General features: G+C 44.4%; 4 protein-coding genes, 1 long non-coding RNA gene and 1 pseudogene across 17 annotated transcripts; 5 read left to right on the top strand and 1 right to left on the bottom strand.

Moving 5' to 3' along the window:
• The first annotated feature begins 3,445 nt into the window (after positions 1-3,445).
• SETD5 (SET domain containing 5) lies at positions 3,446-88,196 on the top strand. 10 transcript variants are annotated; one of them, XM_039231280.1, is made up of 25 exons: positions 41,877-41,908; positions 42,477-42,574; positions 42,732-42,956; positions 46,293-46,485; positions 46,766-46,871; positions 47,198-47,406; positions 47,745-47,803; positions 48,314-48,492; positions 49,416-49,454; positions 52,671-52,913; positions 53,440-53,588; positions 54,016-54,133; positions 54,858-54,967; positions 55,914-56,163; positions 56,542-56,625; positions 58,248-58,505; positions 59,173-59,493; positions 59,905-60,147; positions 65,342-65,471; positions 74,316-74,560; positions 79,652-80,122; positions 83,479-83,777; positions 84,664-84,797; positions 85,304-85,392; positions 85,774-88,196. In XM_039231280.1, the coding sequence occupies exons 4-25, from the start codon at positions 46,394-46,396 to the stop codon at positions 86,377-86,379; spliced, it is 4,434 nt and encodes a 1,477-aa protein (XP_039087211.1). In that variant the 5' UTR covers positions 41,877-41,908; positions 42,477-42,574; positions 42,732-42,956; positions 46,293-46,393; the 3' UTR covers positions 86,380-88,196. The 10 variants fall into 10 exon arrangements, with proteins under 10 accessions (XP_039087213.1, XP_039087214.1, XP_039087219.1 ...); XM_039231282.1 differs by lacking the exons at positions 42,477-42,574; positions 42,732-42,956; positions 46,293-46,485 and adding exons at positions 3,446-3,763; positions 38,252-38,311 and having other exon boundaries at positions 41,722-41,908; XM_039231285.1 differs by lacking the exon at positions 42,477-42,574 and having other exon boundaries at positions 41,826-41,908; positions 47,255-47,406.
• A 20,825-nt stretch (positions 88,197-109,021) lies between these two features.
• Positions 109,022-135,483, bottom strand: LHFPL4 (LHFPL tetraspan subfamily member 4). Its single transcript, XM_039231277.1, has 3 exons — positions 135,078-135,483; positions 111,808-112,044; positions 109,022-109,274 (listed from the first exon to the last, which is right to left on the bottom strand). Exons 1-3 carry the CDS (start codon positions 135,481-135,483, stop codon positions 109,174-109,176), a joined length of 744 nt encoding a protein of 247 aa, XP_039087208.1. The 3' UTR covers positions 109,022-109,173.
• LOC120231277 lies at positions 114,997-117,705 on the top strand. The gene is made up of 4 exons (XR_005528299.1): positions 114,997-115,411; positions 116,556-116,670; positions 116,809-116,893; positions 117,363-117,705. It is a non-coding gene; the product is annotated as an uncharacterized LOC120231277 (long non-coding RNA).
• A 42,977-nt stretch (positions 135,484-178,460) lies between the features above and the next one.
• On the top strand, positions 178,461-224,139 carry MTMR14 (myotubularin related protein 14). Of its 3 annotated transcripts, none has more exons than XM_039231440.1 (19): positions 178,461-178,692; positions 181,114-181,262; positions 186,249-186,357; positions 192,929-193,004; positions 193,296-193,356; positions 194,831-194,953; positions 196,255-196,328; positions 200,614-200,684; positions 202,033-202,107; positions 206,849-206,915; positions 208,145-208,230; positions 208,502-208,578; positions 208,835-208,871; positions 211,532-211,602; positions 212,361-212,419; positions 212,593-212,731; positions 213,448-213,624; positions 220,637-220,787; positions 223,545-223,634. In XM_039231440.1, the coding sequence occupies exons 1-18, from the start codon at positions 178,537-178,539 to the stop codon at positions 220,767-220,769; spliced, it is 1,740 nt and encodes a 579-aa protein (XP_039087371.1). In that variant the 5' UTR covers positions 178,461-178,536; the 3' UTR covers positions 220,770-220,787; positions 223,545-223,634. The 3 variants fall into 3 exon arrangements, with proteins under 3 accessions (XP_039087371.1, XP_039087370.1, XP_039087369.1); XM_039231438.1 differs by having other exon boundaries at positions 178,464-178,692; positions 220,632-220,787; positions 223,545-224,139; XM_039231439.1 differs by lacking the exon at positions 220,637-220,787 and having other exon boundaries at positions 178,463-178,692; positions 223,545-224,139.
• On the top strand, positions 190,365-191,048 carry LOC120231284 (annotated as a pseudogene).
• Positions 224,140-225,398: 1,259 nt separating the features above from the next.
• On the top strand, positions 225,399-243,670 carry CPNE9 (copine family member 9). Of its 2 annotated transcripts, XM_039231323.1 has the most exons (21): positions 225,399-225,516; positions 226,069-226,109; positions 226,224-226,270; positions 226,365-226,468; positions 226,974-227,010; positions 227,234-227,236; positions 227,514-227,590; positions 230,959-231,022; positions 231,138-231,241; positions 231,488-231,592; positions 233,186-233,227; positions 233,544-233,619; positions 233,726-233,779; positions 234,198-234,259; positions 235,034-235,080; positions 235,934-236,115; positions 236,374-236,501; positions 240,517-240,619; positions 241,214-241,271; positions 241,652-241,725; positions 243,269-243,670. In XM_039231323.1, exons 1-21 carry the CDS (start codon positions 225,449-225,451, stop codon positions 243,452-243,454), a joined length of 1,662 nt encoding a protein of 553 aa, XP_039087254.1. In that variant the 5' UTR covers positions 225,399-225,448; the 3' UTR covers positions 243,455-243,670. The 2 variants fall into 2 exon arrangements, with proteins under 2 accessions (XP_039087254.1, XP_039087255.1); XM_039231324.1 differs by lacking the exon at positions 227,234-227,236.
• Positions 243,671-243,793: the final 123 nt, after the last annotated feature.

Raw genomic sequence — 243,793 nt, 5'->3', positions numbered from 1 at the left:
TTAGGGCCTGGGCCTCCTCTGATGAAGTTTCTCCAAAAATGAAAACTTGTAGGACTGAAAGTTAGGGCTGGTTTCATTAGCATCAGATATAGTCCCTATTCCTATCTAAACTTGTCACCGTTATGATTTAATGAAATCCCAATTTCCTAAAATTATTATGCATTGTTTTTTGAAATCCAAACCAGTCAGCACCTGCTTTGCTTTCTCAACATATTATTGTCCAAGGCAGGTTTAAACTAATGGCTTGTTGAATTTAGCTCTCAGCTAAGTACAGCTAAAGTATAGATAAAGGCAAAACAAGCAGGGAAAATAAAAATAAATAGGCCAACTTTTGCTTCCTTACTGCTTAGCATGAAGAGAAAGTTATCAACATCCACATTAAGTATTCAGCAACCCACAACACAAGTTTGTGGCTATAGCTACAATGTACACATTGGCAATTTAAATTACATAAAGTTGAAAATTCGGTTCTTTAGTCACATTAGCCACATTTCCAGTGCAACAGTAATATAGGGTTAGTAGCTACTATACTGGTTGGCAAAAATGCAGAACATTTCCATCCCTGCAGAAGACTGTATTGGATGGTGCTGATCCAGAGCACTAGTAAGCGTACAAAACTATTGAGAGATCAATAACCTATCAAACCTTATAAAGACATCTCACCCATTCCATTTTTCTCAGGGTTGGCTAGATATAAAGGAATATGCTAGCAGCTTAGTGGTACAAGACTCCACAAGAACCTATGCCCTCAAGAAGCTGAGAATAGTTAAGAGAATTTAAACAAGCAATGACAACAACCTGAGAAAGGCTGGTTCAACCTGCTATGAGATCAGGAGAAAGCACTGCTAACCTTTCTTTAGAAGTGTTTGGCTTATAGGATGATAGATCACAGAAGTCAAGATCGTTGGGGAAAGGGTATTTGAAAAGTAAGGAGCACTGAGGGTACCACTCCAGAAAGAATCAGCCTACAAAGAGGTATGACAATGTCACTAAGATTTGGGTAAACAATCAATCCAGAATGACTCGAGGTTTATGTAGAAAACAGTAGCAAACGAAAAAGCCGTTGAGAAAAGGTGAGGTTAGCCCATTGAGGGACCTTGTATATCATGTTCATGTTGATGAAGTCATCCTGTAAGTAGTTAGGAGCCAGGAAAGGAGTTGCATCAGTCATTTTCGGCTCTATCTGTATGTTAGGACAATTGTCCCAACAACACATAAAATGGATCAGAACATGTTACGGGGACTGAGACACCAGTTTGGAGGCTATCAGCATTATGGCAATCAAGCCCAGTTAGTAACTAATGAGGAAACAAAGACATTAAAAGACCTCCAAATGAGGTAACAGGGAGATCTTGCTGAACCTCATACCCAATTCTCAGTAAGGCAGTAGTCAAGGTCATATGGACTGTGAAAAGGATCAAGGAGTAGAATCCTAGTTGAGGAAAAAGATAAAATGTAAAACAAGGTAAACATTCAAGAAAATCCATAAAGGAGGAATAAATGCTTTGCTGGGTAAGACCTCTGCTCAAACCTAGTAGCCTTAATTGGTGGTAGAACCAATCTGTCTGGTTTCACAGCTCACCAGGCTGCCAAAGACAGGACAGGGGAAAACCAATGCTATGTCTGGGGGCTGAAAGAGCCAGAATAACAAATACGAAATAAGCTCAAAATATGAGTAAGAACTGCTAAGATCCTTAACCCTAGGGATGCAAGGGAAGGGGCCTAAGATTTTAAGATTAATATTTAATCTGAAATGCTATATTTTGGTGGTGTAAGCAAGGCCCTCAAATGGGGTAAAAACCTCCGATAGTCATGGCTTTAATCTATCTCCTTTTATCTACAGGAAAAATACTTACAAAAAGGATCTTGAAGTTGTAATAACACGCAGTTTTGCTGCTTAAAATCAGCCCAAGGTGAACGCCTGGACTCCCATTTCCCTCCTCCACCCCTGTTATAATTACTTTGTGACACAAACTCAAGTCTGTGGGAAGAGATAAATCTTACACCTGCTCAATCCCCTGCAGGACAACGCCCAGGCACCAGGTTAAGCCTGGGCAAGAGTCCCGCCCACAATCGAGAAGCAGCGACTCGACATGGAGGCGATGACGAGATCGCGGGGGAGGGAGGGATTCTTCTAGGCCCAGGGCGGTCCTTAGGAGACAGGAGGCAGCAAAGAACTCCCATAAAGGTATTGCGGCACTCCCCTCCCCCTACCGAGAAGGGTGCGGCCTTCACTCCGCCTCCTCCACTGCAGATCCCTCAGGATTGCAGCTCGTGCCGATTTTTGGAGAACACGCACCTCCCTCGCATAAACCAGCAAGACTGATCCCCGCTCCTTCCCCCACCCCCCGCGAGTCCGAGAGCAGATCCGGCTTGTCTCGTCCTTAAGGCGGCGGGCGCCCGGGGCGGAGCCGCGGTCGCCGCCACCCATAAGCCTCAACCAGCAGCCCGCCTCCGCCTCCAGCGCGCGCTTCCTGCCACGTTGCGCAGGGGCGCGGGGCCAGACACTGCGGCGCTGGGCCTCGGGAAGGACCGTACCAACGACCGCCTCCCCGCCACCCCTGCTGAACCGCTCAATGGTTCCGCTCATTTGGGACCCGAGCCAATGGCAAGGGGCCGTTCCCCGGGCTTCAGCAACCAATCAGGTGCCGAAGCCGAGAAGGCGGCGGGTAAACCGACTCCTTCCAAGGAAGGGGCGGGTGGCCAGACGCCCGCGCGGGAGGCACTTTCACTGACATACCCCCGCCCCCCGCGGGAGGTCGACCGCGCCCGCTCCTCCAGCTCTCTCCCCACCCCAGCTACCTACCCATCCCACCCAGGGAGCAATGCGAGAGTCCCCCGGCGGCTGCGCACTCTCGAGGCTGTAACTGACAGGCGCTTTACTCCAACCAAAACACGCCATTTGTGTTTTCACACACGGCGGGAGCACAAGCGGCCAATCAGTGACAAGAGGTGAGCCGGAAGCGCTCCTCCCTCTGCAGGAGCAATGGCTCCATCCGGATTCGAGCCTTTTCCGCTCTTCTCCCTCCCCCTCCGGTTGCCGCAGGGCGGGCCGCACTCCTGCCTGCCTCTGACCACCTCTTTCCCTTCCAGTTTAGCGAACCTTATAGTCCCCCCTTCCCGCGGGGGAAGGCAACCCCCATCTCTCGGTCAGACCGCCTCAGCCACCCATCTCCCCCCAATCCACCGGACCCCCCCCCTCCACCAGAGTCCCGCTCCCCTACCTAGCCGAGGCTCTCTGAGGAGCCGGAGCCCCAGAGCACAGCCTCTTCTCTAGGCGGCCCCGGCGGCTTCCGCTGATTGGCGGCGAGCTAGCCAATGGGTGCGGGGCGGTGGGCGGAGAGGCCAATGGCGCGGCGGGAGGGGGCGTGTCCCGGGTGCCCCTGGCGCCGGCGCTGGGAATCCCCGTGCGGTCAGTGGCGTTTCCGCTCGGGCAGCGGGCTGAGTGAGCTGCCGCCGCCGCCGCCGCCGCCGCCGGGGGAGGGGCGGCCGCCGCCCGCCTGCGCTGAGAGACTCACGCAGCCCCAGTCCCGCCAGTCCGCCAACACTGTAGTGCCGGCCCCCCCCTCCTTCCCTGGCCCTTCCCCCTCCCCGCCTTTGGCTCGCTCCGCCTTTCTGCCCCCCACCCCCACTTCACGGGCACGGGCCATTCCCGTCCAGGAAACGCCGTGGCGCCGCGTTGGGCCTAACTCGAGTCCTGCTGCCTCCCGGGAGTGCTGTGCGCCGCAGCCCGGGCCCAGGCCCCGGCAGCGCCTGGGACAAGGTAAGGGTCCGACAGAAAAGAGAGACCTACCCTCACGACCGGGCCCTGGGGGAGGGAAGGGTCACCTCCTCCGTCTCCCCGCGCTCGCTCTCGGGACGTGGGCCTGGCCCTTCCCAGGCTCTTAGTAGGAGGATGCTGCCCCTTCTCATCCCCCTCGCCGCCCCACACACACCGTTGCACCCTTCTTTCTCAGAGAGAGGCCCCCTCCGTAATCGAGTCGACCCCACTACCCTTTTCATGCCTTTCCTGGGTCAGGACGCTTCCCCTCCCCCACGCCTCTTCACCCCTTTTCCTGGGAACTGCCTACTCCACGTTTACCTTTTACTTGAGGATAGGCCTCTCCCTGCCCTCTTCTAAAAATGCACAGGCATACTTTTTTTTTCTCTCTCTCCTAACCCCCGCCCCCACCCCCTTTCGCGCGGCCTTGTGACAACTCTGATCTCTGGGGGAGGGGGGGGCCTTAATCCCCCCCTCCGTGATGTTCCTGGACGCCTTCACTGTCGTTCTCGGGTCCCCATCTCAGATGATGGCTTCTTTTCCCACACTGAAGACGTTACCCTCGCGCCACCCCCACTTCACATTCTTGGGCTCTCAGTGGCGTATGCCCCAGTATCTGAGATAGCCTCATTGAATTTGTAGGGTTCAGGCTTGGAGTTGAGCCAGATTGTGTCGTTTTTCCTGCCTTGGGCGTGGAGAGCGATCATTTGAGAACGTCTTGAAAAGCAGAAAAATGTCCCCTTTATGAATTCCCTTTACCTCTGCGTGGAAGCCAGGGATGTGAGGTGAATGGGGGGTGAGGAAAAAGCCCTGGTTTTTTAAGTAGGTGAATCGCGTGAGAGGGAAAGTTGAACTGTTGGGAAAGCCCCTTCTATGCTAATTTATTCTATAAGGCGCCTTTGCCCGTCTCACTTGTTAGGAATAACTGGTCTTTCCCTTGGATACTGATGCTGCAGCCAGCTCTGCTGGTCTGGGTCAGGGGTGCGTGTATGACCTGCATTTTCTGCTTTCTCATGTTACTTGTGCAATGTGTTCACCAGTAACTCATTTCTTACCCAGAGCTCAGGGTTCCATTGGGCTTTGTCTGTACTTTAGTTCATTTCTCCAGTTTCCCCCGTGGTCATGGTGCTGAAAGAATCCCCAGGTTCTCTGCTAATTTCCTTTATAACTTGACTAGGCAAGTTGCTCTTAAATGACATATTTGTGATCAAGGTCATATTTACATTCTTTTGTTGGGCAGATATTGCACGGCTATACTTTTGATTGGGGAGGATCCACCTGAGTTGAGTGTTGCGAGATTTTCAGGAGAATGTTTGTGTGTCTCCAAATTGGGGGAAATTTCTTGATGGTTAATTTTATGTCATTGATGTTTTTAGGTCACTCTGAGGGAAAAGTTGTAAGTGGTAATTTTAGATGTGTGGAATCTGAGCTAGGACTAAAGCAAGAATATTCACGTAATCAGAGGTTTCTGGGCCTCTTGGAGGACACAGAAAAAATTTTTTATATTGGATCTCTTCCAGTTTTCTCTAGAGGATCATTAGTTTTCCTCTCTAGCCCCAAATTCTGTTCCCATACTCCGTTATGGGAGTAGAGTCTTTAAGGGTTACTCACTCTGTCATTATGTATAGAAAAATGAATTATGTCCTTTGATAGGACAAGACACAAGGCTCTGTCTCTAGCTGCAAATTTGAATCTGACTATAGTGTTTAGAAAATTGGCCTTTTAAAGGTGAAAAGTTAATCTTGATTCCTAGATTGCTGGCTTAATTTAAAAATACATAATTAGAATTTATTTGGTAAATTTTGATTTTTTTTTTTTAATAAAAAGGTCTTAGTTTAAAGGGGTGACCTTAGGACTGTTTGTTTCTAAAAGCATAATTGCAGCCCTCTGGGATGGAGCACTGGTCCAAAAAAAAAAGAGAGAGAGAGAAAAGAGTGTGTAAGGAGTGGGGGTGGGGTAAGGATAAGGTTGTTCCTTTGGGTTGGATCACAGGGGTGAGTATACCAGGCAGCAGCAGCTGCTGGTTCTGGAGCCCTGGTTGCTACGTGAGAAGCTTGAGTAGTGCTGGCTGCTGTCTCCAGGGAAGGACAGCAGTGCAGCGTCCATTAATGCTGTTGGCTGCAGGGAGCTGCACTTAGGCGATGGCTGCTTCAGGACTAAGAAGAAACCTTGTTTTCCTGGGAATTTTCGCTGCTGAGCTCGTTTGCATTTTATTGGTGGGGAGATGAGAGTTAGCAATTCTAACCTTCTACCCATTTATGGATATCAGCATCTGGAAACTGGATTATAGTTAAAGATCCTTCTTGTTTTTGTTTTTTCTGGGTTTTTTGTTTTTTGGTTTTGTTGTTGTTGCTGCAGATTTTTGGTTTTTATCTGGGGATTTGTGCTTGGATAGGCCTGAAAGTTCCATTAGAGTTTTAATTTTTGAATCCTTCTATTACCACAGTAATAAAAATTTAAGGGTCTTTCTGAGAACCAGAATGGGAAAAATCAGTTCTTTTTTCTGCAACTGACATGTTTCCTCCATCTCTTTAATTACTGAATTAATTTTGATTTTATTGTTTGTGTGTTTCCTTCCTGCCCTCAAGTTGTTAGGCCACATTGACCTTACTGAATACATGTTTTGCTATACATATTACTACATTTGGAATTGTAAACCCTAAGAAGAACTACTCTTTTTGGAATGATTTCTAAATATAAATTTCAGAAGTGTTTTCTTAATTTCTATATTAGTATAGACTTCTCCAGATTAGATTATTTCTTTGGTGTTTGACCTAAAATATTGATTCATTATATATATGTTGGATATAGTCTTCTAAGATCACAAGGATGTTTGTTTGGCCATGATCCATCTGAAATAAAGGACGTACCAGAAGGAATATTTAGAAATAATAAGTCTAGAGTACAGGATACTTGAGAAGATAACCTCTGAGCCCCTTAGGTGGTCTCCCCTTCCCCCACAGCTCCTGCACATTAGGAAGGTCTCTGATTAGGCAGAACAGTTTGTTTGAGTATGGAAGTACTCGAAGGAGAACCAACACTCAAATATGCCACCACTTACAGAGTATTTAACAGATGCCCATGTGTTTTCTTCCCCCCACACACCCAAGACTCTTGCATCCTATATTTTTTTCCCTTAGAATTTGATATTTTCAGTCTCATGTTCAGGTACTTAAATCCCACAGTCATCTATAATGTGTAATATGACTCTGGCATTTTGTCGTTCACAAATGTGGCTTGCATTGTCTCTCAATGATACAAACAGACTAATGAAATGGAACCTTAATGAATAATATTTTAGGTGGTTCTATTTTTATTAGTATTACATATAAAAGATGCCGTATCAAATAAAAAATGGTTTCACTCATACTGGCTGTTTAACATAGCTTAGGTATAAATATAAATATCTTTTAGTTTATTACATAGTATGAAAGTTACCTTGTAAAATAATTGCTTTTTCACTTGTATATCTTATTTGGAACGCACTGCAAACTTGATGTAATCATTTTCTGAAAAATCAGAGAAGCCCTTTTCATAGGGTTTATTTAACCAGTATGCTTGAAAATTTTTGTATCTTACACTGTGTTGTGTCTGAGAACTTAACATACTTTCTGAACTTATTCTGACCTTTCTGGGGGAGAGTTGCCATTTTGTTTTTTTATTTTGGATGGGAAAATAATATAGTGCAAAATGGAGATATGCAGACATCCACTTTTACCTTCTTTGTGTTGAAATAACTTAAGAAACCTGAGACTGTAGTTAACAAGTCATAATTATTGGATACATCTTGTTATTGAAAATTGGAATATGATCTAGAATAAAATTTTCTTCTAACTTCTGGTTCAGCTCTGGTGATTTGTCAGTTTAATTTGAAACTAAAAGGCCTAGTAGTAAATTTGATTTATAAATTTTGTTTCAGGTATGGGAAACTAAAAGTTCTTGATAGGGATATATTCTTTACGACAAAACTTACTCTAAGCTCTGTAAAATGTGTGAGATAATGTATATTTACTAATACAGCTGGTGGTTATTTGTAATTTGGTTAAAAGCATCTTTTCAGAGGCACTCCTTAGAAAGTAAGTATAACGCATCAGTGATAGACAAGGATTGTTGTCATTCCTTACTGCCAAAAATTCCAAAATAGGTAGTGAAATGGCATTTTTAACCTTTCACTTGCTGCACTGATTGATTTCTCTTCTAGTAAAGATTCAGAGAAATTGATGAAAGGTGGAATACCATTTCTTTCATTTATCAATACAAATTTTGCTAAATTGTTTAGAGTCTTATGAAAAGTGTCCTATTGTATATTCAATTCTGAATTGATACCCAGGAATGGTATGTGTTGGGGGGGGGCAGTGTTAGAAAGCATCACTTTAGAAAAAGTGCTTAACACTTTATAAAGGAAACCGTGAGAGATAATAAAACAATGACGCTAAATCTCAACCTACTGTATAGGAGCCTTCACTGAACAAGGAATTTGTAATACTATCCTGTCTCACTTTTTCCATCATATTGATTTTGTTTGTTGAATACCTCAGGGAAGGATGTAACGGTCACATTAAGTATCTTTAATATAAAGACAGGAAAAAGGAATTTACTGCTTGTTGGAATAATATCTTTGTATTTTAAAGCACTAAGATTATTGGCGAGTTTTGCCATATGTATATGAGTGTTGGTTTGGTTTGACTGCTTTCTCTTCTCAGCTTTTCTGTCTTCCTTGTAGTCTGAGAATTCTCGGAGTTTTGATGGCAAATTGAAGTAGTAAGAATCATTTTCTTGCCTCTGTTAGTTATCTACACCCAGAGCTGGGGATACACCTGGGTCTATGTTATGAATGATAAAATAAGCATTGAATATGGGGATTTGTAAGATGTGTTTCTATGTGGGGGTTCAAGTTTTTGATGTGCTACCTAATTGAGGGAAAATGCCGAATTCCTTCCTGCTCTGTTTGAAAAATAGATGGAAGCATGGGAGGAGCCTCAGACTTCTGCAGCAGGATTTGGTCTGAGTAGAAAAGGAAGATTTTTGTTTCAAATTGCCAGCTGCTTATGTCAGACTGACTCCCTTATTATGCTTTTAGTTGGCCTGTCAATATGGCCAAACAGCTAGATAAGTGCGGGGCAGGACAAAGGGCTCTTTGCACAGCGGGGAGGCAGTGTTGGTGGGGGAGGGGCAGGAGGTAGGAAAGGCAAGAGGAGGAGGTTCTTTTCCCTGGGAGATTATTCACGTTGGCATACAGTTAAAGAAATCATTTATAGTTCCCACTCGAGCACTGAATTTGTGCCAACCACATACTCCTAACCCCAAATTTAGTATATCCCTGAATATCAGGTAGCGACTCATCACCTCCTCCTAGGAAAAATAAAGCTTTATGTAGATTAAAAGAAAAGAAATCCTATGCCCTCCACCCTTCTTTTTTTATTTTTTAATTGATTTTTAAAATGTTTATTTTTGAGAGAGAGATAAAGACAGAATGAGCACGGGAGGGTCAGAGAAAGAGGGAGACACAGAATCCTAAGACAGGCTCCAGGCTCTGAGCTAGCTGTCACCACAGAGCCCAACGTGGGGCTCGAACACACAACCCGTGAGATCATGACCTGAGCTGAGGTCAGACGCTTAACCGACTGAGCTCTCCAGGTGCCCCTCCCTCCACACTTTTAAATACAAGTCACCTCCTGAGAAGACCAGTTCTAGAGAATCTGACAGGAGAATTCTCATTAAGAAATGGAAAAGAATATTTTATCTGTATAAAACTTTTATGTTTTAATATACATATTGTCCTTTAGATTGGGATTAGGCCAGAATAGGTAGAATAATTTATTGTGTTTTGTGCAGTAGTTGCATATTGTTAGCTCCAATTTCATTTCATTTAAGATTTTTTTTAAAGTAATCTCTACATCCAGCGTCTGACTCAGGGTGGGGCTCGAACTCACAACCTTGAAGTCAGGAGTCCTCTGTTCTACCTACTGAGCCAGTCAAGTCCCCCTGTTAGCTCCATTTTTATATCAGTAATATAGAATCCCTCCAGCATTCATGTGTTGGATTGCCATCATATAAAATGCTAACTGAAGAAAGGCTACTTAACTTGTCATCCCTACTTCCAGGAGAACCAGATACTCCCTGGAGATTACTCCCTCCTCATCCCCCATCCCCCCCCCTTCTAGGTTAGGCACAACCTAGTTTGATACATTTGTGCTTGGCTCACAGCACAATGTGGGGTGGTTGCATCCAGCTTATTAAAATTAATATGAATCTTGGAGTTGGAAGAGATCTGTCAGTTATCTGGCTCTTTAATCACAATGAAATATTTCAAAGTTTGGGACCCTTTTGAAGTTTTCATTAGAATATTAAACCAATCCGTGTCCTGAGAAGTATTTTTAGTTATTTTTAAAATAAATGTGAAACAGTACATCTGTGCTAGTTCTTTTTTTTTTAATGTATATATTAAAGAATTGCATTCACATACAAATTAGATAGTTACTTGGATTACAAAAGGATTTTTTTTTATAAAGAGTATTTGCTGAGGTTCTTTTAAATGCTTAATATATTTCAAGAGAATTTGATTTTTGGAAATAATTGGTTGGAACCCAGTTTTCCAAGAGTACACCTGTTAACTTGAATTGAGATACTACCTGTTTTGCAGTGTTAACTAAACTAGCCTTAAAATTTGCCTTCTATCCAAACTGCAGGAGATGGTAAAGGGAACTAGAAGCTAATTTTTGCTCATGGTTTTAGATCTTGTGGCTATTAGCAAAAAAGAAACATTTTAACTTCATAGAATAACTAGGAAAAAATGGCCTTTAATGCACATTCTAATATTGAGCAAACCTGACCAAATTTTGTGTCATTTTTTCTGTAAAAAAAAGAAAAAGCATTGTTACTCAATGTTACATTTTTATGTGTAATGGATTTTTGCAATAATGATAGAATGTTTTGATCTGAAAAGGGAAATTTGAGTGACTATCATTGCCTTTAGAAGGTGTATTGTTTATTAGTGAACTAGCAACAACGTTAATATGAAGTTTAGTACGCTGCATTTTATGTATTACTACAAAAATTTAGAGTAGGCATTTCTTCTCTTTATAATTCTCTCACATCGATTATTTCTGTAGATTTGTGTGACTAAAATAGAAGCCATCTAGTTCAAACCCTGGCCTCCATTCAGACCATTTTCCCCTCAGGTGCCATATTGCTAGCACTAGAGTAAACATTTTTGTTCACACACATACTACGTACACACACATATTATTCTTCCCAAATAGTTAGAAATCTCTTCATCTTGGCTTCTTCTGCTACTGTTAACCTGAAGCTTGCCAGAGACCTTAAAATGTTCAGGGTGGGGTGGGGAGCAAATTTTGATTCCAGAGGCTTTGGAAACTGCTTTGGTTACCCAGACAGCTAATCTGATTTTCAGTGAGACCTAGCCAGCAGTAGACAAGAATGGAGGTGAAACAGCAATGTACCTCATCTTGCCTAGGCAGCTGCTCCACCTTATTTCCTGCTATTATTATCCTACTGCGCCTCTCCCTAGCAAAAAAGAAACTAGGACAAAGGGGGAAAACTGGATGGGCTCTTAAGATTTTTTATTATGGTTAGGTTTGTTTGTATGTATTGTTTTTGTTTTTAAAGAATTTTTTCAAATTTATTTACTCTGACAGCGTGAGCAGGGGAGGGAGGGGCACAGAGGGGAGACAGAGAATCGCAAGCAGGCTCCGAGTAGTCAGCACCCAGGGCCCAATTCGAGGCTGGAGCTTACAAAACCATGAGATCATGATCTGAGCTGAAATCAAGAATCTGACGCCACCCCATGTGCTCCTGTTTATATATATTGAAATGCAAAGTTAATTTGTCCTTTTCCTAAAAGTCAGTAGTAAAAGAAATTTTCTAACTTCAGTATCTTCCATTTTGTTTCTTAATAAACCATTTCATTTCAGATCCTTTGTCTTACAAAAAAAAAATGTTTTTAAGAATATTTAATTTTCGTTGGCTGTTCACACAATCATTATTACCACCAGATGCCACCTCAAGTAATAACTTGAAGAAAGGGAGAAATCTCTTCTGGATAATATTTGAAGTTTTATTGGTAATTACTTATTTATGTAACAGATTTATAACAAAGGTTAAAAAGTTAAACTTTTTTGTATATGTTTGTCCCTCTACCTTAGTGGAGGTTAAATTGTTTGCAGTAACATTTTTCATTCTTTAAAGTTCTTTCTTAAGCTGCATAATTTATATTCTTCAAGCCTTCTTTTTCCCATACCATCACCCAAAACAAGAGACTTTTTATTGTCTTATGATGCTGAGGTTTTCTCCTCCCCACTCCTGAAATATGAAGAATCAAATAAAACCCGGTAATCTAATAAATGTATGTACTGTTGAGTATAGTAAGAGGATTGTTTCATAACTCTTAGAAATTATGATCTGGTTAGGATGTTCTAGTATCATTTTAGCACATTTTGTAATGTTGAGATGTTAATTTAATATGCGTGCACATGAATCTCATTGTTCAGTATTTCTACCCATTGTTTGTTATTTTCTATGAGGTTGTTGTGGTTGTGTTACCCCCTCCCCATCTCTGGACTCCCATGTTTTTTTATTCCCGTCCTGTTCCGGTCTTTGGCTTATGTTGGAACATTCTATTTCTTTCTGCCAACCTCCATGCATGCCACAACACATACAATTTGTACTCTCACATCTCTGAAGGAGGATGATCTCCAGTTAATAAGCAACTGTTCGGGCATTCTCGGTATCCAAGGAAGGTTTTATTTAAGTGGAAGGACCTGTTGGCAATTATATTGCCTCTGCATTTATGTTACCTTTTCCTTTGTTAATGTAGCTTGTTGAGAGTTGACTTGTTTTATAAGAGAAACCAGACAGAAAGGAAAGAGACATAGATGTGGTTACTTAAAAAAAATAAATGTTTATTATGATAGCATTCGGTTTAGAATCTAAAGGGCACTTTAAAGTTTTTATTTTAGTTCTAAAGACAAAAGAGTTTAACCTAGAATAGAACAAATAGGGTTTGTGAGGCAGTATGATTGATTGCATGCTGAATGTAGCATGAGATTGTTGTATGAATGCGTAAGTTTTTATTTTCTCAAATTCTGTGGTGCAAATTACTGTAACCACACAGATTGTCTTTATGCCTGAAAAATATTAGATGGAATGACTTCTTTAAAATAACAGGTCTGAAGGAAATGTGAAAGGAAGTTCAAATTTTTGAAGTCCCTTTTTATTCTTGTTCTTGCTAAACACGTTTAGTTTTATGTATGGCAATTAGAACTTCAGTGTTATAGCCTCGTAATAGAACAAAATAAGGGTAGGTTGACATGGTATAGGGAGTGTCTCATTTTAGGATGAGGCTAAAATTCTGTATTCTGTATTTTCATATTTAGGCTGCTTTTATTGAAAAAGTTTGCCCCATATTTTAAAACCTATGAAGTGGCATAAAATATTCACAGATTAAATGGATAGTCACTTTATTGGTATCTCATTATATAAGCAATACGAAATCCAGATATTTACTAAAAATCCCCGAAAGAAAATTGGGCTAGCAGCATATATGGAACTGTGAACTTCTGAAGGCAAACTACTTAGAACAAAACAAGTAGGCAATAATGCCAATTCTAAGGCTCTTACTTTGGAGCCTCAGCTGGTTGATGTGACCCAGATGTTTTTACCTCACACTTCCTAACTCCTAGGTCACTAAGATTTGAAGTGTTGCTGGGAATAAAGTATCCGTTCAAAAACTGAGTAGGAGTCTTACTAGGCCATGTGTGGAGGCCCATGGGAAGACATGTATTTTTAGCGAAGCAAGGCTCTTGAGTAAGTGTAATTTTCCCTTCATAGTTTATCTTGAACAGTTGGTAAGAAAAGGAATGGCTGGAAGTTCATAGAATACACTGAGCAACAAGAAGAGACAAAGACATATCCCCCTTTATAAAGTAACTGTGTGCTGAGCAAGAGACAGGGAAAACATTCTTTTTAATAGAATACATTAGTTTTTCTGAACTTCATAATATTAGGAATGTGTTTCTATGGAAAATCATTATTCAAAGGATTGAGTTGAATATCTTTAGTGAAAATAGTAAAAAAAAAAAAAAATTAAACTGTTGTAGAAGAAAGAGGAACAGTCCTGGTTTATGCCTACCACATAATTAGTAATAGCACCACTTTCACTCTCTAAAATGTCCCAGTTTAGGGGCTTCTGGGTGGTTGAATGTCTGACTCCGTTCAGGTCGTGATCACACTGTTCCTGAATTCCAGTGAGTTCACTGCTTAGCATGGAGCCTGCTTCATATCCTCTCTCCCTTTTGCTTCTGCACCCCCTCCCCCACTGTCTCTCTCTCTCTCTCAAAAATAAAGATTTAAAAAATAATAAAATAAAAACAAAAATGTCCCAGTTTGGACCATAAACTATATTCTTACCCTACTTACAGAGGATCATTGAAACTTTTCTTGACTACAGAGCAACCCCGTTTTCTTTTATACAGCTCTCTGATTCTCCTCTCTGCTGGGATTTGTCTGTTGGCTTGTCCGAACCCCTATTTCCACATGGGTAGTTCTTGGAATGTCTTTTTCTATTTCTTTTCCTCTTAGTTGTTGGTGAGGGAAGCAATATATACAGATATGGTTGGATTTTGTTAGGAAAATTACAAATACAGTAAATTAGGGAATAGTAAATCTCCCTTTGGATTTAAACCATTCCATTTGACTGAGGTAAGGTCGAGTCTTTCTAGTTTACAGATTCTGTCTTTCTTTTTTACATGCAGTATACTTGTGAAATTTACCATTGTGTAGAGTTCCTACTCTTTGGATGTTGGAGGTTGCATCTCCATGGTGTCATTTAACATTCTATTAGATGACCTCTCTTGCCCATATTTCATGTAAATTAGTTATTAAGTGGATTGCAAATATATAATACTATGGTATACATCCATTAAGAATTACACATACCTACCTATGTGATGTGAAGCAGCTGTTGGTATTCATTCACCTAGATCAGCCATTCTTTATGTGTGAGTGGTATATTTTTATTTTACTTATTTTTAAGTGTGTGTTTATTTTTGAGAGAGAGCAAGCAGGGGAGGGGCAGAGAGAGGAGGACAGAGGATCCAAAGCCAGTTCCACCCTGACAGCAGTGAGCCCGATGTGGGGCTTGAACTCATGAACCATGAAATCATGACCTGACCCAAAGTTGGACGCTCAACTGACTGAGCTATCAAGGTGCCCCTAGGTCAGCCCTTCTTAAACTTTACACTCTTAAAAACTGAATGCCCCAAAGAGATTTCAAGGATTATATCAAGATTTACCAGATTAGAAACTGAAACAAAATTTTTATTTTTATTTTTTAATATTTATTTATATATTTTTAATTCAAGGGGCCTGGGGCCGTTGAGGAAAAAATCCCAACCAGGCTGCAAGCTGTCAGCACGGAGCCCAGTGTGGGGCTCAAACCCAAGAACCGTGAGATCACAACAGAGCTGAAATCTAGAGTTGGATGTTTAACCAACTCAGCCACCCAGGCAACCCAAAACAAAAATTTTTAATTATTTATCAACTGATTTTAAAATAATGGTAACAAATCCTGTTAACATAAATGACATGGTTTTTTTGAAGAATAACTATATTTCCAAAGTTTTTTTAAAAAGTGGCGTGGTTTTACATTTTTGCAATTCTCTCAGTGTCTGACTTAATAGAAGACAGCTGCTTTCTCACAGCTGTTTCTGCATTTAATTTGTTGTGATAAGTTGTTTTGGTTGAAGACTGGAGAAAATCTGGCCTCACACTGATATGTAGTTGAAAAGAGAAAGACCTCACATACCCCTAAAAGAATCTTGGGAACTTCAGGAGTTCTCAGACCACACATTAAGAACAATGTGCCTAGATCCATTATTTCCTTTATGATTGCAAAATGGTGATATTTTATCATTAATTTATTTTCTGTAGTATTCCCTCTCATTTATTTGGTTAGTACCTAAGGTATAGTTTGAATACAAAAGTCAAGATCTGTGTTTTTTTTCTTTCTTACCAGTTTTCAAAATATAATCAGTTGGTAACCTAGCAGCCTCTATAGGTGATCAGTGAAATGTTATTGTTGCATATTATGATTTTAAATATGTTTGATGTGTTTCAGTCCCTTGCAGTTATTATTTTTGACATTCAAATTGTCCCACATTTGATTTTTGGCTTCTATGCCCTTTTTACTCATTCTCACCTGTTTCCTAGCTTTTTTTTTTTTTTTTTTTTTTTTTGGATTCCTTGCTTTCTAGTATGACAAGATGTTCCAGGATCATTTTGTACATTTCCTGCCCCAAACTTGGAATTACTAATTTCTACAACACACTGTTATCTTTTAGTGGGAAATGATACTTAGAGACCACATTCTAGGTGCTAGGAGTATTCATTGCTCTCGGGTTGGTCCTTGTTTTCTAGGACCTTTTCAATGGACAGAACTAAAAACTGGTTTCTTTTTTTTCTTTTTTTAATTTCTTTTAAAAATATCACTAGTCGGTATTTGATAACTTTTTTGAAATTCACTACTATGTAGTTTTTGTGTAAACCTAATCTTTTCCTCATTCTCCAAATCCCAGTTTTCACTAACACTAGTACAATTACATTTTGCTTTGTCCCACATTGCACATATAGCAGTTTTAGAATGTCAGAACAATATGACCACTGGGTTTGTTTGTGCTCTTAGGTTATATCCTCTAAGGATATACAGTCAAATTAAAATGTTTTAAAGTCTCTTGGGGCGCCTGGGTGGCTCAGTCGGTTGAGCGTCTGACTTCAGCTCAGGTCATGATCTCATAGTTCGTGGGTTCGAGCCCTGCAACGGGCTCGGTGCTAACAGCTAGCTCAGAACCTGGAGCCTGTTTCAGATTCTGTATCTCCCTCTCGCCCTGACCCTCCCCTGCTCACGCTGTCTCTTTCTCTCCTCTCTCTCTCAGAAATAAATAAAACATTAAAAAAAATTTTTTTTTTTAATGTTTTAAAGTCTCTTGAATTAATTCTCTATGTGGTTATGCCACGAACTTGATACACAGTGAAGTTAATTTGTTTCAACTCAATTCAGATTTTTCAGGGATTACTTTTTGTTTTGTAATATATAAAACAGCAGTACTAAGTGAAATGTAAAAATCTGCATGTAGTCAGGGAAATCTGTCTTATTATGGTCTTTTCTATCCTGTTCTCTCTGTCTCTGTATGTAAGACTTGACAGAGTTATCATGAATATTTAAAGTGATTTTGCATAGTATTTCTTTAGTAACACAAAAAGTATTTAAGTTAATTTACTAAAATTATCTGCTTCTAGGAGCACCTGGGTGGCTCAGTCAGGTGAACGTCCATCATTGGCTCAGGTCGTGTTACCGCGTTTATGAGTTTGAGCCCTGCATCGGGCTGGGTGCTGTCAGTGTGGAGCACTCTTCTTATCCTCTGTCCCCCCTCTCTCTCTCCACCTCCCCTGCTCGTGCTCTTTCTCTCAGAAATAAATAAAATCTTTTAAACTATCTCCTTCTAGATTTTTCAGTAACTAATAGTTATTTTTAATTCATGGAAGAAAATCATGGACTTTTCTGTTCTTCTAGGAGCCAGAATTTCTTGCCTTAATAGATACAATTCAAGATAAGAAAGTTCCTTTCTCTAAGAAAAATGATTTCTCATGAAATGCTAGATTATTATCCATTGGTCTCCAATGATTTCAGGTACTTAAACCTGCTTAGCACTTGGGAGACTGGTGCTTCTTGTTGCAGAAAGTTCATCAATTAACATTCCTTGAATGTCTAATTCTTAGACCTGAAAATAAATTATCTTAGAAAATTATCTTAGAAAGGATGTCATCTCCTCGTTATTTTCTCTTTAAGTTTATTTACTTATTTTAAGAGAGAAAGAGCATGCATGTGTGTTCATGAGCAGAGGAGGGTGCAGAGAGAGAGAATCCCAAGCAGGACTCAGTCTCACAAATGCTGAGATCACGACCTGAGCCAAAATCGAGTTGGATGCTTACCAACTGAGCCATCCAGGCACCCCTGTCCTCTACTCTTTGAGGTTGGTATTTAAAATTCAAATTAGCTGATTTTACAAGTCTTAAATATTAAATCTTTTTAAATCTTAAACCTGTTAGGGGCGTTTGGGTGGCTTAGTTAAGCATCCGACCTTGCCTCAGATCATGATCATGATCTCAAGGTTGGTGGGTTCACTCCCTGGGGCTCCCCGCTGACAGCAAGGAGCCTGGAGCCTGCTTTGGATTCTGTGTCTGCCTCTTTCTCTGCCTTTCTCCCACTCGTGCTCTGTCTCTCTCTCTCTCTCTCTCTCTCTCTCTCTCAAAAATAAACATTTAAAACTTGGTGGGGGGGGGACCTGGGTGGCTCAGTCGGTTAAGTGTCTGACTTCATCTCAGGTCATGGTCTCGCAGTCCAAGAGTTCTAGCCCTGCATTGGGCTCTGTGCGGACAGCTCAGAGGCTGGAGCCTGCTTTGGATTCTGTGTCTTCCTCTCTGTCTGCCCTTCCCCCACTCATGCTCTGTCTCTCCTTCAAAAATAAATAAACATTTAAAAAAATTTATTTAATAAAAAACATTCTTAATTTAAAAAATCTTAAACCTGTTAAATATGAAATGTTTTATCCTTTTAAACTATAAGTACCTAAAAGAAGTTACATTATCATATTTCAGCAATAAATGTCATATTCTAATATATACTTGTAGGCTGAGAATACTAAATCAGGGTATGTCATGGTGAAGATCAATAATGATTAAAAGTGTGAAGGTTCTGAAATTGGGTAGACCGTGTTCATTCAGATTCTAGTTATCTGTTTCTTTGCTTATAGCCTTGGACAAGATTCTTGGTGGGTTTAATTCTTTGGCTAAATAGGAGTAGTAGTTTACTCATAAAGTTGTAGGATTACATGAGCTAATGCATGTAAAGTGAGTGAGGACACCATGGTTTGTATAAAATACACATCCAATCGGGCGTTGTTATTATGAACATTTGATCAGTTGTATAAACTTTATCTGCATCTTACTTGGGGTAAGTAATGCTTTCATGTTGTAAACAGAGCACCCAATTTTCACGATCCTATTCCATGTGAGTAAGAATCATCTCTTTAACAAAGAATAATTGGTGTGTAGCTGAAATTTGTTTGAGGCTTCTAACTTTACAAATATACTGTGTTTATAATATGAATATCACATTAAGAAATTTAATAGAGAGAGGAGCTTTAAGGAAACAGATCTTCTTTTCAGGACCAAGGTCCTTTTCAGACATTAGTAGAAATTGTTTTATTTGAAGTGGCTTTAGGGTACCATGTTTGCTGGCCAGAGTTGTATGAATTTTTTACCTGTAGAATTTCAAGATACATTTACCTTTTCAGATAGAGCTGTGTACCACCAGACTTCATAAATTCTGGTGTTTAGGGTTGTGGGGTTTTTTTTTCTTCCAATCTTTAATGAGGTATAATTGACAGAATTATAGTGCGTTGTATACAACATGATGATTTGATATACATTGTGAAAGGACTCTAACAAATGTAAGGACAACTTTTTTTTGGAAGTGGTGGTGAGAAACTTTAAGTTCTAATCTCTTAACGAATTTCAGCTCTGCAATATAGTGTTATCAGCTTTAGTCACTGTGTTTATAAATCAGATCCTTAGACCTTTTTAATCTTTATAACTAAAGGTTTGTACCCTTCTACCAACCTTGCCATTTCTTCTACATCCCAGCCCCTGACAGCCACCATTCTACTCTGATTCAGTGAGTTCAATTTATGTTTTTTGTTTTTGTTGTAGTAACTCCACATATAAGTGAGATGCTATGTAATATTTATCTTTTTCTGGCTTATTTCACATAGCATAATGGCATACACTTTTATCGTGTCACAAACAGGATTTCCTTCTTTTTTATGGCTGAATAATATTCCACTGTATGTAAATAGAGAGCACACTTTTTCACCCATTCATCCTTTGGCAGACACTTAGGTTTCCATACATAGGCTGTTGTGAATAATGCTGCTACAAACATGGGAGTACAGATAACTTTTCAAAGTGATTTTGTTTTCTTTGGCTATATATCCAACAGTGGGACTGCTGGATCATATGGTAGTTCTATTTTTAATTTCTTGAGGAACCTCCATACTGTTTTCCATAGTGACTGTACCAGTTTACATTCCCACTGACAATGTACAAGGGTTCCTTTTTTTTCCCCTACATTCTCACTAGCATTTGTTCTCTCTTATTGTTTGATAATAGCCATCCTAACAGGTATGAAGTGATCTCTCATCGTGGTTTTGATTTGCATTTCCCTGATGATAAGTGATGTTGAACACCTATTCAGGGACCTTTTGGCTGTTTTTAGGTTTTGTTTGGGATAATGTCTATTTGGATTCTTGCCCATTTTTCAGCTGAGTTTGGTTGATTGGTTGTGGGTGGGTGTGTGTGTGCGCGCTATTGAGTTGTATACACACATACATATCTCACATGTTTATTTTTGAGAAAGAGAGAGTGCACGCACATGCAGCCGGGGAAAGGGCAGAGAGAGGGAGACAGGATCCAAAGTGGGCTCTGTGCTGACAGCAGAGAGCCCGATGCAGAGCTCAAACTCACAAACTGCGAGATCATGACCAGAGTTGAAGTCAGACACTTAACTGACTGAGCCATCCAGGTGCCCCTCTTATATATTTTTCACATCAATCCCTTATCACATATGTGATTTGCAGATATTTTCTCCCATTACATAGGTTGCCTTCTCATTTTGTTGATGGCTACCTTTGCTGTGCAGAAGCTTTTAGTGTGGTATAATCCTGCGTGTTTTTTGTTTTTTTTTTTTTAATTTTGTTGCTTTTGGTTTCTGTGTCAAATCCCAAAATCACTGACAAGATCAGTGACAAGGAGTTTTCTTTTAGGAGTTATACAGTTTCAGTTGTTTAGTTGTATAGTTTCAGGTGTTTAATCCATTTTGAGTTGATTTCTGTGTATGGTATAGGGATGGGGGTCTAGTTTTATTCTCTTTTTTCTTTTTTTTACTGTTTATTTTGAGAGAGAGGGAGCAGGGGAGAGGCAGAGAGAGAATCCCTCTGTCAGTGCAGAGCCCTACGTGGGGCTTGATCTCACAAACCATGAGATCATGACGTGAGCAGAAACCAAGAGTCAGATGAACCGACTGAGCCACCCAGGTGCCCCTAGTTTCATTCTTTTGCATATGGATTTTCAGTTTTCCCAGCACCATGTATTGAAGAGACTGTCCTTTCCCCATTGTATATTCTATGATATGAATCAATTCTATTGATATGATTATCAATTCTATGATGCCTTTGTTGAAAATTTATTTCTAGTCTGTTCCATTGATCAATGTGTCTGCTTTTATGCCAATACCATACTTTTTCATAACCACAGCTTTGTAATATAGTTTGAAGTCAGGAATTGTGATGCTTCCAGCTTTGTTGTTCTTTCTCAAGATTGCCAAACTACTCAAAATTTTGTGTGGCTCCATAAAAGGAATTTGGGGATTTTTTTTCTACTTCTGTGAAAAATGCTATTGGAACATTGAAAGGGATTACATTGAATCTATAGGTCACTCTGGATAGTACGGACATTTTAAAAGTATTAATTCTTCCAACCCATAAATATGGACTATCTTTCCATTCATTTGTGTTTTTAGTTTCATTTGTCAATGTGTTACAGTTTTCATTATATACGTCTTTCACTTCTCTGGTTAAATTTATTGCTAAATACTTTATTCTTTTTGATGCTGTTGTACTTGGTATTATTTGCCTAATTTCTCTCTCCTGTAGTTGTTAGTATGTAAAATAACTATTTTTTGTATTGGTTTTGTGTCCGGCAACTTTACCTCATTTGTTTACCCAAAAGCATTTTGGTGGAATAATTAGGGTTTTCTAGATAGGAATACTGTGTCATCTGCAAACAGACAAATTTACTTATTTTCTGATTGGGATGCTCTTTATTTCTTTTTCTTGTCTAGTTGGTCTGGTTAGGACTTCCAGTGTTATTTTGAATAAAAGTGACAAGAATGGGCATCTTTGTCTTGTTCCTGATCTTAAAAGAAAAGCTTGCAGTTTTTCACCATTGAATATGGTGTTAGCTGAGATTTGTCATATATGGCTTTATGTTGAGGTGTATTTCTAATACACCTGTACCTAATTTGTTGAGAGTTCTTTTTTATCATGAAAGGATACTGAATTTTGTCAAGTGCACCTACAGAAATGATATTATTTTTGTTCTTTTCATTGTGTATTATTTGATTTGGGTAGTTGAATCATCCTTCTATCTCAGAAATCTTGATCATGGTATATAATCCTTTTAATGTATTGTTGAATTCAGTTTGTGAATATTCTGTTGAAGATTTTTGCATCTGTGTTCATCAGGGCTGAGGCTCATGGGTGGCTTGGTTGGTTGAGCATCTGACTCTTGATTTTGGCTTGAGTCCTGATCCCAGGATCGTGGGATTGAGCCCTGCATCAGGCTCCATGATGAGTGTGGTGCTGGCTTATGATTCTCACTCTCCCTCTTCCACTCTCCCTGTCTTACACGCCTGCTCTCTCCCTCTCACCTTCTCTTTCTCTCTCTAAAAATAAAATGTTCATCAGGGCCATTGGCTTGTGGTGTTCTTGTCTGATTTTGGTATCAGGGTAATGGTAGCCTTGAAAACGAGTTTGAAAGTGTTCCTTTCTCTTGAATTTTTTGAAAGTTTTTTTTTTTCTTTTCTTAAATCAGTATTAGACTGAGATTGAGGAATGCCAAAATGAATTCAGATGGACTGATAATATTTTAAGACACAAGGATGGAGATTCTAGAAGGGACAAAATGGTGGGCTAAAGTTAGTTTTCTTCCTTTCCCTCAGAACAAAACAGGAACTAAAATGCACGTTTTCATTTTTTTTTAAGTTTATTTATTTTTGAGAGAGAGTGTGCAAACAAGGGAGGAGTGGGGGGCGGGGAGGGGGGAGACAGAACCCGAAGTAAGCTTCAGACTCTGAGCTGTCAGCACAGAGCCCAACATGGGGCTCGAACTCACAAACTGTGAGATCATGACCTGAGCCTAAGTCGGATGCTTAACCGACTGAGACACCCAGGTGCCCCACACATTTTCTTTTTTGAAGAACCTACCTTTAAGAGATACATGCTGCAATATGGATGAAATGACATGTTACTAGTGTTTGTTTTAGAGTGGAGGAGATACCGTAATAGATGAAACAAGATTGACTTAAGAGTTGGTAATTGTTGAAATGATAACTAAATGATGTTATTTGTAAAACATTTTTATGCTTGTTTGAAATTTTTCACAATAAAACCTTTTAAAGTTTTAAACTATATCTAGGCTTGTGGGCCTTGGTAAAGCCAACTTAGTAAACACTCAGATGTTTCAGGTCTCCTAAGTAGTATTTATTACTAGCTCTCTGAGCCCAGTTCCTTTTGTGACACATGATATTTTCAGTCAACAGAAAAATGGAATAGCTGCATAGATATATAATGACTTTGTATTAAAGGAGATTTTAGTGTTTTAAAGAAATCTACAGATTCTGGAAATCATTCCTGACCGGATGATTGAGGAAACAATTGGGTAAATTAACAGTATATTCTGTATACAATAGATTTTATTTTATGAGGTATTTGAATTTCTGAAAAGATACCTGTGTGTATCAGATTGATGTCAAGCAGTAAAGCCTTCTCTAAAAAAATTAATAAAGGGTATTTTGACTAAGGGTGCTGTTGACTCCATTGACTGTTAGCAAATCTTAGTGTTAGTGGACTTGGCAAGTTTCAAATAAGATTCAAACTGTGGCTTCTTCTCTGCTACTTTATGCTATTGCCTTAGAAGCCAGAAAATGGCTCTTGTTTACTTCTTTAATAGTTTAACCCTACATTCCAAAAATGGGTGCTTGCAGTGTGCCAGGTATCTTGCTAGGTTCTGTTATGAATTCTGTTTCACTCAATTCTCAGAATAGTGCAGTGGAGTGGTTTACAAATGAACAGATTGAATCAGAGTGATCACATAACTAGTAATAGGTTGAATCAAGTTCCTATGATTCTAGAAGAATCTTTTCATTATACTGTATTAGCTATCTTATTTAAGGAGCCTTCTATCTCTACCAGTATAATCTGCCCTTTCCTCTCCTCTGGATTTGGGTATTGCTACTTTTCTGTAGTTTTGACCTTTTTTTTTTCTTTAGGATCTTCTGCCAGAATTGGATGAGGCTCCTGCATCTGGACAGAGAAAGGAAATGGATGGATTTTAATTGGGCACTATTCCCTGCTACAGTGATTGTAAATTCTGGCTTCCTTAGTATTAAAAAAAAAAAAAAAAAGTTAATAGGTCTATTTCAATCACTCATACCTTACCATTCATTCTGTTACAGGCTTTATCCCAAACTGCATTTCAGGAAAAGGTGTAGAGCAGAGGCTTAAGAATCCCTAGCATTTTGACCTTAAGTTTTATCTCTGTTCTGAGGAAATGGTTCATAGTCTTAATCAAGTTTTCACAGAAATCAGTGATCTTTCTTTAAAAAAAAAAAAAAAAAAAGATTAAGAACTACAAATACCCTAGCATTTGTTTCTGAAGAGTAAAAAATAAAGAGAGTTGCTTGATTACTTGGTTCTTCTTTAGCCTGAAAAGGTTGCTCCCTCCTTTGATCTACCAGGCCAGACAGCAAACTACCACAAAGCTCACCTATGAATGTACTTTTTTCTTAAAAGAAATAATCTGTGAATTCATAATTTAGCTACTAGAGATTGAAGTCTATTTAGTTGTATTTGTATCAACTTGGCATAGGTTCACACTCAGTTGTGCTTGGTAAACTCAATAATTTTTTTCCAAAAGAAAAGACTTATTTAAAAGGAAATAAAAAATGGAAGGCATTAATAATAGGTCTAGAAGTCACAAGGCTTTTATTTTTTTTTATTTTTTAAAAAAATTTTAATATATTTTTTTAATTTATTTCTGAGAGAGAGAGACAGTGTGAGCAGGGGAGGGCCAGAGAGAGAGGGAGACACAGAATCTGAAGCAGGCTCCAGGCTCTGAGCTAGCAGTCAGCACAGAGCCCGATGCGGGACTCGAACCTACGACCTGTAAGATCGTGACCTGAGCCGAAGTCAGAACGCTTAACCAACTGAGCACACCCAGGCACCCCTAGAAGTCACAAGACTTTTAAAGGAATTTATGTTTCAGTAGAGTAAAGAATGGTGACAGGCAGCACCCACATGTGTCTTTAATTTTTTTTTTGGCTTGTAAATTAGTGTTTTTATATTAAAATAAGGAAGTAGCCAAATAAGCCTTCATTATAGTTTCCCTCAAAGAAGAAATTGGCAAATACCAACTCCTTTGAAGAATCGGTAGGGATTCATAGGGGTGTTCAAATAATAGCTAAGAAGTATTAAGTTTGAAATCAGCTAGAAAAACGATAACAAGCTGGTTTATATCGGGGATTGATTTTTGAATATTGATACTGGAACAAATGGAGACCCTATTAGACTTCCTTCCTGCTTTTCATATACAGATGGGGGAAGAGTTGAAACATAATCTTCAATCTTCATGGATTCTTTTTTTAAAGTTTATTTATTTTGAGAGAGAGAGAGTGCAAACGAGAGAGGGAAGGAATCCCAAGCAGACTCTTCACTGTCAGTGCAGAGCCCAACACAAGACTCTAACTCATAAAATTGTAAGATCGTGACCTGAGCCAAAATCAAAAATCAGATGCTTAACTGACTGAGCCACCCATGTGCCTAATAGATCAAAGTGAGGACATCTTCTTATGCAGGGATCCTTGTTTCCCTTTTTTGTCACCCTTAGTAAATACCATCTTATATATTTACCATCTTATACTAATACCATTTGTTTAGTCCTGTCATGCCAAAATAGACAGTGGTCTCTAAGGACATAAAAAGAAAGAGTATTGTGCAGAAGTATTACCAGTTCTCTGTAATTTTTGTTACCAACATTGGTACTTTGTGGGGCAGGTTCCCCAATTATAAAGAATCTAATGCAATACCAAATTCATACCTTTTTTTTTTTTTAACTGTACTTTCCTAAGAAACAGATAAAAATTTCTGTACTAGAATTCCAAGATCAAGGTGTTTGGCAGCGATGGTTTCTCCTGAGCCCTCTCTACATAGCTTGCCGGTGGCTGCCCTCCTGCTGCCTTTTCATAGGCATGTACCTCCCAGGTGGCTCTTCATATGTCCAGATTTCTTCTTCTTGTAAGCTTTGGTCATATTGGATTAGGACCCACACTAATGGCATCATTTAAAAACATTTTTTAGGAGTGTCTGGGTGATTCAGTAGGTTAAGCATCCAACTTCAGTTCAGATCATGAGCTCATGGTTCATGGGTTTGAGCCCCACATCAGGCTCTATGCTGGCAGCTCAGAGCCTGGAACCTGTTTCGGATTCTGTGTCTCCCTCTCTCTCTCTGCTCCTCCCCCGTTCACACACACACACACTCTCTCTCTCTCTCTCTCTCTCTCTCTCAAAAATAAACATGAAAAAAAATTTTAAGGTTTTTTAAATTAAGATATACATGACATATAACATTAGTTTCAGCTATATAACATAACGATTTAATATTTGCATACACTGCAAAACGATCACCACAGTAAATCTAGTTAACCTCTACCAACTCATGTGGTTAGCAAAAAATTTTTCTTGTGCTGAGAACTTAAAAGACCTACTCTTTTAACAGCCTTCAGATATACAACGTAATATTTTAATTATAGTCACCATGCTGTACATTACATACCCATGACCTACTTATATTATAAACTGGGTGGGGTTTTTTTTTATTTTAAAGTTTATTTATTTTGATAGAGAGTGTGAGATGGAGAGTGTGCACACACATGAGCTAGGGAGGGGCAGAGAGAGAGGGAGAGAGAAAATCTCTAGCAGATTCCTTGCTCAGTCTCAGGAACCGTGAGTTCATCACCTGAGCTGAAACTAAGAGTTGGATGCTCAACCAACTTAGCCACCCAGGCGCCCCTAAACTGGAACTTTTTCTCTTTTAACTCCCTTCACCTATTCTCCCATCCACCCTAAATCTTTACACTTTTTTTTAAATGTTTTTATTATTTCTGAGAGAGAGAGCGTAAGCAGGGTAGGGTCAGAGAGAGAGGGAGACACAGAATCTGAAGCAGGCTCCAGGCTCTGAGCTGTCAGCACAGAGCCTGACACGGGGCTCGAACCCATGAACCGTGAGATCATGACCTGAGCCGAAGTTGGATGCTTAACCGACTAAGCCACCCAGGCGCCTCTTTATACTTTTGAAATATCATTTTGCCCAAAAAGATTGAGAACCACTCACGTAAAGTTATCAGTGGTTGTCTCCAAGAGATTTGTCAAATCTGGGGATTAAGGTTTTTTTTTTTTTTTAAGTCTTAGTCTTTACATCGGTCACTTCGTACTGGAAAAGGAAATGCAGTATTCAAAAACAGTAATGTTCAGCATTTAGAAATATTTTACATGAGGAAAAGATAAATTTATAAATAGATGTTTTAACTAAAAGGGAAAATAGCTTGTGAACCTAAGATACTTTGTATTTTACTGTACTTATTCATTCATTGCTAGAATTTGGGCTTTGCTGAGGGTCAAATTATGATATGACAGGAAAACCAAGAGAGGTGATTAAAGGAGACAATAAAATGACTGGTAAAACTTAGCATGGTATATAGTGTTTATATTTTGTGTAAGAATTTGGAGCTGCTTACTGTGCCAATTGGATTCATTAACTAAAAAGTACTATTTTGTCAGTGTCCTGGGGCTAATTTATTGTAAGAATTAATTAACAAATGAGAATTTTGGCCTAAATACAGCTGAGATGTTTATTGAAATTGGATCAAAGATGAGCATTTGTGTCAAGGTTTTAAAATCATTTTTCATATTAAGATGTCTACAGAAAATGTTTTTGCAATCCACAAGTTAAATATTTCTGTTCTGCATAATAGGCACTTTTAACTTCCTGTGTCTCATAACACACCACTGGCTATTTGGTCCAGAGATATTCCTCCTCTTGGGCTTCTAGGGCAACAGTGTACTCATCATTTCAAAGATTTCATATTACTCAGTGACCTACTGTATGAGTAAATGCAGGCTTGTTTTTGGCTTAGGCAAAACAATGTATATCTCTGTATCTTTGACTTGATTGTTGTCTTCTATCATGGTCACTTTTTATTTATTTATTTTAAAAAATTTTGTTAATGTTTGTTTATTTTTGAGGGAGGGAGGGAGAGAGAGAGAGAGAGAGAAAGCAGGGGAGGGGCAGAGAGGGAGACAGAATCAGAAGCAGGCTCCAGGCTCCAAGCCCTCAGCACAGAGCCCGACCAATAGTGAGATTATGACCCAGGCTGTAGTTGAACGCTTAACAATTTAAGCCACCCAGGGGCCCTGTCAGCATTTTAAATTACAAATTACTTTAAGTTTAATTTTATTGCTATTGATATATAGCTTATGATGAGTAGCTTGGTAATAAAATGTGTAGTGGTATATATTTGCATTGACAGTGATTTGAACTTATTTTCCACTATAGGGACCTTTAGATATAATTTGTGGTTTAAATAAGAATCATCGATACACATCCCAAATGCTTTTGTTCTGTGAAACCATTATTATTGAATTCTTTTTTGACTGGAAAGTGCTCCTCAGTTGAGTATCTTAAGTTTGTCATCACTAAGACTCTCCTTGCTCGAAGTGCTCTAAGAAACTTATCTTTAATACACAGGTTTATGGAATATCACACTTTACCTACTTTTGGGGTGTTCTGTGTTTTATTCATTTTTGTTTATTGGCATATAGCATATATAAAATGCTGTGTTAACAGCTGTGGATCATGTGTATACTTGTAGTTAGCTTTGCTATAAGGAGAAATTTGCATTCCTAAGAACACAAGAAATTGTATCAACAAACTCCTGTCAAAAAAAAATAATCACTGATAGTGTTTTTTCTTTAGAAAAAATGATTAAGACATTTTTATAGCCATAAGTACATAATTGCAAAACCTAAACATTACTCAGCAAATCTGTCAACTGATGAATTACATTAACCTCTTTATCCATCTTAACTTTTGCCAAAAAATGTTCGCTTTTCTCAATCACACTACCTACCATTATAGGCAGACCCCTTTCACCCATTTTTACAACAAACGAGGGCCAGCTCCACTCAGCAGATGTGATATGTACAACTCTTTCCGGGACTTGCTGTAAAATAATTCTGTGGAAGGGATTACAGATAAAGTAAGGTTAGCCATTAATTGATTGCTTAAAGCTGGGTAAGGTTTATGAATTCATTACAGGGTTTTCTTTAGTTTTGTACTTGTTTGGAATTTTTCATAATACAGTGTTTTAATTTTTTTTTAATTTTTTAAATTTATTTCTGAGAGAGAGAGAGAGAGAGACAGCATGAGCAGGGAAGGGTCAGAGAGAGAGAGAGAGGGAGATACAGAATCTGAAATAGGCTCCAGGCTCTGAGCTGGCTGTCAGCACAGAGCCCAACGCGGGGCTCAAGCCAGGAACCGCGAGATCATGACCTGAGCCAAAGTCAGACGCTTAACCAACTAAGCCACCCAGGCAATGCCAGTCTGTTTTAAAGATGCAAAAAATAAGGGTGCCTAAGTGGCTCAGTCATTTAACATGGTTCGTGAGTTCGAACACAGAGCCTGCTTGGGTTTCTCTCTTTCCTTCTCTCTTTGCCCCTCCCCTGCTTGTGCTCTCACTTGCTCTCAAAAAATAAACATTTTTTTTAAAGCCATTTTTAAAAAAGATGCAAAAATTAACACCAGGATAAGTAAGTAGTATGAACATAATTTTGAAGAACAATAGATATTAACAAAAGAGGTCTTATTCCATTCAGGCAAAGGAGTTTGAACTAACCCAGTAGGTAATTGGGAGCCATAGTAGATTTCTAATAATGGAATGATAATGATCAAAGTTATGCTCTAGAATGGTTAAAGTAATGAAAGAACGTAGAGTAAATTGGAGGGTTGAGAGCCCACAGGTAGTGAGATCAGTTCCTATAATGCACCCTTAAAATTGTAAAGAGCTGAGTAATGTTGGTGAATGGATAGGTAAAATACAGTGTATTAAACATTTCAAAGGAGAAAGAATAGCTCTGCATTTAGGCTCTCAGTCAGGCGCTAGTGCCAGCTCCACAAAAAGGAGAGGTTGTTTCTGTGTTTTGGTTTGGTTTGGTTTGGTTTTTGTTTTTCATTTTTTCCCCCCTCATTTATCTAGGGCTTAAAGGACCAAATGGGTGTCTTGAATTTGCAGGCATGGTAAAAATTTAGTCAATATTTTGGCTTTTTTAGTAATTTAGTATCAATAAGCCTCTTAGAGTTTTAAATTTTTTTCTTTCCAAATGTCATTTAAAATGAAGCATATCCTATTTTATACTATTAGGCAGAACTGCCAGAACAGAGTTTTTTGGGTTTTGTGTGTGTGTGTGTGTATGTGTGTGTGTGTGTTTTAATTTATTTGTTTAAGTAATCTCTACACCCAACCTGGGGCTCAAATTCACGACCCTGAGATCAAGAGTCATATGCTCCTGACAGTAGAATACTCCATGGCAATGAGAAAGAGTGAAATCTGGCCATTTGAAACAACGTGGATGGAACTCAAGGGTGTTATGCTGAGCGAAATAAGTCAGGCAGAGGACAGATACTGTATGTTTTCACTTATAAGTGGAACAGGAGAAACTTAACAGAGGACCATGGGGGAGGAGAAGGGGAAAAAATAGTTGGGGAGAGGGAAGGAGACAAACCATGAGAGAAACTCTTGAATACTGAGAACAAACTGAAGGCTGATAGGGGTGGGGGAGAGCGGAAGGGAGGTGATGGGCATGGAGGAGGGCACTTGTTGGGATGAGCACTGAGTGTTATATGGAAACCAGTTTGACAATAAACTATAAAAGAAAAAAATTAAGAAAGAGTCACATGCTCCTGCAACAGAGCCAGGCAGGCACCCCTAGAACAGTTTTGATAACTCGTTTGAAACTGGAGAGTTCAAATCTTCCATATTACTTGAAATTGTTCCATCAGAACCCTGCAAATGGCATGCCAGCCAGGTTACAAGTGGCTAGCATAATTCATTTCATTACTGGAAGAAGAAAATTGAGATCTTGGTGCAACTTAAAAGTTATCTCATGGGACAACCATAAGAAAATGCTCTGGTTCTGAAATAATGCTTTATTTATATTTTATTTTGAAGATCTCAGCCGAAGTTTAGTGAAGAAGCAACTGAGAGCTCTTACTTACTATATAAGAATTTTACAGGACAATAGCACATCCATTCGGTCTTAATAGTGCATCAGAATTATTGAGAATTTGCAGTTAACTTTCAATTTAGGGTTTTCTTTTAGAATTAGAATGTAGAGCCTTCTCTAATGTAGAGTCTTCAGAAGAGAAAACTCACTCTATGAGCAGAGTTAGAATTGCATTTATTTAAAACCTTCTGAGAAAAAGTGACCAGCTTTCACACTCTGTAGGACTGTGTAAAATGATTTTGACTTCAATGGTGGTTTGACCTCTCTGATACATGCTTCATAACATGTTAGCAGTTCCACATCTAGGAATGTATCCTAAGAAAATGTTTGTGTATGTTAAAGAAAGGCATATGTACGTGACTGTTCACTTGTTTATATTATGGAAAATGAGCAACAATCTAAACCTGCACAGGATTGACTTGAATTAAGGTAGATCCATAGGACAGAATACTGTGCCAGCATTTAAGAGGAAGAAGTAAATTTGTACATATGCATATAGAAAGATGTCTAAAACACACTGCTAAATGAACAAAGCAGATTACAGAGCAGTAGAGTTATCATTTTTATTTTTGGAGTATCTTTGGGAAGTTAATTCCACTTCCCAAATGTGAGAATTTTACTTCTACTTTTTATTCTTTTGTAATGTTTGTAATAAATGTACAACCATTTATTATCTTAGTAATGTGTTAAGAATTAAGATACAGCTGTTAGTTGGGGAGGGGTCTCTAGTTTGCATATCAAATTGTTAAGCTTTAAATTCCTTTATTGCTATATACTTAGCCACCTGGTCTGCCTAATAATCACAAAACATGTATGGTCAGGTTCTGTTTGTGTGCTTGGGGTGCTTGCTGCCTGTTATCCTTCATTCTTTTTTTTTTTTTTTTTTTAACTTTTTTAATGTTTTATTTATTTCTAGGAGAGAGAGAGAGACAGCGTGAGCAGGGGAGGGTCAGAGAGAGAGGGAGTCACAGACTGAAACAGGCTCCAGGCTCTGAGCTGGCAGTCAGCACAGAGCCTGACGCGGGGCTCGAACCCACGAACCGCGAGATCATGACCTAAGCGAAAGTCGGACGCTTAACCGACTAAGCCACCCAGGCGCCCCTGTTATCCTTCATTCTTAATAGAATTTTCCATGAGACAGTCAGTGATAAGTCTTGTCTAAACAATTCAAGAGATTAATAAAAATCTGTAAGAGACGCCTCTGTGTCACTGGTAAACTGTGGAGTGGTTTGGGGTTGCTTTCTTTGAGGGGAGGGTGTTATTTTCTCTTCAGAATGACTCAGTACCATTAGTTGTAGAGGCACACTTCAGTATTTTCCCCCCTTCATGGTTGCGAAAATGCAATACTTGGCACATAGGCAAGCCTAAAAAGTTTGTAAGTTGCCTACCCTCTCCTACTTTGGGTAAGAGAAACATCTTAAAATAGCACTTAACATAGTTTTTGTATATAGTAGTTACTCATTTCATGTTTGTTGAATGAATGAAGAAAAACTGGCAAATCTAGATAATATAAATCCCAAGAGAGCCAGGAAATTTAATCTGGACTTGTGTGTGTACCAATAATAATTGATGCTTAAGTTTTAAATTTTGTTTTAATTCAGGTGTTGCTATCTAAAGTAAACAGTAATTACTTTAGGGGTGCCTAGGTGGCTCAGTCAGTTAAGCATCCAACTCTTGATTTCATGATCTCATGGTTTATGAGCCGGGTTCATGAGTCGGAGCCCTGAGTCATGGCCCCTGGCAATTCTCTCTCCCACTCTCACTCACACACTCTCAAATAAACTTTGAGGGGAAAAAAAAACATTAATTACCTTAATAAATAGAAGCTATACTTTACAATCTTAATTTTCTTCCTTTTTTTTAAAATTTATTATTTATTTCTGAGAGACAGCATGAGCAGGGGAGGGTCAGAGAGAGAGGGAGAAACAGAATCTGAAACAGGCTCCAGGCTCTGAGCTAGCTGTGAGCACAGAGCCTGACATGGGGCTCAAACCCACGAACTGAGATCATTACCTGAGCCAAAGTCAGACGCTTAACTGACTGAGTCACCCAGGCACCCCTTATTTTCTTTCTTTTGAGTGCCACAACTTTGTGTTTCTGGCTTCTTACAAGTTAATTTTTTAATTATTGTTTTGAGAGAGAGACCATGTGCAAGTGAGCAGGGGAGGGAGCAGGGAAGGAGAGAGAATCCCAAGCAGGCTCCACACTGTCTCACAAAAAACATGAGATCATGACCTGAGCCAACACGAAAAGTCGGACACTCAAACAACTGAACCACCCAGGCACCCCACCCCCCCCAGTTAATATTTTTGTAACTCTGTTTTTTCACCTGTAAAATGATAAATTCAATTCTAAACTTTAAATTCCTAAGTTTTTTATGAACTGTAGGAATTTTGCCCAAATACTGAAAGTATAACAGGTATTAATGCCTCGTAGTGTACAACCCACTTCATCTGGAGTAAAGAAATAGGGTTCCCGTTTCAGGGTTTGAAAATGAAAAGAGTTTGTATAAAAAAAAAGAAAAAGAAAAGAGTTTGTATAGATGAGGCAAACTTAGAGGAGTGAGATTTTCTTTTCTTACTTAGTGTGGTGCATGGCTCTAAAAGCCTGCTCTGAGGCTTCAAACACAGCAGGACAGAACCTTCAGAAAGTCTTGAAGAGAATCTCTCTTTAAAGAACTCTTGGAAGTTCTTTGAGGGTATCATTTTTATTTAATACTTCGAAACCCTAAAGTGTTCATGGTTCTTCCTAAGGACAGAAAGAGTCTGTGCATCTTTGGTTAGTTTTGCAGTAAATATCTGTTTATCATTGTTAAATGTGGTTTAAATAAAATACATCTTTTTTTTTCAATGTCAACCTAAAATAATTTAAGATCGTAGTATTTAGTTTCATTATTTATGGTGTGTACTCTTATCCTAAAACTACTTCCCCTTTCTCCAAGAACAACTAAGTATATCTTAGCCTCTATAATACCACCACTAATGAAATTTTTCATGGGGGAAGAAATTCTTCCTGTTGACTAAAATAGGTTTTTTTGAAAACTGGATTTTAATTACCTCCTGTTCAAGTAAACTTAGAGCTTTTGTAGACATCTGTTTATTATCCCAAGCCTAATAGTCCCTAAAGGGAGTATAAATTTAGGCAAAGGAACCAAGGGATAAACAAGTGTTGGAGGAGAAGAGGTGAAAGAAAAACTTTATCTTGACTCTAAATTACTTTAGAGTAATTCTTTAAAAAAATTTTTTTACAAGAGTTTCTTTAAAAAATGTTTTTGATGTTTGGTTTTTTGAGAGAGAGAGAGAGAGAGAGACACACACAGAGTGCAAGTGGGGGAGGGGCACAGAGAGGGAGACACAGAATCAGGCTCCAGGCTCTGAGCTGTCAGCAAAGAGCGGGATGCAGGGCTCACACTCACACTTGTGAACCTTGAGATCATGACCTGAGCCAAAGTCAGCTGCTTAACTGACTGAGCCACCCAGGTGCCCATAAATTTCTTTAGTCTTCATTGTTTACCCCCAGTTTCTTCTTTATCTTCCGCCTGAATTTCTTCTAGATTCTTTGCCTTCATTAACTTGATTCAGATCGTAATTTATAGTTTATACCATCCCAATTAAATGAACTTTTCGCCACATCTCTGAGCACTCTCTCTTTTTTTTAGAGCTCATCTCTTATTTTCCAATAATTCTTCTAATGTTGGGGCGCCTGGGTGGCTTAGTCGGTTAAGCGTCCGACTTTCGCTTGGGTCATGATCTCGCCATTCGTGGGTTCGAGCCCCGCGTCGGGCTCTGTGCTGACTGCCAGCTCAGAGCCTGGAGCCTGTTTCAGTCTGTGACTCCCTCTCTCTCTGACCCTCCCCTGCTCACGCTGTCTCTCTCTCTCTCCTAGAAATAAATAAAACATTAAAAAAAAATTTTTTTTTTTTTTAAAATAATTCTTCTAATGTTTACCACTTAACCTCTGCTACACTGTTTGTTTTTTTTTCCCCTTATTTACTGGCATATCCTCTTCTTAGGTTACTTACTGTAGCAAAATTAAAATACACACTCTTTGGAGAATAGTGAAAATAATTATTAGCCACATTCAGGTTAGCAGCTCCTCTTCACATATATTTAAAGGTCACAGAGTGCCACTCTTTATTTGCTACAAATGCTAGTGTATATGTACCTGTGAGTGAGCAGGACAGATACTATTCTTTTGTACAGATGAGAAAACAGACTTTGAGACACTTCATGAATTGCCAAAGCCAATGCCAGGATTCATAGATGAGTTGTGGGTTAGAACTCAGATTTCCTACCTCTTAATATAGTACTTTTTAATATTCTTTTCCCATCACTCCTTTTTATTGTTTTGTAAAGTGGTTCAAAAAGAAGAAACTAAAGTGTAGAAATATTTAAGATAAATTCAGCTTAAATATCTCAAACTCAAAGTTTTTGAGTAATCAGGTTCAGGATCTTAATTAAGGGCTGTTTTATTTTCACTAATTAATGGCTATTTTATTTTAACCCGTATTGAAAATTTTTCTGAAAAATTCTTTTTTCCTCCCGACTTAAGTATATTCACTTTTTGAACTACTATAGCTCTTTTATTGCTTTAGAGTTAGTCTAGACAGAATAGTAGATTAGGCTGAATATATTGATTTGAGGAGACATCTTAGATGCTTGTGTTTTACTGAATCCCAGTTTAAGAGATTGCTTTCAAAAGGAAGAAATTTGGTTGATTGTAGCTTATGGCTTAGTTGGAATTCTGAGAACTGAGAGTTATTGTATGCAGGGTCTTTTATGTAGTAAATGAGGAGCGGAAAGCCTAATAATTTTATAAAAGTACTCTATGTACAACTTAATACTAAAACTCTGAAAAGAAACCACACCTGGAGGTAAGGAATCTAGGGAGGATTTTTAAATTGAGTATATTTTTAATTTTGATTCCAAAATAGGAAGTTGTGGCCAATAGGATGAAAATAATCATTAACCCTCTTAAAAGATCTGAAGTAATATTATTGCCCTTGAGAAAAGTAAGCATTGCAAATTGTATCACCATTCAACCTACTGTTTACGCCAGCCTAAATAAGAAGAGATGTTCTCTTTTTCTGCAATACATGCCTATCTTTAATATATTGGGCCTCACATAATTTCAAAAACAACTACAAAATATACTTTTCTGGCTCTTAATTAGTGAGTGTGCATATTTGTCCTTTCTTTGAAATCTCATAATTGAGCCCTAGATTCCAGAGTGATTTTCATGCATATGGAAGCCACTACTACTTTTCACAACGTTTTCTAATGAGAGTAAGGAAAATTTCAACCGTTTTGTTAATACCTTGCTTTTAAACCTTGTTGTTAACATGCTTGGAGAATTCTATTCATAAAAGTAGAAATGCTTTCAGTGTTGTATTTAAAATTTATGGATGATTGAGATTAGAAAACCAAAACATTTAAAAGAAAAGGGACGTTTTGAGAAGATGGCTTGTTTGTATATATTTAGATGTATATTCATTTATATGTTTTGTCAGAGACCAAAATTGAGGAAGAGATGTGGCTTCTGGGGGTTTGTGAAGAGAATTGATCAGAGATTGCTCCTTGGCTGAGTTGCTGTCTGCATAGGCTGTTAACAATTGTTTCTCTGGCAGCAGATCTTGTTCATCAGGATTGCATCATTTCTGGGAGAATGGCCAAGGTCCACAGCCTCAGTACAAAGACTGTCTGAAGCATATGAGGCCTGTTCTCTTTCTAAAGCGGCACTCCTCTTCCTGCCAGTCCTCTTCACAGGATTACTGAAGCAGACTTGTTCTGAATCTCTTTCATTGGATTGGCTGTTTATTGGACCCTTGTCTCCCAGCTGCTTCCGGCTCACCTGGCTGATGCAATTTCTTTTTCTGAAATCTCTGTTGGAATTGTTCTTAAAACACTTCTTGTATGTCTGCTCTGAGAGTGACCAGATAGATCACACAGGTCTTGTGCTTTCAGCAAGTCACATAGAGAAGAGACTGTCAGAATGACACAGACAGAGACTGTTGACCGTTTCTGAACCCAGTTAAAAAGATGGGTAATTATAAAACACTTCTGGCATCTTCTAATTAACATTTTCTCCAGAAACTATATGTGTATGTAAATGGTGACTTCTTTAAAAAGTGCTTAGTACTGGGAGACTGGTTGGTTCTGCTTCTGAATCCAAAAACTTAATACTGTTCCTGTGAATTCTGGTGACTTGTTCTGGAAATTGTTAAATTGATATGAAATTGGAGTTCTGATACATTCATTTTCCCACTACTGTATATTCATAATATTTAGTTCCCTTTTTCCTCATGTCATTTCTTACGTCTTTCTTTGTTTTTGCTAAAGGAGTCCACTTCTTTCTTGGTTTATTTTTTCTTCCTTTTACTATTACCTTCATACCTTTTATTTTTATAATCTGAGCATGCTCTTTTAAAATTGTTTTTAACGAATAGTTTATTTTCCAATTTTTTGTAAATAAAATATTGACATGAAAGTACATTTCTATTGCTTGGTAACTGGAATCCCACAAACAGCTCTTTTCACGTACATAGATACATTAACATTTTAGGTATATATTAACACATATATAGATATATTAACGTTATTTTGGTTAATGTTAAATTTGACTTTTTGCTGCCTAAAATCACCTATTTTCCTTTACTTGTTGGAGAGTAGAAAGTTATGTAGAAAGTTATTTAAGGCTCTAGTTTACCCTATGTTTCCATTATGAAGTTTGCCACACATAGAATTGCCTCCTTTTGTCAGTCGTTTTTTATAGCAGGACAGGAGGATAGGAGGATGGAGGGGAGGGAGGTAATATCAACTTCTACTTTAATAGGTGATTGTGGAGAGTAAATCTGACATTTGTTTTTTTAAAATGCCTCTGGATTTTGGGAGGGGGTCAGGATAGAAGAGGTACCTCCTAGGAGAGATAAAAAGAATCTCTTGGGAAATGGGAGAGAATTCTCATTTGAAGAAAAGAGAATTACCAAATAACATCATATTTTCCTCTTCTTAAGTCTAATAAAAATAATTTTTTTCTATTATTTAGGTTCTGGCTTTACAGGGAAATAGGATATGTTGATTAAAGGACAAAAATATAGTACTAAATGAAATATAGGATGATTAACAAGCTAGTGTGTAGAAATGAAACACATAAAGTTACTGTTAAAATATTCTGTATAATTCTATTCTTTGTGTCTATTAATGTTACTACTTTCTGTACTAATCTGTGTCCCAACTTTTTCTAGGTCTTCAGAGTTACTGGCAGATAATTTTGGGGGACTTCATATTCGGAGGTCTATAAAAAGGTGACTGAGTCAGATAAATCCTTTAAATTTGTTTTAAGCTTTATATTGTAATGAATACTACAATTACATGTTGAGATCATTGTGATTATAATTCATTCAGGAAACATTCTCGAAACCCTTTCTGTGTGCCAGGTACCATTTAGAACATTGAAACTACAACAGAGGATAAAACACAAAAATCTTGTCCTCATAGAGTTTATAGTCTTGTAGGAAGAGACAGAGAAATTAACAAGTAAAAGATATCCTGAAATTATTCCACCTAGAGACAGATTTAACACTCTAAGACACCTCTCCAAACTTTGTTTAGAGAACAAACTGGTAAAGTACTAAGCTTCTTCATAAACTATACTAAGAGTCTTGGCTTATAAAGCTAGAGTAATTATAATAAAATATTGTATATAGATGATCTGTTAAAATGACTTTAGTTAATATGTTAATAGTCATATTTTGCAGAGTGTTATTTAGGGAGGGAACGACTCTCAGGGTCATATGAGCCATTTGGTTTTGTTAACGTGTTTTGAATTAGGAAGCCTAATATTGTGAAAGTATTATTTAGAACAAGGTGGCCATGCTGTAAATGGTTGCCTTCATCAGGAAGGATCATGTAAAATTAGACAGGAGGAAGATGGAGGAATTCATGAGAAAGAAATTCATAGTTAACTAGTTAATATTTCTTAAATTTATCAAGTATCCAAATTACCTGTGTTGAGATTTCAGTAAGGAATGTGTTAATCACTTATTCATTAAGTAAATATTATCTGTAATAATTTTCCCATTGTTTCCTTTTAGTATATCTTTTAAAAATGGCTCTCAAAGATAACACAGCTTAAGTTTTTAAGTTGTCTTTCTTCTAGAAGCCTCCATTTTTTAATGAGCAAAATAGTAATGGCTATGACAAAGACTTTTTAATGGTATTGAATAACTTTTTTCTATCCTTTACTGAAGTTGTAACATGTGATTGAGATTTCTGTATTCAGGGAGGTATGATCATTATCAGACTCACCTAATGATCAAGCCATGCAGCTTCTGGGCTTTTTGGGTTTTGTTTGTTTACATTTTTCTTTTTAGTTCAGGTTATAGAGTGATACTAAAATTAGAGGAAGGGTTGTAACCAACAGTCCCCAATATTTAACTATTTTTTGAGCTTATTAAGTATTCTCTAATCTATTATTTGTAGATTTTATTTCAATTTCCCAGAGGCTTGGAGGATGTACTGCCTAAATTTGTTTTGGTACTGTTAGGGAAATGAAACATTTATGCGTAAGACAGGCCTAAGGAGTTAGGTTAGTCACTTCTCTTTTATAAACTGAGAAGAAAAAGTAGGAAAATTTGCCTTTTTCATTTCAGTCCCCAAGTCCAACAATATGTCCCCTTCTTGTATAGGAACCAGTGTCTGGCCTTCCCTCAGATTTGGAGAGTCGTAGATCTTGATGAGATCCAGCTCTTTAAAAATGTAGGTTCCAGGGAGGACTGCTTAGCTCAGAGCTGTTTCTAATATTCTAAAACAACAACACAAAAGTTTAATATTGTCTTAATGATTCTTAAAGATCTTGGCCTTATTCACTATTCACAATTGGTTTTCTTATCCACATTAATTTACTTCATATATCGAAAAAGATTTCACGTATCTCACATGGTCTACCATTTAAATTTTGCATTATTCCCTGAATTTAGTTAGTATCTTGTACTTTTCATTGCATTAAATTTCTTTAATATAAATGTTTGATTTATCTTCTCATTTGTCTTTCCATGAATCAGTATATCAGTCATTATTAACCTGGGTCTTTAACATTCACACTTTCTTCCCTCCCACATAAAACGCTTTTTATTTCATTCTTTAATGGCTTAATACAAAACCACTAATGTGAAATCATAATGAGTACATTTTTCCCCCTTTGTACCATACCTTCAAATTTCTTAATGTACTTTTTTTTATGATTTTATTTTTTTAAGTAATCTCTACACCCAACTCAGCTTGGGGCTCAAACTTACAATCCAGAAATCAAGAGTCATGTGCTCTGCCAGCTGAGCTAGCCAGCAAGTAGCACCTCACTCTTAATGTACTCTTGACTTTTTACAGTTTAGTAGTTTGTGAGTCTTTGTGTTCCCAAATTCCACTGGTTATAGGTCAGCAACTCAAGGTATCCTCTCCTTTTCCATGGAAAATTTTCTTTATCATGAAACCATACTCTTTATGGTTTATGTTTTTATTTATTTCGTTTCCATTTTTTTTTTAAGTTTTATTTATTTTAGAGAGTGAGCAAGCAGGGAAAGGGCAGAGAGAGGGAAAGTGAGGATCCCAAAAGGCTCTGGTAGCACAGAGCCTGATGTGGGACTTGAACTCATGAACTGTGAGATCGTGACTTGAGCCAAAACCAAGAGTCAGATGCTTAATTGACTGAGCCACCCAGGTGCTGCTGTTTTCATTTATACCTGGTAGTGGACATTGCCTCACAAATATAGTTAAGGTAGTTGCATCTTCTCCCAAAATTATAGTTACAATAAAATGGTTTCAGAGAATGAAAAGAGGGGCACCTGGGTGGCTCAGTTAAGTGACCAGTTCTTGGTTTCTGCGCAGGTCTCATGGTTTGTGAGTTTGAGCCCTGCAGCGGGCTTCATGCTGACAGTGCAGAACCTGCTTGGGATTCTTTCCTCTTTCCCTGTCTCTCTGCCCTTCCCTGCTCACTGTCTGTCTGTCTCTCTCTCTCAAAATAAATAAAGTTTAAAAAAGAAAAGGAAGAGAGTGCTCTGTGACATAAGACGGCAACAAAAACAGCTGTATCTAATCAAATACAAACAGAGCTCTTTTATCATCACATTTAATCTGGAAGAAATAACATTGTTGGCTGCTGGTAAAACTGCATTTATTTGTGACCGGGCGGGGGACTTTAACTGAAGATATTTAATTTTTTTTAAGTAATCTCTTAAAAAAGATGGGGATTGAACTCATGACCCTGAGATCGAGTAGCATGCTATACAAGCTAAGCCAGCCAAGCACCCCTAAGTGAAGATCTTTAATTATTAAAGAATTTAGTTAAACTCTGATATTTCTGTTTACTTACATTAGAACATACTATATAGGCTGCCAGAAAATTCTGTTTCATGAGCAGTTGTAGAAAGGTGGAAACGTACTTACTAGTTAAGCAAGGCAGACCATTACTTTCCCTTTTGCTAAAAAGCAAAAAATTTTTAAAAAATGAAAAGCAAGCACAACTTTCGCTACCCCATTTTGTAGAACATTATTGTAGTACACAATAAAATAGGACAGTGTGTAGACCCTTTGCTGTACTTGTTTTATTTATATTCACCCCTTAAAAGGCTTATTTTAAAAATGGAAAAAATATTCTGTAGCATTTAGAGTAAGTTTAAAGAACTGTCAGGTTACTAGATACTTTCCTTTTCTGTGGCAGGATTCCTCATGTCCATAACATGTTGGTTAAAGCTGTGCAGCTCACCCCCACTCTCAGAGTGGCCAGTCTCCATTAATTGGACCCCGTGATTTTCACTCTCTGCTGTATTGGACGTCATGAGCATTGCAATCCCTCTGGGAGTCACCACACCAGATACATCCTACTCAGATATGGCTGCTGGATCAGAGTAAGTGCTACTTTCTAGGTAGTAGGTGCATTACCAGTTTGTGTGAAGATAACTTTCTAATGGGCATCTGATAATAAGTATGCAGTATTTTCTAAACCCAAGCCTAGCCCACTGTAAATGACATTAATTAGACCTTTCCCTTTTCGCCCATAGAAACTGGAGGAAAAAAAAGAGTTAGAAAGGGGAGGAAAAGAATGGGGTGGGGGTGGATTTCTTAGTAAATAATATCATTGAATTAACTTTGCAAAGTAGTGATTACATTTTCATTTGTTTTGATGGGTTGGGAAGATTGAAATAAAGTAGGTGTCACTACCTGCTTGTGTAGAGTTAATGATTATTCTAATGGAGATCAGGAGTTCTCTCCAACTGATTTTCCTTGAAGGCCTCTTCCTATGTACTTCTCACTGTTCTAGAGTAAAGGGGCTAAAACTTTATATGGGCAGGTTACTTAGAACTTCTGATATTTGGGATAGAAAACATGGAAAGCAGTGTCATCTGTTTTTTAATGTAATATTCATTGCCTAGAAAGAGGACCTTCAAAATCAGTGGTACCAAACTTTTTTTTCAGCTAAGAGCAGCTTTAGGAATTCAGAATTTGTCGAAAAGCCCAATCCCTAAAATAGACTCTCAATTCTTGAAGAATTTAAATACCAAATGGCAATGAAGGTAGGCCTTCATTATAAAACTTTATATATTATTCACAGTTTAAAAAATTTTAGCTTTTTGTATCCCTTCTCTTTTAAGTTGTCCAAGATTCCCCCTGCTCACAGATTCCCCCTCTTGTCCTTTTACCTCCCTTGTACCCAATCTTCCTTGCTTACAGAAAGGAAGTGGAAGCCCCCTACCTTTCAAGACGAAGTGGCACTACACCAGGATGTGAAAGTCCAGCGAAAGAGACCCAAGGGGCCTAGGGGGCAGCACACCCCCAGAAGCCAAGTCTATTCCAGGCAGTACCAGGGATTAGGGTCTGGGCTGGAAAAATCCTGGTGTTTTGAATATGTTCAGGTCCAGTTCAGACTCTTGATCCCACAGCCACTTCTTGAGTGAGGTGGGTGTTGCTCTAATTCCCCTGTTTCTCTTGCCATTTTCATAGTCCCTGGGGATTCTTCCCCCTAAAGCAAAGCAAAGCAACTGTACCAGAGCTCTGGGTTTAACTGCATCCCTGATTAATAGTGGTTTTCTTCCTTAAAACTGAGAACATAGTAAAAAGCATGTTTATTTCTTCACAAAGCCACCTAGGATTACTTACCTGTTTATTGTCTTCCTTAAAGAGGAAGTCTTAACATGAACCTACCCTAAGGAGCAATATTTTCTATTCTGGGGTAGTCTAGAACTGAAAAATGTTGGCCTTATTCACATATAAAAAGGAGGGTGGGGGGTGGGAAAGGTGGAATTGTGTTCCCTCCAGGGCTTTTTTTCCTGTTTTGGTTTTGTTTTCATTTTTTTTGCATGCCAAAGAAGATTCAGTTATGCCAGTAGCTGAGACTTCCAAGTTTACAAGTACTATTTCCCAAATTTCGTACTGAAAAATCTTCCTGCATTAGGAACTATAATTGTGTAGTGTTCATGGATGTTTATTAAGTCAGTTACTACCTCTTATGGATTGACTAACAAACCACACAGGTAGACAGTGTTAACAGTGGTGAGAAATTTCTACAGAGAGATTAAATCAAATTAATTTGATTAACCCCAAATTAAATTAATTTGGGATTCGTATAAAAAGATCTAAAGCAATTATTCTTAAAACTGGTGTTTTTCACAAAGTACAGAGATGACCACCCATAAATGCTGCTGGGTAGTCCAGAAGTAATTGTAGACTTCAGGCCTAAAAATTTGACTGCAATGTTTCTATTTCCTGAAAATATTCATTGTAATCTCTTGACAGATTTCTGATACTGTTGTCATAACTAATTGCACAGTTGTTTAGTATTTCTACAAAGCAAGAGAATGTCAACAATTTGCTTATGTACCATTCTGTTACATTTTAGATGATATTTGTTAATGTTTCACCATGCATGTTCCACTCTTCCTGCATATTCCACTCTTCTGGGCACTCTAAGATTAAACTTGGTATGAAGGGCAACATACTCCATTAAGTAAAAGACCTAGATTTTATCTCATGGGTTTTTAAATCTGATAGCAACAGTATACATTATGCATTTCTGATGGATTTGTAGGAGAACCTCTAGAGGTAACAATAGAAGCAAGGATTTTTCTGAATTTGCAGTTATGCCATAAATGGATTCAGACATTTTCGAAGAGGTAGCATTATAGAAGCAGGTTGCATGTTGTACTTAAAACACAATCGATGCCGAATCTGTTGTAAGCATGGCTTCTGTGTATGTGCCCGACTCTCATAGCAGTTCAAGAATAGAGGAAGAAAGACAGTAATTACATTTGGATAAAATGGTTCGCTAATAAGGAAACACAATCCTAACACTCCAGACTTTTAATCCATATTTTAAAATATAGAAAAAAGCTGATATATATATGTCAAGGACTATATATATATATATATATATATATGTCAAGGACTGTCCTAGGAAATCGTATAGTTATCTGTCAACATGTAACTAATTAATAACCACTATGGAAATTGCAGTTTTCTCATCAAAAGATAATGAGTTTAAATTTTAGTATTTCGCACGCATAGCAATATATTAAATGCTGTGCTTTACTAGGAAGTATTGTCCAGTGGGATGGCCTTTTAACCTCCACAATATACATTTTATTTTTATTCCCTAGACTTGCACATGAAGTGCATATGTTCATATTTACCCAGTTTGGAGATGGGTAAGATACAACCAACATAGCTCCATCTCCATGGCCATATTTTATTTCATGCTACATTCCTTTTTCCCGTCCAGAAAAACTCCATTTCTAATAAACAGCTGCCATATTTCACCCCATGTCTTCAGTGGTACAAAATATCTTATACAAAATACGTACAGCTCTTTGGAATACTTGTTTATCTAGTGAATTAACAATGTTGTGGAAAGTTATTACTTTCTCTTAACTGTCCATCATAGAAACTAAATTCTACCTTCATTTTATTAATGCTTGTGTGCCTTCAGTTTCATTTAGGAAACCCCACCTGTTTCCTAATACTCAGAGCTGATTGCCTCTCAGTGAGCCATGTCAGATCATCTTTTCTCAAGAATACTGACCTGCATTCTTGATGTACCTCCCACCCCAGTTCCCATCTTGCAGACACTCTTAAAGAATAAAATGCATGCACTTCACTAACAGAATACTTTCCTATGTCTAAAGTTCTTCTTCACCTAGAAATTACCTTTGCTGTTATTAATAAGATCCCTTCTCACAGTTTTGGAGCATATAACTGGGTGAGTTGGATATATCTCAGAATTTTCTTTTATCCCTCACTTCTCAGCTGACATTGCACCACATTGAACTGCACACTTTATTCCTGCCAAGTCCAGTATATTGTATACTTCCAAGCAGGATAAATGTATGTTCCTTAAAGCAAACTATGCCTTATTTGATTTCCTAAAAGACCCTTTCATCTCTAAGGCTAAGTTAATACATGTCCTTGGAGTTTCTGATTTGTTAATCTCTGTTCTAGTTAACATAAATGACAGATAATCTATTACTAAGTTCAGGAGAGTCATATGATTATATTCCTTAATTATCTTTCAAAATTCCTTAAAATCTAACCAGGTAACAATCAGAGTTAAAAGTTCTTTTTTTCCCAAAACTTGTATTTTGTCCTTTGTTACCTATGCCTTTTCATTATCAAGTAAAGGCTTATGTTAAATTTCTAAATTTGAACTCACTTATAATTCTTTTATATTAATAAGTTACACTTGAACAGTTTGCTTTCTACTCATGAGGGTATAAAAAGATTCTAAGCCAAGTTTCTCAATAAGCCTGGTTACTTAAATTTTTGAAAATAGAATGTTGTCCTGGTTTTCCAAACCAGTTAGACATAGTAGAAAGAGCACAGGATTTGGAGTTAGACATTGTTTCGAATTCTGGCTCTGTCAGTGTGTGACCTTGAAGTCACAATCTCACCACCTCAACTTCTGTAAAAATGGGGTGCTATTTACCATGTTTACTAGTTACAGAGTAAATAAATTAATGTATATCAAAGCACCTGGAAAATAATTGGTGATTCAGAATGGTAGCCACTACTACTCTTAACTGTTTATCAGTAGACAATAACTTCTGAGAACACAGTTTTGATTATTTTGAAGTTCTGTGGTATTACCATGCAGCTGTTAAGTAATTGTGTCCTTGATATGCTTGCATGTCATTGGTGGATGAGAAATTATTACTCTAATATTTGAAAGGTGTTTGGGGGTTCATCCAGATGAGAGGTATGATAAATATAAGATGCCGTTGTTTTTACCTGTACTTTCTTCAGGGTATCCTGTCTTGGTAGTGAATGGAAGAGGGCCTGGTCCCTGGGGCAGTGCAGAAGGCACTTTCATCATCTCACTCACTGCAAATGTCATGTGAGGTTTCATGGAAGTATTAAGAGATCCAATTAAGAAGAATAGTTCTGAGTCTAAACCAGCCCAGAGTGGCTTCTCTAGGGGAAACTCCCTGCTCAGCTGGTACGTTTGTGTTTGTCATTAGGGACACCTTGTATTCCAGGTGCCTGCCTTGAGACATCTGCCTGTACTGGCTTCATGTTACACACAAATCCACATTTAATAACACTCCTGTTATTTATAGGCTTAGTTATGTTAATCAGATTGTTTCACTGAGTTCCTTCTCTCATTCTAGTGGCTGGTGGTTGTGGAAAGAGGAGGGGTTAGAATGGGAAGTTAAAGTCTTAGTTTAAGGGAAGATTAGGTGTTATGCTATCATGCATTGCTTTTCGCCTTTGTGCAGCCCTGAATCTGTGGAGGCTAGTCCAGCAGTTAATGAGAAGAGCGTGTATTCCACTCATAATTATGGGACCACTCAGAGGCATGGGTGTCGAGGACTGCCTTATGCTGTGAGTATGCATTTGTTTCTCTCCAGAGCAGTGATCTTCCTGGAGTGTAATCCATTCTTATACATTGTGACTTTCTTGAAATGTTTATATGCAGCATGACGAAGTTGCCCCTTTTGCACTTCCCTGCCTCCAGCGGACGTCTAGCCCTGCATCATTGTTCTTGTTTTTATGTCCCAGTTGACCTTGGCATTTTGTTTTATCACTTTCCTGGTTGAAGCCAAAAAACAAAGGGTACTACTTTCTTCTTTCTTTCCATATGTACCATACTTTAGGGGAGAGAGGGGCCAGTGTTTGGACACTGTTGATTTAAAAAATCTTATTTTCAGGATCATAATTACGGAGCCCCTCCTCCTCCGACACCTCCTGCTTCTCCCCCTGTCCAGACGATCATCCCTCGTTCTGACCTGAATGGCCTGCCGTCGCCCGTAGAGGAACGCTGTGGAGACAGCCCGAACTCTGAAGGAGAGACTGTTCCTACCTGGTGTCCTTGTGGTCTTTCTCAGGATGGCTTCCTTCTCAACTGTGACAAGTGCAGGTAAGATCATGCTCCATCTCAATTCAAGCCTGGGTTGCTGGGTTTAGGATTTCTTACTAGTAGGGAAAAGCTCAAAGTATTCTTTCTTGTGTTTGTTAATGTAGATGATTCCTTAGTGCTCCTTGGCTCGAATTCTCTGCACTAGGTGAGAATTGCTGACAACAAGGAATGAGAGATTGATGTTAAAGCTATTGAATTTGATATGAAATTTAATGTCCTGGAAACATTTGGTAGGTGGGAGGAAGGGGGTAGTATACGCAGAGACACATCTCCCACGTGTGTGAGGATGTGCTGCATGCTCTTGGAAGGACTACTTTAAGTTTATTTTCCCTCTTTAGGGGAATGAGCAGGGGGAAGGTTATTAGACTTCATCGGCGGAAGCAGGACAACATATCAGGTGAGCTGAAAATGGGTTGGGCCCATATTTTGACAGATAAATATTTTGCAGTTTACATAATCATCTCAAGAACTCCTGTAAGTTCCCATGGTCCCTAACTCTTCATGAAGAGAAAGCTGCTCTCTTACAAGCACATTGTACTTCTCTTGTTGTGAATTAATGTATCCAAAAACATTTTAGCCCTGAAGTAATCAATATATGTCTTGTGAGCACACACACCAAATAATGAGATCCTTTTACTGTGTTACACATTGAGGCGATGGAGCTTGAGAACTCACCCCAAGGGAAAAAGTATATATGATGTAGAACAGGGTTTCTATGCTTGATCCAGTGATATAGAAAGAATCTTGATTTCATAAGGAAGGTGGGTATTTATGTTCTAAAGATGACACAGTTAATAGTAAGTTATGACTTCCTGGACATGGAGTAGAGGTAAAGGAAAAAGCTGCTTTTAATGCACTTTTGAGACTGTTTGCACAATGTGTAAACTATGAAATAACTTTTTTCCAGGTGGGGATAGCAGTGCAACGGAAAGCTGGGATGAGGAGCTTTCTCCTTCCACTGTGTTGTACACAGCAACACAGCACACACCTACAAGCATCACCTTAACTGTTAGAAGAACCAAACCCAAGAAGCGGAAGAAGAGTCCAGAAAAGGGTCGTGCAGCAGCAAAGACGAAGAAAATCAAGGTATGAAGGGTAAAAGTGTCTTAAGTAGAAATATATTGATATAGTTCAAATTCTGGACCAAGAAGGCACCAAAATTCTTTTAAGAAGTTTGATCCAGTTGTTTGAAGGGCCACTCTTGCTCTACTTGCAAAAATCGGCTAATCTATGTTGTGAATATGTAGACCAGCCTCTCTTCTGCCACTCCATACCATCACAGCTGGCACAAAGTTTCTTCTCCAAACCCCATCCCAGGTAGGAAATCCGAGCCCCACCTGGCCAAGCCCGTAGCCTCCAGTCTAGGCTTCTGCTGTCCTTCAGTATCTCCCCACCTCCTCAGTCCCAGAAATGCAGTCTGAAATTCTTGTCCTGGAACATGCCCACCTCATGTCATTGGGTTGATTGTTTTTTCCTTGTTTCAAAAAAGTTAGGAAACTTCTCTTCAATGGTTTAGGCTTCCTCAGTGTTGTGGTCACTTTCCTGTATTCTCACCTATAAAGTCTCCAGGAGAAACCTCTTTGTTTTGTGTTCTTTCTTCCCCATCATGGCAACTTTGTTGCTCCTAGATGACTTGCCCACCCCTTGTTAAGGGGATTGGTCTTTGTTTCCTTCTTAATTTCAAAACTGGTAAATCTGCAACCTCACGAAATGTTTTTATTTTTCTTTTAGTGACAGGAGCGCATATAGGATTAAAGTGATGCATGCTCTTCCCTGTTAATTACCTAGTTTCACAATGGAAAGTGTTAGAATTAGCCTCAAAGTTCACTGGCCTTGAGCTGCCCTTATTCTTGATAATAGTGTGGGGAATTCCACTGTATTTGTCACCTAGGGAAAAGGGGACAGACTAAAACACTAGTTCTTGCCTTAGTTTTAGTCTCAGATAGGTATAACTGTCATTCTTGGTACCAAGTTTTGTTTTGTTCTACTTGTTTTCCTCTTTGGGATAGGCATTTCGAGAGGGATCCCGGAAGTCCTTGCGGATGAAGGTAAGGGGTATTCTTCCCTGATGCTGTGTTTTACTTCACTGTGATCTTGCATTTTGGTCAGCTTCTTTCCTGACGTTGATGGTCTGGGAATCTTGGACCCTGCTTTTTGTTAGTTTGTAATTGTTGCCCTTCAGTTTTCATAGAGCCTTTCTCTGAAGTAGGTTTTCTTGGCCATTTTCTGAAATATTTTCCCTTTCTATAATGAGCCTTCATTTACTGGTTTTTCATTAGCTGCTTTTCTGGTGGGTGGGGGGTGGGGGAAGTGACATTTTACCAAACAAAATGAGGCTAATGTGTTCTGTCATTGTAATTGGCCTCAGCCTCCGAACTGCAATTTTTCTAGTGATATGGGGTCTCTTGTACACCCACCCTAGCACCATTTGGACTTTAAGCACTGGTTGGAAGGATAATTTTCATCAGTTAGAAAAGTAGTATTGTTGATAGGAATTATTCTTACTGGAATTAACTTTTGAACTGTTTTTTCTCTGGCATATCTATTTGATATAGAAGATGCAGGTTATGCTAGTGTGTTTCTTTTCTTCATTTATCAAATGAAAGAACTTATTAGGTGATACTGGATAGTGGTTGGAGATTTGAGAAATTATGTGCAGTGGTTTAAAAGGACTTTAGGTACGGGTGATAACAGTTTCTCCAAAGGAGATTTGATTCTACTATCTGGTATTTTTCTTTACCTATGTATGTAAGAAGATAGCATAGCTCCCAATTCATTACTTGTGGCTTCATAACATTTACTTAGAACTAAGATCTAATTTAACTTTATAAGCATTTCTATCCCTAAATGTGTAAGTGATTAAAAGCAGGGTCTTTCCTGTTGACAGTTATATGGCATAAACATTAAAATCTTTTAGTAAGGAAAATCTTTATTAGAATTAAATTACTTAAGTATCTGTTGAGTACCAATCAATATGACTGATGTTAACAAAGATCACAGGTGACACTTTATCTAAAATTTGAAGGCCTCACTTTGCACATTCCCATAAACAGACTGGTACATACCTGTAAAAGCAATGGGAAAGGACTTAGAGCCCATGAGCATCAAGGGTCCTGGGATGTTTTGGAACACAACTTACTCATTATGTTTTGTTTTGTTTTGTTTGCTAGATCTGTCTCCTGTAAGAGGTCACATTTGCTTAGAAGGGACCTTAAATGGACTTATGGGGCAGACATAGCCCCGTTCCCAACTATTAAGCCCTTTTTTCTCTTATCAGCTAACTGCTGTAACTTACCTCCAGATTTTCAAAACTTTTGAAAGCTATTGATTGGCTGTCCCTGAAAACTACATATAAACATGTAAATTACTTGTATTTTCAAGATGTTGACAGTTCCTTAGGCATTTAAAATTGAAGTAACAAAAAATAAAATAAAATAAAATAAAATTGAAGTAACAACAGCAAAAATACTAGTTTCTTTTGATTCTCATATCAGAATTCCAAGTTGGGTTATAAGTTTGTACTCAGAATTAATTATTAGTAAGAGCACCACCAGAGATGTGGATGAGAGACATAAGAATGAGAAGTAGTCATTGTTTGGATTTGTATCCCAAAATGAAGAGTTCACCTACTGGAGACTAGTCATAACCACTAGGTGCCGGTAACACATACACCCAGGTGTGGTAATCAGAAATGACTTCAGATATTACCAAATGTCTCCTAAAGGGAAAAAAAAAAATCATCTCTGCTTGAGAACCATGCTCTAAACCCATTGAATTGGGTTTCTAGTACCCAGAAGAAGGTAACAGCAGAGTAGTCAGAGTTCTGTTAGTGAACAACAACTAATAATGTAACAAAGGCTTCTAGTATAAATTAAGTGTAGTTAAATCATCAGTTTAGTGATCACGACTGAATGCTTAAACCTGGGAATACTGTTTGGGACCCCGTAATCCCCAGTCTGATAAACACCCTTACATCTCAAGTTTTGTAGTTTTCTTTTGCTTAGCTGCTCCTGATACTTCAAGCAGGTGATACTGTGTTCTCAGTGTGTTGGCCGTAGGTGTTTCTTAGATTCCTTTGTTTATTGTTCATTCTTTTGGACTGTGGTGAGAAGGGTAGAAAAATGAAAGTGTTAATTTTTTTTTCATTTCCGTGTTCCTTGGGGAAAGGATGATAGACAACAGGCAATCAAAAACAGTGACACAAAAGTGAAAGAAAGCAATTGTTAAAATAGGTATAAATGTTTTCTGTCATTCATGGAAAGTATTTATAGTTTTCTTATTCTTGTAATTGTAACGTTAGTTTGGACATGGATTTGCGAGTAGCTTTGGTATTATGGAATCTTTTCCTTCTAGTCATCACTGGTATGACATCATCACTATCAGTTATTTGTTTTGTTTTCTGAGGACACTTTAACACCATGGAGGAGAACATGTGTCAGACTTAAGCTGTGTCTCTGTGTCTCAAATGCAAAAACTGTTTAGGACAGTGTTGTTGACATAATAATTCTTTTTGAGAATTATCACCATAGTGAGCAGTGGTTTTCCTAGAGAAGTATAGCAAAGTACCTCTCAGCATTTTCTGTACTCCATCTACCCACTTCCCTGCCCCCACCTCACTTCTTCAGACTGCAGCTGTTGCAACTGTCAGAAATAGAGTGCTAGAAGGATGCACTCCAAAATGATAACTTTGTCTCTGGGAGGCGAGATTATGGGTTATTTATTTGGGTCACATGTATTTTTAGACTTAATATGTATTTAATTGTATAATGAAAATAATGAGTCACAAAAAAGAAAAAAAAACCATCCTCTTGGAGCGTAGTGAAATACTAGTTTAGGCTGGTACACTAACACAGATGTTCAATTAAGTATGGAAATTTAAACAGTGTGATCTTTTCAGGTATCTCTGTTGTTTTTATGAAGATTTCTTGTGAACTTGATTTCATTCTTCTGATAGAAACAAAATTTATTTCTATGATTTAAAAATGGTCATAAAATCACAGTGATGTGATGGAACTATGATCCATATTAATTCCTCACTTTATAAATGAGGAAACTTCTTGTCTAAGAAGTTGTTCAAGGCCTCACATCTCATTGGTAACAAAACTGTGATAGAAGCCAGATCCCCTGACTCCCAGGCCATTGATTGCTCTTTTATGCCACACCACCTGCCAAGTGAAAACTAATTTTCTCTGGAAATACAGCCTGTTTTTCCCCCATTTTTATGCATGGGTTCTCCTAACCTACCTGACCTTTGTTCTCTACAGAATTCTCCTTCTGAAGCACAGAATTTAGATGAGAATACAACTGAGGGATGGGAAAATCGGATAAGACTATGGACTGATCAGTATGAAGAAGCTTTCACTAATCAGTACAGTGCAGATGTACAGAACGCCCTTGAACAACATCTACATTCTAGCAAGGAATTTGTGGGCAAACCTGCTATTTTAGACACTATTAATAAGACTGAATTGGCCTGTAACAATACAGTTATTGGTTCCCAAATGCAGGTAAGGATCAAAAGGTAAAAGACTCTCTATAAGTAAGTAGTTGAGACTTTCTGAACCCAGAGAGAGGGCCTATGATGGGATTACCATTTCTTTGAAATGTATAAGCTAATAACAAATTAGCCAGCTGAGGAGCATCTTGAACTAAAAGCAAGTTGAGGTGACTAGAAACTGTCTGGATACATATTTTTAAAGTATTAATTAAAGATAGATAAATTAAGATCGGAAATTGTATACAACCTCAGTAGGGGATTTTAAGATTAATAATAGACATAGAGCCACTAAAATCTTAACTGTATATTTTTCTTTGATCTTTTCTTGCTTTTTGTGAGGGAGGCGGTGACTGGTTTATTGGGTGGAGCCTGTTTCCTAGAAGCTTTTATCATTCAAAATTTTCTGATTATTGAGCTAAATTGCATACAGATAAAACCTGAAAATATTGGTGCCTTTTCCTCATTTAGGAAATATTTCAGTTGTCTACCATGATGCTGATGCTGTTGTCTAATGTTAATACTCTGGTTTTACTCAGCTACAGTTGGGAAGAGTCACTCGTGTTCAAAAGCACCGGAAGATCCTGAGGGCTGCAAGAGATTTGGCTTTGGACACTCTTATAATAGAGTATCGAGGGAAAGTCATGTTACGACAACAATTTGAGGTCAATGGGCATTTCTTCAAAAAGTAAGAACATCATTCACTGAGCAGTAAGGGCTAAAGTGGGCCTGGCAGAGTGGTATGGCTGTAAAAAAAAAAAAAAAAAAAAGAAAAGAAGAAATATCCTGGTTGATAGAACGCTCTTGGGGAAAAGATTAGAACTCAGATAAGCTCAAGTCCGTCTGCTATTTAAAAAAAAAAAAAAAAAAGTGCAAATAAATCTACAAATTGTTTAATGTATAAAGTGGTAATGACACTTTTGCAAGCCAAGCATTTCTTGCTTTGTGCTTGTTCTGTAATCAAAAGCAGACGAGCATGTGATGTTTTTCAAGTTTAGGAATTGCAAAGGACTGCTGCTGCTTCTGTCAGCATATGCTTCGTATCTGAAGTAAAGTCATGGGGTGGCCTTTTTATTTGTGTTGAGAATTACAGGAATTTCACTTATATCCCTTAGACCATACCCCTTTGTGCTCTTCTACTCAAAATTCAATGGTGTAGAGATGTGTGTGGATGCACGTACTTTCGGTAATGATGCTCGGTTCATCAGAAGATCATGTACACCGAATGCAGAGGTAAGATTTCTATAGCAACTTCTCTTTGAATGGAACCACCAAACGACAAGTCTCCTGAAGATGCAGTCTGAAAACTTCACCCAGATTAATTTAAGGTCTGTAGATAATCATTATGATCTGTTATCATAAGAGACAAAAAACAAAAGTAATGATGCTTTCATTCTATCTAACAGGATGGGGGCAAGCAGGGGATTTTCTTAAAGGAGGCAGGAATGGGAAAAAGCAAGTTAACATTTGCTAAAGAGAAATTTCCTATTAAAGAAATTACTATATGATAGAAAATGTCATTAGGCTCAAACTAAGCTATGTGTTTGCACTTTTTTAGATTTTAGGTGATACTGTTGTAAAAGATGCTAGACATTTCTAGAATTTATTACTTGAAGCATAATCAGTTCAACTACATCAAATGCAGCAAGAAAAACCACAGAGCTTTTCTTACAGGTTAAGGAATTTTAATTCTCTGATGCAACTGACAACAGCTTTAAGTGGAGAGCAGAGATCTTACCCTCATTACTAACATCTCGGGTTTTCTGTATTTCAAAGAGTATTATAAATTTTCAAACAATTACTGTGTAATAGTTTCATATGAAATGATGGAGTAAAGTAACAGACTACCATAACTCTTAAGCGGAGAGATACTATTTTGGCAAAAGGTTTTTTTCTCTCTTATGGAGAGTTTCTGGTCTTTATGGTAAATTGTAAACCATAATCCATGTTCACACAGGTGCGACACATGATTGCAGATGGGATGATTCACTTATGTATCTATGCAGTGTCTGCCATCACCAAGGATGCTGAGGTCACGATAGCATTTGATTATGAGTACAGTAACTGGTAAGACCTCCAAAACCTTTCCTAAATGAATGATCTTGTCTTAACATATTACATGTTAAGCTCTTTTATTGGTCTGCTTTTTTTCCTTGTCATTTCCCCTTTTTTTAACCTAATCTTTCCATGAGAAATGCATTTTTTTTGTCTGAAAATTGTAGAGGGAAAGACAGAGTTAGGGTTGGGTTTTTTTGTTTTGTTTTTTTTTCCTAGAGATACAGATACGTAGTATGACAGTGTTTACTGGTCTCCTAACCAAAAGTGTTTTGTCTTTGTCTCTATAGCAAGAACAGTAAAAGGGTAGGTATGAGATACTCCTAGAAATTACAGTAGCATCTGTTGTTATGCACACAGCACTTGTGCCAGGATTCATATAGAGTGAAAATTTTAAATTTCACCCCGTCCATTCAAACTGTGTAGTCTATCTGAATGAGACAAAGCAGAAAAACTAAGATGGCAAGTCACGGATAAATATGTGATGGATTTTGTAAAATTGATGCTTTGTCTCTCTTGATCCTTTTAGACCGAAAAGGTTATGTGGTAAATTGATGTTCAACACAGATAAGAGAGGAAAAGTTATTAGGAATAAGTAGGGAATCATTAGGATAAAAGTGAGGATGTGGTGAAGGTAGGCACAAAAGAAGTATAGCCTCTTTAGACACTATTAATGATTCACCAATCACTAAGTAGCATGAAAACACTTGGGAGAATTGAACTTAGTGGAGACTTGCTTTCATTTCCACTGACCACATGTAGAGGAAGAGTTGGGGGTTATAGAGCAAATGAGTACCAAATATTGAGAAGTATTCATAGGATTCTAATCTGTTTAACTTATTCAAAAATAATACTAGAGGAAATTCCTGTAGTGTTATTCCAAGAGAATGAATGGAACAGTATGACTGGTTTTTCAAGGGTACTAAGACAAGCACTCTTGGTTGTTTCTTTGGAGCAGTAATTATAAAGTGGACTGTGCATGTCACAAGGGGAACCGGAATTGCCCTATACAGAAAAGGAATCCCAATGCTGCAGAACCACCACTCCCACCTCCTCCAAGCTTACCCACCATAGGAGCAGAGACAAGACGTAGAAAAGCACGACGGAAAGAGCTAGAGATGGAGCAGCAGAATGAGGCTCCAGAAGAGGATAACAATCAGCAACCAGAACAAGTTCCTGAGAAAGTAACTGTGTCCAGTGACCATGAGGTAATCTTCCCCTGGTCAGAGGATGTTGCTATGGTATTGATTCTATTCAAATAAAGAGGATCCCAGGTTGTTATATGTTGTTATAGGTAGGAAGTCCATAATAACACTTAATGCCCTTCCTATCAAGGTGCATGTGCATTCATTCATTGTCTTTCTCTCTCTCTTTTTTTAATAATGTCAAGAACATCCTTTCAGCTGCCTTCCATGTTTCAAGTCCAGAGAATGGTGCTTATCATTTGCATTTACCATGTAGTCTCCTATGAATAACACTATATAAAGTATTAGAAATGTTTCTAGAGGATTTTAAGCTACCAGAAAAAAAAGATTGCTTTTTCTTAGACCTCAAGAGTTCAGCTGAATATCACCTCTGTTTTAAAGGAAATAGACAATCCAGAAGAAAAAGCAGAAGAGGAGAAAGAAGAGGTTACAGATGACCAGGAGAACCCAGCTCATAGCAGAAGGGTGGGTACTTTCTAAAGTCCTTTTGTTCCTGCTACCCACAGCATGTGAACCCCTTGTCTTCTGAGTTTGTATCATCTTTTTCTTTGACAAAGGTACTATATCATCACTTGTACTTATAATTTGGGCTTTTTTTTTTTTTAATTTTTTTTTTTTAATGTTTTATTTATTTCTAGGAGAGAGAGAGACAGTGTGAGCAGGGGAGGGTCAGAGAGAGAGGGAGTCACAGACTGAAACAGGCTCCGGGCTCTGAGCTGGCAGTCAGCACAGAGCCCGACGCAGGGCTCGAACCCACGAACCGCGAGATCATGACCTAAGCGAAAGTCGGACGCTCAACCGACTAAGCCACCCAGGCGCCCCTGGGCTATTTTTTATAAAAGAGATTTCTTTATGATTTATTTTTATCTCACAGACACACATAGTAGTTGTCTAGTGATTATTATCTGATGATGGTCTTCAGAGGTTTCTTATTAACAGTGTGGTTTCCAAAGAACTGCCTGGTTGGAACAAAATATGTATGTTGGGGCTTCTTGTTATGTAATTGGGTGAGGTTTTTTTAAATTTTGTTTTTCGGGTGTGTGTGTGTGTGTGTGTGTGTGTGTGTGTGTGTGTTTATTTATTTTTGGGGGGTGTGGAGGGAGGGACAGAGAGTAGAGAATCGGAAGCAGGCTCTGTGCTATCAGTGCAGAGCCCAATGTGAGGCTTGATCTCAGGAACCAGGAGACCTGAGCTGAAATCAAGAGTCAGTTACTTAATGGACTGAGGCACCCAGGCGCCCCTGGAATTGTGTGAGTTTTGACATAAAAATAAAACTTTTGGTCACATGGATTCAAAAGTTCTACTCTGGTTCTGGAGCCAGCCATGTTTTGTTCTGGTCCTGGGAAGTTAAAGAAAATCTACCTTGTTGTTTGAATTCTGAAAATCATGAGAAAAATTGGTTTTGATGACATTTTTTTCTTTCTTTCATTCTTTCTTTTTTTAAGTTTACTTATTTATTTTGAGAGAGTGCATGAGCAGGAGAGGAACAGAGGGGGCGCGGGGAGGGGGGTGTGTGGGGAGGATCCCAAGCAGGCTCCACGCTGTCGGCACAGAGCCCAAGGTAGGGCTCGATCCCATGAACTATGATATGACCTGAGCCAAAATCAAGACCAAGCCACCCAGGCACCCCTGACAATTTTGTTTTCTATTATAAAGTGTAGCAGTAACTGGAGATTTTGAAAAGTTTAGATTTCACTTTTCCTACAACTCTTTCCAGCATTTAAAAACAATTTTTTTAGGGGTAACTGGGTGGCTTAGTCAGTTGAGTGTCCGACTCTTGATTTCAGCTAAGGTCATGATCCCAGGGTTGTGAGATCAAGCCCCACATCAGGCCTCACGCAGAACATGGAGCCTGCTTAGGCTGCTTTCTCTTTCCCTCTGCCTCTCTACCCTGCTTGCTCACTATCTCTCTAAAATTAATTTTTTTTTAATTTTATTTTTTGTTTTACTTATACTCTCTAAGATATATGTATCATTTTACTGGCAAATGTCTTTAAATGTCTATGAATTTCCATTAATAACATTTCTAGAAAAATATCCCTGCCTTTTATTGAAGCTTCTTCTATGTTAATGCTATTTCTTTCTAGACCCGGGAAGACAGGAAGGTCGAAGCCATCATGCATGCTTTTGAAAACTTAGAGAAAAGAAAGAAGCGGCGCGATCAGCCCTTAGAACAAAGCAACTCTGACATAGAGATTACTACCACCACCTCAGAGAACCCTGTGGGAGAAGAGGCAAAACCTGAATCCACTGAACCTGAAGTTAGCAACCCTGCTCCAAACATGGCCATCCCAAGCACCCCACAGAGTGTTGGAGTGAATACCCGGAGGTCTTCTCAAGCAGGGGTAAGAGAGGGAAAGACTCTAGGCCTTAGACATTCTTGCTTTTGCTAATGACCACTACCTATCTTTTGTAATAGTTAAAATCCACATTTTCAGCTTCACCTTGTATTATAATAAAAGTCATTTTCATCAGCTGATTTATGGGAATCAGGGAAACTATTTGAATGATTAGACACTTTCAGGCTAGAATGTAACTTCATACTGTTTCTACCAGATAAAACTGTTGGTGGTGAGTTCATAAAAATCATTTCATTTCTCTTTTGGTTCTTCTGTATAGCACAGGCACCTGACCTTTCATAGGATTCACAGGATAAACGCATCTTTTCGTTCCCTACCCTGGCCATGAATACTAAGCCTTAAGCCAAACCTCAGTACGCAGGAAAGAAACAAAGGAAGGAATTACCTTTCCCGCTAAGAACCCTAAATTAGGTAGCTACCTTCAGCCGACTTTTGACCTATTTTATAAATACTTACTATGAAGAAATAGGCATCTACCTACAGCCTCTTTGGCTGACTTATGTAAGTTTTTTTAAGGATTATGTTTGACATTTAGCATTTCTACTCACTTTTTTTACCACTAAATATTTAGAATGCTTCAAGTGAATAGAAGGTTGGATAGAATGTTTGCTGATAAGTTTCTGGTAAGCATTTCACTCTGCTGTTGTCACAGGATGTTGCTCCAGAAAAGCCAGTCCCCAAGCCACCTCCAGCAAAGCCTTCTAGGCCCCGACCGAAGAGTCGCATTTCTCGGTACCGGACCAGTTCAGCCCAAAGACTAAAGCGTCAGAAGCAGGCCATTGCACAACAGGCAGAGTTGTCACAAGCTGCCTTGGAAGAGGGCGGAAATAACAGTTCTGTGACTCCTACTGAAGCTGGAAATACAGACAGTTCAGGAGAAAATAGGCAATTAATAGGGTCTGACCCAACTGTAGTATCAGTTACTGGATCCCATGTCAACCGTGCTGCACCTAAATACCCCAAAACCAAAAAGGTAAGTCACAAGTCTTCAAAAGTCTAGTCTGGCAAGAGCTGTGTCTTTAGTAAAGTGAGAGGACTTATAATGTCCAGAAAACAAATGAATCATCCAAGTATTATTAGATTGAAAGTTTTAGATAAAAAGTTTTGTTTGAGGCAGCAAGATGAAACCATCCTACCTTTTCTTTTGTTCCCTTAACTTTTAGGCAGAGCTTAAATTGCTGATAGCTGGAATTATTCTTCCCTTAATGATCATGCAAAAGGTGAAGGAAGATACCTTGCATTCTGAATGGCCAGTTCATATTTTCTGCAGCTGCTCTATCTACCTCTGTCCTATTTCTAGCTGGAGTTTGTCTTTGTGACCTGCACTGCTGCTTCTGGCTTTTACATCTCCAGCACCTACTAATGATCTCTTTTTTTACCTTAGTATCTAGTTACAGAATGGTTGAATGACAAAGCCGAGAAGCAAGAATGCCCTGTTGAATGCCCTTTACGCATCACCACGGACCCAACTGTACTGGCAACAACCCTGAACATGTTACCCGGTCTTATCCATTCCCCATTAATTTGCACCACCCCCAAACACTACATTCGCTTTGGCTCACCCTTTATCCCTGAGAGACGTCGAAGGCCCCTTCTGCCTGATGGCACCTTCAGCTCCTGTAAAAAGGTATGTCTGTGTTTATGTGGGCTTTTTTTTTTTAAACCTAGAAAGCCTATAATTGTGGCATATCTAACCTACTTTCTAGACAGCCACTCTCTGCCCATGTGAGTTTTTAATGAGTTAGTTTTTCAGCCATGAATAGTGATGCATCAAGAGTCAGTAGGACTAAAACGGGATATATACTGCATTTTTGGTGCTCAATTTCTGAAGAGTCACTGTTGTGTTTTCCAAGAGCCCTTGAAGTTACTGAGTTGAGAGCACACAGCAGTTGATGACCGGGTAGGGAGGGATGTTCTGTGTGTGCTCTTGTGGTATTGGTTAACGTGTCCATTTGTGATTACTGTGTGAGATTGGGCCCCAGATCCTCTAGAGCACTATTGCACAAGTAAAAAATGATCAAATTGTGTGTTGAATTTATTTAATTACTGTTATTATTTGAGTGAGAGTAGAGGAAGTCCTGTTATAATTGGCATAATTCCTGTTCTTTGATCAAATAACAAACAAGTTGGACTGTTTATTCCCTAGTAAATATGGAACCTACTATAAATTTTCTTTATCTCTATCTCTCTCTCTCTCTTTCTTGCCCCCATTCCCCACTGTCTCTCTAGTTACATATTATTTTTGGATCTATGGCAGTAGTGTTTGATGGTTGTTTTTGGAATGCTCTTTCAGAATTCCCAGAAGCCCTGCATATTTTCCAAAGGTGTCTCTTGAGAATAGATCGCTCCCTCAGACCTTTAATGACGTTTTTGTGTTTCTAGAAGTTTAGGACACCCTTTCATTTGGTCTTCCTTTGAGGTAGAGTCTGTTCCCTGGAACACCCTTTTCTCTTATCCTCAGATCTGGATTCAGGCTGCCTTCCTCAGTGTCTGCCATTGCCCTCCTCCACTGGCATCACGTACATGAGGATGCTGCATGTAGATTATTTGATGTGATGAAGTCTCCAACTCCAGGCAGGTCTTCCCTGACTCCTCCAAACTTAAAGCTTTTCTCTTTCCCCTAAGAGCAGAAATTATTTCTTGGGGGTGGGGGGCATGAAAGATGAGATAAAGTGGTGTGGGATATGGAGGGGAGGAGGGCAACAGGGTTCTGTGCACAAAGGAAGGGCACTACCACTGAATGGGTAGTATACACTGAAGGAAGTCTTCCTAATTGCACATCTTACCTAAGAATTTGAGTCACCTAATGGTTTATTTAAATAAACTTAACAAGTAGAATAACCCGTAAGGAAAAATTTGACCATGAGATCTTTGCTAAAAGGGAGGCTTTGTAGATAACACAATCACATGAATAACTTCCAGGTGTCAAGAATAAAAACAGTGACATCTTTCTTAAGGAAAAGGAAAGACTAGAAATTTGCCTAAGTGATAAGGACGGTTGGGTCTCTGGGGATGCATTTTTATACCAAGTCACTTCCCTTGGATCTCAGAGATCATGGGGGGAGGGGGGGAATTGCTTACATTTAATGAGCATCATGATTAACCTCATTCTATAATAATTGGAGAATTGTGTTAATTCTAGTATGGCATGCAAAACTAATCTTCCTGTTAAATTTAGTTCAGTCCCTCATGAAGAGTAACAGCTCAAAATATTAACTACATTTTTAGAATGCAATTAAGCAATTAGAGAAGGTCTAACAGTTAGATATTGTCTTTAGTTTGGAGGAGCAAGTCAGGTGATGACTTAATATCTATGAGAGAGAAGGTTTTTCCTTTTTTTCTTTCTTTGGCTGGACATAATATACTAGACTCCTGAGGATGTTAATTGTTGAAGCATCTTATCAGAGCCAGACAGTAGTATCTCCTGTTTTGGTCCTTTGAGAAGGATAGACAGATAACCACTTAACCACAGATTAATAATGAAGTCTGAATTCTAAATAGTATAGACAGGCCTCTTGAAATGTTGCCTTAATCATTCTGATGCAGTCAGTCTTGCTTTTCCAATTAGCAGTGTCCTGTAAAAACCAAAAAAACATGTAGGAATATGATTTCAAATCAGATAAAAATCCATTTCTTAGAACTCTTTTTACCTCGTTATGGTTTAGGACTTGTATCTGTGGCTCATCTTTGTTTCTCCACTGGGCAGCAGATAAAAATTCCATTCCCCTCATGTCCATGTTATATTCTCCAGATGTGTCTGACTCTCCTTAGTCTTGTTTTCTGCAAGTTCTGCTCAGGCACTTTTATCTATACACACGTATCAGTCTTCAGGAAGAGTTCAGACTGTGTATGCTTAGTTATCTGCTAAAATTATCTTTCTTAAATTGGGTCTTTAAAGTTTTTGAAGTTTAGATCTGGATTGAGTTGAAGTCATAGCCTTAATATTTACTGTTAACTTGAAGATTATATTACAAAATAAAAATGTCGCTTTTTGAAGGGCAAAATTAATGAAATTGGATCTTTTATCTAGAAATTGAACTCAGCTTTATCCTAGGTGAGGATGGAAAAGAGTTATTTTTAGATTGGCTAGAAAAGGACACTTAGGTGCCCTTAGGTCCTTAGGACACATAGGTCCTAATGTAGGACCTATGAAGATCTGTATTATTCAACAAAATTGTGATAAATTTCTGAAATTCTCAGAGAAGAGTATAAGTTAAACAAATGAGAAAAACCATCCTCCGTGGGATTAGTTAGAACAGAGTGTATTGCTGACAGGCCTACTGTTCTTACCTGATTAAAGGACATAAAAGCCTCAAATTAAAAATCGTGTAAAGTTGCATGTGTATGTTTTGCATCCAGATTCTTAGAATGTTTGACAGAACATTTTTGATGTCCTTGGAATTTTTAAACTATATTGAATCGTAGTTCTTAAAAAGCACACTATGGCATATCTTTTATTGGGTGTTCACATATTTTAAAATGGAAGCATTGATTTTATGAATAGCTAATCAGCCTTCAGTAGTGTCCTTCCTTGTTCTTTATAAATCTTCTTTAAACTTAACCTTATAAATATGAGTGGGGTGTGGGAGATTTGGTCTTCCAGATTTCTTAGAAAACCGTCCTAACTGAAAATGAAAACTTTACTTTGCATTGGTATTTTATTGTATACCCTGGAGGGTTATTAATCTGTGTCTCCATACATAGCACTGAAATACAGTTGAACAAGTCTTCACTAAATATCTGTGCCTAGTAATGTGCTGCAAGCTTTCTTCACATGTATTCTCTCACTTAGCTTTCAAGACAACCTGTGAAGTTGGGATTATTGGCCTTGATTTATAGATTCAGAAACTGGCTTAGATGGGTTGCCCAGAGTTAGGCAGCTAGTAAGAGGCATGGCCAAATTTTAGTTCAGATCTTTGTGAACTCCAAAACCCAAATTACTTCCTTGCTCTTTCCCCATAGTAATGAGACTTTTTAAAACATTTCTTTCACCTATCTCTGAGCTTCTAAAACTTTTATAGAGAGTCTTAGGGAAGGTTGAAGTCTTCTTTTTACCTATTAACTAGCTAGAACTGAGGGGCTGAGGGTATCTAAAATTAATTTGTTATTATAGAACTTTGTTAGTTACAAATATTCACATTCTTTTTTTTTTTTTTTATCAGCTCTAATATTGTATAGACATACAGTAGGACCAGGAGAAATGGGTTTGGACATGTTTGCTGTATTTGACCTTATAGCTAACCATAGCAGCATCTGATTCCTTAGAATGCCCCTGTCCTGGTTTTATTTTCCATTTTTGTAGTCATCAGATCCAGAATGTAAATTATTTTATGGGTGCATCTACTTGACACTGGAAATAAAAGAAACTGTCTTCTCTTGGAGGAAAGCACAGTGACCCCAAGTGAGTCCTGTCATCTGCTCTGAAAAGAAAAACTTGTACTAAAGGTATCTGTAACAAAGGATTTTTCACACATTTTGTCCTCTGGGCCTGATTTTCCCCATCTATACAATGAGTGCTTTGGACAAGGTAACCTCTAAGGTCTCTTCTAAGTTGTAAGGCGCTATGGTTCTGACAGACAGTTCATCTTTACATCAGTATTCTGTGTATAAGAGAGTTCATTCTTGGTCTTGTTTTGGCTTTTCAGAGACCTGGTCATATAAAATGTTGATGCGATTCATTTGACTGTTCAGATCTCTTTTTTATATGCTTATTCGCTCTTAACTGCCTGTGTTTACAGTTTTAGTTTTGCTTTCATTTGGTAGACCACAAAGCCATTTATTTACACAGCGTAAAATTTTTCTTGGTAAAATATTCTTTGCCTTATTTCCTAAGTTTCTAAGAGGGTAAATCTATTTTCCCTCTTTGGTGAAGAGAATATTTACTTACCTGTAATACTTGTTCTCTAAAGGTGTAAAATTATAATCACCTTTGCTCTTCCTATTTGGGGGAGGGTCTAATTCAGAAATTGATGTTTATCAAAATTCGATCTGTCTTATGTCAGGGCAGGAGAGCCACAGAGTGGTGAGCAACCTACAACTGTGTATCTTAAGAGAACACAATTACAGGTAAGAAATTTTCTCTCTTCCCCAGGATGAATAATCTTATTATCCTAATCTTTGCAGGCTCACTTTTCTGACCTAAATTTATATCATCATTTTAGATTCCAGTATTCACTACAAAAAATGTGACTGATTAGAGATCTCTTTTTGACTTTTTCCCCTTTTTGATTTCTGCAGAAGTTCATTTGTTCTGGTGATTTGCATTATTCTTCCTTAAGTTAACCAAAGTACTTGATAGGGGAAAAAATAAACCTCACAGGTTATTCCGTCTAAGAGTAGACCTTTTGGGAGTAACTTGTATCTGTACCAAAGAGCTGTTTATTCTCATCCAAAGTCTTCCTGTGAATCTTTTCTGTTACCTCTTCAGATGTCCCCAGCACAGGGTAGACAACTCTTAAAGAGATCTTTTATCTTCTTTCTAGGCACTTATTTTATGTGGTTTTATCCTATATGATCAGAGTCTCTCTTAAATGAAAGCTAAGTTGGATAGTAATCATTTTTTATTGGTTTGGGGTTTTTGATGGGATCTCATTATATGTAATCCAGATTTTCTCAGTTTTGCCCTGTAGAAGGATTGATGGGGCAGTGTTCTAATATGCTGATACGCAGACAAAAAATACTTGACTCTGGAATTGAATGAGTGTGTTGGACTGCGTCTCTCCCCAGTTGATGTGGAATGATCTGGCTAATGTATTTAAAATAGCTTTACTAAATAGTTTTAAATGATTATTGATAACTCCCTGGTTCTTTTTTCATTATAGCGCTGGATAAAGCAAGCCTTGGAAGAAGGGATGACTCAAACATCATCTGTACCCCAAGAGACTAGAACTCAGCACCTATACCAAAGTAACGAGAATAGTAACTCTTCTAGTATCTGCAAAGACAATGCAGGTACGTGTCTCAAACCTTCCTGGATACATAAGCAGTAGTTAACTCCGGTCCACATAAAAAATTTCATTTTGAGTACTTGAAAAGTCTTATACAAAAAAAGCATTGTTGTCTAAATAGTTACTTTACATCTGTCTTTACAGAGGAGGAGAGAGAGCTCAAGTCAGGGAACAGTTTCCCACGCCGACAGAAGGAACTAGACAGTGTACAGATAACAGCAGAGATGGTTATAAAAAGGTTAGATACATTTAAAGTAGTAAGTTTAGGAAATCTATATCCATATTTGTAAGAGGAGAAATAATAAAGATGTGGGACACTGTTCAGGAAAGAATAAAAATTACAGATGATTGAGTTGAGTGGGGCTTGGTGGAAGGAGATGAATGAAGTAAATGAGAAATTGTTACAACATTATTGTTTTCAAAAGGGCTTGTGCAATTTGTGTAAAATTTTCAAGGAGACATGGCTTTGAATCCAGTATAAGTCCTTATGAGTTTTTAAATTAGAAGGTCTTAAAAAATCATCAGGTTTATGGGTTTTCACAGGAACTCTTGCAGGGTAATTCTAATTGAATTGCAAATGAAAGCACTGGTGCCTGAACTTGGAATACTAACTTATTTTGAGACAATCTTTACCAAAGTTTCTTCCACCAGTTTCAGCCCAATTGAAAAGTTTCTTTAAGTTTATCTCTAAGTCAAAATTTTTTGATTATTATGTAATTTAAAACATACCAAAATGAATTAGATGATAAAAGTCATGTCAGACTACAACTAATGTGATGTAATATTTCAGATTTTCATAGAAACTGTTTCTATTCATTGATTTGCTGAGTAAATATGAACTTAAATAGATTTGTACTAGTAGCATCTGCTTTATGTTAAAATTCTACATAATAGTATAGTTGGGGAAAAGTAGCCTACTGAAAAGATATTTTTTGAAATTATTAACTTAGTTAATTGTTCTGTCTAGATTGGGTTATACTTTACAAGTTTTCACATGTACAACCCCAGGATAATAAAATCCCAGTGTAAAACATCTGGAAGATAAATGATACTATGTTCTTAAAGTATTTTACTCTTCTTCTACATCAGAGATTAGGAAGATTTACTCAAACCAGATTAATACAAAGAAATGCTGAGGGGCACCTGGGTGTCTCAGTTGGTTAAGCATCCGACTTTGGCTCAAGTCATGATATTGTGGTTTGTGCGTTCAGGCCCTGTGCTGGGTCTGTCCTAACCGGTTACTCAGAACCTGGAGCCTGCTTCAGATCCTGTGTCTCCCTCTCTCTCTGCCCTTCCCCTGCTCACACTATATCTCTTTCTCTCTCAAAAATAAATAAATTAAAAAAAAAATTTTTTTAATGCTGATACTAGGTTTCCATCAATACTATCAATTTATTGGCAGCTTTTACAGTACAGTGAAAGTATAAATTAAATCTTCTATCTAGTGTACGTACGTATGCATATTTGTGTGTGTCTGTTTGTGTTGGAAAAGTGACATTGTATATTAGCCTGTGTCCTGACTAGCAAAGACTCATAGGCAGTGTCTTTGTTACTCCATGCCCTGGTTGGAATGGAATTAGAACTGTTAGTCACCAACCTTCATTGAATTTTTGCCCTCACCTTTAGCAGTGAGAAACATTCAAAGGACCCACCGTGCCCTTAAGGAGCAATATAACCAAAAGGAGAATTTTTAATTAAAACTAAATAATAGTCAAATGAACGATTTGGTATATTGCTGCAAGTTCATGTAAATCCTAAGGGATTGTTTTGTTTTGTTTTGTTTTGTTTTGAAGACCATGAAGATGTTAAGAAACAGAAATAGACTGGTATAGTAGAAAGAATTCAGTTGAATTTGAGAACCAGCTCTACCCTTTACCTCATGTTGGGCAAGTTACTAAGTATCTCTGAGCCTCCTCTATAAGATGGGAATAGTAATACCTGCTTTCCAAAGGTTATGTGAGATTAATAAATTAAATATTCTGTGCAGTGTTTGGTGTGGTATCATACCGATAATAGGAATTATTACTAACATTCTACACAAAATGCTGTTTCTTGTTGAGTATTTATTTATGGAGTATTTACAGAAGTTAGTCAGATATGAAGATACATCAAAGAATCTAAAGTTGTATAGAAATAAAAAATAAAACTACTCTTCAGGAAGGAGAGGGCATAAATGTTCATTGTTTGTAAATGATGTGAATATGTACCTTAGGAAACTCTAACCAGTGGAAAAACCTAGAATTGAATTCAGTAAAATCACTGGATAGAAGGTACCTACGCAAAAATTAATAGCATTTATGTACTGAGAAAATGAATGAAGAAACTTTTTCATTCTCAAACTTAACAAAACTAAGAACCTGCCTAGGAATAACCATATTGGAACATGTAGAGTAAACCATTACTGAGAAGTATATTTAATGTCTTGAGAAAGTGAAGATAAAGCCTATATTCCTTCATGGAAAGAATAAATAAAATTAATATTTCCTCTCTCCCATCCTCCAGCCTTCATATAGTTCCTGTAAAACTAGCTTGGTTTTAGAATTTGATGAAATGAAGTTTATCTAAAAGAAGAAAAAATTTGAAGAAGAGTAATGACAATGAAGTGTCTTCCCTAGAAGTACAAAACTAGTTTCTAATGTGAAGCTGGAAGCTAGTAATTAAATTAGTACAATGCTGGTGCCTGAACGATGGGTGTATGTGTCTGTATGTGTATGGAATAGCAAGTCTTAAGTAAATGAAATATTTGGTAAATTATTCAGGAATTTTTACTTACCTGGATTATTGAGAAGAATGAGATCTTTGCCAAACCAAATTCTAGGCACATTCAAGTATTTTTTGTAAAGATCAAACTTGTATAAAGTTTCTGGATCTGTATTATCACTGAGTTAATAGAGGACAAATTTATTGAGAGAAAGGATTTGCAATAAAAATGATAGGAGAAGGGCACCAGGGTGGCTCAGTCACCTGAGCATCTGACTTCGACTCAGGTCATGATCTTGTGGTTCATGAGTTTAGGCCCCACGTCGGCTGTGGTCCTCTTAGCGCAGAGCCCACTTCTGATCATGACATGGCAGAGAGTAGTATCCCTACTGGCAGTTTGGTAAAGTTTAGCATATGCACAAAAATACTTCCTGTGGGGCACCTGGCTGGGTCACTCGGTGGAGCATGCAACTCTTGATCTTGGGGTCACGAGTTCCAGCCCCATATTGGGGGCAGAGATGACTTAAGTAAACATAAAAAAAAAAAAAAAATAGGAGGGAGCCTCAGTGGCTCAGTCGGTTAAGCGACTCTTGATTTCAGCTCAGGTCATGATCTCACGGTTTCATAAGTTTGAGCCCCAGATCAGGCTCTGTGCTCACAGTACAAAACTGCTTGGGATTCTGTGTCTCCCTCTCTCTCTGCCCCTTCCCCATTCAACTCTCTTCTCTCAAAATAAACTTAAAAACAAAAAAAAACAAAAAACTAATACTCCTTGACCTACTAGTTGTTCTTCTAGGTATCTGTTCTACAGAAATAAACATAGACCCAAATTTTTATAAAAAGTACTAGTCATAGAACTATTAATAACTGCAAAAATATAGAGGATAAAAACAAGTTGGATTTTGAGCAATAAAGGAGTGGTAGAATTTGTTTATTTGCTATGTGCACATACTTTTGGTAGAAACGCTATACGGTATTATTAAATTTTTCACCCTTGAATCATTTTATCAAACTAAAAAAAAACAGCATCTTAATATTTTTGTGAATTAGATTTCAATGATCTGAATTTTCAATCTGTAAGAATATCAAAAGGGGAGACTGAGTGGCTAAGTCAGTGAGCATTCAACTCTTGATTTCAGCTCAGGTCATATTCTCAGGGTTTTGGGAACAAGCCCTGCATCGGACTCCATGCTAAGTGTGTAGCTTGCTTGTGATTCTTTGTCTCTGCCCCTTTACTCCCCCCCCTCCAAAAAAAAAGAAGAAGGGGTGCCTGGCTGACTCAGTTAAGCTTCTGACTTTGGCTCAGGTCATGAGCGCCATGTCAGGCTGTCTAATGACACGTTGGAGGCTGGAGCCTGCTTCTGATTCTGTCTCCCTCTCTCTCTCTGCCCCTCCCCCACTTGCATTCTCTCTTTCTCTCAAGAATAAGTAAACTTTTTTAAAAAATAAAAGTATATTAAGACCAACTGAAATTTCTACTAGGGATATAAAGATGGTTCAGTATTTGGAAAATTATTCATATAATTAATTTATTAGCAGGCCAAATGGAAGAGGGGGAGTAATAGCACAGTAAATATAAATTTAATGATAAATCAAATAAAATACCTATGAATTTTTTACATATATCTGAAAAATTGTTGCCAGTTATGCATCATGTAAGAACTATTTACATTAAACCTTAAAATACATTATCAAGTACACCAAAACCAATACAACACTATGTACTAAATTATACTTCAGTTAAAAAATAATACATTTTTTTTTTTAATTTTTTTTAATGTTTTATTTATTTCTAGGAGAGAGAGAGAGAGAGAGAGACAGCGTGAGCAGGGGAGGGTCAGAGAGAGAGGGAGTCACAGACTCTGAAACAGGCTCCAGGCTCTGAGCTGGCAGTCAGCACAGAGCCCGACGCGGGGCTCGAACCCACGAACCGCGAGATCATGACCCAAGCGAAAGTCGGACGCTCAACCGACTAAGCCACCCAGGCGCCCCAGAAAATAATACATTTTTAAGTGGGTTATCCAGTTATTCCACTTATCATTATTATTTAATAGTGTCTAGAATTATTAGCCAACATAATTACCAAAAACAAAAAAATCTATGAGGTAAAAAAGTGTGGGTAAAGAGGATGTGTGTGTTACCATTGTGTGCAAATAATATGCTTTATCTCCCTAGAAAAGCCAAGTGAGGTAACTGAAACACAGGCAGAGATCAGTAAGGTAGCTGGGTACAAAAGTATGTAAACATTTCTTATAGATTAAGAATAACATGTAGATGATAACATAAAAAGAGACGTGTAATGCACCCTTGTAGCAAAAAAATAGAGACACTGGAGAGTAACACTAATTAGAAATGTGACAGATCTATATGCAGAGGGATAAATGAAGGCAGGAGTAGCTAAAAGATGGTGTCATGGCACTGAGTGAGAATTCTTCTGTAGTTACTCATGAATTTAATAAAATAATACCAATCAGAATTCTGGCTTTTTGCTAGGGCAAGATTGGGGGAGGAGTAGTGTTACCATGGTGAATGATTTCAACAGTTCACTGACAGGAACAGGTATGCTAGAATAGCCAAAGTATTTTGGAGAGCTAGAGTAGAATAACTTAAATTGCCCAAGGAGTTTTACTGGAAGAGATGTCAGCATTGATGCCATTTAGACAGCAGGTATACAGAACTAAACTAAACTGAGGGGCACCTGTGTGGCTCAGTCAGTTAAGCATCTGACTTTGGCTCAGGTCATAATCTCACTGTTGTGGGGAGTTCAACCCCACATTGGGCTCTCTGCTATCAGCACAGAACCTGCTTCAACTCCTGTCTCCTTCTCTCTCTGCCCTTTCCCCACTCACCTGCACGCTCGCTCGCTTGCGCTCTCTCTCTCTCTCTCCCAAAAAAAAAAAAAATACTTTAAAGAAATATTTAAAAGAAAAGAACTTGGGCGCCTGGGTAGCTCAGTCAGTTAAGCATCTGACTTCAGCTCAGGTCATGATCTCAGGATGTTCATTCGAGCCCTGCATCCATGGCTGTGCTGACAGCTCAGAGCCTGGGCCTGCTTTGTATTCTGTGTCTCCCTCTCTCTCTCTGCCCCACCCAGCTCGCTCACTCACTCGCTCTCTCGCTCTCAAAAATAAATAAACTTTAAAATTTTTTTTAAAAAAGAACTAAACCCTGTTTATATAAAAATCTAATAAGATAAATGTCATTTCAAATCAGTGGAGAAATTAGAATTTTATAACTATTAAAGATTTTGGAAGAATGCTGTTTGACGTGTGAGAAGGAAAGATAATCACTTCCTTCTACTGAAGTATGTTTTATTTGAATTAAATTTAAAAATTAAGTATGGAGATGAAGGGAAAATAGGCCAGTATTTTTAGTCTTGAGGTAGTGGGTAGCAAGGATGTTCCTGATGTCAGAGGCAGAAAGTAAAGGAAATGATGTATACATTTGACTAAATAAAAACGTAGCACATTGTAGAGCCAAAAAAGACTGTTAATAAATTAAAAGGCAGATAGCAAACTGGAAAAATACGACATTTTTTTTTTTACAAAGGATCAACATTCTTAATTAAAAAGTCCTTAGAAATGAAGAACAAGGGGCATCTTCGGTGGCTTAGTCAGTTGAGCACTTGTTTTTGGCCCAAGTCATGCTCTCACAGTTTGTGAGTAAGCCCCGCATCAAGCTCACTGCTGTCAACTCTGAGCCCACTTGGGATCCTCTTCCCCCCTACCCCACTCATTCTCTCTCTCTCTCTCTCCTAAATAAGAAAATAATAAATTTTAAAAGTAAATAATTGAAGAACAAGGTCAACAACCCATAGAAAGCAGGATATAGGACATGAGTAGACAGTTCACACTAGTATAAATATAAAGCTCTTGAGCCTGTGGAAGGATGCTTTTGATTTAACAATCCTGCATCTAGCCATTCGCCCTAAAAAATTACAGGTGCAGAAATATCTAAGAGAAAGATTATTGGTCACTGAGGCATATTTATAATAAAAAAGTGCAAGTACTTAACGGTTAATTTTGATGATATGAATGCCATATAGCCATTAAAAACTGAATTGTAGGTTTCTGTTGTCATGGAAAGATTTTTATCGTATGTTTCTGAGTGAGCACTGCTATGTAGACAGGAATTAATAAGGCCATACCAAGAAAAAGGTCTAGATGAACATGCACCAGGGTATTAGTGCATTCTTTTATAAGTGTGATTTCAATTTGTGTGTGTGTTTAAATGTGTCGGTGTTTGTTTATATAATTTTGTGAATTATTTAAGATAAAAACTGTACATGATGGATAGGTTTAACCATGTAAAATTTGAAAGCTGTGTATGTATGGCAAAAAGAAAAATGAAACTTGACAAACATTATAAATATAGTGTTACTGGAAGGAAAAAACCAACCACTGGCAGATATCAGGTCTATTTTGTTGAATATGATACCATAATAACTCAATTTTATGTGAAGGGCCTGTAAGTTGATTTGGAAGGGAAGGGGTTCAGCTGTACTTTCTAGAGTGAGCTTCATTGCTTATATAATTCCCTTTAGTAGTAAATATTGGACCTAGCAGTATATGAGTCTTTCTATAGCAGTCTTTTAAAAGATTCACTGTTTGACTCTTGAAGTACATTAAAAAGTGTTCTGAACATGTCATGAATCACATGTTTGTTTGTTTTATACCTAGGCACTTTTCAAAGGAGAAAAATAAGAAAGAAAACTTACAGTTTCTGGAACACAAGAAAAATACGAATATACTTCCAATCTAGGAAAATAAAACATTTTCACATATCAGAAAGGAAAAAAAGCATCTCCAGTATTTTTTGCATTTATTTTTCCTTCTCCATTTCCACATCTGTTACCCTAGTTCAGTACCTCATAACTCTGTCAACCTCTCCATTAACTCCAAACAAACAGTTTCCCAGTGTCCAGTCTCATCCTCACCATTGCTGCCCGAGTAATTTTCCTGAAGCATAGCTCTGATCGTGACCTACTGTCCCAAAACTTGTCCTTGAAGGTCTGGGATAAATGCTACTCCTTCCACTAAGTCACGGGGATATAATACAACCTAATCATTAAGAATGTAAATGGAACTAAATTTCCTAGTCTTTATCTCTCTGCACATCAAATTCCTCATCTTTAAAATGGGAGTGGTGATAAAAGTGCTAGATTTAGGGTTATTCAAGTTAAACGTTAGAATTCACATAAAGCACATAGTATATATAGTACCTGGTGTATAATCGCTTCAAAGCATAATTATTTTCTACAAACACCTAGCAGTATGATCATCTCTGTCAAGATTCTTAAACTGATATTAAACATGTTTTAAGTATGTTTTCTCATCCTCACAAATTTGTAAATCCTTTTAAATAGAATATATGATGAGTTACCCTCACATACTTAATTCAGTGGTTTCCACATAGTAGGTTTTAAGTAAATAAATATTTTTTTATTGTAAATAAAAACAAAGATATTTTTCCTCTGAGAAAGTTGGATAGGTGCTTTCACCCTCGTGGTCATTAAAATATATAGTGTAGAAGATCCAAGAAATACAGGAAGTGTAGGGTATTCTAGTCAAAAAAAGTACCAGCCTCGTTTTCGAAAATGATTGGGAGAAGTTTTTGTAAAAATCATTTCCTACTTTGAAGCACTCTTAAGACTACAGGCTAGATATATATATATAGGTCAGGCCTAATCATGTGTAACTCTTTTCCTGCTAAAGCAGAACATTATAGAAAGATCTGCTGAAAATGGCAAAAATACATAAGAGAAGATAAAAGGAGCATGGAGTTAACATTCTAGAAGCTTGAGCTGGTGTCATGGCATTTAAGTAGAGGGTGATTTTAACAGTGACATCAATTTGAGATTTTTGGGGAAACAATGTAAGAAAATTAAAGTTTAAACTTTCCACTGGAAGAGATTAAATTTGCTCTAGGGATCAGTCATTAGATTCATCTCGTGGGGAGAGAATTTTGAGAATTACTTTAACTGTGGCAATTAAAAAGTTCTTTGGGCTTTTGGTTTGATTGCAGGAGATAACGGTGGGATGAGGCAGAAGAGTTAAGAGCCATTGTGGGCTAGAGATTAATGGCTTTACTACAGAGCCTCCCTTTAAGCTATGGTTACAATCTCTCATCCAAGTTTTGTATTTCACAGACTTGTTGAGCCCACTAAAGAAATGGAAGTCTCGCTATCTGATGGAGCAGAATGTCACCAAGTTACTGCGGCCTCTTTCTCCAGTCACACCACCCCCTCCCAATCCAGGCTCAAAGAGCCCCCAGCTGACCACACCTGGCCCATCTCACCCAGAAGAGGAGTGTCGAAATGGATACAGCCTCATGTTCTCACCAATCACGTCTCTTACTACTGCTAGTCGCTGCAATACTCCTCTGCAGTTTGAGGTGATTTGGGTTTGGTTGTTGGGAGTGCTGAATTTGAAAATTATCATTTGCCCCTCCTCATTTCAAGTATAATATTCCAAATGTATCTTGACAAATGTTCCTGCCAGTCTTGGCAAGAAAACAGAAAACCTCAGGGTCAGTGTGACCTGTTACCTGGTAGCCTCTCATCTTGGCAGTCCTCATACTTCTCTCAAAAGGAATAGTTGTACTGTGGATGACATTCATCTGTTTTTGCATGTAATCCATCAGTCTCTGTAATGCAGGTAGTAAGCATGCTACATCTCCATCTTTGTCTTTGCTCTCTTCTTTGGTTAAAATAGGTGTCTAGCTGCCTAATAACCACCAATGATATCAGCCTGAGAGCCCAGATTATACTGATTGATTGTCTTTCTTTTTAGGCCTTTAAATCAATGAGTTGTCTTTCCCTGTTTTGTATTCTTGTTGTGACCTCAGTGAACAGAGATGTGAAAAGCTTTGAGATATGGTTTGTGGCAAATGAGTTTTTTCCCTACTCCAGGTTACTTTCCCTTCTTGTTACACTGTGTTAGGAATGAAAAGTAGAAAGAGGCTAACAACATACATTTATCTGTAAGAGACCGATTTATTACATTCACCCTCCAGATTAAGTTAGAAATGTATTATCTTAGCTGTTTGAAAAAGTTAATTGTGAATCAGTTCATGTGCAAGTGTGGGTGACAGCAGGTTTACTGAACAGAAAGTATCCTTGTGTATTAAAAAACTTCATCTATTGAATTTTGCTTTCATTTGAAATTAACAGACACTGTCTCTTCCTTCTTAGAGAAAACTGTTCTGAACACTAAACACTCAGCTCTGCCCCTAGCTTGTAACTTCTCCACATGTGTTCTTTGGTGAAGGTGAATGCTCTAACCAATCCCTTCCTCCCTTTTCAGCCTTTATGAGAGCATGGAGATTAAAAATACTTGGACTTTTGAATAGCTAACTCAGAAAGAGGTAGCCAGCAACCTTGAAAGCAGGAAAGCAGGAGGAAACTATGTTCCATACCTGAACTAGACTGTATTACTTTGGGAGCAGACCTCTTTGGTAGGGGTGGGAGAGTGGGGAGGGAGGGTGAACCTTCCTGGTTACATTTGATTTCTAGAGAAGGTACTCTACCAAATTTCCTGTGGCATTCTTTTCTGCCGTACATTAAAGCAGGGGATTCAGGCCTTACTAACTTTACTTGGTCTAACTGCGATTGACTTTTCAATTAGCAAATTGAATTTGATAGTAAAATTTCATAGGATGTTCACCTTGGAGGGCAGCAAATTATAGGATAGAATTTCATACTTTATCAGTGCAGGTTTTATTATAATTAAAAGGTGAAAATTACAGAAATTAGAAGTACATTGCCTTCCAGGACAGTTAAATTTAACACTCAGAACATTTCCTAATCCCTTGTAGTATTTTGGATAACTGAAACAATATGGAAGTGTAAGGTGTTTTTATTTTATTTTTTTAAAAAATCGAAAATCAAAGATTGTTTTTACTCAGGGCGCCTGGGTGGCTCAGTCAGTTCAGCATCGGACTCTTGATTTCAGCCCAGGTCATGATCTCACAGTTGGTGAGATGAAGCCCCACATCAGGCTCTGTGCTGGCAGCACGGAATCTGCTTGGGATTCTCTCTCCCCCCTCTCTCCACCCCTCCCCCACTTGCACTCTCGCATGCTCTCTCTATATCAAAATAAAATAAATTTATTTTTAAAAAGTCCAGTGCCTCTTTTCACTGTTTTTAATCTTGTGATTTAACTAAGGAAATTTAGCCTTTCTTGTCAGGAAAACAAACTTAACCATCCTGACCATTCTTATTACCATTCTGTCATGCTCTTCCCTGTATTCTAGTATAGGAAGTCTTATTTCCATCCAAGACTGTGGCACAGAAATACCAAAAAGGTGTCACAGATAAAGAGCAGCTTGGTTGGGGAAGAATATTTTTGAAAGGAAAAATAAAAATAATTCCAGTGAGAAATGTCTCCAGTACTAAGGAAAGGAGTTTAGGAAACATGTATAAGAGGAGTACAAGATCATGAGGGAGGGAGAACCTTTAAGGAAAAGGAGTAAAAGCAACTTTGGCAGGATAAACTTAATTAGCCGCCCACCATTCCACCAGCCCCTCCCTTTTCTTCCTGGCATGGTATCCACCTCACACACACTGCCCAGCCCACCAAATAAAATTAACAGCTTCATTTTGCCTCCCATGGTATAGGTCTGTCCCCCAGGTCATAGTTGTTCAATCTGCAGCATTAGGAGCCTTTCCCTTCCCTTACCCCTGGCACTCTGAATCATTGCCACAACTACCACCATCATTCTCTTCACATTTTACCATTCACATCTCCCATCGGAGTTCACTGTCCAGTTTCTGTTTGATATGGGAGTGCTGCCTCAGGTGAAAGCTCTCAGGGGAACCCTGTTTAGGATGTAGGAACTTGAAATCTACAAGTTCTGTTTTTTTATTCCCCATCTGTTGCCAAAAGTACAAGGGATTTTTATATCATTGGTGGGGGTGTTCAGATCAAATTAGATTATGCCAAGAACCATCTATCCTATGAGCTAAATTGCATTCTATCTCCTGTAACTCATTCAAGAAGAGCTAGCCATCTCCCTAACCCTCTCAGCCCAGTATGCTAAGCAGTTTCCCTGGACAGTGGTGGACAAGCATGAACCACACAGAAGTATGAAGAAATGTGACTTTCATAAAGGGGTGTGGGATAAAGGAAAAAGTTCCCTGAGGCATAATAAGTGGTAGGGTGCCCATCAGTAATAAATACTATAGGTTGTACAACCCTAATCAAACGTAGAACAGAATTTCAAATGAAATTGTAGTGTACAGTTTCACCAGTCTAAATTTCTTCTGTTACCTACTTAAGATGTTTACTTCTAGCATGAAACATTATAACCAACTTAAATGCTTTCAAAGATTCCAGGGAGCATTTTCAACCAGTCATTCTGTTTATTGCAATGAATTCTACAGTTAAACATTTCCCCTGTGCATTCTTTTCCCTCCCTCTGCCCCCGGCAAAAAGTTGTGGCTAACTATCTATGCTTGCTTTTACTTTATTTTTTTCTTTGTTTTGTTTTGCTTCTTAACTTCGAGTAGATGAATAACAAGATGCTTTTCCCTCCTCTAGAACATATCCTCCCCTGAGAGTTCCCCTGCGAATAGGCCCGAGTCCCTGTCACCCGAGGTAGTTATCACACCATCTCAATCACACTTGGAGGCTGAGAGTGAGTGTGCATGAGTGTGTGGGAGGGCTGGGGGGGATCCGAGTGAATGGGGTGATAGGCTAAAGGGCGACCAGCCAGTCGCTATAAGTTGAGAATGAATCTTCCATGTGTGACTGATCACTCAGAATTTTCAATGTAGATGGAGGAAAATGAAGGGGTGTGTGTGTGTGTGTGGTGGGGTTTGCTCTTGTTTGGGGGAGGGGTGACTGGAGAGTTCTTTTAAAGAATAGAATCTAGAAGTCAAGTTTAAAGCAAGCTGAAGGTATGGTACGAGCCTTGGTAAAGAAAGTAACAAGTAAGGTGTGTTTGTTAAATAAGGAAAGTTGAAATCAAAAGTTGGTAGGAGCTATCTTTTGATATTAATTATCTTGGGCTCATAAAGGAGCAATTTATACTGGAAAAGTTAGACAGTGATTTATGTCTTATTCCAGGATTAATCTTAACAGCTCTGTTTAACTGGATGTTTTGGGCTTGGGTTGATAGAGTGAGCAGCTTCTTTTGAAAGAGAGTCCTGCCTCCCTGCTTTCTATATTTTCTTTATAGCTCCTTATTGGATATACTAGGAAACTAAGTCAGCCCATGGCTTCTGTGACACAGGCCTGCCTTCTTTAATAGTTGAAATGTGGTTGCCATACAAGCGGTATCTCAGGATATCCAGTTGAGTGCCTTTCTCAAACCCTACTGCCATGGAGATGTTAAATTCAGGTTTTAGTGCTGGAGTTTTGGGGAGTTTTTTGTTTTTTTGTTTTTTTAACTAAGATTTGGACAACTGTACGAATTATTAGCTCTGTGAATCTACACGGAGCCATTTTCCTCTTGAAGAGATAACTGTAGTCTCTCATAACCTTTCAGAATCTAACTTTTACCTCTGCCCCTTTCCAGTTAAATTTTTTTTTTTTTAATTTAGTGGTAGTTAATAAAATTCTGAATCAGGATATTAAAGATCAATGTGAAACTGAAAATGGTTGTATTCTAGTGTCCTAGAGGTTTTCTGGATGTTTTTTACACTGTCTTGTGAGGAAATCCTGGTGTGACATTTGAATGTCTGGTACCATTCTTTCTCTAGAGAGTTAGTAATAAGTTGACCTAGTGGTTTCCAGTGTTGGGAGGTAATGATAACCAAATAGTACATACGGTTTATTTTTGATAAAATTCAGTATTTTGGATGACCTGCAGTGGTGGGCATTAGTGATCTTGTGGTATGTGGACATACATTAGAGGATAAAGAATTGAGTGGCCAGAAAGTTTTATGAGAAACACACATACTTAATAGTGAAAGTGAGCAAAGAACTGGTTGGTTGATGTCTTTAACTAAGTCCATTCTCCTTTATTGAACCAGTAACTTAAATCCTTGACTTCCTGTCTACTTACTACTTTCTTTCCCTTTTTCCCTCCTCCCACCTTCCATCGTATTAAATACAAATGAATAACACCAAAAGCCAGTTATCTTAAGACCCCAGTCTCACCTCTATAGCATACATGGGGCTCAGGTAAAAATCCCTCGTGATACTCTTAGTACCTTAATGTAGTACAGGGTTACTCAACAGACTTGATGAAAGGCTAAACAGGCAAAATAGTCACATTTGGCCAATTATTTAATTCTGATTTTCCCAGGATTCTCCTCCAGAAAGACTTTAAAGCAATTTGTGAAAGGCCGGCATTCTGTAGTAATCGGGCCTGGGTGTACTGTTGCTTCATGGAACTTTTACACATGTTAATGGCTTTCTCCCTTGTACTTCCATCCCTCTTACCTTTTACCTGTGCCCCTCTCGCTTCCCTTCTTTTCTGTCCTTTGACTTTTTCCTTCCCCCTCCTTCTCCATGTCTCTGTTGATTTTTATTCTTTCAGCTTTGTCACCGAAAAGACCTGGACTTGACAAAAGTAGGCTACCTTGACTCCAACACTAACAGCTGTGCTGACAGACCTTCCCTGATCAACTCAGGTCCTTCTGACCTGGCTCCTCATCCCTCTATCGGACCCCCCTCTGAGACTGGCTTTCCAAGCAGAAGTGGAGATGGACATCAGACCCTTGTGAGGAACTCGGACCAGGCATTTCGGACAGAGTTTAATTTAATGTACGCCTATTCCCCATTGAACGCTATGCCTCGAGCAGATGGATTATATCGAGGATCTCCCCTAGTAGGGGATAGGAAGCCTTTACATTTGGACGGGGGATATTGCTCCCCTGCAGAAGGGTTTCCCAGCAGATATGAACATGGTTTTATGAAAGACGTCTCTCGTGGATCCATGTCACCTGGTGGTGAAAGGGCTTGTGAAGGAGTCCCATCTGCCCCCCAGAACCCACCGCAGAGGAAAAAGGTAAGTGGTCCACCTTATATATTATATAGGCCCTTTTGAAGAATATTAATTGAGTGATTCAGTAGATGTTAACTGAATTGACACTGTGTGTTCAACACTGTTCTCAGTGTGAGGAAAACAAGAGACATAAGATGTGATCTCTGCCGTGTTCAGTGAAAGACAGGATCATTGTGTGTGCGTGTGTGTTTTTAAGACAAGACTATTGTAAAATTTGATGATTGTTGCAAATATTCAGCAAATTTAAATGCCTGCCATGTATGTGCCGCTACACGTGCTATGCAGTCTAAGGATAAAGCAGTGAGGGGTGCCTAGGTGGTTCAGTCAGGAAGGTGTCCAACTTTGGCTCAGGTGGTGATCTCACGGTACATGGGTTCGAGCCCCTCATTGAGCTCTGTGCTGACAGTTTAGAGCCTGGAGCCAGCTTCAGATTCTGTTTCTCCCTCTCTGCCCCTCCCCTGCTTGTTCTCTCTCTTGCTCTCTCTCTCAAAAATAAACAAACATTAAGTTTTTTTTTTAAAAGAGCAGTGAAAAAAATAATGCTAATTACTTGTATTATTTAGCACTTCCCGTGTTCCCCATGTTCTAGGCACTGTTAAGCTCTTCTTATGCGTTAAATCCTCAAAATAATCCTATAAATTGGGTAATCTCCCATTTTGTAGATGAGGAAACTAAGATAAATTGAATGACTTGCCCATGGTCACATAGCTAGTGAATGGAAGAGCCAGGACACTGCCCAGGTCTGGCTATTCCAGATTGCTTGCTCTTATTGCCACTATGCTATGTTGCTTCCTAAGTTCTGGCCTAATGGAGCTTAAAGCACATAAGATGGAGGTTGGCAGATAATTAATATTAATAAGTAGTTCGTTACAGTGGCAGTGGATGCTCCAGAAGAGTTGTTCAGATGTGGTGAGGACATCGCTGCGACATGACCTAGTCAGAACAAACCAGAGACTCCTAGGCATTTTGAGAGGTGGAGTGAGAGGTGACAGGTCACAGGCTAATTTAGCTGATGTCAGTAAGTAGGAAGCAATCTACCAACAAATACAAGTGAAGATGTTACAGAAGAGAGCAGAACACGTAGCTGTGGGACACTCCATTGAGTGGGCAGCAGACGCACAATGTGGTTGCAATAATTACACTGCTGCTGTAGTATCTGGTAAAAGGTGGGGAGGGTCAGGAGTGGAGCATGAGAGAGATGGTGGAACGGGGCCAGGCCATAGATTGCTGGCTAACAGGTTGAGACTTGACTCGTAAGTAATGTCTGTTCAAGAGATTACAAAGCCCCAAATGTGCTTTTTATGTCAGTAGATTTCAACCAGGGCCTTTGGGAACGCATGGGAGTATCTTCGGTTGTCAAGGCAACTTCCATTTATTGTGTAGGGCTAGAGATGTTAAATGTTCTGTGTGTGACAGTCTCACACAGTTGCAGAATATCTTTAGTAGTCTTGTTCAAATGTAGCCCAATAGCTTTTTATATTTGCGTTTCCATGAAATACATTACCAGAATTTATTATTATTAATTCTTTTCCAAGATTGTAGAAAATGCATATACGAGATGGTACTACTTTGCATTTTTGTTATATTTTACATTTAAGCAGAAAAATGAAAGCCATGAGGGACTAGAAAGCAGAAACACTGGCAGGTAAAACACTGGCAGATAACTGGAAAAAGAGAGCAGTGAGTTTTGGAGACTCTTGCTTGAATAGTATTGACCATCGGGAGCAAAAAGTTAAAATATCTTTGGGTTTCTGGTTTCTTTTGTTATGTACAACAGTGATTGAAATCATGATTTGTTATTTGAGAAGTGTTGAGCACCTACTATCAGTCAGGTTCTGCGCCAGATGTTAAAGATGAAAAGCCAGACAAGGATGTGGAGAAACGGGCACCCCCTTACATTATTGGTGGGAATGTAAACTTGTGCAGCCACTTTGGCAAACAGTGTGGAGGTTCCTCAAAAAATTAACACTAGGACTCCCCTATGACCCAGCAACAGCACTGCTAGGAATTTACCCAAGGGATACAGGAGTGCTGATGCATAGGGGCACGTGTACCCCAATGTTCATAGCAGCACTCTCAACAACAGCCAAATCATGGAAAGAACCTAAGTGTCCGTCAACTGACGAATGGATCAAGAAGATGTGGTTCATCTATACAATGAAATACCACATGGCAATGAGAAAGAATGAAATCTGGCTATGTGTAGCAATGTGGATGGAACTCGAGGATGTTATGCTAAGTGAAATAAGTCAGGCAGAGAAAAACAAATGGCATATGTTTTCACTCGTGTGGAACAGAAGAAACTTAACAGAGGACCATGGGGGAGGGGCAGGGAAAAAATAGTTAAGGAGAGGGAGGGAGGCAAACCATAAGAGTCTCTTAAATACTGAGAACAAACTGAGGGTTGATGAAAGTTGGGGGAGAGAGGGAAATGGGTGATGGGCATAGAGGAGGTCACCTGCTGGGATGAGCACTGGGTGTTTGACAATAAACTATAATTAAAAATAAAAAAGATGAAAAAACAGAAAAGCTTGGTCTTTGCCCTCTTAGAACTTACAGTTTTAGTGGAGGAACCGTCAAGACACTGTAATAGGCTGGCACCTGGTGTAGGCAGTGTGCTCTAACAGCAAAAAGGAGAGGTATAATGGGTGGGGCAGGGAGGAAGGCTCTGGCAATCAAAACAATGAGGCAGAGTTGGGGAGAAGTTTTCAAGTCTGTGTTTCCTAGACTAGCTTGCTAAAATATAACCTGCAAATCATACTTTCTCTTTTAACACTAATTTCCCTACGTGTAAGAGAGAAACAGTAATAAATCCCTGTGTGTATCCTAAAACTTTGAATACATCTAAAAACCCTGAAACGTTGGCTTTGTTGTTCTTCTTCTTCTTTTTCTTTTCTCTCTCTTGTTTTTTAAACAACTGACTCTTGGGATCCTAGGGATTAGGGGAGAGCTATCAGATGACCTGGAAGGCTTTTTCAAACTTCACAAGCTCCCAACCCCCCTCTCCCTTTTTCTAAGTGTTACCATTGTTGTAAACAGCTGATAGCATACTTCTGCTACGGGGTAACTGTGATCTCACAATTCTCTGAAGGCAGAAAAAAGATCGAGGTCTGCTGGTGAACACTGTTCTTCAAAAATGTCATTTCCTAGTGTATTCTCTTCTCCTTGCCAGTTTCTGACTGATTTAAATATGTGTGTAGTTGTGCTCAGATATCTCACACCTGAAGAAAGGGTTGCAAGTGTTAGTGCCTGATTTGTTTGCATGGCTAGTGGTTTACAAAGATTCCACCTTCTTTCCCCATTGCTAGTGATCCACTAACGATGTCTAGCTAGAGTCCTGTTTCTTGTTTCCCTCCCAGGTATCCCTGTTGGAGTACCGCAAACGGAAACAAGAAGCCAAGGAGAATTCTGCTGGCGGGGGAGGTGACTCTGCACAGAGCAAAAATAAGTCCGCAGGAGCTGGGCAAGGCAGCAGTAACTCACTTTCTGACACTGGTGCCTATGGTGCGCAGGGATCCTCCTCCCGAACCCCCTCTTCCCCTCACAAAAAGTTCTCCCCATCTCATTCCTCTATGTCCCACATGGAGGCAGTAAGCCCATCAGATTCCAGAGGCACTTCATCTCACTGCAGACCTCAAGAGAATATCAGCAGTAGGTGGTAAGTTTATGTTTGATGATGAAATAATTAAATTCAAGAGGGATGTACACATCCAGAATTATTCCCACTTTTACCTAAAATATATGGGAACACTTAACTGAGAAAGGCAGCCAATAGTGCCATCTGTGTTCTTTCAGCTGATTTAATAGTATCAGCCACAGCCCTATCCCCACCCCCAACCCCATCCCCCTCAGCTTTACAGAAGAATTGCCACCGAACTTGCAGAACAACCCTTTTGGATGGCATATAGTTGTGGACACAGATGAGTTATTTTATTTGCTGGGCACTAACATTGCCTCTTCTATTTTTTCATTTCATACGAAAGGTAAGTCAGGAGTTCAGCTCAATTCCATTTAAATTAACAACACAAGTCTCAGTTGGCCCTAGCTCGCATATACAGAACAATCAGACCTATTCTGAAAGGATTTATCTGGTTTAGGGGAGGCCACAAATAGATAAATAACACTGTAAGTAAGTGAATAATAAACAGCACATGCTGAGTATAGAGAATGAGGCTGTTCTCAGGGATCTTGAACTGAAGCATGGAAGTCTGGGAAAGAAAAGACCTGACTCAAATGAGTAATGTTTATTAAACACTGTGGAGCGTATGTTAAACTACTACTATGTGCCAGTCATATGACTTCACAGAAGAAAAAATTTAGCAGTTCAAAATGGCAGTGTAAAAGAAGCAGACATCTTTAAATCTACTTTTTCCATAGTATAGGACAGAAAAAAATACCTTGTTTTAAATTGGTCCTGAAGAAAATAATACGTAAGAGGATGTTGTAAGACAATGCATCGTACAGCCTTTATGAGAGCATCATTTATTGCAGACTCTTGACTCTGAAGTCCTGTGGCACTAACTTGTACCCTCTTCCCTTCACAGGATGGTTCCCACCTCAGTGGAACGACTCCGAGAAGGAGGGAGCATCCCCAAGGTCCTCCGAAGCAGTGTGAGGGTGGCCCAAAAAGGAGAGCCTTCTCCCACATGGGAGAGTAATATCACAGAGAAAGACTCAGGTGAGCCTTCTGCTGCCAGCCGAGTTTAGGGACACATGAGCCAGGCTTTACACAGTTCTCACCAAATGCTGGCGTGAGGTGAGTCCATTTCTTATGCAGTTGGGCTCCACTGTATGGAAGGTGCCAGGTCAGTCTTGGTTCTATTCTTCTGGACTACGGTATTAAGATCTAGCATTGCACGTGCGCTCTTATTCTCTAGTCTCTCTCCATCTTTCTGTTTCTGCCTTTTTTTCCCCAAAGGATACCTTTCTATAGCTCTTCTCTCTCCAAAGAGCTTGAAATCCACTGTGATGAAGGATTAAGAGCAAGAAGGAGACAGGAGTCTGATCAGACATTTAAAACATAGCCCATAATTAACCACTCTTTTTGCCCTGTGGCATGATGCCCTCACCTGATTTGTCAGAAAGAAAGCAGTGTGGGTTGGTGATGACATTAGTGATTGGAATGAACAATGGCTATTTCTCGATTATTCTAGGAAGCCATGTTGATTTGGTATTGTCTTCCAGACCCTGCAGATGGAGAAGGCCCAGAGACACTGAGCTCAACCCTCTCTAAAGGAGCAGCCGTTTACAGCCCTTCCAGATACAGCTACCAGGTGAGACGAGAAATTGCTCATCTCTGGGCATAGGAGTATGTTCTGGGTTCCAAATATTTTGTGATCCTGGCCATCCTTTGCAGTTGAGATGCCGTCTTTGCATATAGTTTCCGCAGCCTTGGAAATAAGTCATCATCTGCTCACCTTCAGGTAATAAATCATGGCAGAAAAATAAATAAAGTGATCAGAGACAGCCATTTTACTGTCTTTGGTATCCTAAAAAGAACAAATGGTTAAGAAGATGAAGAAGATGAAGAAGGAGAAGTAGAAGAAGAAAAAGAAGAAGAAGAAAAAGTAGGGTATTTTAAATATTCATAAGCCTAAATGGCTTAAATGGGGACTTTTTCACCTCCTTATGCTTTTCCTCCCGACTCTTTCTAGCTCCTGCAGTGTGATAGTCCACGGACAGAATCACAAAGCCTCCTTCAGCAGAGTTCCTCCCCCTTTAGAGGACATCCCACCCAATCTCCAGGATACAGTTATCGAACTACTGCACTGAGACCTGGAAACCCCCCCTCTCACGGTTCTTCAGAATCCTCCCTCTCTTCTACATCCTATTCCAGCCCCGCCCACCCTGTATCCACAGACTCGTTGGCCCCATTTACGGGGACACCAGGGTATTATAGCAGCCAGCCACATTCTGGAAACAGCACTGGCAGCACTCTTCCAAGGAGGAGCTGCCCTTCTAGTGCTGCTAGCCCTACCCCACAGGGCCCCTCAGACTCGCCGACCTCAGACTCGGTCTCCCAGTCCAGCACAGGAACTCTGAGTTCCACCTCCTTCCCTCAGAACTCTAGGTCGTCATTGCCATCAGACTTACGGACTATCAGTCTGCCCAGTGGGCAGTCCGCTGCCTACCAGGCCTCCAGGGTATCTGCGGTTTCCAATTCACAGCACTACCCACACCGTGGGAGTGGGGGTGTGCACCAGTACCGACTCCAGCCTCTGCAAGGCTCAGGAGTCAAGACTCAGACAGGACTTTCCTAGGGCTTCTGGATTTGGGCAAACAGAACTGAATGAGCCCATAGCTGCTTCCTTCCAGCTGCCTCTGGAACCTAGGCCGAGCATATTGCTGGGGAAGAGGGTACAAGGTGCCAGAGGACTGGGTCTGGTCGACAAGAAACGAGACTTGTGGTCGCGACTGGCTCTGGCCTTGGAGAAAGATGTAAATCTTGTCTGAAGCAGAGACTATAAAGAAGTTTCTCCCTGCTGTTAAGGGTACATTGTTGACAAGCAAATGGTGTTCCGGTTAGTAACGGTTCTAAGTGCAATGAGTCGTGTTGAAGCCTCTGTCTCCCGTCCTTGCCTGTAGCCTGTAGTCACTTGTGCAGTGGGGACATCTTTTTACACACACACACACACGCGCGCACACACACACACACACAAAGTTTTGTTTTCAGAGGAAAAAAATGAAAAGAGCCAATCTCAAAGCCCCAAGCCATCTGAGTAACAGTAGGGTTTTATGCACTTAAGAAGAAAGGTAGGTATGTAAGTGTTCACCCTGTGACAACCATTCCAAATGCAAGTATCTGGCCAAGATGTGTCCACCAAGAATGCTCCATACCCTTGTCTTAAAGTCACCAAGGATATAGGCAGGGATGGCAGAGCTTGGAATGTGCTCTGGCTGAGGGGTGCCTGGCTCTCTGAAGAAGAGCTCCTAGTCACCTGGATTCAGGAGCAGATGATTGTCTGAACCCCCAGCTGTTCCCATACCACTCCCCTCCCCAAGCTGTCTCACAGCTCAGTAACCCAGAAAGTAGACAAAAGAGGAATAAGTGAGATGGGCCAATTGCATTGCTACTTATCAGCTGTTGGCAATAAATTTGATTAGTAAGGATCCCAAGTGTTTTGGGACTTCTTTGAATTTTATTTTTTCTACTCCCAGTTAATCAGGAGTTGACGATCCCATGAGTAGGACCGCCTCCATGATTAGGGAGCGCGCACTTGTGACTGCAGGGTAAGAGTGGAAAGATACGTTTGTGGAGTGGCACCGACAGGACTGTGATTGTGTGTGGGCAAGTCCCACATTTCTTTGGGGGATGCTTATTTGAGAGTGGCCCAGGTGAGAGTTACAAAGCCACCCACACACCTAACACTGTTCTGGATGAGAGACGCGAGCAGACTGGCTTCTCCCCATCAGTGCATTGTGCCTGCTGTACACCCCTGGAGGAGCCCTGGAGCCTGCCCAGGTGGGGTACACAATCTTTTTAAAATTCCATACGGTTGCCAGCTTATTTCTTTCACTTGTTTACTGTAATATCCGGCGTGTTTTTATTTATCTAATTTTGTATTCAGTTATAACCATGGTAGGGGTAGCAAATATATGACAGGTGTAATCCCTGGTGCTGCAGTGGACCTTACTTCTTTTCTTTTGGACAAGATAATACTGTGAGTCTCCCTCCTTCCTTCCAATTTGTTTTCTCCTCCTTTTTCCCCCCAGCCTCTTGCATCCCCTTCTTTTCTACCCTCTCTTACAACTATCATATGCACAGTCTTCTCTCTTTGTGTGTGACTGTTACAAAATTTCACTTTTTCAAAATTGAAATCAGGTGTTTGCTCAAATGAGGGGAGATTTTTTTTTTTTTTTTTAAATGCTGAGACCTCAGCAGAATACTTTTCTTTTTTGTTGTTTCCCCCACAAACCCATCAGTCTGGGAGAGCGTTGGGAGTGGAAATCATGTTGCCTGGGATGCTGGTTTCTTTGTATATTATATAAAACGTATGTAAATGTCTCTCCATTTGGGCTGGGGTTTGCATTCTCCCCTTGGCTGTTAACCAAGGGGAGAGGCCAGCGGGCAGGCGGCCCTCACCCTGCCTGGCACGTGCAGAGACCCCAGCCACTCTGTGTGGGCAGGGTGCTGTCAAGACCAGACCTCTGGGGGGGGGAGGGGCGGGGGTGGGGTGGGGGGGACTCTTGGAAGGGAAGAAGTATCACTTCTTTCTCAAGTGGAGTGTTTACACCTTGCTGTAACATTTGAACTTTCACAAGAGATGTAATAATTTTGATAATAAAATTCTTAACCATAACAATCATAAAGTTGAGAACTTCTTTGTGCAATTCTGTGACCTTGCCTTACCTGGTTTTCCTAATGCCACCCTTACCTGAAGAGGCATGATGGACCCATGTTCAGGAGAATGTGCTTTTGGTGCAGTTGTTTTCCACGTAATGGACCAGAAATGTGGATTGATCTTCCTTCACCCTTTTTTAAAAAATGTTTGTTTATTTTTTAGAGAGAGGAAACAGAGAATCCCAGAGAATACCATCAGCTCAGAGCCCTAGGCGGGGCTCAAACCCACCACCCTGAGCCAAAATCAAGAGTCAGATGCTTCACCAACTGAGACACCCAGGTGCCCCTCCTTTTAGCCTTTTATGATTAAAGTCAAGCTATTATCAAGGCCATTCAGCAACAGCGAAACTAAACATTGCAAACTGGTTTCAGCCTGATGAGTTTTTGACCTTGGCCTCATTCATTTAGTAACAGTTTATTGGCCCTCTTCTTTCCCATTCAAAAATAATGCCAGGCGTAGTTTTTAGTGGTGGGTTTATGCTGGTTGAATGGGGGATGGGGATAGGCAAATAAGGTCTCATGGAGCTGCTTTTCTAGAACAGGGTGAGAACTAAACCAGTCCAGAATTTCAAATAGTCATTACCACATTATTGTTTCATAGCAGATACATAACTAAGGATGTTAAGAATGTGCCATTCTAGACTGGTTGATCTGGAAAGGTCTCTGAAGAGTTTACATTTAAGCTGAGACCTCAGCTGATAAGGAGGCAGTCATGTGTCAATATGAATAAAGACCATTCCAGGGGAATTGGAACAGTAGATGCAAACCCTCTGAGGTGGAAGAGACTTGACACAGTGAATGACCAGGACAGGGATGGGCGTATCAAATATCCAGGAAGATAGGGGGCTGGATCATAAAGAGAAGGGTCAACAAAAATGTTTTCTGTAAAGGGCCAGATAGTAAATATTTAGGCTTTGCAAAGCATGTGGTCTCTGTGAAAACCATTCAACTACTCTGTGTTACAATATGAAAACAGCCATAGGCCATTCTTGGGTGTGCTCCATTAAAATTATTTTCACAGAAACAAGTAGCACGCCGGATTTGTCCTATAAGCTGTAATTTGCTGGCTCCTGATAAAGAGCCTTGTGGGTTTAAAGAATCTGGATTTTAAATACAGCGGGAAAGTCCTTGCGGGATTTTAAGTACAGAAGTGACATACTTTGTGGCTTGTTGGTTGGTTAGTTTTAAAAAAGATTGATTGTTTTGATCTTGGAAGAGATTAATAGAAGCCAAGAAACTAATTCGGAATCTATAGCAATTATTTAGATAGGAAGCAATACAAGCAATACTAATCTGGTAGTTAACAAGGATATGCTGAAGTAGTTGAAATCAGAATATGTTTTGCCAGTAAACAGCAGTGCTTGCTGGTGGTTTGGTATGGCAGTATTTTGCCCTAACAATTATTTGACAGATACTTAGTGAAGGCTCTGATAGACTGCATTTTGCAGATAAGCACTGGAAGAATTCAAAGATGGAGAAGATGCTATCCATTTCTTTAAGGAACTTAGAACATAACCATTTGGGGGCGCCTGGGTGGTTCAGTCAGTGAGGCATCCAACTCTTGGTTTCATCGCAGGTCACAGTCTCAGTTCTTGAGTTCGAGCTGTGCATTGGGCTCCGTCTGCACTGACAGTGCAGATTGGGATTCTTTCTCTCTCTCCTTCTCTCTGCTCTTCCCACTCTAAGGTAGGTAGGTAGGTAGATAAAAAGTAACCAGTTAGAGGGGCGCCTGGTGGACTCAGCCAGTTAAGCGTCTAACCCTTGATTTCAGCTCAGGTCATAATCTCATCATTTGTGAGTTCGATCCCCACATTGGGCTCAGTGCAGAGCCTGCTTGGGATTTTCTCTCCTCCCTGCTCTCTGGCCCTCCCCCACTTGTTCTCTGTGTCTCTCTCGAAATGAATAAACTCTAAAAAAAATTTTTAAGTAATAGGAATGAGGCAAAGAAAGGAAGAAGTCACCTCTTGTAGAATATTGTATTGGAAGTCATAGGTGATGCAATAGGACTAGAAAAAATAAAAAGCACACGGATTGGGAAGGAAGAAGTGAAACTGTCTTTGTTCACAGATGACATAATTGTAGAAAATCTGAAAGAATTGAGAAAATCTCATAGGTTTTTGCTTATACTGAGCATGTATAGCAAGGTTGCAGAATACAAGAGTAATTAATATACTTTGCTTTCCTGTATACCACTAGCAATTGGAATTTGAAAGCCAGAATGCAACATTTACATTATCACCAATAAAAGTGAAATAGGTATAAATCTTAATATGTACAAGACTTAAATGGGGAGAACGATAAAACTGATGACAGAAATCAAAGGAGAACGAAATAAACAGATATTACATGGTCCTGGATAGTAGGAGGAGTCCCTATCACAAAGTCAGTTCTTAACTGGTCTATAGATTCAGAATCCCAGCAAGTTATTTTGTAGATATCAAAGGACTCAGAATAGCCAACACAATATTGAACAGAAGAACAAAGAAGAGTAACACTACCTGACTTCAAGACTAAATAAAGCTACAATAATCAAGACTTTGGTACTGGAGGGGTGCCTGGGTGTCTCAATCAGTTAACCCTCTGACTCTTGATTCCAGCTGAGGTCATGACCTGTCAGTTCATGAGATTGAGCCCCAAGTCAGGTTCTGTGCTAACAGCACGGAGCCTGCTGGGACTCTGTCCCTCTCCCTTCCTCTCTCTCTGCCCCTCCCCTGCTCACATGTTCTCTCTCATGCTCTCAAACTTAAGAAGAGGGGGGGGAAAATGTGGTATTGGAATAAGAATAGGCAAATAGACAATGTAACAGACTAGAATACCCAGAAACAGATTACACTCAGATGGTCAACTGACCATTTGACAAATGAGCACAGGCAATACAGTGAAGAAAAGATAGACTTTTCAACAAAGGTGTCATAACAACTGGATATCCATATCCAAAGTAATCTAGACATCGTACTTACACCCTTAATGAAAATTAACTCAAAATGGATTATGACCTATATGTAAATATGAAAACTATTAAACAATCCAGAAAACTTTGGGTTTGGCAGCGGCATGGCAGATAAAAAACCCCAAAGCCCCCATCCATGAATGAAATAATTGTTAAGCTGGACTTCATTAAAGTTGACTTCTGCTCTGCAACAGGCATTGTCAACAGAATGGGAAGACAAACCAGACTGGAAGAAAATACTTGAAAAAGACACATCTGATAATATCAAAGACTTGACTGTTACCCAAAATACACAATGAACTCCTAAAATGAAACAAGGAAACAGCCTAAAGCAATCTGCAAATTCAGGGTTGTCTTTATCAAAATTCCAGTGGCATTTTTTACTGAAATGAATAGTTCTGAAATTTAAATGGAGACACAAAGAACCTGAATAGCCAAAGCAATCATGCAAAGAACAAAGCCGAGACAAATGCTTTCTGATTTCAAACTATACTACAAAGTTAGAGTAATCAAAATAGCATGGTACTGGCATCAAAACAGACATATAGATCAGTAGAAAAGAGAGCCCAGAAAGAAACCCACACATATAGGGTCAATTAATTTACAACAGAGGACCCAAAATATACAATGGGGAAAGACCATCTCTTCAATAAATTATACTGAGAAAACTGGACAGTCACGTGTAAAGGAATAAAACTGAACCACTATCTTACACCATACACAAAAAAACTAACTAAATGCATTAAAGACTTGAATGTAAGACCAGAAACCATAAAATTGGAAGGAAACAGGCAGTGAGCTCCTTGACATCCGTCTTGGCTGTGAGTTTTTGGATTTGACACCAAAGCAAAGGCAACAATAGGACAAACAGTGAGACTACCTCAGACTAAAAAGTTTCTGCGTAACAAGGGAAATTGTCAATGAAATGAAAAGGCAACCTATGGAATAGGAGGAAATGTTTGCAAATCATATATCTGATAAGGGATTAATATCCAAAATCTATAAAGGATTGACACAACTTACTAACTCAGGCAAATTTAAAGATGGACACAGGATCAGAATAGACATTTTTCCAAAGAAGAGTTAAGTGTGGCCAACAGGTATGTGAAAAGGTATTCAACATCACTAATCATTAGGTAAGTGCGAATAAAAACCACAATAAGATGTCCTCTCAGGGCACCTGAGTGGCTTAGTCCATGAAGCGTCGGACTCTTCAGGTCACGATCTCAGAATTTGTCAGTTCGAGCCCCACCTCAGGCTCTGTGCTGACAGCCTGGAGCCTGCTTGGGATTCTTTCTCCTCTGCCCCTCCCCTGTTCACACACTCTCTCTCTCAAAATAAATAAACTTTTTATAAAGATTTTAAAGATGTCATCTCACACCTGTTAGAATGGCTTTCTACGCCACCCCACCCCACCACCAGTCTGGAAGCCAGTTGAATTTCTGATGGAGTTTCCTTACAATGGGGTGGCTAGGTAGGGGGTGGCCTGACCCTCCCCATCCTGCCCTGGTCTCCAGGGATAGGAGCAGAAACAAAGTTTAAGGCTCATGCTGCTGCTATGTCCTGGATGCAGCAACATGGAAAGTCGTGTTAATCAAGGAACCAATCCCTCTAAACTCTGTGGTAAAATGGCTCTTCTTAAAAAGACAAGAAATAAACAGTGTTGGTGAGGATATGGAGAAAACGGAACCTCTGTACAGTTTCCGTGGGACTGTAAATTGGTGCAGCTAATGTGGGAAATGCTATGGAGATTTTTCAAAAAATTAAAAATTGAACTATATGATCCACCATTCCACTTCTGGGTATTTATTCAAAGGAAATGAAAATACTCAAAGAGATATGTGCACCAAGTATTCATAACATTATTTCCACACTTCGCCAAGTGTGGAAGCAACCTAAATGTCCTTTCATGGATGGGTGGATGGATGGATAGATGGAGACTGGGGTGGGGGGGGTGAGAGTGAATATTATTCAGCCATAAAGAGTGGAAACTTGAGGCACCTGGATGGCTCGGTTAAGCATCTGAATTGATTTTGGCTCAGGTCGTGATTTGGTTGTTTATGCAGTTGAGCCCCTGATATCAGGCTCTGCACTGACAGCATGGAGCCTGCTTGGGAATCTCTCTGCCTCTCCCCCACTCACATGCCTGCACATGCACACACACGTGCTTGCCCAAAACTTAAAATTATTTTTAAAAATTTTAAGTTGCCATTAAAAAAAATTGAAGTCTTTTTTTCTTTTTTGAAGTCTTGCTATTTGTGACATGGATGGACCTTGAAGGTGTGATGCTACATCAATTAAGTCAGAGAAAGACAAATAGCATATAATCTCACTTATATGTGGACTCTTAAAAAAAAGAAAAACTAAGTCATGAATACAGAGAACAGATTGGTGGTTGCAAGGGAATTATGAGAGGTTAAATAGGTGAAATCTCGTGATCAAAAGGTCAAATTATGCAGTTATAAAAAATATAAGTCCTATAGGTGCAATGTATAGCATTGTGACTGTAGTTAACACTGTGTATAATCATTTTACAGTTGCTGTTGAACAACATGAGATTGAGCTTCGCAGGTCTACTTTTACATGGAATAACATTGGAAAATTTTTTGGAGATTTGCAGGAATTTGAAAAAAATTATGGACAAACCCCATAGGTAGAACTACCGAAAAAAAAGATATTATTGTAAGAATACAGTATATAACATATAAAATTTGCTTTCATTAACTGCTCATGTTGTTGGTAAGGCTTATATGGTCAAAAGTAAGCTATTACTGGGGCGCCTGGGTGTCTCAGTCTGTTAAGCGTCCAGCTTCACCTCAGGTCATGATCTCACGGTTCGTGGGTTCAAGACCCGCATCGGGTTCTGTGCTGACAGCTCAGAGCCTGGAGCTTGTTTCCAATTCTGTGTCTCCTTCTCCCTTCTGCCCCTCCCCCACTTGTGCTCTGTCTCTCTCTGTCTCAAAACTAAATAAAACCAAAAAAAAATTATTTTTAAAAAAGGCTATTACTAGTTAAGTATTTGGGGAGTCAGAAGTTACACAGGGATTTATAGCTATGCAAGGGTCAACTATATATACATATATTATGTTCTACATCTGCCTATAATAAATGTTATATGTTAGTTATATCTCAACTTTAAAAATCAGCAATAAGACTTATTGGGAAGAATGTAACAGCGGACATCTGTGCCTTCGTATTTTAGGTCCAGCCAACACTGTTAGCCTTATTTCCTCTATTTAAACCTTTTATGTCCACCAATATAACTATAATTTCCTTAAGATCAGGATTTCACTATGTTTATTCTCCACAGGGCTAGCATACAAGATGTGCTTTAATTCTTTGAGAAATTGACAGAGGGACATGCAAAAAGGAGAGAGAGAAACCTTTTGGAAAAATTAATGTGGATTTAACTCATTTCCTAGAAGATCCAACAAATTTGAGGATTTTAGTAAGGGATTAATATCCAGAATATAAGGAGCTCATACAACTCAACAGTGAACAAGCAGTAACATATAAGTGAGATTATAGGGTATTTTCCTTTATCTTCTTTCACTTAGCACAATGCCCTCAAGTTTTATGTATAATGTAGCAAATGGCAGTACTTCATTTCTTTTAAGTACTAGGAAATTTTCTACCTAAATAACCTACAAAATAGAAATGGTAGTGAGATGAAGTAGTGTTTAGTTTACTAATAAAAAGATTTAGCAAATTATTCAGGCACATTGGATTTTAAAGGCTCTACTTGAAGTATGCACGCATTTTAAGGTCCATTGTTATTGATACCCACCAATAGGTATAAAACCTTCTAGAGCTCTTCAAATAATGCTTTATTTGTAGTTACCTGCAGAATGCTTCCCCGTCATATCCTTGGCAAAGAAAAGATAAAACTTGATTAGAAAATAGACCAAAGATCTGAACAGAACAGACACTTCATATACATATACAGATGGCAAATGAGTATGTTAAAAGATGCTCAACATCATTTGTCATTAGGGTATGGCATGTTAAAACAATGATGGGGGCGCCTGGGTGGCTTAGTCGGTTAAGCGTCCAACTTTCGCTTAGGTCATGATCTCGCGGTTCGTGGGTTCGAGCCCTGCGTCAGGCCCTGTGCTGACTGCCAGCTCGGAGCCTGGAGCCTGTTTCGGAGTCTATCTCCCTCTCTCTCTGACCCTTCCCTGCTCACGCTGTCTCTCTCTCTCTCCTAAAAATAAATAAAAATATTTTTTAAAAAATGATGAGATGTCTCTGGTTACCTATTAAAATGGCCAAAATCCAAAACGCCAACAACACCAAATACTGATGCGGATACAAAGTGACAAATACCCTCATTCATGCTTGTGGGAATGCAAAATGGTACAGCCACTTTTGGAAGATAGTTTGGCAGTTTCTCACAAACTAAACATAACCTTTTTAAAATGTTTATTTTGAGAGAGAGCACAAGTAGGGGAGGGGCAGAGAGAGGGGGAAACACTCCAAAGCAGGCTTCAGGCTCTGAGCTGTCAGCACAGAGCCCAATGGGGGCTCAAACTTACGAGCCGTGAAATGACCTGAGCCGAAGTCGGACACTTAACCAACTGAGCCAGCCAGGCGCCCCAAAATAAATGTACTCTTAAGCATACAATCAAGCAGTGACACTCCTTGGCATTTACCCAAAATAATTAAAAACTTATGTCTACACAAAAATCTACACATGGTTGTTTACAGTTTTATTGATAATTGCCAAAACAGAGGCAACCAAGATGTCCTTCAGTAGGTGAATATCCAGATAAACTGATGTATCCAGAAAATTGAATATTATTCAGCACTAATGACATGAACTGTTAAGGCCATGAAAAAAAAAATGGAAGAAGCTTTAATATGTATTACTAGTAGTGAAAGAAACTAGTCTGCATAAGCTACACAGTGTATGATTCCAATTATCTGACATCCTTGAATATGCAAAACTAAGAAGACAGTAAAAAGATCAGGGGATGTGAGGAGGGATGGATGAGTACCTGGTGAAATTATTTTGTATGATACTGCAGCGGCAGATATCTGCCATTATACATTTGTCCAAACCCACAGAATGTGTAACACTAAGAGTGAACCCTAATGTAACCTGTGGGCTTTGGGTGATAATATGTCATTATAGCTCCATCAATTGTAAAAAAAAAAAAAAAAAAACTACCGTTCTCATGAGGGATGTTGAGAATATGGGAGGAAATGCATGTATAAGTGGTGGGGAAAATGTGGCAGTCACTATACCTTCTCAAGTTTGCTGTGAACCTAAAACGGCTTTTAAAAAGGGGGGGCTTATTTAAAAAGTGACAATTATAGAAGACAGGCCAAAAAAGACACAACGTGTGTAAAATAGGAGTTCCCAAGGACAAATAAGGAAACAGAATACCAAAAGTTAGCATTTAAGAAAACTTTCCTGAAATTTTTTTTTAATATTTATTTTTGAGAGAGACAGAGAGTGAGCAGGCGAGGGGCAGAGAGAGATGGAGACATAGAATCCAAAGCAGGCTCCAGGCTCCGAGCTGTCAGCACAGAGCCTGATGTGGGGCTCAAACTCACAGACTGCGAGATCATGACCTGAGCCAAAGTCGAACGCCCAACCGACTGAGCCACCCAGGCACCCCTCCTGAAATATTTTTTTTTTTTTATTTCTAGGAGAGAGAGAGAGAGAGAGCGTGAGCAGGGGAGGGTCAGAGAGAGAGGGAGTCACAGACTGCAACAGGCTCCAGGCTCTGAGCTGGCAGTCAGCACAGAGCCCGGAGCGGGGCTCGAACCCACGAACCGCGAGATCATGACCCAAGCGAAAGTCGGACGCTTAACCAACTAAGCCACCCAGGCGCCCCCCTCCTGAAATATTTTTAACTACAGATTGGAAGAGGATACTGGATACTCAGAACCCAAAATGACCAGTGTCAAGACATTCTCGTAAAATTGTTGGAGTTTAAAGAAAAAAGTCTTGGGTATCCAGGCTTCGCAGAAAGTTACTGAAATGGAAAGAAAAATAATTTAGCTCTATCAGGTTTTTCCACAGCAACACTTTGTGACAAAAGAAGATGAAATATTTAAAATAGACTGTTGGGGGCACCTGAGTGACTCAGTTGGTTAAGCACCCAACTTCTGTTCAGGTCATGATCTCTCGATTCGTGAGTCCGACCCCTCATCAGGCTTTGTGCTGTCACCACAGAGCTTGTCAGCATAGAACCCTTTGGATCCTCTGTCTCCCTCTTTCTCTGTCCTTCCCCTGCTCGCTCACTCTCCCACTCTCTCTCTCTCAAAAATAAATATTTGGGGGCACCTGGGTAGCTCAGTCAGTTAGGCATCTGACTCTTGATTTCAGTTCAGGTCATGATTTCATGGTTCATGGGTTCAAGTCCCATGTCAGGCTCTGTGCTGGCCGTTCAGAGCCTGCTTGAGATTCTCTCTTCCTTTCTCTCTCTCAAAAATAAGTAAATTTTTTAAAGATTTTAAGAAATAATAAATGTTAAAAGAAATTTAAATACTCAGACTGTGATAGTTAAGCGTTTTTTTATTTTAGCTTAGGTCATGATCTCATGGTTCATGAGTTTAAGCCCTGTGTCGGGCTCTGTGTTGGCTGCATGGAGCCTACTTGGGATTCTACATACACTCTCTCTCTCTCTCTCTCTCTCTCTCTCTCTCTCTCTCTCTTTCTCCCTCTCTCTCTCTCTCTCTCAGTAAATAAATAAACTTAAAAAAAAAATAGTAGGAGTGCCTGGGTGGCTCGGTTTATCATCTGGCTCTTGATTTCAGCTCAAGTCACAATCTNTCAGTAAATAAATAAACTTAAAAAAAAAATAGTAGGAGTGCCTGGGTGGCTCGGTTTATCATCTGGCTCTTGATTTCAGCTCAAGTCACAATCTCACAGTTCTTGGGTTTGAGCCCCACATTGGGCTCTGCACCGACATTGCAGAGTCTGCTTGGAGTTCTCTTTCTCCATTCTCTCTGCCCCTGCCCTGCTCTTTTTCTCTCAAAATAAACATTTTTTAAAAGTTTTTTTAAAAAATAAACAGTCTGAGCCAAGAGTTTCATACCAACTAAACTGACTTTCAAGTACATGACAGCAGCAACCTGTCATCGGTGTGCAAGAACTTGGACAATTTTATTTTTGTTAGCTCTTAAGAATCTGTTAAGAATTGGGGCGCCTGGGTGGCTCAGTCGGTTAAGCATCCGACTTTGGCTCAGGTCATGATCTCACCGTTCGTGGGTTCGAACCCCGCGTCGGGCTCTGTGCTGACAGCTCAGAGCCTGGAGCCTGTCTTCAGATTTTCAGATTCTGTGTCTCCCTCTCTCACTGACCCTCCCTGCTTATGCTGTCTCTCTCTCTCTCTCTCTCTCTCTCTCAGGAATAAATAAAACATTAAAAAAAAAAAAAAAGGAATCTGTTAAAATCTGAGGCGCCTAGGTGGCTCAATCAGTTAAGCATCCAACTTCGGCCCCAGGTCATGATCTCGCAGATGGGTGTGAGCCCCGCATCTGGCTCTGTGCTGACAGCTCAAAGCCTGGAGCCTGCTTCAGATCCTGTCTCCTCTATCTGCCCCATCCCACTTGCACTCTGTCTCTCTCTCAAAAATAAATAAACATTTTTTTTTCATTATTTAGAGAATACTTTATTAGTTTCTGTAATCAAACCCATGTAGATAAGACCTTACACATTTAATACAACGCGTCACCCCTGTACAAGTGGAAAAAATTGTGTTTAACATTTCTAGACCAATATGGCTGTTAATTTCTGTACAATGCCAACCCAACACGGTACGACTGGGGTACTTTTTCCAAAGTTGACAGCACAGCTAAGGTTTCCAAAAATCCAAATTAATAAATAAACATTTTTAAAAATCTGTTAAAAGCTGAGCTTCACAGGCACCTGGGTAGCTCAGTCGGTTGAACGTCTCAGCTCAGGTCATGATCCCAGGGCTGTGGGATCGAGCTCCACGTCAGCTCCGTGCTGAGTGTGGATTCTGCTTGAGATTCATTCTCTCTCTCTCTCTCTCTTTCCCCCTCCTCCCCCTCCCCCTCCCCCTCTCTCTTTCCCCCTCTTCCCTCTCCCCCTCCCCCCTCCCCGCCTTCCACTTGTGTTCTCTCTCTGTAAAATGATTTTTTTTAATCAGGAAAACTTCAGAAAACCAAACTATCTTGAGAAACATCAACAGAAAATCTGGTAGTAAGTTAATTATATACAGTTAGCTATATGTAGAACTATGAGTAAATGAGGGATGTGAAAAGAGGGTGTACTATAAAATAATTTATGTGGGGCTCCTGACTGCCTCAAGTCGGTGGAGCATGTGACTCTTGATCTCAGGATTATAGTTTGAGCCCCATGTTTGGTGCAATATTACTTAAAATCTTTAAAAATAAATGACTTATGGGGCGCCTGCATGGCTCAGTCGGTTAAGCACCCGGCTTCAACTCAGGTCATGATCTCACGGTTCGTGGGTTTGAGCCCCACATCCGGCTCTGTGCTGACAGCTAGCTCAGAGCCTGGAGCCTGTTTCAGATTCTGTGTCTCCCTCTCTCTCTGACCCTCCCCTGCTCATGCTGTCTCTTCTTCTATCTCAAAAAAATAAAGAATACATTTTAAATAAATAAATGATTTATGTGACCTAGGCAAGATAGGTATAGTACAACTATGAAAAATAAGGTGAAAAGAATATATTTTTAGTGATCATATTGGTGGCAGTGTATCTGAAGGCTTTAATGTGGGACAAAGCAAATGAAACCCGTGTCGTTGACAGAATTCTCAATACAGAAGGGGAAAGGAGTTATAGATCGATGTTAAGCCAAAGCTTTTCATGCACCAGTATCAACTCATTAGGATTTTATCATGGATGGATGGACGGACAGATGAACACAGATATAGATAAACAGATCTGATAGATGGATCCTATATACATACAAGTTTTGTGTTTCCCTGTCTTCGCTCTGTCAACAGGAAAAGTTTGGAAATAGAGCATCTTAGGGAAATGGCTGATTTTGATATAAGGAAGGAAATGTACAAGATCAGTCTAGAACATCTTGCCATACCAGAGAGGAGGAATACCATCAAAGATAATTAGAGTTAGGTTTAAAAGATTCACCTTAAAGAGGCCTCTGCCGACCAGTGATGGGACATTTTTAACCATTAATGAGGCTAATAAATGTAATGGAACAAAATACACCAAATATGTTTAAATTCGTGAATTCATAATGGTACCAAAACATAATAATTGTTCATCTCTGGAAGATGTTAGGGAACAAACTCCATCTTTAAAAACTTAAATAAAGGGGAAGACCAGTATTTTCCTCGCCTTTCCTACATACGTTGTATGACTGGCCAAGTAGGTCGTAAACACAAGTGTTTCTAGAAGTGTTCTCACAAATACCTGAAGACAGAATGATATAATTGGAACATCGCTGTTTTGTAGCTTCTAATGACGCAAAAGCAATTGGACATTATGTATCTCATGATGAAAAAACAAAAACTATGAAGCATTTATTGAAATGTGCAAAACACACCCAAATCTGAATAAGCATCTAGATCCAAATACCAATTTGCTGTAAATATGGAGAACAGAGAAATTTGTTCAACTACACCCCAAGCATGAAGCTGGGAACACTGCATAACAAACTTCTTCAACAAATTACAAAGAGGGATAAAAGAAATTAAGTGGGAAAAGATGTAAAAATAAAGCCAAAGCTCAACTATTTTGTTTAAAGTTGCTCACTTGGGTGAAAAACATTATAAATAAAAGTTGGGAACGGATTACCATAAAAGTCAGGTAGTGGTTACTCTGAGGAGAGAAGGAAGGGGACAGTGATTATGAGCCAGTGAAAGGTTTCTGGGGTGACTAGCAAGAATCTGTCACTTTGGTAATAGTAGGGTGTTTTATAATATTTCATCTACCTGTACATTTAATGCTGCAACATATTTACCAAAAGAGAAACCAGAATCTTCCCTAGCCCTTCGAAACAGGCAAACGACCCTGCCGCTAAACGGCCTGTGATCATTTGAGCCCAGGGCCTATGTCTGAATTTCCAGAGCCTAGCAGTACCTGAGCAGAACAGACATTCAATACATGTTTTGTTGAATGAGTAAATGAATCTGAAGAAGCCTGCAGGCCACTCAGGTTGGATTTCTGTACCCGCTTTGGCACCTAAAGGAGCCTTCCAGCACCTCCGGATGTGTTCCGGTGCCAGCAGCTGGCGTCACCAGTCCTTTCGCTGTGCGTAAGTGGACTTGAAAGGGATTTCACACTGGAGCGCCATTTGAAGCTTTGAGTCTCGTGAGTTCTACCAACTTCATGCTTTTGTTACCCTGCGTCATTTCCCAAAACGAGAGTCCTCTGTGTCATCTGACTCTTGATGCTCTTGACCCTTACCAAGTTGTTCTTTCTGTGTTCTAGTCTTCTCTCCCAACCTTTCTGTTGTGCTCTCTGGACACCTCTTTGAAAGACAACTCTCTTATGAAATATGGAAATATGGTTCTCTCCTTAGAACACCAGCTCCTTTGCAGCCCTTTTCAGTGAAGGCTCCTTGGGCACCGATGGTTGAGTGTCTGACTTCAGCTCAGGTCATGATCTCAAGATTTGTGAGTTCGAGCCCCGCGTCGGGCTCTGTGCTGACAGCTCAGAGCCTGGAGCCTGCTTCGGATTCTGTGTCTCCCTCTCTCTCTGTCCCCACCCCTACTTGTGCGCTTGCTCTCTCTCTCTCCCTCCCTCCCTCCCCTCTCCCTCCATTCTCTCTCAAAAATAAAATGTATAAAATGTTTTTTAAATAAGTGGAGGCTCCTCTTTCTCACATCTTTTTCCATGAAGTTTCTCTCCAAATGTTCCCAAATACATCTTGTCCTTCAGGTAAAACTTCCCACTCCATTGATGCACAACAGTACTTGGTTATGGGGCTTGAAGTTTCTTCCATGCAGTCGTATTTCAGCCTTCCCACCACTCCCTTTGGTTCGTAGACAGCTTTGGCTCACCCGCATCCCAGTTTCCACCCCTATTCCCACCATTTGAGTAGACCTCCTACCCGGTGCCTCACATCTCAAAGTTGTCCTTAGGAATTAGAATATTCAAGTCAAACACTCAGCTTTCTAACCACAATTTCCTCTCCTTCCCGCTTTTTCACATAAACTTTGGTCCCTTATTTTTTCCATCTATCTGTCCCATCGTAGGCTCTCTTTCTGTAAGCAACCTGGATCTCATGGTGGGAGTCAAACACTCTTGTAGAACGCTCTGCTTACCTGGCACCTACCTGTCAATCTACAGTCTGCCTCCTCTGTGCCTCCCCTCCTGTCTGTTGGTGTCTCCATAAATTCATTGTCTCATTGTCATCCATCGGTCTTTTGGTCCTTTAAAGCCCCTGTAGAAACTGTTCCAAAAGTTCACCATTTCTTCAAACCCCCTGCTCGTTCCCTTCTCTCAGAAGACAGTCTTGCCTCCTGCTTCACTGAGAAAATGAATACCATCAGGCAGGAGCTCCCAAACCTTGCACTTCCCTCTGCCCCCAAAAAAGGCTTTCTCACCTCTTCTTAGTCATTCTCTCTTTACCTTTAAACTTTTACAGGCCATGGGGCACCTGGGTGGCTTAGTCGATTAAGTGACCAGCTCTTGATTTTGGCTCAGGTCATGATCTCATGGTTCATGAGTACAATCCCTACATCAGGCTCCATGCTGACAGTGCAGAGCCTGCTTGGGATTCTCTCTCTCTGCCCCTCCCCTGTTCTCTCTTCTCTCCCTTTCTCTCAAAATAAATAAATATACTTTAAAAAAAAAAAAAAAAAGCTCTTACTGGCCATGATCTAGGAACATTCAGAACTCTTTCCACATCCTCAAATGCGACAATGGTATCCTTGCTTCCAAATCCAGTGGACACATTTTTCAGTCCCTATTTCTGAACTTCTTTGCTCCAGTTGACCTTTCCCTTGAACTTGAAGTCCTTGGTTTACATAACACACTTTCATGGTTTTCCTCACAGCTCTGATTCTTCCTTTGTTCTAACCTTTTGGACATCCATTCCTCTGACCTTTCTGTGTTCGTGTTTTCCAGCATTCACTCCATAGCCCTGTGCCCTTCATGCAACACAGTCGCCCTGAGCAAATTCATCTGTGCTTTACATTTTAACCTGTATGCTCATGCTTCTGGCCCAGATCTGTCTCTTGAACACCCAAATCTATCTACGCCAACTGACTATGGGACAACTTCACTGTGGTGTCCCACATGCTCTTTTTTAAAAATTATTTTTATTTTTCTATGTATTTTTAAAGTACTCTTTATGCCCAAGATGGTCACAAACTTATAACCCTGAGATCAAGAGTCACACACTCCACCAGGTGAGCCAGCAAGGCACCCCCCACCCCCACATGCTTATCAAACTTAGCAAGTCTCTAACTAAACTGGTCATCTTGTTCTGGGGCTATACTGACAAATCTTTCTGGTTTCCCAAGCAAAAAATATATCTGTTCTCCTTGGTGCCACTCTCTTACCCCACAGTTAGTCAATCAGCTGCCAAGTGCCCATTCTACTTCCTAAATAGCAAATTTCTCACCTCTCATTAGACCCACTACCACCACCTTGTTCACCTTGTTTTAGGCCAGACTTTTTTTTTTTTTTTTTACTTTCAGAGAGAGGGCATGTGAGCAGGAAAGGGGCAGAGGCAAAGAGAGAGAGAGAGAGAGAGAGAGAGAGAGAGAATCCCAAGCAAGCTCCATGCTGTCAGCATGGAGCCCAACATGGCGCTCAGTCCCACAAACCATGAGATCATGACATGAGCCGAAACCAAGAATTAGACACTTAACCGACTGAGCCACCCAGGTGCCCAGGCCAGACTTCTGATTTCTCTTTCATTGAAATTGTCTTCCTCTAACTTGGCTCCCTAACAGGGCAACCAGAGTGATCTTCCTGAAATGCAAATCTAATCATGCCCCTCTCCTGCTAAAATCTTCCCATGGTTCCCCATTGTTCTGAACATCCAAATTCCTGCTCACAGCCTCAGAGCTTTTTCATCATCTGGCCTTCCCCTGTCTCCAGACTAATCTCTGACCCTCCCTGCCTGGCACTTTATAGTTCACCGTTGCCTAACTGCCTTTAGTTCTCTGCACATATCATTCTGTTTCTTACCCTGCTCTTTCATTAAGCCACCTTCTCTCATGAATTACTTTCCTGACCTTTGCCTGCCTAACTCGTATTCATCCTACTGTGAAACAGTCTCCTGCTCTACCCAGCCCACCAAATGCCATTTAAGGTGTCCCTACCCAGGGCACCCACAATATCCTGCACCTGGCACATATTACATTATTTTTACATGTTAATCTCCCCTCGCCAGACACTTAACATAGGGTCTCTGTTTTTGTTCTTTAAGTGCTTAGACTATACTAAGTGCTCAAAATGTATTGAAGGCTCAGTTCCCAAGGGCACAAATTTTAATTTATGGCAATGTAGCTACCATATGGGACATGTTACAATGTGCCAGATGCTGGGAAGCAACTCACATTCCCTCATTGGTTCCTTACAGTCCCCTGAGATCACTATCATCAATTCCATTTATGTAATGGGGACTTAGAGAGAGGTGAAGGGACCTGCCCAGGGCACATAGACAGAAAAAGGTGGAGCCACGTTTGCCCTTCTCAGAGTCCTAAGTCCAAAGTCGAGCCTATGCAGTCAATCAGCAGTGTGTAGAGACTTCTAACTGCCTGCTCCATCTATTCTCTCCTTTCTCCTTGGTGACAGAACCACAGTTTTATTTGGCGTGGCAATGTGCCCCATTAAAGGATTACATTTCAGCTAGGTGTGCAATATGACTCAGTCCTGTGGGATTTCTAGAAGTCTCCGTCAAATGAAATGTGGCCAAATGACTAGAGCCCCAGCAGCCATATTGAGCCATGAAGTGTACTTGAATCTGGAAGCCAGGATTGAAAGTGACAGCGCAGAAAGGTAAGGAGAGTGGGTTCCTGAAAACGCTGCAGGCCATGTTGATCATGGTCTGGCTGTCTCCAGACTTAATACGAAAGGAGAATAAACTCTAGTTAAGCCACAGTGCAGCTCTGTTAATATGCAGCCAAACTGGTACAAAGGGTAGAATCTCACCCCTCTTGATCCCCTAGGGGCCAATTCAGAGAAGGAGAAGACAGCATGGGTGATATAAAGTGTTTCTTTATTTGAACGTCATTCCACCTGCACTGAAGCTCAAATCCAGCAGCAGCAGAAGGGGTCAGGACCGAAATAAATGTTACCAAACTGGACGATGAACAGCGAGGACACACTCAGACAGAACTTACTAATGGGGTGTAGACAACACCGAGCTATCCTAACGACACACAGCACAGGCCCCTGAGGTCTGCTGGTCAGAGCTCTGGGAAGGACCCTCCCCCTCATTCCCTTCTCAGGAAACTCCAGGCCCACCCGAAGGCTAGCCCTCAGCCAGGCAGGGATCTGCGCAAGTTTCTTGTGCTGGGAAGGTCCCAGCTTCTCCAAAGAGGGTTCCCCTGTCTCACACTGGAAGCCAGAGAAGGCTGACTCCCCTGTGCCCAAGCAGGAATCTCAAGGCCAAGGAATTTCCCTACAGCCTTGTCTAAAAGCTCTCAGCTTGGCTAGTCCAGGCCTGAAAAGAATCAGTCCTACCTATGGTCCTCACTCCCTCAGGAAAACCATGTTTTCCTCCAGGGGTACTGGTCCCCAGATAGGAAACTCTTCACATCGTAGAGATCCAGGACTTGACCAACCAGCACTCTGAACCACCTCCATGTTGTGGCTGCTTCAGCCTCTCCTGAAAGTCCCCAGACCACAGCAAAGACAACCTGTTACCCCCTAGACCCCTCTGATCAAGTCACAGCTCGGGGAGGAGTGCCTCCATAGGCCAAAGGTCAGCTTCTTTCAAGAAGCAAGAATCCCAGAGGCCATGCTGAGGTGGGATCTCTGAATCCGCCTCCTCCCAAAGGGAAAAGCCAAATCGCCTGCCTTGGCTGAGGACAAACCACAACCCCCCCTCCCCCATCCGTGATGACTTCCTTGCCCCCCAGAAAGCCATCTGGGCCACAGGGTGATGGTGCTTCAGCCTCACATGGGGCCCCTGCCTGAAGTATGTTCCTCACTCTGCTCCCAACTGTGCTGAGCCCTCAGGGATAGGGCTGTGGGTCGGTGCCCACTCCAGCCTGTCTTCTCCACCCGCCCCCCCCCCCCCCCCCCCCGCCGTTCCTCCCGCACTGCCCAACCCTGCTTCCCTAACCCCACCTCCGCTCCTAGCCCCTTCCTCAGCAAGGTGGCAGCTGGCTGGTGCCTGGTGACGTGGAGGCGCTCAGACCTCCCTCAAGGGGATCAACCTCCCACGTCCCTCCCACTAACCCACTTAGCGGTGACCCGGCCCCAAAGAGGTGGGCGGGAGCCTCCGCCTCTGAGGGTGTTTCTAACATCCCTCCCCTAGAACAGGGCTCCAGTGCCCCCAGCCCCCCGCAGGCTTCGCTGGGGGAACAGGAGCCCTGGGCACAGGGCACACACAGCAGCCACTTCTCTTCCTCATTGTCCTGCCCCCATTACCCTCGTCTTCCTCATGCCATTCCCCTGCACCCCAGTCTGCCATCCACACCGCACCTCTCCATTTACCTCCTTCCCTGTCCGTATTCCTTCTCCATCTTCCCAGCCACCCAACACCTCCAGGCTCTCTGCTTCAGGGTCCCCTCTCTGCTACACGCTTCACCTCTCCTTTCTGCATTTCTCTGCCTCTCTCTACCCCTTCCCTCCCCTCTCTCATTCTTGCTCTCTCCTTCTCTCCCCTTCCCAACGACTGGCTCCCTCCCACGCACCCTGCAGCCTCCCAACAGTGGGCTTTGCTTTGGATCTTTAAGGAACTTCTCCCCCCTTCCCTCCCCGCCCCCCCCGCCCCGGCACCCCTGCCTCCCATGAGGCTCCCCAGACCCTCCCACTCAGCACAGGCCCCGGGCTTAGAGCCCCGCCCTGCAGGAAGAGCCCCGGGGGAGCAGGAAAGGGGAGCATGGGCCTGGAGCCAGAGCACCAGGGGAAAGGGGTTTGCCCGGGAGTGGGGGGGATCAGTGGAGAGGGTGGAAGGTCAGGACTTGGTAAGTTCCAGGTTTCCGGAATCCTACCAGGACCCAGTGTCTGACTCCGATTAGGGTCCAGATGGGGGTCTCAGGCAGAGGATTTCTAGGGTCTGTCTTGGAAACCTTCTCAGGTCCAAGTCCTACAGAAATGAACACAAGATTGGCAAATACATGGCACTCGCTGCTTTTCTCCCTCCTTTGGTTTGAGGCCCAGAGAGGAAGTGATGACACAAGCTTCTCCCCTGAACCTGCAGAGGCCTCGCGCTCCTGCTACACAGCGGACCAGTACTTCCCCAGTACCTGAAGACGGAAGTAGGCACGCTAGATGAAACCAACCCGCCACCTGAACTGGGGACAGAAAGGGGCCGTCCATGCCCCAGGCCAGATGGCTGTCCCGGCCGTGAGGGGAGTTTAGAAACACCTGGAATCTCCCTCATTTGCTCCCGGCCAAGGGGAGAAGGAGATGCCCCCACATTAGGAGGGGGAGGAGAGAAGACTCCTCATTTGCCCCCTGCCACACATACGTACACACACACACACACACACACACACACGTGCGTGCACACATTCACACTATCACACGCATGGGCGCGCGCACGCACACGCGCACACACACATACACACACTCTCATGCCTCAGCTCCAAGCACTGCCCACTGGGCTGCAGACCCTGGGCATATCGCAAGGCGAGAGGTGGGCAAGGGGAGGAAGTGGAGGTAGGGATAGGGTTACAAGGCCTGGGGATGGGGACAGGGGGTACCCTGTTCAGAGGTGACCTGCAAGTTCAAGTTATGCAGAAAAAGTATCAAAGAGGCAAGACAGTCTCTGCCCTTGGCAGATGCCTGGGCTGGGGGCATGAGAAGGGGCAGAGGGGTGATGTGCCCTCTAATCCCCCACTCTCGGGCCCCCCTCCCAAACCCCCAGCCCTGACAACAGGGCCAAGAAGTCTGTGCTGTACAAAACAGGCCGGGGTCAAGGGTCCAGTCACCGGTGAGACGCCCCAGCAGGGAGGAGGCCGGGCCAGCCCCAGCTGCCATGATCAGACGCCACCAAGACAGGAGTCCGAGCACCCCCTCCTCCTGCCTCCAGAGCCTGCCTGTCCGCAGTCTCTGGGCTGCCCAAGGCCCCGGTCAGCTGCTGACAGGGAGGCCCTGGGCTTTCTCCCTCACTGCAGCTCAGACTCCTTTGCGAGAGGTGAGAACAGGCTGGAGCGGGTGGCAGAGAGGCCCCGGGGAGGCTGGTGGCCCTGGAGCTCTGTGATGATGTGCTGGGACCATCATCGGAGGGCGAAAAAATAGGAAAGAGTCCGGTCCCCCCTCGGCCAGTGTCTTGAATAAGTTTCTGCAGTAGGCAGGGACCGGAGGAGGCAAGGACACAGGCAGGCGGCAGCCCTCTGGACTGAGGGGGCCTGGGGAGCTGGCACCACAGCGCCTCTTCCTCCGGAGACTCTGCAGGGCCCCCAGGCCAGGCTAGAGAGGAAAGGAGAAGCCCAAGGGCCCGGGGCTCCGGCTCCCTTAGGTCACTTGAGGGAAGAGCAGAATCAGGCCCTCCCCCACACTGCATCCCCGCCCCGACCTCTTCAAAGCCTGGAGCTACAGGCAGGTAGCAGGTGAGAAGTCAGTCCTGGATGGGGTCTTCCCCTGGAGCTTGAATGAAGGGATGAGAGGGCAGGCGACGGGAGAAGCTGAGGACAGGTCAATTCCTGGGCTGTGATCCTGGCCCTCAGGGTCCCTGTGAGTGAGCGACGGGACAGGGGAGGACTCCCCATCCGGAGACATCACCCCCTGGCCGCAACACGGAGCTTACTGTAGAGCTCACAAAATCTATGAGAGAGAGAGAGAGAGAGAGAGAATTGGAGAAAGTCAGAGACTGCCAGGACACTGGGGCTCCCCTTGGCCACTCCTGAGGGCAAATCTGGGCAGGGAAGCGACCTGCACAGGCTGTGAAATCCCAGCCAGGCCTGCGGCTAGCTGGATGGTCTTGAGTGGGCCATCTGACCCCCCTGAGCCTCAATTTCCTCATCTGTACATGGGTCATAATAGCCTACTTCACAGGGTGATTCTGAGGGGTGATAAAGACACAAATCATTCTGGCTAAGGACTTTCTCACAATGCTTAGTGCCTAGCAAATTCTGGAAATGATAGTAATTCATTTTATGTTTTACTTTTGTCCTAGAGGTCTGGCTCAGAACTGAGCTGTGAGGCTCACTCATCTTGAGCTCCCAATGAGGGGTGGAGACCCGTTGAGGCTGAGGGAAGGCTGGGGCTCCTTCACATCACCTTTAACACAGAGAATAGGGCACTTTGAGGAGGGAGGAGAGGACGGTGGGTGGACCCACCTCACACCCATCGTTAGCCCAAACCCCGTCTTCAGAAAGGCCAAGGCTCTTAGTCATGCACTTCTGGAAGCTGCCACCAGAGGGCAGGCCCTGACCTCACACCAAGAGCACAGAAACCACCAGGTCAGGGTCTCCAGGGACTGGAGCCTCACAGAAAGACAGGTTAGCACCCCCGCAGCCCAGGAGGGCCCTGAAAAGGAAGCAGGCAGCAGGAAAGAGTTTGGCCTTTGAACTTGGACCTGGGTTCAAATCCTGACTGCAGCGCTTCGGTGACCTTGGGCAAGTTACTGGACCTCCCCGCGGCCTCACTTTTCTCATTCATAGAACGGTGGCCATGATGTCTGCCTGATGGGGAGTCTTGAGGAGTGACAGCTTTTTCTGAGTATCCACCAAGTGCCCCTTAATAGACATAATCTTTCTTCTTCACAGGACAGCCTGTAAGGTGGTACTGTTCCCACCACCCTCATTTTATGAAGTGCAGGAATCTAAAGCTCAAGGACACGAAGTCATTTCTTTGCTCAACCCACTTCCCACACAGATGGCCTGCCTTCAGTCCAAGGGTTCCCACCGCCAAATTAACCTGCCTCCTGCCAGATGAGATAATAACCCTCACTGCCATTATTCCCATTTCATAGATGAGAGACTCCAAGAGAGGACTATAATTAATGAAAAGTGCTAAATATAGACGCAGCACATGCTAATAGTCCAAGGCAGGGTGTGACTATGAAAACCACTATTCCTGTTTCTCACGGCAGGGAACGCACACGCAGACAGAGGGGAGTCTATCCACCGATGCCATTCACGCCTCCCCTTGCTCCAGGGGCAGGGTGAACTCCCGGCTCAGAAGACCAGCCCTCCTTTGGAGGGTAATCTGGCACTGTCATTACAAATTGCAAGTCCACTTCTGGAAAAACACCCAGAAAACACTGTGTATAAGAAGGCACAGACAAAGGTGTCTAGCGTAGCATTGTCAGTGATGGTAAAATCCTGGAAACCTCCCTATCAGTCCCTAAAGAGAGGATGCTTAAGAAATTACAGTTCCTCCATCTGACGTAATGCTAAGCACTGGATATAAAGGGTTCTCCATAAAAGGATAAAGAAAGATCTCTAAGACATGCTCTAGGGTTGGGCACAAAAAGCAGTCTTAGAACAGATTTGTTTAGGATGATGCCTATCCTGTGTTATATGAGCACATAACACTACGGTATATTTTATAAAGGGACACATAACATGTATTATGTCCACATATGCATAAACATCTGATAACAGTGATTAGCCCTGAGCCTCTGTCCTCACATGTCACTTTTTTCTTTTTTGTATTTCAATGTTACTTGATATATACAAAAGTTGATATGTAATATAATAGGTATGCAAACACCCGTGTGGGCTCACCGCGCAAGAACTGTGACTCCACCAATAATTTGTACCTGCCTACACACCCCCATCTCATGCTCCTGGCCTCCCCTCCTCTATCCCAACCACGGATAACCATCATCCTACCTTCTGTATTTATTGTTTCTTTACTTTTTTATTTAAAAATACAGCACTACCATAAATATATTTATGATTAAACCATACGTTCTTTTGTGTCTCTTGGTTTTCTATTGAGCTCCATAAAAATATCACTCTGTCACCTTCTGGAACTTTTTTTTTTCTCCTTCTCTTTCTCGATATTACATTGCGTTTCCAGGATGTGTCCATTCTGTCACTTATAACTAAAGTGCACTCATTCATTGTGCACTATTCCATGATAGGAACACATCCCCATTTACTTAACCATTCTCCTGTCAACGGCCATTGTTTTTAGTAGTTCGCTATTAGAAAGTGCTGCCAAGACCATCCCAGCGCCTCTCTCATGGGTTTATGCTCCTGGCTGGGGCTGCTGGGTCACAGACGTGCAAATGCTGGGATGTGAGGAATGACGTCAAGCGACTTTCACTGCCTGCACGCTTTCCAGCTTGCGTTTCCTCTCGGGACGTCACAGCTCCGGGCCCCGCCCCCGCCGCATGCGCACTCGCCTTTGTTCTCCTGCTTGAGCTCCTCCTGCAGCAGGTCTGTTTGCCGGTTGCCCAGCACGAAGGCGAGGAAGGAGAGGATGAGGGCGTTGAGGATGCCGATGATGGCCAGGATGTACGCCCAGCGCACCGAACAGTCCCCCAGGGAGTACTTCCCGGTCTTGGCCCCGCACATGTCCCGGATGGTCTCGGCGTCCCAGCCGTCGGGGAAGATCATGCAGCCCAGCACGAGGCACAGAGCTGCGGGGGCGCGAGGTGGGGCGCACGGCCGAGGCCAGGGAGGAAGAGAGAAGGGGTTGAGTACTCCCCGGAGCCCCAGCACCACCACAGCGGTCCAGCCCCCGCAGCAGGCCCCGCCCCCGCCGCTGCCTGTCCCTCCCCGCCCCCACCCCGCCCCACCCCACCCCCACCCCGCCCCACCCCACCCCCACCCCGCCCCACCCCACCCCCACCCCACGCTCTGCCTATCAACCCTAGGGCCTGTTAGCAGCTTCCAATGGGTTCCAGAAACTTTAGGGTCTCAGATGGATGGCCTCCTGCCTCGGGGAGCAGAAACTTTCCAGGACCCATAATGCCCCCGTCAAATCAACTCCTCCAGGAAGGCTTCGTGGAAATAACAAGAAAACAGCAGCCCACGGGCACATGCTTCAGCTCCCTTTAGCATCCTAACCACGCTTACCCCCTCCCAACCTACTCGTTTTTTCTTTATTTTTGTCATTCATTCAACAAACATTCGTCGAGCCCCATTCCCTTCCCTTCAAGATGCTGGACATACGTTCTCATTCAGGCAGTTGAGCGCTGCTCTCAAAGAAAAGACTGGGCTAAGTTCTTTCACTTACTGGGTATACGACCTTGGGGTTGCCGCCTGTTTGTTCTGTATCCCGGAAATAGTAGTACTGCCTCACAGGGTGGTGGTGAGGATCACCGGAAGGAAGGTGTGCAATACGCTCCGCACAGTGCCCGGCATTTCCTCACTGAGGGCCCCGTGTGTGCCGGGCACCCGACTGGGCAGGGGACAGGAGTGTTGCTTGGCCTCCAGCCTCAGAGGGCTTGCAGGCAGGCGGGGGAAAGGTCCATTAGAGCAAACACTTAGAGGGCTGGGGCTCAAAGCCTGACTCCGCTCTTTTCTAGATGTGGGACCGCAGGCCAGGCCCTTCACCTTTGATCCTGTTTTTCTCATCTGTAAAATGGGGCTAATGACGGTATCCACGTCGTTGCAAAGACGACAGGAGGCAGCAAATGTAAATGCTTGACACAGTAAATCCCAGAAATATGTTAAATGTTATTATCATCATCAAAACTAGTCAAAACAAACAAAAAAGAACAGTCACATAAATAAGGAAATTACTGGGGAGCGGGCAGCTTAGTTTCAGATGGTGGGGGAGGGGAGATGGGCGGGGCCAAGAAGAGCTTTCTAAGGAAACAGGCCCCGGCTGGTTCCCCACAGTGGCATCCACTCCCAGGGTTTAGTGACCCACCTCTGCCAATCCAAACCCAGTCTGAGTAGGCGCTTCACAGAACCCAGCCTAGTGGGTGGGACCTAAGTCTGAGCCAATCAGGACATCGCATTCCTCTGGTAACTGATTGGCTCGGAGAGCCGCACATGCCCCACCACAGCCAATGAGAGCCCCCCGGGCTCAGTAGGCAACGGGCGGTTGTGACCTTCCCCTCCCGCCACGCGGTGTGAGCCACCAGCCTCGTGACTTGCGACTCTGCCTGCGGGTTGATGTTACCCTGTCGCTGTCTGACAGTGCCACCAGCAACGAGGTTACTGTGTCTGAGAGCCGAACGCTCCGCACCAGGCCCATGGGGTGCTTAACCTGGGTTTTAGCAGACAGTGATGACAAAGAGAGGGTGGTGGTCCGTGCTGCCCACTGGGCACGTGGCCCATCTGATCCCTCGGGTGGGGAGGACGCCCTCAGCCTTGTCGGGTCTCTCCCTCACATGTCATTCAAGGAAGTGCTCCCTAGGCTCCAGACTCCCGTCTGCCGGTGCGCCGGGGGCCCTGGTTCCAAGGTTTCGCCTCCTGTGGCTTTCCCTGCCCTCCTGCGACACGACAGCATCCCCCACGCCCCTAGGCTGTGCCCCGCGTCCTGATGCAGGGTTCCCCCACAGCACTGTGACCGCACACGCACACATTTGGGGCTTTGCCCCCTCTCCGGTGCCTGCCTCCTCCAAGATGCTTCGCAGCTAGAGTACTGCGAGCGAGTCGCTTCCCGGCTGGGAAGGGGGTTCCTGGCAAAGGGGACGGCGAATGCGAGACGCCCTGGAGTGAAAATGAGCCTGGGGAGCTAGAGAATTCCACAAGTTCGAGGATGCACTTTGGACACCCTAATGGCGAGAGGTAAGCTCGGGGAGAAATCGGTTTGGGGATGGAAATTTGGGAGCAGTGGGCAGGCTCATCTCTGGGACTGCGGTTCTGGATACAGAGAAGGCCCGGCACCGAGCGCTGGGCGGGAAGAGAGGAGGAGCCTACGGAGAAGATCGAACCGCCCATCTCCCCAAATAGCCCAGACATTTTGCAAGGCATCCCAGGCCCCAGTCGGGGACGAGAGGAGGTTCGAACGCCGGGGCGGCGGAAGGGGGAGAAGGAATTCCCGGGTATCCGAGGCTCTGGCCCGGGTGGCGCGCTCCCGCCTCCTCAGCGAAAGGCTGGGGTGAGGAAAGGGGCCTGAGGATGGGCCAAATCCGCCCAGCCCCGCCCCCCAGGCCGCGTTTCCTCGCCAGCCCAGAGCGTCCCGTTTCCATGGAGACGGCGCCCGCGCACCCGGAGCTGCCGGCAGCAGCGCGGGGCTCCGCAGGGCGGGCCTCTCCCCTCGGCAGCTCCGCGCTCGGCCCTCAAGGACCCCCCTTCCCGTGGCCCTGCGCCCGCACGCCGTCGCCCTCGCCGCTCACGTGCCTCTGAGTCGCGAGCCTCCCCGTTCCTTTCTCTTGCCCACCCTTCCCACCTCTCTTGTTCCGCATCTGTCTCTTCACAGCCCTCCTCTCTCTCGGGCTTGTCTCCGTGATGCCCAAGTGTCGGCCTCGACCCTCCCTCTCCCCTGGTCTGGCTGGATCTCTCCACATTTAACATTCTTTCGTCACACCGCCTCTTCTCTCTTCCTCTTCTCGCTTCTCTTCCTTCTCTGGATCGAGCCCCTGGCCCTTTCCTCTCTCCGCCTCTCCCTTCTACACTGCGCTCGAAAACCCCAGTTACGTGCCGGGCGCCGCGCAGGGTGCTGGGGCCACTGGGGGCGTGGTCCCCAGGAGGGTGCGGGAGAACGGGAACCAAGTCAATACACCAACAGGATACTTATGCGTGTCAAGGAGTGCTGGCGAGGAAGCCTCCGGGTAGAGACCCGGCCTAACAGGCCGCTGGGAGGGGGCGGGGCGGGGCCTCCCCACCTCTAACTCTCCGCCTCCTCTGCCGTGCAGCGTCGCAGGTGGCTAGGGGGCCCCCAAGGCTGCTCAGGGAAGGGGAGACACCCAGAAGCCAAGCAAATGGAGAAAAACCGATCAGAGGGTTCCCCTGGACCTGGGGGAAGAGAGGAAGAGACCACCAGGGACAGCCTAAGACAAGGAAGGAAGTGACAAAGGGGTTGAACCCTCAGGAGACGGATGACTACAGGTAAGGCAGCTTTCAGCATCCCCACGTGCTGAATGAGAAGACTGAGGCTGAAGTCTTTGGAGTCTGAGATGGAGTTTCCTTTGGAAATAATGAGCCGGCTGCTCTGAGTCACACACACACACGGGTGTGGGGTGCCCTGTGGGGTAGAGCCTCTCGATGGAAACATTTTTGACATTTGACCTGATAACTTTTCATGATGGGGGGGGGGCGGGGCTGTCCTGTTTCTTGTGGGACGTTGAGTATCATCCCTCGTCTCAACCCACCAGGTGCCAGTGAAACACTTCCACCCACCACCCTCCCCCAGTCATCAAAAAAACATCTCCAGACATTGCCCAATGTCCCCCGGGGGGGGGGGGAGGCAAACCTGTCCCTGGTTGGAACCAGTGGTATAGAGGAAGGGGCCCTCCGATGGGGCATCTCTACCCATTACCCTTCAGTCCACTGACTTCCCCTGCTCCAAGCAGCCAGAAAGTGTTATGACAAAACTAATAATATGAATATTCATAGTTCATAACTGTAATAATGTTAACAAATAGCACGGAGTGCTTACCTACACAGCTCCTGACATTACGATCTTGTTTGATGCTATTATAAATCTATAAGGTGGGGAAAACCATCATCCTCATTTTATAGATGAGAAAACAGGCTCCGAGGAACCAAGTATCATACCCCATGACACGGAGCTAGTCAGTGGGGGGAATCTGTATTTAAACCCAGACAGGTCTTTACTTAACATTTTTCTTTTAATAGCCTCACTTTTTAACTTAGAGGCATTTGCTTAAAAAGTAAGCTTTATATCACTATCATAGAAAAGGAAACCAGGATCCTTTGCCACAAATAGAAGGCAACTATAAATATAATGAAACCAAAACAATGTTCTTAGATTCTAGCTGGATACTTTCGCCTGCCAAATGCTCTAAGCTCTCTCCCTGTTTAAGAGACTTAATAGTGTGTAAGGAGTTAAGGAAATACTAGCACCAAACTGAGCCTTTCTCCTTGAGGCCCTGAGACCCTGCCCACCTTGTATGGCCTCAACAGGAAGCTGAACTCCATTCTCCACTGTGTCACTTTAGGCAAAGTCGGTTTGCCTCAGTTTCTTCATCTGTAAAATGGGGTCATGACATCCACCCTACTTATTTCATAGGGCTTTTGTGAGAATCAACTGGCAGGTGAGAAGAGGTATGCAAATTATTACTCATGAAGTGGGGACAGGTCACGGCAACTCTTGGCAAAGTGGAAAAAAATTTTGGACAAAAGAGGTAAGTCTTTTTCCAGATAGTCCAGAACAGTTAACAGCCACTGCCTGGGGAAGGTGATTAGCTTAATTTTTATACAGAATCATGGCAGAGACCAGTACTTTGCTACTGTATCTGTTCATCCCCATTCCTTACTATTAGAACCCCCAGTCTTGCTGAGAACTTGACCATCAAAAACAGAGTTTCCACCTTCCTTTGCAGCTACATGACTCGGCCACACGAGCAGGTAAAAATGCATGCTATGTGTCTTCATGAAAAATAACTTTATAAGGATGCTAGAATGTGCTCTTGGCCCCTTTTTCTTCATCCATTCCTTCATCCTGCTGCCTGGAATGAAGAGGTGATGGCTGGGGCTCCAGCAGCCATATTCAACAATGAGGACAAGGGCCTTACCCAAGAGTGGTGAAGCAGAGCTCCAAAAAGAACTCTTGACTTCAGGGGCAACCATACCAGCTCTGGACTGTCTAGGTCTTGGGCATTTGTTTTATATAAGAGACTAGAACCTTAGGCCGTTAGACCACAATTATTTTGGGTTTTCCTATCATATGCAGCCAAGTCTAGTCCTAACTGTTATAATAATGTGTTATTCCTTTTGAAGTTTGTATCATAATGTATATATTGGGAGAACATCTCTTTAACTGTGTGTCCTTGGGCAAGTCACTTCACCTCTCTGAACCTCTGTTCTGTCATCATAGGGATGGTGATATTGACTTCTCAAGGCCACAGCATATACTGGGTGGTCGCCATCATCACTACAATGGGCATATGCCTCATTGTGGTGTGTGAAGGTGGGACGTCTCCTCTGCTTGGAGAACAACATGGCGGTATCCATCAGAATCATAAATGCACTTATCCCTGACTCAGAAATGCACCCCATGGCTGAACTTATGCATGTACACAGAGGGTGTGTACGGGGCATATTCACTGCACCGCCATCTGTATAACAAAAAACTGCAATGTCTATTAAGAGGGAACCTATTAAATAAAGTCTGGCATATCCATGCCAGGGAATACTGTAAAGCCATTAAAATAAGTGGAGAAGAGATGTATATGCTGTCATGGAAGATCTTCTAAAATATATTAAGAAATCTTAAAAATCAAGGTTCACAACACAGTGTATGGTGTAATCCCATCTACAGTTTTTAAGAAGGATGTACCTTCTTACAAGGTAGAATAGGTAGAAGGAATGAGTGGCTGTGAGGACTGACAGAGCAAGCTTTCTGACACCTGACGTCTGCTGCAAAAAGCGGTCGAAATTTTTTTTTTTTTTAATTTTAAGTAGGCTCCATGCCCCCCATGGGGCTTGAACTCATGACCCTGAGATCAAGAGTCATATGCTCTACCCACTGAGCCAGCCAGGTGCCCCAGCAACTGTCATTTTAAAAAATCAAACACATAGTGTTTCGGGCACTGTTCTAACGGCCCTATGTTTATGAATGAAGAAACAGACCCAGGAAGGTTAAGCGGTGTGCCCAAGGTCACATGTAGAGATAGCAGAGCTAGGGCCATACTCTGAACCACCTCTCCCCTTGGATACAAGAGCAGGTAGACAATCCACACACAGGCGTGTTCCCTCTCGTTTCAAAGAAGCAGGGGGCAGTCCAGACATACAATGGGATGTTATTCAGCCTTAAAAAGGAAGGGAATTCTGACACGCGCTATGACACAGAGGAACCTTGAGGACATTATGCTCAGTGAAATGTACTAGTCACAGAAGGACGAATACTTTGGGCTCCGCTGACATGATGTCCCTAGAGGAGTCAAGTTAACAGAGACAGGAAGGAGGAAGGTGGTTGCCAGGGGCTGGGGGAGGGGTGTGGAGGGTTCGTGTTTAAAGGGGACAGAGATTCAATTTTGCAAGATGAAACAAAGTTCTGGAAGACAGAGATGGGTGTGGGGCACAACATGCTGAAAGTACTCAATGCCATGGAACTGGGCACTTAAAAATGGTTAAAATGGTACATTTTATGTTATGTCTACTTTACCATGAGAGAGGGTGAAAAGTAGAGGGAACACAGAAAATGACATGGTATATTTGCCTCATGGATGTGTATGTAAATGCACAGAAAAAGACTTAGGGAAAATGGGAATTTAATTTATAAGAGTGGTGGCCTCTGGGCAGGGAGGGGGTGGGGACTTTAGCCTTTAGGTAATGTTTCAGCTTTACATATACATATATGTAACATATAAATGAACATATTCACTTATTACTTGTGAAATTTTAAAACATCATTTGGGCACCTTAGTGGCTCAATCGTTTAAGCGTGCAACTCTTTTGATTTCGGCTCAGGTCATGATCTGGAGGTTCATGGGTTCGAGCCCCGCGTCAGGCTCTGCACTGACAATGTGGAGCCTGCTTGGGATTCTCTCTCCCTCCCTCCCTCCTCCTCTGCCCCTCCCTCTACCCCCATCTCTCTCAAAATAAATAAACTTTTTAAAAAATGAATAAATAAAAACATCATTTAAGATATTGATTTTTCAAAGAATATACATATAAGCTTGCATGTCTATATACAGGTACACACAAGGTATACAGAAGCAATTTAATGATGGATGCCTCGGATATGTGGCCTGGGAGGTGGAGAGGGGCACACTCTTCATTCTGTGCCCTCTTATACTGTTGAAAGTGTCTAACATCTGCATATATTACTTTATAACAAAAACTATATTACTACGGACAATCCTTTTCCATCTATGCCAGACTATGAAATCCTCTTAAGGTTTTAAAAAGATAATTAAGAAATTAAAAGAGAGTTAAAAGGAAGAATGATACTTGAGTTTGGGAATGAAACTTGGATGAGACCAAAAGTAGTGAAGAATTAATAAGAGAAAATATACTATACACTCGTGTTTATTTTCTTTAAAGCTTGTGCTGTAAATGTGCCTTTAAGTAGAGCTTTTTAATGATGCGTTTTATGCTCAGCTATTTTAATATCATTTCATTATAACACTGTTACACCATCCTCAAGGGACCTTTGCTGAGCTGGGCGCTCCCACGAGGGAGACTTCTGTTTTTGCTCAGCTGCCCGCCCCATGCCTGACCTGTCACAGCTGCTACCCTTTACTGGGGAGGGGTGGGGGGCAGACGCGAGGTCCCCAGGGCGTTCGGTCCCTAGGTGACTGACTCCACAGAGGCTTGCTATAGACTGAACCGTGTCCCCAGAAAATTCATATGTTGAAGCCCTAACCCCCAGGGTGAGGGTATTTGGAGGTGATTAGGGTTTGGTGAGGGCTCATGATGGGATTAGCGTCCCCATAAAAGGAGACCCGGGAGAGCTTGCTCCCCCCCTCCCCCACCTCGTCAGCTCACAGCCAGAGGGCGCCTCTGCAAGGCCGGAGGGCGCTGTCACCAGAGCACGACCTTGCCGGAGGAGGAAAACGCTGGGAGCAACAACTTGGTGCATCCGAGAGCCATTCAGCTGAGGAAAAGTGTGATTCTGTGCATATACAGGTCAAAAACAGGCAACACTAACCTCCAGGCTCAAAAGTCAGGATAGTGATTCCCTTTGGGGGTAGTGATTGAAGGGGGCGTGAGGTTCCTAGTCTGGATGCTATTTCCACAGGCACGTTCACTCCGTGCAAATTCTCCGAGCTGTAGAGGTAAGGATTTTTGTGCTTTTCCCCAAGTATACTTCAATAAAAGCCAACTTTTAAAAAGGCTACATAGATCATGCTTCATAAGTAAACAGCAGAAAGAAACTAAGCGCCCACCAACAGATCACAGGTTAGACAGAGCACATCCATGCAATGCACACCATGTAGTCCTGAAAGGAACAAAGGAAGCCCTTGGTGTGCTGATGTGGGACGGTGTGTGGGTGTGCTTAGTGAAAGGCAAGGTCCAGAGCAACATTTGTGGCACGATGCTAGCGTTCTCTAAGGAGTGGGGAAAGAGTGTGTGTGTGTGTGTGTGTGTGTGTGTGTGTGTGTGTGTGTGTGTGTTTTCTTCTATGTACATAAAATATTTCTGGAAAGGCTTGTAAGACAATGGTAACCTTGATTACTTTTTTTTTTTTTTTTAAGTTTATTTCTTTTGAGAGAGAGAAAACACGAATCTGGGACGGGGAGAGAGAGAACCCCAAGCAGGCTCTGCGCTGTCAGCACAGAGCTCGACGCGGGGCTCGATCTAATGAACGTTGACAACTCACGCTCCAACCTTGGTTACTTCCAGGGAGGGGAATTGAGTGTCTGGAAGACAGGAAAGGAGAGAGACATTGCAGTGATAACCTGCTGCACATTTGGCTTCAGAACCATATGAAAGAGTGACCTGAAGCCAGAAGGTGGGCAGGAGTTGTCTACAAGTAAGTGCCTATTGACAGAGATTCTCACTCACTTGCAACGAAATAATGAACTCAACAAAAATGGCAATGCGCAGGCCGAATGTAACTCTCAGAAATAATGCGTCAGTCACAAAAACATAAAAATGAAAATCTCTAAACCCCTTTTGACTGAGCTTGCCAATTTCTGGGAATTTATCCTAAGAAAACCCTCATGGATATGCTCGAAGATTTAGCTCCAAGGATGTCCATCACGTTGTTACTTATGAGAGAGAGAAGAGGAGGAGAGGGGGAAATAATAAAGGAAAGCAGCAACTTATTATCCAGCAATATGGGAATACAGCTCTTTCATATTATGGAATACCATTCAGCTATGGAACTTCAATATAAATTTGCTCAGGTAGCTATTGAAGAATATTTAATGATACAGAAAATACTTATGATATGTTAGGTTTCCAGAGGCTGTAAAAATTAGCACATTATAATTTCACTTTGGGAAAAAATACTTACATAGTTACTGCAAATAGTTATATAGAATTTACCACGCCAGACACTGTAGTACTTTACACACCTTAGATCATTTAGTCTGCATAGTAATCTGCATTATACTTTTCTTTTTACAGATGAGGACACTGAGACTCACAGAGGTTATCCAGGTTATCCAAAGTCACACAGCTGGTAAGTTGCAAAACCAGCCAGCAAGGCTGAACCCAGAGAGTCTGGCTCTAGAGCCTGCTCATAACCAGTACTCTATACCCCTATGACTGCTTCTGGGAGCGTGAGATCACAGATGTAAGTTTGCTCATCTATAGTCCCCAGTTTTTCTACAAAGAACAACAATAACTTTACAAAGCAGTAAAGGTCTTAGGAAAGGGGAGGAACACAGAGCAGCGATCCAGCATAGAACACACGGCCAGCTGCTTGTGTTGCCGGTGAGTCCCTCCTTTAGGTTTAGGAAAGGATGAGGCTACATTTAGGGCTGAGAGGAGCCCAGTGAAGAGTTTGCATCCGCATTGAGATCCCAGCATTCCAATGAATTGCTTCCCCAGCGCGCGGTGCACTAGGGACTGGTGGTGACAACCTCCGACAGACGGACCCCCCAAGGGAAGGAGGGGGTCTACAGGCCCCTGCTTCTAAGTCTGAGCACTGGCTCTGCTCCCCTCGGACAAGGGAGACTGTAACAGTCAGCTCTTACCTGCCCACTGGATTTGTAGATCTAAGCCCAATCTTCATGCCTCTATCAGCCCGGGATGCTGGGGGTTGGGACTCCTGTGACCGGGCTCACCACCCCCCATCCAATCAATACCCAGATGCTAGGAGGCACCTGACCCCACTCTTCCGGATACCTGTACATGCAATCCATTCTCAAGGTCGACTGGCTCGTCCTCCCAAACTATCCAGGATCTGACCACTTCTCTCCATCTCAACTGCACCTATCTGTCCAACCGGCCATGACCCCTCCTAACTAGATGATCACCGGGGCCTCCTAAGTTCTCAGCTCCCGCGCTTACCTCATCACCAGCTGCTCCCCACTCAGCATCCACAGTGAACTTTCAGAAATGGATGGTGCCACTCCCCTGCTCAGTGCCCTCCGCCAGCTCCCTGGGTGCACTCAGGAGCACCGAAGTAGGCTCCCCCACCTTCCCTGGAGCCATTAGACTTCTATGCCATCAACTCTGGCCTCACTGGCCTCCTTTCTGTCCCTTAAAACAAGTCAAGTTCAGCCCCACCTGGAGGCCTTTGTGCTGACCATGCCCTCTTCCTAGGACACTCTTTCTCTGAAATTCGGTCCTCGGCTCCTGGTTCCCGATCTTGAGGACACTACAGGGTAGCAGGGTGACTAGTAAGGAGACAAATAATTGTGGGGGGGGGGGGTGGGCAAAATAGGTGAAAGGAGTTCAGAGTACACTTATCTTGATGAGCACTGAGTAATGTGTGGAACTGCTGAATCACTATATTGTACACCTGAAACTAATATCATACTGTATGTTAACTACACTGGAATTAAAACAAAAATGTTCTTAAATGAGAAGACAAATAAGTGTATCTGGTGTCACAGATATTGTTACAGAGAGATGGGACCCTCATCACTTCGTGGGGTACTCATTCGGGAACGGTATGTACTTCACCACCCCCATCAGGCCCAGCCTACGTGGAGCCCATGGCCTCTTAATAACCTTTGCGTCTACCCATCTGTGCATCCCCCATTGCCCTGGCTCGGCTCCGCCACATCTTCTCTCGGGTTTGGTCCAAAGTCTCCTGTCCCTCTAGTTCGGACCAGGCCCTTCCAGGTGCTTCCATCCCTTCCCGGTCCCCCCTGACTCCTCCAGGCAGGCGTCCTTTCTCGAGGCCACCCTTCTCAGTGTCTCAGTTGCTCATCTCAGCAGCTGCTCTGGCTCTTCTCTCCGAGCCTCCAGTTCTGGCTTCTCTTCAACCTGCCTCTTAAAGGGTGGTGTTTCTAGGCTCTCCTCCTCTCCCTGCACATTCTCCCCGGGGTAATTTCACCCACCCTCAGACTCATCTGAGGACGCCTCACATCTCGGTCTCCAGCTGAGACCCCTCCCCTAGGCTCCAGGCCCAAATACCCAATTGCTTGTCAGACTTTTCCTCTTGCACACCCCGCAGGGTCTGCAGATTCACCATTTCCCCACACTGACGTGATCGTCATCCTGCGTGTCTGGGAATGCCAGTCCAGAGACCCAGCCGCCCAAGGAGGAGACCTGGCATCGCGTGTACCACCTGCTTTGGCCTCACCCCCAGCACAGCTGCTGAGGTCCTAGGGGGTCTCCCCTCTTCCTCCTCCTCTCTCCCTGCCTCCTCAGCACCTTTCGCCAGGACCATGGGCTCCTTGCCCCCACCAAGCCTCCATCTGGTCCATCTCGGCAGCAGCCTCTCGAGTCGTCTTTCTCCACCCACATCTGGCCCTGGTGACTCTCAGGCCTAAAGGTGAATGCGCATCACATAAGGGTAAGACCCAAACTGCAAGGCCCAACTTAGAAAACCCTCCAAAGGCAGCCCTACCTGCTTCTTGAGCCTTAGATTCTAATTCTTCCCACTTTTCTGTCTTCCTCCCTTGTTCGAGCACAGACAGTGGAATGCTGGAGCCAAAGTGTTTTGACCCAAGTCACACACCAGCTAATAACAATTGCTAACAGTTCTTGAGGGTCTCTTCTGTGCCCAGGTCCATACAGTATTCACAATCAACCCTTCAACAGTCCCTTGAGATAGTTACTATTATTACCCCTATCTTCTAGACGAGAAAACCTGGACTCAGAAATTGTGTAACCTTCCTAAAGACAAGTAATTCGTAAGGCCACACTTAGCATTCACATTCAGGTTGTCTGACCACTGAATATGCAGCCTCCAAAGGAGTGGGTGGTAGAAAAGGACTTTGGTCAGATGTCATCATTCATTCATTTACAGGCACCTGTTAAGCACCTACTATGTGTCAGGCACAGACTCTTGGTCCAGGGCTCTCATTATACCATTATATATATATATATATATATATGTGTGTCTTATAAAAATATATAATGCACCTTATAAATATACCTTATAAAATACACCTATATATACCTTATAAAAATACATAATACCTTATATAAATGTGTGTGTGTGTGTGTGTGTGTGTATACCTGGGTGACTCAGTGGGTTAAGCCTCCGACTCATGATTTGGGCTCAGGTTGTGATCTCTCAGGCTCTGTGTTGGCAGCGCAAAGCCTGCTTGGGATTCTCTCTCTCCCTATCTCTCTGCCCCTCCCCTGTTTACGTGTGTGCTCTCTCTCTCTCAAAATAAAAAAATAAACTTTAAATAAATTTTAAAAAAGAAATATATATAAGCAGTTTAAAGAAAAGATATATATAATTTTTTAAATTTTTTTAAAATTTATTTCTGAGAGAGAGAGACAGCATGAGCAGGGGAAGGTCAGAGAGAGAGGGAGGCACAGAATCTGAAGCAGGCGCCAGGTTCTGAGCTAGCTGTCAGCACAGAGCCCAACGTGGGGCTCGAACCCACGAACCGTGAGATCATGACCTGAGCCGAAGTTGGATGCCTAACCAACTGAGCCACTCAGGCGCCCCCAGAAAAGATATATATATAAAGTGTTTACTTCATTCATAATAAGAGAAAGGCAACTTACTACTATAAGAGAGTATTTTGGGTGGCTCATTTTGGCTCAGGTCATGATCTCATGGTTCATGAGACCAAGCCCTGCATTAGGCACTGCACTGAGCATGGACCCTGCTTGGGATTCTCTCTCCCTCTCTTTGCCCCTCCCCTGCTTGCAGCTTGCACTCTCTCTCTCTCTCAAAAATAAAATAAACAAACATTTAAAAAAATTTTAGAGGTTTTTTTTTTTTTTTTACTGATCAGGTTGGCAAAAAATAAAATATTTGATAACACACTCAGTTGGCAAGGATGTGGGGTAACAGGTACATTTATACATTGCTGCTGGGAGTGTAATTCTGTACAACTTCTACAGAGGGTTCTGTGGCTGGATCTGTCAAAATGAAATATACAGACCATTTAATCCAGCAATTCTGCTCTCAGTCTTTATTTTATCCTTATATGTATATATCAAATTATTTATATGCAACATTATCCACTGAAATATTGTTAGAGCAAAATATTATAAACAACTTAAATATTGATGAAATAAATAATGACGCATCTACACAAGAGTATATTATGCAGCTCTTAAGAAGAAGTAGCTCTTTAAGAGTGCCTGGGTGACTTAGTCACTTAAGCATCTGACTCTTGATTTTGGCTCAGGTCATGACCTCACAGTTTGTGACATAGAACCTAGCATCAGGCTCTGCACTGACAGGGTGGAGCCTGCTTGGGATTCTCTCTGTCACTCTCTCTGTCTCTGCCCCTCCAACCCCCGTCTCTCAAAATAAATAAATATACATTTAAAATAAAATAAAAGTAGCTCGGGGCGCCTGGGTGGCTTAGTCGGTTAAGCGTCCGACTCTCGCGGTTTGTGGGTTCGAGCCCCGCGTCGGGCTCTGTGCTGACTGCCAGCTCAGAGCCTGGAGCCTGTTTCAGTCTGTGACTCCCTCTCTCTCTGACCCTCCCCTGCTCACGCTCTCTCTCTCTCTCCTAGAAATAAGTAAAACATTAAAAAATAAAATAAAATAAAAGTAGCTCTTTATACACTAAAATGGAATCTTAACAGTAGAGTGTGATAAAAGCGATGGTATGTGGTATCTGAGATTAGGACATAAAAGGCAGTGTGATGGGGGTGCTTGGGTGGCTCAGTCGGTTAAGTGTCCCACTCTTGATTTCAGCTCAGGTCTTGACCTCCGGGTCGTGAGTTCAAGCCCTACATTGGGCTCTGCCCTGGATGGGAAGCCTACTTAAAAAAACTTAAAAATTTTTAAAGAGGCAATGTGATGGCCAAAACAATCTTTAAAAGGAACACGGATGGAGGACTCACACTCCCTGATTTGAAAACTCACCACAAAACAACAGTCATCAGGACAGTCTGCTACTGGCATAAGGACAGACATATAGATCAATGGAATAGAACGGAGTCCAGAAATTCACCCGTGTATCTGTGGTTAATTGATTTTTGACGAGGGTGCCAAGAGCATTCAGTTGAGAAGAAGTAGTCTTTTCAAAAAATGTTGCTGAGACAACAGGATTGCTAGATGTTAAAGAATGATGCTGGACCCTTCCTTACCTTACCCCGTATATAAAAACTAATTCAAATGGATCAGAGACCCCATATATAAAAACTAATTCAAATGGATCAGAGATCTAATTGGGAGAATTGAAATCATAAAACTCCTAGGTAAAAACACAGAGGTAAGTTTTTTGTGCCCTTGGATTTGCAAAGGCTTCTTAACTATGATACCAAAAGCACAAGAACCACAAGAAAAAAAGGTAAGGTGAGCTAGATTTTGTATAGATTAAAAACCTTTGTGTTTCAAAAGAAACTATCAAGAGAGACAAAAAAGACAGTCATGGAATGGAAGAAAATATTTGCAAATAATATACCTGATAAGGGACTGTATCTAAACTATACAAAGAACTCTTACAACCCAATAATAAAGAAGAAAAATAACCCAATTAAGAAATGGACACTGGATCTGAATAGATATGTCTCCAAAGAAGATATACAAATGGCTGGGAAGCACAGGAAATGACTCTCAACACCATGAATCATTAGGGAAACACAAATCAAAGCCATAATGAGATACCAGTTCACACTCAGTGGGATGGCTATAACTTAAACAGTCAGATAATAAGTATTGATGAGAATATGAAGAAATAAGAACCCTCATACACTGCTGGTGGGAATGCACAATAGTACTGCCACTCTGGAAAACAATCTGGCAGTTCCTCAAAATGTTAAATATAGAGTTGCCATTTGAGCCAGAAATTCCACTCCTAAGTATATACCCAAGAGAAATGAAAACATGCATCCATGCAAAAACTGGTACACAAATGTTCATAGCAGCATTCTTCATAATAGCCAAAAAGTCAAAACAACGCAAATGTCCATCAACTAATGAATGAATAAACAAAATCTGGCCTATCCATAGAATACAACATTATGGCCATAAAAAGGAATGAAGTACTGATACATGCTATAACAGGAATGAACCTTGGAGACATTATGCCAAGTGAAAGAAGCCAGTTGCAAAGACCACATATTGTATGATCTCATTGATGTGAAATGGAACAGGCTAACAGAGACAGGAAGTTAAATCAGTGGTTGTTCAGAGGCTGGGGAGGTTGGAGAGGGGCTCTAGGGGGTGATACCTAAAGGGTATAAGGCTTCTTCTTGAGGTAGTGAAAATATCCTGAAGTTGATTGTGGTAATGATTGTACAACTCTATCAATAGACTAAAAACCACTGAAGTATACATTTCCTATGGATGAACTGTATGGCGTATGAGTTCTATCACAATAAAACTGTTACCAAAAAAAAAAAAAAAAAAGGTTAAATGATATAGCTTCTTCCTTTCTCCCTCTTTCTTGGATCATTCATTCTGGGGGCTCCTTCCAACACATAGAGCATTTAGAAGTGGATCCTCCAGCCCCAGTCAACCTGAGACGACCACAGCCCGCCCTTACCCCCCCCCCCCCCCCCCCCCCCCCCCCCCCCCCCCCCCCCCCCCACTGAGGTCTTGGTTGTAACATCAGGAGATCAGGAGCAACCTCGAACCAGAACTGCCCAACTAAGCTGCTCCACATTCTTGGGACTCACAGAAACTGAGATAATGCTTGTTGCTTTAAGCTACTAAGTTTTGGAGTAATTTGTTATACAGCGATGGATAACTAATACACCATCTTTGTAAAAAAAACAAAAACAAAAACAAAACTGTTTGCATTTGCTTGTGTATTTCTGAGATGTCTTGGAAAGGATACTCAGGAAACTGGTGACAGGGGTTATCCCGAGAGCTCTCAGAGGATCACTGGAGAATGAAGGCAGGAAAGAAGACTGATGCCTGATTGTATACCTTTTTACCTTTGAATTTTGTATCATGTGCATGTATTAATTATTCCCCCAAAACTTTCAACGACATGCCAAAAGATAGTCTGTAAACACTCTACCATGGCTTAGCAGCCTCCACAATCTAGCTTCCCTTTCTGAACACTCCCCACTCCTTGCCCTAATCGCTGGTAGTCCCCAAACACACCAGGCCGTTTTCCCTCCTCCTGCCTAGGATCATACTGTTTCTTCTGCCTGGCTACTCTTCTCCCTCCGCTCCAACCTCTAAGACTGAGTTCAGATGCTGTGACTTTTTGGGAAGACTTCCCTGGCTGCCCTTAACTGTGTCAGAAGTCCCCTTTGTGCTCCTAAAATACCCTGTGCTTGACTCAGTCATTTCATTTTTTTTTTTTTTAATTTTTTTTTTAATGTTTTATTTATTTCTAGGAGACCGAGAGAGAGAGACAGCGTGAGCAGGGGAGGGCCAGAGACAGAGGGAGTCACAGACTGAAGCAGGCTCCAGGCTCTGAGCTGGCAGTCAGCACAGAGCCCGACGCGGGGCTCGAACCCACCAACCGCGAGATCATGACCTAAGCGAAAGTCGGACGCTTAACCGACTAAGCCACCCAGGCGCCCCATGACTCAGTCATTTCAAGTGTCATGCACAAAGTGATGATCTGTCTTCTTTCCTGCCTCTCCCATTCCCTGTGAGCAGCCTGGCAGCAAGGACCCTTACTACAAATTCCCAGCACCTAACACGGAGCTTAGCGCACAGGGGGGACTGTCAGTAAAGGACTGATGTGAGAAAGAAAGGAAAGGTGTAGGGAGAGAAGATGGAAAAAAGGAAAGAAGTAAGGAAGGGACAGTTGGGGAAGGAAGAGAGGCAACAGGGTGGAGGAGGAAAGAAATCCCCCCAGTGTGCTCAGCAGGTCATGCACACACAACAAAGATGTACTGGGGGCGCCCGGGGGGCTCAGTCGATTAAGCATCTGACCTCGGCTCAGGCCATGATCTCATGGTTGGCGGGTTCGAGCCCCACGTCGGGCTCTGTGCTGACAGCTCAGAGCCTGGAGCCTGCTTCAGATTCTGTGTCTCCCTCTCTCTCTGCCCCTCCCCTGCTCTGTCTCTCTCTCTCTCAAAAATAAATAAACATTAAAAAAAAATTAAAACAAAGATGCACTGGATGAGTAAAATCCTGAACCAAATCTGAAACAAACCCCAAAGAAATGGGGGGGAGTGTGGACACACACTCTACGGTTGGAAGGCTGGAAGGTGCTCGCCTCAGGGTCACCAGCCCCCTGCTGCCAACCCCGGCTCTGGTCTCCCAGCCCCCACCCCACCTCCCACGGCCTGTTCCCTGCTGCGACCCCAGCACTCAGCAGTGCCTGGCACATGGCAGGCCCCCAGCACTGAATGAACTGTGGCCAGAATCAACTCCCTTCCGTGGGTAGAAAAGCCTCACTCTGTGACATGAACTGGTCTCTTCTCTCTGGGACTAGGTTTTTTTCCATCTGTAAGATGAGGCAGCTGGGACAGCTGATGTGTAAGACCTTTTTCAGCTGACCGTTTATGACTTCTCATGGTCTTTGATCGTCCCAGCAATCCAAACCCTCCCATCTGAGCAACAAGAGCTCCTCACAGGCTGCTCTTCACTCAGACTATGTCACAGGAATGATGTGACCATTTATTGAGTGCCTACTGTATACTAGAAACACACTCAGTGCTTTACACCCAACATTTTGTTTATTTCTTTCTGCCACCTCTGAGATAAGTACAATAATAATCTCCCTGGGGCGCCTGGCTGGCTCTGTTGGTGGAGCATGTGACTCTGGATCTCTGGGTTGAGTTCTAGCCCCATGCTAGAGATTACTTAAAAATAAAATCTTAAAAAATAATAATAATCTCTTTTTTATAGAAAAGGAAACAGACACAGAGAGGAAAACTCACTTACCCAAGGCCACATGCTGGGAAGGAGCAGAGAGAGTATTCTAAGTCCTCTGCTCTAAACCACTACCGCACCCTGCACCCTTGACTCTCAACCAGGCTTTCAGCCTGTCTACTCAAGCCAGCAACCCCACCCCCCCCCACGCCTTGGCTAACTTCACCCGGCCCACAGGTAAACACTGAGTACAGAGAGCTGAGAGCCTCACCTTGTAATTTCTGTATTCCTCCCCCAGGTTCCAATTTGGTGGTAAGAACAGGTACTAGACCCATTTAGACTTGTGTTAAGTCAGCTCCACCTTTTGCTAGAAGTGTGACCTTTGGGCAAGTCACTTTAACAGATGAAGAGTAAATGACATTATGGATATGAAAATGTCTAGCCTGGAAGCTGGCACATTGTGTGTTCTCTCTAAGTGGGAAAGACCAGGTCAAGAGTGGCAGAGAGACCATGAGAAGTGACCACTAACTCCATGAAGAGCCATGTGGGGCTCCCAGCCTCTCTACTTAATATTCGAATCTTACGCCAAAAACCTCCTGCCGCTGCTCCCATTATTAATGCTCCTTTATTAATCCTTCTAAGTCCTTGGGCTTTAGACTCAGACAGACCAAGTTACAATCCTAGTTCCGCTCCTTGCTGTCTGTATGACCTTGGACAAATGAGTCCTCTTTGCGGCTCAGTGTTCTCATCTACATAACAGTAATAATAGTACCTGCTGCATAGGACTGTTGTGAGGATTAAATAATAGTATGCATGTAAATGTTTATTTTTTACCTTTTTATTTTTTAAGTCAGCTCCACACCCAGTGTGGAGCCCAACGCAGGGCTTGAACTCACGACCCTGAGCTCAAGACCTGATCTGAGATCAAGAGTCGGACACTTAACTGACTGAGCCACCCAGGCACCCCTGCATGTAAATGGCCGAGCATACAGTGAAAGCTCAGGAAATGTTAACTATTTTTCCTGAATAATAATAACAGCTATAGTAACTTTGAACTGCCTACCGATTACAGCCCAAATTCCTAACCCAGTATTCAGAGATTTGCACCCTGTAACCCCATCATTCCTTCCTCACCTCTCCCTCTACTGCTCCCCTATGTGGATGTCACACTCAAGCCAGATGTGGCTTTCGCATTTCTGTGTCTCTGCCCTCGATCTTCCTCTCCATTCAGAATGCTCTCCCACACCTCATACCTGTCCACACCCTCACTTTCCACTGAAGCCTCACCTGCCAGCTAAAGGGCTCCCTCCTCAAGGCCCTGGGCTTCCACAGCACTTATGACCCAGCATATATAGTGCTCAGACCCTCCAGAGTGAGACTTCTTTCTGCACCTGTCTTACCAGAGGTCACACTTTATTTCCCTTTTTAGGAACTGACCTTTCTCCACTATCAGTCCATGTGTCCCAGGGATAGGCATGTGGCTGAGGACTTAGACAAAGTCCATTGATTAACTAAATAGTGAACCTGTGGCCAAACCCTGAGCCAATGAGAATCAATCCTGAAACTTTTGCTGGAAACACTGACTAACAGATGTTCTTTTGCCACAGGTATTGCTAGGCTAAAGCAGTGTAAACTCAGAGCAGCTAGTAGCCTTATTTATCATCTTCAAGAGAGAAGTGGACTTTAAAATGAGCTGACACAGAGGAACCAAGAAATGGAGACAGACCTATTCTTAATGGCATTATTTGAGTATCTGGATCCCTCTACAGTTGAAGCAAGATACTTTTTTTGTTTTTTCTATTTTTAAGTAATCTCTTTAACCCAACATAGGGCTTGAACTCACAACCTTGAGATCAAAAGTCACACAGTCTACCAACTGAGCCAGTCAGGCACCCCTGAGGCAAGATGCTCTTGACCTCTAAGGTATGCAAGCCAAAAACCCCACCCTCTTTATTTTATTATTTTATTTTATTTTATTTTATTTTATTTTATTTTAGCCATCTTGAGTTGGGTATCTGTCACTTGTCACTGAAGGAATGCTGACCACTATAGTGATCCAACTAGATGGTAAGCTTCCTGAGAGTGAGAATTGCACTGTACAGACCTAAATCCCTGGCGACCAGGATGATCTCGGTATTGCAGTAGCTAGCACAGGGATGATCATAGAATAAGTAAAGAATAAATAGAGAAATAGGTAGCTCTACATTTTCCCAATAGTCTAGTGTTCTGCACTTAGAAGAGTCTAAAATAGGTGTGTCTGGGTGGCTCAGTTGGTTAAGCATCTGACTTCAGCCCAAGTCATGACCTCACAGGTCGTGAGTTCAAGCCCCACATCAGGCTCTGTACTGACAGTGCAGAGCTTGCCTGGGACTTTCTCTCTCTCTCTCTCTCTCTCAAAAATAAATGAATAAACTCTTTAAAAAGAGCCTAAAATACTTGAATAAAAGTTCACTTGAGCAAGAATTCTAACTCTTACCTGATATAAACCAGGCCCTTTGCTGCTCTGTGGTTCCTCTGAAAGTGACTGATTTCTTACTTTCTGAATAGAATGATCTTAGTGAAAGTGTTGTTTTAGGAGACCCACAAGCCTGAAAGAGATACTTTCAATTCACTAATGTAACTGATTAGTCTCCCACTGTAAGGGTGACAAAACTTAGATTTAAGCTAAAAACAATTGCTTAACATTGCAGGGCAAATCACCCAGGCAAAGTCAGCCAAGACCCCATCCCATGACTCATAGTCCAGTGCTCTGGCTTCTGTCCTGATGTCACTTAAACAAAGTAAATCAGTCACTTACCCAGAGAACTCAGAAATCTCTAAGCAAAAAGGAATAAACTGCTCGACTCTGCTAACTGGCCTCCTCAGCCCTCAGATGGGGAACAACACAAGGGAAAGAGCACCGCGCCAGGAGTCAAGACCTAGTTTACTGTGTGTGACTTTGGGTAAGACCTTTTCTCTAGTTTCAATCTCCTCTCTCTAAAATGGGGGGTGAGGAGAGTGGGATTTGAAGGAGCTGATCTCTATGATCCCTGAAATTCTATAATTACACGGAGTTATGGGACACTTCATCAAATCCCTAAGATTAAACCCACATAAACCACAGAGACTTGGAAGGCCAAGAGGTCAGCAACCTATCTGCAGACTCCGAATTAAGGCCGAGGAATTGAGGATTCCAGATGACTATGTATTCTTTCCAGCTTGCCTTTGGAGGAATAATAGAATGAAAATAGATAAAATCGCCTTCTGGGTACCACTGAGAAATATGGAGAGATAATTCCCACCCCCTACAATTCTTCTTTCTCAGCCTCAAAGGCCATGAAAGACCCACATCTAAGTAGACAGAGTGAGACAGATTTGAAACAAGCTCATTAGCATGTCTTCCTCTGAATTAACAAGGCTTTCTTCAAAGTAGTCCTTTTGAGAATACGGGAAACTCTTCCAATGGGATAGTAATTCCTCCCTCTATTTGTAAAAGTCCTCTTGGGGAAGCAAACCATTCTCATGATTTTGCCCTCACACCTTGGCTCTCATCTCAGGTGACAATTCTCAATTTGATATTGTATTTTCTATACGTGGCCCTAAGTGACTTTCAGCCATTTCCAAAAGTCATATTCTCCTTTAAAAGATGGAGGTTTCCCTCAATAATGATGTTCAAGAGAACACACCTCACACTCCAAAGATAATTCCCTCCAATGTTTTGAGCAGTGGAATCATCAGCAAGTGATATAACACCTCCTGCAGAGAGTCTCTTTTGAAGAGGCCCACACTTGTTGAATGCCCTGAGGTGCTTACTTTGAAAGACCATCTCTGCTGCACATCATCACGTTTTCCCTTCCCTTTCTCACCCCTGGGGGGCTCCAGACTTTTCCTAGCCTTCACCAGCCCTCCTCCCCCATTCCTGCTATATCTTGGCCTCACTTTCCCCAACTCAACTTTCTTCCCTGCCTGCAATTAGGCAAATGCCCAAGTTGCTGAATCTTCAAAATCTGCCATCGATCAAAAGGTAGGTGGAGGTGGGGACTCTAATGGATCCTGGAATACAGTCTCAGCAGTTCTTATTTCCAAAAGGCCTTTCTCTGGTTCTTAGGGTAAGATGTCTGTCCTAGCTAAACATTTCACAGGGTCCCAGGGACTCGTTCCCATTGGGCATAGCACCAGAACCTTTCCTGCATTGGGCGGGGGCAGGAGGTGGAGATCTGCCCTCCCAAGACCCCCATGTTGCCAAATTCTGTCAACCACCCACATTGCAAACACTGGATAGACACTATAGACAACCTCTTCTTACCCTCCTTTATCTTAATACAGAAGTTTAAAGTTTACAAGATACTATTTCCTTTGTTCTTGGAATCCTCTTCATTGTTTTACAGATGAGGAAACCTGGCCTCAGAAAGGTAAAGTGAAACCCCCAAGTTGATAATGTCAGCAAGATAAAGGTCAAAGTCAGATCTCTTGATTTCCCTCATCTCATGCGTTTCTGATACAACAGAAATTGCTCACTCTTAGGGTAACTTCTCATTCAGATCATTATTTCCCCTAAGACAGCCACGCGAGACTCTCAGGGACCCTCGGAGACTCTAACATAACACTAACCCATCACTAAATTCAGTCTGCCCATATCCAAGCACACAGACTCAAAGACCCAGTTCTAAGGCTCTGCCTCCTGCCCCAAGGTGTCTCGCTCTCTCATAAATCCCCTCCCCAGTGGCTGCTGAGGGACAGCCAAAGAGGTGTGTCTTTGGACGGAAGAGCAGAATCTACCTCTGACCCTTCCAAGAAGAGGTCCTGGAAGGGGTCCCGTCCCCACCTCTCCCCTACCTGCCAAGAGCTGCATCCAGGCGCAGATCTTGTAGACCGTGGCCGTGTTGCAGAAGAAGAAAAGCGCAAAGCAGGTGATACAGCCGAGGATCAGCACCATGGAGAGCAGCACGAAGAAGGCGGCTGCCTTGAACGCGCCGGACGGGATGGTGCTGAAGTCGGTGAACGAGCCGCGGCAGGTGAGCTCGCGGCCAGCCAGCCCGCTGCCCACACAGTAGTGGAAGAGGCCGAAGTAGCCAGGCTTGGGGGTGCTCACGCTGTCGCCCACCCAGTAGGGCTGGATGAAGACCACCACGTTGATGATGGCGAAGCAGATGGTGAAGATGGCCCATAGCACGCCGATGGCCCGCGAGTTCCGCATGTAGTGCTCATGGTAGAGCTTGGAGGCCTCCTGCGAGGGCAGCATGGTGCCCGGGGGCGGGGCCGGCGGCGGCGACGGCGGCGGGCGGGGGCCGCCGGCCCGGGACCGACCGCCGGGCTGCCGGGCTGCCGGGCGGGCGGGAGCTGGGGACGCACGCGAGAAGCGGCCCTGAGCCAAGGAACTCTCGGGGGCGGAGCCTGGGGCGGAGCTGGGGGGACCTAGAGGGTAGTATGGAAGAGCCAGGAGGGGGTCTTGATTGTTGGGGCGGTGTCTGGGGTGGGGGTGGGGGGGCAAAGATCTCCAATTGGACCTAGGGAGAGGCCATGTGAAAGTTGGGGGGGTTGGGATGGGGGGGATGGGATGTGAATATGGGAGACGGAAGTGGGGGCTGGCTATAAAGTGGTCATGGGGGTGTCGGGAAGGGGATTTGGGAACTAGAATTGGTGGAGTAGGAGAGGACCATGGGGAGATGGAATTGAAGCTGTGGACCGGTGTTGGGGGATATTAGCAGAGAGGCTGTAAATACGGAGCTTGGAAGGGAATTGGGGGACCGGTATTAGGGGTGAAAGGTCTGGTCTTGGGTGTCTAGAAAAGCGCTGTGGAGGGGGAGGTTGGTGTTTCTATGAGGGGTAAGAGGAGGGTACACAGGGGCCTAGGAAGGTGATACGGGGGCTGGGACAGGGAGGGAGAAGTGGAGGAATCAGGATAAGGCCAGTGGGGAGCCGGGCGCTGGGGCTGCAGAATCCGAACACGGGACAGGGGTTTGTGGGGTCTCCCAGAAGACAGGACTGGATGGAGGCTGGGGGTGGGGGGGGGGGAACCTAGGATTGGCGGGCCAGGGCTAAGGAGAGAGAGGTTTTCCAGGCCAAGGGGACGAGGGACCAGGGCCGGCAGACAGCTCGGGCCTCGAGGGGCGGGAAGTGGGCAGGGGCTATCCCCCAGGCGCTGGGGAGCTACCGGGCCGGGGTGGGGGTGGGGGTGGGGGGCGGCTTCCCGGCTCCCAGGCCGGACGCGCGCGGAGGCTACGGCCGCGGGAACGGGGTGCAGGGAGACCAACCTGGGCCCGGTTCAGAGCAGTGGGTCCGGGACTGGCACGGCCTAGGCGCCCCGGCTAGGCGCTCCCAGCAGCGGCAGCCTCGGCCCAGGAGGCGGCCTCGGCGCGGCCTCCATCTTGCTCGGGTTCTCCCCGGGGCGCGTTCCCGCGCCGGGGCGCGCGCTCTCGGGCACCGGCGCGGCTTGGCGGAGGCGCGCTCCCGCCGCGAGCGTGCGGGGCGGGGCGGAACGGGGGAGGGGCTCTCCGGGTCCTGGCGGTCAGTGGAAGGGGTGGGCACGGTCCTAGAGGTCCCCCAGCTGGAGCACTAAGCCCTTTCCACGGTAGGGGTCTCTGACTTGGGGGACCCACTTCTTCCAGCCTGAGCTGCGCGGCTGTGGGTCCCCGCAGAGCCCATGGGAATGGGGGAGGCGCCGAATGGAGTATTATTTGATAGGGTTTGAACTGCTCTCTTGCTCCCAAATCACCTTCCCTACGACCTAACACAGTGCCTCAGGTTGCGCCGCTACACTTCCAGCCTTTTGGGTCTTAAAGGCATTGAAGGTTCCCAGAGTCTCCTTGGAAACCTGGGAAAGGGAACCCCCTAAAGTGTTAGCCTCCCACGCCCGCAATAGGGACTCATTGGCCACCAGCGGAAGGAGTTGGGCCTGGAGAACAAGACCCAGGGTGAGTATGCGGGACAAGAGGGAAGGAGGCTGGGAACAAGTCGGTTTCCCTCCCTACACTCTTCCGAGTACCTGCTATGAAGTGAGCACATCAATAAGACGTGTTAAAGAACAAAGTGTCCTCTTGAATACTGAAAACAAGCTGAGGGCTGATGGGGGTGGAGGAGAGGGGAAGAAGGGCGATGGGCATGGAGGAGAGCACTTGGGATGAGCACTGGGTGTTATATGGAAACCAACTTGACAATAAACTATGAAAGGAAAAAAAAAGAACAAAGCGTCCAAATCCAAGCTCATAGTCAGACCCAAGAACACCTTGGGGGCATTCAAAGGGAGCCAGTGAGGGTCATTTCTTTCCCTGAAGGGGAATAACTTGGCTTAGGACCTGCCAAGATGATCTGGGTTGGAACCCAGACAAACCCTGACTACTCTTTACTACCTCTGTGACCTTGCACTTGTGCTCTCTGAACCTGTTTTCCCATATGTAAAGTGGGCAGATTAATCCCCACTTCTCAAGCATGTGAGGGAAAGGGGTGGGGTTGGAAATAATCTGTTAGTGGGTTTCCAAACACAACACTGTACAGAGGGGTCAGTCTGATGAAATTTGCATCTATCTTCAGAAAAAAATAATTTTGTAAGGTTGCCAACTGTCTTTTCCAGGAGAGACACTGTTCTTTTTTTTTTTTCCTGAGATTGAGTATTTCCTGCTTTCTTAGTGTAAAAATTCCATTTTAAAAAAATGATGATAGTTAATTTTTTCTTAAGTTTGTTTGATGATAGTTTTTTAAAATGTCCTCATTTTGGCAAAATAAAAAATGGGTAGTTTTATTTCCATCCCCAATTTTATTTTTTTAGTAAAAACAGAAAAAAAATAGAAAAAGAGAGTTTATTAAGAAGGCTTTGAAACAAAAAAAGTAAAACTCTTGGAGGTCACCTAGGTTAGGCATCTGATTCTTGATTTTGCATTGGGTCATGATCTAGCCTGTGTAGGACTCCATGCTGACAGCAGGGAGCTTGCTTGGTATTTTCTCTCTTCCTTTCTCTCTGCCCATCCTCCACACACGTGCTCTCTCTCGCTGTCTCTCTCTCAAAATAAATAAATAAACTCTAAACAAATAAAACACGATACAATTTTCTAAACCCTTGAGTCGGTTCAGCAAATATGTAGTCAATTTAGCTGTGTAAGATTAAAGATGTTACTTTATTTAAAATAAAATATATATTTCAATTCTTTAAATTTATTCCATAAAGTACATATTTCCCTATAAATTCCCGTTCTCAGTGTGGTCTCTTCACTCCCTCTCTAGTTGTGGAGTTTATCCTGTCAGTCCTCAGGTTGATTTCTTGGGTATTCAGAGTGATTTGACAGTTATCTGGTTGTGTTGGAGGAAAAAGAGATGAGCCTAGGATTTTCTTACCATGCTGCCATCTCTCTATCCCAACTTTTATTTTATTTTTTTAACATCTATTTATTGTTGAGAGACAGAGAGAGACAGAGCATGAGCAGGGAAGAGGCAGAAAGAGGGAAACAGAATCAGAAGCAGTCTCCAGACTCTGAGCTGTCAGCACAGAGCCTGTCACGGGGCTCAAACCCACGAACGTCAAGATCATGACCTGAGCCGAAGTCAGACGCTTAACCGACTGAGCCACCCAGGCGTCCTCTATCCCAAATTTTAAAACGGAATGATGAGGCCCATGAAATGGGCTCCACAATTTGGGCAACTCAGACTCATGTGACGTCATCTCGTGTGCGCACAGAGTGCTTGGTAAATTTGGTTTCCCCTCCGTGGGTTCCTTGCTGAGGGCATCCTGGTTGTTTCCTGAGAATCCTAAGATTCTGGAGTGAAGGGGTTGTAGAAAGAGTCTAATGCTACACCTTTCCTCACTTGGCAGACAGAGAACAGAAGCCAATGAGGGGACTGACTTGAACAAAGAGGTGGATTGATCCTACCAACTGACTGATCACTCTGATTCATTTATTCACCCACACAGTTAAATAAGTGAAGTTCTCCTGTAATGTGCTGCACAGCACTATGCTAGCCTTGGGATGAGATGGTTGGGATAATGGGTTGTTTATATTATAGAAGAATGCCTGAATAGGTGAGCTCCTCCTATCATAATGGAATGAAAACACCAGAATGTGAGGCTCATATCTGCCACTGGACAGTGATGCAACTCCTCAGAGCCTTATTTTCTTCCTTTGTAAAATGGAGAAAAACATACTTCCTACCTGCAGATGCTGTGGGAATCAAAAGAGATAATGGATGGAAAAGAGCTTTGTAAACTGAAAATGGCTTTATAAATGCAAGTGATTGTCATTAAATTTTAATAAGTGGCTTGCCCAAGGATGAGAAATAGCAGCAGTATTGGAAAAGCACTTGTCGAGCTGTGAGTAGGTGGCACAGAATGTGTCCTTGTTTTAAAAACTACCCTTAGAGCGGTGACAGGAAGAAAGTTGGAGAATTCTCTACAGAAAGAACTTCTCTTTGACCCTGGGGAGGGACCAGAGCAGAATGGAACACTTGTGGGAATGAGATGAGGACTCTAGACCATAAGGCAAGGATGCTGCTGCACTGAGCACCTGGGTGAGAAGAGAAGCCCTCAAGGCTTCTTGCAGCCAATATACTAGAGAAGAAAGATCCATAGCTTGCTGGATACCTTTATGCCTAAATTAAGTGTTCAGTTACGTCGAACATTTGATAAGGTCTTGCAACATTCTAGGTCTCCTGATCTTTGTTTTATGTGTATTGTCTCATTCAATCTTCACAGTAGCCCTTTGAGATAGTGTTATGAGCCAAACTGTACCCCCCACTCCCACCCCAATTCATATGTTGAAGTCCTAACCTTCCATACCTCAGAATGTGACTGTATTTGAAGACAGAGACTTTATGGTTTTTTTTTTTTAATGTTTTATTTATTTCTAGGAGAGAGAGAGAGAGACAGCGTGAGCAGGGGAGGGTCAGAGAGAGAGGAAGTCACAGACTGAAACAGGCTCCAGGCTCTGAGCTGGCAGTCAGCACAGAGCCCGACGCGGGGCTCGAACCCACGAACCGCGAGATCATGACCCGAGCGAAAGTCGGACGCTTAACCAACTACGCCACCCGGGCGCCCCTGAAGACAGAGACTTTAAAGAGGTGATTAAGGAGGCACTTGGGTGGCTCAATTGATTAAGCATCCGCCTCTTGATTTTGGCTTAGGTCATGATCTCATGGTTCATGAGATCCAGCCCCACGTCATACTCTGTGCTGACAGCACAGAGCTTGCTTGGGATTCTCTGTCTCCCTCTCTCTCTGCCCCTCCCCCATTTGTGCTCTCATCCTCTCTCCCTCCCCCCTTCCTGTTCTCTGCAAAATAAATAAATAAACATTTTTTTTTAAAAAAAAGAGGTGATTAGGGGCGCCTGGGTGGCTTAGTCGGTTGAGCGTCCGACTTTCGCTTAGGTCATGATCTCGCGGTTTGTGGGTTCGGGCCCCGCGTCGGGCTCTGTGCTGACTGCCAGCTCAGAGCCTGGAGCCTGTTTCAGTCTGTCACTCCCTCTTTCTCTCTGACCCTCCCCTGCTCACGCTGTCTCTCTCTCTCCTAGAAATAAATAAAACATTAAAAAAAAAATTAAAAAAAAAAAGAGGTGATTAAGGTAAAATGAGGTCATATGGTGTGCCCTAAACCACCAACACTGGTGTCCTTATAAGAAGAGGAAATTAAGACATAGACAACACAGAGACCACAGGATGACAATGTTAGACACAGCAAGAAAGCAGCCATATACACCAAAAGAGAGGCCTCAGAAGAAACCCAACTTTCTGACATCTTGAACTTGGACTTCTAGCTTCCAGAATTGAGAGAAATTATTTCTTTTGTCAAAGCCACCCAGTCTGTAGTATTTTGTTATGACAGCCCAGCAAACTCATACAGGTAGGTACTCGGATATCCCTATTTTATAGAGGACACTGAGGACTAATAACTTGCCCAAAGTCACATATCTCGCAACGGGGAGAGCTGTGATTTAGTCTCCGGAAGCCTACTCCAGAGCCCACAGTCTCAATTACTGTGCCATATAGGTCATGCTAAAGAGTAGATTCAATTCTTCTCAACTACTTTGTTTCCTTTCTAAATTCATATAATTTGGTTATGAACATATGCATCGACATCACCATCTGATTTCAAGTCTTATTTCTGCAAATTACTAACTGATCGTAAGCCACAGTATCCTCATCTGTAAAGTGGGGATGAAGATAGTAGTATCTCCTTCTGAGAGTTTTTAAAAAGCTGAATGAGATATTGTGCACATAAAGTGCTAATCACTTGGAAAACATTCAAAAAATATTTGCAGGGCGCCTGAGTGGCTCAGCCAGTTAAGCGGCCCACTTCGGCTCAGGTCATGATCTCACGGTGCATGGGTTCGAGCCCCACGTCGGGCTCTGCGCTGACAGCTCAGAGCCTGGAGCCTGCTTCAGATTCTGTGTTTCCTTCTCTCTCTGCCCTTCCCCTGCTCACGCTCTCTCTCTCTGTCTCTCAAAAATAAAGAAACATTAAAACAACATCAACAAACCCAAAAGCTATTTGCTGTTATTATTACATAGCTAGAAAGTAAGAGTTCCAGGATTCAAACTTGGGACTAGCTTGGTCAAAGCCAGTGCATGTAACTCTTACATAGAACTGTCCAGTATTCCGGAGCCTTTGCAGAAAGACACCAGGGCTATGGAGTTAGACAATGGGTAGTTTTATTCTAAGCCTGATACACAATGGTTATGTGGGTTTGAGTAAGTTATTTAAATTCTCTGAACCCCATTTTCCATTTCTATAAAATTGAACAACTCCTTAGCCTCATATGGTTTAAGTGAGGTAAAATATGTAGGGTGTTGGTCACACAATAGAGGATCAGTAAACATTAGTAGAGAGGATTTCATCTTTTGTAGGAGGTTAGGTTCTAAAAACAAATGCAGTTGGGAGAAATATGGTGTAAATTACCCTTGTAAAAAAATCACTTAATTATCCATGAAGTACAATAAGCAAGTTTTCATGTATACCACCCGATCCTGTAGTCCTTAGATACTAAAGCTTCAGAAAACGGAGACAGACTAAAGAAAACAAACATAAGGTCAATTTTCAGATACGGAGACATTCTGCCTTTAAAATATTATTAATCCTTTAAAAATCAGGGATATGTGGAAAATTGTAAACAATTCATATTTACATGTAGAGTTTACTCTTTACTTATCTAAAGTCTCCAGCCAATCTTGCTCTTTCTTAGTCAGCTCAGGCTGGCATTACAGAATATCATAGACTGTGTGTTAAACATCAAACATTTCTTTCTCGCAGTTCTGGAGGGCACTAGTATGGTTGGGTTCCAGTGAGGAATCTTCCTGATTTACAGATAGCCACCTTCTTTCTGTTTCCACATATGACAGAGAGAGTTCTAGTCTCTTCCTTTTAGAAAGACACTAATCCTATCACAAGGGCTCAACCCTTAAAGTCCCTACCTCCTAATATTATCACATTGGGGGGTAGGATTTCAACATGTGAATTTGGATGGGGAAAAAAACCATGCAGTCCATAGTACTGCCCCACCCAGTGACTAATGATTTGGCCTCAGGACGGGCAACCCAGCCTATCCTGATCAAAGATATTCCTTGGGGATATAGAGGTGGGGGTGAGACAGAGAAACATACGATGGGAGAGATGTTCAGTTCTCTAGTTCTTGGACCATAGGCTGTAAATATGCTACTTTTAGGTTGTAGATGGTCACATTCGCCATCCCACTGGAGAGCCTGAGAAAGTAAGGCCAACATGTGTGCAGAAGATGGATTGAAAGATAGAGAAATTATTTTTTTTAAGATAGTACTTTTAAGCAATCTCCATACCGTAGGTGGGCTTTGAACTCCCAACCCCAAGATCAAGAATCACATGCTTCACTGAATTGAGCCAGCCAAGTGGCCCTGCAAGATGGAGAGATTCTTAATACTGTTTGAGACCTTATGGTTGAAACGTCTTTACACTGTTCTTTTAAATCCCCCCCCCTTTTTTTTTGTTACGGTTGTTTATAATCGTTTGAATTGCTTTCTCTCCAATGTTCCTTTAAGAATTCTAATGGGGCGCCTGGGTGGCTTAGTCGGTTAAGCGTCCGACTTTCGCTTAGGTCATGATCTCACGGTTCGTGGGTTCAAGCCCCGCGTCGGGCTCTGTGCTGACTGCCAGCTCAGAGCCTGGAGCCTGTTTCAGTCTGTGACTCCCTCTCTCTCTGACCCTCCCCTGCTCACGCTGTCTCTCTCTCTCCTACAAATAAATAAAACATTAAAAAAAAAATTTAAAAAAAAAAGAATTCTAGTAAAAACCATCTTTCTCTTCCTCCTTTAATCTCACATATCTATCACACATTATCTCTTTCTGATATGAGACTCAGTCATTTGCTCCTTCAACTATTCAACCAATAAGTATCAGTGGCATTTCATATTTATAGGTCCTATGCCAGGCAATGGGGACACAAAAATTAAGAAGACTCCATCCCTTTAGACAGGAGCTCACTGTCTAAAGGAAGAACAAGGGAACAGAGTGGTATAATTACTATGACAGAGGATCACTCAGAGATTTTGAGAACCATGTGAAGGGGCTCACTGAACTACGATCTTGACTGAGTCACCTAAATTTTCTGAATCTCAGTTGCTTCATCTATAAAGATGACATCATAAAAAATACTATTTCACAGTTGATGAAATAAAATAATGCATTTTATACTGGAAGCAAACTAAAAATGCTAAGAATTGTTCATATAATAACAAAATGCCTGAATAACTGTACCATACCTTTCCTTGTAAGTATCTGTATTATTCAGAACTCATGGGTTGGAAATGACAAAGATCCAGCAAAAAGCTGATATAAGCAGGAATAAAAAACAGCTTCTCACATGATAGGGTTGGGAATCAGTCTCTCCCCTGCTTTTCTGTCCATGGTTGGCTCCATGCCCCAGCAAGATCTTTGCAAATTATGGCAAGATGGCGCTGCTGACTTTGTGGGGGGAAAAAAAAAAAAAAAAATATATATATATATATATATATATATATATGCGCTCTGTGTGATACTCCTATTTCGAAATTTGTAAAGAATCCCTTTGAGGCTTAGTACATGGTCAATTTTCACAAATGTTCTCTGTGTTCTTGCAAAGAATGTGCACTCTCTATGAATGGAAAGCTCTTTGTGTGTTTGTTAGCTCAAGCCTGTTAATTGTGTTGCGCACATTTTATAGATCATTACTAATTTTTTTTCTGAAAAGTGTGTTAAAATCTCCCATTATGATTGACTGTGAAAGGACCTGAGAGAACTTTATGGAGTGATGGTAACATTCTCTATCTTGCTGGGAATTTAGGTTACAAGGTGTATGCATGTGTCAAAACTCAGCAAATATACACTTAAGATTTGTGTATTTCATTTCCTACAAAATTTATTTCAAAAGAAAAACTTGCAACTAGGTAGTCAACTTCAGATAATAAGGTCTTCAAGGGAGAGGAAACTGACTGCAACTTACTTTGGAATGCATAAAAAATAAAATGGATTACTAAATGGATAGACAGAGAGATGGACAGTTGTGTGTAAAAGCAAATATAGAGTAAAATGGTAGAAGTTAGGGAGTAAGCATAGGCATGCCTTGTTTTATTGTGCTTTGCAGCTACTGTTTTTCACAAACTGAAAATGTGTGGCAACCTGCTTTGAGCAACTCTATTGGCACCAACAGTATTTGCTTACTTCATGTCTCTGTGTTACATTTTGGTGATTCTCACCCTATTTCAAACCTTTTCATTATTATTATATTTGTTATGGTGATCTGTGATGTTTGATGGTACTATTGTAATTGTTTTGGGGCTCCATGAACCAAGAACATATAAGATAATGAAATTAATCAATAGATGCTGTATGTATTTTGATTGCTTCTCCAACTGGCCGTTCCCCTTCTCTCATCCTCTACTTGGGCTTCCCTGTTCCCTGAGACATACAATATTGAAATTAGTCCAATTAATAATCCTACAGTGGCCTATAAGTGTTAAGTGAAAGAAAGAGTCACACATCTCTCACTTTAAATCAAAAGCTAGAAATGATTCAGCTTAGTGAGGAAGGCATGTCAAAAGCCAAGGCAAGCCAAAAACTGGGCCTTTTGTGACAAACAGTTAGGCAAGTTGAAGATGCACAGGAAAAATTCTTGAAGGAAATTAGAAGTACTACTCCAGTGAACACAGGAATGATAAGAAAGGGAAACAGCCTTCTTGCTGATGTGAAGAAAGTTTTAGTGGTCTGGAAACAAGATCTAACTGTCTACAACATTCCTTAAACCAAGGCTTAATCAAGAACAAGACTCCAACAGGGGCGCCTGGGTGGTTTAGTCGGTTAAGTGTCTGACTTTCGCTTAGGTCATGATCTCGCGGTTCGTGGGTTCGAGCCCCGCGTCGGGCTCTGTGCTGACTGCCAGCTCAGAGCCTGGAGCCTATTTCAGAGTCTGTGTCTCCCTCTCTCTCTGGCCCTCCCCTGCTCACACTGTTTCTCTCTCTCTCTCTCCTCCCAGAAAAAAAAAAAAAAAAGAACAAGACTCCAACTATCTTCAATTCTGTGAAGGTTGAGAGAAGTGAAGAAACTGCAGAAGAAAAGTGTGAAGCTAGCAGAGGTTGTTCATGAAGTTTAAGGAAAGGAAGCCTTTCCCATAATGTAGACGTGCAAGGTGATACAGCAAGTGCTAATGTAGAGCTGCAGTAAGTTTTCTAGAAGATCTAGCTAAGATCATTAATGAAGGTGGCTGCAATAAACAATAAATTTTCAATGTAGGTGAAACAGCCTTATGTCAGAAGAAGATGCCATCTAGGACTTTCATAGCTAGAGAAAAGTCAATGCCCAGCTTCAAGGCTTCAAAGGACAGGTGAATCTCCTGTTAGGGGATAATGCAAATGGTGACTTGAAGTTGAAACCAGTGCTCATTTACCATTATGAAAATCCTAGGTCTCTTAAGAATTATGCTAAATCTACTCAGCCTATGCTCTATAAATGGAACAACGGAGCCTGGATGACAATACATCTGTTTACAACATGGTCTACCGAATATTTTAAGCCTACTGTTGAGATCTACCTCTCAGAAAAGAAAGATCCCTTTCAAAATATTACTGCTCATTGACAATGCACTTGGTCACCCAAGAGCTCTGATGAAAATATACAATGAGATTGATGTTTTTGTGCTTTTGAACACAACATCCATTCTGCATTCCATGGATCAAAGAGTAATTAAAATTTTCAAGCCATATTACTTAAGAAATACATTTCACTGAGCTACAGCTGCCATAGATAGTGATTCCTCTGATGGATCTGGGCAGAGTAAACTGAAAACCTTCTGGAAAGGATCCACCGTTCTAGATGTCATTAAGAACATTCATGATTCTGGGGCGCCTGGGTGGCTTAGTCGGTTAAGCGTCCGACTTTCACTTAGGTCACCGCCTCGCGGTTCGTGGGTTCGAGCCCCGCGTCGGGCTCTGTGCTGACTGCCAGCTCAGAGCCTGGAGCCTATTTCAGAGTCTGTGTCTCCCTCTCTCTCTGACCCTCCCTGCTCACGCTGTCTCTCTCTCTCTCTCTCTCTCCTAGAAATAAATAAAAATATTAAAAAAAAAAAAAGAACATTCATGATTCGTGGGGAAAGGTCAAAACATCAACATTAACAGGAGTTTAGAAGAATTTGAGTCCAATCCTCATGGATGACTTTGAGGGTTCAAGACTTCAGGGGAGGAAGTCACTGCAGATGTGGCAGAAACAGAAAGAGAACTAGAATTAGAAGTGGAGCCTGAAAATGAGACTGAATTGCTGCAATTTCATGATAGAACTTGAACAGATGAGGAGTTGCCTGTTATGGATGAGCAAAGAAAGTGGTTTCTTGAGGTGGGCTCTAGCCCTGTTGAAATTGCTGTGAAGGTTATTGAAATGACAACAAATAATTTAGTTTATTACATAAACTTAGCCGATAAAGCAGCAGGAGGGTTTGAGAGTATTGATTCCTATTTTGTTAGAAGTTCTGTGTGTAAAAGGCAATCAAACAGCATCACAAGCTACAGAGAAATCATTTGTGAAAAGAAGTGTCAATACATGTGGTGAACTTGATGGTCTTATTTTAAGAAATTGTCATAGCCACCTCTAACTTCAACAATCGCTCTTATCAGTCAGTAGCCATCAACATGAAGACAATACTCTCTACCAGCAAAAAGTTTACAACCTACTGAAAGCTCAGATGATGGCTAGCGTTTTCTGGCAATAAAGTAATTTTTAATTAAAGTAGGTACATTGTTTTTTAAACCTAATGTTACTTCACACTTAATAATCTACAGTATAGTATAAACATAGTTTTTACTATGGGAAACCCCAAAAATTATTTGGCTCTCTTGTAATGTTTGCTTTACTGTGGTGGTCTAGAACTGAACCTGCACTTATCTCCAAGGTATGCCTATATTTGAGTATACATTCTAAGAGTTGCAGTATATTTGAAAATTTTCATTAAAAAAATGCTGGAGAGGGGCGCCTGGGTGGCTCACTTGGTTAAGCTTCCAACTCTTGATATCAGCTCAGGTTATGATCTCACAGTCATGAGATTGAGCCCCACATAGGCCTCTGCACTGAGACTGGATCCTGCTTGAGAGGCTGTCCCTCCTTCTGCCCCTCCTTCACTTGTGCTCTCTCTCTCTCTAATAAAAATAAGTAATTTTTTTAATGTTGGAGAAAAAATTTTCTATTATGATTGCTGATTTGCCAATTTCTCCTTGTGAGTCTGTTGATTTTTGCTACATATATTGAGAATAAGTTATTAGATCAATATTAGAATTCTTTTGGCTATTATTTCCTTGGTGTATAGTCTTATACCTTTAGTCTTTCTGTTTTATTTTATTTTATTTAAATGCAGAAGTTTTTTAATTTTTTTTTTTTAATGTTTTATTTATTTCTAGGAGAGAGAGAGAGCGTGAGCAGGGGAGGGTCAGAGAGAGAGGGAGTCACAGACTGAAACAGGCTCCAGGCTCTGAGCTGTCAGCACAGAGCCCGACGCGGGGCTCGAACCCACGAACCGTGAGATCATGGCCTAAGCGAAAGTCGGACGCTTAACCGACTAAGCCACCCAGGCGCCCCAGAAGTTTTTTAATTTTTAAAAAATTTTTAAAATTTATTTCTGAGAGAGAGTGAGAGCGTGAGCAGGGGAGGGTCAGAAAGAGAGAGGGGGACACAGAATCCAAAGCAGGCTCCAGGCTCTGAGCTGGCTGTCAGCACAGAGCCCAACCCGGGGCCCGAACTCACAAACCATGAGATCATGTCCTGAGCAGAAGTCGGATGCTTAACCGACTGGGCCACCCAGGCTCCCCTAGTCTTTCTGTCTTATTATGTTTTTAGAGTGACTTTTGTAAAAATCAAAATCATAAAAGATCTCCATTAGGAGGGGTGCCTGGTGGCTCAGGTGGTTAACCATCTGACTTAGTTCCAGCTGATCTTATCGTTTCATGAGTTTGAGCCCTGCATTGGGTTCTCCACTAGCAGAGTTAAAATTAAAAAACAAAAAACAAAAAACTCATTCTTTTGTAAGACTAATACTCTATTTATGTATATACCTATACACCACATTTGGTTTATCCACTTTTATTGGGTTTTCCCCCCATTTGTTTGTTTGTTGTAATCTCTATGCCCAACGTGGGGCTCACACTCACAACCCCAAGGTGAAGGTCAAAAGGTGCATGCTCTACTAACTGAGCCAGCCAGGTGCCCCTTATCCACTTGTCTGTTGATGGAAGTTTGTGTTCTCCATTTGTGTTCCACCTTGGGGCTCTTAGGAATAATGTTGCTATGAACATTGGTGTACAAATATCCTGCTTTCAATACTTTTGGATGTGTACCTAGAAGTGGAATGCTGGATCATATGGTAATTCTATGTTTAACTTTTTGAGGAACCATAAAGCTGTTGTCTATAGCAGGTGCACCATTTTACATTCCCACCAGCAATGCACCAGTGTTTCAATTTCTTCACATCCTTTCCAATACTTTTTATTTTCTATTCTGTTTTTGTGTTTTTATAATAATCATTCCACTTGGTATAAAATGGTATCTCATTGTGGGTATAATCTGCATTTCCCTAATAATTAGGGATGTTAAAGATCTTTTAGAAGGCTTACTGACTGTTCACGTATCTTCTTTTTTTCTGTTTTTTTCGTTCTATAATTTATTTATTTTTTATAATTTGCATCCAAGTTAGTTAGCACATGGTGCAACAATGATTTCAGGAGAAGATTCCTTATGCTCCTTACCCATTTAGCCCATCCCCCCTCCAACAAACCCTCCAGCAACCCTCAGTTTGTTCTCTATATTTTAGAGTCCCTTATGTTTTGTCCCCCTCCTTGTTTTTATATTATTTTTGCTTCATTTCCCTTATGTTCATCTGTTTTGCATCTTAAATTCCTCACATGTGAGTGAAGTCATATGGTATTTATCTTTCTCTGACTAATTTTGCTTAGCATAATATCCTCTAGTTCCATCCACGTAGTTGCAAGATTTCATTCTTTTTGGTTGCCGAGTAATACTCCATTAGATATATATTCTCCCCCCCCCCCAACTCTTTAAGGTGTAAGGTTAGGTAGTGTATCTGTGACCTTTCTTCTTTCTTTAGGAAGGCCTGAGTTGCTATATACTTCCCTCTTACGATGGCCTTTGCTGCATCCCAGAAGCTTTGGGCTGTGGTGTTACTATTTTCATTGGCTTCCATGTACTTTTTAATTTCCTCTTTAACTTCTTGGTTACCCCATTCATTATTTAGTAGGATGGTCTTTAGTCTCCAAGTATTTGTTATCTTTCCACATTTTTTTCTTGTGGTTGATTTCGAGTTTCATAGCATTGTGGTCTGAAAATATGCATGGTATGATCTCGATCTTTTTGTACTTGTTGAAGGCTGAGTTGTGTTCCAGTATGTGATCTATTCTGGAGAACATTCCATGTACACTGGAGAAGAATGTGTATTCTGCTTATTAGGATGAAATGTTCTGAATGTATCTGTTAAGTCCATCTAGTCCAGTGTGTCATCAAAGCCATTGCTTCCTTGTTGATTTTCTGTTTCAATGATCTGTCCATTGTTGTAAGTGGGGTGTTGAAGTCTCCTACTATTATGGTATTATTATCAATGGGTTTCTTTATGTTTGTGATTAATTGATTTATATATTTGGGTGCCTCCACATTTCGAACATAAATATTTACAATTGTTAGATCTTCTTGGTGGATAGACCCCTTAATTATGATATAATTGCCTTCTTTATCTCTTGTTACAGTCTTTATTTTAAATCTAGATTGTCTCATATAAGTATGGCTACTCCAGCTTTCTTTTGGTGACCATAAGCATGACAGATAGTTCTCCATCCCCTTACTTTCAATCTGCAGGTGTCTTTAGGTCTAAAGTGGGTCTCTTGTAAACAGCATAGAGATGGATGTTGTTTTCTTATCCATTCTGTTACCCTATGTCTTGGAACATTTAGTCCATTGACGTTTAGAGTGAGTACTGAAAGATATGGATTCATTGCCATTATGTTGCCTGTAGAGTTGGAGTTTCTGGTGGTGGTCTCTGGTCCTTTCTAGTCTTTGTTGCTTTTGGTCTTTCCCCCACCCCACCCCATCTTTTCTCCCCTCAGAGAGTCCCCTGTAAAATTTCTTGCAGGGCTGATTTAGTGGTCACGAACTCCTTTAATTTTTGTTTGTCTAGGAAACGTTTTATCTCTCCTTCTATTTTAAATGACAGCCTTGCTGGATAAAGAATTTTTGGCTGCATATTTTTTCAATTCAGCACATTGAATATATCCTGCCACTCCTTTCTGGCCTGCCAAGTTTCTGTGGCTAGGTCTGCTGCAAACCTGATCTGTCTTCCCTTGTAGGTTAAGGAGTTTTTTTTTCCCCCTCGCGGCTTTCATGATTCTTTCCTTGCCTGAGTATTCTGTGAATTTGACTATGATATGCCTTGTTGATGGTTGGTTTTTGTTGAATCTACTGGGAGTCCTCTGTGCTTCCTGAATTTTGATGTCTGTGTCTTCCCCGGGTTAGGAAAGTTTTCTGCTATGATTTGCTCACATATCTCTTCCAGTCCTTTGCTCTCTCTTCATCTTCTGGGACCCTTATGATTCTGATGTTGTTCACTGATTTCTCTAATACTTAAATCATGCTCTTTTGCCTTGGTGTCCCCCTTTTTTTCTGCTTCATTGTTATGCATATGTGTGTCCTCTAAATCACTGATTCACTGCTCTGCCTTATCCATTCTTGCCTCTGTGGCATCTATTCGAGATTGCAGTTCAGTTATAGCATTTTTCATTTCATCCTGACTAGCTTTTATCTCCACAGAAAGGGATTCTAATCTGTTTTCAACCCCAGCTAGTATTCTTATTATCATGATTCTAAATTCTGGTTTGGACATCTTGCTTATATCTGTGTTGATTAACTTCCTGGCTGTCTTTTCTTCCTGTTCTTTCTTTTGGGGTGAATTCCTTCATTTCATCATTTTGAAGGAAGAAAAGAAATTAATAAGGTAAAAAAATTAAAATTAAAAAATTAAAAACAACACAAAAAAACAAAGGATGCTAGATCCTCGGTATTTTCTGGTCTGGTTGTTGAAAGGAGGTTGATAGATTGGAGAAGAAAGGGAAAGATAAGAAAAGAAAAAAAAAGAAAATGTTTGAAAATTTGAAAAAATGAATACAATGAAATGAATAAAATGAAATGATGGAGTAAAAAAATGGAATTTGAAAATTTTACAAAAAAGTTAAAAACTATATAGTAGAAAAAATGAAAGAAATATTTTTAATAGAAATGGAAAACAAAAATAATTTTTTTCCTCTCTCTGTATTCAAGAATGAGAAAAGAAATTGAATAGATGGGCCACCAAGCAGACTAAAGTACGATTGAAGTTATATTGGCTTCCCCTCCATGTCGAACGATGAAGCACTTTACAGTTAGTTCATAAACTAAGCAGGCAACAGACTTCGGTTCCTCAAGATGGATGGATATTGGCCCAGTTGCGCGGGTCTTCTTGTAATGGCTCTGTTCTCCACTAGATGGCGCTGCAGAGCTTCCTGGGGTAAATTGCTGTGGTGCCCGTAGGTGTGTATGCGCATGCACAGAAGGGGTGAACATGGCGTTACCCACCTACCCAGTCTCTAGTATCAGACTCTGCTCTCCCTGACCAGCAATTGCCCATCCCTCCTTTGTCTCTGGCTTCCTCTACTACCTGCTTTTATACTGTCCGTGACAGAGCCTTCAGGTTGCCAGGCGGGACCTGCCTCCTGAGTTTTATCTCAGATGTGGCTCTGTTTCCCCACCTCTCGCTTCTGAGGCACTGCAGCTTTGAGGCCCTCAGACTTTCTGGGGGAGGGTCTTGCTGAGCAATGTCCGGGTGCCCGCCTGCCCCCAGGAATGTTCGGGCTCCCAATGCACAGAGACTGCGGCTGGGTACCAGCCTGCTCCAGAGAAAGTTCTAGTGATCATGTAGCAGCAGCGTTTCTGGGATTATGGAGAATCACAACACACATCTGGCGCCAGGCTTCACCCTTAATGTCCTTGCTCCAGCACCAGCAACTGTGGCTGTTCTCTGAGGTCCACTGGGACCTTTGCCTGTGGGGAGGCTGCACAGCCTCTACCAAATATCCTCCCAGCAGGGCAACTGCCTCCCCTCATGTGGCCCGAGGACCCCGAGGACCTCGCTCTCTGCTTCTGGGGATTCACCCTTCCCAGCTGAGCACAGCCAGGTATCCTGCTGCAGAGTTTCAGACTCTGTGCTCCCCTGTTAATAGTCGTAATGGAGGGGCGCCTGGGTGGCTTAGTCGGTTAAGCGTCCGACTTTCGCTTAGGTCATGGTCTCGCGGTTCGTGGGTTCGAGCCCCGCGTCGGGCTCTGTGCTGACTGCCAGCTCAGAGACTGGAGCCTGTTTCAGTCTGTGACTCCCTCTCTCTCTGACCCTCCCCTGCTCACGCTGTCTCTCTCTCTCTCCTAGAAATAAATAAAACATTAAAAAAAAAATAGTCGTAATGGAATTTAAACCCCCTCCTTTCTCCTTTCTCCCTTTTTTGTTCAGTCCTTGAGGCTGTTTCCACTTTTCCACTTTCTCTCCAGCTGCTTTTGTGGGGGGTGTGGTTTTCCCCGTCCTCTCCCCACCCCCGCCCTCCTCCCCCTTCTGTCCGCTCTCTGCAAGCAAAAGCAGCTCCCTGCAATCCGGGGCTCTCTCCTCCATTTCACCTCTCCGCGCCTCATACCTGCTGAGTTCTCTGGTTCAGGTTGTGCATATTGTGTTAATCCTCAGATCAGTTTTCTAGGTGTGCAGGATGGTTTAGTGTTGATCTGGCTGTATTTCAGGCATGAGAGAAACAAAAAAAACTTCCATGCTGATCCACCATCTTGCCCCTCTCTCTTCATGTATCTTCTTTAGAGAAATGTCTTCACATTTTTTTCTCACTTTTTTTTCTTTTCTTGTGTTTGGATTGGCTCGTTTGTTGTGGAGTTGTAAGAGTTCTATATATTTTCAGAATATGAATCCCTTATCAGATAATGATTTGCAAATATTTTCTCCCATTCCCTTTTACTCTCTTGATAGTGTCTTTTGATACACAAATGTTTTAAATTTTGATGAAGTCCAATTTATCGGTTTTTTCTTTTGTGGCCTGTGCTTTTGGTGTCATATCCAAGAAATCATTGGCAAATCCAGTATCATAAAAATCTTCCCTATGTTTTCTTCTAAGAGTTGTATAGTTTCAGCTCTTACATTTAGGTAATTGATCCATTTGAGTTAATTTTTTGTTTATAGTATGAGGCAAGAGTCTAAGTTCATTGTTTTGCATATGGCTATCCAGTTATCTCAGTACTATTCATTGGAAAGACTATTTCCCATTGAATGGTTTTGGCTTCCTTGTTGAAAATCAATTGGCCATATACAAGAGGGTTTATTACTGGGCTCTCTATTCTATTCTATTGGCCTTTATGTCTATCCTTATGCCAGCAATACATGGAAGCATTGGTTTTAATCATATTAAATCTTAACGTGATAGGGATGTCTGAGTGGTTTAGTTGGTTAAGCATCTGCATCTTGATCTCAGTTCGGGTCTTGATCTTAGGTTTTGATCTCAGGGTCTTGAGTTCAAGCCCTACATTGGGCTCTGCTCTGGGCATGAAGCCTACTTTAAAAAAAAAAAATTAGAGATTTTATTAAGTTATCTCTGTACCCAACATGGGGCTCAAACCCACAACATTGAGCACAAGAGTAGCATGCTCTTCTGACTGAGCCAGCGAGATGCCCCCAAACATCTTATTCTAACATAAATGACTGATGTACGGCAAGAGATGCCTGTATTTTCTTTCTACACTCTGTTGGTCGTCGCTACATTTTAAAATATGCACACTTGACATCATACCTAAAGTAAATCAAGATCTCTGTTATCTTCATAGTCAGAAATGGATGTTAAATATTTTAACTTAGAATCATATTCTTCCATCTTTGTTGTTATCACTGTCAATGCATTTTTGTTATTTATTTATTATTATTTTTGTTTATTAAGAAAAAATTGTTAATGTTTATTTATTTTGAGAGACAGACAAGACAGAGTACAAATAGGGGAGGGACAGAGAGAGAGGGAGACAGAGGATCCAAAGCAGGCTCTGAGCTGTCAGCAGAGAGCCTGACGTGAGGCTCGAACTCATGAACCGTGAGATCATGAGCTGAAGTCCAACACTCAATCGACTTAGCCACCCAGGTACCCCTAGGATTCTTATTAAAATGCTTGAGGGGAGGAGGGACAGAAGTAAAGAGAGAGAGAATCTTAAGAAGGCTCTATGCCCGGTGCAGGGGGAGAGTAGCTGACTGAGGGATTCAATCCCACGACTGTGAAATCATGACTTGAGCTGAAATTAAGAGTCAGATGCTTAACCAACTGAGCCACCCAGATGCCCCACTGTCTGTGTATTTTCAGTTCCATCTTCTAGTTAAAGCCCCCCAAAGTGTAATTTTTAAAAGATTTATTGAAGTATAATTTACATACAATAAAATTCACTCTTTTCAGTTTTAACAAACATACAGTTTTGTAACCTCTGCCACAGTTGAAATACAGAACAGTTCTAGTGTGCCTGGGGGACCCAGGGGGCTGAGCATCTGCCTCTTCATCTTGGTTGCAGTTATGATCTCATGATTCATGAGAATAAGCCTGGCATCAGGCTCTGTGTTAATAGCACAGATTCTCTCTCTCTCGGGATTCTCTCTCTCTCCCTCTCTCTCTGCCCCTCCCCCATTCCATCTCTATCAAAATAAATAACTTTACAGAATGGTCCCATCTTCCCCCCCAAATCTCCTACTATATCTTTGATGTTGGCTTCTCGCCATACACTAAATCCTTGGCAGCCACTTGTTTGCTTTCTTTCCCCATTCATTTTGCCTTTTCATCAGTGTGACGTAAATGGAATCATACCTTTTTGAGTATGACTTCTTTAACGTGGCATTGTGCAGTTTGCCATTCAAACATGCTGTTGGGTGTATCTGTAATTGGTTCCTTTTAATTGCTGAGTAGTGATCCACTGCAGAGATGAACCATAGTTTATTTATTTACCCAGCTGAGGACCGTCTGGATTGTTTCCACATTTTGCCAATTATAAATAAGGCTATTATAAACATACGTGTATAGAGGTTGTATGAATGTAATTTGTCATTTCTCTAGGGTAAAATAGCCAGGCATGAGATTGCGGAGTCGTATAGTAACAATATATTCAACTTTATAAGAAACTGTCAGGGACGCCTGGGTGGCTTAGTCGGTTAAGCGTCCGACTTTCGCTTAGGTCATGGTCTCGCGGTTCGTGGGTTCGAGCCCCGCGTCGGGCTCTGTGCTGACTGCCAGCTCAGAGCCTGGAGCCTATTTCTTACTTTTTTTTATTTTTTTTAATGTTTTATTTATTTCTAGGAGAGAGAGACAACGTGAGCAGGGAAGGGTCAGAGAGAGAGGGAGTCACAGACTCTGAAGTAAGCTCCAGGCTCTGAGCTGGCAGTCAGCACAGAGCCCGACGCGGGGCTCGAACCCACGAACCGCGAGACCATGACCTAAGCGAAAGTCGGACGCTTAACCGACTAAGCCACCCAGGCGCCCCTACCTGGAGCCTATTTCAGAGTCTGTATCTCCCTCTCTCTCTGACCCTCCCCTGCTCACGCTGTCTCTCTCTCTCTCCTAGAAATAAATAAAAATATTAAAAAAAAAAAGAACGAACGAAAGAAAGAAAGAAAGAAAGAAAGAAAGAAAGAAAGAAACTGACAAACAGTTTTCCAGAGCGTACCATATTGCATTCACATTGGTAAGGTATAAGTGATCCAATTGCCCCACATCTTCACTAGGACTTAGTATTTTTTGTGTAATTTGAGCCATTTGAGTGGGTATCTCATTATGGTTTTAATTTACATTTCCCTAATAACTATGATGTTGAGCTTTTCATGTACTTATTTTCTTCATTGGTAAAGTGTCTGTTCAAATATTTTGCCTATTTTCTGTTGAGCTATTGGCTATCTCATAAAGTTTTGAGAGTTCCTTGTATATTATGAATACAAGCCCTTTATTAGATATGTGTTTTGAAAATATTTCCTCCTAATTTGTGGCTCATCCTTTTATTCTCTTAACAATATCTTTTGAAGAGCAAAGGTTCTTTTTTTACATACTTTTTTTAATTTTAAAATTTATTTTATTTTACTTTATTTTGAGACAGAAAGTGGGGAACAGGGCAGAGAGAGAGAGAGAGAGAGAGAGAGAGAGAGAGAATCTCAATCAGGCTCCACGCTCAGCACAAAGTCCAACGTGGGGCTCAATCCCATGACCCTGGGCTCATGACCTGAGCCTAAATCAAGAGAAGGACACTTAACTGATTGAGCTACCCAGGCACCCCAAATGTTCTTAATTTTGAAGAAAGCTAATTTATCTTTTTTTACGTTATGGAATATTTTTTATATAATATCTAGGAACTGTTTGTCTGATCTAGGCAATAAAAATATTCCTCTATGTTTTCTCCCAGAATTGTTATAGTTTTAGCCTTTAGCATGAGTATATAATCCCTTTTGAGTTAATTTTTATTTATGATGAGAGGTTAGGATTGAGGTTCATCTTTTGCATGTGGATAGCCAATTGTCCTGGCAGTATTTGTTGAAAAGAACATCTTTTCTCCTTTGAATAGTCTTTGCACTTTTGTCAAAAACAAATTGAGCCACGTTGAGATACCTCTTCACTCTCACTAGTAAGGCTAAAATTAGAAAGACAGATAATAACAAGTGTTGATAAGAATGTGGAGAAATTAGCTCATGGATTAGAAGAACAAATATTGTTAAAATGTTGATACTACCCAAAGCAATCTACATATTCAACGCAATCCCTATCAAAATAACACTGGCACATTCTTCACAGAGTTAGAACAAACAATCCTAAAATTTGTATGGAACCAGAAAAGATCTCGAATAGTCAAAGCAATCTTGAAAAAGAAAACCAAAGCTGGAGGCATCACAATCCCGAACTTCAAGATGTATTACAAAGCTGTAATCATCAAGACAGTACGGTGCTGTCACAAAACAGACACCCAGATCAATGGAACAGAATAGAGAACCCAGAAATGGACCCACAAACATATGGCCAACTAATCTTTGACAAAGCAGGAAAGAATATCCAATGGCATAAAGAAAGTCTCTTTAGCAAATGGTACTGGGAAAACTGGACAGTGACGTGCAGAACAATGAACCTGGGCCACTTTCTGACACATACACAAAAATATACTCAAAATGGATGAAAGACCTAAATGTAAGACAGGAAGCCATCAAAATCCTAGAAGTGGGCGCCCGGGTGGCTCAGTCAGTTGAGTGTCCTGCTCTGTCTCTGTTTCTGTCTCTGTCTCTCTCTCCCCAAAAAATAAATAAACATTAGGGGCATCTGAGTGGCTCAGTTGGTTAAGCATCTGACTCTTGGTTTCAGCTCAGGTCATGATCTCACGGTTCATGGATCCAAGCCCCACATCGAGTTCTGTGCTGACAGTGCAGAATCTGCTTGGGATTCGTCTCTCCATCTCTCTCTACCCCTCTCCTGCTCATGTTCTCTCTCTCTCTCAGGATAAATAAATAAACATTAAAAATTAGTTAAAAAATAGATAAACATTTAAAAAACCAACTTGTGTTTGAATGATCATAGCACGCACCATTATTCACAACAGCAAAAAAAGAAAGTGAACTAAATGTCCATCCACTGATGACTACATACATAAAATATAGCATAGCCATACAATGGAATATTATTCATAAATAGGAAGGAAGTACAAATACATGCCACAACACAGATGGACCTTGAAAACAGTATGCCAGGTAAGAGAAGCCAGTCACAAAAGGACTTCACATTATAGGATACCATTTATATGAAATGTCCATAAGAGACAAATCTGTAGAGACAGAAAGTAGATTGATTAGTGATTTCCTAAGGCTGGAGGAGTGGGGGAGGAAGGAATGACTGCTAAAGAGTATGGACTTTCTTTGTGAGGTAATGAAAGTATTTTAAACTTAGATTTTGGTGACATTTGCACAATCTTGTAAATATACCGAAGCCTTAGAATCATATGCTTTAAATGAGTAAGTTTTATGGTAAGTAAGTTGTATCTAAATAAAGATGCCTAAAAAATAAGTTGATCACATATGTTTAAATCTTTTTCTGAACTCTTATGTTCCATGGATCTGTGTCTATCCCTTCATCAATACTAGTTTATCTTGACTCCTGTAGCTTTATGTAAGACTTGAGATAAAGTAATATATGAGTCCTTCAACTTTGTTCTCCTTTTCAAAATTATTTTGACTATTCTTTTTTGACTATTCTTTACTTTGTAACCTAATTCTTAAAATTGACTTGCTGATGTCTACCAAAGTTCCTGCTGGAATTTTAAAATAGCTTGTATTGAATTCATAAATCTATTTAGGAAGAATTGACATCTTAATGATACTGAGTCTTCTAATCAGGAAACAAGGTATATCTTACCATTTGCCTGAGTTTTCTTTGATCTCTTTCATCAGTGGTTTTGCAGTTTTTAGCATTCAAATTTTATACTGCTTTTGTTAGATTTATATCCATTTCATGGTTCTTTGGGTGCTATTGTAAATGGTACTGTTTTTTACACTTCCATTTCTGATTGCTCATTGCTACTATATAGAAATACCATTGATATCTGTATGTTGACCAGGTATCTAATGACCTTGCTGAATGGCTTATTGGTAGCTTTTCTGTTGGTTTGCTGGGATTTCAACAACCAAAGGGTCAAAGATAAAATCAAAAGGAAAACAAAATTTAAAAAATTTTTTTAAATGTTTTATTTATTTTTGAGAGAGAGATAGAGACAGCATGAACAGGGGAGGGTCAGAGAGAGAGGGAGACACAGAATGCGAAGACAGGCTTCAGGCTCTGAGCTAGTTGATCTAGGTGAAGTGAAGTGAAGTGAAACACTTAACATACTGAGCCGCCCAGGCGCCCCCCAAAATTTTTTTTGAACACATGAAAATGGAAGTAGAACATACCAAGACTTATGGGATGCAGCAAAAGCAATTCTAAGGGAGAGATTATAGTGATAAATACTACATTAAAAATAAAGATGAGGGGGGACGCCTGGGTGGCTCAGTTGGTTAAGCATCTGACTTTGACCCAGGTCATGATCTCATGGTTCGTGGTTTTGAACCCCACATCGGGCTCTATGCTGACAGCTCAGAGCCTGGAGCTTACTTTGGATTCTGTGTCTCCCTCTCTTTGCCCCTCCCCTGCTTTTTCTGTGTCACTGTCTCTCAAAAATAAAGAAATGTTTAAAAAGAATTAAAAAAAAAATAAAGACGGGGTGCCTGGGTGGTTCAGTCAGTTATGCATCTGACTTCAGCTCAAGTCATGATTTCATGGTTCATGAGTTTGAGCCCCACATCAGGCTCTCTGCTGTCAGCACAGAGCCTGCTTCAAATCCTCTGCCTTCCTCTCTCTCTGCCCCTCCCCAGCATGTGAGCTCTCTCTCTCTTTCTCAAAGATAAACATTAAAAAGATTAAAAAATAGAGATCTCAAATCAGCAGCCTAGCTTTACACCTCAAGAACTAGAAAAACAAGAACAAACTAAGCCCAAAGCTAGTAGAAGAAAGACGACAACAAAGATCAGAGCAGAAATAAATGAAGCAGAGAAAAGGAAAGCAACAGAAAAAATCAACAAAGCTAAAAGCTGTTTTTTTTAAAGATAAATGTATTTGAAAAACCTTTAGCTAGACTTACCAAGAAAAAAAGAGAGGATTCAAACAAATAAAATTAGAAATGAAAGAGGAGACATTATAATTAATACCACAGAAATACAAAGGATCATAAGAGATTACTGTAAACAGGTGCCAACAAATTGGACAGTCTAAAAAACTGGATAAATTCATAAAAACATACACCTGCCAGAACTGACTCATGAAGGAAGTAGAAAATCAGAACAGGCCAATAATGAGTAAGGATATTGAATCAGTAATCAAGAATGTCCAAATAAAGAAAAGTCCAGGACCAGATGGCTGTGTGGTTAAATTCTACCAAACATTTAAAGAAGATTTAGTGTCAATCCTTCTTAACTTCATCTAAGAAGCTGAAGAGGAGGGAATGCTACCAAACTTATTTTATGAGACCAGCATTACCCTGATATCAAAGCCAGATAAGGATGAGACTAGAAAAGTAAGCCACTGGGGCGCCTGGGTGGCTTAGTCGGTTAAGCGTCCGACTTTCGCTTAGGTCACGGCCTCGCGGTTCGTGGGTTCGAGCCCCGCGTCGGGCTCTGTGCTGACTGCCAGCTCAGAGCCTGGAGCTTGTTTCAGAGTCTGTGTCTCCCTCTCTCTCTGACCCTCCCCTGCTCACGCTGTCTCTCTCTCTCCTAGAAATAAATAAAAATATTTTAAAAAATGTTTTAATGTTTATTTATTTTTGAGAGAGAGAGAGGTAGAGTGCAAGCGGGGAAGGGGCAGAGAGAGAGGGAGACACAGAATCCAAAGCAGGCCCCAGGTTCTGAGCTGTCAGCACAGAGCCCGATGTGGGACTTGAAGTCACGAACTCTGAGTTCATGACCTGAGCCGAACTTGGACGCTTAACCAACTGAGCCACCCAGGCGCCCCCAGAATTATTTATAAATTATGTATCATTTTATTGTTCTATGAACAAAAACACTTATACAATCACAATAATTAAATCCAGCCATCTTCAGTATTGTGTTGACTTTCAGTCGTATGAATTGGCTTCATCTTCAATTTTGACATTATGAAGGTAAAGTATCAAGGTAGGAGGGTAGATCATGTTTTATTAAACAGTTTCTTTACCTGATATAACTGTTCAGTATTTAAACCCAGGGCCCAGGGGCCTTCCCTGGTTCTCCTGTCCCCGGTTCTGCACATGTTTCGGGTAAAGCTTGTAGCTGCTCTCTCTGCTTTCCCCCTCACTCCAAATCCATTCTCCACGTGAAAGCCAGACTATAATTGTTCCAAGCAGGTAGAGTCCTCTGGAACCTGTCCAGCAGCTCCTCGTCATTTAAATAAAGTCTGAATTCGCAGCTTAACTCAGCAAGCCCGCCCCTTCACCACCTAACCCTTCCCGGCTCTCCTACCACCGCTCAGCCCTTCTCATTCTCAGCCTTGCCTCCCCAGCTCCCAAAAGCATCCCTTCTTCTCAAACACGTTAAGTTCACTCCTGCCTCGGGATCTTCTCTCTGGCTGTTTCCCCGCCCAGGAGGCTCTTCGCAGGTATTCATGCAGCTCGTGCTTTCTCATTATTTAAGGTCTCCGTTCAAAAGTTGTCTCCCTCCTGGGTGCTGGCCGGCTCAGTGGGTACAGGGTGCAGACTCTTGATCTCAGAGTCGTGACTTAAGCCCCATGTTGGGCGTGGAGCCTACAATAAACAAACAAACTATTTTAAAATAAAGTTGCCTCCTTTCAAAGGCTTTGATTTTTTTTCTTCCCACATCTACTGAGCAATTGCTGCATGCCTGGCACTGTACCGGGGGCTCTATATCTGTTAATCCATTTAAATCTTCCAACAGTGCTATCAGTCAGGTGCTTTATGAGCTCAGAGAGATCAAGTGACTTGCTCAAGGTCACACAGCTGAGAAGTGGTGGTGCTGGGATTTGAACCCAGGCTCCCAAGCCCCATTCTTAATCCTAGGCTATGTTACTGTTCTGGTCACCCAAAATAAAGTAGCGCCCTCCCTGTCCCTGTCATTCTTAGATTACCCTGCCTTATTTCCTCATTTTGTCACTCTCTGAAATTAATTTGTTTTGTGTTTCCTTGTGAAGAAGGGGACTTGTATCATCCTTGCGTACCAAAGAGCAGAACTGAGACTGGACCTGGCACACAGTGGGAGCTTGTATATATTTATTCAATAAGTTAATAAACCCTTGGATTTAGCTTTTAAAGACAAAACAAAGCAAAAAAAAAAAAAAACTGGTCCTGTTGGTTGACCTTTTTTTTTTTTTTTAATCTTGATTTGTTAGTTCAAAGTGCATGCTGAAGTGTAATGGGTGAAATTATATCACACCTAAGATTCCCTTTAAAATCCTCCAGGAGGGACACCTGAGAGGCTCAGTCAGGTAAGAGTCCAAATCTTGGTTTTGGCTCAGGTCATGATCTCGGTTCGTGGGTTCAAGCCCTGTGTCCGGCTCTGGGCTCACAGCACAGAGCTTGTTTGGGATTCTCTCTCTTCCTCTCTCTCTTTCAAAAATAAATATATAAACTTGGGCACCTGGGCGAGTCAGTCAGTTAAGCATCTGACTTCAGCTCAGGTCATGAGCTCATGGTTCGTGAGTTTGAGTCCTTTTTCGAGTAATCTCCCGCCCCACTTCAGGTAAGCTCGAGCCCTGCTCCAGGTAAACATTAGCATATGTAAATCTTCCCAAAACTCTATCACACAGGTGCTTTATGAGCTCAGAGAGATCAAGTGACTCGCTCTCTTTATCTTTCCCTCTCTCTCTCTGCTCCGTGCTTGCTTGTGCCCTCTCTCTCTTAAAAACAAAAACAAATAAATATATACACTTAAAAATATAATAAAAAAATAAAATACTCCAGAAAAAAAAGCGTGGTGATAGAGGAAATAAGACTGGCAAAATACTGCCATTGTTGAGCCAGGGTGAGAGACACATCGGGGTCATTGTACTATTCTCTCTACTTTTGTATGCTTGACAGTCTCCCTAATAAAAATGGTTTCTTTTAAAAATGAGTTCATTATCCTTAGGACAACATAAACCCCCAACCTTCAGGACACAAAAACTTTGTTGGAGTTTTGTAGTAGGAAAAAGGAGAAAAATAAAACTAGATGCGGTCAGTTTCTCCATGTCAGGTCGGTTTTTCATCCTGTCACAAATGTTAAGGGATCCCAAGGAAAGCAATAATTAAACCTTCAAGGAAAGAAGAAAGTTTGTTGTAGGCAAGGTGACTGTGGATTGGGATTCTGAATGACGAGTAGGAGCCCCTCCAACAAACAATGAAGGCATTCTAGTAGAGGGCACAGTCCATTCAAACGCACAAAAATATCAAGGGCTTCACATATTGATTAAAGTAGGATACTTTCAGCTGAACTGGGTTACACGTTAAGGAAAATGTATTAGCTCTCATTACAAGATGGTAGGAGATACATGGCTCCCAAACTTAAGTCACTGACTGTGTAGTATCATCAAGGACCCAGGTTCTTTCCATGTCTTTGCTCTGCCCTCTGCTCCATGTCTGGCTGCGCTGACCTCGGGCCAGCTGCCCTCATGGATGTAAAATAGCGGCTGCAGTTCCAGGCATGACAATTTACACATGAAGAAGAAATGGCATCTCTTTTTTAAAAATATTTTGTTAACGTTTATTTATTTTGAGAGACAGAGAGAGAGCATGCAAGCAGGGGTGGGGCAGAGAGAGAGAGAAAATCCACTATCAGTGCAGAACCTGATGCAGGGCTTGAACTCACAAACCACGAGATCATGACCTGAGCAGCAATCAAGAGTCAGATGCTTAACGAACTAAACCACCAGGGCACCCTGAAATGGTGTCTCTTTCTACCAACAAGGAAACCTCTTTGGAAGTTCCCAGCAGGCTTCCTTTAACGTTCCATTCACCAGGAATGTGTCATCTACTCATGTCTGAATCATAAGTGAGAGAACAGGACCATCATAACTAGTTTGGAATGATCTTATTCCAGCTTCGATGCTAGACTATACAGGGAATGCTTCCCTTGTAGCACACAGCCTGTCAAAAGGCAGGGGCTACACTGAGAAGACCAGTGTGGAGCAAGTGCAAGTTGTTTTTTTTTGTTTTTTTGTTTTTTTTGAGAGAGAAACAATGTGAGCAAAGAGAAAGGAAGAGAGAATCCCAAGCAGGCCCCGTACTGTCAGTGCAGAACCCGATGCAGGGCTCAGTCCCACAAACCATGAGATCATGACCTGAGCGGAAATCAAAAGCTGGGCGCTTAACCGACTGAGCCACCCAGATGCCCCTCCAGTGCAATTTTTAAAGAAGAATTTATTTTATGATTTACAATAGCCAAGAGATAGAAGCAGTCCAAGTGTCCATCAATTGGAGGTGATATATATATATGTATATATATATATATATATATATACACACACACACGTATATGTTTCTCAGTCATAAAGAAGAACGAAATCTTGCCATTTGCAATGACATGGGTGGAGCTATAGAGTATAATACTAAGTGAAATAAGTCAGAGGAAGACAAATACCATATGATTTGACTCATATGTGGAATTTAAGAAACAAAACAAACTACCAAAGAGAAAAAATAAGAAAGAGGCAAATCAAGAAATAGGCTTTTTAAAATTTATTTTTATTTAAAGTTTTTATATTTAAGTACCTCTACACCCAACATGGTGCTTGAACTCATGACCCCAAGATCAAGAGTTCGATGCTCTACCAAATAAGCCAGCCAGGCGCCCCAAAATGGACTCTTAATTGTAGAGAATAAACCGATGGTTACCAGAAGGGAGGAGGTGGGGGATGGGTTAAATAGGGGATGGAGATTAAGGAATGTATTGTCTTGATGAGCACCGGGTGATGTATGGAAGTACTGAATTACTGTATTATACACCTGAAGCTAATGTTACACTGCATGTTAACTAACTGGAATAAAAATATAAACTTAAAAATAATTTTAAAAAATAAAGAGGAATTGATTTTATTGTTTTGAATTGATTGCTCTGGTGCCTGAATAGAGAATGGCTTGGGGAATAGGAGTCAGGCATGAAGTCACAAAGACCAGTGGAGATTGTAGTCTTCCAGAAGAGAGATGATGGAATAAATGTCTTCTATCTGCCTCTCTAGATCCATTCTCCACCTTCTTCCCCTGCTCTCAGCAGCCCTCAGAGATAGACTTACACAGCCCACACTAAAGCCTCCTGTATCTTCTCCCTTTTGGTGTTGATCAGCCAATGGCAGAGGGGTGAATCTCCAGTTCATTTTCATGAGGTCACCTAGGGCTGGTTGGGTCCTTTGACAGAGGTCCTATCAAGGCGTCTCTAAGTAATTCTATTATGTTTATCCTCTTGGCCAGGGAGATGGTAACATTTTCCTGTCATAGTCTCAGGCACTACTTATTCCCTCATGTTTTCCTCACACCATGCCCACACCTTTGTAACTAGTCCTTTCTGTAGACCTTTCTCAATTCCCCCAAATTTGATGTTCTATCCACTTTCTGCTGGGACCCTGATAGATACAGGTGGCAAGGGACCATGGTTTCAGGAGTCTCTTGGACACTCTGTAAAGCAGGTGAGGGGACTTCTTGGCCATTTGCTTCCTTCACCATGTAGCCAAAAGATTGGCTGAGCTGTCACCGGAAGAGCACAATCCTGCTGGCTGGGGCATTCTCTCCTTAAGGTAGTTTCTCTAACCTACAAGGGATAGGAACAAAGGTATGAAATATCCTTTACTGTTTACCCTTTTCTCGATGTTACTAAAATTGTTGTTTGATTGCTTCTTCATAATATATCTGGTTAGAGAATAGAGGAAGCTTGCCGTCCAATGCCCCAAAAGACAAAGGAACGTGTTAATTGGATGTCGCCCCTATAACTCATCTTGGGATATAAGAGGAAGCAGCCACTTCAAAGGGAAGAAACAGGAAGTTGGTATCGTTCACAGAGTACAGTGAGGAAGAACTTTAAGCATCCTATAAAGTGTTGAATTGCGTCCCCACTAAAAGACATGTTGAGGGGCATCTAGGTGTATCAGTCAGTTAAGTGACCAACTCTCGATCTCAGCTCAGGTCATGGGCTCAGAATTCATGGGTTTGAGTCCCATGTAGGGCTCTGCACTGACAGCTCGGAGTCTGCTTGGGATTCTCTCTCTCCCCCGCTCTCTGACTTGCCCCTGTACTCTCTTTCTCTCAAAATAAATAAATAAGCTTAAAAACAAATGTTGAAGTCCTTACCCCCTTACTACCTCAAATAATGTGACCTTTTTGGAAATAAGATTTTTATAGAAGTAATGAAGTTAAAATCAATAAGGTGACTGAAACTATTAAAACTGCCAGAAGAAAACATAGGCAGTAATCTCCTTGGCATCTGTCTTGTCAATAACTTTTTTGGATTTGACACCAAGAGCAAAGGCAACAAACACAAAAATAAACAAGCAGGTCTATGTCTAACTAAAAAATTTCTGTGCAGCAAAGGAAACCATTAACAAAGTGAAAAGGCAATTTAGGGAATGGGATAAAATATTTTCAAACCATATATCTGATAAGGGGTTAATATGCAAAATATGTAAATCATTCACACAACTTGACAGCAAAAAAACAAGTAGATCAATTAAAAAATGGGCAGAAAATCCGAACAGACTTCTTTTTTCAAAGAAGACATACAAATGGCCAACTGGGAAATGCAAATCAAAACCACAATGGGATTTCTCCTCACACCAGTCAGAGCAGGTAGTATCAAAAAAACAGGAAATAGTAAGTGTTGGCGAAGAGGTGGAGAAAAGGGAGCCCTCATACCCTGTTAGTGGGGATGTAAATTGGTGCGACCACTGTGGAAAACAATATGGAGGGAGAAAGGACAACTTCCAATCCATAAACAAAGAATCTCTTCCTGGGACGCCTGGCTTGATCAGGTGCGTCCGACTTCAGCGCAGGTCCTGATCTCATGGTTTGTGGGTTTAAGCCCCGTGTCAGGCTTTGTGCCGACAGCACAGAGCCTGCTTTGGATTCGCTGCCTCCCTCTCTCTCTGCCCCTCTCCCACTCCCACTCTCTCAAAAATAAACGAATCTCTCTCCCTTGGTTTGGGACTTCCTTAACTTCTCAGCAAGATGTTTGTCGTTTCCAGTGTAGGCAGATTTTCTTGGGGCTCTTTCTCTAAGCCTTTCTTCTCTCTGGGACTCTGCCCCCCAAATCCCAGCCACTGGATAGCCTCAAACCCCAGTCTTTGTTTCCTCTGCCCATTCTATGCTTGAGTTCTATACCATGCCTCACAGTTTGAAAAATGTCCTGAGGGAGAGAACATTGTGAATGTGGGGCTCACCTTGTAGGCTTCTTGCCTGCGTTAGCTCCTAGTCAGTGCTGTCTTGGCTTATGCATTGCCTAGTCTTTACAGTTACTGCTGGGGAGAAGGGAAGACTGATATCAGCTACTCCATCACAGATGAACCAGAACTTCAAAATAAGCGTTTTGAAATGTTGGTATAGCAGCTACTGTCAGTGCACCGCCCGTTCCCCGTGAGTACCCATTATTCTGATCCATGCAAACAGCTGCCTATTGAAAGGCCAAGGCCTTTCTGTGGATCCGGAAGCATGCCTGTGTCTGTTCAGAAGGCTGATGTGCCGGGGAGTTGGTGCGCCTGGGAGCTTCCTTCATCGTCATGGTCTTCCACAGGTCCCCAGAAGTGAGCTCGCTTCCCATTGCAATCACTTGCTCATTCATGCATTTTGAAATGGCATTCTTTCTTTATTTCACTTCTTCACTCCTCTCTAGGTACCTCTAGGGATCACTTCCTCATTTAACTACCAGCACTCAAACCTTTGCCTCATGGACTGCTTCTGAGAGAACCAAATTGTGGCAGTTGGTCCTGGAAATAGGCCCAGGAAACAGATCTTCAGGATGGTGTTAGCAAATTGTATGGCAACGAACACCCCATTGTTGATGTGAGAGCACGTTTCGTCATGCTGTATCATCATGATTACACTCACCTGCAGTGAAGAATGTAATGGAAGGCCAGTGGCAGGTATTGCACTAGCCTGGGCAATAGCCCTAGTATTTGAAAGATGCAAGAACAATTGTAATAATAAGGACCGGGACAGCATCTGGCTATTATTCATTTTTACAGAAGCTCCGAAGAAAGAAAATAAGAAGTTCAAGCCAGATAACTTTTGATATGTATTTAAAAAAAAAAAAAAAAGCCGGGGTGCCTTTGTGATAGTACCTAAAAAGACTCTCATTTTCTACAGAAGCCAGACTGTGCTGAAAACCAGACCCAAAATTTGGTTGTTAGGGTGGAGGAGTTAAAAGAAAGCTAAGTTCCTATCTCCGAAAAATCTCCTTCACTGAAGTCAAGAACCTTATAGAAAATGGGTAGCTCTTTGACACTCACGATGTAGACATTTAGATAGATTCAGGCTGTTGTCTCTCTGTGTCCTTCCAAAATTTATGTGTTGAAATCTCTTTTTTTTAGCTTTTTTAAATGTTTATTCATTTTTGAGAGAAAGTGAGAGCACGAGTGGGGGAGGGGGCAGAGAGGGAGGGAGACGGAGAATCCGAAGGAGGCTCCAGGCTCCGAGCTGTCGGCACAGAGCCCGATGTGGGGCTTAAACTCACAAACTGTGAGATGGTGACCTGACGTGAAGTCAGACGCTTAACCGACTGAGCCCCCCAGGTGCCCCCACTGTGTGAAATCTTGACCCACCATGTGCTGGTATTAGGAGGTGGGGCCTTTGGGAGGTAATTAGATCAGTAGAGCAGAACCCTCATGAATGGGATTAGTGCCCTTATAAAAGACACCCTGGAGAGCTCCTTTGCCCCTTTTGCCATGAGAGGACACAGCAAAAAGCCCTCTATGAACCAGGGAGCAGGTTCCCACCAGATAACTGAATATTCTGGTGCCTTGATCCTGGACTTCTCAGCCTTCAGAAAGGTGAGAAATAACTTTCTTTTGTTTATGAGCTACCTAGTCTATGATATTTTTGCCAGAGCGGCCCAAATAGACTAAGACACTGCAGTAGAGACTCTTGAATTTCAAACTGTCTGGAAACTTCTTTTTTTAAAAAAATTTTTTAAATGTTTTATTTATTTCAGAGAGAGAGAGAGAAAGACACAGTACGAGCAGGGAAGGGGCAGAGAGAGAGGGAGACACAGAATCTGAAGCAGCTCCAGGCTCTGAGCTGTCAGCACAGAGCCCGACGCGGGGCTCGAACCCACGAACCGTGAGATCATAACCTGAGCCAAAGTCGGATGCTTAACCTACTGAGCCACCCAGGTGCTCCCTGTCTGAAAACTTCTAAGCCAGCAGTGCTTACCCCAACCCCTGCTTACACTGGACAGCAGCTTCCATTTCCTGAAGACCATGAAAAGGCCTCACCCGAGGCAGACCCTGATCTGATCCTTGTCCTCCTCCAGCTCTGCCCGCTCACTGCTTCTCAACCGGTAACTACGGGGGTCAAGTCTCAGGTTGGACCGAATAGGAAAGTACTACCTGTGCTTTGGGAGAAAAAAAGAGCTATAGGTCCTGGTTAATATGTACCAGCAGGAACTGGGAGGACATGTCTGAGAATGAGTCTTGAGGTTTCTAAACTGGGAAAAGATGACTATTAATAAGAAAGAGATTTTGGGGCGCCTGGGTGGCTTAGTCGGTTGGGCGTCCGACTTTCGCTTAGGTCATGATCTCGCGGTTTGTGGGTTCGAGCCCCGCGTCGGGCTCTGTTCTGACTGCCAGCTCAGAGCCTGGAGCCTGTTTCAGAGTCTGTGACTGCCTCTCTCTCTGGTCCTCCCCTGCTCACGCTGTCTCTCTCTCTCTCTCCTAGAAATAGATAAAACATTAAAAAATTTTTGAAGAATAAAAAAGTGGCTTTGCCTTTTTCTGTCTAATAAAAAGACGACCCCTCAAGAAAATCAACCAAAGGAGGTCCACACCAAGACACATAGTAAGTAATTGAAATGGCAAGAAGTAGAGATAANGAGCAGGGGAGGGTCAGAGAGAGAGGGAGTCACAGACTGAAACAGGCTCCAGGCTCTGAGCTGGCAGTCAGAACAGAGCCCGACGCGGGGCTCGAACCCACGAACCGCGAGATCATGACCTAAGCGAAAGTCGGACGCCCAACCGACTAAGCCACCCAGGCGCCCCAAGATTTTATTGTATTTCTTAAATTTCATTTTATTTTATTTTAGACAGAGAGTGAGCAGGGAAGAGAGGCAGAGGGACAGAGAGAGAGGATCTTAAGCAGGCTCCACACTCAGTGCAGAGCCCGATGCTGGGCTCAGTCCCACAGTCCTGGGACCGTGACAGCAGAAATCAAGAGTCAAACGCTCAACTGACTGAGCCCCCCAGGCGCCCTAGTAAGAGATTTTAGGTAGGCATCCAACATCTTAAAGCCCATCCCATTCATTCCATGGAATCCAGAGTGTACCATCCGTCCTTAATGAGCATAACTACAATGACTCCCTCCCTTTCTAGTGCATAAGCTTCCAGAGTCCCCTCCTATGGGAGCCCTCCGTGCATATCTTCACTGGTTGGTCCTTCCCTGCCTGGCGAATAGACACATTTGGTACTTGTTTTGTTGATCCCTGTGATGAACTTTGTTTTCCATTGACAGTTGTCTGTACAAACTTGGCCACCAGTGCCCCATACACCTTGTTCAGGCAGCTGGTGGCCTCATTAACTTTCCAAGGTGGTTTTTTGTTTTGCTTTGTTTTGTTTTATTTTATTATTATTTTGATGAGAAAAATAACTGGGAAAATGAGTTGTGAGGCAAGAACACAGAATGAATTTATAGGGATGGGCTGAGTGAAAAATAATCAGAAGAGACAATGGCCTAGAAAATTGAATGCAGCTCCCAGCACCTGTCAGGAGAAAGCACATCCCCATTTGAGCTAAAATAATTGAGATTCAGATGATTCTGGGTAGGTTTGCCATAGTCCTGTGCTTAGAAAACCCAATAACCCTAACTCATTCTTTTTACTACAATAGCACTATTTTCAGCCCACTAAATTCTGAATGAAGCAGACCATCTCCAGTGGGGGTGTTATGGGCACTGGTTAATGTCAGTGTACATTAGAGTCACCCCTGGGAGCCTGGGGCTCTGATTAGTTGGCCAGGAGTCTGCAATTTAATTTTTTTAATGCTTATTTATTTTTGAGAGAGAGAGACAGAGAGCAGGGGAGGGGCAGAGAGAGGGAGATACAGAATCTGAAGCAGGCTCCAGGCTCTGAGCTGTCAGTACAGCTGTAAGTTTAAGCCCCACATTGGGCTCTGCGCTAGTAGTAAAGAGCCTGCTTGGGATTCTCTCTCTCTCCCTTTCTCTGTCCCTCCTCCACTCACTCTCTTTATCTCAAAATCAGTAATTAAATTTAAAAAATAATTTTAAAAAAGAGATGGGGCGCCTGGGTGGCTCAGTTGCTTAAGCTCAGTCGGTCTGACTTCAGCTCCGGTCACGGTTCATGGTCCGTGGGTTCAAGCCCTGCATCAGGCTCCGTGCTAACAGCAAAGAGCTTGCGTCAGATTCTGTGTTCCCCCGGCTCTCCCTCTGCCCCTCCCCTACTCATGCTCTGTCTCACACTGTCTCTCAAAAATAAATAAATGTTAAAATTTTTGGAAAAAAAAAAGGGTACACTACACTTATCATGATGAGCAGTGAGCAATTTATGGAATTGTTGAATCAGTATGTTGTACTCCTGAAACTAATTTAACACTGTAAGTTAACTATACTTGAGTTAAAATTAAAAACTTAAAAAAATAAGTTCTAGTATCAAAAATATCCTGGTACAAAATACGTTTTTGGTTTCCTATCTGTTAAAAGGATAAAGTTTTGTTAGATTATTGGTCTTTTCTCAGTAAAAATTCATAAATAAAGGTTTTTCTCTTTTTAATGTTTATTTAGTTTTGTGAGAGAGAACACGCACACAAGCAGAGCTGGGGCAGAGAGAGAGAAGACACAAAATCTGAAGCAGGCTCCAGGCTGTGAGCTGTCAGTGCAGAGCCCAGTTTGGGTTTTGAACCCACAAATCATGAGATTACGACCTGAGTCAGAGTTAGACACTTAACTGACTGAGCCACCCAGGCACCCCTCTTTACGTTTCATTTTATTTTTTATTTTTTAATGTTTTTATTTGTTTCTGTGTGTGTGTGTGTGTGTGTGTGTGTGTGAGAGAGAGAGAGAGAGAGAGAGAGAACAGGAGAAGGTCAGAGAGAGAGGGAGACACAGAATCCGAAACAGGCTCTAGGCTGAGCTAGCTGTCAGCACAGAGCCCGACGCGGGGCTCGAACCCACGAACTGTGAGATCATGATCTGAGCCAGAAGTCGGATGCTTAACCGACTGAGCCACCCAGGGGCCCCTCCTCTTTTTTTTTTTAATGTTTTATTTATTTCTAGGAGAGAGAGAGACAGCGTGAGCAGGGGAGGGTCAGAGAGAGAGGGAGTCACAGACTGAAACAGGCTCCAGGCTCTGAGCTGGCAGTCAGCACAGAGCCCGACGCGGGGCTTGAACCCACGAACCGCGAGATCATGACCTAAGCAAAAGTCGGACGCTTAACCGACTAAGCCACCCAGGTGCCCCTGGGGGCCCCTCCTCTTTACATTTTAAATACATCTACCTGAAAAGAAAAGATTTTATGTCTTACCCAAATAATATAATATTATATATCATTATATATTACATATTATATATAATAATATATAATATTAAAAGAGTTAAGGGTGTTTTGTTTTTAAACAACTTTTGTTATAAGTTAACAATTTGTTATAAAATAACAAATAAATTTCTGTATTTGCCTTCGAAGTCTCTAACTGTTACTTTTATTAATCTATTTTTTTTTTTTTTTTGAGAGAGAGAGAGAGAGCATGAGCAGGGAAGAGGGACAGAGGGAGAGAGAGAGAGTCTTATGCAGGCTTCCCGCTCAGTGCATGGCCCAACATGGGGCTGGATCCCACAACCCTGGGATCATGACCTGAAGCGAAATAAAGAATCAGACAACTGAGCCAGCACCCCAGATGAATTTTTTAAAAATAAAAACTTACTTATTTAAGTCATCTCTACACCCAACATGGGGCTCAAACTCAGGATCCCAAGATCAAGAGTTACACGCTCCTCTGACTGAGCCCCCGCTTAACCAACTGAGCCACCCAGGCGCCCCCTACCAAGTATTCTTGACCATTGACACCATTGCCAAATTATTGTTAGAAATAAGCCCATCGACCCAATCCAAGGAGAGATGCAGAGACTGGGAGCACAGAGGAGTGGGGCTTTAATCAACGTTCTTGCAAGAGCGGGTGTCTGATGGACAGGCACACTCGGGGCAGCTACAGCAGACAATTTATTTCCTAGCACTCAAGTCCCTCTCCTGGTTCCTCAGTGACTGAGTACTACAGAGGTTACAGCCTTCCCCAGATGTCACCTAAGCCCATGTGAGACAAAAAGCTGTCTGATTGGAACAAGTATGCATTCCCTGAGGTGACGCAGAGACTCTTCCCTTTGTTCTTTGGCACATGCTCATTGCAAAACCAACATGAATAAGCCTGTGAAACAGAGAGGGTTTAGTGTCTAAGGGTTTGGGGGGGGGGGGTTGCACATATTTCCAATATTCCCAATAGGTTGTAAACCTATTGTAACTAGACAGCACAGCTTTTATTTGGTATTTGTGAAGACAAATCCTCTCTCACTTTTCACAGGTATCAAAGTTTGGGTGTGTATGCACAACTACAGAAGGCCACACCTGACATTTGGTCCTGGATGAATGCTAAAGACCTCAAAAGCAAACTGAGTAGAAGTAGCTGCAATCAAGGTAGACTGCTTTCTCCCAAGAAGGTAGATTAATGAGGGAGCAGAAGGTAAGCTGGCCTCCTCCCCCCAACCCAGGCGGGATAGTGTGGCACTCCTGGCTGCCCAAAGACAAAGGAAAGGGAAAAACAAATGGTTAACTCATAGAGATCGCAGTCCTTCAGGACCTGAGTCTCCATCAGTTGACCAATGTCTTAGTAATTTACAAGAAAAAGGCCATCTTACCAATAGCCTAACCTCCAGAAACCCAGAGACTCAGCTTGCTGGAGCCTCAACATTACCCTCCCCTCCACAGTGATGTGGGGAACACAGGCAAGAAGGAAATGGGAGGTAAAATTAAATTACTTTATAACCCTTAGCCCATTGACAAGTACTTGAGACAGGCAGAGAATGACATTTCTCCGGGAGCTCCAACTCCAGTCTAGAAGCAGTCACTCTGCACGACCCCAGCGCAGCTCTTTCTGCCCGGGGGTCCTGTCCCCCTGCTTTCATAAAATCACCTTTTTGCACTAAAGACATCTCAAGAATTCTTTCTTGGCCATCAGCTCCGCCCCTCCCCCCCCCCACTCCAAAACTGGATCAAAGACATTTCTTTCCATTCCTCCTTCCCTTTCTGACCATTCTTTTCCCAATTCTTATACTATAACGGTTTTTATTGTGCTGTCTCTCTTGATAGGTTGGGGCTCCCACACGTGGGGCATCAGGTGGAAGTTGGTCGCACAGGGCCATGAAAGGACTCACTCAAGGCAAAACAAAGGGGATAGAAGTTTATTGACTGTATCACAAGGGAGCAGCAGGCTGTCTCTACAATGAGACAGTGGGCGGGGATTGTTTTTAAAGGAGGAAGGTGAAGAGGTCTGGAATCTATAGATCTGGATCTATGGAATTTTCCCCTTTTTGTTAACTGTGCCCGGTAGTAAGTAGCCCATTGGATAGTTAGGGCCTGTGTATCTTGTGAAGTGGGTGCCCTGATGGGCCAGTCTGTATTCAGCCAGGGGGTCGCTGTGGGCCATTTCTACGTCGCTGTGGGCCATTTCTACATTCCATTTTTTCAAGCCTCTCCATTTATGATTCTTTTCTTCACCACTTACCTTCCCCTGGCCTGTAAAGATAACGGCACTGTGCACGTATCTCAGGCCATTACAAAGGCTGGTATATCAACTGTTGGATTTGCCACGCCCCTGGTAATCCTACAGTTCTTTCTGCTTGTGACACACTTCTTCCTGATTTCCAATGCCTCAGTTTCTCTGGAACAAGCTTGCTAGATAAACACTTCGGGGTGAGTGGAGACATGTGAAATACACAAAATACGGGGCGCCTGGGTGGCTCAGTTGGTTAAGCGTCCGACTTCAGCTCAGGTCATGATCTCCCGGTCTGTGGGTTTGAGCCCTGCATGGGGCTCTGTGCTGACAGCTCAGAGCCTGGAGCCTGCTTCAGATTCCGTGTCTCTCTCTGCCCCTTCCCTGCTCATGCTCTGTCTCTCAAAAATAAATAAACGTTTAAAAAAAAAAAAAAAGAAATACACAAAATATGTAAACAAGTCAACCGGCTTAAAGAAGTATCCTCAGGGGTGTCTGGGTGGCTCAGTCGGTTAAGTGTCCGACTCTTGATTTTGGCTCAGGTCATGATCTTGCCCTTCGTGGGTTCGGGCCCTGCATCGGGCTCCACATCGGGCTCTGTGCTGACGGTGTGGAGTCTGCTTGGGATCGTCTCTTCCTCTGTCTTTGCCCCGCCCTTGTCTCTCTCAAAATAAATAAATAGACTTAAAAATTAAAAAAAAAAAGTATCCTCAGTATTCTAGCTGTTTTGGATCATGAATATTGTTTTGTTGGCAATAATTACTATTGCTCCCTATATGTTACATTCTCTCAAAAGTTTTCAGTACATGTGTGCACCCACTGATCATCCACCAAATAGTCTCTCTCCAACTGGAATGACAACAGAGAACAGAAGAATGAAGCCAGTTCCAAGAATACAATCCTGACGTCATCTCTTGTGAATAGTATACTGAGACCTGTAGACACAACGGCAACTGAGAGTCACACCAATACTGATTAAAAAAAAAAAAAAAATCAAACCATTCAAGAGGATGATCAAAAAAGGGGAGAGGAGAAATCAATTTTTAGGTCCAAGGTACACCCATTCCTGCCTAGGGTACCAGGTCAACAAACTGAAACTCAGGTAACTTTCACGTCCCCATAAGTGCTTTGCTTGACCAGAAACATTAGATTTAGCCAATCCCCAAATGCCAAGTCTGAAAGAGGACTTCAACTCTCTCCATTTTGACCTCAAACTTTCTAATTGATTAAGTTCTTCTTTCCAGCTAATTTCATAACTCCAGCAAAAGATCCTGCAAACTATCACCTATGGGAACCAAAACTACCTCCTCAAGCAAGAAGGACTGCCCCGAGCCAGCCAGACCCCACCCAGGACAATGCTTGACCACACCTTTACTGCCTTAGGTACCCACCGAACTTTGTCCCACATTTTCCTTATATAAACCTGGCAATGCTTTCAGCACTTTGGAGAGTCTTTGAGATTCTTTGAGAAGCTAGTCCACTGTCTTCCCCGTGTTGGCCTCACTGAAATAAATCCCTCTCTTGTTTCACAACCACTGGTTGCTCTGCCTTTAGATTTTGTCAGGGGCAAGTGGATAAACCTGGTCTGTTTGGGACCCCCTGAGTCAAGTGCTCCTGCCTGCCTGTGTCCCAGCTACAAGCCAACTCTGGGCGCTATACTTCCTTCTTTCTTATTTATTTTCTATTTTTTTCTCTTCCTTGTTCCTTATTCTATATCCTATAAAGTCTTCCTGCCTCCTGCCCCATTTTGCAGTTCTCTGGACTCCTGGGAAGAGAGACTATTGCTTCATGAGGTATTAAGTAAAGTTTGTATCACCTGTTAAAAAGAAATACTAAGCTCCCAAATGGAGTCACTTTTGCTTAGCACCATCAAGATTTAAAGCCTAATCTAGTTGGAGTTATAGCCTCTCCCAGGGGTGGAATTTTGAACCAATTATTCTGGAATTTCCTGGTCAGCACTAGTGAGGTAATCTGCATGATAAGATCCCTTGTCTTCCCCTAAAGAAAGATAAACTTGCCTGAAATGTTCCACTCTTTCAACTTCCTTGTCCCATCTTCCTTCTGACTATAAAATCCTTCTATTTAGTACAGTTCCCCAGAGCTCCTTTCTCCTTGCTACCTGAGATGCTGCCAGGTTCATGAACGGTTGAATAATGCCAAATTTGCTTTGTTGAATTTTGGGTTTTTTGTTTTTTTTTTTAACATGCCTAAGTTGTCTTTTAAAAAAATCATTTGGGTTTTTAAATTTTTTAAATGTTTATTTATTTTTGTTAGAGAGAGAGACACAGAGAGTGAGTGGGGGGAACAATCTGAAGCAGGCTCCAGGCTCTGTCAGAGCCTGACGTGGGGCTCGAGCTTGTGAACCACGAGATCATGACCTGAGTTGAAGTCGCATACTTAACCCACTGAGCCACCCAGGCACCTCCCCTCACTCAAAATCATTTTGTAACAGTACTAATCTGTTAGAGATAAATACTAAGATATTCACCAATGAAGTGATGAGATTTGCTGCAAAATTCTCCTGAATGAGGAAAGATTGATTAAACAAGATAGACTGGCTTATGTTGATTATTGTGGAAACGGAGAATGCATACATGAGGGGGTCATTATCCTATTCTCGCCACTTCTTTGAATGTTTGAAATATTCCATTAGCAAAAAAAGAACAAAGAATACGGTGCTTTTCAGTTATAGAATTTTAACACAGTTATGACTCCCGGTTCCTTCTTTAATAAAATGGGTCGACTATAATATTATATCTTATAATCCCAGGGACGTTTTGAGGGGCAGTGCAAAAAGAAGCGTCTTATCAAATGCCGTTTTATTATTACTTACTCTTATTACTATGATTGCCAACACTAGCGGCCTTCGAGCGTCCCCTCTTCGTCTCCCTGGAATGGTTTATCCCAGTCTTCCTCTCCTTCTTTCCCATAGTTCCTTCCTCCTGCTTCCCGTACCGACACCCCTCCCGCAGCCCCAGTGGTTTAGCCCGGCTTCCCCAGGGGAAACCCCCGAGGGGCGGAGCAAGAGGTGTGGGCGAGTTGCCCCGGCTCCCTCTCCCTAGACCACTTGGATCGCGCCGCATTTGGAGGTGGGCCGGGTATCACGGGGCGGGGCGCGAGTCCCGGGCTCCGATTGGCCTGGGCCGAAGTAAACATCCGGCAGGGTGGGGCGGGGCCGGAAGTGGAGAGGGAAGGCGGCGGCTGAGGCTGTTCGGGAGGTTTCGGAGTTGGTAACTCCAGGTGCCATGGGCAGGGCTGAGGCGCGCTGAGGGGGACGTGGGGTTAGAAGGGACGCGGGGCTGGGCCATGGCGGGCGCTAGGGCAGCCGCTGTCGCCTCAGCGGGGCCCGCGGCTTCCTCGGGCAGCCCGCCGCCGCGGGAGCCGGGGCTCGGGGAACTGCTGGAGGAGTTCTCCCGGACTCAGTACCGGGCCAAGGACTGTAGCGGGACGGGCGGCTCGAAGGTGAGTTCGAAGGTGTGATGAGCACAGAGAGAAGCTTCTAGGCTTGCAGAGTTACAGAGGGAAAGGCTGAGGTCAGGGGTGAGAGGAAGGAGAGCTGTAATTTCTTAGGGTCTGGATCTGGAGAGTAAGGGTCGGGTTTAAAAGCCGGAAAAGGAGGAACTGGTCACAGCATGAGCCGAGGAGGGGCGTCCTTTGGTTTGCGACCAGGGGTATGGAGGTCAAGGATCAGAGCTAAGAGACCATGTTCAGAGATAGGGAGGGGAAGGTGAAGAGGGTTGTTCCTGTGCATCAGACGTGGGTACAAAAGCACCCAGGTTTAAGTGATGAGAAAAAAAAAAAGTCTAGAGGATTTCTCCAGGTCAGAGGTCAGAATGGAACGGAGACAAACACCGAGTGTGTTGCTTCCTTATATAGGCTTAGCGTGACTTTAGACCTAAGCTCATCTCTTCCCTTCTGGTAGCAGGAAAACAGCCCACGCTCTCTCTATTACTTTATCATAAGCCCGTCTCAGTTCCTCTTTCTTCCTCCCCTTAGGTTTCCCTTTAGTCTCCTTATTACCAGACCTGGAAGGCATCCAGCCTAGGAAGGCCATTCCCATGCTAGGTACTGTTTGACAGGCAAAAGGGAATCTTGCCATTCTCCTATGTCTTACTCACTATGTGCTGTTGATAGGTTTAGTATCAGGCTTTCTAGTGGGTTCTGTTCCATTCTGGGCCGTGGAACCATTCGGGACCGCTGGGGCATATGGCACTTGGCATCATGCTACTCTCCGGAGTAACTAGGGGAAACTTCAGTAATGATGGGGCTGCCCCACTCTCCAAACCACCAAGTGTTTTTCAGAGCTTAGCCAGAGGGCCACCTGTTTCAGCCTTGTTTGTTTGTTAAATTTATTTATTTTGAGAGAGAGAGAAAGAGCGCAAGCCTGCAAGTGGGGTAGGGGCAGAGAGAAAGAGAATCCAAGCACGCTCTGTCAGCACAGAGCCACATGCGGGGCTCGAACCCATGAACTGCGAGATCATGACCTGAACTGAAGTCGAACACTTTACTGACTGAACCACCCAGGTGCCCCTGTTTTTTTTTTTTTAATCGTTTTCATCTGGATAAATAAACTTTGGTATGTGAGTTTTTGTTTTTTGCCTTTTTTTTTAAAGTTTATTTTTGAGAGAGAGTTGAATGCAAGCACGAGTGAAGAGGAGCAGAGAAGGAGGGGGAGAGAGAATCTCAAGCAGGCTCCATGCAGTCAGCACAGAGCCAGATGTGGGGCTCTATTCCACGACCCTGGGATCGTGACCTGAGCCAAAATCAAGAATCGGACACTTAACCCACTGAGCCACCCAGGTGCCCCTGATTCAGTATTGTTAAAAATAAAGGTTCCTTGCTCCCATCCATCTCTACTGAGCCAGAATTTCTGAGAGTAGGAACCTGGAATTTGCATTTTTTTTTTAAATGTTTTATTTATTTCTAGGAGAGAGAGAGAGAGAGAGACAGTGTGAGCAGGGGAGGGTCAGAGAGAGAGGGAGTCACAGACTGAAACAGGCTCCAGGCTCTGAGCTTGCAGTCAGCACAGAGCCCGACGCGGGGCTCGAACCCATGAACCGCGAGATCATGACCTAAGCGAAAGTCAGACGCTTAACCGACTAAGCCACCCAGGTGCCCCGGAATTTGCATTTTTTAACAGGCTTCTTCATGATCCTCATGCATCTTAAGATTTGAGAATTCCTTGTCTAAGCCGCTATGAGTTTTTTCCTTTTCCGTCTTACACCCTGGAAGATTAGGGTGATAATGAATTAGTTAGACCTGACTTTCACTACAGCTGGCCTTAAAGCCTCTCCAGGATTCCTGATCTCTTGTTGACTATTCAAGATAATACACGACTTAGGCCTTTGTTCTAGTGGGCCTTTCCCCAAACTGTGAACAAAGCAGGAACGGTTTTAAGGGAAGCTCTTCCTTCTATTTGGCCAATAAAATAGAGTGTAGGGAGACTGCCTTGTGTGTCGCTTTTACTCACTACAACAACGAGAATGTCTAGGTACTTGTTTGTGGCTGGAGAATGGGGAGTAATCTGGAACTAAGGGAAGAGAATCGATTAGTGCTAAAGTAACGTAGAGCAAGAGTTCTTAATGTTTTATGGATTGTGGGCCCCTTTGAAAATCTAATGAAAATTATAATCCTTTCCTTCGAATGCGTGACAATCTCACTGCAACGTTGAGGGGTTCAGAGACCCTCCCAAAGCATATTGCAGATAGATTAATGAAATACACATCTAGGGCCTGTGTGCCAGCAAAGTGTCTCTTCCAGGCATTGAAGAATAATCACAGAGGCGCGTGTCATTCCCACTGACCTTTCCAGGTCACAAACTGTCTAATTCTCATACCAGAATCCCAGAATCTTCTTTACGCTCAGGTGTCCTCCTCTGTGCAGGTTGAGCGCATTGAGAAGAGATGTCTGGAGCTGTTTGGCCGAGACTACTGTTACAGTGTGATCCAAAATGTGAATGGGGATATCTGTGGCCACTACCCCCAGCACATCGTGTTCCTGGAGTATGAAAGTTCTGAGAAGGAGAAAGACACGTGAGCATCATGTAACTAGAGTGTGCCTGTCCGGGGAGGCTCTGACAGCTCATCCAGAGTCAGGAAGTCTGCGACTGGGTGGGGAGTTGGGCGGGGTAGGCTCGCTTTCCTCAGGTTAAGGTCTGAAAGCCTTCTTGGTGTCTTTTGTTTCACTCAGGGTTTGAGAAGTTAGACTGACCAAGTAGCATGGCATAGGGCGAGCGGCTGGAGGTCACATTGCTCGACTGTTTCTCCCCTGCCCTAGGGCTCGCTGACTTAAGACGGCTTACTTCACACCTCAGCTTTCTGAACCTTAGTGACCTTTTCTTAAGAGAGTCTGGTTGGGAGGTATGCTGTGTCACCATTCTTAAGAGCACTTAACCAGATGTCGAGCTTAGAAGTCTGAAGTCAGAATGCTCGAGTTATATGCTGGCTATATAACTAACTTGGGCAGATTATTTAACCTCTTTGCCTCTTAGTTTTCTCATCGGTAAGTCTCTGCCTGTGTCTAGAAAGTGGCTAGTGCAATCCCCGATGCCGAGTGGGGCTGTTACAAGTCTGGCGTATTTACCGTAAGAATTAGAAAGACGAGCTGCGGTTATTGAGGGCCTACCACGGCCTGAGTGCTCCTCTGTGGGGTAACAACGGGTCAGACGAGAGCAGATACAAGGCGCCTGGCGCAGGGTACAACCTGCAGGTAGTCAGTAAATGGTAGCAGCTGTTTGAGGCTAATAAGTAATCGCAGCATGGGGGCTCGGGGAAAGGCTTTATGTTGCGCTCAGAGTTTTTCCCCTAGTTCCCGTGCTTGCTGCCGTCCACAGGAGCTGTGAGAGCACGGCCCTGTGGGTGCGATGTTAGGGTGAGTGCGGCAGTAGAGTCACGCTGCGCGGTGCGGCAGGCCCTCGCTATTCAGTGTGCCCTTCGGTGCGCCCACGAACTGGCCAGCGACTTTGAATCTTTGGCTCCAGAGCTACCAAATCAAAATCACAGCCTCACGAGATGCCCTCGCGATTCGAATGCACGTTGAAGTTTGAGAAGCGCTGCTGCAGACAAACCAGGGAGAATGGTTCGTTCTGCCTGGAGTGCGCGTGTTTGGGAAGACCCCGTGGTAGAGATCCTCTTCAGCTGGAATTAGAAGGATGAGTCGCAGTCCTAGCAGGTCCTGAAGGACCAATTTGTATGTGGTCTTGATCATCAGGCCAAGGAGTGTGGACTTGCGGGTGTTAGTGGTTTTTATGGTGCCAGTATCCCCTAACATCACAGATTTTAGGGCCTCTGAATCAGAATTTCCAGAATCTACATTCTTCGCTCTCTAGATGAGTCTCACATATGCTATAGCCTGACAACCACTGTTATAGGCCACAGAGAGCCAGAGAAGGCTTTCGAGCAGAGGACTAACCAGTCAGAGTTTAAAGACTAAGCCTTAGTTTACTTACCTCTAAAATGTAATGTCTATTAAGTGTGCATTCTCATGACGTTGTGGTGGGGTTCACGGAGAAAAATGAATGTATTAGAAAACCACGTTGTATGCAGATCACAGAAATTGTGTCCTACCCCCAGTCGTGTAGCTTAAGAACCCCAGGGAAATCTGAGCCTAAAGATTTGGGCTTGGTTATACATGGTTTCTGTCACTTCCGAACTTCTTCCAGAATTAGGGAGAAGTTTCTGAACAAGAACTTAAGCTGAAGTTTCTGAACAAGAACTCTCTTTCCTTGCCCTTGTCCTCTCCACCCTCTTCAGTTCTGCTCGGGATTTTACCCTGGTGCCCTGATGGCATTCTGATGTTAATTAAGCTCAGTTGTGGTCAAGGTGGTTCTTCTGCAAGTTGACTCCGAGTGACTCACCTGGGGCTTTAGTTACAGTGCAAAATCTGAGTGGGGCCCAGCTCCCAGGAGATGCCAGACCACCCTGTAGTAGCAGCGCATTAAGGAACTCAGTCTTGGTGCCTCACAGAAGCATTTCCTGGAAGGAAAGTGGTTCAGTGCTGGTTCAGTCTGGCCCTTAAAGAAGAGGACACTGATGTTTGTCGAGTGCCTGCCGTTTGGCAGGTGTTAGGGTTCCACACAGTAGCTCGCTCAAGTCCTGCGCCTACGCAGCGGAGGGCATGGTGTCACTTCCCATTCATTGTATGGAAGAGAAAGTAAAACCCAGAGAAGTAACTTGCCTTTCCCTGAGATCACAGAAGTGGGGAGCAGAGTGGGATTAAAATCTATGTCTTCCTCACTCTGCTCTGTCCATCTGTCTGCCTTTCCTTTCCGTCACCACCACGCTTCTTCCACGGCCAGGGCCACGGTGGTGTATTCATAGTCCTCAAGGAGTTACTGGAGTTTGTTTTTACTTTTTACTCCTTCTGAGGCTGTGAAGTAATTCTGAGTGGCAGTGCCGTTGAGTTGAAGAGAAGGCAGTATATGCACGTTTAGGTGAGAAGAAGCAGGATTTTTTGCTTCTTTACATACCTGGCTTTGGTGTTAATATGGCACTAGTTAGAGTGCATTACACAGGATAGAACTGGATTCAGGAAACGGTTTAGTTCTGCTCATCCACCCCCCCACCCCCCAACCCCCGGTTTAGCCCATAATCTGGGAATAGAAGCCTGGACAGGGATCTCTTTACAGCCAAGACGTGTGTTTGTCAACAAGAACTCAGTGTGCTGCTGCCCCGTGGCGGTCCCCAGGGATGCAGTGGAAGCCCTAGCAGGTAGATGAAGTCCCCTCTTTTAGGTCTTGTGGGTAACAAAGACCAATCAAGAAGCAGTGACAGTGTAACAAGAGACAGAATTAGGGGATGTGCAGATGAGGCCTGGGGGGACAGTGGTTAAGTTTGCACCTAATTCCAGTGTGGGAGGGGTTGAGGGCTGCCCCCCACTACCAATTCTTGGACACCAGCTGGGTGTCCTGTAATTCAGCTCAGTTCTGACACTGCCTACTCAGAGATAGCATCAGATTCCACAGGTTAATAGCTCAGTCCCACAAGACCAACATAAATATACAAGCCAACAGTTATTCATTCAGATCTGAGTATCATGTGCCAGACGCAGCGCAGTGCTTAGCGCTGTAAGAAAAAGATCCTAAGGCCGAGAGATAATAAAAATAAAAACAGGAACTACTAAGAACAGAAACTGAATCAGTTCTTTGAGTAGGGGAACCAGCAAAATAAACCACTGCCTAACCAGAAAAAAAGAATGCCTGCTTCTACACTAAACAACTGCCAGATTCCTTACGAGGGCAATACTGTCATGTTGTCCCTCTGGGTTTTGTGAAGTTCGCAGAATGGACGGTCTCAAGCTGGGAGAATCCAGTGCAGTTTCAAAGCATTTAGAACTCAGAGGAAGCTGCTGGTGTGACTAAGTGAGATTCTGTTGCAATAGATGGTGCTGACCAGATCTGTGAAAATGGCCTGAGGCCACCAGAGGGCGAGAGGAAGACTGCTGTGGACAGTACTGTATGTGCTCTCTGTTTCATATTCTCCTGGCATCTAAGTTCAGTTCGATTATTTTGTACTGAGGTACCTTTTTATTTCATAGAGAAACTGAGTGAGGGGAAGTGGCAGAATCTGGTTTTCAGTGAGCGTGGATTTTCTGGGGCCTGGCTGGGTGGCCAGTGCCATCCTACACACAGCTTGAAGAGGCACCCCAGCCTCTTTGAGTTTGCCATTCTTCCTTTCTTCAAAAATGAAAAAAAAAATGATTACAAAAGTAACATCTTAAACCAGACTGTACAGAAGATTACACCATGGGAAGTGAAAGTTCTATTCCCTTACCCCCTTGTTCTCTTCCAAGATTGCCAAACTGTTGGTCCAAGTTTGTATTTGAAAACCCCTTTTTAACTTCAATTTCAGGCCCCCACTGGATAGTAGTTATACTTTAGTAGCTCTGGCTTATGAACAGAATGTTGAAAACCAGTAAGGAATCACCAGTATGTCTGAAAGACTTTATTAATCCCAACAGCATCCATATAGGCCTAAAAAGCTACCACAGATGTGTAGGAGGCCCTGAACTTACTCATTCGGAAACGGTTGTTTGTATTGGTGTGCCGTGTGCAGCAACACATGGGTGCCTAGAAGGATTGGGACATGGAAGGAATTAAATGCCCTCTAGGACTTGACCTGGAAGCGCAGCCCTCATGAGGAGAGGACAGGAGTGTCTTCCCCCCCTTCCAGTCACTTACTCTGCGTAGCTTCCCACTCGTTGACGTTCCTGCTTCTCATTTCCTGTGCACCCAGAAGCTCTGCCTGGCTGATGGGGAGTGTTTTGCTCAGCACTGGTAGGTGAGTCTTTAAGAGGAGACCCTTGTTTTAGGGATCTACTGATCTGACGTGGGTGTGCCTTGCTGGAGCTCCTCTCTCAGCCTGACCCTTTCATGTTCCGGAAGCTCCCTCCCCAAGCCCAGGGAGTAACTACTGTATTTCTCCATGCTGCAGATAGCTTCTTTTTTCCTTCTGTTGCTCTAGCATTCCCTGCCCTGTGTGCTGTTTGGACCATTAAAGACAGTTGGGAAGTTGAGGGAGTTTCAGAAGCTTATCACCATGTGAGATGTGAGCCTTCAGCTCACCCTGCGCCCTGAAAGCTCACAAAAATGGCGCTGTGATTTCCATACGCTCCCCAGGGCACCCATTGTCTTACTCTGGGAGTAAAAAAGTGTACACTCTAGACATGGTCAACACCCGGTTTGCTGCGTATGTTTCTGTATTTTGTATACTGTATCTTCAAAGTAGCTCACTGTTTTTTTTCCATCTTAAAGGTTCTAAAATCAGGATGACTTAAATTTTAATACTTATAATGCAGCATTTTTTTTCCCTGTAAAACTTAATATATCCGTGATCTAGAATTTAGGGATTAAAGCATTTACTAAATTCCAAACAAGTATTCACACACACATGCAGACCTCTCATGGGGTCTCTGTGAACACACGCGCGCGCATGCACACACACACACACACACACACACACACACACACACCCCTTGCCCACTTAGAAGCCAGCCTGACCTGTCTCTCGCCTGTGCATTAGGTTTCAGAGCACCGTGCAAGTGAGCAAGTTACAAGACCTCGTCAACCGTAGCAAGACGGCCAGGTGCAGAGGACGGTTTGTCTGCCCGGTGATCCTGTTCAAGGGCAAGGTAAGAACACATCATAGCCTCATGCTCTCCGAGACCGTCTTCAGGGTAACCGGCTGAATGCAAAGTGTAGGGTTGTCTTGTTCTTGGCCCTTGCCAGCCAGGTGTTGGGTAATTTACTGGGTGCTGAGCAAAGCATCCTGGAGAAACAGACCAACTCTTTTTTTTTTGTAATTTTTCAAATGTTTTGTTTATTTTTGAGAGAGAGACAGAGAGACAGGGTGAGCAGGGGAAGATCAGAGAGAGAGGGAGACACAGAATCTGAAGACGGGCTCCAGGCTCTGAGCTGGCGGTCAGCACAGAGCCCGATGCGGGGCTCGAATCCACAAACCATGAGATCATGACCTGAGCCGAAGTTGGACGCTCAACTAACTGTGCCACCCAGGCGCCCCGAAACAGACCAACTCTTATACCACCTTTCAGGGGAGTCTATGTAGGCAAGGGGTAGTCACACCAGAGTACCCCACCCTGTGTTCTGGAGGCCTCAGTTTCCTCCTCTATAGAACGGGAATAATAATCAAGCCTACATCAAAGGTTTATGGAGTAGATTAGATCAAGTAAGTTAATACATTGTTGTGTGTTCATTCTTTGAATCATATAATTTACGAAGTGTTTTGAATGTGTATTGTGTTTCAGGCTGTAAGAAACATCGGTGTGCAGACCATCCTTACCCTTCTGGAGCTTATACTCTAGTGAAGGTTGTTAATGAGGCTCCCCCGTGTGGTCTCATTTTACCTGTCTTTTTTTTTTTTTTTTTTTTTTTAATTTTTTTTAATGTTTTTTATTTATTTCTAGGAGAGAGAGAGACAGCGTGAGCAGGGGAGGGTCAGAGAGAGAGGGAGAGACAGACTCTGAAACAGGCTCCAGGCTCTGAGCTGGCAGTCAGCACAGAGCCCGACGCGGGGCTCGAACCCACAAACCGCGAGATCATGACCTGAGCGAAAGTCGGACGCTTAACCGACTAAGCCACCTAGGCACCCCTTTACCTGTCTTTTTACAACCCTTTGATGTAATGGACGGTCTCATTTTGCAGATGAAACAAAGGGATTAAATAACTTCGCCAAGTTTACCAAGAGAGCTGGGGGTTGAAGTTTCCTGGAGTTCCCTCGCCTCCCACACTGAAATTTAGGGTCCTCCGGTGTGGTGTAAGAGAAACACAGGGCCAGCAGCGTGGATGGAGCCACTGGTGGCCACTTTAGTGAGCAGGACGTGGCCTGAGAGCACCGGAGGAAAAGCAGAATGCTAGCGGGCAGATGGGGGAGGGCGCTCCGAGCAGGTGATGCAACACGGGGGCCGGCGTGGAGACGGGAACTGGAGGGGCCAGGACGCCTCCCTGACTGCAGTGGGAGGTTCATGCCAGGCCAGAGGACGGAAGGGATTGATTGCAGGAGGCCACATGCTGACCACGGGGCTTGCATTTGCCAGGAGAGCGGTGTGATTTTTGAGCAGGGAAATATGGGATGAAAGTAGCTTTTTCAGGAGGATTAGTCTCGGAGGAGCGGCTAAAGTAGGGGGAGCCCGGAAGACGGGAGGGGAGCAAATGCAGTGTCTTTAGGCAGTGGGCAGATACGTGAGGGCACATGCTGAAGTCCCAGTGGGTGGCAGAATCCAGCTGTGGTCGAGCGCCAGGGCAGTGAGGAGGGCAGACGTGAGCCTTGTTTGGGCCCCTTTGTGCCTTTCGTAAAATGGAAGAAGGGCACGTGTGAAAGGGGGTTAGGGAAGGAGATTTGAATGAAGGCTTCCTTGGGAAGGTGTATGTTAGGGAAGTTCCTGAAGGTGATCCTCTTACAGCTTTTTGTTCCCCCTCCCTTTTGGAAAGTCGTCATCTTCCTGCAAGTTGCGAAACTCCAGTTTAAAGAGCACTGGTCTGTGGAGCATAGTGCTTATCACTAGAAATTACACGGGTAACACGCAAACCGGTGTTTCCTGAAGTGTGTTCCGGAGAACAACAGTTGAAGGATATGCTTGTGAAAAGCATTCCCTGTCAAACAGTGGTGGTAGATTTGGCCCAGACCCTGGCTTCCAGATTCATCAAGTGTGTTGCTATATGTACGTTCATAGAACAGAGGCCCTGGGACATCTTGTAGCTGAGAGACCTGTGTGGCCTTGTCCAGTCTGCTGTCTCTCATTTGTCTGCAGACCACGAATAAGGAACTTTCCTGAATGTGTTTTGGAAATGGCCACGCTCAACAGCGGAACAAGTCGGGTGGCCGGAAGGCAGGTCGTTGGCGCTCAGAGACTAGACAAGCCTGTGAGAAAAGCGCCCCAAACCTCCTGATTTCAGAGGAAGGGCAGTGAGTTAGAAGGATTATTCCGAGGAGTCCTTGGCATTCGTAAATGTTCCTGAGGGCTTTGCCGTTAGTCCCGCTTCCTTCTCCTATTACGCCTTCTGGTCCAGGCGGCGCGGTACCGTTTCATAGCCTTTGGCTTCTCCTGACATAACCGGTGTTCACTCACGTCATGCCTCCCTGTGGTGTGCTTCGTTCTGATTGTGTGTTTGAAGGTCTGTCATTTCTTTCTGCCTTAATCTCTTTGAGGACGGCACCTAGCAAAGGACCCCCCTGGCTTGTAAGTGCAGGCTCAGCTACGACTCTTGGATAAAGCAGTAGCGGGCCCCGAACTAGTGTCTCGGGTGACAGAGAAGAATAGGGCGGTCCTTGCCCTTGTGGGGCTCAGCGAGTGGCAGGCAGGTGGGCAGGCAGTTGAGAGCGAGGCTAGGAGAGGTAAGAGAACGGGGTCTCACCCTCAGATCCGCGGCTCACAGCAGGCACTTGCTAACTCGTGCAGGTTTATTACCAAAACCTCGGAGGCAGGACCTCTGCTAGATTCGGGAAAGCAGGTGTGTTCAGAAGTGCTTGCTTCTGTCAAAACTCAGGTCAGTGTGGCGAGTGCGACCGGGGTGCTAAATGTTTCATTTTATTTCGGTCAGTTTATAGCAGAAACAATACGGAGTTTTTTCGGTAAACATAACACTGATTGGGAGCAGGACTGCTTTCCCCTTCAAATGCTGAAAGTAAAGGGGCATCTGGCCGGCTCAGTTGGTACATCATGCAGCTCTTGATCTCAGGGTCATGAGCGTGGAAATTACTTAAACAAAATTTTCTCTTAGTCAAAAAAAACCGCCAAAAGTAAAACATTCCAGTTTAGAGGTACTTAAAAGTGTAAACTGCAAGTCGGATTTTGTATATGTGCTGCCGAAGCGAGCACTGCAAGTCGGATTTTGAAGATTTAGTACAAAAAAATGTAAAATATCGATGGTTTTTAAGGTGATTATATGTCGATGTAATATTTGGATATCATTGGGTTAGATGAGATGCATTATTGACGGTTTTTTTAAAGACGGTTCAAGCAGTTAAGGGTAAGATGTTCTCCCGTGCCATTTTCTCCCCCAACACTGTATCTGGCTTTTAGACAGTTAAACTTGGGACAAGTCGTCTTTCTCTTTGTCTCCTCCCTTAAGAGATGGGGAGCAAAGGTCTGCCACTTTCTTCTCTGTGGCAAAGTTGGTTATGAGATGAACAAACCCTACAGAGCGATGTTCCTCGTGCAGGACTAGAGGCCACTCATAATTAGATCGATGAAGAGCAGTCACAGTGCATCCTGCTTTTTCAGACCAGCTTCAAGTGCAAAAATAATGGGGTCATGGATTGGAGCCATGAGGCTAAGGGGCAGGGGTCCGGCATGAGAATCTGTAGTGCAGCACGACTTCCGCCAGGTTCCATCCCAGAACCTTCCTTCAGAGGAGTCTGGTGCCTCACTTGGAGAGTTAGGCAGCTCGCCCGCTCTCTTCAATCTGATGAGTCTTCTGGGCCAGGTCCGACTGCCTGACTTACCAAAAAGGCAAGGACAGGTCTAAGGGTATGGGAGAACTGGGACAGAAAGAGGCATCTGAACTTGGAAAGAGTTCAAGAAACAGTCTCAAAACTCAGGAGCCAAAGACAGTGTGTGTGCGTGCTCTGAAAAGATTTAACAGGAAAAATGCAGAGTGAGGTTTGGTGCAAGCAACTTAGATGCTGGGGGAGGGCGGGCATGAGAACACATGCCGGTCAGACTCGAACAGGCTTTCCCAGGTGGCTGCCCAAGGTGGCAGGGGCCAGGTCCTGGTGCTCAGCAACCGACACTGTCTCCTGGGCCGCCTGACGGCCATCGTGGCCAAGCAAGTGCTTCTGGGTTGAAGGTCATTGTTGTGCCCTATGAAGACATCAGCATTTCTGGCAATTTCTTCAGAAACAAGTTGGAGTACCTGGCCTCTCTCCACAAGCAGATAAATACTCACCCACGCTGTGGCTCCTACCACTTCGGAGCACCCAAATGGATCTTCTGGTGGACAGCGCGAGGCATGCTGCCCTACAAGACCAGCTGAGGCCAGGCGGCCCGGCCCGGACTGCCTTAACGTGTTAGGTGGGGTCCCGCCACCCTATGACAAGAAAAAGCGGGTGGTGGTTCTTGCTGCCCTCATGGCTGTGCGTCTGAAGCCCACACAAAAGTTTGCTTACCTGGAGCTTCTGGCTCATGAGGTGGGCTGGAAGTCCCGGGCAGTAACCGCCACCCTGGGGGCGAAGAGGAAGAAGGCCAAGATCCATTACTGGAAGAAAAAGCAGCTCATGAAGCTTCAGAAACAGGCCAAAAAGAACTTGGAGAAGAAAATCAGCAGATACACAGAGGTCCTCAAGACCCACGGACTCCTGGTCTGAGCCCAGTAAAAATGACTGTTTACGCCTCAAAACAAACAAATACCCCTCAAGCCAAATGTGCCCTATTGTCTTGCTCTCAGGACTCCCACCTCCCTACTTGCCATGAGAGTTTTGCAGGTTCTGAAGCTGGGCATTGGCTCTTCCCGGCCCCAGTTCACTTCCCTGCTCCTACTAACTGGTTCCCGCAGAGCAGGGGCTCCTAACAGCAACTAGAGACGGGTCCGTGGGTGGACTTGGGAGAGTCTAGAAACGTCTATAATGTAAACTGCAGTGTGTACCTTTTTTTCTGGAGGCAGTTGCTCATTTTCATCAGATTTTCACCATGCTTTTGGACCCAGAAAAGGCGAAGCAGCTCCCGTGAGAGCGCATCTTGCTCAGGCCCAAGTCCTTAGTTGCAGGCTTCCAGGACAGCCTTCCCACAGATCTCTTCTTGTCCCCAGCCCCGAAAAAGCACCACACCCTCTTCAGGTCCATCCAGGTTGCTTTTCTGTTACCCGCCCTCTCTCTCAGCCTGCCGCTACCTCTAGAGAGCAGGGAGGTGACCTGGGGCTTCCCACCCACACCCCTTTGCTGTCAGAACGTCTTACAGATAGAGAAGAAGCCTGCAGGCAGCCGGTCTGTGTGACCTATTCAGGAATGCACCTCGCCCCCTCTGTCACGCAGCCACCCCTCTCTCTGGTGTGATCTCCTAGCCCGCTCACTGCCACCCCCAGCCTTTCTTGAAACTCTCGGGGCTAATTTGCTTCCCCATCACCACGTGTCTCCTCCCATTCCCCCAGCCCTGCTGGATCTCATCAAACACAGCTCGATTAAAGATGCAGCCTTAAAGTTAGATAGTGAAGTTCAGGCCAGTTGCCTGGTTTCTAGAATTCTAGCTTTCAAAGTGATCCTTAAGTAGTGAGGAAAAGAATTAAAAAAAAAAAATGCAAGCACAGTTACAGCTTGGTACGTTTCCTTAATAACGAGGAAAGAGATGTAATTTCTTTAAAAAAAAAAAAAAAATGCTCCCAAACATTTTTCCCTTAAGTGACCCACCTGCTTCCAAGGTTGCTCACCCCTGTGCTGAGCAGTTCCATGCAATGCTCAGTGCACAGGCATTGGAGGTATGCGGGTCTGGATGAAATCCCTGCTCAGCCCCCCCGTGTATGACCTTACATGTCACGTCACCTCTCTGCACCTTTCTGCTGTGAAGCAGCAGCAGTGCCTGGCGCCTGCCACATCTGCCTCATGGGCTCAGGGAGAAAGTGTAAATGTTCAGTGCCACGCCCAGCACATATCCATATACAGCCACATCGGATCTTACACATGTACACATACACACGTACACATGGAACTCAATCTAGCCATTTACTCTCAGTAACACTCTGGTGCCACCTGTTTGGGAGAGATACCCCTCTTGACAGAGGATGTAGATTAAAAATTCCAGGCATACCATAGACTGCCTACCGTGACCTCGAAGCAGATAAGACTTCAGTGCTCCTGGACTCGGAAGACAGGCTAGAAGAACTTGAAGAGTCCCAGGAGTTCCTTCGACTGGGCACACTTGAGAAACCATCTTGACCCGTCGGCCAGAGGGTACAGACTTGTAGACCTAATGTACAGCAGAGTGATTACAGTTACTAATATTGTGTTATATGCTTGAAAGTTGCAAAAAGAGATGATCTTAGGTTTTCGCCACAAAAAAAGAAACGGTAATTGTATGACGTAGAGATGTTAACTAATGCTGTGGTGGTAATGGTGGTTTTACAACATGTGTGTGTCACATCGGCATGTTGTACACTTTAAACTGACACGAATATTGTCCCTAAGTTATATCTCGATAAAGCTGGGAAAAACAAAAAAACCCAGAAAAGCGTCTGAAAATGTTGTTTCTCTCCCAGCACATTTGCAGGTCAGCTACCTTGGCAGGATGGGGGGAGCTATATGGACGCACTGGCTACAACTATATTTTCTCAGGTAAATGTTGAGCTGCATCATCTAAGAACAAGAGCCCAGTTGTAGAGAATAGCCACCCACGCCACAGTGGCATAGGTAGGGAGTTCGAGCAAGCTCTGGGGGGACCAGGGGCCTTCTCTTCACTCAGGCAGATGTTGGGGGAGAGAAGACTGCCGGCCACATGGGGCACCTGGTGCTGACAGACGCGAGGCCCGTCCCTGTGGGTGGAGCCGGAGCAGGGGGGAGGAGCCTGGTCCAGAAGCCCCTGGGTGGCCCCTGTGAAGCCTTAGCACTGACAGGTTTCTCTGGCAGGAGGTGCAGATGATGCCTGGGCAGATGCAGAGGACATCACAGAGGAGGACTGCGCCCTTCGGTCAGTGCCAGGTTGTTACGGGTCTGGGCTTGTATTGGGGATGGGTAAGTGACCGTTAGTGGCCGTTTTCATACCGATGGTATGTAGTCAGTGTGGTCCAGGTGAGTGCATTGGCTTCTTCCCTTCCACTGCTAAATCCGTGCCCTCGAAATAAGGTTGCTAAGGTCCATCCAATAGCTTCCACCAGAGCTGATTTTATCGATTTATGCCTGAGCAGTCTCTCTCCATCCTGGATAATATCCCAGCTCCAGGGTCCACAGGTCTGAGACAGGGTTCAGACGTCTGTGTGTGTCTTCAAGCCCCGTGGTTTCCAGGGGGTGGCCAGGGTGCTGATAGCCAGCCTGCCAGATGTCACACAGCACCTGTGCCAAGGCACAGGGCAAGGGCTACGGTCTCCATGTGGGAGACTCAGAGACTAGATGTCCCACAGTTCATCAGGTTGTGATTGATGCCATAATAAAGCCTGATACAAAGATCTATTTTAGGCCCCCTTTAAGGGAGGAAATGGGTTGGTTCACATTTGGCCTGCCTCCTCTCCAAATGATTTCAGAAAATGACACTCTGGGATATTTTGGAAAAGCTCCTTTGCATGGTCTGTACCCGTGGAAGGTCTTTAACTGGTGTCAACCATCTCTGGAATGCACACAAGCACCCTAGTAAGATCAGCTGCCCCAAATCATGGCTGGGTGCATGAAAAAGCATCTCGCTATGCCCAGTTCTGCCTGTTCGTTCCAAGAGCAGCAACCCTGGCTTGTGCTCAAGAATGTTTGGCTCTTCCCCTGAGATCAGACGACCTCGGCCTCAGCCAGGCCGCCTTCCATAGCATACTGTTCTTGGCGAGGAGACTGCTGTGGACAGCAAAGCACTGGGCATTAAAAAATTAATGGGGACTGTTTACTTGTTCCACTTTTGCCTTCATCTGTATGACTGATCAAAAGACAGCCTGGGGGATTAGGAAAAATTTTATCTCCTTGCTTCTTAGACCTGCTAAGTAGAGGGAATTCACTTGCTACTATTCCATGATCAGTTGATAAAATAGCTCTAAAAAGTCCCATCTCCCGACAAGCATTTCACTCTGTTACATTTTGAGCAAATCATATGGCTAAAAATGGTCATAAAGGGGAAAAAGGGCGGGGGGAGGGAGATAAACTCTAATGGAAGCTCAAAGACTCTATCGGCCACCAGGTTGCTGCTTTTTGGAACTCAGAGATTATCTTGAGTCCTCTGGCTTAATGTCAAGCAGCGCCCAAAAGCCCTTTCCCAGTTTCCGGCTGCCGATTGCTCCTCTTTGAAATGTGTCCCAGAGAGCAGAGTAATCTCTTAGAAAGTCACCTTCCCTGAAACCAGCTGTCCTGTGTCGGCCCTCCCTCCATCTTCTGGAGAAGACTTCCTTGAACATGCTCCCTACCTCCCTCCCCACAAACCTCTCTGAACTAATGTGCGTACAACCTCTCCCTCGGGCTCTTTGTTTCAGAAGTTCCGACACGCATCTTTTTGATAAGGTCAGAGGCTATGACATCAAGCTGCTTCGGTACCTGTCAGTCAAATACATCTGTGACCTGATGGTGGAGAACAAGAAGGTGAAGTTTGGTATGAAGTAAGTACAGGGCACCCGCTGGGAAATGGGCAGAGTTGATGTGTTCACAGCTTTTCAGGTCAGTGATGGTACACAGCAGTGACCAAAGGCTCACCACACACCAGGCCCCATGCTGAGGGCTCTCTGTACATCTTCTAGCTGGATCTTCAAACATTCTTGCAAGGCAGGCTCTACTACCCCTCTCTTCCAGGTGAGAAACTGAAGCACAGAGAGGTTAAGTAACTTGCTCAAGGTCTTGCAGGTAATAACTGAGGTACCATGAGTCTCTAACCTGTGCTGTGCTGCCTCCTTTTCTTAGATACTCTTGAAAGTTTTTCCCCTGGCTCCAGGTTCTCACCATCTCTGGTGGATTCGAGTCGCTTTCTAAGTGGAACAGCAACATCAAAAATCAGCATATGTCCAATTGTTATTTCACGTATGGACTAAATCTTGGTAGCTGATAAGAAATCAAGAAGAAATCAAATTTCAAATAAGAAATTTGAAAATAATGAGGTGATGAGATTGTAGGAGTTTTTCCCAGCATTTTTTTTTCATAATATTGACTCTTATTGATGCTGAGGTTGTCTTAGGGAGTAAGGCATTCTGAGGCCTTACAGCTTCGCTCTCTGTAGGCACCTGAGCATTCCCTCTGCCCTTCTTCCCTTCATCTGTCAGAGTGGCCTAAGTCTTTCCCTGTCAGATGCCGTTTGTCCATCCTGTTTAGGAGTGTCCTCTGTGAATATTGGAGGCCAGAGGCCCCCAAAAGGCCCCTTTGGACAGTGTCTCAGTTGCTTTCTCTCGGCTCGCTCCCCCTGCTGGGTCAGGGCAGTTGTGCTGCCCTCGTTTGTGGGGCTTAGCGGGAAGGCTGTTGTGCTTGTGATTGCCGTCAAACTGGAGAGTAAGACCTCTCTTGCTTGAGAAGTTAGAGTAGGGGGCAGAGAAGTTACATTTCTGCATTGTTCAAAGTAAGCACTGCTGAAAGGACTCATTCCTAATTCTGAAGAGTTGTTGTGTTTTTGTTTTTTAAATGTTTATTTTTGTGAATGAGAGAGAATGCAAGTGGGGGAAGGACAGAGAGAGAAAGAGACAGAGAATCCCAAGCAGGCTCCATGCTGTCAGCACAGAGCCCTACACGGGGCTGAAACTCATGAACCGTGAGATCATGGCCTGAGCTGAAATCAAGAGTCAACCGCTCAACTGAGTGAGCTCCCCAGGTGGCCCTTAAGACTAGTTTAGCAAGAGGTTCATTTGACGCTGTAATACTCGTTGGGGGCGATGCGTATGTGTTGTGATGCCATAACACACTGTGTCCTGTCTTGTAGCGTAACCTCCTCCGAGAAGGTGGACAAAGCCCAGCGCTATGCCGACTTCACTCTCCTCTCCATCCCGTATCCAGGTAGGGAGCTCTTTTCAGGGTCTAGTCAAGTGACAGGCTTCCCAGGACCGGGAGCTCTCAGAGGCCATTCGCGGGCCTTCTACACTTAGGTACATAGGAGCCCTGGGCTTTTCCCGGGGCGTCTTACGTTGACCAGCATAGGACACTGTGAGTCTCAGTCTTAAGCTCTCATGCTTAGTGTAGGACACTGTCCCGGAAAGCACTTTCCACTCCAGGGACTGAGTCCTGGCTCAGGTATGGCTACTACAGCCTTGAGCGAGTTACTTCACCTCTCCAAGCCTCAGGTTTTCTCAGATGCCATTTGGAACTTGGAAAGGCTTAACTCAAGGTTTTGTTGTGAAGCTTCGATGAGATCATGATTGTCAAAGTGCCCTGTGCAGGTAAAATACTATTTCAGCATAAAACAACATTACTAGTACTCTGTGTCGGCAGCGAATCATGCTGCACTGGCCCGTGTGGATGCGGACCTTGGAATGTCTGTCTTGGGGTGATCAAGTCATTTATGGAAATTGCCCCAGGTGAGGCCCTTCTGGTGATAAAGAACACCAGCTAATTGCTCTGTCTCCAGTTTTACATGGTTGGTGGCCTCACCGAGGCACAGGGCACTTTGGTGTACACAGAGCTGGCTGCGTTGGTCTCTGGTGCACAGATCTGCACGCAGCCCGTGGCCCGGGCAGTACTGTGTGCACTGGACGCTAAAGCCGTACTGGTCCAGTTGGTAACATTTACGCTTTTTCTTTTTTTTTAATATAGTTTATTTATTTTTGAGACCGAGCATGAGCGGGGGAGGGGCAGAGAGAGAGGGAGACAGAATCTGAAATAGACTCCAGGCTCTGAGCTTCCAGCACAGAACCCCATGCGGGGCTCGACGCCACGAACCGCGAGATCATGACCTGAGACGAAGTCGGACACTTAACTGACTGTGCCACCCAGGCACCCCTGCATTTACACTTTTCTGACAATGCCTGCTTGTTCAGCACGGAATATCCGCACAAGATTGTCACCAGTCCACAGGAAGTGTACTCTTTCTCCTCGAACCCTCTCGCCTGCCTCTCAGCATCAGCATCTGCCTTCGGTCCCGCGCAGGGTCTTGTCTCCTGATACTGGGGCCACAGAGCTGGTAGCAAGGTGGGCCCATGACAGCAGGTTGCCGTTCAGCGGGTCTTCTCATTAGAACGACAAGTTAATCTGGTACTTGGCGGAGAGGGTGTCCTCACCAGTGTGAGCTCGTGGTATCCAAGCCACGAGCCTCGATAGCTCGGTGCTTTTACAGTGGCCTCCCTTGGAGTCTCACTTCACTCTTCTCTGACAGCTTAGTGCTTAGTGCCATGCAGAGGGGGGCGTGAGTCCCAGCCTAGTGCTGTGTGTCCTTGAACAAGTCCCTTAACCCTACTTAGCACTGGCTTCATCCTCCGTAAGATGAAGGCAATGGTGCTTATTTCATGGTAGGGTGCCAGACCCCTCTCCCCCCTTTGCTCAGTAAACAGCAAGCTAAATGATGGGCACGTGGAGGAGAGGCTCAGGGAAGTTCCTCTTCCTGAAAGCCACTTTGGGTCGATGCACACGTCATGCTGCTGCTGTGGGCTTGACTGTATCAGAGCCACGTTGTGGCAGAAATGTCCTACCCAGGGTGTCTGCGCTGGGGCCGTTAGCCTAAAGCTTGATTTTCAGACCCAGCTCCGGACTCCCAAGAGGTGTCTTGGGGGCCCGTGGACTGAAGTGCTCCACTCACCAGTAAAGACACGTGAGGAACCAGCCATCGCTTTATATTTCAGTTCTAAGTAGAGCTGGGTTTAGGAAGGAGAGTTCTGGTAGAAGTCTGGGTACCGCTGCTCCAGGACTGGAGCACAGTGTCCTTCCTGCTTAATGAGGCAGCTTGTTACCAGACTCCTGAAATGTTAACTCCCTTCGCGGTCCCTCAACAGACCATAACGCAGCTGACTTGGGGCTGAGGATGCTCATCCCGCTGTCTGTTTATACCAGCAGAACGTGAGAAACATTCTCCTTAGTCAGTGACGATGACAGAATCCTAGAAATACTGCATACTCCTAGGAAAATGCTTACACTTGTTGATACGGAATGATGCTTAAGATGCCCAGCAGGACACAGAATTGTATTGTACGACGTCAGCAGTGTAAGGGGAAAAGTGGTTACAGGAAAGGGTGAGGAAGAAATAGGCGAAAATGGTTAAGACGATACAGCCTGTGGGTTTCTTCCCCCCTGTTCTTCCCGAAGCACTTGCGTACTACACCGGGCAGTTGGGTGTGTGTGTTGGGGGGAGGGAAGGAGAGAGGGATCAACAGAAACCAAGGAGCTGGGGGGGGGGGGGGGGTGGGAATGCCACCGCACACCCAGGTGAGGGGCGGGAGAAGCACTTTTTTCCTGCTCTGCTTGTGTTCTTGAATTTCTTTACAAGCCTGGATTACTTCATCCCAAGGAAAAGAAACAGCTAACCATTGACGAAACCCAGTCACAAACTGCGCTTCGTAGCTGTTCATGGCATCTTGGCTGAGTCCTCTGATGACTCTGAGGCCAGACGGGAAGTCCGATGCTGTCATTTCTAGCTCTGTCCAGCTGACTGGGGCTTGGACTGGCCCTTGAACAGAAGTGTTCTGGGAGCACTTGCTTCAGGGCACCAAAATAGAAAACTGCATGGCATGCGTCTGATTGGTTTTCTCCTTGAGTGAGTGGCTCTTCTCACCCCCGCTTTGCTTTTCGTCCCATCCTTCTTGACTCTCAGTGCGTTTGGAAGCCTGTTCAGGTAATGAGTGTCAGGCATCGCCCTGGGGACTGAATCTATTTTAATTCCATCCGTCTTTCCCACGAAATTGCCTCCGCATCCCAGGCTGGCCGGAGCTCAGCCCAGAGCCTGCAGTATTGATTTGGGCAGGTCGAGTTTGGGAAAACAGGCCTAGGGAGCTCAGAGAGATAATTGGTGTCTTTTCCAAACCCAGGCTCATAATCCCAGGGCCTCTGTCTGATATATATATTTCTCCTTTTTACCAGTGAGGAACCCCAGAATAGGCTGGAGTGTTAGAGCCAAGGATTGTTTCCTGACTTCTCAGTCAGCAGCGAGGCCGGGGGCTTTGAGCGCCGAGGGCCTGGGCTGTGTCTCCAGACCTTCCTCTCTGAAGGAACCCTTTCTGTCTTCCTGGGGCGGCCCTCCCACAGGACCTTGGCCCAAGGGGAGCTGGGGAAGGTCCGTGTGAATTGTTTTGGCCTGTGGCCACCTCCACAGAATTCCAACTGTTTGATGGCCTTCGGGGACCTCACCAGACTCGGACCTGTGGCCAGAGGCATGTGCGCCCCAGAGTTTGTACTGGTTGTGGGGGAGGAAGTGAGAACTCCTTTGGGAAGCTGCCTCAGAGGGCCCTCTCCCACTCTCGTGGCCGGCAGCCCCCCCGCAGCCCCAGCGCGCTCGCTGGGCCGTGGCATACGAGCACACCTCGTTCTCTGCGAGCCACACTGTTGCTGACTGTCCGCTCCGTGGCTGGCACTGTGGCTCTTCTCGCAGTGGCAGGGTCATGATGATAGTGCGCCGTCGTCTGAAAGGCGTCCGCACCAGTGCTGCCAAGGTGTTTTATCTGTATCGTTTCATTTCGTCTCGAGCCACTGTGAGAAAACCAGGCTGTTTGCAGTCACAGAGCTGAGTGAAAGGCCGAGATCTGAAACTGAGGATGTTGCTGAAGCCCTTTCCCTCCACTCTTGCTCTCTGTATTCCCCAGGACCCACCCTGGCGCGGGTTCTTACAGTTTTTCTGGAGAATGATACAGAAAAGTACCTCTTGGCCAGGTCTGTTGGAGATGGAAATGTCTCGTGGGCACCTGTCCCTGGTCTTTTCCAGAACGTCCCTAGAGGCCTGTGAGGTCGGTGTTAGACAGGGAGCGACTCTCAGTAACGAGAGAAGTGGCCGCGAAAAGTGCTGCCCGCTCAGACTGTAAGCTGTGCTTCGTTTGCCGGCTTTTGGCATGTCGGACATGTAGGACAAAGGGACCTGATATCAGGGGGAAGTGGCCAAGAACCACTGAGCCTAGAGGGAGAGAGAGACAGAGGTGTGCAGGCGGCAGTACCTCCTCAGGAAGGCGTGTGGCTAGAAAGCAGAGGAGCACCAGAGACTCATTCTCGCCTGCCGGTGCTGGTCCCCATGCACATCAGTTGTGGCCTCCTACGGGGCTCACCAGGATGAAGTGTGAGCTGGTGGCCATCTTGGTCCTTCCACACTCAGGGGCAACTCAGGAAACTGGGTTCGCAAGGGTGGTATCTTAACTCTGCCCTTCTTTTCCAGGCTGTGAATTTTTCAAGGAATATAAGGATCGAGATTACATGGCTGAAGGGCTCATTTTTAACTGGAAGCAGGTATGAGCGGTAACATTTATCAACTTAACGTTTTTTTTATTGAAAAAAATTTTTTTAATGTTTTTATTTATTTCTGAGGGAGAGAGAAAGACAGTGTGAGCAGGGTAGGGTCAGAGAGAGAGGGAGACACAAAATCTGAAGCCGGCTCCAGGCCCTGAGCTGTCTGCACAGACCCTGATGCGGGGCTCGAACCCACAAACCGTGAGATCATGACCTGAGCCAAAGTCGGAAGCTTAACCAGCTGAGCCACCCAGGCACCCCTGAAGTTAACATTTTTTAAAATGTTTGTTTATTTATTTTGAGAGAGAGAGAGTGCACACGGGAGGGGCAGAAAGAATCAAAAGCAGGCCAGGGCCTTCAGCACAGTGCCCAATGTAGGGTGCCATCTCATGAACCTTGAGATCATGACCTGAGCCAAAATCAAGAGTCAGGTGGGGCGCCTGGGTGGCTTAGTTGGTTAAGCGTCCGACTTTCGCATAGGTCATGGTCTCGCGGTTCGTGGGTTCGAGCCCCGCGTCGGGCTCTGTGCTGATTGCCAGCTCAGAGCCTGGAGCCTGTTTCGGAGTCTGTGTCTCCCTCTCTCTCTGACCCTCCCCTGCTCACGCTCTCTCTCTCTCTCTCTCTCTCTCTCTCTCCTAGAAAAAAAAAAAAAAAAAAAAAAAAAAAAAAAAAAAAAAAAAAAAAAAAAAAAAAAAAAAAAAAAAAAAAAAAAAAAAAAAAAAAAAAAAAAAAAAAAGAGTCAGGCACTCAGCTGACTGAGCCACTCAGGCGACCTGCTCTTAAGAAAGGGAGACCCTGGAGAACAGCTTGCAGTCTTTTTGGGGAAAACAAAACCCTTTTCCTTTTTCTTCTCTTCCATGGATGAATACCATTATTTTCCCTTCCTCTCCTCTTTATGTGTACATGTTTAAATTCTCATATATGCTTTCCTGTCACCTTTGATTTGTTTCTTCAAAGGATTTTTCAGGGTCAAAATAGGAACTCTTCTTTCCTCTCCGTTCCATCATCTGTGTAAAAAGTGGGACCAGCATTCTGTTCCCTTCCCAGTCCGGCAGGACAGGTCACTGGAGCCTGCTGGGTGCTGAATACAGATTCATCGTGTCTGTCTCAGCAGCGGACACTAGAATGATCTACTGAAAAGCTCCACTTGGGAGCACTAATCTGGTCCCTTTGGTTTTAAAACTGTCCCTTGCTGGGTAGCACAGGCATCTGGCCCGGGGAAGGCAGTGCTGTGGAGGGATGTCCTGGCAGCCTGTGGTAGCCACAGCTTCAGAGCCATGGCCCGCCCTGTCATCACGGCTTCTCCTGGGGGCCAGCCTGCGTCTCACAGGTGTCTTTCTGTCCCCAGGACTACGTCGATGCCCCACTGAGCATCCCCGATTTCCTGACTTGCTCTCTGAACATTGACTGGAGCCAGTATCAGGTGAGAGGCCCAGCTCCAGCAGGGTGGGCTGGGGGAGGGGTGCAGGGGAGGCCTGGTGCCGACCCCCGAAGTCCTTCATGCAGGTGCCAGAAGGTCTGGCTCGTGCTCTCTTGACTTCTCACGGCCTAGGAAAGAAGCAACTGCTTATCCATTTAACTCTCTCCTGATTTGCTCTTGGCCCAGAAAAATCAAAGCTTTCTGATCATGACTCATTCAAAGATTTACATTCACCAGCAGGTTCTGTTTCCAGAGGACCTCATGGAGTCTGCTTTTCCAGCTCTGGGCTTTAGCGACTGTTTTTCATTTTTCTTTCAAATGCATGTTCTGCCAGAGGAAGTGCAGAGCTGTCTGACCTCGTTTGATTATAGAAACTTTAAAATTATTTCCATTGTGCTCCTCTCACCGTGGATGGGGCCCCAGTCGCCATGGATCCCTCTGTCTACCATGTGTAGCCCACTCTAGAAGCCCTGAAGGCCGTGAGCAGTGTCCCTGCTCTTGCTTCAGCCGAGACCAGTATCCTTGCCCTTCCCACCACCACCGCCGTCCCCGGTCTGTTCCTTCTCCCGGCCGCCACCTCCTCACCTCCTCTTGTCTGGGTGACACAGTGCCTTTAGGACTCTGCTCAGGTGTCTACTCCAGGAAGACTTCCCTGATGTACCTCCTCTCCTCTGTCCCCAGAGGGCTGGATGCCTGTAACTGCATTCCCGTTTACCCTGGGCATGTCTGTCATGGAATTTTCCACGGAGCTGTAGTCACTGATTTAGAGATCTGCTTCTCCATCTCCAGTAGACCGAGCTTCAGAAGGATGGGAAGCCTTAGCTTGTCCATCCCCAGCACAGAAACCGGCGTGGAGCCTGGAGCCCGAAAGGCCAAGCCGGTGAATAGCCAGAAGACATCCCGTTTCCCTCGTTTTCTGTGCCCTCAGGTCTGGACAGTTCGCATCCAGCCATCGGGTCTCCCTCCGTGTGAGGGGCCCGGCTTGCCTGTTAGGCAGCTGTGTGCTCCCGTTATCACCGCAGGCCTCTCGTCCTGGTAGGAAGCGGTCTGTAAAGGCAGAGGCTGCACGTATCTTGTACACCCAGCCCCTCTTCACAAAGCAGACCCCCCGTAACTCCGTGAGTGCGTGAGAGTGGCGTCGGGCGTTCTCCGCGCATATGTTTCTACAAGGGACAGCGTTAGCACGGAGACCAGACCAGTTGTTTGTGGCGCCCCAGAAGCCTGGAGAAGGAATGGATTGGGGGACCCTATCCCCTGCTCTCCGAGTCTTAGGCGGCACCTAGGCAGGCTGAGGGGCCAAAGGAACCTGCAGGGAAACCTCTTTGCTGTTTGCGGAGGTGCTAGGCAGGCCCCACCCCGGGCCGCCCTTTCTCTCCTTTCTGCCACTGTTCTTTCTCCTTAGGCACAAACTGGGTCTGATGAATTACTCACTTATATAAGGTGCGAGTGTACGAGTTGGACATGTTGATACTGCCAGGGGTGTGTGTCTGTTCAGGAAGGAGTCCTGTGCGTGGGGAGGAGCCCTGCTTACTAGATGGAGGCCCTGGGTCCAGGCTCCGGCTCACTCAGCCCTTCCCTCACCACTTCGTGGCTCTGAGCAGGTGGCCTCACCGCCCTCTGCAAGTGGAGCCAACAGCACCTGTTTCAGAGTCGTGGCGAGGTTCTCGTATGACCGCAGTGTGAACCTGGCCTTTTAACTGAAATGCCGGGCCAACTTTAACGATGATAATTAAGGAGTAGGCTGCCTGCTTGTTAACTCGACGGAGTGATCACTAATAAAATTCTAGGCACAAAAAGTAGGAGGGCAGGGTGTTTCCCCATGATGCCTGCCTCTCCAGTGTTGCTCAGACACTGGGTCTCACTGGGCCACCTGCCATCCTCTTCCTCAGCCACAGGTGGGCTCTGCCCCATCCCCTCCTTCAGCACGGGTGTCTGGGACGCCGTGTTACTCCGCCTTACCTCTCCGGGTGATCTCGTCTGCCATCCACCCCGTTAACCCTCTGCTGAGTCACGCGACCTGGACTCTGGGCCAGGCCTTCCTTGGGGATCCACACCTGTGTCACCTCTTACAAGTGTCCTGTCATGCAACCACCAGAAACCCCAGCACCCCCGCCACTTACCCAGATGCTCAGAGTCAAAACTTGGGGGTTTTTCCTCCCACCTCCATTGCCAGGTCCCATCAGCTCTCTAAATCTCTGTCGTGGTCCAGCTCTCCAGACCTTGCCTCCATCTCCTGTACCACTGAACTTAGTCCAGACCCCGTCATCCCGGTGCATCTTGCGTCTGACTGGGGGCCACCCTGAGCAGGGACTGGAAATGGTGAACAGAAAGCACTTGAATAGAGACTGGCAGACAGCAATACTCAGATGATGGTTGAAGGCCATCATTGTCACCCCTTCCTTAGAATGTGCCACTGACGTTCCCGTTTTCCTCAGAGTGCAGTCCAGTGACCCGTATGTGGACTACTCGGCTCCACACCGTCCTGCCTCGTTCTGGTGACTCTCCCTCTTCTCCTCCAGCCACACTGGCCTCCTTTCAGCCCCTTAGAGAAGACTGCTCTCCCGGCTTGCACACTCTTCATTCTGCCAGAAACACTGGTCTCCTTTCCCTTCCCTCTTACATGGATGGATGTCACCACTGTCCGGAAGCTTCCCTCCTGATCCCCGTGGATCATACTAAGCTCAGCTCGCTGGTGACACTGTCCTGCGGGGTCCTGTAGGTGCCTTTAGTCCGCGCACCTGCGGCAGTTCATGATGGCTTCCCTCTCCTGCAGCCCCGTTAGGGCCGAGGCCACCGTGGACACGGCTGCTCCCCGGGGCCCGGCCCTCGGCTCCTGCTCACAGTGCGAGAACTCTTCTGGCAGCACATGTATGGGTGTTGCTGGCCTCCACATGACCAGATTGAATCCCTTCGAGGTGTGCTCATTCTTTCTGGGCCCTAAGGTCCCTTCCAGTGCCTGCTTCTCCTCAAGCTGGCCCTTGACCATGAACAGAGAGGTAACATTCTACAGGTACCTCCTAGTCCCAAAACACTAGGCCTTGAGGATGCAGAGATTCCAAAAACGGCCTCCGCCCCCACTAGGCTCAGTCTGGGAAAAGAGGCAAAACATAAGCATCACCTGGGTAGCAGAGGTACTGCCCTATGGCTACTGAAGACTCAGTAGAACATAGCAGGGGTGGGCTTTTAAAGGGTGAGTCGAGTTTGCCAGCCGTGGGGAAGAGCGCTGCAAGCACGGACACAGGCAGTGGCGCGGTGCTCAGCTCTATCCCCAGAGGTGTTTTCATGGAGCACTTAGGAGGGGAGGGTCAGTGCTGGGCCTAGAGCTTAGCACGCCTCTTACATTCTGCAGTCCCCTCGAATGTGTTTCATAGTCTGCTGTTGGAGAAGTCCCTGCAGTATAGCATGACTGCACAGGTGATTCTCCCGGCCCGGGGAGGGCTGGCTTCTGCCCCAGCTCGGGTTAGCTGTAGGGCTTTAGGCCTCTAACAGCCCGGAGCCCCCCAGCCTCTGGTTCCTACCCCAGCACTGGGCACAGTCAGGCTGCTGCCTCTCCCTGGTTGTTGGTGTCCCTTCCAGTAGCCACCGTGGTTACCGGAGCTCTGCCGGCTGCAGCCCTTGGTCACTTCTGCCTTCTCCTGGCTGCTGCAGTCTTTCCCCAGCTTCCCTGACCTCCCTGGGCTTTGTGCCGCCACACAGCTCCTGCCTCCTCCCCTCCCCCTCCTGCTTTTCCTTACCCACGAGAGTCACAGCTCAGAGGAAGTCTGTTGGCAGTGGTGTGTATGACAGGTTGAGCCAGATGAGTGACGAGCCCCCCGTGCTACTCTGGGTAACGACTTTATTAGTGCGGTGCTGCAGCGGCTGTCTCTCCAGTTGCTGAAAGTGGGGCAGAGCTCTCCGGGGGCTGTGGGAGGGTCAGGCAAATGAGCCTGGTTTAAATTCCTGGGAAAACCATTCCAATCACAGGTGCCATGTCCACCCTCCCCCAGAAAGTACTCTGTCCCTGGCACTGGCTGCCCCCTCCACACAGCCCCAGAACCCCGATGCATAGTTGCATTAGGAGGCTTCCCCCAACTAGGGGGAACGGGCCCTCGGCATCGGGGCAGCTCCTTCCCTGGAATTCCAGGCTCCAGTAGACTGTCAGAGCGTCTGGGCTGGACTTTCTGCTTGGGCTAGAACAGGAGTTCCGGTCTCTTTGCAGTTTTTCTTATATTTCATCTCCCACCTCATGGACCTCTTGTTTTAAAAGATCTTGTCTGCCGAACAACTACACTTATTATTCATCAAAAGACAGAGTATACAGCGAATGGCAGTAAAACATGAAAGAAACTGGATCGGTGAGACGGTGATATTTTCTGTGGGATGTGATGATGGATGAAAGAATGGCTCTTTGCATTTGGCAGCAGTGGGCATGGGCTCAGGGCTCTTTGCTACCACCCACTCCCTGGGCAGCCGTGCCGGGAGCCCGGGGCTTAGGGGGCCCAACGTGTGGCTGCCGCCGCCGGGTGTGGGGCTGTGAGTTGCCCAGGCCCCTGCATGGCTTCCCATCCCTCAGCATCACGTTGTGTCGGAGCCCCCGGAGTGGGGAGGGAATCCTCAGATTGTCTGGAGATTAGGGGCTGTGGATGAGTGACCGGGATCCTGGGGCTTGTTGCCTCAGAATAACTCTCGGATTTTATTTCTTACATCCATTGAATTCCCGGAGTTAAATATCGATGCCAAGATACCTTTTATCATTCTTCAACAGAGTTGGGACCTGGTGCAACAAACACAGAACTACCTGAAACTGCTGCTTTCCATAATTAATAGCGACGGTGAGTCTGCCTCAGCGTGAACTCCCAAGCCGTTGGACATTCCCAGGTCGTGACGCTGTGAACATGGTTGTTGGGGTCACACGCCTACCTTTTGCTTTATGGGAGGATTGGGGGATGCACCTGTCCACCGGCAGCTTTATTCCTCATCCTCAGAACCGTAGAGAACAGCCTCGCGAGCTCCTTACCATCCGGCACGCACACGCTGTTCCCGCACCAAGGGCAGCTGGGCCTTTGATCGTCAGTGTGGTGTGTGGGGCCGAATTGCCTCTTCTGATTCAGAGAGATGAGAGAGAAATCAGCCCTGGTTTCGGACTGGGCACACACGAAAGTCCCTAGAGGGCCTGTTCTCCAGACGGTACTCCAGGCGGCCCGGCGGTTGTGACTGGTTGGGGTCTCTAGGGGGGAGCTGGCTAAGTCATTGATAGCAGCCAAGACTTCGGTGGGGTTGTTCTTGCTTAAACAAGTAAAAACGTCTTAGCTGATATAACCAAGAAAGCCCCACAGCAGGGCCAGGCGCCTAAGAAATGTCACCGGGAATTTCCGTGTTTCTCATACCCGCTCTCCTTGTTTCCGGTTAGCTCTGGGGCTGGCGCCCAGTCTTGCCCTGTGTCCTGCTCTCTTCCCTCCCCCGAAGGGCCTCTGTCCCAGAGCTCACGCTCATCGGCCCAGTTTGGGTCAGTCGTCCATCCTTGAACCAGTCACCGTGGCCAGGTGTACAAAAAAGTCCTGCCAGCCTCTGGAATTAGGTAGTGGTTCCCTGCCTGGGCCGGAACTGCCCCTCACGGGGGCTTCTGGAGAGGTGGGTGTGGTAGGAATTGGGGAAAGGCTGCTAGCACTAGGTGTGTGTTAGGCCAGGACCCCACGTGTCCTGTAGTTCTGGGAAAGCCCTGCACAGTGAAGAGTTACCTTCCCCCAAAGTACCTGTGGGCCCCAGGTGGGGTTGCAGGCCAGCCTCACCTAAGAGACCTGCTCGGGCAGTACTGCTTTCTACGAAGTACCTGGAAAGACAGCCAGAAGAAGGAAGAAGAAATGCCGTGCGCAGACAAGTGCCTGTCACCCATCCCTTGCCGGGAGTAGGGCAGAGGAGAATCGTGGAGAGGCCCATCAGGAAGAGGGAGACTAGGGGTAGCCTGGCTCTCATAGACCGGGCCAGGCCGGTGGCATGTCCCCTTCTCAGTCACTCATGTCTGCTTTTCTTCTGGGCCTCCTGGTGTGTGGTTCCTGAGTAGATGACAGCGGGCTGCTGGTACACTGTATCTCGGGCTGGGACCGGACACCTCTCTTCATCTCTCTCCTGCGCCTTTCCTTGTGGGCTGTGAGTATGCATGGGCTAGACTGTGGGGTCGAGGAGCTTCCAGAGGCCAGCTACCAAGAACTACCCTTTGGGAGCATTAGGACCATCTCCAGAAAATAGAGATTTGGAGTGAGGGACCCCGAGTGTTCAGAGCAAGTGTTGGGTTCAGCACCATTCTTGGGGCTGTTGGGCAGCCTGGTTGTCACTGGGTCTGTAGTTGCATTTCAGCTCCTGGGACAATGGGGGTGGGGGTCACCTTCCTAAACTTGGCAGTCTCTCTGGTGTCTTCCAGGATGGGCTCATCCACACATCCCTAAAGCCTGCTGAGATCCTCTACCTAACCGTGGCCTATGACTGGTTCCTCTTCGGGTGAGCCTTTGGGAAATGTCAGGTGGGGGCTGTGCCTGGGGAACTGCATTTCTGTGTGTATTTGGGCGTGGTGGCTCGCGTGACGGGGCTGGAGGTGAAAACACTCCCTCCTCCTTGGGGAAGACTGAAGGTGCTTGTCGGGCCCCACCCGAGGTTTTGATGCCAAAGCCCGGGTCTCCCCGCTGTGACTCCAGTCCCCCTATGACCTCCTGTCCCTGGCACCGCTCGCTTTGACCTCCTCGCCTTCTTGTTTCAGGCACATGTTGGTAGATCGGCTCAGCAAAGGAGAGGAGGTGGGTACCGGGGACAAACACCTGGGCTCTGAGCGCATAGCGTGACTTCTGCTTGGTGTCCACGCAGAGGGGGCAGTTCCTTGCGCCGTGCATGCAGGGATCAGGCAGCACAGTCCGAACAGCACCAGCACAGTAGCCCCCGTCCTGGCCACTCCTCTCCCTGCGGTAGTGCTAAAACCCTTGCCCACATGGCTGTTGTCACCCCGTCTATCAGTCTTCTTCCCCTTGCTTTTGCTGCCATCTTTCTTACGGGTGACCTTGTTTTCTGCACTCCGTTATGGAACCAGATTACGAGCTTTTCCTTGGCCCCTCAGCTTTACAGCAGCAGCCAGAGGCTCTTCCCTGTTTCCTCATCACACCTACTCAGCAGCCTTGAAGCCCCAGGGCCAGCCGAGCAAGCAGGGGCCTGCCCAGCTTCTCCTCACCAGCCCGGGCCCAGCCCAGGCCCAGCCAGCGGGGCCCCAGGGCCCCCTTACTGTCTGGGTGCCGCCCCTTCCTTCCCTCTCTGTCTCCACACCCAGCCCTTTTGCAGTCTTTGCCTCCTTGGTGTGCTCGCTCTTCAGCCTGTTTTTCCTGCGCACAGACCTGGAGTCAGACCCAAGTTTGGACCCTATTTGTCCCACCTGTTACCTGGTGACCTTGAGTAATGTGATTAACCTTGAGCTTCCTGGTGTTGATTGTGCTGCCTGACAAAGAGAATGGGTCCACGTGCCCAGTGTGGGAGCTGTCACACGGCGTTAGCGCTTTCTGTTCTGCCCCTTGTCCACCCCCCCTTTTCCTGAAGCGTCTTTTCCACCCTCCTGAGGCTGCCTTCTTTCCAAGCGTCTTATCTTGTGCCTCCTCCTTTTGTTCGTCCCTCTCAGTGGCTCCTCTCCCCTTCCAGATCTCTTCTTCTGAGTGCTTATCGCATCTGCCAGGGCTGCAGAGCTCATGAGCCTGTTCCTCAAAGGCCTCCACGAACTCTGTCAGAGGCGGTGACTTTGGCATTGAAATCAGCACGCAAAGCCCCTTTGCAGCCTCTCATTTTGAGACTCCCTGGCGCTCCAGAGCATTCTGCAGGCCACCCCATCTCCCTCACCCCCAGACGAAGGCAGATTCTGCCTTCAGAAGCTAGACAGAGGATGAGGCTGAGCCCAGCAGGGTCTGGATTCAAACCCTGGCCGTCTCAGCATAAACAAGGGGGGTCTCCTCAGCTGGCAGGGTGTGGCATTTCCCTTACCCCCACCAGATACTCCAGAACTGATGCTTTAAAAAAAAACCCAAAAAACAAAGCCTGTTAAACACACTCTGTCCTCATCCAGCTCTCGAGGTTCAGGGCGCACTAGCAAATTAAAAGAATTGAGTCTGGGGTGAAGACACGTATTAAATTTTATGTAACATGACATTTTTATACTGACCTAACCTGGGTACCCGCCCTCCATTTTGGTGGTTGGGGGGGTGGGGGTTATTTATTTGAGGTAGTCATATGGGGCTCTTGGATACCATGTGGGTGTTTATCTGAGTGGGGATTTGATGGGCCACGCCTTCCAGAGTCACTGGGGAGTGTATTTAAAAACTGCAGAAACTGCCTTTTTTAATGTTTGTTTATTTTGAGAGAGAGAGAGAGAGAGTGCACATGTGCTCACAAGCAGGGGAGGGGCAGAGAGAGTGAGAGAGAGAATCCCAGGCAGGCTCCGCATTGTCAGCTCAGGGCAGAACCTGACAAGGGGGCTCGAACTCATAAACCGTGAGATCAGGACCTGAGCTGAAATCAAGAGTCAAGACACTCAACGGACGGAGCCACCCAGGCGTCCCCAGAGACTGCCTTTTGTGCACTTCATGGAGACCCATTTGACTCGGGAGGGCACTGGCTGGAAGGGAAGAGAGAGAATTCGCCCAGAGTGGTGGGTTGCAGCTAGAGGTCAGGAGTCTCCTCCTGCCTGTCCCCATCTCAGATTCTGAGCCAGATCATGGCTGCCCCTGAACCCTGGTTCTTCTGAACTGCTGTTTCTGGGTGTTTCCCCTACAAAATCTGATCCCTTTGCATTATCTTCCTGCATTAATCTCACCCCCAAACAATCTCTCTCCCAGCTGTTCTTCCTGGTTAGCCTCTCTCCGTGGGGTTCTCAGGGGAGGCTGAGGGGGAAAGCTGTCATTCTTTTTATCCTTTTCAGTAGCTTCAGAACATGCATGTTGAATTTTTTTTTTAATATTCTTATTAATTTCTAGGGGGGAGAGAGAGAGAGAGAGAGATAGCGTGAGCAGGGGAGGGTCAAAGAGAGAGGGAGATACATACAGACTCTGAAATAGGCTCCAGGCTCTGAGCTGGCAGTCAGCACAGAGCCCGACGCGGGGCCCGAACCCACGAACCGCGAGATCGTGACCTAAGCGAAAGTCGGACACTTAACCGACTAAGCCACCCAGGCGCCCCTCATGTTGAATTTCAAGACGGTTGGAAAACTTAGTGGCTTACCCGTGTACGGAACCTTCCTTGGCCCTGCCTAGGCACATCTGCCCGGCCTGCTACGCCCTCTCCCACCCGTAGTTTGTAGAGCGGAGTTCCGGCCGGGTCCCTGAGGCAGGGCTGTTGTCCATCAGTGGGCCGACCTGGTGGCTGGCTGCTAGATTCCTTTCCCTGGAGAAAGTTGTCTTCTCATGTGTATTGTTTTTGGTTTCTTTAGATTTTCTTCTTCTGCTTCAATTTTTTGAAGCATATCATCTCTGAGGAGTTCTCTGCTCTGAAGACACAGAGGTGAGGAGAAGGCTATTCTCGGACTCTGGACAGGGCACTCCGGGAAGGACCATTCTGGGAAGGGTAGGCAGGGTCTCACTGTCTTAGCCTCGCGTGGCTTCCCTGCACACCTGGCAAGCTGGCGTCCGAGGCCAGGGCAGGGATCCCTGGTGACCCGCAGTGGGGGAAGAGGCTCTTCTGCCTGTGAGGCAGGGCTGGGGTCCGCCTGCAGTCCTGCGAGCAGAAGGGCTTTCGGACAAAGGAGTGGTCTCCGGTGGCCAGGAGAGCAGGGCACATCACTGCAGGGAAAAGCCAGCCTGAGCACAGGGGCGCTCCCAACACCCCACTCTCTGGCCGAGGCAGATTCTTCTGCCTGCCCCTCCCTGGGCTGCCGCAGAAGTGCGTGTGCCTCGCTGTGCAGCCCAGCACCGTGGAACAATCTGCCTCCGGCCTGGGAGACACGGGAGTCTTGTCTGGCCGTTGCCTTAGGACCCCTGTGAGAGTTGGTATCTTTTCTGAATTCACTTGCCTTCTGAGTCCAAGCTCCTATGTATGTTGGACCAGATTGAACTCTGGGGGCCAGGGTGGAAGGGAGGAGTCAGGCTTTGCCGGCCTCTCAGAAGGGGCCTGACATTTTGCAGCGCTCTAGGTAGGACATGTCTCATTGAGTGGTCGGTGGGTTCGAGCTTCTTTCCCGGGAAAGCAGCGTGCCGGGCATGGGGATGACAAAGGAGACCCCGGCCCAGAATGTAATTCACTCTTCTGGTTTCTGTTCACAGGAGGAAGAGTTTACCAGCCCGGGACGCAGGCTTCACGCTGGAAGATATCTGTATGCTGAGTGAGTTACAGGCCCCAGCAGATTTTCCTTCCTCTGTGCATCTTTCTGAGTAGAGACCACGCAGGAACTGTTTGTTCTAGAAACTTCTCTTTCCAGCAGGATGGTGTGGAAGCAGTGGGGGACCAGTAGTGTGAGAAGATAATGTGCTGACCGATGGCACTCTCTTCTTTCAGGACGGAAGGACCGCGGCAGCACCACCAGCCTTGGCAGTGACTTCTCTCTAGTCATGGAGAGCTCCCCAGGAGCCGCCGGGAGTTTCACCTATGAGGCCGTGGAGCTGGTCCCTGCAGGAGCACAGACTCAGGCAGCTTGGTGAGGGGCGGCTGGAACTAAGCTTCCTCACAGCTGTGGCCCAGGGCCACCAGCTCCGGGGAGCCCCGAGAACAAAAGGGACCCCCGACAGTAGGTCTGAGAGCACAGCTCCCTGCCCTGCTGTCTCTCCTGGACCTCAGAGGCCAGCCATCTGGTTGGGGAGGGGCGTGTCTGCGGTGGCCCGGGCACATAAAGGGCTGGGGCTCTCTGTGGGATGAAGAAAGAAGCTGCAGGGCTGGGCAGACAGGGCGGGGTGAGCGGAGGCTGGTGTGAAGGAGACTCCCTGAGGGAGCTCCTTGTATCATTTGCCTGGGAGGTGGGAATCAGGTAGAGAAAATGAGAAGGGACTACAAAATGACGACTGGGAGTTGGGGACTTGTTTGAGGGTGAACTCCTCTGAGAATCTGATGACTCTAGACAAATGACTCAAAATTTTTGCATAATGTTTGGAAGGATAGGCAGTTTCTGAGCTATTAGTTACAAATCTAGCATGTGCTCTGAGGCCAGTAGGCCAGCATTATTTGTATGTCACAGTCCCTCTGAAGACCCTGCTCTTGCTGCCCATGGCCGAGCCTGAGGGAGTACTAATGTATACCCATTCGTATGTGGCATTTTCCCAGTAGAAGGAAGGACCGGGCCCCGAGGTTTGGTAAAAGTGGGCAGAGGGTTTGCCTGGGGTGGCCCCTTGGCCAACAGCCCTACTCTTTCTACTGCAGGAGGAAGAGCCACTCATCCTCTCCACAGAGTGTGCTGTGGAACCGGCCACAGACCTCAGAGGACCGCCTGTCTTCCCACCAGGGGCTGGGGGAGGCCAAGTCTTCCAGCTCCTCATCCTCGAACCATTCTGACTTTTTCAGGATGGGTAGCAGTCCCCTGGAGGTCCCCAAACCCAGGTGAGGTGCTCCAAAGCCCCTAATGGTGGAGGTAGTTAGCCCTCCCCTGTTAATAAGCCTGGAGAGCGGGCTTCCAGCCCCTGAGCTGGTGTCTCAGCTGGTTGCTTGGCATGCAGCCTGGTCAGCGGTGTACCCAGGCGGCCAGAGGGGTTAGACCTTGCAGGTCCACCCCTGCTTGGAAGATGGGTTAGCGTTCAGGTAAGAGCTGGTTTGTAGCATGATCTGAAACTCCTCCTTCCCAGAGCACTGGCAAGGCAGGGAGGGGATCCTGCAGGTCTGGTTACAGTGGGACGGACCAGGGACTGGGGCTGCCTCCACCTGTTGCCTTCGGCAGGTCTCAGCCCCCGGACCTCACGTTCTTTTTAGAGATGGAGCCAGATCCTCAAAGTCCTTTTCGGTCCCCACGTTCCATGCCTGAGTTGGAGGGGCAGCGAGAACGGACAGTAGCAAGCTAGGCTGAATGTGTGGCTCGGGCAGCCGCTGGGAGGCTGTACACCTGAGGAGTGCTCAGCCCGATGGACAGGTGTGGCTGGAGCCGCTGCGGTGATGCTGTCCCCTAGAGGCTGAGCGCGGGGTAGGCGCTGAGGATTGAGGGATGGTCTGGCACTTGGGGAAAGCACTTCCTAGCATTTCCACTTTTTCCGTGTCATTCCCACAGGGAAAGGATCCTGTGAATTGCTTTGTTTTCTAAAGTCTTGAGAACGTCTGGCCTTTCTGGAAACAACAAAGCAGTGTGTGGCTTACGAAGCCCTTAAGAAATTCCAAGGAGAAAGGGGCATTTAGCATAAAGAGCATGAGCCTTGGAGTCTAGCCCAGATTCGAGTCCAGCTCTGAGATGAAGTGCTCCAAAAGTTTCGTGTCTTTTCCTTGTAGCAGGCCTGTTAACAGTAAGGAAACAGCCCCAAGGTCACAGGCGCGTTACAAGGAAAGACCTGAAACTTCCGGAACCCTCCTCCCATCACCGTCCCCTGGTTTTTCTCCACGGGCAAAGGCAGGGACTGGAGGCAGAGCGCCCTTCCCCACACGGGCAGAGCAGGTCAGCTGTAGGCCAGTAGGAGCCCCGTGCAGTGCTCGGGCCCCAGGCGTCCCCCGCGCTCACCTTCAAGGACCCGGAGCTCTGACGTGGCTGCCAGTGCTGTAGCTGCATCTGCTAAACAAAGACCCCGCCTCCTCTGAGCCCACAGGAGGTTTGGGGAATTTGGCTGAGCAGAGCGGCTGCCGGGCAGACAGGTCACAGGCCTGTGCTCATTCTTGGCCTGTGTGGGTGCCCGCTGCCATGCCACCCTTGCACGCCTGGCTTTCCTCAGGCTTGTTCCGGGGCCGCGGTGGCTCTACATCACCCTCGCAGTTCCGGGCTGGAACCCTTACTCACTGTCCCTCCCTCCCTCCTTTCCCGCCTGTGCAGCACTGCTAGACAACCGGGAAAGAGACCAGAAGATTCCTCCTATCCTCTCAGGTCTTGCTCCACGCTTAACTGTCCAGCTGCGAGGGGCTCCCGCTGAGGTAGCCCTCCGGCACCTCTTCCCGCACCCCAGCTTTTATTATCCCCTTTTTCCTGCCAACAGATCCTACTTCTCGGTCTTGTGATAGTTTCCGGCAGCCTCACGGTGGTTGTCGCCTGCACTGGGTGGCTCAGACCCTGAGGGTTGGCCCAGGAGAGCTACAGAGGCCCCTCCCTAAGGAGACGGGAGGGCTGGGGGAGCCCTCTGGCCTCACAGCCTTGTGTGCTTGGCACAGTCGAGGCCGGGGTAGCTGGGCCAAAGTGGGGCACAGGGCCTTGGAGAGGCGTGGGCTGGGCTGCTTTGAGGTGTTTGGCTCTGCCGGTCTATTCTGGGAATGCCTGCTCGGAGCCCAGCTGGTCTGGCCAGGCAACAAGGTTCTGGACTGGGTGCCTGTTTGCCAGAGGTTTTGAAAGACTAGATTATTCAGATTTGGAGCATTCTAATTATGTATTTCCATTAACATTAAAATTAATTTAGTCCCTTTTATCTTAAAGTGCCTGAGGGATCCTGTCATTAGTTTCCCTGCCTCTCTTAGGTAACAACAGCCAATCAGCTCTTTAATGCAGCAGGGGGAACTCTATGGAAAGAAACCCTATCTGTGACGGCTGAAATTCCCTTCATAATGTGAATTCTCTGGGTTTCATATGCTCCAGATTCTACAAGCACATCTCTCTTAAAGCAGGATTTCCCTATGAAAAGAGTCAGCGAAGCTTTGTTCAAAGTTAAGAAGTAGGTATTGCACCGGGAAGAAAGTTTTGTGGGGTGCTAATTCTTACCCAGCCCCAACCCTGTTTTCCAGAGAAGGAAAACTTCTCTCTGAGAAGACTTGTGGCTTTATTTGCATTATTAGCTGCCATGCAGCAGCTTCTGATTGAGCTGCATTTCTGGACCATTGTTAAACCTCTCATTAGCCACAGCGCTGGAGGCTGGGAGGAGGCAAGACCAGTGCTCTGAGCTCATGTGCTTCCCAAGATCCTGGTTACTGAATAGCTCAGCCCCATGTGGCCTCGGTCTCTGCTCCAGAGTCAGACATCTGTAGGGGTGGGGGGTTGCCAGCACAGCACTGTCCATGCCCGAGGAGGGATGGTGCCACCACTGAGCCCAGCTTGAAGCCAAGCTGCCTGAAGAGCAGATTAACTTGGCTAAGGGACACCCAGCAGCCTGGTTGAATAGCTAAGTAAAAACATAGAAACCAACTTCTGTTGCCCAGCTAGCTGCTCTTTCCCCATATTTCACCACATACCAACTGCTCATTATAAGCAGTGAGCTCTGTCCTGGGCTGTGTTTAATGAGGCAGAGAAACCAGATTGCTTTCTGCAATACGTAGGGTTCCTGTCTCGTGTTTGACATTGTCTTGCATAGGACCATAGCTCCAAACCAAGGATGAGTGGTGAGAGGGCATTGCCCGCTTAGGACCCAGGAAAGGATGCTTAGAACCATAAAAGATTTCTTGGGCTGCTGCAGGAATGCATTCCTTCCGTCTATCCTTACTCCTCTCTCTCTCTCTCTCTCTCTCTCTCTCTCTCTCTCTCCCTCTCTCCCTCTCTCTCTCTCCCTCTCCCTCTCCCTCTCTCCCCCCCCTCTCTCCCCCTCTCTCCCCCCCTCCCCCCTCCCCCTCTCTCCCCCTTCCTCTCTCCTACTCTCTCCCCCCGACCCCACACGCGTGCGCATACACACACCCCAATGTTTAAAGTGTGGGTTGAGGAAAACTCCTGTTTTTTCAAATATGGTAAGAAATTGTCCATCTGTGAAGTCATTGCTCTGTGAGTTTAGGACCTTGTTGAAGGGCTCTTCCCTAAGGCCCCATTCCTGGAAGCATTCAGTTAGGCAGAGGCGATGGGACCATCATCTGGAGGCTTGGGGATTGGTAGCGCATAAGTGTACACTAGAAGTGACATCCAGCCCCCCCCCCCCTCAAAGTTTGGGATTTTAGGTCTTGGCTCAAACAGTCATTCCCTGCATGACTTCAGACATGTCACTTGAGGACTTTGAGCTTCTATTTTTCATCTTTGTAATGAGAGGTTTAGACGGGCAACACCCAGGTTCTTCCTAGCTGTGTATCTTCAAGCCTTCTGCGTCAGCCATCAGTTCAGGTGCTTCCGGATGCAATTAACAGAAAATCCATCTCGATAGGTTTAAAAAATAAAGGAAAACTGTTGTTTCTTACGGAAAAGTCCAGTGGAAACTGTGAGCTTCGGGGGTAGTCTGATCAAGGCTCCAGCTCCATTTTCCCTCCTTCTGCACGCTAGCTCTGTCTTCTGGTCAGCCTCCCTAATGGTGAGCAGCCACTTCTAGGACACCCTGCTTCCTTTTCTCATATCCAGAAAGCACAAAAGGACCTCTTTTCTAACCGTGGGTCAGAAGCTCTGTGCTTTATTCCAGTTGGGAATTATATGCCATTTATCGGGCAGGAAGATCAGCGTATTCTGAGGCTGAGTTTTAGCACCAGCTTTGCCGCTCCTAACTGTTCGTAACTTGGAAAAGTCACTTCCCTCCTGAGCTCCGGTTTTTCATTCCATCTTTAAAGTTCAAGTAATGATCCTGGCTTCTGTAAGTTTAAATGAGATAATGGAGCGAAGTATCTAGCACATAGGAAACAAGTGCTCAGTAAGCTGTGGTTGTGGTAAAGGACCTGCCCTTATTCATGTATTTGAGGGCATGCCGGCCATGTCAGGGCACGAGGCGCACTAGGTGAAAGGCCAGGCCGGGCACTCAGGCCAGACCTGTTTACTCTTGCCTCAGCTGTGTGGGTTGGGCCAGCTCTGCTTGTATGGATATTCTTGTGCCTCCTTCCAAAAAGGACTATCTGAAAGATACCTGCTTGTGTCCTGCCCACACTGGGTGTCTGGCAGGAGGTAGGGGAAGATGGGAGTTGTAGCTTGATAGGTGCTATAAAGAGGGTCCCGCTGTGTCCAGATAAGGGAGTGAAGTGTTGCCAAAATCCAGTCTCTTGGGCAGAGACGGGAACCCTGTGAGTTCCCGGGATGTGGACAGATGACCCTGGAACCATTACCCGCCGCACAGCTCTCCAGTTCGAGAACAGCGTGGCCCCGTGTTCCCTCTGGTCCTGTAGGTAGACGACTGGAAGAGCTAGAACTCAGAGCTTTTTTTGCGGCTTTGTGCTTGAGTAATGAAACAGCGCAGAAGAGTGTCAGGTCTTCGTAAAGCCGGCTAACGTTACTGAGCCCGTCTTGAACGTTTTCCTCCTTTCCCTAGGCAGGTGCAGGCACTTGTTCTAGTGACTGTTTGCTTTCATCTTTAGGTGTCCCCTCCAGCCAGCTAATCCAGACGGGCACTTAAGAGCACCCCTCTGCTTAGCATAGCCCCTTGCGCTCAAACCCAGGAGCCGGACAGTTGCTTTGCAGCCCTTCCTTCGACAACAGCCTCCAGTAGGAAGATTCATCTGCAGCGTGTGTGCTCACTCTTGTAAAAGATGCAAAAGATGGTTGCTTGCTGAGATGGCTCTATGTCCCCTGCGATCACGCATCCCGTTACTGTCTGTGTTGCCTACTTCATCCCACGCCTGTCCCCGGGCTACTCCAAACGTGGCTCTTGCCTGGGTGGTGCTAACTGCTGGACACAGGCAGTAAAGGAAGTGGCTAGCCTATGGGACCCGGCGCCCTCACCTTCCATGTTTCGGTCATTTTTCCGTTGGTAGCGTGAGTCTCTGATGGCCTGGGGCGGGGTGGGGGGCGGTGAGCAAGAGAAACCTCCGTGTTTCCAGCACCAGGAGTGCCCCGTCCTACTCAGCATCCCTTCTGTCCCCTCAAAACTCCGGTGTTTAGCACTTGTTTTTAAAAGTACAGACTGCCACAACTGGGGGAGAAACTCTGCCCTCGAGTTTGAGAGAGATTTGTGGAGCCAGGCTGACTGAAGGCCCAGCATAACCTGGAGGAAGCACAGGGAAAATACCAGACTGTGGCATGTGGGCTGCCCTCTCCTGGGCAGCTGCCGTACTGATGTACAGACTGCTTGAGTGCTCCCAGGTTCTCCATCTAGAAGCAAGGAAACACTTCTTTGTAGGGCACGAGGGGCTTCCACCAGGTAGCAGCCCATGTCCCGTTCTCATCCTAATGCTGCCGTCACACGCCCGCCAGGGTTCAGCAGGAATGATGAATGTGGAAGTCTCTGTGTTGCAGGGGGCTCCTATTCGTGGCAGCTTTAACGGAGAAAACCATCTGTTTCCCCCGCTCTCAAGGTGGTTCTGTTGTAGGACAAATCTGTAATCAAACTTGGCTTTGAAAAGCTTTTCTTGCGCTCACCGGCTATGGGACCTTGAGCAAGTGTCTTCGCCTGTCTGGACTGCCGTGTTTCTGTCTGTTCGATAAGGATGGTTAAGGATTGCCAGAGACGCAGTAGCTGGCCAGAGCATCCCTCAGGTGGCAGCTGCTTGAGGATGAGCCTGGGCTGGCCACTCTCGACGGCTGTCGCCTCAAACTAGGAGACCTCAGTGCCAGCTAATTGGGTGGGCAAGGTCAGTGGAGGTCCTTCTCCGTTCCCCATGCCCTATACCACTGTTCATGCTTCTGCTGTGTTTCTGGGCCCCTACAGAAACATCTTCTGCTGTTCTTGAATAAAGGGTCAGACATCAAAATTGATGTACCTCTCGGGATGGAGACCTGGGGTAGCCGGTGAAAGAGCCTTGTTTGATGTCTTCTTATCTCCTCCCCTCCCCCGCCCCTGACTGGGCTACTGCCCTGAGACAGTAGAGAGAGGTTAGTTGTCTGCCGAGAAGGTGGTGGCAGCAGATTCCCAATACAACTTGCCTCTCCCTGCACCAGCCAAACCTCTATCTGAAAAAGGCCTGATGAAGCTGTCAGGTTGCCTGCCTGATTCATCCCTTCCCTCTGGGCATAGCCAGTGAGTTTGCTGGGATGATGCCTGTGAATACAAACCATGGCTCCTGGAAGGTGCTGCAGAGAAGGGGGGGGAGGGTGCTCAGGGCTTCCATCACCTTACTCTTCAATCTAGGTCACCACCCTCCATTGTCCCCCAGAGGCTTTTTCTTGCATCACTCTGATAGAGACCTCAGCGGCTCTTGAGTTCTGCCTTGCCCACCCTGCCAAGTCCGCATGCTGGGAGTAAGAGGCGACCCGGCACCCCTGGTTCCTGGGGCGTCCAGCCTTGCTCTCCCGCTCTCCCCTCCTCTGGGTGCTGTTGAGATTGTACTTGCCGTGTCAGCCACCAGGGCAGGCATGCCCTCACCTGAGGCTCTGGTTGCTGGCGCACCTCTTCTCATTCTGCTTTGCTCTTATTCTTTGGCTTCTGTCTCTGCCCCAAGCTATGTCCTCACAGCTGAGTCTGCCTTACGGACTATACTCTTCTTCCTCAGTCACAACCTATCCAGCTTTTGAAGAAAGTGGTTGACGTTACAGAAGCTCCACCAGCAGAGCCTTGTGGCTATGACCCAGGACCACCGTAGCCCCGCCCCCACCCCTCCAGGGCCTCCCCTGTCAGGCATGTTGACTGACTGTGCATCGTCTCCCCTCTCTCTCTCTGCCCCAGATCAGTGGACCACCCCCTGCCCGGATCCTCTCTCTCCACAGACTTTGGCAGCTGGCAGATGGTAACAGGCTGTGGCAGTATTCAGGAACGGGCTGTCCTGCACACAGACTCCTCTCTCCCTTTCAGCTTCCCGGATGAGCTCCCTAACCGTTGTCTGTAAGTGTCTTGCTTGAGAAGGCAGGATGCTCCCCTGCCCGTGTCAGAAGCTGGTGAGCAGTCCAGAGTGTTGGCTAGGAGTGAGGCAGCAGCTGGCCCCAGGGAGCTGGCCCGGGGTCCCCGCCCCCGTGTCTCCGCTAAGTACACTTCACTGCCCCTGGACTCCTGAGGTATGAACAAGGCCTTATGGGCTGAGCCGGAAGTGTGCTGCGGGGTGTGTTCATTTTCCCCAGCCTCCAGAACTCATCCACGGGTGCCTCAGGGCACACCCTGAGGGAAAGCTGGCTGGACTGTAACTATAGAAGGCTCTATTTCTGTCCAAGGCTTTGCCTGACGTGAGAATCCTTTGAAATCAGAACAGTGGGGTAGTGAGAGTAGGTGTGTGATGGAGACCAGAGCCAGAATGGAGCTAGGTTAGCCCGAGGGCTGTGCTCCTCCAGGCAGAACCAAGGGTTTCTTGCCCTCCCCTTTCGCCTCTGGCCAGGAAAGAGAAGTGGGTGGGGTGCTAAACCCCAAGCCTACAAAATCCTCTTCCTTTAAGGCTCCGGTACTGGGCTTCCGACTCTTGTAGCGTGTCTGCTTGAGTGGCTGCCCCTGCCTGCCCTGCTGCTTCGTGGATGGCAGGCAGAGGAGAGGCCCTGGCGGCCTGGGAGCAGGGCCTGCCCCTCCCGTGATGGGCTGAATGGACTTCAGGTACTAGGATTCACCATCACCACAAGAACCCGACTCCTGCCCACTGGGGCTGACAGGCTGGAGGCGAGCTGCCCAGGCAGTGAAGAAGGATCGATCCCTGCCGAAGGTGGGCAGAGACCGGATCTTGGGATTCTAGGATGGAACTGGCCCAAGAGCCACCTCTGGAGGAAGCAGGCATCTCTGCCCCTGCTTGTTAGCACCCCTCACTTAACTGGCATTAACCACTGAAACACAGAGCTTACAGTTTATACCTGGGGCAGCTCTCTGAGGTCCTAGGCAGCCCTCAGGGTCTAGGTGGTTCCCAGAAGAAGGCTAGGTTCTGTGTTATCTCATGGCCTCCAAAATTGCGCTGTAGGGGTGGGGTCAGGGTTGATTCCCGCTGCGGTCATACAGTATGTGGATTTAGTGCTTGGGCTTTGTTTTCAGAGAAATGTAGCTCAACTCCTAGCTGCTCTGCTTACCAGCTGTGTCTTGAAATGCTAGTTCATTTCTTGAGGGGGAATGGCGCTAGAGTATCTCCGCCTGCCTACCTGTTGCCCCCTGTGTGTCCTCAGGCGGATCACAGATCCTCTCTGGGCTCCAGTTTTCTTGTCTCTAAATAGGCTGATCTCTCCCCCCTTCTGCCTCCCAGAAATAAGGGGAAGTAAGAATAAACACATACAGACCTGTGGGCATTCCATGTGAATACGAACCACTAATCTGAATCTCTCCTGGTTATATGCTGTAAGGAAAAGCTGAAGAACACATGGCCTCCAGCCTATAGGACACGTGATTAAAAAGTAAAGAAGATCTAGGGCCACACATCTCCCCCAGATGCCAAGAGAAACTTCGGAGTTGTTCACGGTGTTGCAGGAATACAGTATCAGCTCCATTTTCTTAGTGCTGCTGCAAGAGCTACTTGACTTTCCTTCACCCGAGAACCTGCCGCTCCTTTCTCTGCCTCTCACACTCACCCACTCATATAAGCCACTCCCACCAATGCACTTTCCGTAGGTCCGTTCTCCCCATACCTACCCCAGGACTGTCATTTATCTTCCTACCTCCGTCTGTTTCCCCCAGGCCCTGGGGTGCAAGTCATTTGGGCTTGAGAACCGGAGACATTGCTGCTACTTCTGACAAACTCCTGGGAGGGATTATGCAGGGATTGGTCTCTTGGGGAAACTTTGGGATACGTTAGTGGTCAGGGGTAGTTGTCTTCTAGGTGAATGGGAACAAGAGGGCTCATGTCATACTAAGTCTGTGACCCCTGGAGAAAGCCCTCTAGGACACAGGTGAACACTGTGTGACTTCCTGACCTTTCCTCTGATTCCATGTCCCTCCCACCCCTAGCCGGCATACCTTTGAGTCCCTAGGTTGTGTGGCTGCTACGCCTCTTCTATTAAAGACCTTTCAAAGTGTCAAGTAGCCTCATTCTTTGATAAGCCTGAGTTTTCATGTACTTGTTCCCCTTCATTTGGCTTTTTTAACTTGTTCTCCTCCTTCTTGACTTCTAGTTACAGGGCAAGGAGAGAAGAGGGGCTTCCTGTCCTCCACCTGTGATCAGTGTTTGTAGAGGAAAGAAAAGCAGATGGAAGCAGCACAGGAATCCTGCTAGAAAAGCCAGCACCCCTTAGCAGTTTGCCTGGGGACCACAGGGACTGATGTAGCTAGAGCCTCAGGGGCTTTCCGCTGAGGGCCTCTCCAGGACACTGCCCAGAGCTCGCTCACTCTCAAGAAGGCTAAGGCCTGTGGCCAGCCAGGGCCTGATGCCTGATCCTGTGGTCTCTTCTTAGGTCCAAGATGCGTGCCTCACTACCGAGGAACGGAAGCCACCCTCTAGCTTACCTTCCCCTCCCCCTCAGTGCACCAGCAAAACCCGTTGCTTCTAGGTAGGAACAGTAGCCTGAGAGCTGAGGGGAACGAGGCCAAATAGTTGTGGCCTGAACCACAGAGGCAGTACGGCCACAGGACGGATGCTGGCCTTGTATTTTCAAATGCAGAAGGATAGGTGGTGTGGTATAAACATGAGGATGTTGGACCCTGCCCCAGAGTCACTCACCGCCCTCCTTCCCTCCCTCCCCATAGGCTGGCAGCCCTGAGTGAGCGGGAGACTCGCCTGCAGGAAGTACGCTCAGCCTTCCTGGCCGCATACAGCAGCACAGTGGGGCTTCGAGCAGCAGCCCCCAGTCCCTCTGGTGCCATCGGAGGCCTGCTGGAGCAGTTTGTCCGTGGCGTTGGACTCCGGGGCACCAGCAGCAGCACCTTATGAAGTAGCCAGCCCACAACAGTTTCCTGCTCCTCTCACCTGAGCCCTGAGCAGAATCAAAGCCATGCCCGGACAAGGGGTGCTTCAAGATAGGGGGAAATCTCACTCCTTCTCCGTCACGCACGTGGCAGCCCCAAAGCCAAGCAGGGCCGAGGACAGGGTTCTCCAGCCCCCAGCTTCCTGACTGGTGATCACCACCCCTCTGGTCACTGCCTTTCACCCACTCTGGTCTTTCTTGGGATTCCCATCAACTTTCAGAACTGTAGGGGAGTTCCCTGGGGCCTGATGAAGGCTGAGACCTCACAGAAGACTTCCTCTTTCCATTCTTATTTTCCTGGAGAAGAGGGATCACCTGCACTGAGAATGAGGCAGTTTGACACAGATCACAAAATAAAGTCTTTTTGAACAACTCTCTTGCATTCTCATTTGATTGCTGTCTTTGTGGAGTTATTTGGAAGGTTCTTCGTGTTCTTGGGCCTGAAGGGGGTGGGGAGGGGCAGCTAAAACAGACAACTGAAGACAGGGTTGTGCCTCTTAACCCCTACCTAAGCCATGATAATCTCAGTGAGATGGGGAGATGTAGTCACAGGTGGTTAAAGTGGGAGTAGTGATCCTCAGGCATCAGTGGACCCTAGTCACGTAGGAAGCCTAGTCACACAGATTTCCCAAGTAAGAGGAATTTAGATGGGGCTGCTGAGATCTTCAGTTAGCTAGGAATGGGTCGGGGTGGGGGATCCTTCATTTTTAACAAGTTCTGCAGGCAGCACAGTCCTGGTACAGGTGACTAGCAGTCCCTGCCTCACGGAGCCCTGACTTTGGTGGAGCCCTGGCTTCTGGGGCTTTGGAGGCAGTAATTAATGTGGGGAGAATGGACCTGGCGGACTACCACCCTCATCTGCAGTGTGACCTAGATAGAGTAGATTGCATCCCCACAGTATGTCTGCATCTCTTAACACCATGAAGTCAGGGTTCAAAGACATGGGCAAAGGGCTTTTCACAGTGCTGTAACAGCCACTGAGCTCTGTCTCTTAACACAAAAGAGGTCATCAGTGTTACTGCCCAGAGGAAGGAAATCACAGCAGTGAACATTTTTTGAGAACTTACTGTGTGAAATCCCCTGAGCTAAGGATTATCTCAAAATTTTACATCACACCAAGTTAGGTACTATTGTAATGAGACTGGGCCACAGAGACGTTGAGTAACTTGCCCAAGGTCACACAGCTAATAAGGACAAATGTACCACTCTTCCTATTCAGAGACCTAAGCAGGGCGGAAATGGGAAGGGGGAGAAGCAGATTGTTCTGGGAGCAGTTCAGGAAGAGGAAACGTCCCCAACGCCCCACACCAGGCGCCCCACACCATGCAGCACGGTGGACAGCTCTCAGAGGGGTTTTGGGTTTCGCCGGGGAGGGGGGGAAATGAGCCGGGAGGGACTCTCCCAAGGTATGAGCTGGACGTGGGGTCGGGTTAGGTTCCCGGCAGGCTCGAGGCTGCTCCAATGGGGCGGGGGCCACCCGCAGGGCCGGGCGGGGCTATGTAGCCATCTGGAGTCACTGCCGCCGGCGGCCACAGTCAAGGCGCGATCGGCGGGGGTGCGGGCAGGGCTGGAGGGAGTGCCGCCGCCGCCGGCACACGGGCCGGCCCCGCCGCCGCCGCCGCCGCCGCACCTAGCCCGGCAGCCCCGGTCTCGCAGCCTCCCGCGGTTCCAGCCACTCGACCAGCCATGTCTCTCAGCGGAGCCTCTGAGCGCAGCGTCCCGGCCACCAAGATCGAAATTACCGTGTCCTGCCGGTGAGCGGCCACGCTGGGGAGGGCGTAGGCACCGTCCCGGCCCCAATCGGCTGTGGGGCTCGGCGCCAACGAGAGCTAGACCCCGGGGGAGAGAAGATTTCAGGGCCGGAAGATCTCAGATTCAGACTTAGGGTAGTCGCCGGCAGGTTTGGGGAGGGAGGTTCTTTAGACAGCTCCACCCGCAAAAGAGGGTTCAGTCTGCGGGTTCAAGTGACGGGTCACGGGGATCTAGTAGGATCTGGGCCCCAGGAGGACAAAGTTCTGGGTCCGACCCTCTTTCCTGGGCCCTTTAAGGCAGTGTGGACGCGTACACAACGGTTCTTGAGCGGATATTTCCGGTGCTGTCCAGGGTGCTGACAACGGGGGCCCTCCCTTCTCCCCCAACCCCCACACATCCCCACCCACCGCTGGGTGTAGTAATGAGGGAGGGAGATGCGATTTGAGCCCCATGCCTCCCCGGGGTGCCGGACTCGGGGCGGAACCCACCGGGGCAGAGTCGACGCACTCGGCTCCAATATGACCCACCCTCCTTCCGTCTGTCTCTTCCTCTAGGAATTTGCTGGACCTCGACACCTTCTCCAAGTCCGACCCCAGTAGGAAGCGCCAGGGACGGGAGGGGGAACTGGGGTCCGGGCGCGACTGAGGGACGGGGAGGGGTTCAAGCCAATCTGACTTCCCTCCCTCCCCGCCTCCACTCTCGCCTGCAGTGGTGGTGCTTTACACGCAGAGTCGGGCCAGCCAGGAGTGGCGAGAGGTGAGCCCTAGAGCCCTCTCTGAGCCGAGAGCCGCCCCCGGGGAATCACCCGCCCCCTTGCAGGTCCCGTGCTGACTCTCCACCCCCTATCCAGTTCGGACGGACGGAGGTGATCGACAACACGCTGAACCCAGACTTTGTGCGCAAATTCGTCCTCGACTACTTCTTTGAGGAAAAGCAAAACCTGCGCTTCGATGTGTGAGCCCTGCCGGAATCCTGGGTTGGACCGACCCCCAACCTGGATGCAGGAGAAATTCTGGCAGGCCCTCCCCCCCCCCCCCCCCCCCCGGCCCAGACTCCCAGCCTGACTCCTCCACCAGGCCCTTTGGCCTCACTCTGAAGGCCTCTACTCTAGTTTTAGCTCATTCCCGAGGTCTAGCTTGGTCCGGCCCTTAGGTCAACTCTAATCCAGTGCCCTCCCCAGAGCTGGTTGGGCCCAAAGCTTTGCTCCCTAATTTAGCTCCGGCTTCATCTAGGCCCCGCCCCTGCTATGACCCCACCCTCACCAGGCCCCAGTCTTGGCCTTGCCCCAGGCCTCTCACTCTGTGACCCTGATTCCTGCCCGAAAGGAGATCCAGACTGAATTCGGATGCAAGGTCACCCCTCCTTCCACCCACAATTTTAACCAGGATTCAAAACCTGACCCCTCTTCCTGGCTCTCTCCCACCAGCCCTGCCTTATGCTGGTTGCACTCTCTTCCCAGGTACAATGTTGACTCCAAAACCAACATCTCCAAACCGGTGAGCAAGCAGAGCATCCCCTGGCGGCCTGGCCAGGCACACAGGGGGCACTCAGTGTGTTAAACCCTCCTTAGAATCCGTCTATCCCTCAACCCCAACTCTACCCTCTTGGGCCCCAAACCCACCCTCCTGGCCTTCCTCTCCTGCCTCTGCCTCATGACGTCGTGCCTGTGCATTTTACTCACTGTCGCTTTTCCTTCTCGGCCACCTTTCGGACACACAGAAGGTGAGGCTGAACAGGGCTGGTTTTGAGATGGGGAGGTGGGTGTCTGGAATGGAAGGTGGGGTGCGGGGTGGCATTGCGGAGAGCAGCTTAAACTGGCAGCAGGCCCAAGCAGCAGAGCTGGCCTAGGGACTCCTCCTGTAAAACACAGACAGGACGATGCTTCTGGCCTTCTGCCACCTTGGAACACCCTGGTCCAAGCAGCACTATCACCAGGGCTGGGCTGGGGCTCTGCATCCCCAGCCCCTCCTGGCCTTCTTAACTCCATGTCCTGGTGCAGGATTTCCTGGGACAAGCATTCCTGGCCCTGGGAGAGGTGATCGGAGGCCAGGGAAGCCGTGTAGAGCGATCCCTCACGTGAGCTGAACCAGAAGGGGTGCCGGGGAAGGGTGGGTGCCTCCAAATTTTCCTCCCAAAGATGCTGCTGACCCAATAGCAGTGGAGGCTGGGATTCCTTTCACTGGTTGGGACCTTTCAGTGGTCTCAGGCCTGACATGTCTTGTTTGTGATCTCTCTCTCTCTCTCTCTCTCTCTCTCCTCACTCCGTCCTTCTCTTCTCATTCTTTTTCTAAGTCTGATTCTACCTTTCAGATCCACTTCCAAACTCTTTTCCTCCAGGAAGCTTCCCCTCACTAAATCAAGTCCCCTGGAATTTCCATTATATTCATTATACTAAATATTTATTAGCATGTTTTGTATGGCATACCCTGTGCTAGGCACCAGGGACTTATTCGTTCCATAAATACTACTGGGCCTATACTCTATGTCAGCCACTGTTCAAGGGGCTTGGGCTGTAATGATGAATAAAACAAAGGTTCCTGCCCTCAGGAAGCTCATATTATAGGAGGGGGGAGAAGCTGTACAAAATAGACATAATAAATAAGTAAATTATACATTAGAAGACATTAAGTGCTATGGAAAAAAGGTAAAGTAGAGCAGAATTAGGATTGGAAATGCTGGGTGGGTGGGACCTGCAATATTCACCAGAGCACTCGAGTAGGCTTGATGGAAAGGTAACTTCAGAGCAATGACCAGGAGGAAGTAAGGAAGTGAGCCATGCAGATATCTGGAGGTGGAAGGCAGAGGAAGCTGCCCGTGCAAAAGCCCGATATGCTCAGAGAGCAGTGAGGAGGCCAGTGTGGCTGTAGCCAAGTGAGCAAGGAGGAAGCGGAGGTGAGACTGGAGAGTTAACAGTCTAGGGCCTCGTAGCTGCTGTAGAGACTAGGTTTTACTCTGAGTTGGGAGTCACTGGAAGGCTCGGGGGAGAGGAGCGACATGATCTGACTATGTTTTCAGACAATGAAGCTGGCTGCTGGATTGAGAATAAACCTTGGGTGGACAAAGGTAGTAGCAGAGATCCTATTGGAAGACGATTAGAGTAATCCAGGGCGGTAGCAGTGAAGGAGAGAAGTGGGCAGATTCTGGATATAACTTGAAAGGGGAGCCGTCAAGATTCCTGACAGACCGAATATGGATGTGAGAGGAAGGGGGGAGTCAAGGATGACATCAAGGCCTTTGGCTTGAACACCTAGAAGGAAGGAGTTGCCATAAATGAGATGGTTAATAAAAGGAGACTAAGAAGGAGCATTAATGAAGTAAGAGGACGAAGAGAAGAGGGTACTATACCGCAGGCACAGTGAAGGTAGTGTGTTGAGGAGAGAGTGGCCGGCCACGTCAAATGCTGCAGGTCTGAAGTTCTGAAGGAAGAGGTGGGGGTGACAGGCTGGTTGGAGAGGTTTAGAAGAGAACGGAAGAAAGGAATGAGAGTCAAGGAATCTTTTAAGAGGTTTTGCTGCAAAGACAAGAAGAGAAAAGGAGGGAGCGGTTAGCAAAGGAAGTGAGGTCAGAATAGGTTTGCATTTTTAACATGAGAAAAAGTATACTACATTTGTATGTTAATGGGAATGATCCAGTAGAAACTGAAAAATAGACATAATAAAAAAAAAAAAAAGATTACTGGAATGGTGTCCATGCACAGGCAAGAGCGTGTGGAATGTAGCACACAGTGGAGGATAAATAGGCACATGGATGGTCATTTATAGCAACAGTTGCGTGGGTGAAGATACTGGAGGCAAGGTAGGTGTGGTGGGAGGACTGTGGACATTCTCTTCTGGTTGCTTCTGTCTTGTCAGTGAAGTAGGAAACAAGGTCATGGGCTGAGTGAGGATGGGGGAGGAGGAGGCTTTCCACGTTGGAGGAGAGAGGAGGAGTGAAACTGCCATCTAGCAGAACTGGAGACTGAAGTATGACTAAGGACCCTCTTGAGGTTTGTGGTCGTGCTTTAAAAGGAGATCAGTTAGGGACACCTGGCTGGCTCAGTCAGTAGAGCATGTGACTCTTGATCTCGGGGTCATGAGTTCAAACCCCATGTTGGGTGGAGAGATTACTTAAAATAAATAAATAAAATATCTTTTAAAACGAGACCAGTTAACAAGATTTGTGTTTTCCTCTGGCCGTATTTAGTTGCACAGGTGCAGTATGGCTTAGGCAGAGAATTGTATTGACATGGGGCTGTGGTTCCGCCCAATAAGTATATTGAAGTGACAGAAGAGCAATGGATAAGGGGTAGGACGCAAGGGAGTGATCATAATAATCATCGACTGGAATTCACACTGGGTAAGAGGGGTGAGGGAAAACAGTAAGGAGGCAAAGAACAGAGAGAAAGTGGAGGATCAGAGACTTGGTCCTGGATGTGCAGGTGAAGAGTCCCTGTATTCCTCACACTCTGTCTTTTTAAAGCACAGAGTCAAAGATCGAAAGAGCCAAACAAATGGTTCAACATTCATGTGAAAAACAGGGAAAATCACACAGCAAGTTGAAGTCAGGACTTAAACCCAGGATACTCCTGACCTAGCTTTCCCTCTGCCATACTTTGGATCCCTTTGGGGAATCAGGGTTCACAGGCCCATATCAGCAAGTCCGCAGACCACATAGATACCCAGGCAAGTCGGGGATGGGTTTCCTGGTATGTGCCCAGGATGCATGGAAGTGTCCCTTATTGGGTCAGGAGAGGATACGGCTGCCCTTGTCTTTTGTATTTCACTCTTCACATTTATTTCCGGCTTCAGAAATCACAGCATCTTTGATCTAACCGAACAGCCCTTTGCCTGTGTCTCGATAGAAATTCCTCTCCCTCACTCAGCACTGCTACATCACACTCTACTTGCCTGTTGGCTTTGACATTCCACTGGAAGACTCTCTGAGGGCAGAGTCTAGCAGAACTGGAGAGTACCGACTGGCCAATTCATACTGGCCTAACACAGTGCCTGGCATATAGTAGATACCAAGGTTTGCTTTGAGAAATAGAACCACTTCATTATCAATAAAGCCTCCCAACTGCTTGTCCTTCCGTGTACTCATTCATATCTTTTCATAGCCCTGAGAGGTGGGAATGATTCCCATTTCATAGAGGAGGAAACTAGGACCCCCCAAAAAAGGGGGAAATAACTTACTCAGGATTCTAAATTCTATGCCTTTCCCAAGCTACCATTATAACATGTCCACCTAGGCCAGAGCAGCCCCTTCCTTACAGACCGTAGACCCCTTCCCAATCAAAGTCAGGGCCTCCCCGCCCCCAGGAACAACCCCGGACAGAAAGGAATACATTTAGGGGACTGTCAGTAAATTGCATATTGAATCCCTGGCCCACTCAATCCCAGACTGGCTTCCCCAATCTTCATTGCCTACTCTCCCTCCCCTCACGAAGAGGACTTTTCTGCTTCCAGGGGTGTACCAGGCAAGAAGTGTGGGACCATACTGCTGACTGCAGAGGAGCTTAGCAATTGTCGGGTCAGTAAGGGCCATATGCTAGACCCACAAAGCTCCCTTCTCTCCCCACCCCCTTTAGCGGACTGTGTGAAGCTATGAACAATTTGGATGTCAACAAGTCAAACTCTGCCCCTAGGACATTGCCACCATGCAGCTGTGCGCAAACAAGCTGGACAAGAAGGATTTCTTTGGGAAATCAGACCCCTTCCTTGTGTTCTATAGGAGCAATGAGGATGGCACGTGAGTCAATGCTCTCTCCAGTGGCAGCCATCCCTCCCCGGCGGTGACCATGGGCCCATCAGGGCTCTTGGGCTAGATGTGGGGCAGCGTAGACTCCACGAGGACCTGAGCTCAGAATTCACTCGAGGCAGAGGACAAAACGTGTTTAACAAGTGGGGAAATCCCAGGAATCTCAAGAGTGTGAGGACCTATCTCTGGGCTCACTCCGACCCCCAAGGCAGGTGCCAGTCTCTTGCTCTTCCCCAGGTTCACCATCTGCCACAAGACGGAGGTTGTCAAAAACACACTGAACCCTGTGTGGCAACCCTTCAGCATCCCCGTGCGAGCACTGTGCAATGGAGACTATGACAGGTGTGCTTCAGCGTAAGCTAAGATTAAGGGAACAAGGGCATGAGAATGGGGTTTCGGCCCCTGGAATAGTGCAGAAGTGTTGATAGTTTTGGAGGATCCTGCTTGGTGAGACAGAGCTTTGGGCATGGAGATAGGTAAGTGGGGAAGCAAACAGATGGCCTCATAGGTAGACGGGAGGGTGGATGGGTGGATGGGTAGATGAAAGGGCAAATGAGCAAGCAGATACATGGATGGATGGTCAGATGGATGGACAAGCTGGTGAATGGATGGATGGGTATATGGATGAGTGTGTAAGAGGCTTGGTGTGTAGGTGTAGTGGGAGATGGATGAGCGGATAACAGATAAATGGGTAAGTGGACTGATGGGCAGATCAGTGGGTGGACAAATGATGGATGGATTAAGGATGAATGAGTAGATGGATGGGATATGAGAAATTGTTAGATGGCTAGAGAGGCAGAGGGATGACTGACAAAGCAGAAGAACAAATAGAGTGAAAGATGGATTGATGAATGGATGGTAGATGGATGGAAGGATCATCAGATGAATTGTTTGCTTAGTAAGTGTAAAGTAGGTGAATCGGCCGACCACATGAGCTAATAAATGGAGAGTACGAAAACAAGTGAGTGCATAGGTGGAAGGATGGATGGGCACATAAATGGGTGGCTATGTAGATGAATGGATGATCAGATGGATAGATGTCAGATGGTTGGGTGTTGGCTTAGATAGATGAACGGACAGACAGATGGACGCTTGCATACATCAATAAGTCATCGAATGCCTGGATGTATAGTTACACGGGTAGATAAAGATACGTGTTAATAGGTAATTAGATTGACAAATGAATGAGTAACTGGGTGGCTAGATGGATAGATAGATGGTTGTATGGACTGCAGCATAGCTATATGGACATATAGGAGGACTCAGGCATAGTAGTTAGGAACAAAGTGTTTGGAACCAGGACGTCTGGGTTTTAAGTTTCAGCTTAATCACTTACTAGTTATGGTCCTTAGTCAAGCTATTCTCTTGTGTACCTCTTATCCAAAAATAAGAACAATAGTACTTTAGGGAATGGTTGTTAAATTAAATGAGACAATCAACGAAAGTGCTGATAACAATGCCTAGAATATAGTAAGACTCAACAAGTAGTAAAGAAGAGTAATAGCAAGGGCGCCTGGGTGGCTCAGTCAGTTAAGCATCCAACTTCGGCTCGGGTCGTGATCTCACGGCTCAAGAGTTCAAGCCCCACGTCGGGTTCTCTGCTGTCATGAAGCCCACTTTGGATCCTCTGTCTCCCTCTCTCTCTGCCCCTCCCCCATCAGTGCATGCTCTGTCTCTCTCTCTCGAAACTAATAAACATTTTAAAGAAGAAGAGTAATAGCAGTACAAATAGCAGTAGAAGAAACAGTGGCAGGAGGTAGTTGGGCGCGTGCACGGGCTGATGACTGAATAAGTAGGATGGATGGACGGATGGGAGGAGAGCTGAAGGAAGAACAGATGGGTGTATGGGAGGCTGGTTTGTGTGCGGGTAGTCAGTGGGGGTGTGTCTAGGATTTATTGTGCACACCTAACCCACGTTAATGTCCTGCATTTCAGAACAGTGAAGATTGATGTGTATGACTGGGACCGGGACGGAAGGTAGAACTGCCCCACACAGTACTGTCTTCTTCTGTAGTTAATTCAAACAGCTTCCTGTGATGTGTAGTACAATCACCAGGAACCCACAGTGGCCTTGCGAGTCAGGAAATGCTGCTAACAGATGCCGGGACCTTGAGTACAACTGATCTCAGCTGCCTCTTCCCTCATTTCCCTAAACTTGGCCTCTCTTCTGGCCCCAACCCCAGTGCCCTGAAGCTCAAGTAGAGACAGGGGATAGTGGGAACAAAAGACCACTTTCAGGGCTGGCTGCAAGCCAACAGTAGCTGCTGCTCACCCACCCCTGGCCTCTCTGCAGCCACGACTTCATTGGTGAGTTCACCACCAGCTACCGGGAGCTGAGCAAGGCCCAGAACCAGTTCACAGTGTATGAGGTGAGAACCGCAGCCTTGTCCAGGTTTCCCAGGCCCTCCATCCCAGTGTTCTCAGTCTGTAGCTCTTTCTCTGTTTCCCACCATCACTGTTATCTTCTTCACTCAGGTACTTAACCCTCGGAAGAAATGTAAGAAGAAGAAATATGTCAACTCAGGAACTGTGAGTGCTCCCTAAAGCTCTAGCCCTCCCTAGATCCTCTGTTTCTATTCCCACTGACACAACATGACAAATGTTGGGGGTACAGGAAGGCTGTGGGCACAGATTACTTGGATATAGTAATGTTGGGCACAAGATGGCACCATTTAAGCTTATCTTTTGTTTTCTCACTTGAGGAAAAGTGTTTGGACTTTACTGTTGCAGAATTTTTTTTTTTTTTTTTGTAAACTTAAGTTGTATTTCCCAGTTTAATACACTTTTGGAAATCCAAATCCGTTTCTGACAGCTTCCTCTTTTTTGCCCTTTCAGAAACGGGACAGGGTGGGGGAGGGTGGGGCAGGAGGTGGAATCATGTGCCTTTCTGCTTTCTGCCACCCGACGGCCCTCTCCAAAGTGGCAAGGCTGCCTCTCTGTCCCACAGGTGACGCTGCTCTCCTTCTCTGTGGACTCGGAATTCACTTTCGTTGATTACATCAAGGGAGGGTGAGTCACAGGCCAAGTTCTGGGCTGAAAGCCCAGCATTGAGTTACTCCCAATTCTAAGCCTCCGTTGTTTTTTTATATATGAATGTTTAGGGTCCACAGAAATATGCTTTTAAACACTTGGCAAACTATGAAGTGCTCTGTAAAATGCATAGTGTTGCCCATCTTAGTTCTCCTCATGGAACTGCCTTTCATCCCTAGCATCCAGTCCCCCTAGGCAGATCCCAGACCAGTGGTCTTCAGAGATGACCCCAGTAATCTCACGGGGATCCAGATAAAAATCATAGCCAGGCAAGAGGGAGAGGCCAAGAGAGAAGGAAAACCCAAGTAGACCAAAGAGAACATTCCACTTGGATCAGTAGTGGTAGGCAGGCCTGGGTAAAGTACTTTGCTTCTCTGAACCTCACTTTCCTCCTATGCAAAATGGAGAGGTTAATTACTACTTCAAGGCTACAGTAAGGGTTAAGTCACACAAGTTACATAAACTTGTCACACAGTAGGCATTTAATTCTGCTACCCAGTGTGTGTTCCATGGACCAGCAGCATCTGCATCACCTGGGGGTTTGTTAGAAATGTAGAATTTCAGGCTACACCCAGACCATCCAGATCAAAATCTGCATTTTAACACTATCCTCAGGTGATTCGTATGCACACTAGTGCTTGAGAAATCCTGATACAATAAGTATTAATCCCTCGTATGCACACTAGTGTTTGAGAAATCCTGATACAATAAGTATTAATCCCTCACTTCTCAATCCACCTACTTCCCCAACAGGACACAGCTCAACTTCACAGTTGCCATTGACTTCACAGCTTCTAATGGTGAGGCATGGATGGGGGAATGGGGCGTGGAGGAATTCTAAGGAAGTCATTAGAGGTTGGCCTGGACTCTAACCTGGGGATAAAAGTTCACCTACTCAGGAAGCCCAGGCTCGAGGCAAAGCCCAGCCAGGTTGGGACAGGAGTTTTGGGGGGAGATTATTTGGTGTAATGCAAGGGGGTGGCAGAGGGTGCAGGAAAATAAGTGGGTAAATAAGTCAAAAAAGTTGAAACAGAGATACCTCAAGAAGTGGATGATTACATTAATGGACAGGAGATAATAGGGGCGTAAGGAGAAATGAAGAGATAAATGACTGGGTGGGTAAACAGATGAACAAACCAAGTAGGTAGATGGATTACGGAGTGAGTACAATATGTTGGACAAGTGGATGCGTGACTGGGTATGCGGGTGGACACATGAACAGATGTTTAAATTGCAGAAATAACAGGTAAGTAGATAGGGTAATGAATGAGTATACAGGTGGGTGAATCCATATGAAGACAGAATGAATGGAATGAATAGGAATAAATGGATGGGTGGTAGTTGGGTGGATACTGAATAAGAGAATGGAAAGGCAGATGGATAGAAGAAATGGACAGATAGATTGAAAGATGGATTATATCCAGTGGATGGGAGAATGGGTATGTGGGTAAGTGGACAAATTAATGGACAGACAACAGGGGCTCGTGGGTGGATAGATGGATAAATGAATATATGGCTGATTTGGCATAATAATGAGGGAGTGCAATGGGTAAAGAGTGGGTGAATGGATAGGTGGTTGGATGTATACGTCAGCAGGTAAATAGATAAATGACCAAGGTGGCCACGAGGCTGGGGGGTCCTGTGTCTCTACAGGGAATCCTCTGCAGCCCACCTCCCTGCATTACATGAGTCCCTACCAACTCAGCGCCTACGCCATGGCCCTCAAGGCGGTGGGAGAAATCATCCAGGACTACGACAGTGACAAGCTCTTCCCAGCCTATGGCTTTGGAGCCAAGCTGCCTCCAGAGGGACGGATCTCCCACCAGTTCCCCCTGGTATAGTATAGGCCGGAGCCTAAACTCCATGCCCTGGCATCTGACTCACTCAAGTTGGTGAATTTCTCCTCTTCACATTTCTTCTAAGGGTCAAGTACCTGCAGAGGACCAGGAAGCTATGAGAGGGTGACAGAAAAGGGAGGGGAGCAGGGCTGGAGTTTTGAGGGGAGCATGAGAGAACTGGAAAAAAGTAGGGATCAGAGCACCCCTGGGTATACCCTGCATGGCTCCTCCCTGACAAGGCATCTTCCCTGACAGAACAACAATGATGAGGACCCCAACTGTGCAGGCATTGAGGGCGTGCTGGAGAGCTACTTCCAGAGCCTGCGCACAGTGCAGCTCTATGGGCCCACCTACTTTGCTCCTGTCATCAACCAGGTAGCCAGGTAAGGGAACGGGGTGCAGTGGGGGGAATGAGGGGACCCAAACAGGGGGCTGAGTCCCTAAGGATAGTTAAGACCACTCTTGAGTGAACCTGGGCTTTGGGGAAAGGATAAAAGTTTCAGTGCTGACCAGGCTCTGGTATAAAGAGGTTAAGTGCCAGGGCACCGGGGTGGCTCAGTCAGTTAAGCATCCAACACTTGATCTGGCTCAGGTCATGATCTCATGGGTTTGTGAGATTCGGGCCCCCGTCAGGGTTCTCTCTCTCTTCCTTTCTCTCTGCTCCTCCCCCACTCGCATGCTTTCTCTCTCTCAAAATAAACAGTTTTTTAAATTGGATAAGTTCACCTCTTAAAAGAAAAAGACTCTCTTGTTGACTAAAAAATAATAAGTGAACCCTATGATATGCTGAATAGAGGAGACCCAGCTAAAACAAAATACCTCAGAAAGCTTGAAAGTAAAAAGAGAGAATGCAAATGGAAGGATTTCAGGGATATTTATATGTCTGTACACTTCCCTTTTCCCTATAAAGATTATTTATGTAATTCATAGTGAAGATAAGTTTCTTTTAATTATGAAAGCAACATAACATTGCTGTAGAAAATTTCAAGGATGAAGAAATGAAATAAGAAATCACCCAAAATACTGCCCATGGGAATGTGTATATATACGTAGTTCCTGACAGTGTTTTCCTTATGAATCCATAATTGCTGTCAAATTATAGGTAGGGGAACCTAACCTGACTGGCTCAGTCAGAAGAGCATGCAACTCTTGGTCTCGGGACCATGAGTTTGAGTCCCGTGGTGGGTGTAGAGATTACCAAAAAAAATAAAATAAATAAATTACATGTAATATCTCACTACTGATTTTTTTTCACTTAATATTGGAGCCTTGGCATATTTTTTGTTGTTAAACAGATTTCTTAATATTATCTTAGTTCACTAACTCATTCATTCAATAAACACTCAATAAAAAGTCAACGTGGCACGAATGTGGGCTGTGGAGTCAAGCTGGCTAAGTTGATACAGCTGCTCTACCACTCACTAGCGTATGGCTTTGAGCAAGCCCCTGAACCTCTCTATGCCTATTTCCTCAATTGTAAAATGAGAATAATAATAGTAATATCATGGCGGGGGAAGGGGACACCTGAGTGGCTTAGTCAGTTGAGCGTCCAACTCTTGATTTTGGCTCAGTTCATGATCCCAGGGTCGTGGGACAGAGCCCTGTGTCAGTCTCTGCATGAAGCCTGCTTAAGATCCTCTCTCTCCCTCTGCCCCTCTCCTCCGATCATGCTCTCTCTCTCTCTCTCTAAAATAAAATTTTAAACACACTTAAAAAATAGAAATATCATAGGGTTTGGGTGAGGGCTAACTAAATTAATATATGTCAAGCACTTAGTGCCCGCCACATAACTGCTATAAGTGTCAGCTATTACTGTTACTATTATTATCATTATTACTATTAAAAGGGCATCGCTGTGGGGCGCCTGGGTGGCTTAGTCGGTTAAGCGTCCGACTTTCGCTTAGGTCATGATCTCGCGGTTCGTGGGTTCGAGCCCCGCGTCGGGCTCTGTGCTGACTGCCAGCTCAGAGCCTGGAGCCTGTTTCAGTCTGTGACTCCCTCTCTCTATGACCCTCCCCTGCTCACGCTGTCTCTCTCTCTCCTAGAAATAAATAAAAAAATATTAAAAAAAAAAAAAAGGGCATCGCTGTATGCTCAGTTCTCCGCTGGTGCGCTAGAGACTCACAGATGAATCAGATCTAGTCTCTACCCTTAGGAGCTCCCGCCCTGGTGCAGGAGACAGAAATATAAATAAATCATTACTTTCCATAGGCCGGAGCTTCCCAGACTTTTCCAGCAAGTTGCCTGTTGGCAAAGACAAGTGATTGCTTCACCCAGGGGAATCTTAGGGATACAGCTGAAAGCAACCAGGCTGAGCATGTCTTTAAAGTCACCATATTTATCTTACAAATTCATGCAAATTTTATATTCTCCTCTTGTCGTGTCCATGTTTGCTTTAATTTGGAGAGGGAAAAAGGCGGGTTTTTTAAATGTCTATTTATTTTGAGAGACAGCGTGCCTACCAGTAGGGGAGGGGCCAGAGAGAGAGGGAGAGAGAATCCTAAGCAGGCTCCGCATGCTATGAGCACAGAGCCTGATGCAGGGCTCCATCTCACAAACTGTGAGATCATGACCTGAGCCGAAATCAAGAGTCAGACACTTAACCAACTGAACCACCCAGGCACCACCCCCTCCCCCCAAATTAAAGATGATTTAAACGTACTTCCAGTCATCTAGCTTTATCCACCAGATCATACGGTAGAATGGATGTCTCACGTGTCCTGTAGTCTTGGCTTGCCCCTGGACACAGGCTGGTACCCTCATGGGTGTGAAAACCCACATGAAAGGGCTGACAGCCCATCTTGGCTGACAGTATCCTAGAAGGCAGAGGAAGAAGAGGGTATAAGCTAGTCTGAGAGATCTACGTTTGGAGAGGACTGCTCAGCTTGGCAAGTTGGAGTTTGTAAGAGAATACAGAGTAGGCCTGGCAGGAGGAACGACATAAGCAAGCAACACAGTCATCAAGGGGCAAGCTCAGGAAACAGTGAACAGTGTATTTATGACCGGAATATGCAGTATACGGAGGAGCATCCAAAAAACAGGCCAGGAGTGGAGAGTGAAGGAATCAAGAGCTCAGGGCTTTTGGTTTAGTTGGGTTCTTCTATTGAGCATTTAAGATGTAGCCTGGATGAAAAAGGAACCTAAAACTCAATTCTATTTAACTTAATTAAATTTCAGTGGCCATATGTGGCTAGGGGCTACCTTATTGGATAGTGTAACTCAGTCCTTTCCAACCCACACAGAACCTTTGTGCTCTCCGAAGGTCTTATTTTTCTGATATGTAAAATAAGAAGACCGAACTAAAGGACTTCTGAAGTCCTTTTCAGATAGAAAAATCTTGGATTCAAAAATTGATGATGAGAGAAGGAAAAGGAGCTTGGAGCAGTTTTTAGACTGGCTAAGGACCCAGCAGCATAGGCAACGAGAGGTGGTCAGCAGAGGGGAGAAGGAAGAAAGAAGAAACGGGCGAGAAAGGGAAGAAAGGCCTTCAGCTTTTGGTCTTGCCCTTGTACAAACACTAAAATATTCCTAAGAGCTGTCAGAGCCCTGTGTAGTCTGGTCCCTGCTCCGTCTCAGCCACGAGGTCCACTCTGTTTCCCTCACTTTCTGGGCTCCAGACAGAGTGGGATTCCTTTAGTCCCATCACAGGGGCCTTGCCTATGCTGTTGTCTCTGCCTGGAATGATCCCCTCCTTCACATAACCCCTCCTTCATCTTCAAACATTGTTTCCTTGGAGCACCTGGGTGGCTCAGTCGGTTAAGTTGTCTGACTTCGGCTCGGGTCATGATCTCATGGTTCATGAGTTTGAGCCCTGCGTCGGGCTCTGTGCTGACAGCTAGCTCAGAGCCTGGAGCCTGCTTCGGATTCTGTGTCTCCCTGTCTCTCTGACCCACCCCTGTTCATGCTGCCCCCACCCCCCACCTCTCTCTCTCTCTCTCTCTCTCTCAGAAATAAATAAAACATTAAAAAAATTTTTTTAAAAACATTGTTTCCTTAAAGAAGCTTTCAGTGACCTCCTGGACCATGTCAGGATCCCCTACTAGATACTGTCATAGCTGTGTCCCTTTCCATCGCAGTGCTCATCACAAGTGGTATTTTATACCTATTTCTGTGATTCTGGGATTAATGTCCTCCCTCCCGGGGGCTGGGATGAATTTGTTTTTTCTCACTGTGTGCCTCTAGTGCCTACCATAACCCAGGACCTACCACAGTAAGTTCTCCGTGAGTGTTACTAGAGGGATGTCAGGCAGGCATCCAGGTCTTGGGAAGAAGCATGAGCTTCAGAAACCCCAGTCCCTACCCACTGCCTACACGCTGGCTGTGAAAACTTTAGGAGTAGGCAGTTCTCTTGGCCTCTCTGGGATTTCAGCTGGATTCTGATCTTGGACTCTCAACCAGGGCTGCAGCCAAGATCTCTGATGGTTCCCAGTACTATGTTCTGCTCATCATCACTGACGGGGTCATCTCTGACATGACGCAGACCAAGGAGGCCATCGTCAGTGTGAGTCTAAGGAGGAGGGCTTGCCAGGGAGGGTCGCTGTTAATAACTGTGAAGGGGTTGAGATTTTATCCTACTTGCAAGTTAACAAATTAGTCTACCAGTTTCATGGATGTTGGCAGAAGACACAAGAGTCCTGAATCAGAGACAAAGGACTTTATTCTCAGCAATAGCGGTAGCTCAATTATCACCATTTGCTCTGAATCTAGGTCCCAATTCCTCCAAGATCATGTTAAGGGGGCCAAATGACAGCTGCACCCACAATGGGAGATACTATAGGATAGAAACCCTGAATTTAGGGTATCTGAATCTTTTTTAGTGGGCAATAAGCATGCCTACCCTTTGTTCCAGTGTGAGATACTTTATTATAAACTGAATAGTAAACAAGTCTGCCCTTTGCTCCAAAGGAAGACACTGTTTCTTTCAAGGCTATTTGATATACAGACATCCTTGAAAAGATAATCTGGAACAACGGAAATCACTGCCTCTGCTTGCAAGATGCGCAGAAACATGATACATGCACAGAGAATTGTCCCCAACAGTTACCTCCATTGTTACGACAGCTCACCCCAACCATTCAACTTCTTTCCCTCACAGGCCTCCTCACTGCCCATGTCTATCATTATTGTCGGTGTGGGACCAGCCATGTTTGAAGGTGAGTTGGATGGAAGGGTGTCCATGAGTGAGACCAAGAATGGAGAAAATAGGGGAGGATCTGGGCACCCAGGCCTGCCTCACATAAAAGAGAAGATGGATGGTTGTGTTAGACCCTGACCAAGTGACAGACCTTCTCTGAACCTACCTCCTTATTGTAACTGAGGCTGTTGATATGAATATTTCCCTCCTGGGGGTCCTGGGAGAATAGAATGCGTGAGAAGGCATAATAACAATTCCATAACAATGCCTAACATTTGTTAGGACTTTAATACAACCATTAAATATTCTCATGAGACTCCAAAGAGGAGCTAACAGGGAAGGGGGTAGATTGGGTTGGTGTTGGAGAGGGCAATCAGCTGAGGGGTGTCTTCTCTGCAGCAATGGAAGAGCTGGATGGTGATGACGTGCGCGTGTCCTCAAGGGGACGCTATGCAGAGCGGGACATCGTTCAGGTAGACCTGACCAGGGAGAGGAAGTCATGGAGCCAAAAGGCACAGTGAGAAGGAGAGGCTAAGTTGGCAGCTACTCTCTTACTGCCTTCTTGTTCACCTATCTTTCTCCCCCTTACTCTTCCAGCCTTCCTGCATTCTTTGAACATACTCTTTTTGAGGAATAGGCAGGTTGCTACAGCCACTGTGGATCCATAGTATAGGATATCCCCAAAGCCCCTGCCCTCTAGTGAAGGTAACCAACAATAATCACACAGCTAAATATTTCATTAGACTATGATACGTGCTCCAGAAGAACAGCAAATGCCACTATGAGAGCTTATAACAGGGACTGACTTACTAGGGTAGTCAGGAAAGGCTTCTATAAGGAAACGACATTTGAGCTGAAACCTAAAGGGGGCAGAGAAGCAGCACATGCAAAGGCCCTGAGGCCCAGATGAATCAGCCCAAACATGGAAAAGGCAGGAGGCCGGGGTGGCAGGATCCCAGTAAGTGTGAAGAAGAGGGAGCCAAGGCCTTGCTGGTCATGGTGATGATTGGGAGTTTTGTTCTAAAAGACTGGAAAGTTCTTGGCAGATTTTACAGAGGACTGAGATGGTCAGACTTGCATTAAGAGGATCTCTGCTGCATGGAGGGTTGACTACAGCAGGTACTGTTAGTGAGGAAGCCTCTGAAGTAGTAGAGAGAAGATGAGAGATAGGAATCTGGACAGTAAGGATGGAGAGAAGAAGCAGGTTCAAAAGATTAAGAAAAATTTACAAGAGTTTATGCTTTGATCACATGGTGATGGGGAGTGAGGAGGGCTTCAAAGATAACTCTGTTTTCCAGCTTGAGGAACTGAGTGAGTGATGGCCCCATTGACTGGGGAGGGGAAACCTAGAAGAGGAAAAGATGTGGCAGAAAGGGCCAGAATTCAGTTGTGAACACACAGGATGTGAGGCATCTAAGACAAGTGAATGGAGATATGATACGGGCAAGTAAATACGTGGCTCTGGACCTTAAAAAAGAGGCCAGGGCTGGATGTATAAATCTGGGAGTCATAGAACAGTTTTTAAAGTCATGGAAGTATATGAAATCACCCCAGAAGAGAACTGAGAGAAGTGACCAGGTCTAGAGGTCAGGTAGTCTCAGGAGGAAGGGGGTTGGAGGGAAGAGCATCCAGAAGGGAACAAGAAAGTCTAGAAGAGTGTGGTGTGTCAAGAGTGGGATGTGTTTAGGAAGATTATGGTCAAACGTAATGAAAAGCTAGAGGGAAATCAAGCAAGATGAGGAGTGACAATTATTGCCCACTGGCTTGATTTGGGAACATAGGGATTATGACGTTAGCAAAAGCAGTGTCAGTACTGCATGAAGCCAAACTGGATCAAGTTGAAGGTGAATAGAAAGTGGGAACAAAAGGAGGTGGGAGAAAGTAAATGTGGAAAGAGATAATGTGATATTTGGAAAGAGATGTTAGGGGTCAAGGAGGAAACCTCCTTACTGTTTCCCTTCCTACTCCTCTCTTCGCTGGCCATTACCCACACCTGATTGTCTGTGCCTGTCTCAGTTCGTCCCCTTCCGAGACTATGTCGACCGGTCCGGAAACCAGGTGCTGAGTATGGCCCGACTAGCCAAGGACGTGCTGGCCGAGATCCCAGAGCAGCTGCTGTCCTATATGCGCACCAGGGATATCCAGCCTCGCCCTCCACCTCCAGCCAACTCCAGCCCAACCCCAGCTCCAGAACAGCCCTGAGGAGCCCACTTACTCTAATAACTAGCAGTCTGCCTGCCTGCTCATCCACTGCTTCTGCTGAAAGCCAGAGGCGGCTGGAGCCCTGGACCTCACTGAGGCTAGCTTGGAGGGTCAGTGCTGGCTGGTCGAGCCCTCTGCCCCCTCACCCACAGAAGGGCCTGGCACTGTCACCACCTCCCTGCCTTCATGCCAATAATAAAGCTGATCTTTACTCCACTTTCGTCTCATGGTTCTTGGGGAAGGAGACTAGAGGACCCAGGACCTGGGGCCACACCAAGAGAAGTGAGCAAAAATAGCTTCAGTTAAGGTTCATCCCCATCCTAACACCCATCCATCCAA

The sequence above is a fragment of the Hyaena hyaena genome, unplaced genomic scaffold, assembly GCF_003009895.1.
Source record: "Hyaena hyaena isolate Hyena2069 unplaced genomic scaffold, ASM300989v1 scaffold_56, whole genome shotgun sequence".
Classification (NCBI taxonomy): Eukaryota; Metazoa; Chordata; class Mammalia; order Carnivora; family Hyaenidae; genus Hyaena; species Hyaena hyaena.
The sequence above is the reverse complement of the archived record's forward strand: the minus strand, read 5'-3'. Positions and strand labels throughout refer to the sequence as shown.

Excerpts from the sequence above, each read along its gene's own strand:
- CPNE9 (XM_039231323.1), top strand. The coding sequence starts at position 225,449 with ATGTCTCTCAGCGGAGCCTCTGAGCGCAGCGTCCCGGCCACCAAGATC. Across the intron at positions 236,502-240,516 it reads GTCATCAACCAGGTAGCCAG|GGCTGCAGCCAAGATCTCTG; the intron begins GTAAGGGAACGG and ends ACTCTCAACCAG. Across the intron at positions 241,726-243,268 it reads CAGAGCGGGACATCGTTCAG|TTCGTCCCCTTCCGAGACTA; the intron begins GTAGACCTGACC and ends TGCCTGTCTCAG.
- SETD5 (XM_039231279.1), top strand. The coding sequence starts at position 46,394 with ATGGAAGTATTAAGAGATCCAATTAAGAAGAATAGTTCTGAGTCTAAA. Across the intron at positions 47,804-48,313 it reads GAAGCAGGACAACATATCAG|GTGGGGATAGCAGTGCAACG; the intron begins GTGAGCTGAAAA and ends ACTTTTTTCCAG. Across the intron at positions 84,798-85,303 it reads TATCACAGAGAAAGACTCAG|ACCCTGCAGATGGAGAAGGC; the intron begins GTGAGCCTTCTG and ends ATTGTCTTCCAG.
- MTMR14 (XM_039231438.1), top strand. The coding sequence starts at position 178,537 with ATGGCGGGCGCTAGGGCAGCCGCTGTCGCCTCAGCGGGGCCCGCGGCT. Across the intron at positions 193,005-193,295 it reads CTACAACTATATTTTCTCAG|GAGGTGCAGATGATGCCTGG; the intron begins GTAAATGTTGAG and ends TTTCTCTGGCAG. Across the intron at positions 208,231-208,501 it reads TGCGCCTTTCCTTGTGGGCT|GATGGGCTCATCCACACATC; the intron begins GTGAGTATGCAT and ends GGTGTCTTCCAG.
- LHFPL4 (XM_039231277.1), bottom strand. The coding sequence starts at position 135,483 with ATGCTGCCCTCGCAGGAGGCCTCCAAGCTCTACCATGAGCACTACATG. Across the intron at positions 112,045-135,077 it reads CTGGATGCAGCTCTTGGCAG|CTCTGTGCCTCGTGCTGGGC; the intron begins GTAGGGGAGAGG and ends GCGCCCCCGCAG. Across the intron at positions 109,275-111,807 it reads GCTCAAGCAGGAGAACAAAG|ATTTTGTGAGCTCTACAGTA; the intron begins GCGAGTGCGCAT and ends TCTCTCTCATAG.